Source organism: Ambystoma mexicanum, chromosome 12 (assembly GCF_040938575.1).
Source record: "Ambystoma mexicanum isolate Mex_15411 chromosome 12, UKY_AmexF1_1, whole genome shotgun sequence".
In the NCBI taxonomy this organism is placed as follows: domain Eukaryota; kingdom Metazoa; phylum Chordata; class Amphibia; order Caudata; family Ambystomatidae; genus Ambystoma; species Ambystoma mexicanum.
Window position 1 is genome coordinate 531,859,768 of NC_090936.1, and position 288,358 is coordinate 532,148,125.

A 288,358-nucleotide genomic window follows, 5' to 3' on the forward strand; every position below is an offset into this window, starting at 1 on the left:
CAGTGAAAAAAGAAGGCAAACCTGGTTTGCCGTGCAAAGTAAAACACAAGAAGGATTTTAACAAAAAGAAATGGCGGATAAACCGCACCGGGGCCAAAAGAAAAAGCATTTGGTAAAGCGGGTTTAAGTTCGAGACTAACACAATAGCCTACAATATTACCACGGTTATATAGGATAACCACGGTAGAAAATTAGGGTAGATACCACTGCCACCAGCCATGTCTAAATATTAAAAAGAGCGAAACAATGCTCTACGAGGTACAGATAAAAAGGGCTAAGAGTTAACCCTTCCAGTACTCCATGTAAGATGGGGTGTACTGGATCTGTGGTTAATTTGACTAAGTAAAGTTACCCTTTTCTGGGGGACAGTAGTCAGCCTCAGAAATGGAGTCGGTGGGAAGTCTGAACGACAACCCTGTGCCACTGCACAAGAGGTGCTGTGTGACACACAAAAGAAGGGGGCTACTGAAGTGGTGCACTCCAGAGTCCACAATCACAAAAACAGGTAAAAACACATAGCAAAACACAAGTAAGAGTGGTGAAAAGCTCGCACTCTTTCCAAGTGGAAAGAAAACAACTCCAGAGATCCAGCAAAGCTGCTGAGGGACTCACTAGGTAAGGGAAATTAGCCATGAAATGAGGATTCTCCCTAACACACATTCTTGGCTCCACTCTTGCCAGTGATTTGGCAAGTGTGACAGCTCCTACAGAATTTGTCTACTTCTGAACCCATTTTAGGCCAGTAGAAGTAGAGAGAGCCTTTCCTTGGTCTTCTTACAACTTAATTGACCAGCCAAAGGTATCTCGTGGCCTAACTGTAGGAACAGGAGTCGGTTCACTAGAGGTACTACAAGTCTTTTGCAGTCTCCAGGGGTTGACTCAGTCGGTTCACTGTAGAAGAGTCCATCTTCCAGTGTAACCTATACTTTCCAGGCTCTTTCCCATCGAGCTGAGAAGCTGCCTGTAGACGAATACCTTCAAGAGTAGGACACTCTCTTTGTCCTGTGATGAAGTCTGCCCTGTTGGGTCCACCTTCTGCCAGTAAAGACTGCAGCTCAGGATGTTCAACAGGGTCAAGATCTCCAACCAGAGAAAGGTCTTCTTCCAGATCTGATTCCTCAGTATCTAGTTGAACCATACAGGGTTGAACCTCACACTCAGCCTCAGCTGGTGGAGGAGTCACAGGTGTGACTTTGGACAGTCTTGAAGATGTCCTTCTGGGCACAGGGGTGCATGCTGGTTTCTTGCTAGCAGACTAGGGTTTCCCCTTTGTCTCTGTCTGTCCTTCGATAGCAGTAAGTAAATCCTGTGGACTTGGGGGTGATAGCTTCTTCTATCAAGTCCCAATGAGAGCCTCTCAAGGTTCTCTCCCTAGGAGACCTTGTGAGCTCCTGCTTCTTTTTGCTGGGAGGCCTGGGGGTACTAGACACAACTCCAAGAGTTTTAAGGTCATTACCCAACAGGACTCTCCCAGGTACGTCACTTTGCACACTTACAGGTATTCTGACAGTCATGTCATTGCACTGGATGAGAGCTGGTAACTGGGGAACCATTTGCACAGGGCCTCCAGCTACCATGGTTAGGTGTTTGGGTGCCTTAGCAACATCCTCCACCTTGAAAAAACATTCATCAACCACAGTTATGCTGGCTCCAGTGTCTCTGATGGCAGGGGTCTCCTGACCATTCACAAGAACACTATCTTTATAAGACTCTTTAGTATTATCTTGGATTGAGTTATAGACATCTAAGTGCTGTTGTTCCCAAAGACCCAAGGACACTAAAGAAACACTAGCTGAGACTCTCATGGGCTCATCAGCTAGTAACTGAATGTTTCCACTGGCTATAGGTACTTCATCCACCTGGGAGAAGGCTAAGGAGACAGTGTGGACCCCTGAAGGTTTACCCTTATATCTGGGATCCCCTTTCACATGGTCAGTTGACCCACAAGCAAACCATTTTCCAAATGCTTTAATGAATGGGGGTTTGTTCTGACCTCTATCTGGTTTGGGACCAGATGGTACACTATCCTGATTTGGTTTCCCTTGTGGCTTACCCTGGTAATGTTTGGGGCCCTCTTTTGGATTGGAGTTATTAGAATTCTCCTTGTTATCTTTCTTTGGCTGCTTTCCCTCATTCTTCTTCTGAGTTGCCCCAGAATCCTTGTGAGTAGCCCTGTTGGCAACCCACAAATTAGCAGCCTTAGCTAGTTTCTTTGGATCTATCTTCTTCGAATCAGCCAAGTACTGTCTGAGCTCAGGCGAGCAGCCATCAAAAATAGACTCCAACATTACAAGATTTCTCATTCCTTCCTAAGTGTTTACTCTGTAACCCTTAATCCAACCATCTAAGATTTTAATCCAACCATCTAAGATTTTCAAACACTCACATACCCAGGTAGCCCAAGGTGTACCATCATGCTTTTTGAGGGTCCTAAACCTCTTAAGGTACTAGGAAGGGGTCTTCCCAAATCTAGCAATTAAAGCTAGCTTCACACACTCATAATCCATCCTATCCATGTCCCCCAACTCCATCACAACATCAGATGCAACAGTGGCTAGCCTAGAGTAAAGCCAGGGAAGCAATTGATTCCCTGAAAGACCTTGAATACCATGATTATATTCAAACATTGCCAACCAATCTAAAATAGCAAGCTTAACCTCATACATACCCACAATATATTTAGGCATACAGGGTCTCTTAGGACTGGAAGACCTAGAAGACTCTGAGAGAGCATTCTCAAGAGACAATTTCTTCATTTCAAGTTCACAATTCAATGCCATTTCTCTGAGCTTAAGTTCTTGCATTTTGTTTTCAGTTTGAGCATTCAAACCTTTGAATTCCAGTTCATGCCTCATTTTCTCTAGAGCAATGAATTCAGGACTGAGTGTAGGTCCTGTGGGGGTCCCAGTGGACAAAGGTTGAGGTTGCTGAGCAGGCAAGGGAGCAGAGAGACTTACATTCGGAGACATATCTACCTCTTCCAACTCATCATTAATAGACATAGCATCATCCTCAATACTTTCCACATTTGCTAAGGAGTCAGGCATTTCAGACCCACTCCCTAGACTTGGGTTCTTTAACAACTTTTAAACTAGTTCTGACTTTGCCTTTAGCAGAGAATGTCCTTTCTTTACACAGATTTCTTGAATGATCAGCAGTGTAACTCAGGAGGGTCTCCTGATTGTGGCTTTCCATAGCAGACGTGATTAATATTGCTTTTTTAGTGATGTTAGCCTTGTGGTTAGTTGATGCAAGGTAATAGCAGCACTCTAAGTGTAATTAGTATACTTTTATCCTCACCGCTGTACACCAGTGTTAAGCAGAATTATATGCAGTACCCTTTGGGAACACTACACAAGCTTTAGACTACAAATGACAGTACAATTTCACCTTTGGTACAAGCTTGTACTACACAGTTATAGTGGTAGCAGTAGCGGAGCAGCCAGACTTATCTCAAGAGCAAATGAGCAGTAATAGGAATTACACCAAGGACTACAATTACTGTGACTGGAATTATTATGGTTCGGGCAAACACTGACTCAATGTTTCTAAGTAAAAGAATATATATTTATTTACTCAACAGTTGTATAACATTTCACTTTTATAAGCAAGTTAAGAAATCATAATCACAAATACACCACACCACTCCCCTAAATTCCAGACAAGTTAAGCTCACAAAATGAAGTGGGAGCAAAATGGCACTCCAGCAATTTAAAAGGGAGGGAAAGACAAATTTAAAAGAAAATAGGCAAAACCAACAGTTCAGTATTCAGGGTAATGAGACAAGGTTAAAACCAGATAGAAAAGGCTTCGGGCCAAAGTCAATGGTTCAAAATTCTTTTGCTCAAGATAATAGAGTTCAATGTAGTTTGCGGTAAAGTTTGTGGCACAGATTCTGGACGAGGTTGGTTGGTAGAAAAGTTAGTTCAAAGAGAAGAGAAGGACAAGCCCTCGGATTGGAGAAAGATTTCAAACACTTTCACCACGGCTGAGCGAAACGGACAACCGGATTTGCACAGTACCTTAAAACGGAGAGGGAGCTGTAGCTGAGGCAGACCTTCCGAGTGGTTCCTGCAGGCTCACGTTTCACGGTTCCTGATGCGACTGTCGGACTGACATGAAGTAGGAAGACTGGAGGGACCTGCGCCACCCAGGGAAGAAACCAGCAGCAGAGCAAAACAACGGATAAAAGGTGCGCTCATTAAAACCCAAGCAGGGTCCGACTTTCTTGGCTATCCGGCCCACTGTAGCTCTGTAAAGCAAATTCGACTAGAGGAGGGGTCCTGGCTTGCAGTTTAGGTGAACTGGTTGGTCCCACCAGCTCAAGGGAAGAAGTTTCCTGGAGGATCTTCTCTGTCGTCGGATTTGGAGATTCAGACCGGGCGGTTCAGTCGTGGTAGGGGTCCTCTTCTTCCAGTTCCTCATTGGATCTTTTGTTCCAGGGGCGACTCTGCTCTTCCAGTCCCAGAGACCTGCTTTTTATGCAGTTTTCCCCCATTCATACAGCTGGCCTGGCAAGGCCAGTCCCCTTAGCCAATCAGACAAGAGTGTGATTTGGGTTGCCAAGACAACCCATGACAGGGGTCTGAAGATCCCTCCCTCACATCCTGCCCCTCTAGACTATCAGGCGCCTTAAGGAGGGCTTCTGTGTAGAAGCCGGCGAAAAGACGGCGAACAAAGGAATCATCCCCGGGTTGGCGTGCAGAGAAAAACATGAGAAAGACTTTAACAAAAAGAAATGGTGAAAAAACCCAGCCAGAACCAAAATAAAATGTATTTGGTCAAGCGGGTTTATGTTCGTGACTACTATAATAGCCTAAAACGATACAATGTTTATATAATATAATCATGGTAGAAAAGTTAGGGTAGATACCACTGCCACCAGCCAAGTCTTAAAGTTAAGGGAGCAAAATAAGGCTCCAAGAAGCACAGACAAAAAGGGATAAGCGTTAATCCATTCCAGTACTCCATGTAAGATGGGGTGTACTGGGTCTGTAGTTTAAAGTGACTATATAAAGTTAATGGTAACTTTACCTATTTCTGGGGGACAGTAGTCAGCCCCAGAAAAATGGAGTCAGGGGGAAGTCTCAAAGACAACCCTGTGTTACTGCACTGAAGGTGCTGTGTAACACACAAAATAAAGTGGTGCCCTGGAGTAGGTGAGGCTCCAGTGCCCAAGATCACACAAAAAGTGAAAACACACATAGCAAAACACATGTAAGAGTGGGAAAAAGGCTCACACTCTTACCAGGTGAAAAAAATAAACCATAGAAATCCAGCAAAGCTGCTGAGGTACTCATTAGGTAAGGGGAATCAGCCATTTATTGAGAATTCTCCCTAACACCCTGCCTCCAGTTCCATGGTTTTGGCTGGCACTGTCTCCAGTTCCATGGTTATGCCTGGCCCCGCCTCTAATTCTATGGGTACGACTGGCCCTGCCTCCAGTTCCATGGTTACGGGTGGCCCCACTTCCAGTTCCATGGTTTTGGCTGGTCTGCCTCCAATTTCATGGATGCGGTTGGCACCGCCTCCAGTTCCATGGTTACGGCTGGACTCGCCTCCAGTTCCATGGTTTTGGCTTGCCCCGCTTCCAGTTCCATGGTTAAAAGGTATCCATAGTCTTGGCTGGCCCCGCCTCCAGTTCCATGGTTACGGCTGGCCGGCTTCCAATTCCATGGTTTTGGCTGGCCAGGCCTCCAGTTCCATGGTTTTGGCTGGCCCTGCCTCCAATTCCATGGCTACGGCTGGCACTGCCTCCAGTTCCATGCTTTTGGCTGGCCCTGCCTCCCGTTCCATGGTTTTGCTTGGCCCTGCATCCAGTTCCATGGTTTTGGTTGGCCCTGCCTCTAATTCTATGGGTACGGCTGGCCCCGCCTCCAGTTCCATGGTTACCGGTGGCCCCACTTCCAGTTCCATGGTTTTGGCTGGCCCGCCTCCAATTCCATGGTTGCGGTTGGCACCGCCTCCAGTTCCATGGTTACGGCTGGTCTCGCCTCCAGTTCCATGGTTTTGGCTTGCCCCGCCTCCAGTTCCATGGTTAAAAGGTGTCCATGGTCTTGGCTGGCCCCGCCTCCAGTTCCATGGTTACGGCTGGCCCGCTTCCAATTCCATGGTTTTGGCTGGCCAGGCCTCCAGTTCCATGGTTTTGGCTGGCCCTGCCTCCAATTCCATGGATACGGCTGGCACTGCCTCCAGTTCCATGCTTTTGGCTGGCCCTGCCTCCCTTTCCATGGTTTTGCTTGGCCCTGCATCCAGTTCCATGGTTTTGGTTGGCCCCGCCTCCAGTTCCAGGGTTTTGCTGACCCTGCCTCCAATTGCATGAATACTGCTGGCCCCTCCTCTAGTTCCATGGTTTTGGCTGGCCCCGCCTCCAGTTCCATGGTTTTGGTTGGGCCTGCCTCCAGTACCACGGTTTTGGCTGGCCCGGCCTCCAATTCCATGGATACGGCTGGCTCCACATCCAGTTCCATGGTAACAGCAGGCCCCGCCTCCAGTTTCATGGTTTTGGCTGGCCCTGCCTCCAATTCCATGGATACGGATGGCTCTGCCTCCAGTTCCATGGTTACGACAGGCCCCGCCTCCAGTTCCATGGTTTTGGCTGGCACCACCTCCAGTTCCATGGTTACAAGGTATTCCATGGTTATGGCTGGCCCCACCTCCAGCTCCACGGTTTTGGCTGGCCCCGCCTTCAGTTCCATGGTTACAAGGTGTTCCATAGTACGGCAGGCCTGGCCTCCAGTTCCATGGTTTTGGCTGGCCCCGCCTCCAGTTCCACGGTTTTGGCTGTCCCCGCCTCCATTTCCATGGTTTTGGCTGGCCCTGCCTCCAATTCCATGGATAGGGCTGGCCCCGCCTCTAGTTTCATGGTTATGGCTGGCCCCGCCTCCAGTTCCATGGTTTTGGCTGGCCCTGCCTCCAGTTCCATGGTTTTGGCTGGCCCCGCCTCCAATTCCATGGATACAGCTGCCCCGCCTCTCGTTCCATGGTTTTGGCTGGCCCCCCTCCAGTTCCATGGTTTTGGCTGGGCCTGCCTCCAGTACCATGGTTTTGGCTGGCCCAGTCTCCAATTCCATGGATACGGCAGGCTCCACCTCCAGTTCCATGCTTACAGCAGGCCCCGCCTCCAGTTCAATGGTTTTGGCTGGCCCCGCCTCCATTTCCATGGATAAGGCTGGCTCTGTCTCCAGTTCCATGGTTACGGCAGGCCCCGCCTCCATTTCCATGGTTTTGGCTGGCCCTGCCTCCAATTCCATGGATACGGCTGGCCCCGCCTCTAGTTTCATGGTTATGGCTGGCCACGCCTCCAGTTCCATGGTTTTGGCTGGCCCTGCCTCCAGTTCCATGGTTTTGGCTGGCCCCGCCTCCAATTCCATGGATACGGCTGGCCCCGCCTCTCGTTCCATGGTTTTGGCTGGCCCCGCCTCCAGTTCCATGGTTTTGGCTGGCCCAGCCTCCAATTCCATGGATACGGCAGGCTCCACCTCCAGTTCCATGCTTACAGCAGGCCCCGCCTCCAGTTCAATGGTTTTGGCTGGCCCCGCCTCCAGTTCCATGGTTCCGGCTGGCCCTGCCTCCGGTTCCATGGTTTTGGCAGGCCCTGCCTCCAGTTTCATGGTTTTGGCTGGCCCCGCCTCCATTTCCATGGATAAGGCTGGCTCTGTCTCCAGTTCCATGGTTACGGCAGGCCCCGCCTCCATTTCCATGGTTTTGGCTGGCCCTGCCTCCAATTCCATGGATACGGCTGGCCCCGCCTCTAGTTTCATGGTTATGGCTGGCCACGCCTCCAGTTCCATGGTTTTGGCTGGCCCTGCCTCCAGTTCCATGGTTTTGGCTGGCCCCGCCTCCAATTCCATGGATACGGCTGGCCCCGCCTCTCGTTCCATGGTTTTGGCTGGCCCCGCCTCCAGTACCATGGTTTTGGCTGGCCCAGCCTCCAATTCCATGGATACGGCAGGCTCCACCTCCAGTTCCATGCTTACAGCAGGCCCCGCCTCCAGTTCAATGGTTTTGGCTGGCCCCGCCTCCAGTTCCATGGTTCCGGCTGGCCCTGCCTCCGGTTCCATGGTTTTGGCAGGCCCTGCCTCCAGTTTCATGGTTTTGGCTGGCCCCGCCTTCAGTTCCATGGTTACGGCTGGCCCCTCCTACAGTTCCATGGTTTTGGCTGGCCCAGCCTCCAATTCCATGGATACGACAAAAGTATTGCCTATGATTTTTATCTCCTTTGCCTTGGTTTTATTCAATGTGCTAAATGTGTTTTGGCTATGGTTACAATTCTTCCCGCAGGTACGCTTTTCTTTCGTAAAACCGAACTGTCATTACTGTCAAAAAGTGAGCGCTGCTTAACCCCCGGTAATGTATTTTGTTTTACAACACCGGTCTGTCAAATACTAATGTACTTACCTTGAATTGAACTGAACCAAAGGAATTGGTTGTGTGTCGTATATTTTAGAGTGTGGTTTTATTTAATTGAAGTGAAGTGTTTTGTGAATAGATGGTTTAAAAATAAATGTACTTATATTTTTTTAACCAGAAACCTTGAGTCAGTGTTTGTTTGAGTCACAGTAATTGTATTCCTTTGTGTAATCCCTATTACTGCTCATTTGCTCTTGAGATAAGTCTGGCTGCTCCGCTACTGCTACCACTATAACTGTGTAGTACAGGCTTGTACCAAAGGTGAAATTGTATGGCCACTTGTAGACTTAATCACCTGTAGTGTTCCCTAAGGGTACTGCAGATGATTCTGCCTAACACTGCCTCCAGTTCCATGGTTACGGCTGGCCCCACCTCCAGTTCCATGGGTACAAGGTGCTCCATGATTACGGCTGGCCCCGCCTCCAGTTCCATGGTTTTGGCTGGCCCCGCCTCTAGTTCCATGGTAATGGCTGGCCCCGCCTCCAGTTCCATGGTTCTGGCTGGCCCCGCCTCCAGTTACATGGTTCTGGCTGGCCCCGCCTCCAATTCCATGGTTTTGGCTGGTCCCGCCTCCAGTTCCATGGTTTTGGCTGGCCCCGCCTCCAGTTCCATGGTTTTGGCTGGCCCTGCCTCTAGTTCCATGGTTATGGCTGGCCCCGCCTCCAGTTCCATGGTTTTGACTGGCCCCGCCTCCAGTTCCATGGTTCTGGCTGGCCCCGCCTCCAGTTACATGGTTCTGGCTGGCCCCGCCTCCAGTTACATGGTTTTGGCAGGTCCCGCCTCCCATTGCATGGTTGTGGCTGGCCCCGCCTCGAGTTCCATGGATTTGGCTGACTCTGCCTCCCTTTCCATGGTTCTGGCTGGCCCCGCCTCCAGTTCCCTGGTTTTGGCTAGCCCCGCCTCCAGTTCCATGGTTTTGGCTGGCCCCGTCTCCAGTTCCATGGATACCGCTGCCCCGCCTCCAGTTCCATGGTTTTGGCTGGCCCCGCTTCCAGTTACATGGTTTTGGCAGGCCCCGCCTCCCATTGCATGGTTGTGGCTGGCCCCGCCTCGAGTTCCATGGATTTGGCTGACTCCGCCTCCCGTTCCATGGTTCTGGCTGGCCCTGCCTCCAGTTCCCTGGTTTTGGCTAGCCCCGCCTCCAGTTCCATGGTTTTGGCTGGCCCCGTCTCCAGTTCCATGGATACCGCTGCCCTGCCTCCAGTTCCATGGTTAGGGCTGGCCCCGCCTTCAGTTCCATGGTTACAAGGCGTTCCATGGTTACGGCAGGCCCTGCCTGCAGTTCCATGGTTTTGGATGGCCCCACCTCCAGTTCCATGGTTTTGGCTGGCCCTGCCTCCCGTTCCACGGTTTTGGCTGGCCCCCTCCCCGTACCATGGTTTTAGCTGGACCCGCCTCCAGTTCCATGGTTTTGGCTGGACCTGCTTCTAGTTCCATGGTTATGGCTGGCCCCGCCTCCAGTTCCATGGTTTTGGCTGGTCCCACCTCCAGTTCCATGGTTTTGGCTGGCCCGCCTCTAGTTCCATGGTTATGGCTGGCCCCGCCTCCAGTTCCATGGTTTTGGGTGGCCCCTCCTCCAGTTCCATGGTTTTGGCTGGCCCCGCTGTTAGGGAAAATTCTCATTTATGGCTAATTTCCCTTACCTAGTGAGTCTCTCAGCAGCTTTGCAGGATTTCTGGGGTTTATTTTTTCCACCTGGTAAGAGTGTGAATCTTTTGCCCACTCTTACATGTGTTTTGCTATTTGTATTTCTACTTTTTGTGTGATCTAGGGCTCTGGAGCCACACCACTCCATGAGCCCAACGTCTTGTGTGTGTTACAGAGCACCTTCAGTGCAGTAACACAGGGTTGTCTCTAAGACTTCCCACTGACTCCATTTTTCTGGGGCTGACTACTGTCCCCCAGAAACAGGTAAAGTTGCCATTTACTTTATGTAGTCATTTAACTTACAGACCCAGTACATCCCATCTTACATGGAGTATTGGAAAGGGTTAACTCTGATCCCTTTTTGTCTGTACCTCCTGGAGCCTTGTTTCGCTCCCTTAACACGAAGACTTGGCTGGTGGCAGTGGTATCTACCCTATCTTTTCTACCGTGATTATACTATATAAACGTGGTACTCCTTTGTGCTATTGTATTAGCCTCGAACATAAACCCGCTTGAGCAAATTTTTATTTTGGCTCTGGTCGGGTTTAGTCGCCATTTCTTTGTGTTAATATCCATTTTGTGTTTTACTTTGCGTGGCAAACAAGGTTTGCCTTCTTTGTTCGCCGTCCTTTGGCGGGCTTCTACGAAGAAGCCCTCCTTTGGCGTCTGGGTGTCTAGGTGAGCTGAATGTGAGGGAGGGGTTTAGTAATCCCCTGCACAGGGTCTCCTTGGAGACCCAAGTAACACTTTGTGTCCGTTGGCTGAGGTGGTCGTCCGGGTTGGACAACCCCCCTGCTGTGTGATTAACAGCCAGGCTGTGTGAATGGGGGATTTTGGCATAAAAGGCAGGACTCTTGAGCTGGAAGTCAGAGTCGCCACTGGAAATACAAGAACCGAAGAGAAGCGGAGAAGAAGACGGCTGCTGCAACCCCGAGTCCCGGTGAAGCCCTGCTGCAGTCCTGAGCTATCTACCCTTCAACGACAAGAGAAGATCCAGTCCGGAGTCTTCTTCCCTTGAGCCTGGTGGGATCAACCAGCTCACCCTTTCTTCAGTCAGAGAATCCTCTCCTGGGTCGAAATCACTGCTGTGTTGTAGTGGTCCGGATAGTCATCAGAAGAACCCTCTCCTGTTTTAAAGGAGGGCACCTTTTATTCACTGTTGCTTTGCTGCTGTTGGCCTCATCCCTGGGTAGTGCAGATCGCTCCAGAAGTCCTCCTTCTTGTCCCCACGACTGAAGCTTCAGGAACCGTGAGTCTGCAGGAACTACCAGGAACAACTGCCGTGGCACCAGCTTTCTTCATTCGAATGAGGTACTGTGTACATTTGGTCGTTCTCTACGTCCGACCTGGAGGAATCGGGGTGAGCCCTTTTTCTTACCGAAGGCTTGCCCTTTCTTCCTTCCCTCTTATAACCTTTGCCTCCCTTTGACAATATCCAAGTACTGCTGGCAACGTTAATCTCAAACTGTTCTAATCGTGTGATCCTCGACAACAGAGACCTGCTCCATTTAATACTGGCACAGGCCTATTGACTTCATCCGTCTCGTAGAATACGTCCTGTGATTCATGTGCCTTGACACAAGTATTGCCTATGATTTTTATCTCCTTTGCCTTGGTTTTTATTCAATGTGCTAAATGTGTTTTGGCTACGGTTACAATTCTTTCCACAGGTACGCTTTTCTTTCGTAAGACCGAACTGTCATTACTGTCAAAAAGTGAGCAGTGCTTTACCCCCGGTAACGTCTTTTGTTTCACAACACCGGTCTGTCAAATCCTAATATACTTACCTTGAATTGACCTGAACCAAAGGAATTGGTTGTGTGTGGTATATTTTAGAGGGTTTTATTTAATAGAAGTGAAGTGTTTTGTGAACAGATGGTTTAAAAATAAATGTACTTATATTTTTTAACCAGAAACCTTGAGCCAGTGTTTGTTTCAGTCACAGTAATTGTAGTCCTTGGTGTAATTCCTATTACTGCTCATTTGCTCTTGAGATAAGTCTGGCTGCTCTGCTACTGCTACCACTATAATTGTGTAGTACAGGCTTGTACCAAAGGTGAAATTGTACTGCCACTTGTAGACTTAATCACCTGTAGTTTTCCCTAAGGGTACTGCAGAGGATTCTGCCTAACAACCGCCTCCCGTTCAATGCTTTTGGCTGGTCCCGCCTCCAGTTCCATGGTTTTGGCTGGCCCTGCCTCCAGTTCCATGGTTTTGGCGGGATCGCCTCCAGTTCCATGGTTATGGCTGGCCACGCCTCCAGTTCCATGGTTTGGCTGGTCCTGGCCTCCAGTTCCATGTTTACAGCTAGCCCCGCCTACAGTTCCATGCTTTTGGCTGGCCCCGCCTCCAATTCCATGGATACAGCTGGCCCCGCCTCCAGTTCCATGGTTATGGCTGGGCCCGCCTCCAGTTCCATGGTTTTGGCTAGCCCCGCCTCCAGTTCCATGGTTACGTCTGGCCCCACCTCCAGCTCCATGGCTACAAGGTGTTCCATGGTTACGGCTGGCCCCGACTCCAATTCCATGGTTATGGCTGGCCCCACCTCCAGTTCCATGGTTTTGGCTGGTCCCGCCTGTTAGGGAGAATTCTCTTCTATGGATAATTTCCCTTACCTATAGAGTCCCCAGCAGCTTTGCTGGATTTGAGGGGTTTATTTTTTTCTCCTGCTAAGAGTGAGACCCTTGTTTCCCAATCTTAGGCAAATTGCTAGTGTGTGTTTTAGGCTATCTTGTGTGCTTATGGTCTATGGGGTTTTTCTCACCCTCATAGGAATCATCTTTTTCATGTGTGGTACACAGCACCCTCTGTGCCGTACCACAGGGGTGTCGTAGCGACCCCCAAACATAGACTCCATACCATGGGACTAACTACTGTCTCCCCAGGCATATAAAGTCCCCATTGACTTTACTAGTCAAATCTTATGAATACAACCAGTACAACCCATCTTACTATGGAGGTACTGGGAAGGGTTAAAAGTTTTTCCCTGGTGTTCATTTTCTAGGGGGTACCGTACAGTCCCTCTCTCAAAAGTTTCTGGCTGGTGGCAGTGGTTACTGCCAAAAATATTCGACCGCAAATATTTTCCTATGGAATTTTCCCATTGTTCGAGGCTACCACTTTTACTGACAGCCTCTAACATACCGCCGGTTTATTTTAATATTAACTTTACTCCGGTAGGTTTTTATTGCCAGAACTTTGATTTAATTTCTTTCTCGTGTCTTTCTCTATAGTCTTAACCCAGGTCAGGGATCCTTTGTTCGTCCTTTTGGTGGGCTTCTGCACACAAGCCCTCCTTTGAGCGCCACTGAGTCTGGGGTAGATAGGATGTGTGGGAGGGAGAATAGGCACCCTGGGCAGGGTTGCCTACTGTAACGCTCACCTGATTCCCGTAGAGGCGCCGGTCTTGACTGGGCGTATACCGTATCTTCAAAGGTGATGTGTAACACACGGCTGGCTCTTTGGGCTGGACCTCTGTGCACTGTATGTCTGACTCGAAGGGTAAGATGTCTGCAGATAGAAAATATGGGATTAATGAACTGGGTTATTGAATGTCTCTCTCTTCTTCCCTTTCTCTTCTCCTGTAGAACCCCAAAGGGTAACGCTCTCACCTTAGGTAAGTGAACGCCGTGCTCTCCATCTGCCTTGGGGCACGGTGCTGTAACCAGTTTCTTCACTGGATAAGAGGAGCAGGCCTCTTGACTTCAGAGGACTGCTGTCCGTCGTTTACTGCACGAACTGTAAGTTTCGAGTAATTGTAATGTCTTTAAAAGTCTTTAGTAATGATGTCTCTTGTTTTTGCAGGGTTCCGGCGATGGCGGATGACGGGCTGAAGTGAGTTGAAGATGGAGCCCGTGTGATGAATGGAAGCGCCTGGAAGCACGTAAGTAAGCGCTTGTTGCCTGCTTCACGATGCGTTCTAACTGTCTTTTTATTTTGCAGGTACAAGTTCGGAGCGGCTGCAGGGTGCCGGAATACCCACTGGGTTAGATGTGGAAAGGAGTAATGGCACGTGAGTATTAAAGTTCTCCAATGTCTTTAAACGCACCTTGTTTTGTCTTTCAGATGCGGGATGCAGCGCCGAAGGCCTCCGGAGCGTGCAAAGAGCTGGTAAGATTTTGTCTTTCAGATGCCGGAATGCAGTGCGAAGACCTCCGGAGCGCACGAAGAGTAGGTAAGCCTTTGTCTTTCAGATGCCGGAATGCAGCGCGAGGCGTTGGTGACAGCCGATGGACCAGGTAAGTGAAGCGCTGTCACTGAAGACCGTAATGCTAACCTGTTCTTTCTTGTCTTTATAGCTGTTGCTGAAGACTGGATTCAGGATGGTAAGCCTTTTTCCTTAGGCCCAGGATCAGATGCAGAAGACACGATGAGCGTTCTGCTGCAGAGGATGCAGAATAACGCAAAGCAAGATTCATCCATCGGGTGTGGTTTAAATAGCCTCCTGTAGTGCTTAGGTGTCTCCTTCCACAGCCACGCCTAGGTAAGAAAAGAGTTCCTGCTTTCCAGAAGAGTTCCAGTGTTCTGAACCTAGGGAGTGGCTCCTGCCCCACCCAACAGGAAAAGTAGTTCCAAACAGAAGAGGATCAGAGGCTCAACTGGCAGGCAAGTAAGCAGCATGGTCTGCTGCAGGTAAGTCCACCCAAGCATTATGAGCCCGGCGCTTCCAGCGCTGGGACTGGGCATATTTATGAGCCTAGTGCCACTGGCGCCAGGACTGGGTCCAAAAGGTCCCAATTGGGACTGGTTGGCACTCGGAACCTGGGTTATGGATCTGCTTCCAAGGGAGTTGGGAAAACCCTGACCTTTTGGAAGCAGAGATCATGACAGTACCCCCCCTCAAGGCCCCTCCCAAACCGGGCTTCTCCGGGGGTTTTGCCTTGTCAGGAAATGTTCGGTGAAATCTTTTGATTAGGCGAGGAGCGTGGACATATTCAGCAGGTTCCCAGGATCTCTCTTGGGGGCCGTAGCCTTTCCAGTCAATTAGGTAAAATAGTTTATTTGGAGATCTTGGAGTCCAGAATGCTTTTGACTTCAAACTCGAGTTCTCCATCAACTAGGATGGGTTTTGGAGATTTAGTTAGTCGGGTTTGAGGTTGCACAGGTTTTAATAGAGAGACGTGGAAGACCGGATGTATCTTCATGTGCGGGGGCAAGTCCAACTTGACCGCTACTGGGTTTACTATGGTAGTGATGGAATAGGGACCAAGGTATCTTGGGTTGAATGTGTGTGGCCCTTTTAGAGGTAGTTATTTGGTGGATAACCAGACTTGATCCCCTACTTGATATTGAGGGGCTTCCTTCCGATGTTGATCTGCTCCTTTCTTGTATTGTTCTTTAGCCCTTTGAAGGTGAGAAACAGCTTCCTTAAAGGCTTGGGTGATTGTGGAATGCAGGTAGTCTACTGCTGGTGTTTCAAGATCTTGGAGGGGATCCAACTCCGAGGTTCGAGGGTGACTGCCGTATAAAAGAAAAAACGGGGTTTTCCCGGTTCCCGAATGGACAGAGTTATTGTAGGCATATTCGGCTATCCAAAGGATGTCTTTCCAAGTTTTTTCAGTTTGTTGCAGCATGCAGCGTAAATACTGTTCCAGAGTTTGATTGGTCCTCTCGGTTTGTCCGTCGGTCTGAGGGTGGTGACTGGTCGATAGTCTCACATCAATTTGAGCCGACCGACAGCAACTTCGCCAAAAATGAGAAATAAATTGACTACCTCGATCCGAAATTAGAACCGAAGGAAAACCGTGCAGTCGGACGATGCTTTCGAGAAATTCTCGGGCCAGAGTTGCTGCTGTTGGCAAGCCTTTGAGCGGAATAAAATGCGCCATCTTGGAGAATAAGTCCACGATTACTAGAATCGTATTATATCCGGAGCATGGAGGTAGATCGGTGATGAAGTCCATAGAAAGCGTATGCCAAGGGCGAGGTGGGATGTCAATAGGGCGTAAGAGGCCTGCTGGTCTTTCCTTTTGACTCTTGTTTTGGGCGCATACTCCACAGGACATTATAAAGTCTCTGATATCTTTTTTCCAAGACGGCCACCAGAAGTAGCGCTTGATCTTTTCTGAGGTCTTGGCCATACCGGGATGTCCTTCCATTAAAGAATCGTGATAACAAGAGATTACTTTTTTCTGTAAATCTGTGCTGGGCAGGTATAATCGTTCTTGGCAATACAATAAGTTGTCCTTTACTGCAAAGTCCTTTCCCTGCAGATGCCAATTCTGTATGTCTGCTGGAGTTACAAGTTGCCTGGCTTTATCCTTAACTTCCTCTATGGATTGTGTGGCGATTACACCCAGAATTCTTTGTTCGGGAATGATTGGTACAGGTTTAGGGTTGATCAAGTGTTCTTCCACTTCCATCCGAGAAAGGGCATCAGCTTTACCGTTTTTTGTACCAGGTCGATAGGTAATTATGAAGTCAAACTCGGCAAAGAATAATGCCCAACGGAGTTGTCTAGAGGATTGGGCTTTTGCGGTTTTCAAATATTGCAGGTTTCGGTGATCCGTAATCACAGTAACGGTGTGTCGGGCCCCCAGCAGATAATGCCGCCAAGCCTTAAAGGGAGACTTGATAGCCAGAAGTTCCTTGTCAGTAATCGTGTAATTGATTTCAGGAGGCGAGAATTTGCGGGACCAAAATGCCACGGGATTCAACTGATTGGTTACCGGGTCCTTTTGTGATAGAACTGCCCCCATGGCAAGGCTTGAAGCATCAGTTTCCACGATGTAGGGGAGTTCGGGGCGAGGGTGTTTTAAGATTGGTGCAGAGATAAATTTAGTCTTCAAATCCTGGAAAGCTTGTTCCGCCTCGGTAGACCATTCAAAACGTTTGTTTTTCTTTAACAAGGCAGTGATGGGCTGGACTATTCGAGAAAATTCGGGGATAAACCTGCGGTAAAAGTTAGCGAAGCCTAACATGCTTTGCACACCTTTTACGGAGGATGGTGATGGCCATTTGAGAACTGCATCGACCTTCTTTGAATCCATACGCACTCCGCCAGGTGATAATATGAATCCCAAGAATTCAACTTCAGTCACGTTGAAAACACATTTTTCCAACTTAGCGAAAAGTTTGTGTTGACGCAATCTTTCGAGGACCATTTTCACGTGTTTCCGATGTTCGGATTCCGATGAAGAATAAACGAGGATGTCGTCAATGTAAACCACAACACACACATCTATGAGCTCTCTGAGGACATCGTTCATAAAATATTGAAAGGCGGCCGGGGCATTGCAAAGTCCGAAGGGCATGACCTGATATTCAAATAGCCCATATTTGGTGCGGAAGGCCGTCTTCCATTCATCGCCCTCTTTTACTCGTACCAAGTGGTAGGCTCCTCTAAGATCCAGCTTTGTATATATGCATGCTTTTCTGACTTGGTCCAGGAGTTCAGGGATCAAAGGTAACGGATATCTATTCTTGACGGTGATCTGGTTCAGGGAGCGATAATCTATACAAGTTCTAAGGTCTCCTTCCTTTTTTGGAACGAAGAACAAAGCTGAAGAAGCAGGGGACTTGGAAGGACGAATAAACCCATTTGCCAGGTATTGATCCAGGTATTGTCGAAGGTGAAGGTTCTCAGGCTCGGTGAGGGCATAAATTCTACTACAAGGAGGAGTAGATCCAGGTATCAGGTCTATCTGGCAGTCATAAGACCTATGAGGAGGTAGAGAGTTAGCCTGGTCCTTCCGGAAAACATCTTGGTATTCTAGGTATTCGGGAGGTAACTGGGGAGTCTCTGAAGAAATTGCTGCCAGTGCAACACCAGGTGGAGGGTGACAAGTATAGACACATTCTGGAAACTGGACCGTTCTTGCTCGCCAATCGATCAGAGGATTGTGTTTCTCTAACCAAGGTATTCCTAGAATAATCTGAAACTGAGGAGCCTTGATCACATCGAACACGATCTTCTCATGGTGTCCATCTTGACTTACTAGCGTCACTTCTTGAGTGGTATGCGTTACTGGTCCGGAGGCTATCTCTGTTCCATCCACCGTAGTAATGACGTCCTTTACAGCCTTGGGACAAAGAGTTAGATTCATCCTCAAAACCATTTCATGATCCACATAATTGCCGATGGCACCGCTGTCGACGTAAGCTTCAATTGCATGTAATCGATCCGGATTATCAGGGCTAATGAGGACCATAGGTATCACGAAATGCGAGGTCACGGAACTGGTTTTCACGCTCGGCAAGAGGACCTCTATTCTTGTCGGGCGAGGTCGTTTCCCTGCTCAGAGTTTGTAACTTTGGTAACTGCAGCTCCTACTGCCTTCTTGGCAGGTTTCACCGGACAGTCTCGAAGAAAGTGCCCTGAGTTTCCGCAATAGAGGCATAATCGCAACTGTTTTCTCCTTTCCCACTCCTTTTGTGTTAGAGGACCTTTCAGGCCCCCTATTTGCATGGGTTCCCCGGAGTCTACTCCTTTGGAAGGAGTTGGCGGTTTGGAAAATACTCGAGCATCAAACTTGGAACGATCGGCCTTCCTGTTCTGCAGTCTGTGATCTATTTGAACGACTAAGTCTATATAGTCCGAACAATCTTGTGGGGGATTCACTACTTGGGCTAACACATCTTTGAGCTCTCCACGTAGACCTCTATAAAACAGCGTAATTCTTTTGTCCTCAGGCCATTGAGTTTCCACTATCAGTCTGTTGAAAGACGCAATATAAGCCAAAAGGTCTTGATTACCTTGCCGTAACGAAAGAAGCTCATTGTCCAAGGCCTGCCCCTGTGAATGTCTTGCGAACAGTTTTTCCATACTGAGCTGAAAAGCTTGAAAATCATGGAAGACCGGATCATCTTGATTTACTAGAGGGATCGACCAGTCTGCCGCATTGCCACTAAGGCACGAATGCACGAAAGCTACTTTAGCTTGATCAGTTGGAAAGGCTGCTGGCCGGCATAAGAAATGCAACCGGCACTGATTGATAAATACTGCAAACCTCTTTGGGTCACCAGATATCGTTCGGGTGGAGCCAGAGGTACATTCCCAGGTAGGTTGATCTGCACTGGATTCATAGAGGATGTAGAAGGAAGATTTCCCCCAGATGCGGGTAACGGGGTCTGTCCGGCTTGTGACTGTAGCAATTGTCTAGCGAGATCATCTGTTCGCTCCTTGGAAATAATCAGTTCCCTTCTTAGAGCGTTCGTTTCCTGACGGGCTGCATGCACTTCTGCCCTTAGTTCCCCAAGTAACTGGGCTAGCTGGTCGGTGTCCGAGGTTTCCATAGCGCCTGGACGGGAGTTTTGCGGTAGGCTTTGCATTCTGTAACGCTCACCTGATTCCCATAGAGGCGCCGGTCTTGACTGGGCGTATACCGTATCTTCAAAGGTGATGTGTAACACACGGCTGGCTCTTTGGGCTGGACCTCTGTGCACTGTATGTCTGACTCGAAGTGTAAGATGTCTGCAGATAGAAAATATGGGATTAATGAACTGGGTTATTGAATGTCTCTCTCTTCTTCCCTTTCTCTTCTCCTGTAGAACCCCAAAGGTTAACGCTCTCACCTTAGGTAAGTGAACGCCGTGCTCTCCATCTGCCTCGGGGCAGGGTGCTGTAACCAGTTTCTTCACTGGATAAGGGGAGCAGGCCTCTTGACTTCAGAGGACTGCTGTCCGTCGTTTACTGCACGAACGGTAAGTTTCGAGTAATTCTAATGTCTTTAAAAGTCTTTAGTAATGATGTCTCTTGTTTTTGCAGGGTTCCGGCGATGGCGGATGACGGGCTGAAGTGAGTTGAAGATGGAGCCCGTGTGATGAATGGAAGCGCCTGGAAGCACGTAAGTAAGCGCTTGTTGCCTGCTTCACGATGCGCTCTAACTGTCTTTTTATTTTGCAGGTACAAGTTCGGAGCGGCTGCAGGGTGCCGGAATACCCACTGGGTTAGATGTGGAAAGGAGTAATGGCACGTGAGTATTAAAGTTCTCCAATGTCTTTAAACGCACCTTGTTTTGTCTTTCAGATGCGGGATGCAGCGCCGAAGGCCTCCGGAGCGTGCGAAGAGCTGGTAAGCTTTTGTCTTTCAGATGCCGGAATGCAGTGCGAAGACCTCCGGAGCGCACGAAGAGTAGGTAAGCCTTTGTCTTTCAGATGCCGTAATGCAGCGCGAGGCGTTGGTGACAGCCGATGGACCAGGTAAGTGAAGCGCTGTCACTGAAGACCGTAATGCTAACCTGTTCTTTCTTGTCTTTATAGGTGTTGCTGAAGACTGGATTCAGGATGGTAAGCCTTTTTCCTTAGGCCCAGGATCAGATGCAGAAGACACGATGAGCGTTCTGCTGCAGAGGATGCAGAATAACGCAAAGCAAGATTCATCCATCGGGTGTGGTTTAAATAGCCTCCTGTAGTGCTTAGGTCCCTCCTTCCACAGCCACGCCTAGGTAAGAAAAGAGTTCCTGCTTTCCAGAAGAGTTCCAGTGTTCTGAACCTAGGGAGTGGCTCCTGCCCCACCCAACAGGAAAAGTAGTTCCAAACAGAAGAGGATCAGAGGCTCAACTGGCAGGCAAGTAAGCAGCATGGTCTGCTGCAGGTAAGTCCACCCAAGCATTATGAGCCCGGCGCTTCCAGCGCTGGGACTGGGCATATTTATGAGCCTGGTGCCACTGGCGCCAGGACTGGGTCCAAAAGGTCCCAATTGGGACTGGTTGGCACTCGGAACCTGGGTTATGGATCTGCTTCCAAGGGAGTTGGGAAAACCCTGACCTTTTGGAAGCAGAGATCATGACACCTACGCAACCCAAGTCGCACTCTGCCCTGATAGGATGAGGGGTTCTACCGCCAGGAGAGCTACTCCACTGTGTGAGTGACAGCTAGGCTGTATGAATGAGGGTCTTGCTGCATAAAAGCAGGGTCCTGAGGACTGGAGGACAAGATGTCGCCATTGGAACTAAGAAGCCGAAGAGGAGAGAAGTCAAAGACATCTGCAACGACTGAACCACCGGTGAAGCCCTGCTGCAGACCCTCACCACTTTTCTCCAACGACTCGAGAAGGTCTTCACCTGCAAGAGTCTTCTTCCCTTGAGCTGGAGGGGCCAAGTGTTGTCTTTCTTTGGCTGCTTTCCCTCATCCTTTTTCTGAGTTACCCCAGAATCCTTGTGAGTAGCCCTGTTGGCAACCAACAAGTCAGCAGCCTTAGCTAGTTTCTTAGGATCTATCTCCTTTGAATCAGCCAAGTTTTGTCTAAGCTCAGGGGAGCAGACATCAAAAATAGACTCCAACATTACAAGATTCCTCAAACCTTCATAAGTGTTCACTTTGTAACTCCTAACCCAACCATCTAAGTTTTTCAAACATTCACACACCCAGGTAGCCCAAGTGGTACCATCATGCTTTTTGAGGGTTCTAAACCTCTTAAAATACTGGGAAGGGGTATTCCCAAATCTAGCTATTAATGCTAGCTTCACACACTCATAATCCTGTTTATCCTTCTCCCCAACTCCATTACAGCATCACTTGTAACAGGGGGGAGCCTAGAGAAAAGCCAGGGATTCAGCTGATTCCCTGAGATACCTTGAATCTCATGATTGTACTCAAACATTGCTAACCAATCCAATACATCAAGTTTAGTCTCATGCATACCAATCATTTCCTTTGGCATACGGGGTCTCTTAGGGCTGGAAGACTTAGAAGACTCTGGGAGAGAAGCATTTTCTACAGACAATTTTTTCATCTCTAGTTCACGATTCAGCTCCATTTTTCTGAGCCTTAACTCTTGATGTTTCATGGCAGTTCGTGCATCAATACGTTTCACTTCCAATTCAAATCTCATTTTCTCAAGTGCAATAAACTCAGGAGTAAGTGTAGGACCTGTGGGGGTCCCTGTGGACAGAGGTTGTGCTTTCTGAGCAGGCAAAGGAGTTGTAGGGTTTCCTAACAAGGACTCATCTACTTCTTCTAAAGTAACACTCTCAGAATGAGAAACATCAGTATCCACATTTGCTGGAGGGGTAGGCCCTTCTGACCCACTCTCCAGACTTTGTTTTCCCATTAAATTTGCAATCAATTCAGATTTCTTTCCTTTACCAGAGAGACTCCTCTCCCTACACATGGTTCTCAAAAACTCAGCAGTGTAGGTCAAGAGACCCTCTTCAGTGTAGCTTTCCATATTTGACATGATTTCTCAGTAAAATACAATTAGTGGTGTTAACCTTGTGGTTAGTTGAACCCAAGCAATAGCAGCACTCTAAGTGTAATCACTCTACTTCCAAATCCTCACCGCTGTACACCAGTGTTAGGAAGAATCCTATGCAGTGCACTTAGGGACCACTGCACACAATTAAGACTACAGGTGGCAATACAAGTTTTACCTTTGGTACAAGCCTGTACTACTATTTTAAAGTGGTAGCAGTAGCGGAGCAGCCAGGCTTATCTCAAGAGTATATGAGCAGTAGCAGATATTACACAAAGGGACCACAATTACAATGACTCAAGCAAACACTGACTCAAGTTTTCAGGTAAAAAATATAAGTACATTTATTTTTAAACTATTTGTTATAAACACAACACTTCTATTAATTCAAAAACCACACGTAAAATACACTACAACTAGTCAATTCACTTTGTACGGTATAACTTCAAGGTAAGTACCCTGTGTTTGAGCGGACCGGTGCTGTGAAACAAAAGACGTTACCGGGAATACACTTGCGATCACTTTTTGACAGTAATGACAGTTCGGTCTTACTAAACAAACACGTTTCTGCGGCTAGAAATGTTACCGGGGCAAAAACACACTTAGCGCCTGAGATACAAACCTGAGACACAAACCAGCAGGGGGCGCAGAAGCTCAGCTGCCTGAACCGGCGCCTCCCCATATCAGGCTGAATACTTCATAAAGAAGACATTAAAAACAGCAATTAACGCCCTACCTCCCTCCGTTCCTGCTTCTTATCTCCGTGGGCCCCTCTGTCAGCGATTTGGTTGAGAATCGGATCTCCCTTCGACTGTTTCTGGGACAGCCCCATGGTGAGGCCTCCTCCTGTACCGTCGCCAGTGAGACTCTTTTTTTCGTGAGCGCCTCCCGCCACCTGTGCTCCGCGGGCTGGGGACAGAGCCCTCAAGACCATCTCCACTGCCTTCTGCGGGCCTCATCTTGCTCCTCTTGTTCTCCGCAGGCTGTGGACCGAGCCCTCAAAACCAGCTCCACAGCCCTCTGCAGGCCTCTTCCGGCTCCTCCTGTTCTCCGCGGGCTGCGGACTGAGCCCTCAAGGCCAGCTCCACGGCCCCCTGCAGGCCTCATCTGGCTCCCTCCTGCTGATCCTCCAGCTTGCTCCCACAGCTTTCTCCGGCCGTCATGGCTGTCTGGAACTGCGGTTTCATCCCGCCCACGCAGCTGCCCAAGTGCCTGCGTCCTGCACCCAGTGTCTCCGTTCGTGGCCCTACCCACACAGGGGCTGAAGCGGCTGCCCGGAATTGCGGTCTCACCCGCCAACCTTAACAGCCTCGAGCTTCTTACATCACCCGGGGGCTTCTGCCTGCTGGAACGGGTGTTTTGCAGATGGCTTCTCCGCTTTAATTCCAGTCTTCCACATCGGCACCGGACCCATCTGCGTGGCGGATCCGGGGTCCTCCATCTGTAGCGATAGGTGCTGCTGCCTGGTGTCTCCTTTCCGGCCCGGAGCCCCCTTCCACCAACCAGCAGGAGTCCTACGCTCCTAATCCTGAGCCTCCAGTGCCGCTTTCCTGCAGTGTCCTCCGGCTTGGTCCCCCCTGTCCCCCCAGGTGCCTATTGACTGCGCCTCCATTCTGGTGTCGCCCGCCTACCCCAGCTGCCTCGAACCTCCATTGCCCTGGGGCTTTCGCCTACAACAACGGGTGTCTGCTGACAGCACCTCCGCTAAGGTTCCTGTCTGTCATCCACGGCGGCGGGTCCGTCCACAGCGGCAGGTCCTGTTCCTCCATCTCACCACTCTGCTTACTACCTGTGTCTCCTTTCTGGCTCGGAGCCCCCATCTACCTACCCACAGGGGTCATACGCTCCTAGTCCGGATCGTCCAGCTGTAGTAGCGCTTGCCTGCAGTGTCCCCTGGCCTGCCTTGGACCCCCAGGTGTCTTCTAACTGTGCTCACCACTCCGGCTCCTGGCTTCCATCCACAGAGTTGGGTCCTGGGACCTCCATCTGTAACGGAAGGTGCTTGCCACCTGGTGCCTCCATTCTGTCCAGGGGTCTCCACCTGCTTTTCCCGCAGGTAACCTGAGCTCCAAGTCCTGAGCTTCCTGCTGCAGCAAAGTTTCACCTCTGTGTCTTCTGGCCTGCCTCTGCCGCCTGTGACCCCCATCTTGTTGTTGTGTGAATTCACTACTTCCCGCACCCTCAGCCAGGAGTGTCTGTTGAGAACCCACCTTACAGCGGCAGGAGCCGTTACATCCTACACTTGATCCAGTCCGCCTCTTCTATTGACCACGGCTGTACTGTTATCCTCCCACCTCCTGTCTGGGCCACACGCCTGCCTCCTGGTCCTCCTACCAGATCTGACAATTGGATTTATCTGCTTTGCTGCTGAGAATCCCTCCTATCAGCGACAGAAGTTGCTACACTCGCTGCATTTCCGATTGGCATTTGAATTCCTAGAACTTATACCCTCAGCTCTCCCTACTCAAGACCAGGTGCAGCAGCCCAGCATTGTGACCTCAATCTGCCTGCCTCAACTGCCTCAGCCCCCTCTGCTTGCAGTATCGGGTGCCTGCGGCCCATGACCCCACTGACTCCTGTCTGCCATCTCTCATCGCTGCACCTGGGACTTCGCCTGGCGCCAACTTCTACCTGCTGCCCAGCGCTTCCGCTCCGACCCTGCGCCTCCCCATACTGAACCCCCATCTGACAGTGACAGACCCCACTCCACTTTACTACTAACTTGCTGCCATCCTCTCCCCATCCCCCACCTTAGTCCTTCCTTTTTCTTCTGTCCCTACTTGCAATTTCTACACAGGTCTCTGTCCTTGCCATCTCTAGTCTCTACAGCTATGGCCCTTCCTACTTGTCCTATCTCTGAGCCCTCTGATATGTGATCTTCCAAAACTCCTTTCCACCACCCTCTCTTCACTCTCCCCCCCTTCTCTCCCTCCTACTATCTTCTCCTCTCCCTCTTCCTCTCCTTTTTCCTCCTAATGCCCAGTCCTCTCCACTATCCTCCCCCTCACTCCTCCTGTCACACTTTTACCTTCTCTCATCGCCCTAATCTTCTTTACCCCCCTATCGCCAACCATTCCGCCCTCATGAACATTGCACTCTGGAACGCCAGATCCATCTGCAACAAAACCACAGTAGTTCTTGACTTATTCTTTAGCCTCAACCTTCATTTCCTCTGCCTAACTGAAACCTGGATTCCCCCCCATAACACCTCTGTCCCTGCTTCACTAACCACCTCCTCCTCCTCCTTTATTTCACACCCCTCTCGCTACTGGCCGTGGTAGAGGTGTTGGCCTCCTCTACCACCCTAAGTACATCTCCTCCTCCTCCTCACCATCTCTCCCTTCTTTCCCTTCCTTTGAATTCCTTTACAAATCTTTCTCCTCTCCCAACTATTTCCTTCCTGATCATCTATCGTCTCCCTGGCCCTCTCTCCTCCTTCTATGAAGACCTTGATCACCTCCTCTCGCTTATCTCTCCCTCCCCCTCCCCTCTATCAGTGCTTGGTGACTTTAGTCTTCATCTTCCTTCTTCCCCCAATCCTCTCCCCTCTTCTCCATCCTAGATGCTTACCTCCTTTCCCCCCTTCCTTCCTCCCCCACTCACTCCTCTGGCTCCACCCTTGACCTCATCTTCAATTCTTCCTACCCCTCTTCCCCAGTCTCTTCTGTTCCTGTCTATCTCTCCGATCACGTCCTACTCTCTTTCTCCTTTTCTCCTCTCCCACACTCCTCTGCTGCTAATCCCTCCCCTCCAATCTACTCATGGCGTGACTTACATAACTTCGACCCTACTCTCTTTATTGACACTTGTTCTTTTTCTCTTCCAACCCTCCAAGACTTCTCTTTACTATCCGGGGCTGATGCTCTATCCTCCCTTTCCTCCTCTATCTCCTCCTCCCTTGATCAACTTTACCCCCTTTCTCTCTTCCGTCCAACCCAGAAACCCTCTCAACCTTGGCTTACTCCTCATCTCCTCTCTATGCGGCGCCTTTTTCCGACGTCTGGAGAGACTCTGGCTCAAAACTCCCTCCCTCTCCAACCAAACCACTTACTTCTCTTACCACTTACTCTACAACTCTTGTCTTGCCTCGGCTAAATCCTCCTACTACTCCAACCTACTCCAATCTCAAGCCACCCACCCTCATCATATCTTCCAAACTCTTTCTCGACTTCTCTCTCCTCCCACTACTGATCCCTCCTCCAATTCCAAGCTCTCTCCTACTGACTTCGCTAACTTCTTCTCCTCCAAAATTCTCACCCTCCGGCAAAAAAACAACACCCCCTCTGACTTCCCCTCTCCCTCTCTCCCCTCCCTCATCCTCCATGTCCATCTTCTCACCTGTCTCCCCCTCCGATGTCTCCGCCCTTCTATCCAAAGCTCACCCCACGTCCGCCCCAGCTGACCCTCTCCCTTCCCTCCTTAGCCCTAAGATCTACCCTCTTCTTATACCCTACCTTACCTCCTTCTTCAACATCTGCCTCTCCTCAGCAACCTTTCCCGTCACGTTCAAGCATGCTACGATTATTCCTATTCTGAAGAAACCTTCTGCTGATCCACTTCTCACCTCGAACTTCAGACCTATCTCTCTTCTCCCATTCCTCACGAAGCTTCTTGAGCGTCTTGCCTATTCTCAGCTCTCATCCTTTGTTACTACTTTCTCTCTCCTACCACCCTCCCAATCTGGCTTCCGTCCCAAACATTCCACTGAGACTGCTCTCACCTCTGTCCTTAAATCCCTCCTCTCTGCTCGCCATGCCAAGCAATCCTCCATCCTTATTATCCTCGATCTCTCTGCAGCCTTTGACACTGTTGATCATCCCCTCCTTCTCCACACTCTTTCCTCCTTCGGGTTCAAAGGCTCTGTTCTCAACTGGTTATCCTCTTACCTCTCTTCCCGCTCCTTTACTGTATCCTGGGGTGGCCGGACCTCTCCTACTAATCCTCTTGATTACGGAGTACCCCAAGGTTCAGTGCTTGGTCCTTTTCTCTTTTCTCTTTATACCTCACTCATTGCACCTGTTATCTCCTCGTTTGGCATCTCCCACCACTTCTATGCCAACGACACTCAACTCTTCCTCTCTTTCTCCTCCTTTTCAACTGACCTTCACCAAAAACTCTCTTCCTGCCTTACTGCCATTAAGAACTGGATGTCCTCTCGCTTTCTCTCTCTTAACACTGACAAAACCGAAGTCCTATTCTTTCCCTCCAACTCTCTTCCTCCTCCCTCTCCCCCCATTCATTCATTTTCCTCCCTCTAATCTCCCTATCCCTCTCCAAGCTCGTAATTTAGGCGTCCTCTTTGATTCCTCTCTCTCCTTCTCCCAACACATTTCCCTCACTTCTCGCACCTGTCTCTATCACCTCTTCAATATTTGCAAAATCCGTCCCTCCCTGACGTCCCACGCTACCAAACTCTTAATCTCCTCCCTCATCATCTCCCGCCGCTTCTATTGCTCTTCCCTATTCTTTGGAATACCTACATCTCATCTTGCCCCCCTTAAATCCATCTACCACTCTGCTGTTCGTACCCTATGTCTCCTTACCTCCCGTGACTCCATCTCCACCTCGCTATCCTGCCTTGGCTGGCTACTATTCCACTCTCAACTTAAATTTCACTTTCTATGCCTTGTCTTCAAATCCCTCCATGGTCTTGCTCCCCCTTACCTCTCCTCCCTTCTCACTTTCTACTCCCCCTCCCGTTCCCTTCGATCTGCTGACCATTTCCTTCTCACTGTTCCTCCTTCCCCCTGCGCCTCCTCCCATTTCCGCTCCTTCCAACTCCTAGCGCCTCTGCACTGGAACTCCCTTCCTCTCGCAATCCGCTCCACCCCTACCTTCTCCTCTTTTCGCACTTCCCTTAAATCTCTCCTCCTCCATTCTCCTCCTTGAAACCCCCTCCCCCCTCTCCATCCCCTCCCTCCTCATTCTTTCCCCTTGGCTATCTCTCCCCCCCTCTCCTACCTCCCCTCTCTCTCCCTTCCGTTTCCCTCCTCCAACTCATCAACATTACTCCCCCCTTTTCCCCTTCAGCTAATTGCTCTTTTCACTGTTTTGTTGAATGGTTCATATTGTAATTTTGCTTCTACCGTTATATTGTTTATGTTTTATGTACTAAGTTGTTCCACTGTACAGAGCCTTGGTGTAAGACGCTTTATAAATCAATAAATACAAATACCCAGAGACAGTTGGGGGCAAAAATCATAGGCAATACTTTTGTCAAGGCAGACAGAATCAGAGAACACTCTTAGACAGAAATTCAAAAGTCAATAGGCCGGAGCCAGTGTCAAGTGGAACCAGGTTCCTGTTGTCGAGGATCACACAGTCGGATAGTTCACGATTCAACATAGCCAGGAGTACTTAGATATTGTCAACAGAGGAAGCAAAAGTTATAAGCCGGCAGCAGTGACGGTGAATTAAAGGTGTGCTCCTTAAAAACAGGAGAGGCTCTTCAGGTGGCTATCCGGACCACTACAGCAGTGTGCAGCAATTTCGACCACGAAGAGGATCCACTGGCTGTAGAAGATGAGCTGGTTATCCCCACCAAGCTCAAGGGAAGAAGACTCCGGACTGGATCTTCTCTGGTCGTCAAAGGGTAGATAGCTCAGGACTGCATCAGGGCTTCACCGGGAAGGGATAGTTGCAGCAGTCGAATTCTTCTCTGATTCTCTTCGGTTCCTTGTAGTTCCAGAGGCGACTCTGACTTCTAGCCCAAGAGACCTGCCTTTTATGAGAAAATCCCCCATTCACACAGCCTGGCTGTCAATCACGCAGCAGGGGGGTTGTCCGGCCCGGACAACCACCTCAGCCAATCATGGCAAAGTGCAACTTGGGTTTCCTAGGATACCCTGTGCAGGGGGTGACAACACCCCTCCCTCACATTCAGCCCACCTAGACACCCAGGCGCCTAGAGGAGGGTTTTTTGGCAGAAGTCTGCCAAAAAACAGTGAACAAAGAAGGCAAACCTGGTTTTCCACACAAAGTAAAACACAAGAAGGACTTTAACAAAAAGAAATGGTGAATAAACCCGACCGGAGCCAAAAGAAAAAGTATTTGGTCAAGCGGGTTTAAGTTCGAGGCTAATATAATAGCCTAAAACAATACCACGTTTATATAGTATAATTGCGGTAGAAAAGTTAGGGTAGATACCACTGCCACCAGCCAAGTCTAAATGTTAAAAGAGCGAAACAATGCTCTAGGAGGTACAGATAAAAAGGGCTAAGAATTAACCCTTTCCAGTACTCCATGTAAGAAGGGGTGTACTGGATCTGTGGGTAAAGTTAATGGCAACTTTACCCTTTTTTGGGGGACAGTAGTCAGCCCCAGAAATGTACTCTGTGGGAAGTCTAGAAGACAACCCTGTGTCACTGCACTGAAGGTGCTGTGTAACACACAAAAGAAGGGGGCTACTGAAGTTTTGTACTCCAGAGTCCATAATCACAAAAACAGATAAAATACACATGGCGAAACACAGGTAAGAGTGGGGAAAAGAGGAACACTCTTACCAAGTGGAAAAACAAACTCCAGAAATCCAGAAAAGCTGCTGGGGGACTCACTAGGTAAGGGAAATTTGCCATAGAATGAGAATTCTCCCTAACACTCGCCCCCCACCCCAGACTAAGGGATAGAAGGATTTAATCCACTCCTGGATGGTTCTCATACCTCTAGTCAGTTACAAACATCCTAGAGAGACCATCAGCATTTTGGTGGTGACTTCTTGCTCTGTGCTCAATGGAAAAATCAAATCCTTGCAGGCAGATTGACCATCTGAGTAACTTTGGGTTTTCCCATTTCATTTGCATTAGCCATCTCAAGGGTTGGTGGTCAGTCTGAATGATGAAGGTAGATCCATACAAGTATGGTCTAAACTTCTTCAGTGACCACACAATAGCAAAACATTCACGTTCCATTGTTGCCCACCTTGTCTCAGGATCCTTTAACTTCCTGCTGATAAAACAAATGGTGTGTTCCCTACCTTTCTCATCCAGTTGACTAAGGACTGCACCTATACCTACATTAGAAGCATCAGTTTGTACAATGAAGGGTTGGTGATAGCCATGAGCTCTTAGGACTGATGCTTGACAAAGGGCTTTCTTAAGACCCTGAAAGGCTTGATTGCACTCCTTATTCCACCTGACCTTTTTAGGGAACTTGGGAGAGGAGATGACATTCAAGGGAGAAGCTATGGTCCAATAGTTCTCTATGAAGTTCCTGTAATACCCAGTGAGACCTAAGAAGGCTCTCACTTGGGTTTGAGTAGTAGGGGTGGCCCAGTTTTGTACAGTTTGTACTTTGCTAGGCAATGGCCTTATTTCACCTGCTCATACCTCATGTCCAAGGTAGACCACTGTACTCTGACCAATTTGACATTTGCTTGCCTTTATGGTCAGATGGGCCTGTTCCAGAGCCTTCAATACATAGCCTAGGTGTTCAATATGTTCTTTCCATGTAGGGCTGAACACTGCAATGTCATCCAAGTATGCCATGCAGAAGTCCTCCATCCCATTCAGAACTTGATTGACCATCCACTGAAATGTAGCAGGTGCATTCTTTAGTCCAAAAGGCATTAAATTGAATTGGTAGAGGCCAGCTGGGGTGGAGAATGCAGTTTTGTCCTTGGCATGGTCTGTCAGGGATATTTGTCAATAGCCTGACATTAGGTCAAATGTGCTGAGGTACTTGGCTGCACCAAGTTTGTCCACCAGCTCATCTGTCCTAGGCAAAGGATGGGCATCAGTCTTTGTGACTGCATTTAGAGCTCTATAGTCCACTCAGAATCTCAACTCCTTTGATCCTGCCTTTGGTACAAGCACAACTGGGCTAGACCATGGGCTAGTAGAGGGCTCTATAACCCCGAGATCAAGCATCTTGTTGACCTCATTCCTTATATGGGTTCTTACATTGGCTGACATTCTGTACCCGCTGCTTTTGATGGGCAAACAGTCACCAGTGAGTATATCATGCTGGCCCCAAGGGGTCAAGCCTGGTGAAAGTGAGAACAGGGAGGCAAACTGATTAAACAGTAACTTGCACGCATCCTGCTGGTCAGATGTGAGACTGGAAGAGAAATTAACTCCTTCCACTTGCTCATCTAGCCTCTGAGGAGGCCAGGCAGAGGTTCACTCTCCTCCTCCTCCTGAGCTGAAGCTAGAAGCAAAGCTCCTATGTCAGGTCTAGAGACAAATGCCTTCAATAGGTTGGTGTGAAAGACTCTGGGAGCCTCCTTAGGATTGCCTAAGTCCACCAGATAGTTCACCTCTCCAAGTTTACCCATAACTTTGAAGGGTCCTATCCATTTGTCCTGCAAGGCCCTCTGCCTTGTGGGGACCATAACAGGAACAAGCTGGTTTTGAGAGAACTCAACCATGTTAGCCTTCTGGTCATGCCAATGTTTGACCAGAGCTTGACCAGCCTTCAAGTTATCACTTGCATCTGCCATCATGTGTGATAATTTCCTCCGGAGACCTATCACATAGACAGTCACTCTGACTGGCTTGGGGGAAGGAGCACTCTCCAACCCCTCCTTAATCAGGGCCAATGGACCTCTGACTGGATAGCCATAAAGAAGTTCGAAGGGACTGAATCCTACTCCCTCCTGAGGGACTATCATGCTCTTCCTGTGAAACCTCTCCACCAATCCATTGGTTTGGGGATGGTAGGCAGTTGAGAACTTGTAGGTGACTCCACAGCTTTTCCACATGGCTTGCATGTAGTGGGACATAAAACCTGATCCCCTGTCAGATATCACCTCCTTAGGAAAACTTACTCTGGTAAAAATACAAAGTAGGGCCTCAGCCACAGCCAGAGCCGTAATAGTCCTCATAGGTATGGCTTCATGAAATCTAGTGGCATGATCCACTACAACCAGGATAAACTTGTTGCTTGAAGATGTTGGAGGGTCAAGAGGACCAACAATGTCAGTCCCAACCCTCTCAAAAGGAACTCGCACAACTGGAAGAGGCACCAAGGGTGCCACATTCTTGGCTACACTGTTGCCAGAGGTTTGGCAAGTGTGGCAGCTTCTGCAGAATTTGTCTACTTCTGAGCCCATTTTAGGCCAGTAGAAGTAAAGAGAGAGCCTTTTACTTGGTCTTCTTAAAACTTAAGTGACCAGCCAAAGGTATCTCGTGGGCTAACTGCAGAAACTGGAGTCAGTTCACTAGAGGTACTACAAGTCTTTTGCAGTCTCCAGGGGCTGACTCAGTCGGTTCACTGTAGAAGAGGCCATCTTCCCAATGTAACCTATACTTCCCAGGCCCAGTCCCATTGAGCTGAGAAGCTGCCTGTAGGCGAAGACCTTCCAAGGTAGGACACTCTCTTTGTCCCTGCTGAAATCTGCCCTGTTGGTTTCATCTTCTGCCAGTAAAGACTGCAGCTCAGGATGGTCAACAGGGTCAAGATCTCCTACCAGGGTAAGATTTTATTCTAGATCTGATTCCTCAGTATCTAGCTGAACCATACAGGGTTGAATCTCACACTTAGCCTCAGCTGGTGGAGGAGTCACAGAGATAACTTTGGACAGTTTAGGAGATGTCCTTCTTGGCACAGGAGTGGTTGCTGGTTTCTTGTGGGCAGACTTGGGTTTCCCCTTTGTCTCTTTCTGACCTGCAATAGCACTAAGTAAGTCCTGCGGACTTGGGGTGATAGTTTCCTCTATCATTTCTGTTAGGGAGAATTCTCTGTAAAGGCTAATTTCCCAAACCTAGTGAGTCCCCCAGCAGCTTTGCTGGATTTTTGGGGTTTATTTTTTCTCCTGCTAAGAGTGACAATCTTTTACTCCCACTCTTAGACATGATTTGAGGTGCTCCTTTGTCTTTCCATGTGTTTTATGGGCTATGGGGTCTTTTACTCCATAGGGTCTCATGTGTTTTTGATGTGGGTTACACAGCACCCTCCATGCCGTAACCCAGGGGTGTCGTAGTGACCCCCAGACATAGACTCCGTACCCTGGGACTGACTACTGTCTCCCAGGGCATGTAAAGTCACCATTGGCTTTACTAGCCCCAAATTATGAACAGAAACCAGTACAAACCATCATATTGTGGACGTACTGGTCGGGGCAATTCGATTGCCCAGGGGTCTGTTATTCGAGGGGGCACGTCTCCGACCCCCTGATCGAGTTTTGGCTGGTGGCAGTGGATACTACTTTTTATATTCGACCGCGAATATATCCCTATGGGATTTTCCCTTTGTTCGAGGCTACCGACTTTAATTATTTAATTCCTATAGCCTCGAACATACCGCCGGTTTATTTATTTAATATTAATTCACCGGTTGGTATTTTTTGCCAAAACTCGATTCTAAAATGGCGTTTGTGTTCTCTTCTGTGACTCCAACCCAAGTCGAGCCCTTTGTTCCACTTTTTGGTGGGCTTCTCCACAGAAGCCTCGAAAAGTGATGCCACTCTGTCTGGGTACCACAGGGGGTGTGGGAGGGGTTTTAGGCACCCTGGACTGAGTTGCCTTGGCAACTCAAGTCGCACTCTTGTGTGATTGGCCCAAGTGGTGAGCCGGCCAGCTCACCACTTAGCATGTTTGATTGACAGCTAAGCTGAATGGGGGACTGGAACTTCAGAAGTCGCCACAGGACCTAAGAATCCGAGGAGGAAGAAGCTGAGCCAACCTGCGACGACGACACCACCGGTGGAGCCCTGCTGAACCGTCTCACCACTTTTCCCGACGACAGAGGAGATCTCCAGTCCGGAGAGTCTTCTTCCTTTGACTGGTGGGGATAACCAGTTTTACCTTCTTTTCACCTTCCTGGAGCATCTCGTGGCCGCCTTGCCCGTGCCAAACACCCCGGCAACCAGAATACCACGGCTTACCACTACCGCGAAGAGAAGAGTAGTACCTTTTAACCGAAGAACTCCGCGGCTGGTTTCTTCCCTGGCAGTGCAACAACCTTCATCTTTCCTCCACGGCGAGAACGCCTCTTCCTCTGGACGAAACACCGACTTGCACCCGCTGCCAGGAACAACTGCCCCCGCTGGAGCTTCCTTCACACTTAAGGTACTGTGTCCCGCCTGGCTTCCCTTGCGACAGATCGTTCGGGGTGACAGTAAAGCCTCGACTTTCTAACCTGGGCTGGCCTGGGACAACCTAGCTAACTTTTCCTGACTTTAATTTCATTCTTTGTGTGCGAACTATCTACAAGACTCTTTGGGCATAACCCCACTGTGTGAACCTGGACCCCTTCTGCTTGCTCTCTCCAAGAGCAGGCCTTGCAATTGACTTCCTTGCTCTCCAGTAGAACTCTGCCTATCCGGCCTTACTGTGGTTCTTTTAAAAGTATTGAAATTTGTGTGCTTCCATAACTCTGCCTTGTTCCCTCCCTTTTTAATAACTTATTAGAGTGCCATCTTATGTTAAGTGCTCACCTCTATCTGAAAATAAGTGGTGTTTCTCATTAAGACTTGTCTAATAAGTAATTAGGGTTGTATATATATAATAGTGACTGTGTACTGAATTTACTTACCTCTTTGTTGCTAGTGTAATTTACAAGTGTGCCTTTAAATAAATAATTATATACTTTTACACCAAAGCTCTGGTCAGTGTTTGCTTGTGCTACTGTATCTCTGTACCTATTGTGTATACTCTACATACTGCCTAACTCTTCTTGAGGGAAGTCTGACTGCTCAGCCACAGCTACCAAGGGAATCTGTGTGGTACAGACTGCTACCAAGTGGGTTTACTGACAAACACCTGTAGTCTTAAATCTTTTGCAGTGGTCCCAGAGGGAACTGCACAGGTTTCTGCCTAACACTGCTGTACAGCGGTGTGATTTGTATTGAGTATACATTTTAGTGTGCTTATAGATACCTTAGCGCAACTAACCACAAAGCTTAGCACTAAAGAAGTATTTTCTAAAACATGTCAACTATGGAAAGTTATAGTCAAGAGTCCCTTGCTACAAAACTGCTGATTGTTTAAGAGTTCTCTGTAAGCATAAGAATCTCCTGACTAAAGGCAAGAAAATGGAACTAATAGAAAGGTTGTTAGCAAACCAAAGTCTGGATGGTGGTTCAGAGGAACCTACCACTCCAACAACTGTAGATAACAGCAATGATATTGATGTGAATGTTAGTATTGATAACGTTGAGGCAGAAGCAGAAGAGGAGGTGGAAGATGATAGAGTTGTCTCCCCTAGGCCTCTACCTGCCCTGCCAGCTGTACCTACTGGACCCTTACCAGGTCCCACACTTAATCCTCAACATATGGAACTAGAAAAAATGAAGCTTGAATTAGAATTCAAAAGAATTAATGCTCAAACAGAACAAGGGCACCAAGAACTAAGGCTCAGAGAAATGGAGCTCAACCATGAGCTAGAAATGAAAAAATTGTCTGTGGAAAGTGCTTCTCTCTCCGAATCATCTAGGAGTTCCAGTCCCAAAAGACCCCGGATGCCTAAGGAGTTGGTGGGTATGTATGAGCCTAAGTTGGATGCGTTGGATTGGTTGAGTTTGTTTGAATATAATCGTGGGCTCCAGAACATTACAGGAAATGAGTTACTTTCCTGGTTGTTCTCTAGGCTCCCCCCTGTTGCAACTGATGTGGTAATGGAGTTGGGGGAGGAGGATAGAAAGGATTATGAATGTGTGAAGCTAGCTTTAATAGCTAGATTTGGGAAGAGCCCTTCCCAATACCTTGAGAGGTTTAGGACCCTCAAAAAGAATGATGGTACCCCTTGGGCTACCTGGGTGAGTGAGTGTTTGAAAAATTTAGAGGGATGGATTAAGGGTTACAAGGTGAACACTTATGAGGGAATGAGAAATCTTGTTATGTTGGAGTCAATTTATGATGCCTGCTCTCCTGAGCTCAGACAGCACTTGGCTGATTGAAAGGAATTAGATTCCAGGAAGTTAGCTAAGGCTGCTGACTTGTGGGTTGCCAACAGGGCCACTCACAAGGATTTAGGGGTCACTCAGAAAAAGGATGAGGAAAAGCAGCCCCCAAAAGGGAACCCAGAGATTTCTAATACCTCCCAAACCAAAGAGGGCCCCAAACAACAAAATAACCAGGGTAAGCCCCAGGGTAAACCACAACAGGCTAGTGTACCTTCTGGTCACAAACCAGAAGGAGGTCAGGCCAAACCACCCTTCCAGAAAGCATTTGCAATATGCTATCTCTGTGGGCAACTGACCAGATCAAAGGAGATCCCAGATGTAAGGGTAAACCTACAGGGATCAGCACAGTCTCCTTAGCCTTCACTCCTGAGGAGGAAGTCCAAATGGCTAGTGCTCACTTTGAAGTCTTGGCTGAAGAACCTTTGGGTCTTCAAGCAAGTCTAACAGTAGAGTCCATGGGTCTGGTAAGTGATCAGAATAGGAGTGTGTACAACTCCATACCAGAAAACTCTAAAGTTTATTATATGGACAGTGTTCTTGTCAATGGTCAGGATACTCCTGCCAGGCGAGCCTCTGGGGCCAGCAGAACAGTAGTGGATGAAAGCTTTTTCAGTCTGGAAGATGTTGCTAAGGCACCCAAAGGTCCCACTAAGATGTCTGGAGGCCCTGTCCAAATGGTTCCAATACTACCAGCCCTCATTCAGTGTAATGCCATGACCGTGTTGATTCATGTCAGTGTTCAGACTGAGGTGCCTGGGAGCGTCCTGTTGGGGAATGATCTAAGAACTCTAGGAGTAGTATCCAGTACCCCCAGGCCTCCCAGTATGGAGACCCAGAACCAAACCAAATTGGCTACAGAGGCCACCTTAAGGAACCACTCTAAGCCTGTGGGAACCTCTACTGAGGACCCCACTACAAGCCCTGGTGTTGGTAAATTGACCTCTGACCCAGGCAAATTTCAGGCTAAAATGTTAAGGGAATGGGAGCCCCAACCACGCTCCATCATTGTTCCCCCAGTTATAGAGTCTGTGACTCCCCCTGCTTCTGAGGAAGAGGTGGATAGACCTACTGGAACCCTAACTAGGCCTAAGAGAACTGGTAATTCTCAGTGCTGGTGGAAAACCAGAAAAGAAAAGTCTAAGGCCAAAAACCTTCAGACTGTTGGACCTTCCACAGAAGACTCCAACCTAATTCTTGATCTTAAGGGGGAAACGCCTAAAGTAGGTAATGGTAGATCTAAGAGGAAGGAGAAGCATGCACCTTGCTTATCTCCATCCCCTCCAACCAAGAGGCCTAAAACCCAACCTTCTCCCAACAGAGAGGAGGTGAGGACCTCTGGAGGCCCCTCTAGATTTAAGGGAATCCTTTATAAGGACCCCTTGAAAAAGCCTATTACAGGTTCAGAAGTTGTACCAACTTCTGAGGAACTGGTCAACCAGATCCCCTATAGTTTCAAAAAGACTGATGTTCCTCAAAGGGTTTCTAGGTCATATAGCTTACAAAGGAAAACCTTTATTTGACCATAGAACATAGGTCAAGGTGTCACCATCAAAATGCTGATGGACTCTCTAGGATGTATGTCATCGACTAGAGGTATGAGGTTCATCCAGGAGTGGATTAAATCCTCCTATCCCTTAGTCTGGGGGGAGCGAGTTTTAGGGAGAATTCTCTGTAAAGGCTAATTTCCCAAACCTAGTGAGTCCCCCAGCAGCTTTGCTGGATTTTTGGGGTTTATTATTTTTCCTGCTAAGAGTGAGACTCTTTTACTCCCACTCTCAGACATGATTTGAGGTGTTCCTTTGTCTTTCCATGTGTTTTATGGGCTATGGGGTCTTTTACTCCATAGGGTCTCATTTGTTTTTGATGTGGGTTACACAGCACCCCCTGTGCCGTAACCCAGGGGTGTCGTAGCGATCCCCAGACATAGACTCCATACCCTGGGACTGACTACTGTCTCCCAGGGCATGTAAAGTCACCATTGGCTTTACTAGTCCCAAATTATGAATATAAACCAGTACAAACCATCATATTGTGGACGTACTGGTCGGGGCAATTCAAATGCCCCAGGGTCTGTTGTTCGAGGGGGCACGTCTCCATCCCCCCTGATCGAATTTTGGATGGTGGCAGTGGATACTACTTTTTATATTCGATCGCGAATATATCCCTATAGGATTTTCGCATTGTTCGAGGCTACCAACTTTAATTATTTAATTCCGATAGCCTCGAAACATACCGCTGGTTTATTTATTTAATATTAATTCACCGGTTGGTATTTTTGCCAGATCTCGATTCTAAAATGGCGTTTGTGTTCTCTTCTGTGACTCCAACCCAAGTCGAGCCCTTTGTTCCACCTTTTGGCGGGCTTCTCCACAGAAGCCTCCAAAAGTGGTGCCACTCTGTCTGGGTACCACAGGGGGTGTGGGAGGGGGTTTAGGCACCCTGGACTGAGTTGCCTTGGCAACTCAAGTCGCACTCTTGTGTGATTGGCCCAAGTGGTGAGCCGGCTGGCTCACCACTTAGCATGTTTGATTGACAGCTAGGCTGAATGAATGGGGGTATGCTGCATAAAAGCAGGGCTTTGGGGACTGGAACTTCAGAAGTCACCACAGGGTCTAAGAATCCGAGGAGGGAGAAGCTGAGCCGACCTGCAATGACGGCACCACCGGTGGAGCCCTGCTGAACTGTCTCACCACTTTTCGCGACGACAGATAAGATCTCCAGTCCGGAGAGTCTTCTTCCTTTGACTGGTCGGGATAACCATTTTTGCCTTCTTTTCACCTTCCTCAAGCATCTCGTGGCTGCCTTGCCTGTGCCAAGCACCCCGGCAACCAGAATACCACGGCTTACCACTACCGTGAAGAGAAGGGTAGTACCTTTTACCCGAAGAACTCCGCGGCTGGTTTCTTCCCTGGCAGTGCAACGACCTTCATCTTTCCTACATGGCGAGACCTCCTCTTCCTCTGGACGAAACACCGACTTGCACCCGCTGCCAGGAACAACTGCCCCCACTGGAGCTTCCTTCACACTTAAGGTACTGTGTCCCGCCTGGCTTCCCTTGCGACAGATCGTTCGGGGTGACAGTAAAGCCTCAACTTTCTAACCTGGGCTGGCCTGGGACAACCTAGCTAACTTTTCCTGACTTTAATTTCATTCTTTGTGTGCAAACTATCTACAAGACTCTTTGGGCATAACCCCGCTGTGTGAACCTGGACCCCTTCTGCTTGCTCTCTCCAAGAGCGGGCCGTGCAATTGACTTCCTTGCTCTCCAGTAGAACTCTGCCTATCCTGCCTTACTGTGGTTCTTTTAAAAGTATTGAAATTTGTGTGCTTCCATAACTCTGCCTTGTTCCCTCCCTTTTTAATAACTTATTAGAGTGCCATCTTATGTTAAGTGCTCACCTCTGTCTGAAAATAAGTGGTGTTTCTCATTAATACTTGTCTAATAAGTAATTAGGGTTGTATATATATATATAATAGTGACTGTGTACTGAATTTACTTACCTCTTTGTTGCTAGTGTAATTTACAAGTGTTTCTTTAAATAAATAATTCTATACTTTTACACCAAAGCGCTGGTCAGTGTTTGCTTGTGCTACTGTATCTCTGTACCTATTGTGTATACTCTACATACTGCCTAACTCTTCTTGAGGGAAGTCTGACTGCTCAGCCACAGCTACCAAGTGAATCTGTGTGGTACAGACTGCTACCAAGTGGGTTTACTGCCAAACACCTGTAGTCTTAAATCTTTTGCAGTGGTCCGCGAAGGAACTGCACAGGTTTCTGCCTAACAATGTCCCCTGGAGAGCCTCTCATGGTTCTCTCCCTTGCAGACCTTGTGAGCTCCTGCTTCCTTCTGCTGGGGCCCTGGGGGTGCTGGACACAACTCCAAGAGTTTTATGTTCATTACCCAGCAGGACCCTCCAAGGTACGTTATTCTGCACACTTAGAGGTATTCCGACAGTCATGTCATTACACTGGATGAGAGCTGGTAACTGTGGAACCATTTGCACAGGGCCTCCAGCTAACTTGGTTAGGTGTTTGGGTGCCTTAGCAACATCCTCCACCTTGAAAAAACATTCATCAACCACAGTTCTGCTTTCTCCAGTGTCTGATGGCAGGGGTTTCCTGACCATTCACAAGAACACTGTCTTTGTAATACTCTTTAGCATTATCTGGGATTGAGTTATAGACATCTAAGTTCTGTTGTTCCCAAAGACCCAATGACACTAAAGAAACACTATCTGAGACTCTCATGGGCTCATCAGCTAGTAACTGAAAGTTTCCACTGGCTATAGGTACTTCATCCACCTGGGAGAAGGCTAAGGAGACAGTGTGGACCCCTGAAGGTTTACCATTACATCTGGGATCTCCTTTCACTGATCACGATCGTTGAATTGTGTAACTAGCACTGATCAGAAAATAGTGGCCAACAGCCCACTCCAAAGCTTACGTTAATTACAGCCTTCTGGCTTGAGAGTGTATGATTTAATATCACCCCCCTCTCTTTTTTCTCCAAACCTCCAGTTGCTCATTGTTGGAGCCACAGCCCGATACAGCCATTGCACCCGGCGAGACATTTGGGTCTTTTGACCGGGTGAGTCATGATGAATTATAATAACAGCACTCTAGAGTTTGACTCTGCACCCTTGATCTAATACTTACAAACTGTTTTGCTATGTCACTTATACCATACAGGTGGCCATGAATTATCTCTGCTTACCAAGGAAAGCAAGTCAGTCTATCTCCATTTATGAGAGTTACCTATCGAGTTCCTTCAAACTTTATATAAATCTAATCAGTGTATCCTTATACTTTGTAGGAATCCCTACCGAATTTTGTTGAAACTAAAGCACGTCCTGCCCTGAAGATGGATTTCCAATAATCCGAAACGCGTTGGCACTGATTGCTCAATAGGAGTGTCTTTAGAAAAACTTCTGAGCAGATTGAATGTAAAGGCTCAGAAGCAGGGAAATACAAATTTGACAACTGTCTTGTATAGGAATCACTCTATCATGTTATACTGAGATAAAGTGTACTTTACTTTTGTTCTTTACCGCACACGGTTTGTTTTAGAACATTCTTTTAGCTCAATTGAAATGCTGTCCTTTGTTTTTGAATTACAAATTTGTATGAACTAATCTGTGAATTAAATTAGTATTTTTACACACATCTAAGGTATTGGCGTGCTGTAAATTAAATATGTTTTAATCAAATCTGTTGGTGATATGATGTAATGACAATCGGGTCTGTCTCACACCAGTTTGCTCTCAGCCGGATTCATTCTGGGTTGGAGACTCACAGCTAGGCAGGGCCGAATGTACCCGGTTGACTATTTTAACATTAGATCAAGCCAATCAGACCACTCTGAAGACTGTTGAAAACTGAGCCGTGTCGAACAAATATTCCCGCGAGGGAGTCTTTAGTCTCTGCTAGGCAGAATTACTACTTGGGAATAGTTCCCGCGAGGAGTGCAGCACAGGTTTACCGGCCGGCAACGGTCGGTGCATGTCTTGTTCTTCAGTATTTTGAATCTCGAGTGGCCTCAAGCTTCTCCCTGCTGCACCTGAAGTATTATATACTTGAATTACACAGAGTACCTAAGACCCTTAGGGCAAATTTACCTATAGTAAACTCTAATTATTGTTGGTAGTGCCTCCCAACCAATTTTCTTATCTCCTTTCACATGGTCAGGTAGCCCACAAACAAAGCATTTTCCAAATGCTCTCTGGAATGGGGGTTTGTTCTGACATCCATCTGGTTTGGGACCAGATGGTACACTATCCTGATTCGGTTTCCCTTGTGGCTTACCCTGGTTATGTTTGGGGCCCTATTTTGGATTGGAATTATTAGAATTCTCGTTGTTGTCTTTCTTTGGCTGCTTTCCCTCATCCTTTTTCTGAGTTACCCCAGAATCCTTGTGATTAGCCCTGTTGGCAACCCACAAGTCAGCAGCCTTAGCTAGTTTCTTAGGATCTATCTCCTTTGAATCATTCAAGTGTTGTCTACACTCTGGGGAGCAGACATCAAATATAGACTCCAACATTACAAGATTCCTCAAACCTTCATAAGTGTTCACTTTGTAACCCTTAACCCAACCATCTAAGATTTTCAAACATTCACACACCCAGGTAGCCCAAGGGGTACCATCATGCTTTTTGAGGGTTCTAAACCTCTTAAGATACTGGGAAGGGGTCTTCTGATATCTAGCAATTAATGCTAGCTTCCCACATTCATAATCCTGTTCATCCTCCTCCCCCAACTCCATTACAGCATCACTTGCAACAGAGGGAAGCCTAGAGAAAAGCCAGGGAATCAGCTGATTCCCTGAGATACCTTGAATCCCATGATTGTACTCAAACATTGCTAACCAATGCAAAACTTCAAGTTTAGCCTCATAGATACCAATCATTTCCTTTGGCACACAGGGTCTCTTAGGGCTGGAAGACCTAGAAGACTCTGGGAGAGAAGCATTTTCTACAGACAATTTCTTCATCTCTAGTTCATGATTCAGCTCCATTTCTCTGAGCCTTAACTCTTGATGTTTCATGCAGTTTGTGCATCAATACGTTTCACTTCCAATTCAAGTCTCATTTTCTCAAGTGCAATAAACTCAGGAGTAAGTGTAGGACCTGTGGGGGTCCCTGTGGACAGAGGTTGTGCTTTCTGAGCAGGCAAAGGAGTTGTAGGGTTTCCTAACAAGTACTCATCTACTTCTTCTAAAGTAACACTCTCAGAATGAGAAACATCAGTATCCACATTTGCTGGAGGGGTAGGCCCTTCTGACCCACTCTCCAGACTTTGTTTTCCCATTATCTTTGCAATCAATTCAGATTTATTTCCTTTACCAGAGAGACTCCTCTCCCTACACATGGTTCTCAAAACCTCAGTAGTGTAGTTCAAGGGACCCCTCTTCAGTGTAGCTTTCCATATTTGAGATGATGTCTTAGTTAAATAGAATTAGTGGTGTTAGCCTTGTGGTTAGTTGAACCCAAGCAATAGCAGCACTCTAAGTGTAATCACTCTACTTCCAAATCCTCACCGCTGTACACAAGTGTTAGGCAGACTGCTGTGCAGTGCCCTTAGGGACCACTACACACAATTACGACTACAGGTGGCAATACAAGTTTTACCTTTGGTACAAGCCTGTACTACTATGTTAAAGTGGTAGCAATAGCGGAGCAGCCAGGCTTATCTCAATAGTATATGAGCAGTAGCAGAGATTGTCAAATGAGAAATTATATTGTGCCTCCTATCGCAATAAATATATGTATATTGGCCTACGCCAAGCTGCTTGTAAGTCGCTTGCGAAGGAATCCGGGTTGCAAGGTCCTGACCTTAGAATCAATGTAAGCCGCCATTTTAGGTCAATCCGCCATTTTAGGTTTGCTTTGTAAAGTCACCCTGTGAGTTAAAATGGTGGACGATGTCATTCCAAAATACAGCATGGCCGTCTTGACCTCTGTATGTAGCTAATATGTAACTTGCCTCCAGGCCACTTGTTGAGGTCATGAACTGAGACCTTGTCCTTCGTTGACCTGTGTGTAAAGGATTACTCGTGCAATGAAACTAATCCACGAGCATACGTTAAGAACAATGTATTCAAATACTGAACGTAGAACACTTGTTTAACTACATTGTATTAATGTTTGAGAAGACCTACATGGAAAATCCCAGAATACACAGTTGCCGTATAGGCTTGTTGATATATGTATTAAAAAGCAAACCAGTTATATGCGGATGTGCGAGACTTGGCATGAACCCTAGATCGGTGATGTATTAGTGGAATATTAACCCAAAGTGGGGCTGGACATCGTGCTCACAAAGGGTATAAAAACCAATGCATTCTAATGTACAGCGTCTCTCACTGAACACACTGAACCACGCTGGAGTTCGTTGTGTTGCACTGAGGGCCGATAGCTATCTGATTTTGCTCTGTTCTAGTAACTGGATTCAGTATAAAATAAAGTACTTTGTATGTTCCTTTGTAACCTGTGTTCGGTGTATTTCCTTTTGGGGTACTCAGCCTCGATATTTTGATTTTGTTTTCACAAGATTACACAAAGGGACCACAATTACTGTGACTCAAGCAAACACTGACTCAAGGTTTCAGGTAAAAAATATAAGTACATTTATTTTTAAACAATTTGTTATAAACACAACACTTCTATCAATTCAAAAACCACACGTAAAACACACTACAACTAACAAATTCACTTTGTACGGTATAACTTCAAGGTAAGTACCCTGTGTTTGAGCGGACCGGTGTTGTGAAACAAAAGACGTTACCGGGAATGCACTTGCGATCACTTTTTGACAGTAATGACAGTTCGGTCTTACTAAAGAAACGCGTATCTGCGGCTGAAAATGGTACCGGGGCAAAAACACACTTAGCACCTGAGATACCCAGAGAGAGTTGGGGGCAAAAATCATAGGCAATACTTTTGTCAAGGCAGACAGAATCAGAGAACACTCTTAGACAGATATTCAAAAGTCAATAAGCCGGAACCAGTTTCAAGTGGAACCGGGTTCTTATTGTCGAGGATCACACAGTCGGATAGTTCACGATTCAACATAGCCAGGAGTACTTAGATATTGTCAACAGAGGAAGCAAAAGTTATAAGAAGGTGGGAAGACAAGGGCAAGCCTTGGAGGCAAAGAAAAGGGATTCACCCTAATTCCTCGGGCAGAACACAGTAACTTGTTCAATGAAGAAGCTGGTGCCACGGCAGTTGTTCCTGGTAGTTTCCTGCAGACCCACAGAGTTTCCTGAAGACTCCGTTCCTCCTGGAGCTTCAATCCGAAGGAGGACGTCTGGAGGGGTCTGCACCACACAGGGCTGAAGCCGGCAGCAGCGACGGTGAATAAAAGGTGTGCACCTTAAAAACAGGAGAGGCTCTTCAGGTGGCTATCCGGACCACTACAGCAGTGTGCAGCAATTTCGACCACGAAGAGGATCCTCTGGCTGTAGAAGATGAGCTGGTAATCCCCACCAAGCTCAAGAGAAGAAGACTCCAGACTGGATCTTCTCTGGTCGTGGAAGGGTAGATAGCTCAGGACTGCAGCAGGGATTCACCGGGACGGGATAGCTGCAGCAGTCGACTTCTTCTTCGCTTTCTCTTCGGTTCCTTGTATTTCCAGTGGCGACTCTGACTTCTAGCCCAAGAGACCTGCCTTTTATGCGAAAATCCCCCATTCACACAGCCTGGCTGTCAATCACGCAGCAGAGGGGTTGTCCGGCCCGGACAACCACCTCAGCCAATCATGGCAAAGTGCGACTTGGGTTTCCTAGGATACCCTGTGCAGTGGGTGACTGCACCCCTCCCTCACATTCAGCCCACCTAGACACCCAGGCGCCTAGAGGAGGCCTTCTTGGCAGAAGGCCGCCAAAAGACAGTGAACAAAGAAGGCAAACCTGGTTTGCCGCGCAAAGTAAAACACAAGAAAGACTTTCACTAAAAGAAATGACGAATAAACCCGACCGTACCCAAAAGAAAAAGTATTTGGTCAAGCGGGTTTAAGTTTGAGGCTAATATAATAGCCTAAAACAATCCCACGTACATATAGTATAATCGTGGTAGAAAAGTTAGGGTAGATACCTCTGCCACCCAAGTCTAAATGTTAAAAGAGCGAAACAATGCTCTAGGAGGTACAGATAAAAAGGGCTAAGGATTAACCCTTTCTAGTACTCCATGTAAGATCGGGTATACTGGATCTGTGGTTAAATGACTAAGTAAAGTTAATGGCAACTTTTGCCTTTTCTGGGGTACAGTAGTCAGCCCCAGAAATGGAGTCGGTGGGAAGTCTAAAAGACAACCCTGTGTCACTGCACTGAAGGTGCTGTGTAACACACAAAAGAAGGGGGCTACTGAAGTCCATAATCACAAAAACAGATAAAATACACATGGCAAAACACAGGTAAGAGTGGTGAAAAGAGGTACACTCTTACCAAGTGGAAAAACAAAGTCCAGAAATCCAGCAAAGCTGCTGGGGGACTACCTAGGTAAGGGAAATTAGCAATAGAATGAGAATTCTCCCTAACACCAACTAGTTTGCCAATCGCCTTCCCAGACCTGCCGTGGTCAAATCGCCAGTGGCACTAGGAGACCGGATAGCCAGGCACCAGTCCACCCGGACCACGATTTAAAGGAGCGTACCTTTTATTCCATTTGGCAGCACCGCGGCTGGTTTCATCCCTGGGCAGTGCAGTAACTCGAACCTTCCTCCACGAGGAGAGCCTTTCTTCTTCTGCTGGATCTTCTGAACTGCAGGAACTGCCAGGAACCACCGCCAGTGCAGGGGCCTCTTCTACATTTTAAGGTACATTGTTCCACCAGGCCTCCCTTTCCGTTGGGTACTGCTAAAGGTGTTTTAAATCCTTTACCTATGTACTGGGTCGGCCGCCCCTATCATCTAACATTGTCTTTCACCTTCTGCAACCACCTTTTCGAATCGTTTAACAAAGACTTGACTGCAGTTACAAGAACATTTTGCTCCTGGGCAGTTTGCCCTGTACCACTGACTCTGGCACAGGCCTATTGACTCTGGCTAAATCTGGTACAACTGCCTTCTCTAGATTGCTTCTCACCTAGAAATGTGTTGGTGCACCTAACTCTTATAACCACCTTTTCCTTCCCATTTTTTAAACTTGTGAAGTGCCATTTTGCTCGGTTTTCACCTCAGTATTATACATGCTAAAGTACAGCCTTGCCTAACGTATTCACAATCTTCTTGGGAAGTGTTGCTGGTGTGTTTAAGAGTATATTCCTGTATAACTTGGTCTTTCCTTCCCTTTTGAGAAAATGATGGAGTGCCATTTCTGCTTGGTTTTCACTGTGCCAGTTTTCATTCTTGCTCAAACTTGTTTACAATTTAAATAAGGAGTTGTGTATACCTTTCTTGACTGATATAACTTGCTTTTACAATAGTGATTTGTATGTGAACATCAGAGTGTGTAAAATAAATATATATATTCTTTTTGATACCACGCTTTGGTCAGTGTTTCCTTGTTCCACAGTATTGTAGTCCTAATGTGTAAACCCTGAATACTGCTCATCTCCCTCTTGAGATAAGTCTGACTGCTTAGCCACAGCTACCAACTAAATCTTTGTGGTACAGACTGATACCAAAGGGGATTTATTGCTCATACCTGTAGTCTTAATCTTCTGTAGTGCTCCCTAAGGGAACTGCACAGGATTCTGCCTAACACCGCCTCCAGTTCCATGGTTTTGGCTGGACCCGCCTCTAGTTCCATGGTTTTGGCTGGCCCGCCTCCAGTACCATGGTTTTGGCTGGCCCGCCTCCAGTAGCATGGTTTTGGCTGGCCCCGCCTCCAGTTCCATGGTTTTGGCTGGCCCCGCCTCCCATTCCATGGTTTCGGCTGGCTCCACCTCCGTTCCATGGTTTTGGCTGGCCCTGCCTCCAGTTCCACAGTTTCGGCTGGCCCTGCCTCCAGTTCCATGATTTTGGCTGGCCCCGCCTCCAGTTCCATGTTTTTGGTTGGCCCCGCCTCCAATTCCATGGATACGGCTGGCCCTGCCTCCAGTTCCATGGTTTTGGCTGGCCCCGTCTCCAGTTCCATGTTTTTGGTTGGCCCCGCCTTCAGTTCCATGGTTACGGCTGGCACCACCTCCAGTTCCATGGTTTTGGCTGGCCCCGCATCCATTTCCATGGTTTTGGCTGGCCCCGCTTCTCGTTCCATGGTTTTGGCTGTCCCCGCCTCCAGTTCCATGGTTTTGGCTGGCCCCGCCTTCAGTTCCATGGTTTTGGCTGGCCCTGCCACCAGTTCCATGGTTTTAGCTGGCCCCGCCTCCAGTTCCATGGTTACGGCTGGCCCGGCCTCGAGTTCCATGCTTTTGGCTGGTCCCGCCTCCAGTTCCATGGTTTGGGCTGGCCCTGCCTCCAGTTCGATGGTTCTGGCTGGCCCCACCTCCAGTTCCATGGGTTTGGCTGGCTCTGCCTCCCGTTCCATGGTTATGGCTGGTCCTGCTTCCAATTCCATGGTTTGGGCTGCCCCCGCCTCCAGTTCCATTGTTCTGGCTGGCCCTGCCTCCAGTTCCATGGTTACCGCTGGCCCCACCTCCAGTTCCATGCTTTTGGCTGGCACTGCCTCCAATTCCATGGATATGGCTGGCCCTGCCTCCAGTTCCATGGTTACAGCTGGCCCCGCCTCCAGTTCCATGGTTTTGGCTGGCCCCGCCTCCAGTTCCATGGTTACGGCTTTCCCCGTGTTGGGCAGAATTATATGCAGTACCCTTTGGGAACACTACACACAATTAAGACTACACGTGACAGTACAATTTCACCTTTGGTACAAGCCTGTACTACACAATTATAGTGGTAGCAGTAGCGGAGCAGCCAAACTTATATCAAGAGTAAGTGAGCAGTACAAATGGTCACACAAAGGGCAGCAATTACTATGGTTCAGGCAAACACTGACTCAAGGTTTCTAAGTAAAAGAATATATATTTATTTACTCAACAGTTGTATAACATTTCACTATTATAAGCAAGTTAGGAAATCACAATCATAAATACACCACACCACTTCCCTGAAATTCCAGACAAGTTAAGCTCATTAATACTTGTTGCAACATCTCTCTACCTTACCACTAAACACATGAGTTGAAATTGACCCACATTTGTGCGAATCCAAGCACTTCAGAGGTGACTGTGGGGTTTGACCCTTTCAGCCTCTGCTTCCAACATTCTGACAGAGAGCACAGAGAGGCAGCGTTCTCATGGTGCTACAGGTGCTGCAGATGATTGTGGATGGTACTGGAGTGTACCCTGTTAATTCATTGGTTGTTGCAATTGACTGTGAAGTAACCCGTTGGCTCACACTGGTCACCTGGCTACCCTCTGAACTTGGGCCCAGGCCCTTGCACTGCCTCTGGGCTCCCCCAGCACTTAAGGGTCTGTCCCTTCTCTATGAGCTTATGAGCCACCCGCTGACAGCACTTTCTATCTGATTTGAACCTTGTAGTCTCTCGTGTCTCATTGCCCTGAATACTGAAAGGTTGGTTTTGCCTATTTTATTCTAACTTTGGGCCTCATTACAACCTTGGTGCTAAGTGCACCAACTTTACCACCATGGTGTAAACTCCGTTTACACCATGGTGGATGGCGGATTTACCGCCCCATTCCAAGGTGAGTGGGGCGGTAAATCCCCATTTCCCATTTTCCCTTCCCCATTCCCATTTTTGCCCCATAGGGCATAATGGGAGTGGGGAAGGCGCTAATTACGCTGCCGTAAATTACGGCGGCGTAATTAGCACCATGGCAGGTTAGCGCCATGGATTTTAACGCCTGCTAAAAGCAGGCGTTAAAATCAGAATCAGGCGTTAAGGGTTAACGATGGCGTTAACCCTTAACGCCTGAGTTGTAATGAGGCCCTTTGTCTTTCCCTCCCTTTTAAATTGCTGGAGTGCCATTTTGCTCACACTTCATTTTGTGATAATCCCGGTAGAAAAGTTAGGGTACATACCACTGCCACCAGCCAAGTCTTAAAGTTAAGGGAGCAAAACAAGGCTCCAAGAGGCACAGACAAAAAGGGATACGAGTTAACCCTTTCCAGTACTCCATGTAAGATGGGGTGTACTGGGTCTGTAGTTTAAAGTGACTATAGGATACAAGGAAGTGGGGAGGGAGCGATCACGCTACCACTAGGCTGGTTCCACAATTACTCCACACAGGGACCACCATCCATTTCTTACTCCCTTTTCGTTTGTTCCTCATTTGTTCTATTCACGCTGAGTGTCACCAAACTTGCAATTGGCAGCAGTGCGATCCGCGTTATTAAGAAGTTTGTAAGAAAAAACATCCCAGAGTTAAAACATTCAATGAGGGCTTCAAATCCCATAACCACTCAGGTACTGAGAAGAGGAGGAGCACAAGGGAGTTTGTGCAAAGTGACAGGGGCTCGAACTTTTGGGGTGCCTCACTGTGGGACCCTCCCCCCCTTTCACCACTGTGGGACTGGGTGTGAGCTTGTTCCTTGCAAACCTGATTAATACAGCTACCAGAAGTCCTTGCAGCAGAATCATCATTGATTGTGAACACCTGCACTTGCTGTGAGCTGCAAGCTAAAACTGCCTCCCTGATGATGTGAAGAGCACAGAAACTGGTAGGAGGAGAACGCCAGTGGCTGAGTAGGTTAACTGTAGGTTAACTGTGCAGGAAACTAGAGTGTGGCCCTCTCTCCTGTATATATATATAAAATCAGAGCCTGGTGTCTGGTATCTGACTTTAGGATGTTAAGATATGTATATATATTACACGGCCCGCGGTAGCGGCCGTGTAGTTATGGTTAAGTTGCTAAACTCATATAAAGAGCACTTTTTCAGCGGCTTTTACTTTGCTCCCCCTGGAGGAATCCTCACCAAACTTTGCACAAAAAAAGTATATGTGTGGCTCAGAATTTTTTCGTCAAGTTGGGCAACGTTTCGTGCGGGGTTTAAGTTATAGGGAGGTCCCAACATTTTATTTTCCCCATAAACTGAATGGGGAAAAACTTTGCGCACGGCTACAGGTCGAACGGCTGGACGCATTTTCACCAAATTTGTGCCAGGAGTGGGGGCTTGGGCCAGAAAGCGTGCTTTTGTGTGTTCGGTGCAAATCGGACCGATACATTTTTTTTACAAATCACTGAAATGTACGTCCCAAAAATTTGTGATATCTGGGTCAGCTCCACGGACCTATTTCCCTGTTCGCTCCGTGAACAGAAGTGTCATTGGATCGCGGTACAGCGTGGTGTCGGAAAAGTTTGGACATGGCCGGTGATTGGCTGGAGGGAAGGGTGGTGTGCCTCAAAAAATTTGGGGAAAGCCGCCATGGTGTATCGGAGGACAGCGCGGTGGCGGAAGGGTCTGGAAAATGTACCATAGGCATTCTGTTGGCGGACATAAAGAAAGGAAATGGATGGGGGAGTGAGAAGTGGTTTATATGTGACATATGTAGGCTATAGTATTTTGTCTGGTGATTGGAGGCAGCTGTCGTAACGGTCCCTTAGCTTCTGCCACGACCTGTTTGCAGCAAACTCTTTTCGTGGTAAGCGGTGGCAGGTCATTTGCAGATGGGGAGTGAATTGCACATGACATAGGTTGGGTGGGAGCGCGGGTGGTGGTGCGCTGTGGATGGAATGTGGTAGTTGGGAACATGGAGGCATGCATGGGTGAATGAAGGTGAAATGGGTCTGTGGAAGTACTGCACTATTGGGTGCACGGCCGAAGGCCGCTCCCCGTAGGCTGTAGGGCATGCACTGAGGAGCATAGGGCTGGAACATGCACACCGCAGGAAAGCATGTTTGAGTCTGCATCTGGTACAGGGTGGGGCTTGCATAGTGCAGTGTGTGCAGATTGGTTGCAGTAGCGTTAGTGCTGCAAACTGAATCTGGGTAGGTTGGCAGTGACATAGTACTTTGTGAATGGGAGTGGGTACGCCTATAGTGTGTGACTGAAAGTGTATAGGGGTGCAGGAGAGAGTGTTTTCTTTCTACATTGTGTTAACTGTTGCAATTTGTTACTGCATAGCTACATGGTGGTGCGCAGGTTGGGTAGAACTGCTGGTGGCAGTGGTGTGTATGTCGATGGTTGTAGTTGGTGAAATGGTGAAATGCATGGTGACATTACGTTGCTGTAGCTGTGTTGAAGGCCTATGCTGTGTGCAGATTTGCTGAAGTAGGCTGAATATTGTGCAAATGTTGTGGTTAGTGACAATACTTTGTGAATGGCTGTGGGTAGAGGTGGTGGAGGATGTGGTATGTTTGTGCATTCTGGTAAGTGCAACCTGTGTTCCTGATTGGGTGTTTTATGGTGTGGGGGAGTTGGGCTGAAGTGCTGCTACGTACGTGTGGCACGTTTGTGTAAAATGGTAGCTGGCCACATGGCCATTATGTTACCTGTTGCCATTTGTTGCTGCGTAGCACCATGGCGGTGTACAGGTTGGGTAGGAGTGTTGGTGGCAGTGGTGTCTATGTGGATTGTCGCAGATGCTGATATGCAGACATGCATGCTGGCATTACGTTGCCGTGAGTGTGTTCAAGGCCTAGACTATTGGATCCATGGCAGAAGGCCGAAGGCCGTAGGCCGTAGGCGATGCATTCAAGAGCCTAGGTCTTGAGGACATGCACGCCAGTAATGCATTTTCCCATGTGCATGAGTTAGAGGGTGGTGCCATGCAAGGAATGGGTGTGGAGCACATTCAAGTCGTTATAGGCCAGTGTTGCAAATACATTGTGGGTAGGTTGGCAGTGGCACAATACTTTATGAATGGTAGTGGGTACGCCCATAGTATGTGATTGAAAGTGCACAGGCATGCAGGAGAGAGTGTCTTCTTTGTACATTATGGTGACTGTTGCAATTTGTTACTGCATACCTACATGGCAGTGCCCTGTGGTTGGAGATGCTGCAGTAAAAAGTCAAGCTGTGTGGGCACTGGGTGCAATGCTTGTATTCTGTCTGCATGTTACAGGGTATGGTTGAAGGGCAGCTTATATGTGCTTGGATAGTGTGCTGTGTGCACAATGCTTTCAGTATGGGCAATGCTCTAAGCATGTTGTGTTTACGTTGCCAGTGAAACAATCCTTTCTGAGTGGAAGTGGGTAAGACAATAGTATGTGAATGAAAGGGTGTAGGGGTGCCGGAGGCAGTGTAATGTTTATACATTATGGTTACAGTTGTATGCAATGATGTGTATGTGTCATGATGCCCGCTCCCGGGGAGCCGGTTCAAGCCCTGCGTCCCCGAAAGCGGACATCCAGTCCCCAAGGAAGGACCCAGCAACCCCATATAGCGGCCCTTTGGACAGTGTCCTGGCGCCTATGGCGCCAGGCTCATAAAAGACATCAGTCCTGGCACCATAGGCGTCAGGCTCATTATGGATGTGCTTGGGTGCACTTACCCGATGCAGACCATGCTGCAGGATCCCGGCCTCCTTGAGGCCTGAAAGGAACTACTTTACCTGTGGGACTAATTTACCATCCGGGCGTGGTCGGGGAAGGATACATACCTGATTGGAGGAAGGATACATACCTGGAACTTCTTCCAAGGCTATTTAAACCCCATCCGAACAGCCACACGTGCTTCGCGTTGTTCTGCATCTAGCAGCTGGACGCTCACCGTGTCTGCTCCTGCATCCTGACTTCTGCCACGCCTGCCAGCATCCTGGATCACCTGCAAAGGAAGAGAAGAAGAGAACTGAAGAAGGAAAAGTCCTTACCTGCTAAACCCGCATCCCGGAGACATCTCGCCGACAATCCTGAAAAGGAAGACTTTTATTTAAAAGCTCATCGCGTCGATCGCTGCTGCGCCGCTTTCTACTCACCTTTAACTGGGCGCCTCCATGTTCAGCAGCGATCATCCGGATTCGCAGTCACGCCCCAGCGCCTAGGGAGAAAAAGACCAGAACAAAAGGTGAGAGAGAGAAGGGAATAAGGAAAGCTAAATCTCCATGTTAAGACTTACCTGTTGATTCATTCCCTCTTCATTTCGGGTCCGCGCCGCATCCTGGCATTTCCGGACCCCGGCCCCTAAGGGGAAAAAGAGACATCAGCGTTAATGAGCGAATGAAAACACATTACCAAAAAACGCTCATTAAAGACTTACCTGATTTCTACAAGGATTTCACCTCTCATCTCGGGTCGGTGCCTGTTCCCCGGCATTCCGTACCCCGGCCCCTATGGGGAAAAAGACACTAGCATTAGTACATTAATGCATGGACACAAGGGGAACCTCTTATCAAAAAACTTACCTGGAAGCCAAGCAAGTTTGGTTCTCACCAATCCAAAAATCCAGTGAAGTAACTGGATACCAACGCGCCCCTGCATCAGAAGCAGGATGGAGAGCTCGTCCTTCCAGACCCTAAGGTGAGACGCTACGAGGAATCACAGAAGGGTTTCGAGGAGGGTGAGAGGGGAAAGTGGGAGGCTGATTGCATTACCCCGCAGACAGTTAATCCCCTATTTTCGCCTACAGAAGGATACTTCTGCGAGCCAGACAAGCCAGATTTGGGGGCCCGGTCCAGTCCGTCTTCCGAACCCTGCGCATCACCTTAGAAGAGGTCACAGCAGCGCGAACCAGGCCAGCGCCTCCGTGGGAGTCAGGTGAGCGTTACAGAATGCAAAGCCTTCCTACAAATTCCCACCCAGGCGCTATGGAAAGTTCTGAGACTGATCAGTTGGCCCAATTACTGGGGGAATTACGGGCCGAAGTACATGCCGCTCGTCAAGAGACTAATGCCCTCAGGAGGGAATTAATAATATCAAAGGAAAGAACTGATGACCTGGCCAGACAGCTTTTGCAAGGTCAAGCTGGGCAAACTCCTCTACCCGGTTCCGGAGGGAACCCCGCTCCTGTGGTTTCCAGTAACCCTGTGCAGATTAATCTACCTGGAAACATGCCACTGGCCCCACCCGAACGCTTTGCTGGGGACCCCAAACGATTCGCCGTATTCATGAATCAGTGTCGTTTGCACTTCCTATGCAGACCTGGGGCCTTCCCTAATGATCAGACCAAGGTAGCCTTTGTATTGTCATATCTAGGCGGCTGCGCTGCCGATTGGTCAATTCCACTGGTTACTCAAGATGACCCGATTCTCCGTGATTTTCAAAGGTTTCAAGGAAGCATGGAAAGGTTATTTGCTCGACACTCTCAGGGGCAGGCTCTGGATGACGAACTTCTATTCCTGCGACAGGGCAATCAGGACCTCCTATCCTATATTGCAACCTTTAATAGACTAATTGTGGAAACGGGATGGCCAGAGGATAAAAGAGTCACATTGTTTTATGAAGGCCTACGCAGAGAACTTAAAGATGTCTTGGCCCAAGTTGTAAATCCGCCCCAAGAATGCACAGAGTATATAGACTTAGTGGTCCAATTGGATCAGAGACTTCAAAACAGAAAAGCAGATCGGTCCAGGTTTGAGACCCGGGTGTTGGTCAAGACCCATGCTAATTCCAAGGGAGTTGATGTCTCTAAGCCTATGCAAATTGGAGGGGTTAAAGGACCCTTAACTCAAAAGGAACGTGAAAGGAGGCGGCAGTTAAAATTATGTCTTAATTGTGGGAATTCTGGACACTTTCTACGAGATTGCCCGGCAAAACCGCCCCGAAAGGCGGTAGGAGCCGCTGATAAAAACCATGAAGACTCTGTTTCGGGAAACGACTCCGCCCGACAAGTGTAGGGGTCCGCTTGCCGAGCTTGAAAACTAACTCTCAGACCTCGCATTTCATTGTGCCAATGGTTCTCGTAGATCCAGAACAGCCTAAGCGGTTGCATGCAATAAAGGCATACATCGATAGTGGGGCTATTGGAAACTATGTGGATCGTGAATTGGTCTCTAGGATTAACCTCCCTCTCCGTCCTAAAACCAGCAAAGATGTCATCACCACAGTCGGTGGAACTGAAATTGCCTCTGGACCGGTAACACATTCCACTACTGAGGTGACTCTTATTGGTCCCGTCGGCCATCAGGAGGGTGTTGTGTTTGATGTAATCAAGGCTCCACAGTTTCAGGTTATTCTTGGAATCCCTTGGTTAGAGACACATAATCCTCGAATTGATTGGCGAGCTAAGAGAATAACCTTCCCGGATTGTACACAAACCTGCTACCCAGAAAACCTGAAGATTAATCTAGCATCTGTAACCTCTGCCTCCATGCTACTACCTCCGGAATACCAAGACTTTCAGGACGTCTTCCAAAAGGAACAGGCCAACACGTTACCTCCTCACAGATCGTACGATTGCCAAATCGATCTGGTGCCCGGTGCACAACCCCGTTGTAGCAGGATTTATGCCCTTACTGAACCTGAGAATCTGCATTTGAGACAATATTTGGATCAATACCTAGCTAATGGTTTTATTCGCCCGTCAAAGTCCCCGGCATCCTCGGCTTTGTTCTTCGTGCCCAAAAAAGAAGGCGACCTTAGAACTTGTATCGATTACCACGCATTGAACCAGATAACGGTTAAAAACCGTTATCCTCTGCCTCTGATCCCTGAACTCCTTGACCAGGTGAAGGACGCTTGCATATACACCAAGTTAGATCTCCGGGGGGCTTATCATCTGGTACGAGTTAAAGAAGGCGACGAATGGAAAACTGCCTTCCGTACTAAATACAGATTATTCGAGAACCAGGTGATGCCTTTCGGATTGTGTAACGCGCCGGCTGCCTTCCAATAATTCATGAATGATGTCCTTTGGGAACTCATCGATGTTTGTGTTGTCGTATATATCGATGACATTCTGGTGTACTCCTCTTCGGAATCTGATCACAAACTATTTGCTAAATTGGAGAAATGTGTTTTCCATACCACAGAAGTTGAGTTTCTAGGTTTCATCCTGACACCCAAAAGAGTCCGAATGGACTCAAGAAAAGTGGATGCCATCCTCAAATGGCCATCACCTAGCTCTGTAAAAAGGGTTCAAAGCATGCTCGGCTTTGCCAATTTCTATTGCAGGTTTATCGCAGAATTTTCACGCGTGGTACAACCCATTACTGCACTCTTGAGGAAAAATAAATGTTTTGAATGGTCTGAAGAAGCCGAGCAGGCCTTTCAGGATTTAAAAGCTAAGTTTACCTCTGCACCTATATTGAAACACCCGCGTCCAGATCTCCCTTATGTCGTCGAGACTGACGCATCCAGCCTAGCCATGGGAGCTGTCCTGTCCCAAAGAGATCCCGAAACCAACCAACTGCATCCCGTAGCATTTTGGTCCAGAAAATTCTCGGCACCCGAGGTTAATTATGCAATCACGGACAAAGAACTGTTAGCCATTAAGTCCGCTTTTAAAGCCTGGCGGCATTATCTGCTTGGTGCTCGACATACCATCACAGTGATCACTGATCACCGGAATTTACAGTATTTGAAAACCGCCAAGGCTCAATCATCACGGCAGCTCCGATGGGCTTTGTTTTTCGCTGAATTTGATTTCGTGATTACATATCGACCTGGCTGCAAGAATGGCAAAGCAGACGCCTTATCCTGAATTGGAATGGGAGAATCTGATACAAACTCAGAACCAGTACCAATAATTCCCGAACAGAGGATTCTAGGCATGACTTTGTTACAGACGCTTGAAGACATTCAAGCCAGAGTGAAACAACTCCTGGACCCTACAACCTTACAGGATTGGATACAAAAGGGATCAGACTTTACCATAGATAATGGTTTACCTTATTTTCAAGGACGCTTATTCCTGCCACATAAGGAATTACACGAACTAGTTATTTCCGGTTATCATAATGCATTAATAGAGGGACACCCCGGTATTGCCAAGACAGAGGAAAAGGTAAAACGCCAATTTTGGTGGCCCTCTTGGCGAAAAGATGTTAAATCTTTTGTGATGTCCTGTGGTGTTTGCGCCCAAAATAAAAGTCAAAAGAAAAGACCAGCCGGTCTCCTTCAACCTCTAGACATACCGCCAGCACCCTGGCACACCCTATGAATGGATTTTATTACGGACCTGCCTTCTTGTTCGGGGTACAATACTATTCTGGTAATTGTGGATTTGTTTTCCAAAATGGCCCACTTTATTCCTTTGAAAGGTTTACCTTCAGCTTCTGTCCTAGCCAAAGAATTCCTCGAAAATATTGTTCGGCTACATGGATTCCCATCTATACTAATCTCTGACCAGGGAAGCCAATTCATTTCCCACTTCTGGCGCAAATGTTGTCAAATGGCGCAGATCGACGTAAGATTATCGACCAGTCACCACCCTCAGACCGATAGTCAGACCGAGAGGACAAATCAGACCCTTGAGCAATACTTACGGTGTATGTTACAGCAATCTGAAAGCAACTGGAAAGACATTCTTTGGATAGCCGAATACGCATATAATATTTCGGTACAATAATTCGGTACACTCTGGAACTGGCCACATTCCTTTTCATACTTTGTTTGGGCATCACCCTCGAACCTCAAACCTTGACTCACCTCAGAACCTCGGAATGCCTGCAGTAGAACATCTGCATTCTACAATTACCCAAGCCTTCAAAGAGGCAACTACGCATTTACAACAAGCCAAGAGAAAATACAAGGAGAATGCTGATCTACATCGGAGTGAAGCACCTCCGTATCAGATTGGGGATCAAGTGTGGTTAGCTACCAGACATTTACCACTCAAAGGGCCTCGAACTTTTAACCCAAAATATCTGGGACCTTATTCTATTACGGCAATAATTAACCCAGTGGCTGTTAACTTTGATTTACCAGCTAGTATGCAAATTCACCCTGTTTTTCATGTGTCACTTCTGAAACCAGTGGTACCCGGAACCCGACTACTCAAACCTCCAGAACCTTTTCTAATAGATGGGGAGCCCGAATTCGAAGTGAAGAACATTTTAGACTAAAAAATGTTTAGGTCAAAACTGTTCTACCTAATTGATTGGAAGGGGTATGGACCTCAGGAGAGGTCGTGGGAACCCAGCGACCATGTGCATGCACCTCGATTAGTCAGGAAATTCCACCGACTCTTCCCAAACAAACCAAAACCCCCGGAAGGAACAACCTTGGGAGGGGCCTTGGGGGGGAGTGCTGTCATGATGCCTGCTCCCGGGGAGCCGGTTCAAGCCCTGCGTCCCCGAAAGCGGACATCCAGTCCCCAAGGAAGGACCCAGCAACCCCATATAGTGGCCCTTTGGACAGTGTCCTGGCGCCTATGGCGCCAGGCTCATAAAAGACATCAGTCCTGGCGCCATAGGCGTCAGGCTCATTATGGATGTGCTTGGGTGCACTTACCTGATGCAGACCATGCTGCAGGATCCCGGCCTCCTTGAGGCCTGAAAGGAACTACTTTACCTGTGGAACTAATTTACCATCCCGGCGTGGTCGGGGAAGGATACATACCTGATTGGAGGAAGGATACATACCTGGAACTTCTTCCAAGGCTATTTAAACCCCACCCGAACAGCCACACGTGCTTCGCGTTGTTCTGCATCTAGCAGCTGGACGCTCACCGTGTCTGCTCCTGCATCCTGACTTCTGCCACGCCTGCAAGCATCCTGGATCACCTGCAAAGGAAGAGAAGAAGAGAACTGAAGAAGGAAAAGTCCTTACCTGCTAAACCCGCATCCCGGAGACATCTCGCTGACAATCCTGAAAAGGAAGACTTTTATTTAAAAGCTCATCGCGTCGATCGCTGCAGCGCCGCATTCCACTCACCTTTACTGGGTGCCTCCATGTTCAGCAGCGATCATCCGGATTCGCAGTCACGCCCCAGCGCCTAGGGAGAAAAAGACCAGAGCAAAAGGTGAGAGAGAGAAGGGAATAAGGAAAGCTAAATCTCCATGTTAAGACTTACCTGTTGATTCATTCCCTCTTCATTTCGGGTCCGCGCCGCATCCTGGCATTTCCGGACCCCGGCCCCTAAGGGGAAAAAGAGACATCAGCGTTAATGAGCGAATGAAAACACATTACCAAAAAACGCTCATTAAAGACTTACCTGATTTCTACAAGGATTTCACCTCTCATCTCGGGTCGGTGCCTGTTCCCCGGCATTCCGTACCCCGGCCCCTATGGGGAAAAAGACACTAGCATTAGTACATTAATGCATGGACACAAGGGGAACCTCTTATCTAAAAACTTACCTGGAAGCTAAGCAAGTTTCGTTCTCACCAATCCGAAAATCCAGTGAAGTAACTGGATACCAACGCGCCCCTGCATCAGAAGCAGGATGGAGAGCTCGTCCTTCCAGACCCTAAGGTGAGACGCTACGAGGAATCACAGAAGGGTTTCGAGGTGGGTGAGAGGGGAAAGTGGGAGGCTGATTGCATTACCACGCAGAAAGTTAATCCCCTATTATCGCCTACAGAAGGATACTTCTGCGAGCCAGACAAGCCAGATTTGGGGGCCCGGTCCAGTCCGTCTTCCGAACCCTGCGCATCACCTTAGAAGAGGTCACAGCAGCACGAACCAGGCCAGCGCCTCCGTGTGAGTCAGGTGAGCGTTACAGTATGTCCATTGCGGTGTCAAGGTTGGTTAGGAGTGCTGGTGGCAGTGGTTCATATGTGCATAGTGGTAGTTGCTGATATGCTGACATGTATTTTTCAATTATGGTGGGGGGAATGTGTGCAAGGAGCAGGCCCACTGGAGCAATGCAGGTTTGGTAGTGTATGAGGCACAGGGTGGTGATCTTTGGAGAATGGGTGTGGGGCACATTGTTGATGTGCTACAGCAGGACAAGTGAGTTGCAAAGCGTGTATTGTGCATTCTATGGTTGTGGTGATAGTTGGAACATGCTACAGTATTTGATGTGCGGCAGGAGATGGTGTAATGAGAAGTTGGGTAGTGTGGCCACAGGGTGCAGTGCGTACGTAATGTGAGTATGGAAGTGGGTATGGTTGAAAGGCAGGTTATATGTGGTTGGTTTCTCTGCTGTGTGCAGATTTATTGCAGTAGGCCCAATGTTGTGAAGGTGGTGTGCATAGGTTGGCAGTGACACAATAGCGTGTGAATGGTAGTGCATTGGGGTGGTGCAGGCTGCACTATATTTGTGGCTTCATCTAAGTGTGTCATGTTTTCGTGAATGGGTGTTTTATGGTTTGGGGGAGATGGGTAGAACTGGTGCTACGTATGTAATGTTTGTGCATAATGTTAGGTGCCCACATGGTTGCTTGCTTGGATGTGTATTGTTGTGGTGGATGTGGAAAGGGTTGCAATGTTGTGTACATAACTAAAGGTGTGCTGGGTCCATGTTAGGATGTTTGTGGATGCTGCAATAGTGCCTTCATTAGCAGAAATGTCTGGTGGAGGGGCTTTGCAATCAAACTGAACGTGTACTGAGAGTATTTAACGGCAAGCAAGTAGTGCTGTATAGAAATGACAGTGTGATTGGTGCATGCATGTTTTGAAATGTGCCAGCACCCAATTTGGGGTGTGCTGCAAAAAGTGACTGTGCAAAGGGAAGAAGTATTGTCAGAGCTTTACTGGGCCATGGCCCTCAATGTAGATGGGAAAGCGCACGTGCACATCCTCCCATTATGAGCAGGGTGGAAATGGAAATGGAATTGTGGGAAATAGACAATTTGGAGTTTAGGGCGTGGTTCATAGGAAGGGGCGGTACCAGTTCATCACAATACTGTGTCATGAGGGTGGTCGATATGCAGAGACGCACAGTTCTTATCGTCAGTGATAACTTTATGCGCCATCTGCACGGGTGTTGCATGCAAAGAGGCGCTGCTGGTAATTTCAGGTTGGAAGGAGTGGATGCTTTCTGGGCTGTCAGGGTGACTGCAGTTTTGGCGGGATGGTTTGCCTTTGCAGATATGTGGCGTCCATCACAAACGTGGACTGTGTCGTGGTGCACTATGGAAGTGCACATCTGGGATACATATTGTGTGGACGATTAATCTGTCTACTGATGAGGATGCTGACCGCAGTGATGTGTATTTTTCCTACTGCCAACGTGGTTTTCTCATGCATAACACCAAGAGCAGTGTGGGTCCATGACAGTGTACTTTGTCCCCAACCAGTGGTCGGAAGGTGTGTTACCACTCTGAGATCATGAGGTTGCAAAATATGCAGTGGTTCCGTAGAAATGGCATTTATTTGCGCGCCATTGGCAATGCCATTTTCTTTCAAACTGTGCAAGAAGCATTGAGGATAATGTTGTAAAAATGTGAGGACAGGCAAACAGAAACCCATATAAAGAGAAAATACAAAAAAAATGGTTTGCACGAACGTAAATAATAAATAAAAACATAAACCCTTTCTACATATATGCTGGAAGACTGAATCCCCTGCCCAATTTCATATTGTTTACCATCCAACACCCCCCCCTTTACTTTCACGAAAAGGTAGTGGATTACGCGGTACTTTCAGGATGGCACGTGCCACATCCTGGCTGGCTATGTGGATGTATGCGAATGAAGAAATCGCGCATACCTTCATTGAGCTTTGTAGTGGACGTGCTCTGGAATGGCACAACATTTGTACTGTAAATGTGTAACTGTACACTTCAAGTGTTGTACAGCAGTGACATTGTTCGATGATGGCGGCTTTCATGCGATTGGTGGATGCGTGTGTGCCTATTTACCAGTAACCCAATGAAGTAGAGTTGCAGAGAAGATAGTGCAAAGGGAAGAAGCACTGTTCCAGTTTTACAGGGGTGCGGCCCTTGTGCTACTTTGGGAGGCGCACGTGCCAAAATCTGCCCTTTACACCACCTTGCCCAAATGCCATGGCAGTGTCGGGATTAGCCAATCAGGTAGTGTGGGTGTGGTTAATAGGAAAGGGAGGTGAAACGGTTGCACATTATACTCTGCGTACTGAGGGTGGCTGACATGGCGAAACCTAATGTGTTGACTGTAGGTGATCCCTTCTTAATAGATCTGCACAACTATGCCCTGCAAAGTAACGTTGCTGGCAATTTTGGTTTGGAAGGAGTGGACGCATTGTGGAACCACTGTGCATGAGTGCAATTTCGTCGATATGCATGCACTTTGCAAAGACCTCGCCACATTTCCAGTAGTAGATGTTATCGTAATTCATTACGGCGGCATGCATATGGGTTAAATGCGTTGCTTATATTTGTTCCGTAGACCGAGGAGGTTGCTGGATGTCGTGAGGATGCTTTTTCCCACTGCCAAGGTGCTTTTCTCATCTATAATACCGCAAAGAGTATGGCCTACTGCTCATGGATGTCGTTCCGAACCAGACGAAGGAAGTTGTCTCATCAACAGAAGAATGTACACTTTTTTGTCAGTGCGTGGAATGTTCTTCTTCAACAATGACCTTGTTATGCATGGAAATGCAAAGGGAGAGCCTTCGAAGAGCGCCTCAATGGCCTCGAAGCCAGCTCCATCGACGACTACTATTTCTTCGGCGCCATCGATGCCATCAACGCCTTTGTCGATGTCGACCCCGAAGCCCTCTGCGCCAAATGTTTCAAAGGGTCCATTTCAGCCAGAAACTGTCAAAATACCAGCAAAAGAAAAAGCTGCAAAGACTGTAAAGCCTTCAGTCTCTACTGCAACACCTCCTCCAGATTTTTTTTTATAAACCTCTACCAAGGAAAGAATATTTTAAATCCGTAACTTCAATTTTTGAAGAACAAGAGAGGTCTGAGGAGGAGGAGGGGGAGGTTCCTTTTGCCTAGAGTATGGCACCCCTACTGTCCCAGAATGTCTGATTTCTGAGGAAAGCAGAGTGAGGGATCTGCTGGAAACCTTGCATAATGCAAGTGGAATTGACACTTCACATGAGACAGATTTTGGCAGGCCAGAACCAGGGGAACATGCCAGTCCCTCATACAGGCAACTGATGACAAATGTGGTCGATTATTTAGGATGGGCTAAACCACCAACTCAGTTCATCCATAATGACCTGACTGATATATCGGATCATGGCCCCACCGAAGATCCAATTTTACCCTTCCATGTAGCCTTACCAAATAAGGTGGCCAAAAATTGGGAGACCCCGGACTCAATTCCTCCTGTGAATAAGTCACTCACTTCAAAATACCGCCCTTCCAGTAGCGACCCCGGCTATCTCTCCAAACGCCGTACTCCTGAGAGTCTGGTGGTCCAGGCAGCCTCAGCTTCAAATAAGGTGGCATACCCTTCCTTCCCTCCGGATAGGGACGACAAGCGTGTGGATGGTTGGGCATGCAAGGTATTTTCAGATGGGAGTATGGCATTAAAATCGGCCAACTCCACATGTGCCTTGGCAACATTTTCATACACTCTGTGGGAGTGCATTGCAAAGGCGGCGGACCACATACCAAAAGGGGAAGAAAGGGAAGGATTCCTAGCCATCGTTAGAGATGGAAAGGAGGCCATGCAGGAATCCCTTCAGTCTGGATTGGACACTGCAGATAGTGTGAGCAGGTCCATGGCCACTAGCACAGTGATGCACAGATTTGCGTGGTTGCGAAAGTCGTGTTTCGCACCAGACATGCAAAACCGTTCTTTGAACATGTCCTTTGACGGGTCTCACCTTTTTGGCAACAAGGCTGACGAGAGCCTTGAGAGGTTGCCGTCCTCAAAAGTGGCTGCCAAATCTTTAGGAGCTGCTATTAGACAACCTCAGCCTTTTCGTGCATCATGACAATCTTGGAAGGGACAATCCTATCGTTATTACTCCTCATATGCAAAGGCGAGAGGAATGGCCGGTCAAAGAGGCCAGATAAAAGCCACTCGTGGTGGACGAGGAAAACGTTCAAAGCCAGCCAAAAAGGACGGAGGATGGAGACCCATTTTGGACTTAAGAGGCTTGAACAAGCTCCTCAGGAAGTACAAGTTCAAGATGGTCACTCATTCTCAGATCCTTCAGGCCCTTCAACTTTAGGATTGGTTGGTGTCATTGGACCTCCAGGATGCTTATTTTCATGTGCCAATCCATCTAAAGTACAGAAAATACCTGCGGTTCGTAGTTGGTGACTCTCACTATCAATTTCATGTCCTACCATTCGGGTTGACCTCTGCCCCAATGGTCTTTACCAAGTTGATGGTTGTGGTGGCAGCGCACCTCAGGAGAGGGGGTATTCACGTCTAGCCCTACCTGGACGATTGGTTGATCAGGGCGCGTTCTGCTGAACAAGCCCTGGATCATCTGAAAGTCACCTGCCACTTCCTCCACAGACTGGGCTTCTCCCTCAATTTCAGGAAGTCACAAATAACACCTTCCCAACAGCTCCAGTACATAGGGGCTGTATTAGACACATCCACGGGAAAGAGCTGGCCTCCGAAGTCAAGGGCTCAAGACATTCTTCAGAGGGTTTCAAAATTCCAAAATGGCCAAAATGTCCAGGCCTACGACTTCTTAAGGTTGTTTGGCCTCATTGCATCCTGCATTTTCCTAGTGCCAGAAGCACACCTGAGGATGAGATCCCTTCAATGGGCTCTAAAGACTCAATGGTGCCAGTTCTCAGGACAAATGACGGATCTCCTTCAGATTCCGAACAAGGATCGGCAGTGTCTTCTGTGGTGGACTTGCACAGAGAACATCCTAAAAGGAGTACATTTTTGGCAACCATGGCCGGAGATTACAGTAGTGACAGACGCCTCACTCATGGGGTGGGGAGGCTCATGCCAACGATCTGACAATCAGCGGTCTTTGGTCTCCATCGGAGTCCAAACTACACATCAACCTTTTAGAACTGAGAGCAATCATTGTAGCGCTGAAGGCTTTCTGCCATCTGTCAAAGGAAAACATTTCCTGATAATGACGGACAATAAAGTTGCCATGCATTACCTAAACAAAAGAGGAGGTGTAGGGTCACTACCTCTATGCAGAGAGGCAATGCGGCTCTGGTATTGGGCAATTCAAGAAGAATATCTTTAGCGGCAGTTCATCTAGCCGGGGAGAAGAATATGACAGCGAACGCTCTGAGCAGGCAGAGTATGGTGTCCCACAAGTGGGAACTGGCTCAGGAAGTCCTTCAGGAGATCTTCACCCTTTGGGGAACCCCTCAAGTAGACTTGTTTGCGACCAGAATCAACTGGAAGTGCAAAAAGTATTGCTCAAGGGAGGAGCCCTAGGGGATGCGTTTGTGGTGGAATAGAACTTCCCACTACTAGACGCCTTAACTCCGATTCCCGTCATTCCTCCAGTCATCAGGAGATTGAGACAGTTCGGAAACTGCATGATCCTAATTGCCCCGGATTGGGCCAGGAGTACGTGGTACCCGGACCTTCAAGACATGTCCATCTGCCCTCCATTACGTCTTCCTCAGAGAGAAGACCTTCTCTCACAAATGGAGGGCCAGGTTCTTCATCCAGAGGTCAGGACCCTCAACCTTCATGCTTGGTATCTGAAAGACTGAGATACAAGGATTGGGACCTTCCAGATGACATCACGGAGGTGTTGCTTTCAGCAAGAAGGCCAGCAACATAATCTCTGTACCATTGCCGCTGGAAGAAGTTTTGCAATTGGCGCAGGGAAAAGAATGTTGATCCCTTTCTGTGTTCTATCCCAGAAGTGTTGTCTTTCCTCTTGTCCCTGGCACATAGAGGCCTCAATGTTGGGACCATTAAAGGTAATCTTGCAGCGCTTTCCATTTTCAAGCGCTCTTCGGAAGAATGTTCCTACTTTAAAAGTCCTTTGATAATACAATTCTTAAAGGGACTCACCAGTGTGTTTCCTCCTTCTTCTTTCCAAGTCCCAGTTTTGGACCTGAATCTGGTTCTAAAGTTTTTAATGTGTGCCCCTTTTGAACCCTTGCACACTTGTCGATTAAAATTACTAATGCTGAAAACTGTTTTCTTCGTTGCTTTAACATCGGCACGAAGAGTGAGCGAATTGCAGGAACTATCTTCTGGGCCATCCTATGCTGTGTTCCTCAGGGACAGAGTTGTATTGAGGGTTAAACCTTCATTCTTACCTGAAGTTGTGTCTGATTGTCATTTAAATCAGAAAATTATTCTGCCCATGTTTTATCCTCCACCACATCCCAGTAAGGTGGAGGAAAGATTGCAACACCTAAACATACTGCCTCCCTGATGATTGCATGAGGCACGAAAGCGCTAGGAGGAGAAGATCTACTGGACTGTGGAAAGGTACACCTAGCTGGGAACCAGAGTGCGCCCCTCACCCCCTTTCTGTCAAATGTTTTTGGGAGTCCCGGGCTCCAGAGGTGGCGGCACCGGGGTGACACATGCCCCTGCTAAGGAGAGCCACACTGTTGGTTTTTCCCCCTTCCCCCAATTGGGGATTTACATTGTGTAATTGGAGGGTGAGTTGGTTCGTGGCTACTTGAATTGACTACAGCAACCAGAATTCCCTGAGGCCATCATGGGTATTAACCATCAACACCTGAACAGACTGCCTCCCTGATGATTGCATGAGGCAAGAAAGCGCTAGGAGGAGAAGATCTACTGGACTGTGGAAAGGTACACCTAGCTGGGAACCCGAGTGCGCCTCTCACCCCCTTTCTGTCAAATGTTTTTGGGAGTCCCGGGCTCCAGAGGTGGCAGCACCGGGGTGACACATGCCCCTACTAAGGAGAGCCACACTGTTGGTTTTTCCCCCCTCCCTCCAATTGGGGATTTACATTGTGTAATTGGAGGGTAAGTTGGTTCCTGGCTACTTGAATTGACTACATCAACCAGAATTCCCTGAGGCCATCATGGGTATTAACCATCAACACCTGAACAGACTGCCTCCCTGATGATTGCATGAGGCAAGAAAGCGCTAGGAGGAGAAAATCTACTGGACTGTGGAAAGGTACACCTAGCTGGGAACCAGAGTGCGCCCCTCACCCCCTTTCTGTCAAATATTTTTGGGAGTCCCAGGCTCCAGAGGTGGCGGCACCGGGGTGACACATGCCCCTACTAAGGAGAGCCAACTGTTGGCTTTTGCCCCCTCCCTCCAATTGGGGATTTACATTGTGTAATTGGAGGGTGAGTTGGTTCGTGGCTACTTGAATTGACGAGAGCAACCAGAATTCCCTGAGGCCCATCATGGGTATTAACCATCAACACCTGAACAGACTGCCTCCCTGATGATTGCATGAGGCAAGAACGCGCTAGGAGGAGAAGATCTACTGGACTGTGGAAAGGTACACCTAGCTGGGAACCAGAGTCACCCCTCACCCCCTTTCTGTCAAATAATCATTTATGTTATGAACAGTTTCTGGTAATACTGCTGCTTTTTAGCTGACTTCAATTCCCTTGCATGTGGTCATGTAAGTATGCATTATGCTGTCTTTATGGTCTCTGTGCAGTAGTGCAAATATGTAGTTATAAAGTCAATGGTAGCTACTTCTTACATGTTTCACAGTACCCAACACTCTAAAATGAATGCATTAATATTGTCACTATGTAACATGGAAATATTTTGAAGGTTGCACTTCCATGAGGCATGGTGCAGACAATGGCTAAGTTTGCACATCAGTTCCTTCATATACACTGAAAAAGTGAGTAATACTATAGTGTGTATAACAATGCATTCTTCCATGACATACGTCTCTCATGATAGGTCTTCCAATATTCTTTTATAGTTTCTGCCACCATTACAATAACAATCCCTTGAGGAGGCTTAGTACGAAAAGTAAATGCACATGTGATGTCATGAGTGATGTCATGAATGAGATTTGTGATGCCATCTTTGATGTCATGGGTGTTAGTCCTTGCAGTGCACACTGGTGGCACGAATTATGGTTGCTTATCTTACCATAACTGTTGAATTTCGGGGGGGTTTCGGTTTTACCTGTAACCATAACGTCCCTGTAACAACGTTTTTCCACTGAATTTCATAGGTTTTTACTAATGCAACTTAACCATAACGTCCTTTTAACAACGTTTTTTGTTAGTCAATATAAATATATATAAAATCTATAATAGAATTTTTGTGTTGTTGTCGAAACGTTGGCTGTGCTGGGTTATCACCTGGTAGCCAATGGCGTAACAGGGCCCCCGCAGTCCCCACAGTGCAGGGGCCCCCGTGACCACATGTCCTTGGAGGGGGCCCCACTTGGAGTAAAAAAAAAAAGAAAAGAAATAGTTTTTACATTTTTTTTAAAATAATTTTTCTTTTTGAATTGACTGCATTTATAAAGACATTATTTCTGTAAAAGAAATCATGTCTTTATGAAGGCAGAGTGAATACAAAAATAAACTAGGCCTCCATGTCATGGGGTGGGGGAAGCCCTATGACTTTAAAAATATCTAGTTTACAACAAGATGATTAATGATGAATATGGCGAATATTCAAGAGAACTTAAGGAATCTGTTGAGAGATCATTGTGCAGTTTTGGCCTATCGTTAAATGTTCTGATAGAGAAGCCGTTGAAAACAAAAAAGATAATAAAAGCATATGATTGGCAGGCTAATAACGCCTCTTTATTAAATTCTAAACTATACATGAATTCTGTATCATTCTGGAAATGTGAGCCAAAAGCTGAACCTTATATGTTGAAATATCCTTCGTGTATGACTCGAAACTGCACAATGAGATTTTGAACTAACGTGCTAAACACTCAGGAGATCAGAAATGTACGCTTTACGGAGGCAAAGGAATTCAAATATTGTGAACACTGTATGATCCAAGGAGAAAGTGAGACGTTATATCTGTTACGCAGAATTATATGCAGTACCCTTTGGCAACACCACACACAATTAAGACTACAAGTGACAGTACAAATTCACCTTTGGTACAAGCCTGTACTACACAGTTAAAGTGGTAGCGATGGCTGAGCAGCCAGACTTATCTCAAGAGTAAGTGAGCAGTATCAGATAGTTACACAAAGGACAGAAATTACTATGATTGAGGCAAACACTGACTCAAGGATTTTAAGTGAAAGAATATACATGTATTTTACTCTTCAGTTGTATAACATTACACTATTATAAGCAGTCTAAAAATCACACTCTTAATACACCACACCACTTCCCTTAAATTCCAGACAAGTTAAGATCACAAAATGAAGTGGGAACAAAATGCACTCCAGCAATTTAAAAATGAGGGAAAGACAAAGTTAATAGAAATTAAATCACACCAATAGCTAAGTACTCAGGGCAATTGAACAAGAGGAACTACGGTGATAGGATCAGGTAGAAAAGGCTTAAGGCCAAAGTCAATGGTTCAAAAGTCTTTTGCTCAAGATCACACAGTTCAGGGTAGTTTGCGGTAAAGTTTGTGTCACGGATTCTGGACGAGGTTGGTTGATAGAAAAGTTAGTGCAAAAAGAAGAGAAGGACAATTCCTTGGATTGGAGAAAGATTTCAAACACTTTCACCGCAGCTGAACGAAACGAACAACCGGATTTGCACAGTACCTTAAAACGGAGAGGAAGCTGTAGCTGAGGCGGACGTTGCTGATAGTTCCTGCAGGCTCATGGTTCCTTAAGTGACTGCCAGACTGACAAGAAGTAGGAAGACCTGAGGGTCCTGCACTACCCAGGGAAGAAACCAGCAGCAGAGCAAAGCAACGAATAAAAGGTGCGCTCTTTAAAACCCAAGCAGGGTCCGACTTTCCTGGCTATCCGGCCCACTGTAGCTCTGTACGGCGAATTCGACCAGAGGAGGGGTCCTGGGTTGCAGTTTGGGTGAACTGGTTGGTCCCACCAGCTCAAGGGAAGAAGTTTCCTGGAGGATCTTCTCTGTCCTCGGATTCTGAAGATTTGGACCTGCAGCACGGCTTCACCGGGCGGTTCAGTCATTGTAGGGGTCCTCTTCCATCAGCTCATCATTGGTTCTTTGGTTCAAGTGGTGACTCTGCCTTTCAAGTCCCAGAGACCTTCTTTTTATGCAGTTTTCCTGCATTGATACAGCCTGGCTGTCAATCACAGAGCAGGGTGGCTGTCCTGGCAAGGACAGTCCCCTCAGCCAATCAAACAGGAGTGCGACTTGTGTTACTAAGGGAACACATGGCAGAGGTCCAAAGATCCCTCCATCACATCCTGCCTACCCAGACTTTCAGGTGCCTTAAGCAGGGCTTCTGTGGAGAAGCCAGCGAACAGACGGCGAACAAAGGAATCATCCCCGGTTTGGTGCGCAGAGTAAAACACGAGAAAGACTTTTACAAAAAGAAATGGCGAATAAAACCAGCCAGAGCCAAAATAAAATGTATTTGGTCAAGCGGTTTTATGTTTGAGGCTAATATAATATCCTAAAACAATACCATGGTTATATAAGATAACTGCAGTAGAAAAGTTAGGGTAGTTACGACTGCCACCGGCCAAGTCTTGATGTAAACGGAGCGAAACAATTCTCCAAGAGACACAGACAACAACAAGGGATAAGAAATAACCCTTTCCAATACTCCATGTAAAATGGGCTATACTGGGTCTGTGGTTTAAAGTGACCAAAATAAAGTTAATGACAACTTTACCTTTTCTGAGGGACAGGAGTCAGCCCCAGAAAATGGAGTCAGTGGGAAGTCTAAAACACAACCTGTGTCATTGCACTGAAGATGCTGTGTAACACACATGAAAAATATGAGGCCATGGAGTAGGTGAGGCTCCAGTGCCCAGGATCAAACAAAAAGTGAAAACACACACAGCAAAACACATGTAAGAGTGGGAAAAAGGCTCACACTTACCAGGTGAAAAAAATAAACCCTAGAAATCCAGCAAAGCTGCGGAGGGACTCATTAGGTAAGGGAAATCAACTATTTATGACAATTCTCCCTAACACTCGCCCCCCCCGGACTAAGGGACAGGAGGATTTAATTCCCTCCTGGATGAATCTCTACCTCTAGTCATTTAAAAAATATCCTACAGAGACCATCAGCATTTTGGTGGAGACATCTTGCTCTGTGCTCAATGGTGAAATCAAACCCTTGCAGGCAGATTGACCATCTTAGAAGTTTTGGGTTCTCTCCTTTCATTTGCATTAACCATTTCAAGGGTTGGTGGTCTGTCTGAATCACAAAGGTAGATCCATACAAGTATGGTCTAAACCTCTTCAGAGACCACACAATGGCAAAACATTCACACTCTATGGTTGCCCACCTTGTTTCTGGTTCCTTCAGTTTCCCACTGATGAAGCAAATGGGGTGCTCCCTGCCTTTCTCATCCAGTTAACTAAGGACTGCACCTATACCTATATTGGAGGCATATGTCTGCACAATGAAGGGTTGTTGATAATCAAGAGCTCTAAGGACTGGAGCTTGACAAAGGGTTTTCTTCAGGTTTTCAAAGACTTGAGTGCACTCCTCATTCCATCTAACCTTTTTAGGGAATTTTGGAGAGGAGATCACATTCAAGGAAGAAGCTATGGACCCATAGATCGCTATGAAATTACTGTAGTACCCAGTGAGACCTAGGAAAGCTCTCACTTGGGTTTGAGTAGTAGGGGAGGCCCAGTTTTACACAGCTTGTACGTTGCTGGGCAATGGCCTTATTTAACCTCCTCCTATCTCATGACCAAGGTAGACCACTTTACTCTGACCAATTTGACATTTGCTTGACTTTATGGTAAGATGGACCTGCTCAAGAGCCTGCAAAACATATCACAGGTGATCAATATGTTCTTTCCATGTAGGGCTGAACACTGCAATGTAATCCAAGTATGCCATGCAGAAGTTCTCCATCCGATTCAGAACTTGATTAACCATCCTTGGAAATGTAGCAGGTGCATTCATTAGTCCAAACCTTAAACTGGTAGAGACCTGCTGGGGTGGAGAATGCAGTTTTCTCCTTGGCATGGTCTGTTCGTGCTATTTTCCAATAGCCTGAGGTTAGATCAAATGTACTGAGGTACTTGGCTGAACCAAGTCTATCCACCAGTACATCTATCCTTGGCAAAGGATGGACATCAGTCTTAGTGACTGCATTTAGAGCTCTATAGTCCACACAGAATCTCAACTCCTTGGAACCTGCCTTGGGTACTAGAACAACTGGACTAGACCATGGACTTGTAGATGGCTCTATAACCCCGAGATCAAGCATCTTCTTGACCTCTCCCTAGATGTCAGGTCTCACATGTTCTGACATTCTGTAACCTCTGCTTTTCACAGGTAAACAGTCACCAGTGAGAATATCATGCTGGCCCAAAAGGGGTCAAGCCTGGTGATAGTGAAAACAGGGGGGCAAACTGATTCAACAGAACTTTGCACTCCCCCTGTTATACAGAAGCCAGCTGAGAAGAGAGATTAACTCCTTATAATTGTTCATCTAAAGGTTTGCTTCTGAGGAGGTCAGGTAGAGGTTCACTCTCCTCTTCCCCTTGAGCTGAAGCTAGAATCCAAGTTCCTACTTCTGGTCTCGAGACATAAGCCTTTAAACGGTTGGTGTGAAAGACTCTGGGAGCCTCCTTAGGTCTGCCTAAGTCCACCGAATAGTTCACTTCTCCAGGTTTGCCCACAACCTTGAAGAGCCCTATCCATTTGTCCTGCAAGGTCCTCTGCCTTGTTGGCACCATAACTAATACAAGCTGGTCTTGAGTAAACTCAACCATGCTGGCCTTCTGGTCATGCCAATGTTTGACCAGAGCCTGACCTGCTTTCAAGTTATCACTTGCTTCTGCCATCATGTGTGACTTTCTCCTCCGGAGATCTATCACATAGTCAGTCACTCTGACTGGCTTGGGAGAAGGAGCACTCTCCAACCCCTCCTTGATCAAGGCCAATGGACCTCTGACTGGATGGCCATAGAGAAGTTCAAAGGGACTGTACCCAACACCCTCCTGTGGGACTTCTCTATATGCAAAGAGAAGGCATGGCAGTAGAACGTCCAACTTTCTTTTAAGGGGTTCTTCTAAAGCACCTATCATGCTCTTCATAGTACGATTAAGCCTCTCTACCAGTTCATTTGTCTGTGGATGGGAGGCTGTATAGAACTTGACAGTGACGCCACAGTTTTTCCACATGGCCTGCATGTAGTGGGACATAAAATTGGATCCCCTGTCGGATATCACTTTCTTAGGAAACCTTACTCGGGTAAAAATACCAAGTAGCGCCTTAGCCACAGCCTGAGCTTTAACAGTCCTCATAGGTATGGCTTCTGGGTATCTTGTAGCATGGTCTACTACAACCAGGATAAACCTGTTCCCTGAAGATGTGGGAGGGACAAGGGGACCGACAATGTCAATGCCCACCCTCTCAAAAGGAACTCCAACCACTGGGAGAGGCACCAAGGGTGCCACATTCTTGGCTCCACTCTTTCCAGAGGTTTGGCAAGTGTGACAGCTCCTACAAAATTTTTCAACTTCTGAACCCATCTTGGCCAGTAGAAGTAGAGAGAGAACCTTTCCTTGGTCTTCTTGAAACTCAAGGGACCAGCCAAAGGTATCTCGTGGGCTAACTGTAGGAACTGGAGTCTGTTGGCAAGGGGCAATGCAATTCTTTTGCAGTCCCCAGGGATAGACTCAGTTGGTTCACTGTAGAAGAGGCCATCTTCCCAACTCAACCTGTGCTTTCCAACTTCTTGCCCATCAAGTTGGTTAGCAGCCTGTTGTCGAAGTCCATCAAGAGTAGGACACTCTCTCTGCCCTCTGCTGAAGTCTGCCCCGTTGGGTCCACCTTCTGCCAGTAAAGACTGCAGGTCAGGATGGTCAACAGGGTCATGATCTCTGTCACGACTTGATTGTAGCGTGGAGTAAATGGGCCTCCGTCCCTAAGCAATAAACAGCGAAGAATAGAATCTACTCGCTGTTTGAGGATTAGGACCACAGTTGGTGGATTAAACAGTCCATGTAACAAAATGAGGTCAAGCCGGGTAAACACATGGTAAGAGATTAGCAGAAGGAGTAGGCGAGGCGGTCCAAAGATAGGGTCCATGGTCCAAAAAAGCCAAGATGAGTTATCCGAAGTACAAAAATTCCACTCGCCAGGTAAAACAGCTGAGAAGCAATGTTCGCCGGGAGAGCTGCTTTTTTATTTCCGGTTTGAGCGCTCACGTGATCTTGTTACGTGTATCACGTGATGAGAAGGCATAACGGGTTGCAGTCCATGAAGTCTTGTCACGTGATCGGGTCCCGTGCCTGACGTTCTCTCTGTGTCCCGGGACAGCAAGTCTCTGCCTAACTGCCAAGGGAGCCCACCGCTGCCACGGAAGCTGCCAGGCACGAAGGAACGGTGCCTGTGAGCCCAGCAATGCCATTCCGTATCTCCGATGCTGCAGGTGGGCCACGTGGTCAGATGGGCATACTCTCTGCTGTGTTGTGGGGTGCAAAGCCTGAGGCACAGCCAGTAAGGGGAGATTGCACACATGTGGGATGTGGGCTGAAGGATGCATGACAGAACCCCCCCCCCCAAGGGCCCACAACCTCGTGGGCTGGATGGATTTTCCCTATGGAAGCGAGAAATCTGGAGCGGGGCATGGACACCAGAAGCGAGTTCCCAGGATCTCTCCTCGGGGCCATACCCCAACCAATCGATGAGGTAGAACAGGCGGCAATGAGAGATGCGAGAACCCACGATAGAACTGACTTCATATTCTTCCGAACCGTCCTGAACCACGAGTTTGGGAGGCAAAACCACTTCAGTGTCCTTGACGAATGGTTTACGGAGGGAAGCATGGAACACTGGGTGTACTCTCCAGGAAGCGGGAAGAGACAATCGGAAAGCTACTAGGTTCACTATTCTGGTGATCTTGTAGGGGCCAACAAACCTGGGGAGTAGCTTACGACAACCAGGTAAGTGGAGATGGCGGGTGGACAACCAAACCCTGTCCCCGATCGAGTAGTTAGGAGCTGGGGAACGTTTCTTGTTAGCAGCATTCTTCATTACCTCCTGAGCTTCGCGTAGATGAGTGAGTGTTTGTGAGTGTACTAAGGACAAGTCCCCGATGCAGGCCGAGGCAGCAGGAGTCTGGGAAATGGGTAAAACAGGGAAGGGAAGGGTGCGTGGATGCTGGCCGTAAAAAGAATAGAAGGATGAGTGAAGGAGTGAGGGGCGTTGTTGTAAGCAAATTCTGTCAGGTGTAACAATTGGCTCCATAGCCTGATTCATCCGTTCGGTTTGTCCGTCTTTCTCTGGATGGTATGAGGATGAGAATCGGGCATCGATTCCAAGCAATTTAGTTAGGGCGCGCCAGAACTTGGATGTGAACTGTGAACCCTGGTCGGAAATGAAAATCAATGACAACCCAAAAAAATAAAACACCTCCCTAAAAAACACCTCCATAAAGAACATGCTTGCTAACTTGGTGGCAGAAGGAACACCAGAAAAGGGAATAAATCTGGCCATTTTCGTGAAGGAATCCACAATCACCCATACTGTCACAAGTCTCTCCCCTTCTCACCTGTTTCTCTTTGCTTGCAACCTTCTTGGATGTGACTTCCAACTTTCGCACGGTCCTTGATTTATACAGGCCCGTGTGCAGGCCTTCGGATTCCAGCGTGTGGATTGCAAGTCCTACGCCAAGTAGCATTCAAATATCCAGGACCGGGAACCAGGAAGGAAACAGTATCCTAACTGGGAGGCACGGAATTCCGTGAACCGAGCACAGGAGAATTCCAGGAAGATGAGCACGGAAGAAGGTAGTACAAGCAAAGGGGACGGAAAAGGGAGTGTGATCAGGAAAATGGGAAACGGGACTCGGAAGGAGGCCCCGAGCGAACTCCAGCAACACACGTCTGACTAGTCAAAGCGGTAGCTTTGAGACGCCAGAACCGCGGGGGCATGACTGTTTTGTAGGAAGTTGAACGTAGCGCATAAAGGCTGGTAAGCTGCGTTTCGTATTCAACAGCCATTTTGGAAGGATCACGGAATTCAGTCCTCTATGCGTCAGGGACCACAAAGTCCAGAACGGACGTAATCGGCGGTTCATGACAGTATGCCTCCTCTGAAGCCCTGCACCTCCGGGTTTGCCTGGGTGGATAAGATGATATCTTTGCATCAGCCGTGGGGCATTCATGTTTGAGACAGGTTCCCAGGTGCGCTCACTGGGAGGGTATCCCTTTCATTCGACCAAATACTGTAGTTGACCTCGCCGGTACCCGGACTCACAAATCCTAGAGACCTCGTATTCAAGTTGGTTATCGACAATCACTGGAGTAGATCTTGGAGCAGTTTGAGTGGACTGTACATATGGTTTTAACAGTGAAGTGTGGAAGACTGGGTGAATCCTTTTCCACGACTCTGGTAGTTGGAGTCGAAAGGCCACTGGATTAACAATTTCCTTTATGGAAAAGGGTCCGTAATACCTGGGAGCCAATTTATTTGGTTGTAGGTGATGAGGAAGGAGATTTGAAGATAGCTAAACCTTATCTCCTATTGAATAAGAAGGACCAGGCCTTCTTTTGTGTCTGCATATTGTTTACCATCTTTTCGGGCCTTTTCCAGGTGTTCCTTTGCTTCTTTGTGTACATTGATCAATGTTTCAATCCAGGAATCGACTGCAGGAACTGGGGTAGGATCTGGAAGAACGGATGGTAGTGTAAGTGACTTCAATCCAGCACTCCAACTAAGTCAATGCTTAGTATGGGATGCCCAATGGAAGCCCTTATTTATATATTTTTATGTCAAAGTTCTTTAAATCTGGATGACAAACTCTTATATAACGCCCCTCTCTTTGGATCTCCCCGACCTCACTGAGCCAAGAAGTAGGTTTGTTTTGCAACTTAAAAGGTTTATTTGAAGAATTGAACAATATATATCACACTTTTATGAATAGAATAATATCTGAATAACACACTTATGAATATGTACAGTGAGCAGCAATGGGTAATATTGCAATATCAACAATCTCTTTAATCAGTTAAGAGTAGGAATAGGAAGGATAAGGTAGCAGGGAATACTGTATATGATTCAAGAAAATGCAATGATGGGAAAGAATGCAACCAAAAGACAATATAATCACTTTTTCCCCTGTGACTACTCACTTCCCCCACTATGCAATGTGAAGAGATGGACATGAGGGCACACAGGTTTCAGGAATACAATCAATAATGCAGTTCAATCCCAGTTCCCCCAGCAAGCTTAGAGAAAACAGGTATGATTTTAAAACAGGCAAAAATACTTTTGAATGTGATTGCAATGAAAGGGAAAATATGCTAAAATGATTTTAATTCACTAAAGGAGATTCAGGATAAGTGAGAGTTACTTTGGATTGGTACAGGTCAACACTAGCAATGATTATGAATGATTATCAGATTGAAAACGAATTGAGAAAATTTTTGTGAAGTTAGATTTTTCAGAAACAGAATCAAGATTTCGAAACTGACAGATGTGCTTTAAAGGTTTACCAACAAGGATAGGCTTATACTAAGGAGCTATGAAGAAGCAAGACACTCAATGGGCAGCCATCATAACAGCGGCGCATCCGCTCTGATCTCTGTCCATCAAAACACTTGTCCCTCTTCAGAAAATATCAGCGCAAAGATGATTATTGCTACAATTATCAAGAATTATGTGGAGGAGAGGAGAATTAAGGATAGACAACAGAGGTTCTGTAATGCAGTTCTGGACAGATTGAAATGGATTGAATGGGATTACTTTAGACTAAGAGACTGGTTATGTACAGTTCTAGACTAGATACTCACTCCTATGGCTTTGGAATGGAATGGGCCCCGTCAAAGGTCTGGTCAAGGGTTTGGCTGGGATTCTCTCTCGCCACCGGACAGGTCTCAGGCACTCTGGTCTCAGCACTGCACTGCGGTCTGTGCGGCCTCTTGGACTGGATCTGATGGGTTCTGGATACAGCTAGTTTTCTGGGTCTGGATGTTGGTTCTAGCACAGGGTTCTTGGCTAGAATAGCAAAACAGCACAGCCCGGCTGTTGAATGTGAGAGCCCCTTGGAAGTTTAGGGGTTAGAATCAGGTTGTTAGATTCTGCAGGCCTACTGAGAAGGGTTCAGCTTTTGGGTTAGGCCTCTTCTGCTTCAAAGTTCTAGAGTTTTGTTCTAGAGCTTGGTTCTGGAGTCTGGTTTCTGGATCTATGTCTGGAATCTGGAGTCTTCCAGCAGGTTGCTTCGCCAAGAAATCGGTTGAGAAGTGGAAAGTCTGTCTTGCCTGTCCTAAGCAGTCTCTATTTATGTATTTTCAAAGTGGCTGGGGAGGCTGATTCTACAATGCCCAACCATCTAAGGATCTGATAGGTTAGAGGATTCCCTGTCCCCTGATTGGAGAAAGGATCAGCGTGTCATCCTGTGTCATCTTTATGGCTGAGGGGAAAAAACATCCCCTTTTCTCTGTACAGTACATCTTATTTTTCATAAAACACATATTACACAGCCACGATAGTGGCTTTGTAGTTATGGTTAAGTTGCTGTTTCCATAGGAAGAGCCCTTTTTGGGTGGCTTATAACTTCGCTCCCCCTGGACGAATCCTCACCATATTTTGCAAGAAAAGTATATGGGTCACTTTGAATTTCTTTGCAAAGTTTGGTGAGGTTTGGTCCGGGGGGGCGCAAAGTTATAGGGGGGTCCCAAAACTTATTTTTTTCCCATAGAGCGAATGGGGAAAAAACTTTGCTCACGCCCACAGCCCAAACCGCTGGACGGATTTTCACCAAATTTGGACCAGGAGCTGCGGCTTGGTCCCGAAAGCGTGCTTTTGCAAATTGAAAATCCGTCCAGTAGTTATTTTTTAAATGACCAAAAAGTAGGTCACATACAAATTAGTGATATCTATGTGTGGTCCGCGGACACATTTCCCTGTTCGCTCTGCGGACAGTGTCCTGATTAGCCAACCGGCTTGCATCATGTCCGTGGACATGCAACGTGTTCGCTGATTGGACTGTGAAGAGCGTGAAGCGTGTCTGATTTTCGGGAACGCCCGCCATCTTGGATTCGTGGACGTCCGCGGACAGCACGGTGAAACTTGGTGGAAAAATTCTATTTAGTAGAGTGTGTTGGGGTGTAAAAGTGTTTGGGGAGGTGGGGGAGTATGAGATGGGTTAAATGTTGTGTTTATTTAGGTGGTAGACCCCCCTGTTGTGTTCGCTTTGTCCGCAGACAACGCAGATGCTCTGAACTGTTCTAAATAAATGCAATGGGGGTGTTCTGAGGACACTCCGCCTGTGCGTATTGTTCGCAAGCAAGCTGAAAGTGTTCTACGAACACTCGCAGTGTCCTGAAATGTTCGAAAATAAACGAAATGGGTGTGTTCTGAGGACGGTAAGCCTGTCCACTTTGTTCGCAGGCAAGTTGAATCTGTTCTAAGAACACATCATGTGTCCTGGGATGTTCGTCAATAAATAAAATGGGGGTGTCCTGAGGACGGTATGCCTGTCCGTTCTGATCGCAAGCAACTTCAAATTGTTCTAAGAAAACATGTCGCAAGCACGTTCAAATTGTTCTAAGAACACATGAAGTGTCCTGGGATGTTTGTAAATAAACGAAATGGGGGTGTTCTGAGGACACTAAGCCTGTACGTATTGTTCACAAGCAAGTTGAAACTGTTCTAAGAACACTTGCGGTGTTCTGAAATATTCGAAAATAAACGAAATGGGTGTGTTCTGAGGATGGTATGCCTGTCCGTTTTGTTCGCAGGCAAGTTGAAACTGTTCTAATAACACATGCAGTGTCCTGAAATGTTCGTCAATGGACGAAATGGGGGTGTCCTGAGGACACTGTCTGTATTGTTCGCTGGCAAGATGAAAGTGTTCTTAGAACACATCCACAGGGTAATTCATAGAATTTCGCAGAAAAGTGTCGCAAGCGGCTGGCGCAGAGTGTCCGCGTGCGATTGTCTGCGCCAGGCACGTGCGCTAAAACCGATTTCCGCGCACAGCGTATTCATGGATTTTAGGCTCCCAAACCAGCCGTGGCGCAGAGTATCGCAGCGACCCTGCAGCAGCGCCAGTAACGCCCCCAAGAACGCCCTCGCGCAAGGAAAAGCCATCAAAATCGCTAAATCATCGCAAAGGGCTGCGCTAACCCTGGACCAGTTTACAGGGCTGCCAAACAAGGAACGCAAAGCGGGTAACGTGCATATCAGGGGTACGCGTGAAGTTATACACGCGATTAGCCAGGGTGCCAGGGTACGTGTATTTCAGGGGTGCGCGGGTAGTTCAACACGCGATAGTCCAGGGAACGTGAATTACAGGGGTACGCGGGAAGTTCAACACGCGATTGTCCAGGGAACGTGTATTACAGGGGTACGCGGGAAGTTTAACACGCGATAGTCCAGGGAACGTGAATTACAGGGGTACGCGGGAAGTTCAACACGCGATTGTCCAGGGAACGTGTATTACAGGGGTACGCGGGAAGTTCAACACGCGATTGTCCAGGGAACGTGTATTACAGGGGTACGCGGGAAGTCTTACATGCGATTAGCCAGGGCACGTGTAATACAGGGGTACGCGGGAATTATCACACGCGATTTGGCAGGGTACGTGAATTACAGGGGTGCGTGGGAATTATCACACGCCAATTTGCTGGGTACGTGTATTACAGGGGTGCGTGGGAATTATCACACGCGATTAGGCTGGGTGGGTCCTCACAGGTGTTCCCTGTACACCCTCCACGGCCCCTGCAGGCAGCCCACAAAACAGGGGACTACCCTGCACACCTGCTCATGTCCCCCTGCACCCCCACCCCCCAGCCACCAGGGGCACCCACCACCAGGCCCCCACCCATGTCTCCTACCACCCGCACCCCCCAGCAGTGCAGGGGCAGCCTCCACCAGGCCCCCACTCATGCCCGACTCATGTCTCCCACCACCCCCACCCCCCAGCAGTGCAGGGGCATCCTCCACCAGGCCCACACTCATGTCCCCTATCACCCCCCCCCCCGCCACCAGGGGCACCCTCCACCAGGCCCCCACTCATGTCTCCCAGCGTGCTACGTGTATTTCAGGGGTGCGCGGGAAGTCCCACTCGCGAATAGCCTGGGCGCGTGTATTTCAGGGGTGCGCGGGAAGTTCCACTCGCGAATAGCCTGGGCCCGTGTATTTCAGGGGTGTGCGGGAAGTTCCACACGCGAATAGCCTGGGCGCATGCATTTCAGGGGTGCGCGGGAAGTTATACACGCGACTTCAGCAGGCTACGTGTATTTCAGGGGTGCACGGGAAGTCCCACTCGCGAATAGCCTGGGCGCGTGTATTTCAGGGGTGCGCAGGAAGTTCCACTCGCGAATAGCCTGGGCGCGTGTATTTCAGGGGTGCGCGGGAAGTCCCACTCGCGAATAGCCTGGGCGCGTGTATTTCAGGGGTGCGCGGGAAGTTCCACTCGCGAATAGCCTGGGCGCGTGTATTTCAGGGGTGCGCGGGAAGTTCCACACGCGTATAGCCTGGGCGCATGCATTTCAGGGGTGCGCGGGAAGTTTTACACGCGACTTCAGCAGGGTACGTGTATTTCAGGGGTGCGCGGGAATTCTCACACGCGATTTGGCTTGGTACGTGTATTACAGGGGTGCGTGGGAAGTTACACACGCGATTAGGCTGGGTGGGTCCTCACAGGTGTTCCCTGTACACCCTCCACGGCCCCTGCAGGCAGCCCACAAAACAGGGGACTACCCTGCACACCTGCTCATGTCACCCACCAGCCCCACCCCCCACCATCCAGGGGCACCCTCCACCAGGCCCCCACCCATGTCTCCCACCACCCCCACCCCCCCAGTCACCAGGGGCAGCCTCCACCAGGCCCCCACTCATGTCTCCCACCACCCCCACCCCCCCAGTCACCAGGGGCAGCCTCCACCAGGCCCCCACTCATGTCTCCCACCACCCCCACCCCCCAGCAGTGCAGGGGCAGCCTCCACCAGGCACCCACTCATTGTCCCCTATCACCCCCACCCCCCAGTCACCAGGGGCACCCTCCACCAGGCCCCCACTCATGTCTCCCACCACCCCCACCCCCCAGTCACCAGGGGCAGCCCCCACCAGGCCCCCACTCATGTCCCCTATCACCCCCACCCCCCCAGTCACCAGGGGCAGCCACCACCAGGCCCCCACTCATGTCCCCTATCACCCCCACCCCCCCAGTCACCAGGGGCAGCCTCCACCAGGCCCCCACCCATGTCTCCCACCACCCCCACCCCCCAGCAGTGCAGGGGCAGCCCCCACCAGGCCCCCACTCATGTCCCCTACCACCCCCACCCCCCCAGTCACCAGGGGCAGCCCCCACCAGGCCCCCACTCATGTCCCCTATCACCCCCACCCCCCCAGTCACCAGGGGCAGCCTCCACCAGGCCCCCACTCATGTCCCCTATCACCCCCACCCCCCCAGTCACCAGGGGCACCCTCCACCAGGCCCCCACTCATGTCTCCCACCACCCCCAGTCACCAGGGGCACCCTCCACCAGGCCCCCACTCATGTCTCCGACCACCCCCACCCCCCAGCAGTGCAGGGGCAGCCTCCACCAGGCCCCCACCCATGTCTCCCACCACCCCCACCCCCCAGCAGTGCAGGGGCAGCCTCCACCAGGCCCCCACCCATGTCTCCCACCACCCCCACCCCCACCCCCCAGCAGTGCAGGGGCAGCAGGCAGTCAGGCAGCAGCAGGTGGGAGCGTGCTCGGGCTCTGGGGGGCAGTAGTTCGGCCTTCCGGGCAGGAGCGTGGTATTCCGTGTGCGTACGCGTGGCCAGCTTGGTACGGAGTGATTTTGCACGTGAAAATCCTGCACATCAGCGTGAAAACTGAGGAAAGGCCCAAAGCGCGTAAGCGCGTCTGTGACGTGACCCGCACAGGTGTTTCCCACACAGCACGTGATGACAGAGCACACGTGGAAAGACTGCACGTCAGAGTGTAATCGCGTGTGATTGGTGGAAATGGCCCTACACGCAGAAGTGACAAAGCGTGTGATTGGTGGAAATGGCCCTACACGCAGAAGTGACAAAGCGTGTAATTGGTGGAAATGGCCCTACACGCAGAAGTGACAAAGCATGTAATAGGTGGAAATGGCCCTAGCGCGTACACGCCGCGTAAGTGACGCTGGACATGTGGGCCTGTATAAAAGGTACTTGTAGAACACGTTTTCCTTATACGTGCTTTTCGTGGAGAGCGAGTGGGTGAATTCTGTACTTCTTGTCGTTTCACACGCGATTTACTTCACGGCGTTTCAAGTTCGTATTCCCTGTTACCTCTGACAGCTTTTTCTCTGTTTTCTCTTTTACTGGTTTACCTGGGCCTGTTCCCTCAAACAGTGTTCCCTTCTACTGTTGTCCTGTCTCCTCAGACAGCGTACAAATCTTCTTTTGGCGGGGGTGTTGCCAACCAAACGTGCTCATTTTACACGCTCGTTTACCAGGCAGACGGTGAGTCACGCACGTATCTAACATCTGTGCTTGCCCCGTGTGTAGCCTACCCCTTCAGAGGTCATTCTAGGCTGCGTGTGACACGCATACGTTCATTCTTGTGTTACTGGGTGCCACAGCGTAGTGCAGGTTTTTCTTTCTGCACACGTGGTCTAGGAGGGGTTGCGTGCACGTCATCTCCCTTTTTTGGGCCTCCTGTGCGTTGCGTGACCCGTCATCTTTCCCCAGGGGTACATTCAGCCTTGCCAGAGCACTAGGGTACAATTACCATCTGGTACCCAACCCCTTTGACCCCCAATTGCCCAGGACAATAGTCTACATCCACTCCCATACGCACATTAACATCAGTGCCATGGCTGGGAGGCGAGGATTCCGTAAGGGTGGCAAAGGTGGAAGAGCCACAAGTGGTGGCCGTGGTGGATCCGGTAGGGGACGTGGTCGTAACTTGCAGGGTGAGCCTGTCCCCCCATGTGTAGAGGACCAGTCACAGGCACCCATAATCCCCCCCCTCCCCCCCCCTCCCATTGAGGCTGATGTGGCTGACACCATCCATGCTCAGCCCTTGTTGGACCAGCCCATTGTGGCACCAGACCTGGCTGACTCCATGGCTGACTTCCAGGTCAGCAGGGCTACGACACGTGCGCTGGTGCACGTAGATGCCATCATGCCACGTGGATCTGGGGCAGCAAGGTCATCTGCTGCACCAAGGAGGCAGGGCGGAGAGGCTGCAGGGGCAGCTGCGGCTCCATCCACCCCAGCACTCACACACCCAGCCAGGACAGTGTCGGTCCTAGTCCATGCTGCTGACATTCCCCCTGACACCATCACACTAGAGCCAATGCCTGCACCAACTCCCATGCTGAGTGTGCAATCCCACACTCCTGATACAGAGTCCACCAGGGCTCCTGCCCCTAGTGTCCAGAGCGGTGCAGGACACTCAGGATCACCACCACCTTCCAAGCAGAAGAGGAAGAGTGCTCGTCCGGCACAGGCTGATGCCCCAGACACGGCTACACAGTCCGGCCCGTCCAGGAAGCCCAGCTTCACGGATGACGAACTGAATGCACTTGTCGAGTATGTGTCCGGACATGACAACGAGATGGTCATTGTTGCAGGATCCAAGACCACACCTGCACAACGCCAGGCACACTGGCAGACCGTTGCGGACATCGTAAGTGCCCTTGGAATCGTGAGGCGCACAGCCAATGATTGCTATAAGCGCTGGAATGACCTAAAGCGCAGGGCAAAGAGTAAGCTGGCCTCAAGTCATGCCGCAACTCCAGTGACTGGAGGTGGGTCTCCAGTAGTAGACATGGAACTCACTCCACATGAGTCAGTCGCTGGGACCTACATCACGGAGGAACAGATCCAAGGCGTGGGAGATCTGGCTGATTATGAGGCATTGTCCGGTGAGTGCACATGCATGTGTGTGTCATCCATGTGCATGGTGTGTGTGTGAGGGCTTCTGTTTGTGTGCCAGGTGAGAGTGTGTGCGCCTGAGTCGTATGGGTCAGCCATGTGCTTCATGCAATCCTTCCTGCGCAGCTGCATTTGGCCATAGCAGTATCCCTTCTGCCAACAGTAGACATCTAGCCCAACTGCACGCCAGTTGCCCTTGAAGTGTCACCTTGCCACAACATATTTGCTTATTTTTCACTGTTCATTCAGTCAGTTTGTTTGCATTCCACCACTTTCACTAGGCATGTCGCTGTCCACTAGTCACATGTCTGACATGGGTATGGTAAAGTGGAGTGACTTTGTTACCTGGATATCATTTGTACACACATGTCCCTGTGCAATTGGACCATTTCAGACTGGCAGCTCCAGGTGAAAAATCTGACCTGTTAGAATTAGAAAAGCAATTACATGCGGGAACTGGACTGAATGAATAGGTGCTGCCCTCCTCTCCATCTTCACTCAATAGCAATGGTACATGCCATCTGTGTGATGGCATGTGTGTTTCACCTGGCAATCACAGGCCAATGTGTGATGCCACTGCCAGGCAGCATGCAGAAAATGTGTTCATCTTCCATCTTGGTGTCATCAGTGTGTGCCATTTGCCTGCACTTCATACGCAGTGAGGGTGCATGCATGGGAGGGTTTTAGTCATGTGGGACATGTGTCAATCAAGTACTGGTTCTCTTGCTTCTTAGCCCTCATTGTGTGCCATGGTGCTAATGCCTGTTTCCATTTCTTTGTTTTCATGTCTTTGCAGGGGAAGACGCACCTGATACTGCTGGGGTTGTGGAGATGGTGCAGACCCAGGAGGGGTCCGAGGGCCGACCAACCACCAGTGAGGGACGTGGTGTGGTGGTGGGGGAGAACCCACAAGTGCTGCAGGTCGTGCTCTCAAGGGGTGTCTCTGGCTGCACCTCCCCCGAGCTGTACTCAGGTGTTGATTCGGATGAGACCTACGTGCCGTCGCAGGTGAGTGTTCCAGGGAGGGATTCTGTTCTGTCTCACCCACCTGCACCAGGGTCAGAATCCTCCATGGGGATGTCAGTGTTGGCAGCTACGCCTTCGGTGGTTACGGATGCAGGGTCACATTCCGCGACATCTGATCCTGTTCCTGGGCCAGCAGATCAGAGGGGGAATGCAGTCCTGCAGCCTCAGGCAGTGCCGGCACAGCAAGGCGCAGTTCGCCTTGCCCCAGACAGGTGTGGTGCCCGCCGACGTGGTGGCCGTACGCCACCCGGCAATACCGCATGGGAGCAATCCATTTACGGTATGGCAACCCAACAGGCTGCATCATCCGAGGTGATGGCTCAGGCCATGGATAGGGTGGCCACTTCCATTGTCCCCCCAGAAAGGCTGATGGAGCGACTAGAGCAGGCAACCGACTCCATCTGCCAGTCACACAGGGAGGACATGTTGGGGTCCAACAGGGACAGGCGGGCGGCACTGGCGACTCTGCAGGAGGCCATCTCCATTGAGTCCCAGGGCCACAGGGAAGCCCTGAGGCAGGAGCTCCTTCACCTCAGGACGACTCTTGTTGAGCTTGAGGCTTCAACACACCAAAGGACAGAACAGCAGCTGGAGCGTCTCACCCGTACGCTCTCAGCTGAGATGCAGGCAACGAGGGCGGAGGTCCGGGCATCCCGTGAGTTGTTGCATGGGGACCTCCGCACACTCATCCTCCAGAACCAGACCTACCACACCCGCATGCTTGCAGCCATGGAGGAGCAGACTAGGGCCTTGCGTGGGCTGCCTCCCATAGTGCAACCACCTCCGGATGCAGCTGCACAGGGTGATAATAGCGACAGCAGTGACACTCCCACAATAGGGTAGCCGTGTGGGCCATGAGCCCATGGAGGTGTTTTATCTTCCCAGGATCCACGCAGGTGGGTTCTGGTGTGCATCCTGTCCTCGGACCTCCTGGGTGGCCTCCCCAACCCCCCCGGGCCCATCAATGGCCATTTTTGATTGTTTCTTATTTTTATTTTTATTTCTTTTATTCCCAATTTTTTTGGGACGATCTGTTGGCTTCGTGGTTCCTGTGGGCATACGCTGCATTGTGGCTGGGCACATGCAGGCTTGTAATGTATTTGGTTCAGATGCTTGGGTTTGAGTCACACACACCCCTCCTGCTTCCCGTTTCCATGGGCTTGCAAAGGGTGTGCCTAAGTGACAGTGAATTACACAGTGACGTTGGACTCCCATGAGCTGTGTGGGCAGTCTGTAGTCAATACTGTGTATACATTCCTAGTGCATATTGCTGTTGTGTTGTACACTGCATGTTGCATTGATGTGTAACTCTTCTTCTGTGTCTACCTCCCAATTTGCAGGTCCCTTCCTCATGTCCACACAAGGACCTCTAGTCTGGAGATGGGGTCCATGTTGGCAGCAGTGCACCTACAACTCTACATGGCGCCAACACTGCACAGTTGGTAGTGGTGGGAGTGCAGGCATTTCCAGGTGGTGAGACTACTAATATGTAACATTTGTGATGTCATGTTAATGGTAGTACGTGCTCAAGTATGTTGTTGGTCCGGCATTGCTGTGAGCATTTCAGGTGTTGCAGGTTTCTAATAGGGACACTGTACATAGTGAGACTGATGTCATGTTGTGGGGATTACTTTGTTTACCTGCAATTAGCATGACATGGCACGGTGTGTCGTGTGGCGGTGCTGGGGTTGGGTTGGCTGACATGGCACTGTCCTCTTGTTGCATTTTGCAAGTGGGTATTCATTTTAGCTGCTTCAATGTGTAACTTCACAAAACTGCATTGGTTGTGTCTGTGTGGGTAGGGATGCACACATTGTGACACTTCCAGGTGAACAATCTCAGGCTGATATGGTATTCACGGTTCATTCTCCAGACATTCAGGATCAGTGTCAGGTTGAGTCATCATTGATTGTCAGATGGAATGTGCCAGGGCAGTGTGCACTCCACAGGGGTGTGATTTCTATGCGAAGTAATTAGCCACTAGCTGTGTACGGGCTGCCTCCCCCCGTGCCCTTTCCCCTCCCATGCGCAGCGGCTGTGCATGTGGTTGGGGATGTGGGGCCACCACCATGTCCACGGCCAGGCCCCGGCGTGCTGCAACGTTGTGCAGGACACATGCTGCCACTATGATCCTGCACACTACTGGGGGAGCGTATAACAGCTGCCCGCCAGAACGGTCAAGGGAGCGAAAGCGTGACTTTAGCACTCCGAATGTGTGCTCCACTATGCCCCTGGTTGTAATGTGGGCTGTGTTATATCTTACCTGGGGTGGCGTGGTGGGGTTCCGAATTGGCGTCATCATGTGGGGGCTGAGAGGGTAGGCACTGTCCCCTGTGGAGGTGGTGATTGGTATCATTGGTGGGGTTGTGACCTTGCTCAGTATCCAACATGCATGCATGTGCAGTGGCATACATACTCACCAAGCAGCCATGTATCGCCATGCCGCCCAGCTTCTAGGTCCCGGCTTAGGGTGGACATTCGGTAAATGAAGCTGTCGTGGGTGAAGCCGGGATAGTTGGCATATACTGAGCTGATGATTCCCTTGGCATTACATGCTACCTGCACGTTGATGGAATGCCAGTGCTTGCGGTTCCTATAGATGTGCTCAGATGCCCTGGGGGGACGTAGAGCCACATGGGTGCAGTCGATGGCACCTAGCACTTTGGGGAATCGTGCCACAGCGTAAAAATCCAGGGCGGCAGCATGCCTTTCTGCAGGTGTTCTGGGCAGGTATATGTGCCTGCGGACTGATGGGCGTGCAGTGATGATGTTCAAGACCTGGTGTAGGCAGCGTGACTGGGTGGCCTGTGACACCCCACCCACTATGGCACTTGTCCGCTGAAATGATCCAGTGGCTAAGAAGTGCAGTACATTGAGGACCTTCTCCAGGGGGCTGAGTGCTTGGGAGCACAGGGTGGGTGATGTGAGGTCATCCTCCCACTCACTCACCAGGTCCAGTATAATGTGTGGTGGAAACCTGTACCTCCCATACACCTGGTCATCAGGCATCCCGAAAAGGCTGGTTCTGGGTGTGAATATTCTGGCCCTGACTATCCTCCTCCTCCTCCTTTGGTAGCCCACTGCCACTGCTGCTAGGAACGGTATGTTCATCCTGGCGTCTGAGTTTGTTATTGTTAAAGTCCGCAAATGTATGCTTTGCGCGTGTTCTAGGCGAGCGTGTGACCCGCGCACCCCTGGAATCCAGTTCCCAGTCCAATAGCGTGTGGAAATTCACACGCACCACGGGATACAGCGTGTGACCCGCGCACCCCTGGAATCCAGTTCCCAGTCCAATAGCGTGTGGAAATTCACACGCACCACGGGATACAGGTTCGCTGACGTACTTGCGTGTGTAAGTGCCCGCGCACCCATTAAATACACGTACATAGGCCAATCGCGTGTACGCGCACTTTTGTCCAATTACACGCGATGACACTCTGACGTGCAGTATTTCCACGTGTGCCCCGTCATCACGTGCTGAGTGGGGAATACCCGTGCGGGTCACGTCACAGACGCGCTTACGCGCTGAGGGACTCTGGTCCAATAGAATCGCGTATGCGTGCTGACGCGCTTACGCGCTAAGGGCCTTTCCTCGGATTTCACGCTGACGTGCAGGATTTTCACATGCCAAATCACTCCGTATCAAGCTGGCCACGCGAAAACACACGGAAGACCACGCTCCTGCCCAGAAGGCCGAGTTACTGCCCCCCAGTGCCCCGAGCAGCCTCCCACGTGCCATCTGCTGCTGCCTGCCTGCCTGCCTGCTGCCACCGTGCCCTGCCATTTGGTGCCTGCACATCAGCCATCTGCAGGGGTCCAGTTGCTGTGTCCACCCCTGCTGGAACTGAAGACTCCCGACTGGGATTACATCGCTCCACAGCCCAGCCCCAGGACCCAGTTGCCCACCCACACCTGCCTCTGGGGTTGCCATGTCGGGCACTTCCACATCTGGCACCAGTGGCAACCCCAGGCCAGAGGGGCAGAGGGGCACCAGCTTCACTGCCACCGAAGTTGGTGTCCTGGTGGAGCATGTCCTGGGGCAGTATGATGCCCTCTTTGGATCGTCCCGCGCCAGCAAGGAAGGACGGCAGAGGATCTGGGCCGACTGTGTGGTTGCCATCAACGCGGAGGGGGTGGCAACCCGCGACGTCCTGAAGATCAAGAAGCGCTGGGAGGACTTGAGGTCCAGGACCCTTGTGAAGGCCCGGCGCCTCGTGGAGGGGGGCCGGGGCCGCATGAGTTCCATCCAGATGAGGGTCCTGGAACGCGTACGCCCAGCGCTCCACGCCCAGATCCTTGAGAGGGAGGCCCGTCTGGAGTTGAGCGGTAAGTGTCCAAGCATTACTGTGTGAGACAGGGCATGTTGCGGTGTGCTGGTTCTATGATACTTGCCTGTATGTGTGCCATAGGCCATGTATGCATGTATGTGTGCAGGGACATCATGGTAATGCATGTGCGACCAGTGATGTGTGACCCACATGGTTGTTGCATGTGTTCAAATGCCGCATGGGGAGCCCTATGCAGATTTTGAACATGAGAGCATGCCAGTCTCTGTACCTGGACATGGGTGGGGGTGAGGGATGGGTGCTGATGCCAGGTACATATATGGTAGCCATGTCTGTGTGCCTGACCTGCGTGTCTGTGACTTGTGCATGCCATGGATGCATGACACATGTGTGTGACAATGCACAGATTCAGTGAAGCAGCCAAATTACCCTTGTATCCGCTGTGTTTGGTGTGTTTGGGGCCAGATGGATGTGACTGAGGTGAAGTGTGTGCATGTGATAGGCATGAGCCATGATGCATGTGAGTTACATATCATTGAATGTTTCAAGAGTCCATTGGACATGCATGGAAATGTCCATGGCATGCACCATGCCTGTTACTGTGTGTGTTTTGCCTGGACTGACCCATGTGTTGTGGAGGGACATGATGGAAGTGTACTTTGACAGTGTTGCTCATCTGCTATTGCTTCCTGTCTAGGGGACCATTGTACAGTGCCCTGATGCTTGTGTTCTTTGTCTCCCTCTACGCAGCGGCTAGTGAAGAAGAGGGCGGAGACGGCGCTGTGGAGCAAGGCGGCGGGGATGCCCCCACGGCTGCAGCGGAAGGGGTGGGTGAGCCCCCACAGGGGCCTGCTACGGTGGGAGACGGTGAGGAGCCATCCAGGTTGGTGGTTTGCACAGAGGAGGAGGAGGCCGCCACTGGGGCACACATGGGGCCTGGTGGGGGCATCCCTGCTGGTGCAAGTGGTGCAGTCCAGGGCCAGGGGCAGGAGGCAGCACAGGTCACCGTGGAGGGGCCTGTGCATGTCGCTGTCCCTGACCCTGTGAGTGCACCACCATGCACCAGCAGGGATGCCCCGTCCCAGGCCCGTCCGCAGGTAGAGGGGATGTCCATGTCACCTGACTCCCCTCCACCTGCGGACGTGGGAACCCCTGGCCGTGCGGAGAAGGTCCTGATTGGGGTCGCGATGCGCACGGCTGTGATTCGTGATGCCGTGCGTGCTTCCCGGGAGGAGCACGCACGTCATCACGAAGTGCACCGTGCCGACGTGGCCCAATTGGGATCGGCCATGTTCGGGGGTTTCCTGCATGTGTTGGCCAATGTGGCGGCCCTCTCCTCCTCTGTGCAGGCTATCCACCAGTCGTTCTCCTTGCCGTCTTCCAGCCCAGATGCCACCAGGGCCCCCTGTGGACCTGCCCCGACCAATGCAGCCAGCTCGGTGGGGATCCCATCCCTGCCACAGTTGGGAGTCGGAGGTCCAGCAGGGGTGGACAACACAGCAACTGGACCCCAGCAGGTGGAAGATGTGACAGCATCATCAGGCAGGGCACGTGCACGACGGCGTCAGTGGTTTCCATCAGCCTGGATGCCGTCGTGCTGGCAGAGGCAGTGGCGTCGGAGGCAGCAGCAGGCTCGACGTGGGAGGCATCATGGCTCGGGGCCTTCAAGATCAGAGGGGCAGGCATCGGCCGGAGGGCAGGGCAACCCTGGGATGGTGGTGTCTTCCGTGTGGGAGCAGTTGGTCCAGCGGATAGGTGCGGAGCGGCAGCGGGCGGAAGAGGAGCGGCTCACCATGGTCAGGGCGGAGTTCTCCATGCGTCGGGCGTTGAGGCGGGCTGAGTGCCTCGAGGAAGCTCGCAGGGAGTTTGAGCTGGACATGGGGTTATCCCTGCGAGACCTCGGGGCCAGGACAGAGTCCCGCCTCCAGGACATCGACATGGAGTTCGATGATGCCCTGGCCAGCAACATCACCGAACGAGCCGCAGGACTTGCCCGCTGCCTTTGTATATAGTTATTTAGTTATTTAGTGTTAGGTTTCCTTTATTAATTTTTTTTTTTTTGGACCGCTCGGACAATGGCCACTTTTTTGTATATATTATTTTCATTAGGTAGTAGTAGGTTTCATTTATGGTGTTGGGCTCATGGACCCTGGAATTTTCGTGTATATAGTTTGCTTTTTGAAGAAATTTTTTTTTTATTAATTATTGTGTTCACCATGAGGAAATGGTTTTTCATTATTTTACTTCCACATGATTTTGCTTTGGACAACATTTGTTTTTGGATTACTTTGTTTATTTTATTTTTACATTTGTTCTCGGACATGGACCATTTATTTTGTTATCGCCATTGTTGTATGTTTGATTTTTTTACTTATTTTTCATCTTTAATACATGTTCTTTTTAACTTTCACTTGTGGTATTTTCTCATTGGTTTCATACATGTCATGATATGGGTTTTGACATTGACTTGCACCCATTGTGTATGTGTGTGTGACGGACATGTGTTCATTTACAGACTTGCCATTGGGGTTGTATCATGTAATTGCATTCACTATGTGGGTGGATGCAATCCTTGCCTGGGTGTTTGTGCTGGGTATGCTGCCCATTACTGCCATGATTGAGTATCATCAGGACCTGGGGGCAGGGGGACATGTGTGGGTGCCTGGTGGATGCTGCCCCTGCACTGCTGGGGTGTGGGGGTGGTGGGAGACATGAGTGGGGCCTGGTGGAGGGTGCCCCTGCACTGCTGGGGTGTGGGGGTGGTGGGAGACATGAGTGGGGGCCTGGTGGAGGGTGACCCTGGTGGCTGGGGGGTGGGGGTGGTGGGTGACATGAGTGGGGGCCTGGTGGAGGGTGCCCCTGGTGGCTGGGGTGTGGGGGTGGTGGGTGACATGAGTGGGGGCCTGGTGGAGGGTGCCCCTGCACTGCTGGGGTGTGGGGGTGGTGGGAGACATGAGTGGGGCCCTGGTGGAGGGTGACCCTGGTGGCTGGGGGGTGGGGGTGGTGGGTGACATGAGTGGGGGCCTGGTGGAGGGTGCCCCTGCACTGCTGGGGTGTGGGGGTGGTGGGAGACATGAGTGGGGGCCTGGTGGAGGCTGCCCCTGCACTGCTGGGGTGTGGGGGTGGTGGGAGACATGAGTGGGGGCCTGGTGGAGGGTGCCCCTGCACTGCTGGGGTGTGGGGGTGGTGGGAGACATGAGTGGGGGCCTGGTGGAGGGTGCCCCTGGTGGCTGGGGGGTGGGGGTGGTGGGAGACATGAGTGGGGGCCTGGTGGAGGGTGCCCCTGGTCGCTGGGGTGGGGGTGGTGGGTGACATGAGTGGGGGCCTGGTGGAGGCTGCCCCTGCCCTGCTGGGGTGTGGGGGTGGTGGGAGACATGAGTGGGGGCCTGGTGGAGGGTGCCTCTGCACTGCTGGGGTGTGGGGGTGGTGGGAGACATGAGTGGGGGCCTGGTGGAGGGTGCCCCTGGTGGCTGGGGGGTGGGGGTGGTGGGTGACATGAGTGGGGGCCTGGTGGAGGCTGCCCCTGCACTGCTGGGGTGTGGGGGTGGTGGGAGACATGAGTGGGGGCCTGGTGGAGGGTGCCCCTGGTGGCTGGGGTGTGGGGGTGGTGGGAGACATGGGTGGGGGCCTGGTGGAGGGTGCCCCTGCACTGCTGGGGTGTGGGGGTGGTGGGAGACATGAGTGGGGGCCTGGTGGAGGGTGCCCCTGCACTGCTGGGGTGTGGGGGTGGTGGGAGACATGAGTGGGGGCCTGGTGGAGGGTGCCCCTGCACTGCTGGGGTGTGGGGGTGGTGGGAGACATGAGTGGGGGCCTGGTGGAGGGTGCCCCTGGTGGCTGGGGGTGTGGGGGTGGTGGTAGACATGAGTGGGGCCTGGTGGAGGGTGCCCCTGCACTGCTGGGGTGTGGGGGTGGTGGTAGACATGAGTGGGGGCCTGGTGGAGGGTGCCCCTGCACTGCTGGGGTGTGGGGGTGGTGGGAGACATGAGTGGGGGCCTGGTGGAGGGTGCCCCTGCACTGCTGGGGTGTGGGGGTGGTGGGAGACATGAGTGGGGGCCTGGTGGAGGGTGCCCCTGGTGGCTGGGGTGTGGGGGTGGTGGGAGACATGGGTGGGGGCCTGGTGGAGGGTGCCCCTGGTGGCTGGGGGTGTGGGGGTGGTGGTAGACATGAGTGGGGCCTGTTGGAGGGTGCCGCTGCACTGCTGGGGTGTGGGGGTGGTGGTAGACATGAGTGGGGGCCTGGTGGAGGGTGCCCCTGGTGGCTGGGGGGTGGGGGTGGTGGGTGACATGAGTGGGGGCCTGGTGGAGGCTGCCCCTGCACTGCTGGGGTGTGGGGGTGGTGGGAGACATGAGTGGGGGCCTGGCGGAGGGTGCCCCTGGTGGCTGGGGTGTGGGGGTGGTGGGAGACATGGGTGGGGGCCTGGTGGAGGGTGCCCCTGCACTGCTGGGGTGTGGGGGTGGTGGGAGACATGAGTGGGGGCCTGGTGGAGGGTGCCCCTGCACTGCTGGGGTGTGGGGGTGGTGGGAGACATGAGTGGGGGCCTGGTGGAGGGTGCCCCTGCACTGCTGGGGTGTGGGGGTGGTGGGAGACATGAGTGGGGGCCTGGTGGAGGGTGCCCCTGGTGGCTGGGGGTGTGGGGGTGGTGGTAGACATGAGTGGGGCCTGGTGGAGGGTGCCCCTGCACTGCTGGGGTGTGGGGGTGGTGGTAGACATGAGTGGGGGCCTGGTGGAGGGTGCCCCTGCACTGCTGGGGTGTGGGGGTGGTGGGAGACATGAGTGGGGGCCTGGTGGAGGGTGCCCCTGCACTGCTGGGGTGTGGGGGTGGTGGGAGACATGAGTGGGGGCCTGGTGGAGGGTGCCCCTGGTGGCTGGGGGTGTGGGGGTGGTGGTAGACATGAGTGGGGCCTGGTGGAGGCTGCCCCTGCACTGCTGGGGTGTGGGGGTGGTGGGAGACATGAGTGGGGGCCTGGTGGAGGGTGACCCTGGTGGCTGGGGGGTGGGGGTGGTGGGTGACATGAGTGGGGGCCTGGTGGAGGGTGCCCCTGGTGGCTGGGGGGTGGGGGTGATAGGGGACATGGGTGGGGGCCTGGTGGAGGGTGACCCTGGTGGCTGGGGGTTGGGGGTGGTGGGAGACATGAGTTGGACATGGGTGGGGGCTTACCGGCAGGTGCCCCACAGTGCTGGGGGGTGGGGGTGGTGGGGGACATGAGTTGGACATGGGTGGGGCCTGCTGGCAGGTGCCCCACAGTGCTGGGGGGTGGGGGTGCAAGGGGACATGTGTTGGTGTTCATTAGTTCAAGGAGACATGTGCCTTTGCTGGGGGGCATGCCCATGTTGGGTGGGCTGCCTGCGGGACATGACCAGGGATGCAGGGTAGTCCCCTGTGGGGTGGGCTGCCTGCAGGGGCCATGGAGGGTGTACAGGGTACACCTGGGAGGACCCACACTGTCAAATCACATGTGGGACTCCCCGGCACCCCTGAAATACACGTACCGTGCAGAAATCGCGTGTAAAACTTCCCGCGCACCCCTGAAATACACGCGCCCAGGCTATTTGCGTGTGGAACTTCCCGCGCACCCCTGAAATACACGCGCCCAGGCTATTCGCGTGTGGAACTTCCCACGCACCCCTGAAATACACGCACCCAGGCTATTCGCGTGTGGAACTCCCCGCGCACCCCTGAAATACACGCGCACAGGCTATTCGCGTGTGGAACTTCCCGCGCACCCCTGAAATACACGCGCACAGGCTATTCGCGTGTGGAACTTCCCGCGCACCCCTGAAATTCACGCGCCCAGGCTATTCGCGTGTGGAACTTCCCGCGCACCCCTGAAATACACGCGCCCAGGCTATTCGCGTGTGGAACTTCCCGCGCACCCCTGAAATACACGCGCCCAGGCTATTCGCGTGTGGAACTTCCCGCGCACCCCTGAAATACACGCGCCCAGGCTATTCGTGTGTGGAACTTCCCGCGCACCCCTGAAATACACGCACCCAGGCTATTCGCGTGTGGAACTCCCCGCGCACCCCTGAAATACACGCTCCCAGGCTATTCGCGTGTGGAACTTCCCGCGCACCCCTGAAATACACGCGCCCAGGCTATTCGCGTGTGGAACTTCCCGCGCACCCCTCAAATTCACGCGCCCAGGCTATTCGCGTGTGGAACTTCCCGCGCACCCCTGAAATACACGCGCCCAGGTTATTCGCGTGTGGAACTTCCCGCGCACACCTGAAATACACGCGCCCAGGCTATTCGCGTGTGGAACTTCCCGCGCACCCCTCAAATTCACGCGCCCAGGCTATTCGCGTGTGGAACTTCCCGCGCACCCCTGTAATACACGTAGCCCGCTCCCCCAGGCCCGATCGCGTGAGGAACTTCACGCGAACCCCTGTAATACACGTAGCCCGCTCCCCCAGGCCCGATCGCGTGTGAAACTTCACGCGAACCCCTGAAATACACGTAGCACGCTCCCCCAGGCACGATCGCGTGAGGAACTTCACGCGAACCCCTGTAATACACGTAGCCCGCTCCCCCAGGCCCGATCGCGTGAGGAACTTCACGCGAACCCCTGTAATACACGTAGCCCGCTCCCCCAGGCCCGATCGCGTGAGGAACTTCACGCGAACCCCTGAAATACACGTAGCCCGCTCCCCCAGGCCCGATCGCGTGAGGAACTTCACGCGAACCCCTGTAATACACGTAGCCCGCTCCCCCAGGCCCGATCGCGTGAGGAACTTCACGCGAACCCCTGAAATACACATAGCCCGCTCCCCCAGGCCCGATCGCGTGTGAAACTTCACGCGAACCCCTGAAATACACATAGCACGCTCCCCCAGGCCCGATCGCATGAGGAACTTCACGCGAAGCCCTGTAATACACGTAGCCCGCTCCCCCAGGCCCGATCGCGTGAGGAACTTCACGCGAACCCCTGTAATACACGTAGCCCGCTCCCCCAGGCCCGATCGCGTGAATAACTTCACGCGAACCCCTGTGATGCACGTACCCTGCAAATCGCGTGTGACACTTCCCGCGCACCCCGGTATATATGCACACGTATTTTTTGTCAGCGGGTGTCCGTGTTTGTGGGTACCCCTTTGCACGTCATTTTTCCTGGAGGGCCACAGTATGGGACATTCATCATGGCAGTATATAGGTGCTATTTGTTGGCGCACCTTTTGGCGCACATTTCTTACAGCCGCAGACACGCTACCGCCTCCTTTCTTGTGGCGGTCGTGTTTGTGCCTGTGCGCTGGTTTGAGCGTGCGCTTTTTTCCCCTATTCTATTCCATGAATACGTGTTGTAGGCGAGCGTGTGGGCGTTCCGCGCACTTGTGCCCTGTACTTCCCCCGTGACGCCCACGTTTTGGCAAGTTGTTCCCCATTCCGAGTGTTACGCCCGTGTTCCTCCTACTTTTGTTGCGTGCGCCGCGCTATGTGCGAATTTCGCTGTGGCCTGTGCGATTTTCGCTGTGACCTGGCGCACGCTGTTAGATAGCCTGTGCGCCAACGTGCGCTGTGCACTTTTTTATCGCACATCCGCTGGTTTTCTCGCGCACGGCCTTCCATGAATCGACGTGCGCTGCTTTTCGTGCGATTTTCGCACTTGCACTGCGATTTTCGCTATTCCACTGCGATTCGCACGTTTTTGCCCACTTGCGCCGCGCTAATTATTCCATGAATCGGCCTGTAAGTGTCCTGGGATGTTCGTAAATAAACAAAATGAGGGTGTCCTGAGGATGCTATGTCTGTCCGTACTGTTCGTACGCAAGTTGAAACTGTTCTAAGAACACTCAGTATGCCCGAGGACATTAAAAGTGCCAATATGGCATAGTTAAAATGTTTGACTCTTTGGGTGTGATATGGGTCACACTATGGGTGTGATATGCTGTGGCGCCACAACCACCGCAGCATATCACACCCATAGTGGCTTATAACTTTGGGATCCAAGAACAAATTTATAAGCAACGAAGTTAAAAGCCACTATGGGTGTGATATGCTGTGGTGGTTGTGGGCAGGGCCTATAGTCTTGGGTGCATGGACAAGATCAAATTTATAGGCAGCAAAGTTATAAATCACTATGGGTGGGATTTGCTGTGATGGTTGTACTTTATATAATATACTTACTGTTTGGTTTAGTAACTGGTGTACATGTATTTCTTGTTTATTTCTGTGATAAAAGAAAAGATCATGTTAGTATTGGTATTTTGTAACAATTTATACCATTGAATAATCAACATTTTTTTTTACCCTCTTGTTTAGTAGATTACAAACCAGTGTACTGTGCAATTTGCTCAGTTTCTGTGTTTGTTGCTAAAATCATTGGGTCTGTGGGAGAAAAAAAAATCCATGTTGGATTAAAAAAAAAAAACTTTTTTGTTGTGCTACAGTCTGTTTGTTTTCAGTGTTCACTTGTTGTTTCTGGCTAATGCTCTATATATTGGCTTGTTGCAGATTTTTGGAGCAGTTAGATACCTGTTGACATATTCTAACAGTCTATTTTTTGTTATAATGAAGTGGTATTGATTTATTTGTTTGGATATTGAAAACTTTTGGGGTAGTTAGATACCAGTTGGCGTATTCTAACTGTCTATATTTTGTTATAATGTAGTGGTATTGATTTATCTGTTTGGTTATTGAAAATCTTGGGGTAGTTAGATACCAGTTGGCGTATTCTAACGGTTTATTGTTTGATATAATTTAGTGGTATTCATTTATCTGTTTAGTTGTTGTAGAATCTTGGGGCAGTTATATAGCTGTTGGCATATTGTAACAGTTTATAGTTTTTCAATAGAAGTTTAGTTAATGTTTAAGTACAGTTTAGTTAATACATTTTGGTTTTAAGAACATTAAATAAGCGTTTGTAAGATTTGCAGGTAATCTCTGCTTTAAAGTAATGGTACTATCATTACATTCGAACCATCCACATTTTTTTTTATATATGCAGTATAGTGACCTGCATTGGTTGTGGCTCCTGTGTGGTAGATTATACCTATTGATGTGAAGGTTTTTTTTACCAAGTGAAACTTGACCATGTGTGAATCCAGTCAGCTTGCAGTTGTTTTTGGTACCATCTGCATTGTAAAGTAGAAGCATTAGTATTACGTATTTACTATGTGTTTGTATTAGTAAGGTGGAGCGATTATCCGAATTGCAGGTAGTACATAATCTACCATGGTTTGCATTTTGTAAAAGTTGCTGAAATGGAACAGATTCACAATTAGGTATTGATACATACACCAAGCGCTCATTGGAGATTTGTTCTTGTGTCACATTGTTGCACAGAGTGCATGTATGTTTGCACATGTATGAAATCTGGAAGATTTCATTTATAGGTATGTTTTTGTTTTCCAGTACTTGTAGTAAGTACATTAGAAATTCCTGTGAGTTTATAGTGAATTTCACCATTCCAGCACAGTAGTCCAATTGTTGTCTTATTTCATAAACACTATACGTGTTGTCAGGATTGTTTGTTGCGTTTCTATGAAGTACTAACATTTGCAAACACAATTGGTATTTACTGTGTAAGTAAATGTTGTCAACTATTGGTGGTAATTGAAATAGAACATTCATTGCTCCATTTGCATAGCAACTTACACCAATTACATTTGAAAGTTTAAATGGACCAGGTAGTTCTGGTGTTTTGGTGTTCGTCTTCCTTCTTTGAAGAAATATCTGGTTTACTTTCCCTGATAGGTTCTTTTTTGATTGTGGTACTTGATGAAGTATGAGTTTCTTTTAATCTCTTTGGAGGATTTGCAGTGACATCCTGTTGCATTTCTGTTTGATTTCGTTTTCTTTTAGAACATTTTACTTTTTGTGGAATAGGATATGTTTTTAGATGGGGGTGTATAGTGAACGAAGTCTATTGTATTCTGAAATGCAAGGAAGTTTACTTGCATCAAAGTTGATTAGAAATAGACCGTCAAGTGTACGTAAGCGTGATAGTGCTACGTAGCTCACGCCTTCTTTAAAGACTGTGTTACCAATGTCTATTAATGCTTTGTCTAGGGTAAGACCTTGTGATTTGTGAATGGTGACTGCGTATGGAAGAGTTAGAGAAAATTGTTCTCTTCGTACATACATGTCTTTGAAGAGAAGGAATCGAGCTGTTGAGCGTCCTATCCTTTTCACTTCTGAAAGTCTCTCAAAGAGAATATTGACAAACTGAATGTTGTTGTCACGTGGGTGTGTTTGAAAGGCAACAACTGTTCCCAGTGCTCCATTAACTAGTCCTTGATCCACGTCAAGGTTACGTTTAAGCATTACTCTGCAATTTAAGGATAATTTTAATATTTTTTCCAATCCAGCTGTGTTGGAGATTGAATTTTCTAAACTACTTATTCTCGTTGTGGCTTGTTCACACATGGGTAGTGTCATACCATGAATGTCTAGTTTGTTTGTGGCGCTAATTTCAATTATTGGTTGCATTTCTTTTTTTAACATTGTTTCATTGAATTTGAAACAGCTTGCAAGAGTTGGCATTAAGGCCATACAATTGACATTTTTGTGGGCTAATTGTTCCATAACATCCGTAGCACATGCATTATCGCCATAAAGTGCATGAATGTGCCAGGTTTTCAATATTGCCTGTGCTTCTTGAGATAATATACCAACTCTAATACTTTTTAAGATGTTGGCATAAGTGAGATCTGCAGATTGCTGCATGTTTTCTGTTAATTCTCTGTATTGGAAATGTTGCCAAAGGTTGACATTTCCAATGCTGCCAACAGTTTTATGGCAGAGATTGTGTCCTAAGGTTTTAAAAATAGGCTCACCTTTCACTGGTGTCAATTGAAGAAGATCTCCAAAAACAATAATGTGTTTTCCTCCAAAGAGCTCTTTGTAGGTTGTTTTGAGTACTTCTTGTAATCTGAGGTGAATCAAGGCCAACATTAGGTTGGAGACCATGCTCACTTCAACTATTAGTAGCATTTTCATTTGTTTTAATACTCTGCGTATTTCCATTGCAGCTTATGTAGAAAGTTTGTACTAGTCTAATTTGTTTTGGTGTTCTACTACTGAGTAGTAATTGGTGTAAAGTGACACCGCCTATGTTGTAGGCAGCTAAACCTGTGGGGGCAGTGACAACGGCTGACAGTTTGTTGTTTGTCAATTGTTGAAGGAATTTACTGATGATTTTGATTAAGAATGTTTTGCCAGAACCAGCTTCACCACTGACGTACAGTAGTATAGGTTTGTCATTTTGGCAGGTGCATTCTTTGTTTTCACATTGAACACCATGTGCCATTTCTTTTGTTACTTCTTCAAAAATGCTACGTTGCTCATTGTTTAGTTTTGATTGTAGTATAGTTAAGTCTTCTTTATCTTCATACTGACACATGGTGTTATCTACTTCTGTCATAGCTAATTCTGCCTCATTTGTTATTAGTGGCTATCCGAGTGGTCCTTGGCTTCCTGTTACAGAAGGTTGACTACTGTCAGGAGTGTCCCTATCTAGTTGGGCCTGGAGTTCTTCTTCCTGTTGCTGTTCATTGTGCAACATTGTTTTGTACGGTGTAAAGTTTACATCAGTTATAGTGCTTTCATTTGCTTTGAAAGCGTCTTCATAGGAGTCATAGTTATCTACTATGTCTTCTTCTTTTCTCCATGGTTTAAAGAGTTGTAGCAGGGACATGTAATATAGTTCTTTATGTTGATGAGTCTTTAATGACAATTTGATATGATTAATTAAATTTGGTTTGGTGAGTTTTACTAAGCTGCCTTCACAATTTGTCACTCTGTATTTACCTTTTTTTTCATCAGGTTTTATATTATTTTTGTACGTGAAGTTTTGGGCTATGTGGTATAGACACATGGTTTCCAAAGTGGTACTTCTGTTTGGGTAGTATGTGTCCAGTAAATTGTTTTTTAAAAATGTCTTGGCTGTTGGGATCATGTTTGGCTATTGTTTCTATATCTTCGTATGATTTTAGAACTCTTTTTCTAGATTTAGCAGGACCAAGACTTAGCCATACTATATTTTCAGATTTTCCATACAAAGCATTACCAGTTAAACTATCTGCTGCTTCATAGGAGCCACATTCTCTATGGGAGAGCATTTTTATGCCTAAGCTGTATAATTTCTGAGACAGTGTTTTGTCTGATGACAGGTCATTCCAGAGGTCTTGGAGCTCTGTTTTTTCTGCTTTGGGTAAGTATGCTGTAACATATTATGCAACTGTAGTGGAATTCTCTGCAATGTACTGCACATCTATGTTTGCATTCCGTAAGTGGGCAATGATTGCGTTGTAATCATTGATATATTTTTCTTCTTCTGTTCTTTTTATGTAATATGTATTTTTAGGTGATTTACCTTTAACACTATGTCTAACTGAAGACATGAAGTTGTTCACTTGACCTGTTTTTGTAACCGGTCTAGGGAAACCAAAGCGGCATTTGGTGTAGTATTTCCCTTTGTTTTTGTATTTGCGGCAACAATATTTGCCACATTTGTATCTTTGAAATTGTAAAATTTGTGCATGAAGATCACTATTTGTTGCTTCTGATGGAATTTCACAAGTGACATATTTTTCAATAAACTGTAAAACAGTGGCATCACTGTCTTGACCAAATTTAGGAGCATCTTTAATCCATAAAAGCATGTGGATATGTGGTGCTCCTCTGGCTTGGTATTCTTTTCTCCAAAAGAAGTGTTGCACTTCTCCGAGGGGAGGAGCAGTTTTATAACAAATACTCCGAGGGGAGGAGCAGTTTTATAACAAATAAAGTGTAGCATAGCAATGAAGCGAAGGTGAAAATATCTTGAAACATTAACAGGATGTAGGGAACAAAGTTCTCCAGGTGCTAGTATATCTATGTTTGTTTTGTTTTTGTTTGATATGCGTAGGAAATCATGTAAATCTTCCCATGCATATTCTGCACAACTTAATCTAACAAACCAAGTGGGTGGGCCAAGGTTTCTTATCATACAACGCACATCTCCATGACGTCGAAACCAGTACTCTTTAGTACCATGCATATTTGCTAATAGATTTGTAATATTTGATTGTAAAACCTCTTCTTTTTGTTGCACTTTTTGTAATAATTGTGTAGCTGACATATTTTGAAAGTGGGATACTGATTTTAATGTGTGTGCAACTCCGTAACATAAAGTTGCTAGTTCACTTTCAAAGAGTAGGTGGAATATGTATTCCACATTTTGTTTAAATCTGGGATCTTCAGAATACATCCATAATGAGCGGTATTCTGATGCTGTTATTTGAATAGGTCTACCATCGTACCTTCCTCCTTTGCCAGTACGAAAAAGTAGAGGAAAAGCACGTGCTTCTATACTTTTTTGCCATATGCTGATTGGTGATCCTTTTGTTTGACGCATTTGGTAAGTTTCTAGTGCATCTTCTATGGTGTCATTAGAGTGCAATGGGTGAATTGTATAATGGTCTAAAGTATTGGATATTGTAGCAGGATCTAGGAGCTCAAATTGACCAGCTTCTTGTGTCTCTTGAATTATTTCAGTGGTATCCTTCAAGTTTTCTTCAATATTAATTTCTTTGTAGTATTCATTATTGTCTTTTAGATATTGCAAGGCTTGTCTAACTTTATGTAAATCTACCAGTTGTTGCCATTTTTTATTGTCTTTTGTAGGTACACCATTTACTAAGATAATAAAAGATTGCTCCATTGGACGTTGCACTCCTAGAGTGTGCACATTTTCTTTTAGATCTAATGGTAAATACACTACTTTTCCCCGAATACCTTTCACTAATTCAGAGCGAGGTAATTTTTTCTGTTTTTGGTTGAAGGCGTATTATTGCTTCAAATGGGTGCACTGTTTGAATTATGATGCTCTCATATAAATCCAGTTGTTGTAGGGGTTTTGGTAGTGGAAATAATTCCAAATTATTTGTGATAGTACGTGAAGGAGTTTGGTTGTTGTCAAGTTTTGTAGTGCAGTAACTGCAAAGTATTAAGGGGTCAGTTATTTCGTATCTGTTTTCTGCTATAAGGTAGAGAGCTAATTCCAACCATTTAGAATCTTCATTGTCTTCTATTTTGTATGTTAGGTCTACAGTTTTTGTGTTGCTTTTATAAAAAGTTCTACGGCAACATACACACACATGGTTTGGTATTTCAGCAGATGCACTTTTAAATTTCAGTAATTCTTTTTTGTATGTGTGTAGTAGAAGGTTGCCATGCATAGAATTGTTGCTAATTTGCTTTAAAGCTATTTCATTCTGTAAGTGGCTTTCACTTCCAAAATCTTTTTTCTGGATATAGTCGATTTCTTCAAGTAGGTCTTTTGTTGTACCATGTAGAAGAATGTTATTTAAATTGGCTGGTGCTAAAGCAGGACTTTTAGCATAGTACAGTTTATAGACTAGATTTCTTATAGTTGAATGATGTGTTGATATCATTTTGATATAATGGAAGGTGGTTTTGCAAGTAGGTCCTGAAATGCAGGCCAATGAATGTCCTTGTAGTCCTGTGTACTTGCGCACTGGACAGGTATCCATATTTTGCAGTAGTTTAATTTTGATTTTGTCTTTGCCTTTCACATATTGATTGTGGAATTGGCGTAAAGGCTTGAAAGATTCTTTGGGAATGTTACACATTGATGTGCATGGCCATTTGTATACTAGACGTTCTGATTCAGTTGAATGGAGAGGTAATTCTAAATTTTCTGGGGATATTGTTGTAAGCAGTATTTCTTGTTCCATTATGATATTATTATTTTTTTCATAACCTCGTCCACTGCTATGTATGGCAATTGTATTTCTTTGCTTTTGTTTGTATGCTTCTTCATTAAAGTATGGTTCTGTGCTCGTAGTGTGACTCCATTCACCTCCACAGATACTTAAGAAGTTGCTTCTGTTGACATTTCGTTTATTGACAAGTCTTTTTTGTAATTTAGTCATTAGTTTTGTTAGTGGTTTCAATTTGTTTAACACTAAAATAAATAACTTTCTTTTGAGAAGGATTGCACTGTTTATCAACGCTTCTAACATTAATTTCCTACGATAGGTTTTAAGGGTTGAGCTTGATTTCTCTCCTGTTTTTATAAGATTTTGAAGGACTCTGTGACGGAACATTTTTGCTAAAATACTTTTTTTGGTATGCTGAGTTTGCACTATATCAAGATTGATAGGAGCAGTTTTATCTGTAGTGGTAGCTGATTTTTTGTTAATTGTTTTGTGGTTCGTTTTACATTTTGATAGAGGAGGCAAAGTTTCTGTACTTGAAGCTTGTTTTGTTTCGCTAAATGACTGCATTCGCTGTTTTGTTTTAACTTTTTTTTTACAAATTCTGCTAAAGATGGATGCTTGATTTGGACACTTCTATTTTAATTTGCTCTGCTTCTCCGTTCCTTTCTACGGACTTGATTTTTGGTAGGCATTCTTTAGGGTCTGTTGAAAAAAATAAAGAAGGTATGGGTTGGGGTGTTCTTAACCGATGTGTGTTGTGTGCATGAGTGTCTGAGTAAGATGATAAAGATGTATGTAATGGTGTGTAATTGTGCATTGGGCAACTACAACTAGTTGGGATGGGAATTCTTGAATTTATGTGCTACTAAACTGTGGTTCATATGATAGTATAAAGTAAGCTGGTGGTGTGGAGAAGTAGAAATAGTAAATCTAATGGTATAAAATTAAAACAGTTGTTTGTTCTATAATATCAAAATTCTAGGGGTTGAATTGGGTTATTTGTGTGTCGAAAAATAAGAAATTGTGCATCATTCTGCCTGTAAATCTCTGTTTAAGAAATGGGGATTTGTAGACATAATGGTGCACAATCTCTATTTTTAGGCACAGAAATAGCATGAATTAACCTCACAATGTGTTTAAATAATAGTATAAATAATATGGTGGTATTCAACCTACTTTTTTTCTGAAATAAGCAGGTTTCTTCTTAGTTGTTCTTTGTACTTCAAATTCGGCTGCTTCTTTTCAGGAGAATGGTCTTCACTGCAATTGTAAAGGAAACAAATAAGTAATTTTGTTTGTATATAACACTGTTTTTAATTTAGACATTCATTTTTTTAATTGACCTTGACCCTCAGCGCCTTCCTCAAAATCATGAAAACTATCTTATTCACATAAGATGTGTCACACCAGTTGAATACATATCATATGTTTTTAATGCATAAACTGTATTGTAATGACTAACTGTACCAACCAAAATATCATTTGTATGCCTTGTGGAATTCATAATGTACCACAGAATACCACTATTTCTGTAACTAAGCTCTTGTAAGTAACAGCGCCTCAATGCCATGGGCTGCTTGCGCAGTATATAAATACAAGTAAATAAATGTTTATGTTTTTGTACAAGTATTGTTGTTTGATTTTTGAACATACTGTGTGCATGCAATTTTGTTTGAGTATGTTAACTCTTCATATTGTACTTTAAATATGTTAGTTCAACATGCTTTGAAAATGTGTGTGTAAAAAGAAATTAAATAGCAGATAGGTTTGGAAGTGAAAGTTGATTTTTGGAGATTGAAAAAATGACAGTAAATTCATTTTATAGATTATAAAAGCTAAAAGTCAATTACATCTGTTTATATGAATCTATAAAAATTGTACATGTACTATATAGAAAATATGCATACCTGTAGTTTGTGTTCATGCATATGGATATGCATGCAGCTGCAAGTAGAAATCTTGGAGACTTGTACAGTATTTCTGGTAGAAGGTGCTTTCCAATGATATGCCACTTGTACTCAGAGAGATTAATAGTACATTTAAAGTGCTGATCTATGGTGATGCAGTTAGATGTAGAGGTCTTGGATGTGATTGGTGGATGTTCATGTGACTTCTTAGCTATATCCAATGAGGGAATGGCACAGAAAGTGAAAAGGAAATGGTAGAAGGACTGTCCATGTTACAATATGTCCATGGACATGGCGGTAGTCCGCGGACATTGGGTGTTACATCCGGGGATTTTTGGGTTGGGGAGCCATGCAAATGAGAATGAGCAGAGAAAGGGATTGGTAGGGAAAATTTAGTGGGTGTGTTGTGCCAGGAGAGAGTTTCTCAGATACTCTTTTTGCTGAGAGAAGAACAGATAGCTATGGCTGTGTGTTTCAGAAAACAGATTGTTTGGATTTTGGGAGACTCATGGATACATTGGTTGAAGGTGCATGCAGAAAGCTGTGGAGTAGCTGTAGATCTTGGATTCCCACATGTGGAAGGGCACTGGCATGGCGTATGTGGAATGAAGTGGTTGGACTTGCTACCTCTCTGTGGTACTTTGGAGACAGAGCAACATCCAGACATAATTGTGATTCATTGTGGAGGGAACAGTTTAGGACATGTGTCTGGAATTTCTTTGCAATTTGCAATGAAAGAAGGACTTGGGAAGGTCATGGACATGTTTCCAAATTCTCAAGTAATATTTTCACGGATTAGGCAGAGACAAATGTGGCTTTGTTCTTCTTCATTTGGTCCACAAATGGAGAAAGTAAGGCGCAATGTCAATAAGGCTGTTTGTGCCTTTCTAAGGGATTTTGGCATGTCCTCTTTTCACAATGAAAATATTATGTTTCGTAGTACATACATTTTTCGCAGAGATGGAGTCCATCTTACTTATGCTGGCAATCAGATTTTTTTGAGAAATGTACAAAATGCGTTGCGACCTTTTTTGGAATTACAGCATCCATTTTGTAGTAGGTGTTGAACGTTTCATAATTTACAAACACCACCAAAAGGCTCTTTTCAGAGCCACCACTTCTTCCCAGATAAAACTGCAATGGTTATGATAGGGTAGCACCCCAAAATATTACATGTCCGCGGACTTCTAAAAAATACAAAGGGACCTGATTCATTTATTTTCACTTCTATTTTTTAACTGTGAAAGGCGGCTCTGAAAAGAGCCTTTTTTATTTTTGTTGTTTTATATTTTTTTTGTTTTTTTATACAAGACACACTAGGAGAGGGGGGAAAGGAGCGAGCTGAGAGAGGAAGATGTAGAGTGGGTTTTACGTGGGTAGTGAGCAGACCTTCTCGTGCTCTGAGACGATAGACTCAAAAGCACTACGAAGTCTCTCCCCCCTGCATAGTACTGCGTCGCAGTACATACACACAACTGTGACCCTTGAAAGGTAAGGGTCATCAGTATTGCGTATGACCTGTGAGGCAGCTTGAGGAATACGCTGTCCCACAGGAATGTTCCTTGTGGTAACAGGATCGGAAACGGAGGATGAAGTAGAGGAAGTCAACCTGCTACGCTCCTCGCAAGGTACAACCTTGCGAATGGCCCCAGAGTGGAATGACTTTAGGTGTTGCTTCATGGTAGTTGTTCCAAAGCTGTATGAACCATGCCTCCCGTGACTGAGTACCATTTTGCACTCGTTGCAGGTGACTTGGTTCGCACACGCCTTAGGACCATTACCACGAATGGTAAATAACCGCCGCACCCAAGACTCACTCCAAGTGCTGGTAGTAGGGACTTCCATTACCTCATTCTCGTCATCCTCTTCATCCTCCTTTGCATCCTCACTCCTGTTCCCTTCTTCAGGCCATTGGGGAGGTGGTGGTGGTGGAGGGGGTGGGGGTCGTGCTGAGGCAGATGTAGCACCAGGTGGCATGAGTGGAGCCATGGAAGCCATCAGCTTGGCATTGAAAATCTGCAAATTGGCAGCAAAATTTGCTGTGCTCTGTAGGATAGCCAGAAACACAATGAGAATGAGCTCTAGGGTGTGGTCTTTTATAGGGGTGTTTGTGCGCGGTTCGCGGAAATGCACGCTGTCCGCGGACAGATCGAATAGAAAAAAGGGTTCAAAAAGTCAGAAAAAGTATGTAGAAACTCAAGATTACTATGTTCTATGGTGAGTTTTTATTGGAAAATATTGTAGATTACTTGAAAATGTAGTTTTAAATTGTTCGGGGACACAAACAGTGTTCGCAATTAGAATATACGCTGATCGTGGGCGCGGTCACATGATAGGTTCGCGAACATGTTCGCGAAGGGAGCGGGTGTCCGCAGGACACCAAATGCACTGAAACTGTTTTGCTCATGCGCTTTGGTGTTCTACGGACACTGTTCGGGTCCTGAAGTGATTAAAAGTGCGTCACAAGTGAAACGAACAGTTACGGACAGGCGTTTGTTCTTAGAACAGTTTCAACTTGCCTGCGAACAATCCGGACAGGCATAGCGTCCTCAGGACACCCCCATTTTGTTTATTTACAAGCATCCCGGGACACTTGATGTGTTCTTAGAACAGTTTCAACCTGCCTACGAACAATAAGGGCAGGTATAGTGTCCTCAGGACAACCCTATTTCGTTTATTTATTAACATTTCAGGACACAGCTTGTGTTCTTAGAACAGTTTCAACTTGTCTGCGAACAATACGGACAGGCATTGCGTCTTCAGGACACTCCGATTTTGTTTCTTTACGAACATTTTAGGACACAGCCTGTGTTCTTGGAACAGTTTCAACTTGCCTGCGAACAATATGGACAGGCATAGCGTCCTCAGGACACCCCCATTTTGTTCATTTACGAACATCCCGGGACACTTGATGTGTTCTTAGAACAGTTTCAACCTGTCTACGAACAGTAAGGGCAGGTATAGTGTCCTCAGGACACCCCTATTTCGTTTATTTATGAACATTTCAGAACACAGCTTGTGTTCTTAGAACAGTTTCAACTTGTCTGCGAACAATACGGACAGGCATTGCATCTTCAGGACACTCCGATTTTGTTTCTTTACGAACATTTTAGGACACAGCCTGTGTTCTTGGAACAGTTTCAACTTGCCTGCGAACAATACAGAGAGGCATAGCGTCCTCAGGACACCCCCATTTTGTTTATTTACGAACATCCCAGGACACTTCATGTGTTCTTAGAACAGTTTCAAACTGTCTTTGAACAGTAAGGGCAGGTATAGTGTCCTCAGGACATCCCTATTTCGTGTATTTACGAACATTTCAGGACACAGCTTGTGTTCTTAGAACAGTTTCAACTTGCCTGCGAACAATACGGACAGGCATTGCGTCCTCAGGACACTCCCATTTTGTTTCTTTACGAACATTTCAGGACACCGCGTGTGTTCGTAGAACAGTTTCAACTTGCTAGCGACCAGTACGGACAGATATAGTGTTCTTAGGATACCTCCATTTTCGTTTCTTCACAGACATTCCGGACACCCGCGCTGTCTGAGGACACCTCAACTGCTTTTTAAAAAAAATAAAAAAGAAATGAATTAGGACACAATGTAATAATTTTTGTTTATTTTACATGTATGTTAAATTTATGACAGAGAAGGTGAGGCAGAAACTGAAACAAAAACAGGAGAATTGGGGGTTTCAATATGATTTATATGAGGTGAAGAAGGGATGGAAGTCTCATCAAAACATTTTGGTTCATGGAGAGGGTTTGGGGATAATTGAGTGGGATATGGTGAGGGGGGACAGGTACATGTGGGACAATGGTATGTAGTTGTTTGTTTGAAGTGATCCTCCACAAAGTTTTTTAATATATTAAAATTTGCCAAGAGTAGGTCCATTTTTTCTTCTATATGCTGAAGAGTCTTATCCAATACTGCTTTTTCTTTAGTATTTTCAATTTTTGTATGGTCTGTACAAAACAAAATATATGTTAAATGTATATAAAATAATATGAATTTATTGGTGTATACAGTAAAGTGTCTACCATTAGATTTACTATCTTCTGACAATTCCTTACATGGGAAATGCTCCTCTAGCCACTCCAGAGTACTAGACATTTCTGTGAGAAAAAAAACATAATATCATTTTTTTTGTATCTAATACAGAAAGTTTACAAATATATGAGTAAAATGCAGTACACTTACTATTTCAGGTAAGGTGTGTTCTGAGTGGTCTGTAGATCTGCTATTGCTCTTGTTTGGGGAGTTTCTGTGAGGTAATCATGTTGGAAGCCTATCTTTCTTCTTTTGGTATATTGCATTTTAGAACATATTGCATTTAAATGAATGGTTAGTGTGTTATATATATGGGTTACAATTCTTATTTATTACTACACATAATGTGTATGTGTGCTGGTTTGTGAATTTGTAAAATGTTCATATGTTATGATATAACAATTAAACATACCCCCCAGACTTTTTGGGAAGTGGTGCAGTTGTCCGCACATGTCCGCGGACATTAAAAGAGTTTGCGGACATCAAATTCAGTAGAGGGGGTTCAGTATGTTCTATGTTACTTGTACATAAATCAGAGTTATTATTGTTAAGTTGTGCTACTAAAAACCTATGAAATTCAGTAAAAAAACGTTGTTAAAGGGACGTTATGGTTAAATTGCGCTACTAAAAACCTATGAAATTCAGTGAAAAAACGTTGTTAAAGGGACTTTATGGTTCCAAGTAAAACCAAAAAACCCCTGAAATTCGACAGTTATGGTAAGCTAAGCAACCATAACTCACGCCACCACCGTGCACTGCTAAGACTAACACCCACGACATCAAAGATGACATCACAAATGTCATTGTTGACATCACTAATGACATCACATGTGCATTTACTTTTCATGAAATGTCTGTACAAGGGATTCTGATTATAATGTTGAGAAAAAAGTGTCAAAGATCATTGGAATAAATATCAAGAGCTAATTAGTGCATTAAGCAATGCATTGATATAAATAGCATTCTATTATGAAGTTCTATCCAGTATACTAAGGTACTCATGCAGAAACATAGGCATTGTGCGCAGCATACATGATGAAGGTATAATATTCATAATGTTGATATGTTGAATAATGAAATGATAACTGTTTTCTTATTAGAGTTTTGTGTACTGTGAAATACGTAATAAGTAGCCAATAAAACCCACGTATAACATAATTGCATTATTACAGACAAAACACAAAGACACAATAACACATACAAATATGGGTATATACAGGGAAAGTGAAGTAAGCAAAAAAGCAGAAGTAGTAGCAGAAACAATTCACAACCTAACTGATTATCTTTATGCAAATAAATGATTGCTCTTTTTCAAAGCTGCTATTTACCCTATGTACATGTATCACATGATGTGATTGGACCCTAAGAAAAGTAGTGTGAGTACAATGTATACAAATATGAGCATATATAGGGAAAATACAGTAATAAAAAAAACAACAGAACTATCAGAATGTGCTGATAACTCTACTGATTATCTTCATGCGCAGAAAGGATTGCTGTTTTTTAAGCTTGTGTCTTCCCATATGTATATGTTTCATATGATATGACTGGACCCTAAGGGAATTACTGTAAGAACATAATTGAAGGATAAGTCTACAAATATAATACATTTATCATTTTTAGTTCATGACTGTTACTGAAGAAAACCATGTGGCCTAGATATATCAGTAAAGGAAAAAAGAGGGAGATAGACATGTGATGCCATCAGTGATGTCATCAATGACATTTGTGATGTCATCTTTGATGTTGTGGGTGTTAGTCTTAGCAGTGCACAGTGGTGGCGCGATTTATGGTTGCTTAGTTTACCATAACTGGCGAATTTCAAGGGGTTTTCGGTTATACTTGGAACCATAACGTCCCTTTAACAAAGTTTTTCACTGAATTTCATAGGTTTTTAGTAGTGCAACTTAACCATAACGTCCCTTTAACAAAGTTTTTTCACTGAATTTACAATATACACTACTTGTTAATATTACATAAATCACGTGACAGATTAACTAAGGTACATTTCTGTTCAACTCTCATCTTCCTAAGAGCTTGGGTTCAGAAATGACCACTTTTTGTGCTTTTTGTGGGTTTCTCAAGATTATGTCTGCAGCAATTTATAGACATGCATGCACACCTCCTCTGAGCACAATTCTGTAATTTTTCAGGATCCTGGCATAAACATAGTAGCTAAAATATGAACAATTCCGGGGTTTGGTCTCAGAACATCACACGGAGTCCAGTTTAGTCTTCAACTGTGAGCACATTTTTCATTTTAACAATCTCGAAGTTTCACATTTTGGTCAGTTCAGTGCAATTTGTTATAGACATTTTTCTAAAACATATATTTGCTCAATGTTAAATCCACATTTCAGTCTGGTCCGCCCCCAGAGCTGTGCTGACTCAGAGGTCACATGTCTCTCCTTCCTGCTAGCAGTTTCATTTCAGTCACACCCGAATTATCATTTTCTATTCAGCCCAAGGATTCCTTGTCTGCACTGAGAGCAACAGGTCAGGGTGCCACTCCCAGTTCCTTTTGACACCAGCCTGCCAATCTCTTAGCCAAGGGCAGGGGGAAGTCCCCTTTGTCCAGGGAGAAGGTGTGGAATTCGTTTGAACACAGTGTGGGAAACTTTTAACTCTTAACCCAATGTTTAAAATTGTCTTTTCTTATAATATAACCCACATTTTTAACCCATACATTAAACAATTTCTTGATTCAAGACTTTTTAGAATATAGTTTTAAATTGTATCCACCTCTTAGCAAATCTTTCTTTGGCATAGTTTGGGTTCCATGTCAACTTTACACAAAATGGTTTTAAAACGCCGGCTTCTGGTAGAGGTGAGTAACGGTATTACACCCATTTTTGACAGATTTCTTCCAGCAAGCAATCCTCAAAAGTGGACTTTGTTCAGATAACACATACATCTGTGGACCTTATATTTATGTAGATTCCTGCAGTAGAATGATGTTGACCACCCCACAAGGAGGTTGGATTGTTTTGGGTGGTTTGTGAGCCATGATTTTTGCACATTTTTGACAATCAAGAAAACGGATTTCCACACAGCTCTGTGTTTCTTTTTGGCAATCAGCATTGCTTTTTCAAGTGATTTCAGGCTACTTTGTGGGTAGGCCAATGGTGGGTTTTGGCAGTGATCTTCTGTGCTCACTGACATAGGCATGAGTAGATGGTGGCCTATTTTTCAGATTTTCACTGCGCACTTTCTGGTGATTTCTGGCAAGCAGCATGCTTTCCGGCGGCCATTATGATGTTTCTGCTGCCAGCAATGCACAGTGATGTTGCAGGGCTTAGATAAGTGGGTTAAGACATCCCACAAGCCCCCCTCTTGCGATGGTCATTGATCTTCAATCAATCGAAATTTGCAAGACTGGGATGTCCGCTCATACCTCCGGATTCCACAAATGGCAAAGTTCAGCATCTTTTCCTCCATCAGGGTGGATCGATCGGTTCTCCTCGCCAGTCCTGATGGGAGTATTGAGCGATACTCCGGGCCCCTCAGATCTTTGCTCCCGGTCCCCGGGTCGTTCTCCTTGGTCAGTCTCCATGGTTTATCTCTCTCTCTTTCGCCTATGATGACAAAGCAAAAACATATTTGTAGACATTTCCCACTACTATTAATGTAGTGGGGCGAACATATACATTTTATAAATCAGGAGGCAATTGCATTATTGTATTTTATAGACTATATGTGGAATATTTTAGGGTTGACATATTAGGGATCTGGAGTGGCCCCCTCTGGGGTTCCAGAAGACTCCTCCAGTTGCTGCAGAGTGTGCCTATGATGGCAACACTTTAGCTGATTAATATGGACCCACTTATTTTCCCCTCCACCAAACTGCCTTTGGGGATGCAGATCTTGTAGGCGACTGGTGAGATCTTGTCTACAATTTCAAAAGGTCCCTTCCAGGTAGGCAGAAATTTCCGCTGTTTGGCCTGGTTCCTTTGGAAATTGTATAGATAAACCCGGTCTCCTACATTGTATTCTTTTCTTGTAGTCTTTAAGTCATAGTGGGCCTTCATGCTATCGGCTGACATTTCTAGATTTCGCTCAGCATAGGCAAAAGCATGTTGAAGGTGTTTTCTTAAATTTTCAACATACTCATGAGTTGCGGAGGCATTGATCAATGTCTGCTCTTGGGTCCTGTAGAGCAGATGCTGGGGAAGCACCATCCTGTGTCCAGTCATCAGCTCAAACGGTGACATTTTAGTTGCAGATGAAGGGGTAGATCTGATGGCCATTAGGACAAGAGGTAATCGAATATCCCAACTTGGCCCAGAATCTGCCACAATTTCTTTTAATATGCTCACAATGGTTTTGTTGTAACGTTTTACTTCACCCCTAGAGGCTAGCCGGTAAGCAATATGTAGCTTCCTTTTAACCCCAAGTATCTCCCACATCATTACTTCGCTGGTGAAATGGCTACCTCTACCTGACTCGATCCTTTGGGGTAGTCCAAAACACGAAAAGATGTGATTGATCATCAGGGCAGCTGCTGTTTCTGCCTTGCAGTTTGGGGCCGGGAGACATTCCACCATTTTAGTAAACAAGCATGTCACGGTCAACATGTCCTTGTTCCCCCGAGAGGAGCGAATCACAGCCCCGATAAAATCTACTTGCAAATCTGACCATGGCAGTGTCATCCCCCTCTTTTGGAGAGGCGCACGGTGTGTGAGGGATGTTGGCTGAAATTGTGCACGCACAAGACACCCCTTAAAGTATTGGTCGAGGTCCTGCCCCATGTGTGGCCAGAGTGCAACCTCTATTAAGATTTCAAGTGTTGTATGAAACCCCCTATGACCAGCTGTGGCTGCATCATGGGCGTGCCTTAACATCAGGCTTCGGAATGAGGTAGGAACCACCCACTGATCATGGCCAGCTAGGGATTTCGCCACCAACAAACCGTCTTGGATTCGGAACATTTTTGGACATTTCATGAACACTCTGAGGTCCTCTTTCCCAATGTAATCGGTATCCGTCAGGGGAAAGTTCTCAGGGTCCTCAATGTGTTGATAAAACTTGCCAATTATCGAATCCCCTTTTTGAGCTGTAATCAAATCAGCATCTGGGGTCTCCTTACTCCATTGTGCAGTTGAAAGATCATTGTGAGCATTTGTCTGGGACCTAGTGATAGCAGTGACCTGGATTTCCCCTAACAGGGACTCGATCTCAATTAGATCCCCTTGGATGGCCCCGGTTTTGGCCAGCTGATCAGCTAAGTCATTTCCAGTTTTGTTCGGTTCCTCTACTTTGGAATGACCCTTGATCTTTTTTCAATAGATGGTCATCCCATTCGAGGTGACCAGGGGCCTCATTACACGGTAGGTGGTAAGGGTTTACCGGTACCGGTATTTTACTGGTACCGGTAAATCCTTACCGCCTTACTACGAGGTCCCTTTGCGGGTTGAGGATTTTAACGCCTGCAAAGTGACCCAGGGAGCTAATTACGGTACCGCAATTTGCGGTGCTGTAATGAGCGCCTTCCCCATTCCCATTATGCCCTATGGGGCAAAAATGGGAATGGGGAAGGGCAATGGTGGAAGGGGGAATTACCGCCCCTCCAACCTTGGAATGGGGTGGTAATTCCCCTTTCCACCAAGGCGGTGCCGGTATTTTACCGGCATGGACCATGGCGCTAATTGCACCATGGTTCACCGCCTACCGTGTAATGAGGCCCCAGATCATCAATATTTTGAATTAACTTCGCATGTTTCAAGGGTTTGTATTTGCACATAGCATGCCTCTGGTTTTTCAATTAACCAGGTGCTCCACGAACCCGTTCTGTACATAATCCGAATCTGTGATTATGACCAGTTTGTGGGGTTGATGTTGGACAGCAGTGAGGATGGCTTGATGCACAGCCATCAACTCAGCCACTTGACTACTTCGGGGACCAATCTTGTACCCAGCGGAGGGTTCTGGGGACTCATTCACCCATGCATTCCCTACGCCAGCCACAAGTTCTTTTTCCCCGTTGTTGTCAACATGGTAAGAGCATCCATCCACATAGACAGTGGACATTCCGTCACACTTCTCTTCTTCAAAGACTTTGTGTGGGGAATTGAGGTATGCCTCCATGTTGTCCTTGATTTTTAGACTTTCGTCCTCGAGACAGTTTTCACTGGCACAATCATGCAAGTCAACCAGACCTTGCGCGAGGGGACTCTTCTTGTTTTGGCCATATCTGACCTACACAGGAAAGCCTTGCCTTGACAGGATCTAGGAAGTCATCCGGGAATTACTCACATTTCCAGCCCGGATTCTGTCCCTTTGGAGATATTGCAGAGGCTGGATAAACGGGCGGTAATTCTTCAATGCCCACACCGTTGCCAGGAGTGCCTTCTCACAATCGTTGAATTTTTCCTCCACAGAGGATAAAGTTTTACTCGCATAGGAGATTACTTTATTGACCGTGTCATGCTTTTGGTATAATACTGCAGTCAAGCATGTATTAGAGAACCCTGTTGCCAAGAAGAACTCCTTGTTTCTGACAGGGTAAGCTAGGCAAGGCATTTGTGAGAGGCTTCTTTTGAGTTGTTTTACTGCCTCAGATTGTTCTGGACCCCATTCCCACTTGACTCCCCCCTTCAAAAGATGAATCAGGGGTCTGGTGAACTCTGCGTAGCCCTCAATGAACTTTCTGCTGTAATTAGTCAGTCCAAGGAGGCTCCTTAGTTCCTGCAGAGCTGCGGGGTCCTTCAGTTTCTGGAGTGCTTCCACTTTCTTTTCCTGGGGACAGAGACCCTGAGGAGTAATCTCATGCCCCAAGAAATTAACACGAGTTCTACACCACTGTGCTTTCTGAAAGGAAAGTTTTGCTCCAGCAGCCCTCAACTGTGTCAGAGCAAAACGGATCTCCGCTATGTGTTCCTCAACAGTTGAGCTCTTGATGAGGACATCATCTACATAAACCAGGTTACCCCTTTCACCCAGGTCGGGCAATGCCTTATGTAGAAATATGTTGAACTCATTGCCGGAGTTGAGATATCCGAAGGGAGTCCGGGTCCATGTGTACTGCTGGCCCCCAAAGGTAAAAGGCAGCTTGTATTGGTCCTCCCTACTGACAGGTACAGTCCAGTATCCATTGGTCAGGTCTATTGCAGTGAATACCTGTGACCCCTGGATCTGGGCCAGCCCTTGGTCAATGTAGGGAAGAGGCCATCGGGAAGTATGGACCCGTTTGTTGAGCTCCCTAAGGTTGGCGTAGAGTCTCCACTGGCCGTTTGGCTTCAATATCCCCAGCACCGGATTATTGAAGGTGCTGTGGACTGGACGGATTATCCCACGGGACTCAAGGTTCTTAATGATTTCAGTAAGGGACTCCATTGATGCGAGAGGCAAGCAATATTGCTTCACAAACACTAGAGTCATACCAGGGTCCGTGGGAATTGTTGTTGTGTGGATGTCGGTGCGACCACAGTCCTATGAGTCCACCGCAAAGAGATCTTGAAAATCCAAGAAAATTTGTTTCCACTTTTGCTTCTGCTCCAGAGTCTCACAGGCATCAGCTATGTTGACTCTCTCTTCAACCATCTGCCTGAAGCCTGGAAAGACTTCTGGTTTTGCTATCTCAGCGGCCTCTTCCAGCTGGGTGGAGAAGTCCCTGGTCAGAGTGCTGATTTGGACTGGTGGCTTCAGGTGGGAAAGGCAGCCTTCATGGACCTGGAAAATCACCTCATCCCTTCTGAAGTCACAAGTCACATCTCCCTTTGCCATAAGGGCAGGAAGTGTACACCAGGAAGTTCCCCCATGCCAGGTAAAGATCCTGTCTGGTGTTGTGTCGTCATCACTGTCACTGTCAAAACAGTCCTTGGGGATTGGTCCTAACAGTTCATTACCTAGATCAATGGAAAAATGTCGGTCATCAACCGCCATTACAATAATGGTGGCTGCGGCTAGAGTGATACTCTTTAAGTCGCTGTTATCCCCCTCTATTGGAATGGTGCCATGTTCTAAATTGACTAGTGGTGTTGAGTTTACCCCCAATCCTTGCTGTTGGAGAGACACATTTAGATAAATTTAAGCATCAGGGCTTTTCAACTTCTGTCCTCTTTTAACTTTCACTTCCAGGGAGAATTGTCGGGTCCTTTCTGGGATGGTGACTTCCTCTCCAATCTGAATTTCATCTGCATAAGGCAGCAGCTGAGCTGACCTAAATGCTTTCTCTAGATCATCAAAGCCCATGGGATTATCTGCTAATCGGGACCAAGCTTTGAAGTTTATTAGGTCCAAACTAATGGCAAAGCGATTGAGAATATAACTGCCTAAGTAAAAGGCGGCAGTGACGTCTCGCACGACCTAACAAATATGGACTATGCTCTTGTTGCCTATGGAGATTTTGAGCATACACCTGGCAGGAGATGTTTAGAATTGGGTGCTTCCAGATCCATTTCCCATGTGTCTATCAGTCTAAATGTGGGAATGGCTGGATCTTTTGGGAGTTGGTGGAACATGGCTTCGCTGATGAAGCTCTTACCGTTGTTCACACACGCTCGGGTGAGAACAGAGTCCTTCCCTTGATTTAACTGAATTGGGATGAACAACTGCTATCCAATTTGCTGAATATCAGCCAGGCTCTGAGCTGATTTCACATCTTTCTGGACTATAGGAGTGGGAATGTCTGATTGTGGATTGGTAAAGAATTTCAGAGTGTTTTCTTCCACTGTGGAATACCACCTTAGACTGGAAGGAAGGTTGATTTTCAGAAATAGAGAGGACCCCCCATCACCAGTCTGTTGTCCTACTGCTAATACTGTCACATCTGGGATTTGATTGTTCTGGAAGTGAAATTCTACTTGGTCAGATTTTTGTTTAACCATGTGGCAGGGGCCGTTTAAACTAACATGGTTGACACTCTGCTTCAATTTTATTGGTCGGCTAGCCTGGGTCCAGAGGACCTTTTTTACACAGTCTATTAGGGGTGACAATCTTCTCAGGAGGTCATTTCCTAGTAAACAAGGGGTGCCATCTGGAGTCACTACTATGACCTGGTGTTTCACCTTGTGTCACCCAATTTTAATGTCCAAATCCGCAGTCCCCTCGATGGGAATTTCCTTCCCATCAAAGTTCTGAAGTTGTCCAGGAAGAGAGGTGAGAGGAAATTGGTAATTCTCCCCCCTTCCTGAATTTAGTTCATCAAAGGCCTTTTTGGACAGAAGGGTAGCTTGGGATCCAGTGTCCACCAGTGCCAAAATTGTACCCTGCCCCTGTATTTGTACCGGGGCATAGTATCTTCCCTCCTTCTCCGCAAGGGGGCACAGATAAGGCACATTTTTGGACAACTGGTGGACTAGTTTTTTAGTTTTGTACATACAAAGAGAAGAGATTTGGGCAGAATTCTGTGGGGAGTCTTGGGAATCTGAAAGAAAAAATTGGCAACTGGAAATAGGAGAAGTTTTGAGTTCCCCTGGTTCCGGTTCTGGGCCGCCCCCCCCTTTTTGGAGGCAGTCACCAGGATGGGTTTGAACCAGGGGATTTTCATGCTGTTGGTTCTGGGATAGGATGATGGGCGGCGCTAGCTCAGTCCCCACATCTACCCAGTCTGGATTTGAATCCCTTGGGACCCATTTTTCTTTGGGAGGCGTTCCCCCATCTCTGAAGGAGAAGATCCTTTCCCCAGGATCCTCTGAGGATCCCTCTCCTTCAAATTGGAAGATTTTTACCTCCTCCACAAAATGGGTCTGTTTGGGTCCTTTGTTTCTCCTAACCCCCCTTTGCTCCTTGGGTGGCAGGCTTTCAGGGGTAGGAGATTTTGTTTCCGGTTCCTGGGTTTCCAGGGGCTGTTTACAAGTGGGGAAGGAAGCTTCCTCCAAGGCTTTACACCCGCCTTCCCCTTGTGCCTCCTCCCTGGGAACCAGTGAGTTATCGGGGTGCTGCCCCGTCATTGTTCTGGAGCACCAGGTCCAGCGTTTGGGGCATTCTGTGCCAGCATGCTCATCTGAGGGTTCTGCTGAGACCTCAACATGTGACCCAGCTCCTGTGCCATGTTTTGGACCTGACGCTCTAACTGTGAAACCCGCTTAGGCTGATACAGGGTTCTGTTTTCTCCCCTGGGCTGATCCCGGGAAGGGTAGCTATCCCTTCTATGGTAGTACCCCGGGTTGGGGAGATTTGGGTACCCCTCCACCTTTGGCCTCCCCTCTCCCGCATTAGGTTGTCTGGGCTCAGGAAAGTGGGGAAAGAAGGCTGGATGATTTTGGGGTTGGAAGTTCTGTGGGTACCTGGGGAAAAAGTTCTGCCCAGGATTTGGGGAATTTCTGCCCTCCTGAGGGAAGTTAGGAGGGAAGTTCCCTGGGTTAGGTGCTGGGTTGGCTCCCCCCCCTTGGGCTGGAGGGGTCCACACATAACCTAGGATGTGTTTGTTTCCCTTGTAGCGGGGACTTACATAGTCAGGGGAGTGAGGGATCCCATCTGTGGGACTACCTCCCCGACTCCCTATCCGTGACTGGCCCGAGGGCCTTCTGGGCTTGGAATTATTCTGTGCATGCAGGTTTTTAGGCTCCCCCCATCTCCAAATCTAAAATGGGGACAACCTTTACCTCTGCCAGCTTAGCAGCGGCAGGGGTGCTGGTCGGTTTGGGGCTTTTCTGAGCATTATTTTTATTTTCTATGGGCTTCTGCACCTCCTAGATTCGGGTGGCCTGTTCAATGACCCAGTCTAGTGACCTTTTCTCATGAAAATCTCTCCCTCGCTGGGTCATGATGTATTTTGGCAAGGCATGGAAAAACGTATTAACAAATTCTTTGCTGTCCGTGCGCACCCTTTTGGTAGTCTGCGCAAAGGCACGCTTCAACTCCTGCACAAATTCTTGTGGGGCCTGATCCTCCCCACATTGTAAGTTGTAGGCTGCCTTGCGAGCCTCTTGGGGATTTCTGTGAACAGAAAAGTGCTTCAAGATGGCCGCCCTATATATGGACCATCTTGAATGATTTTGGTCCTCCAGCCCTGCAAAGAAACTGGAGTATTATGGGGAGAATGTCCATTTTATGTACTGAATGCAGCTACTGCTGTCTTTCAAATGGAAAGTCTCCATCATTTTGTCATGATGCCTACCCCCGGAGCACCAGGCCAGGCCCAGCACCCCCGGGGGCAGGCATCATGCCCCCGGGTAAAAGCCCAACGGCCCCTTATAGGGGCTCTTTGGACTCTGTCCTGGCGCCGTTGGCGCCAGGCTCATGTTGGACATCAGTCCTGGCGCCATAGGCGCCAGGCTCATAAAGGAAGGTGTTTTGTGCACTTACCTGATGCAGACCATGCTGCAAGATTCAGGCCTCCCTGAGACCTGAAAGGGACTATTTTTTCATTGGGACTATTTTGCCACTCGGGCGTGGCCATGGAATGATACTTACCTGGAACTACTTTGGGGGCTATTTAAGCCACGTAAAGACATTAGCTCACGCTTTGCGTTGTTCTGCATCCAAGCAGCTGAACGCTCACTGTGTCTGCTCCTGCATCTGGTCTCCAGCCACGCCCGCCTCGATCCTGGAACACCTGTAAGGAAAGAAGAGAAGAGAAAGGTGAGAACCAAGAATTTTATCAAACTTCTTACCTGCATCCGGAACCTTCACGCCAGCGTTCCTGAGAAAAAACTTTCATTTAAAAGCACTGCGTTGCTCGCTGCAGCACCGCGCTTCACTCACCTGTCCTCGGGAGTTCTTCTGGCTCCACCGCGACTGTCTGCTCCGGTCGCCACATCTCTGCGCCTAGGGGAGAGAAGAAGAGACAAAAGGTGAGCAGAAGGAACATATGAGGAAAGCCTAATTTTCCGCCATAACACTTACCGGTCTTCTGTTGGTGGACCATTCCTCATTTCGGGTTGGCGCTGCTTCGTTGGCAGGTACCGCACCCCGGCCCCTATGGGGAAAGGACAAAAGACATTACTGGAGGAATATAAAGACATTAATAGGGGTCGCCCCCATCGCTAACTCACCTGAGTTTACCATCGGCAATTCAATCCCTCAACGCATCGCCTTCATTCTGCACCTGAAATAAAGGACAGATCACAGGTTAGGAGGGCAACAGAAAAGGAGGCTCAACACTTGAACTTTTGTAATCTTCATACTTACGGCGTTCCGCTCGGAAAAGTCAAGTGGATTTTGCCAGCGCCATTCTGAAAACCAGTGAAGTAACTGGACAAACACGCGCCCCTGCACCAGAAGCAGGATGAAGAGTTCATCCTTTCAAACCATAAGGTGAGCTTCAACCGGGGATTTCGGAGGAAGTTAGAGAAGAACTAAGGGGGGAAGGGGGGAGCAAGCACACTATTCTGCAGACTGTTAATCCCCTTTCTCATCTGCAGAAGGATATTCCTACGGGCCAGACAAGCAAGATTTGAGGGTCCTGTTCAGTCGGTGTTCCGAGTTCTGCGCATCACGCTCGAGGAGGCCACAGCAACCCAGACTAGACCAGCGCCTCCGTGGGAGTCAGGTGAGCGTTACACATTTGCTCAAAGAGCTCTAAGTGTTCCCACACAGAATACTTGGCGTTCTTGTGATAAGGGGTGATGACACTCCTTATTCCCTTAATCTGTTTCAAGGAGTCTCCTGTGTCCTGGGGCGCTCAGAGGAGTCTTATGATTCCTCCTTGCTCCCAGGATTTGATGGGCACCCCCCCCACTGACCTAACTGGGCCGAAGTTTTCAGGATGGCCTTAGTGGGCCTACTCTCCTGGGGTTCCCCACTAAACTTCACAGTCCTTGGGTGCCCATACCCAGATGCCCGCCCATCCATGCCTGGGAGGTACTGGTCCATGAGTCCCATACTTCTGACTGGATAGTAATCTGCCATCCCCGTGGCCCTGGGCTCATGTGTGCCAGGGGACATGGGGGTGGCAGAGTCCAGGGAATGGGAGAGATGAAGGCCTCTGGTACTAGGGCTCCTGAGGTAATGCTCAGGCATTTCCCTTTCCCAGCAAACCTCATCTCTATTAGCCCCTGCTCCCTGTTGCCATGCAAGAGCCTGAGCTTTCTGTTCCTCAATCAAGGCCTTACTAGACTCTTTCAGTCTCTCTTGCATGGCTACCTGTCGCTGGAGCCTATCATTGTGCTGACAGAGAGCCTCATGTTCTCTCTGTGCTTCCTGGTTTGTCTTGGAGTACTGGGCCAGTCTTTGCTGCAGGAGGGTTAACTCCTGAGTCCCGTCCCTAGGGGCCTGCTCCTTTCTTGCCAGAGCATCTTCCACCCTCCTGGTGTGCTCTAACAAGTTTTGATGCTCTTTTTGGAGGTCACCCAGTCCCTGGAGGGCCAGGTGGTTTTCTTCAAGTTTCCCTTTTAAGTGACAGACTTCCTTGCCTAAGGCATCCCTTTCCTGAGCAAGAGACTGCCTCTGTGCAGCCAGGTCGCCCCTCTACCTTTGAAGGGCACCAGCTTTCTGGTGCTCTTCCTCAAATTCTGCCTGGGTGTCCAGGTCTTTCAGAAATAATTTGTTGCTCTCTGCCTTTTCTCTATCTAGGTGGCTTTGCAGGGTGACTACCTGCTTTGCACATGCGCTATTGAAATCCAGTTGTTTCTCCAGCTTTTTCTGGCTCTGCAGTAGGGAGTCCAATCCTTCTTCATACTCCTTCTGCAAGGCCAGAATTCTGGTATCCTGGTCTGCCTTTTCCTGTTGCAGGATACCCATATCCTCTTTGATTTCAACTAGATACTGCCTACTTTCGTTTTCTGACTCCTGTCTCCTCTGCAGCCTGTGCTCAGAAGAGTCCAGATCAGATTTGGCCTTCTCTAATGCCAACAGTTGCCTATTTGCCAGATCTTGGCCTTCCGCACATTTGCCCTGTATGGCTCCCATAGACAAATATAGGTATGCTGCTACCCTGGCAATAATATTGTGCTCATCCTTGACCTTAGGGCCATATATAGTTCGCTCAGGGCCACATGTAAGGGACCCTGATCTCTCCAGGCATCTAACCCAGTTGCAGTGACCTGTCGTGTGATTGCCTGCAACCACACATTCTGGTCCTGCTCAGTCCATTCACCTCTCACAAATAGCTTATGTAGACGGTGCTCTCTAGCTATCTTGATGTCTACCAATGTCGCCATTCTGGAAATTGATTTCCTTCCTGATTTACAGAAGTTTATTATTTTATTTTGTAAAACAGACCGTTTCCTGAGAGTGTTCCTTTTTGAGGGGTGCTTTTACAGCGTAACACAACGTGGTAGCCCAACAGTATTTATGTATCCTATTAGTTAGCACACTGTATTAAGCTGCATAAGTGGTAGGTCTAATCCAGAAATCCCGCGACGAGCCCCCAATCTGTAAGTGACTTCAATCCAGCACTCCAACTAAATCAATGCTTAGTATGGGATGCCAAATGGAAGCCCTTATTTATATATGTTTATGTCAAAGTTCTTTAAATCTGGATGATGAACCCTTATATAACGCCCCTCTCTTTGGATCTCCCCGACCTCACTGAGCCAAGAAGTAGGTTTGTTTTGCAACTTAAAAGGTTTATTTGAAGAATTGAACAATATATATCACACTTTTATGAATAGAATAATATCTGAATAACATACTTATGCATATTATTATTATTATATATATTATTATTATTATTATTATTATTATTATTATATGTACAGTGAGCAGCAATGGGAAATATTACAATATCAACAATCTCTTTAATCAGTTAGGAGTAGGAATAGGAAGGATAAGGTAGCAGGGAATACTGTATATGATTCAAGGAAATGCAATGATGGGAGAGAATGCAACCAAAAGACAATATAATCACTTTTTCCCCTGTGACTACTCACTTCCCCCACTATGCAATGTGAACAGATGGAAATGAGGGCACAAAGGTTTCAGGAATACAATCAATAATACAGTTCAATCTCAGTTTCCCCAGAAAGCTTAGAGAAAACAGGTATGATTTTAAAACAGGCAAAAATACTTTTGAATGTGATTGCAATGAAAGGGAAAATGTGTTAAAATGATTTTAATTCACTAAAGGAGATTCAGGATAAGTGAGAGTTACTTTGGATTGGTACAGGTCAACACTAGCAATGATTATGAATGATTATCAGATTGAAAATGAATTTCAGCAGTTGAAAACAAGAAACAGCTATTTTGACATGTGGTGAAATGGAGCTAAATTGCAATTTGCCGCAATTTTTCCATGTGCGGGAAACGCGATTGCGGAAAAACTATAAGGAATTGGAATGTCGTTTTAGGTTTGTTAGAAAGCTTAGGATCTTAGCTTCAAAATGACAATTTCAGTTCTAGGACGTCTGGTTCAAAAGTTACAGAGGTTTTTGTGAAGGTTTATTTTTCAGAAACAGAATCAAGATTTCAAAAATGACAGATGCGCTTTAAAGGTTTACCAACAAGGATAGGCTTATACTAAGGAGCTATGAAGAAGCAAGGCACTCAACGGGCAGCCACCAGAACAGCGGCGCCTTTGCTCTGATCCCTGTCCATCAAAACACTTGTCCCTCTTCAGAAAATATCAGCGCAAAGATGATTATTGCTACAATTATCAAGAATTATGTGGAGGAGAGGAGAATTAAGGATAGACAACAAAGGTTCTGTAATGCAGTTCTGAACAGATTGAAATGGATTGAATGGGATTACTTTAGACTAAGAGACTGGTTATGTACAGTTCTAGACTAGATACTCACTCTATGGCTTTGGAATGGATCAAAGATCTGGTCAAGGGTTTGGCTGGGATTCTCTCTTGCCACCGGACAGGTCTCAGGCACTCTGTTATCAGCACTGCACTGCGGTCTGCGCAGCCTCTTGGACTGGATTTGACGGGTTCTGGATACAGCTAGTTTTCTGGGTCTGATTCTTGGTTCGAGCACAGGGTTCTTGGCTAGAATAGCAAAACAGCACAGCCCAGCTGTTGAATGTGAGAGCCCCTTGAAGTTTAGGGGTTAGAATCAGGTTGTTAGATTCTGCAGGCCTACTGAGAAGGGTTCAGCTTTTGGGTTAGGCCTCTTTTGTTTCAAAGTTCTAGAGTTTGGTTCTAGAGCTTGGTTCTGGAGTCTGGTTTCTGGATATATGTCTGGAATTTGGAGTCTTCCTGCAGGGTGCTTCGTCAAGAAATCGGTTGAGAAGTGGAATGTCTGTCCTTCCTGTCCTAAGCAGGCTCTATTTATGTATTTCCAAAGTGGGTGGGGAGGCTGATTCTACAATGCCCAACCCTCTAAGGATCTGATAGGTTAGAGGATTCCCTGTCCCCTGATTGGAGAAAGGATCAGCGTGTCATCCAGTGTCATCTTCATGGCTTAGGGAAAAAAAGACTCCCCTTTTCTCTGTACAGTATATCTTATTTTTCATAAAACACATATTTACAATATACACAACTTGTTAATATTACATAAATCACATGACAGATTAACTAAGGTACATTTCTGTTCAACTCTCATCTTCCTAAGAGCTTGTGTTCAGAAATGACCACTTTTTGCGCTTTTGGTGGGTTTCTCAAGATTATTTCTGCACCAATTTTTAGACATGCATGCACACCCCCTCTGAGTACAATTCTGTAATTTTTCAGGATCCTGGCATAAACATAGTAGCTACAATATGAACAATTCTGGGGTTTGGTCTCAGAACATCCAGATTAGTCTTCAACTGTGAGCACATTTTTCATTTTAACAATCTCAAAGTTTCACATTTTGGTCAGTTCAGTGCAATTTGTTATAGACATTTTTCTAAAACATATATTTGCTTAATGTTAAATCCACATTTCAGTCTGGTCCACCCCCAGAGCTGTGCTGACCCAGAGGTCACATGTCTCTCCTTCCTGCTAGCAGTTTGTTTTCAGTCACACCCGAATTAGCATTTTCTAGTCAGCCCAAGGATTCCTTTGTCTGCACTGAGAGCAATAGGTCAGGGTGCCACTCCTAATTCCTTTTGACACCAGCCTGTCAATCGCTTAGCCAAGGGCAGGGGGAAGTCCCCTTTGTCCAGATAGAAGGTGTGAAATTTGTTTGAACACAGTGTGGGAAACTTTTAACTCTTAACTCAATGTCTAAAAATGGTCTTTTCTTATAATATAACCCACATTTTTAACCCATACATTAAACAATTTCTTGCTTCAAGCTTTTTCAGAATATAGTTTTAAATTGTATCCACCTCTTAGCAAGTCTTTCTTTGGCATAGTTTGGGTTCCATGTTCAACTTTACACAAAATGGTTTTAAAACACCGGCTTCTGGTAGAGGTGAGTAACGGTATTACACCCATTTTTGACAGATTTCTTCCAGCAAGCAATCCTCAAAAGTGGACTTTGTTCAGATAACACATACTTCTGTGGACCTTATATTTATTTCGATTCTTGCAGTAGAATGATGTTGACCACCCCACAAGGAGGTTGGAACTTTTAGGGTGGTTTGTGAGCCCTGATTTTTGCACATTTTTGACAATCAAGAAAATGGTTTTCCACACAGCTCTGTGTTTCTTTTTGGCAATCAGCATTGCTTTTTCAAGTAATTTCAGGCTACTTTGTGGCTAGCCCAATGGTGGGTTTGGCAGTGATCTCCTGTGCTCACTGACATAGGCATAAGTAGATGGTGGCCTATTTTTCAGATTTTCACTGCGCACTTTCTGGTGATTTCTGGCAAGCAGCATGCTTTCCAGCAGCCATTATGACGTTTCTCCTGCCAGCAATGCACAGTGATGCTGCAGGGCTTGGATTAGTGGGTTAAGTCATCCCACAGTAGAACTGAAGGGTGAAATCCTTGGCTACAAAAGGGGCTGGTCTTGATAGCTGAATTAACTGAATTGTTGTAAGCGTATTTGGCCACAGGTATCAAGAGTGGCCAATCATCCTGGACGTGGTGGCGTAGCAGCGAAGATACTGTTCCAGGGTTTGGTTTACTCATTCTGTAGCTCCAATGGTCTGTGGATGATAGCCCGAGGACAAGGCGTGTTGTATCCCCAATATCCGACATAGATGTTTCCAAAACTGGGATTTGTACTGGGGCCCTCTGTCGGAAATGATTTTGGAAGGTAGTCCATGAAGCCGGAATATGTGTTCTAGAAAAATCCCAGGTAGTTCAGATGAGGATGGTAGTTTGTATAGAGGTGTAAAATGAGCCATATGTGTGAACAAATCAATGGTAACCATAATGGTCGTGTATCCTCTGGAAGAAGGTAATTCCACAATAACATCTGTGGCAATGATCTCCCAGGGTTTTGTTGGTATTGCTGGTTGGTGTAGGAGACCTCCTGGTTTTCTATTATCATGCTTGTTCTGATTACAAACTGCACAGGTCTGGACATAGGTTCTTATATCATCTTTCATCCTTGGCCACCAGAATTGTCTCTATATAAGACGGAGGGTGTTGGAAATTCCACTGTGTCCTGAACGGAGGGTATCATGCCATAGGTTTGTGATCTTATGTCTCAGCCCTGGAGTGGGAATGGCTAGCCGTGTATCCTTGAATAGGTATCCGTCTTTTATCTTGAGATTCCACCGATTGTCTCTTTTAAACTCCTTCCCGTTTTGGCTCGAATATCCTCCAGGGGAGTAACGGCTTGAGCTACGAATATTGTGTTGGGAAACATCTTGGTAAAGGTCCGGTCCTCAAGGGGTTCATAATCAGGACGTCTGGATAAGGCATCGGCTATAATGTTATGTGCTCCAAGAAAGTGATGGATTTGAAATTGATATTGGGCAAAAAAGAACCCCCAGCGTGCCTGACGGCTGTTTCTGCACTCCAGGGATTGTAGGACTTGTAGATTCCGATGGTCCGTACGGACTTGTACCGGGTGTTTGGCTCCCAGAAGGAGATGGCACCAGCCAGTGAAGGCTTGTCTAATGGCTAGCAACTCCTTCTCCAGGACGGAATAATGTGTTTCACTGGGAGTCAAAGTGTGGGAGAGATAGGCAATGGGGTGTTCTATCTTGTCATCAAGTTCTTGTTTCAGAACTGCTCCGATGGCGTAGTTGGATGCATCAGTCTCAACAAGGAAGAGATGGTCTGTGTCGGGCTGAGTCAGGATAGGGGCTTGTGTGAACTCCGATTTCAACCGCTGAAACGCTGAATCTTGAGCTGAGGACCACTGAAAGGGGGTGTCTTTCTTTAATAATGTGACAATGGGATGCACAATATCAGAAAAAGCGGATATTAATTTCCTGTAAAAGTTAGCAAGCCCCAGAAGGATTGAATTTGTTTCACAGTGGTAGGAACAGGCCAAGATAAGATGGAATCAACCTTGGGAGAATCCATTTCAATACCCTTTGGGCTAAGAACAATTCCAAGATAGTGAACAGTTGATACATGAAAAAGGCATTTTTTCCAGGTTTGGCCAGGAGCTTATGTTCTCGTAAATGATGTAAAACTACCTTAACGTGTTCTTCATGTTTCCGAGGTTCCTTGAAGTAAATCAGTATGTCATCTAGGTATACAATGACGAAAAGGAACAACATGTCAGAAAAGACGCAATCCATGAAACGTTGGAAAATTGCGCGGGCATTAGCAAGTCCAAAGGCCATAACCAGATACTCAAAGTGGCCAAAGGGTGTTCTGAAGGCTGTTTTCCATTCATCACCTTCTTTTATACGAATAAAATGGTAGGCACCCCTGAGGTCTAGTTTTGTGAAGATGACTGCACCCCTTACAGCTTCCAGGATGTCCGAAATGAGAGGTAATGTGTAACGGTCCTTGAGGGTGAATTGGTTAAGGCCACGGTAATCGAACCATGGTCTAAGGTCCTTGGAATCTTTCTTAGGAACGAAGAAGAGGGAAGCTCCTGTTGGGGATTTGGATGGTCGAATAGTTCCATTTGTCAAGTTGGTGTCCAGATACTCCCGGAGGGCCTTTTTTCAGGTTCGGATAGAATGAACATTCTTCCGAAGGGAATCACTGCTGAAGGCTCAGTGTCTATGGCACAATCCTCAGGTCTGTGGGGTGGAAGAGACTGAACAATGGCTGTTGAGAACACATCTGAGTATGTTTGGTAAGCCTGGGGAATCCGGAAAATGTTGGAGACAGTTACTGGGAACTGCTGGGTTTCTTGGAAGTCTTCTAAGGAACTTGGTAAGGTGGTAGGAGACAAACAATGGGACATACAATGTTCTGAACCAAGAAACAAGGAGCCTGCTGCCCAATTGATGTAGGGATTGTGTTTCTGCAGCCAGGGCATGCCTAGAGCCATGGGATAGTGGGCAGATCTTATGATGTCAAATCTAATCCTCTCTTGGTGGTTGTTTATCAAAAGGAGAATCTCTTTGGTTTGGTGGGTTATGGGTCCTGAAGACAATGGCCTCCCATCCATGGCTTCAACAGGTTGCATTGTCTCTTTTGTTTCGCGGGGAACGTGATGACTGGTGACCCAATCATGATCTATGAATATGCCCATGGCTCCGCAATCCACTAAAGCCAGGATGGGGTAGGATTCTTTCTTGGAAGGTGACAGGAATGCCTGTAGAATCACAAGATTGTTCTATCCGGGAGAGTTCAAGAAAGGAATTGGTGAGGTGCAGACATCTTTCTCCCGAATCTGTGCCCCACTTAGGATCGTGAGCTGGCATTTCCCGAACGCCGAGGTGGTGCAATAAGGCACTCTCTTACAAGTTGTTTATCAGAGGCACAATACACGCACAGTCTGGTATTAATCTGACACATCCTTTCTTGTGGGGTAATGGGTCCTCGGAAGGCTCCTAGTTGCCTGGGTTCTGGGTCCAGGACTGGAGATGCAGCGGTTTCTTGTTTGTGTGGATGGCTAATAGCTGCCTTAGGGGATGTTGGTTTAGACTTCCTTTTCTCTGCCTTTCTTTCCTGGATCCGGACATCGATTTGCAGGGAAAGGTCCATGAGAGCTTGGAAAGAGCTTGGGGGGGGGGCTACCCTGGCTAACTCGTCCTTTATCTCGTCATTTAGGTCTCTTCAAAAGAGGGTGAAGCTGGCTTCTTGGGACCAATCAGCCTCTTTTATTAATTGTTTAAAGCAGGTCACATACGTGAGCATATCCTGGGACCCTTGTTGAAATTCAAGCAGCCTTTCTTGGGCACTGTAAACACGTTCTGGGTGATCAAACATGGCTTTTAGGGCTTCCACTAATCCATCGTAATCATCCAGCACTGCGTTGCCCGTATTGACTAGGGGGGTAGCCCAGGTCAGGGCATTGCCCGTAAGGTGTGATATCATAAATACCACCTTTGCTCTTGGGGTGGAAAAGTAGTATGGCTTGAAAGTAAAATGCACCAAACAGGAATCAAGGAAGGCATGGAGGGTTTTTGAGGAGCCATCGTATTTGTCCACTGCTCCTCCCAACAAGACACTTTCTTTGGCTGCAGAGTCACGAGATAAGACTAACTGCTTTAATGCGGCGTCCTCTGCCTTAAGGTTCTGGACTTCAGTGGTTAATTCCTGCATACCTCGCATGAGGTCTTGAACCGCGGCTTCCATCTTTGTATTTGTATCAGGTTTAAGACATCTCAATCTGTCACAAGTTTCTCCCCTTCTCACCAGTTTCTCTTTGCTTGCGACCTTCTTGAATGTGACTTCCTTCTTTTGCACGGTCTGGGATTTATACAGACCCGTGTGCAGGCCTTCGGATTCCAGCGTGAGGATTGCAAGTCCTACGCCAAGTAGCGTTCAAATATCCAGGTCCGGGAACCAGGAAGGAAATAGTATCCTAACTCGGAGGCACGGAACGCCGTGAACCGAGCACAAGAGAATTCCAGGAAGAGGAGCACGGAAGAAGGTAGTACAAGGAAAGGTGACGGAAAAGGGAATGTGATCAGGAAAATGGGAAACGGGACACGGAAGGAGGCCCCAAGCGAACTCCGACAACACACGTCTGACTAGTCAAAGCGGTAGCGTTGAGACGTGCAGAGCCACGGGGGAGTGACTGTTGTGTAGGAAGTTGAATGTAGCGTGTAAAGGCTGGTAAGCTGCGTTTAGTAATCAACAGCCATTTTGGAAGGATCACGGAATTCAGTCCTCTATGGGTCAGGGACCACAAAGTCCAGAACGGACGTAATTGGCGGTTCATGACACATACTGTGTCGAAACCATTGAACCTAGGTAGATCCGTAACAAAGTCCATAGAGACGGTGTGCCATGGTCAGGGTGGTATGGGTAAAGGCTGAAGTAAACCCAAAGGACGTCCCTTTCTACTTTTGCATTGAGTGCATATTGAACAGGTATTGACATAGGCTTGAACGTCCCTGCGCATTGACAGCCACCAGCACCAACATTGGAGTAACGGCAAGGTATGTTTTTGACCAGGATGTGCATTGATTGGAGCGTCATGGGACCATTCCAAAGCTCGGACACGAGTGTCTGGAGTAGGGAGGAATAGTTTCTCCTGGAAAAAAGGCAATTCTTCATGCATCACAAAGTCCCATTCAATCAGTTGTTCTGGGTGGGTGGAAACCCAACTTCGAATGGAAGAAACAAGATCGGGTGGAGGTGTACATAAACAGACAAAGTGTTTTTTCCCTAACAATGAATCAGGGTAGATGGGTAGAAAAACACCCCCCGGGGATCGGGACAGGGCATCTGCTTTCCCATGAGAACTGCCAGCTCTATGTCTGACAACAAAGTCGTATGCAGAAAAAAACAAATGCCAGCATACTTGTTTGCTGTTAGAGCACTTCATGGATGCCAGGTCCTGCAGATTTCGATGGTCAGTGTAGACCGTGGTTTGATGGCTAGCCCCGAGGAGGTGATGCCTCCATACCTGGAAAGCCTCCTTTATAGCTAACAATTCTTTTGCAGTGATGGTATAGTGTGTTTCAGCAGGAGTGAATTTGCGAGAGTGAAAGGCCACGGGGTGCAGATGTTCAGTATCAGGGCAGACTTGGGAAAGAACTGCGCCCAAGGCAAACGAGGAAGCATCTGCTTCTACAACAAATGGCAGGTCTGGGTTTGGATGCTGTAGGACGGGTGCTGAAGTGAAAGCATTTTTAGTGCATCGAAGGATTCTTGGTGTATAGAAGTCCAAACATAAGGGACCTGAGGAGTAGTGAGTGCTGTAAGTGGTGCTGTAATCGAAGAGAACCCTGACATGAAACGCCTATAAAAATTGGCAAAACCAAGGAATGATTGAAGGGTTTTCACAGAGGTGGGAACAGGCCAGTCTAAGACAGCCCGTATTTTGGCTGTGTTCATGGCCAGCCCTTTTGGTGTAATATGAAAAACCAGGAAATCCACATGGTCCACATGAAATAGGCATTTTTCGGGTTTGGCAAAGAGGGCATGCGTACGAAGACGCGACAGTACTCCGCGTACATGGGCCAAGTGTACTTTCAGGGATGGGGAGAATATCAGAATATCCTCAAGATAGACGATAACGAAAGTGTCTAGTATGTCACTGCACAGGCCAAATGGCATGACCAAGTATTCGCACAACCCATACCTGTTACAGAAAGCAGTTTTCCATTCATCGCCTTTGCGCACCCGGACCAGGTTGTACGCACCTCTTAGATCCAACTTAGTATACACAGAAGTGTGAGACAATCGGTCTAGTAGGGGCCCAATAAGGGGAATGGGATAACGGTCTTTGATGGTGATGGCATTTAACTTCCTGTAGTCAACACAAAGACGGAGATCCTCTTCTCGTTTTGGGACAAAGAAGATGGGACTTGCTGCAGGTGACACCGAGGGTCGAATATGACCCAGACGTAGTACATTCTGTATGTAGTCCTTAAGGGCCAGATCCTCTGAAGGAGAGAGGGAGTAAATCCTACCTGAAGGTACCGTAGAGGTGGGCAAAAGATCTATGGGGCAATCATAGGGCCTGTGGGCAGAAGGACTTCAGCGCAGCCTTTATCAAAGACCTCTCGGTAATCTTGGTATTCTGAAGGTATCCCCTTTGCAGTAGCTCCTACTATGTGTTGAGGTGGATCGGAGTCCATAGGGCAGGGTTCGTCTAGTGTGAGCTGAGCAATAGCTCCTAGCATTAGTGAAGGGGAGTCGTTCTTGACCGGAGGTGTAAGACATGTGGACTGGCAGTGGGAAGACTCAAAATATAAACGACCCAGGGTCCAGTCCACGACAGGGTTGTGGGTACGTAACCAGGGTATTTCTAGGATTAACCCATACTGGGGTGGGGTTATTAAATCAAAGGAGATGGTTTCCTGATGGGTGTTTTGAATCACTAGAGTCATGGGTGCTGTCTGTTGTTTTATGGAACCTGAGATGAGCGAGGTGCCGTTCACCGCCTGCACGGGCTCTGGTGGCTTTTGTTTTGCAAAGGTAACTTAAGTGTGGCCGCTAAGGATATGTCAATATAATTACCGGTTGCTCCAGAGTCAACGACGAGATGGACATCATGCTTTATGTCAGCTGTAAAAAACAAGATAGACTGTACAGAAATGTGTTTCATGGAGCCATAAGTGGAAGAGGGTGGTGTGGGGGTCCTATCCTGGCCCATCCCTGCCCCCAGATCGAGGGACGAGCCTTGGGAAAACCTTGTGTTTTCAGCTTGGGCCGGCGGGGACATTCCTTAACGTAGTGCCCATTGAGACCACAATAGAAGCATGCGTTGGCTGACCTTCTTTGTTCCCTTTCGACGGCTGTAATCGGACTACGGACCCCACCAATTTGCATAGGTTTTCCCGATGGTTCACTGACCATGAACGGCTTAGCAGGACCAAAACTGGCATCTGCCTTACATTCAGAACGGCGGGCATCTACCTGTAATGCTAAATCCACAAGCTCATGGTATTGGACGGGCAAAGAAGGGACTACAGCCAAGGCATCATTCATATTTTCACTTCAACCCTTGTAGAATACTACAGCCTTTTTGTCTTCGGGCCAGGCTGTTTCCACAGCCAACTGATTAGGGAGGACTTGCACTGTGTTAAATTAAGAAGTTCTAGATCTCTGGATTCTACTTTATGCCGTGTGTCGAAAACCTTGGTCATTTCGGCAACCAGAAGATCAAATCGTAGAGTACAGGACTGTCATTTTCAAGCAGCGGATTGGCCCAGGTGGCAGCAATACCCCCTAAATGTGACAAAATGAAAGCGGCCTTGGTGGTAGCATCAGGGAATGCTTGTGGTCTATATAGGAAGTGTAACTTGCACTGGTTCAGGAATGTCCGGAATTTGCGGGAGTCACCCTGGAACTTTTCTGGAGCAGCTAGGGGAAGGAGTCGGGACAAACACCTGTGTGGGAGCGGCTGTGCCGGGTTGGGGGACACTTGGTTGGTGCTCTGGATCACCAAATTCGGGGTCCACAGGTAATGCGTGACGCTCACTCTGGATGGTGTCCAGGCGCTGATGGATTGCTGCCGTGGCCGCTGCCATATCGGAGCGGAGCACGGCAATGGCTTCGACCAATGCAGCCACCGTGTCCCTGGCGGAGGGATCCATACTCCAGGCCAACGGCTTCTCAGTCTGTCACGACTTGATTGTAGCGTGGAGTAAATGGGCCTCCGTCCCTAAACAACAAACAGGGAAGAATAGAATCTACTTGCTGTTTGAGGATTATGACCACCGAAGGTGGATGGAGCAGGAACACTGAGTCCTCCGAGTGGCTGCTGTAAAAGAATGTGCAGGTTAAGGGAACGGGTCAATAACACATCCTACAGTACTTAGTGATAAGGAAAACACAATCACCTACCAGTTGAAATAGCAGAGGGTGGAACTGAAGGAGGGTCGGGTATCAGAGTGTACTCCTGTTCCTTATGGGGGGCCGGTATATGAGAAAGATGCAACATGATATGAATAACCAGTTAGCCCACCACCAGCACCTGTAAGCAGGAATGGCAGAGTCAATGAACCAAAGCTTCTTGTATCCAAAGTGCCAATGGAAAACCCAATAAATAATCCATGTAACAATCCGAGGTCAAGCCGGGTAAACACTTGGTAAGAGATTAGCAGAAGGAGTAGGCGAGGCAGTCCAAAGATACGGTCCGTGGTCCAAAAAAGCCAAGATTAGCTATCCGAAGTACAAAAACGCCACTCGCCAGGTAAAACAGGCGAGAAGCAATGTTCACCAGGAGAGCTGCTGTTTTATTTCCAGTTTGAGCGCTCACGTGATCTTGTTACGTGTATCACGTAACGAGAAGGCATAACGGGTTGCAGTCCATGAAGTCTTGTGAAGTGATCGGGTCCCGTGCCTGACGTTCTCTCTGTGCCCCAGGACGGCAAGTCTACGCCTACCTGCCAAGGGAGCCCACCGCCACCATGGAAGCCACCAGGCACGAAGGAACGGTGCCTGTGAGCCCGGCAATGCCACTCCGTATCTGCGATGCTGCAGGTGGGCCACGTGGTCAGATGGGAGTACTCTCTGCTGTGTTGTGGGGTGCAAAGCCTGAGGCACAGCCGGTAAGGGGAGATTGCACACATGTGGGATGTGGGCTGAAGGATGCATGACAATCTCCAACTAGGACAGTGGGCCTCATTACGAGAATCCCGCTAAAAACGGGCCCATTACCGGCATAGAGTAAGTAGCGGGTCCTTGCTCATTTGACGCCGTTGATAGCGGCTGATTACGAGTGCACGAGCACGCGCGAACCCCCATGCCGGTAATGGCCATACCACCATGCTGCTAAAGGCCCTCAAACCCCCGATAGTGGCATCACGGGACCCGCCGATACCACCTCTGCCTGGGAGGATCCCCTTAATACCGACCCGGTAATAACATCATGCTAATACCGGGCTCGCAATACCGGACCCGGAAGTAACACCATCGCGTCGGAACGGGAAATGTGACGGCGGCCATCTTTAAAAACACAATCCATTGCAATCCTCCCAAACTGCCAGTGTTGCACATGAGAAAACAGGGCCTTTCAAACCAACATGTCTAAGGCAACCTGAAAATCCAAACCCCGCCTGCGCAAGAAGCATTTCACTGATGAGGAACTTAACATGTTGGCAGACACCATTGCTGCCCATGCTGATGAGATTAACACCCACAACCTCAAAAGGGAGGCGCAGCAGAGGAAGAAGGAGATATGGGAGGAGGTAGCCCGCAAGGTATCTGCAGTCGGCACCACCCCACGGACAGTCAAAGACTGCAAGAAGAGGTGGGATGGCCTCCGCCTTGGGGTCCGCAACATCCTGGCCAGCAATCGGAGGGAGGCTATGGCCACAGCCGGGGGTGCCCACTCCCCGACCAAACTAAGGCGCTGGGAGGAGACATGCAGTACTACCATCCAGATGGAGTCCATCGAGGGCTTTGGGGAGATGGAGACGGGTGCCGCAACATCTGGAGATGGAGGTGAGTGACCCTGCAGACCCCAGTAGGGCAAACCATGACGGAGCACAAGTAATCTGGAATACAGCCTAGGCAAGGCAATGCATGTCCCAACACACACACATCAACATATCCATGTCCAGATGGAGGCCCAAACCCTGCCACACTGAAATGCATGCTGAGTGCCAATCCCATTACCAACAGACAGCCAACACACAGGGACCATTCCCATGTCATACATCACACATACCCCAATACAACGGCATGCCACCTGGCATGCAGCATGTCTGAATTGAGACGTCACGGCTAATGCCAACATACCCCCCTTCAAACTACCATGTGTGACACACCTGTAAGATATGAATGCATGATAAATGAAAATCTCCACAGCACCATATAATGCATCTTGCATGTAACACAATCACTGATTCCGTGCATCGCGTCTACCCCGCCAGGCACCGATGGAGAAGATGGCAGTGAAGTTCCAGCCACAAGGGCATCCACGTCCCGGGCCAAACCACCTGCCACTGGCAAAGCCACCTCCGGGGCAGCCTTGCGGCCCACACTACAAGCCAGGGTGGGTGCACAGGCCATGCCGGCACATGAGGGCCCCACAGCTACGGATGAGACCGGAACCACAGAGCTGGCAACACCAGTGGAAGGGGAGGCCAGTGGCACCCATTCTGCTGCAACAAGTTCCGTGGGTGAGGCAGCAGCCACAGCCCCACTGAGCGACATTGAAATAGGAGTGGAGGATTACGTGGACCAGGAAGTCTTAATCCACGAGGCACTTGTCTGTAGTTTACATTAATACACCGGTTGTGTAAAAAATCATTTAATGCCTGTACATTGTTAATTTCGTGTGTATTCATTTTATTCATGGCTGTGCACAGTGCCCAACTCCACACATACCCTGTGTGCATGTGCACATGGACCCAGTGCCCAGTGTAGCACTGACACATATCCATCAACGTCCCTGTGGTTCAGAAGTATTCATCAATCAATGATTGGCGTACAGCACGGCCATCTTGTGCATCACGTACTGGCAGGGGTGCTGCTTCTCCTCTGTCTTCATCCTCATCATCCATGCGCGGTGCATGCATGTCAACGTTAGGTGGCAGTGGCACATTTCTCCGGACGCACATGTTGTGCAGCATGACACAGGCCATGGTGATCTTTGCCACCTTCTCAGGCATATAAAGGAGAGCTCCACCAGACCTGCTTAGGCAGCGGAACCGCGCCTTCAACAGGCCAAAGGTCTGCTCAATAACGACACAGGTACGGGTATGAACCCGATTGTACTCCTCTTCATGGCTGTTCCCTGGGTTCCGCACAGGGGTAAGTAGCCACGGCTTCAAGGGATATCCTCCATCACCTGCATGGGAGTACAAAGAGGTCTGTTTGAGTCACTCTGAGCTGCCACCTTCAGGATTCACAGCCATGGCCGCAGCTATGGTAAGTACTCTGGGAAATTGAACAAGAGAGACTACAGTGAGGAGATCAGCTAGAAAAGGCTTAGGGGCAAAGTTAATGGGTCAAAAGTCTTTTGCTCAAGATCACACAGTTCAGGGTAGTTTGCGGTAAAGTTCGAGGCACAGATTCCAGACGAGGTTGGTTGGTAGAAAAGTTAGTTCAAAGAGAAGAGAAGGAAAAGCCCTCATATTGGAGAAAGATTTCAAACTGTTTCACTGCTGCTGAGCGAAAACGCACAACCGGATTTGCACAGTACCTTAAAATGGAGAGGGGGCTTTAGCTGAGGCAAACGTTCCTGGTAGCTCCTGCAGGCTCATGGCTCCTGAAGTGACTGTTGGACTGATCAGAAGTAGGAAGACTGGACGGTCCTGCACTACCCAGGGAAGAAACCAGCAGCAGCGCCAAACAACGAATAAAAGGTGCGCTCCTTAAAACCCAAGCAGGGTCTGACCTTCCTGGCTATCTGGCCCACTGTAGCTCTGTACAGCGAATTCGACCAGAGGAGGGGTCCTGGCTGTAGTTTGGGTGAACTGGTTGGTCCCACCAGCTCAAGGGAAGAGGTTTCCTGGAGGATCTTCTCTGTCTTCGGATTTGGAGATTCGGACCTGCAGCCGGGCTTCACCGGGTGGTTCAGTCATTGTAGGGGTCCTCTTCTTCCAGTTCCTCATTGGTTCTTTCATTCCAGTGCCGACTCTGCTCTTCCAGTCCCAGAGACCTGCTTTTTATGCAGTTTTCCACCATTCATACAGCCTGGCTGTCAATCACACAGCAGGGTGGCTGGGCTGGCCTGGCAAGGCCAGTCCCCTTAGCCAATCAGACAAGAGGGTGACTTGGGTTACCAAGGGAACCCATGGCAGGGGTCCGAAGATCCCTCCCTCACATCCTGCCTACCAAGACAGCGAACAAAGGAGTCATCCCTGATTTGGTGCACAGAGAGAAACACGAGAAAGACTTTAACAAAAAGAAATGGCGACTAAACCCAGCCAGAACTAAAATAAAATGCATTTGGTCAAGTGGGTTTATGTTCGAGGCTAATATAATAGCCTAAAACATTATCACGTTTACATAAGATAATCGTGGTAGAAAGGTTAGGGTAGATACCACTACCACCAGCCAAGTCTTAACGTTAAGGTAGCGAAACAAGGCTCCAAGAGGCACAGACAAAAAGGGATAAGAGTTAACCCTTTCCAATACTCCATGTAAGATGGGGTGTACTGGGTCTGTGGTTTAAAGTGACTATATAAAGTTAATGGCATTCTTACCTGTTTCTAGGGGACAGTAGTCAGCCCCAGAAAGATGGGGTCAGGGGGAAGTCTCAAAGACAACCCTGTGTCACTGCACTGAAGCTGCTGTGTAACACACACAAAAAGTGGTTCACATGGGGTAGGTGAGGCTCCAGTGCCCAAGATCACACAGAAAGTAGAAATACACATATCAAAACACATGTAAGAGTGGGAAAAAAGGATCACACTCATACAAGGTGAAAAATAAAATCCTAGAAATCCAGCAAAGCCAGTCCCCTTAGCTAATGAGACAAGAGTGTGACTTGGGTTACCAAGGGAACCCATGGGAGAGGTCCGAAGATCCCTCCCTCACATCCTGCCTACCTAGACTATCAGGCGCCTTAAGGAGGGCTTCTGTGCAGAAGCCCACGAAAAGACAGAAAACAAAGGAGTCATCCCCGGTTTGGCGCACAGAGAAAAACATGAGAAACCCCTCCTCTTGTCCTTTCACATCCCCCAACCCCACCCCCATTCTTTCCCTTTACACAATTGTGCTTCCCCCTTACCACCACTTCCCTTACCCAAAGCCCCCACCAAATGCCTTCACATCAGAATAGTATCCAGTCATGCATTACTTAACACAATTTTAAGATGTTTTTTTATGACATTTTTACAAACAATATTTGTTATACTCTATATCTTCAATAAATGTTTTTTCCACTGATATTATCAGTGTATACTAAATTTACTAAGGAAAATAAGTGGTGCAAGGCCAATTTACATAAAAAATAAGTTTTAGCTTCAGTGGAGGTAACTTACACCAATTTACGAAAAGGACTTACACCAAAAACACAAGAAGGTGGAAGTCGAAAAAAAGAGCGTACATGAGTGTAGAACTTCTGCCAATGACGGAAGTTATGGAAATCTGAATATACTGAAAGTCCAAGAAAAATATAAAGATACACATCTCAGCAAAATACATTAAAAAAATTACATTTCAACTGAAATCCAAACTGTTCATGGACACCCTGCTTAAAGAGCGAGACAACCTAAAATGGCTGGGTTATAACTTGATTACCCTAAAAATTAACTCCAGTCTATATAACAACCAATCCAGTACAGCTATTACGAATATTGGCTGTACAAGTACACTACAATGGGATCCGAGGCAACCAATGGAAGAAAAAGTACTGACTGTATAAAGAAAATACTGGCCTCAGAGGAAACTAGAGACTGGGCATGGCTCCTGTATATACCTGCAAATTAGATTTATGGGGCAAAATACTGCAAAAAGGGAATCCTTGAGTCCCTAAAACAGGGAAACGTGCAATTCCTCTCAGTGGCATCATTTAATTCCCATGGTCATGTGCATTTAGTTAAAAACGTTTTTCTGCACGTAAACTCAGGGAGTTCAATGTTGTAAATCTGCAAGAAACTTGGCTTAAAACGCAGCTGGCGTTTGACGGATATAGTGTTGTACATCAGGCAGCTCGACAAGGAGAGAATGGTTGCCCATATGGTGGCTTATTGACATTAGTGAAAAATTCCTCTATGACCAAGGTTGAATCCTTGACTGATGTTCAATTTGGAATACTGGCCACCCATATTAGCTTATCACTTTCTGAGGTGGTGAATATCCTTATAATGAATATCTATTGGCATCCTGATATGACTCTGGTAGCCGAGGTCTTGGATGCTATCTCTTCCTGTGTTTGTGACTGGCATAATAAGGAGCCCTCGGGCATGTCCTGTTAATAGGGGATCTGAACTTAGCCTGTATATCTGACACAGGATGGTTAGAAATGTGCATGAGGAATGAATGTTTGAAAACTAGGAATGGCAGAGTGAGGGCAAAACGTCTATCAGGGATGGGTCTTTTCCCACTAAATGGATCGACTGTCGAAGATTCACCACCGCAGATGATCTGGACAAATGGTCACAGCTCGTCAATTTTTGACTATATGTCTGTAGGCCCATGACTGATAGAACAGTGCTCCCGCTTTGAAGTACAGAGGATGTAGATCAGCGACCATTCACTGCTAGAGGCCCAATTTGGGCGACTGGCCATCCATACTGGGGTCTCCATGGTAAATCAGGGATGGTGGCTAGTCGTTCCTAATAAGCAAGGAAATCGCCTAAGATGTGATAATCATATTTAAAGGCAACCATTTTGACGGTATTTATTTATCAACATTTTCAACTCTATTCATATTTATTTTTTAGTAATGTTATCCACATATATATGTGCAATGAGTGCTTTTACCTAATAACACATATGAAAAATATAATGCTCTGATGCCTGTAATGGCAAGCCCAGAACTGGGTTCTTACACAGGAAATGACAATCCCTTTCACCATAGGTCAAGAAGCTTCTTATGCTGCTCTGATAACCATCAACGTAGCCCTTTAAACAACTTTAAAGGACAATACATCACTTCGTTACGGTTGGCAGTTGTGTTACTCTGCAGAGCCATTGCCTACGAGGCATACATGACAGTCCAAAGAGATACTCAATACTCTGTTTATTTTTTTTACCAATAAATACATAAAAGAAAAAGAGTAATATCCATCTGTATGTATGTGTAAAAATCAGTAAACACCCAAAACGGAGACCGTTAGTCATATTTAAATGCATTCTGTGAAGGGAGCCTGTATGCTCTAAACAAACAGCATTCACTATGTTGGTAATGAAACTTTGTTTATGTCTGACTAAATGTCTATATCCACTCCCAAAATAAATGCAAAAAGGTATTCATGGCTGGCAAGCAGTCACATGTACTTTTACAGTGGCCACTGAGGTTGCTGTTGGATACTTCGCTTTTACTTCAAATACAAATGCAGGCGACAGTGTGTGGGAGGCTGATGGCTTCGCAAAAAAAAAAAAAAAAACAACAGTAAAAGTGAATTGGTTGACTTTTCCCTAACCCACACTCACACATTCAGCTGATGTTCTTCTGGTCATCACGGACAGCAACAATCATCGATTCAACAAAGATTTTGGCAGAGTAACTGTAGATGGATCCCAGTGGGTATCGATGCACTGTGATGTGCTTAAGCATATATATAGCTGTAAGGTCTTCCTAACTACAGCATTGTACTTTTATAGGATCAAGAAGTCGCCTTTGAAAAAAGGAAGCATCTCTCAGCTGGGGTTGAACCTCTACGTCAGTGCTCTGACATAAAATCTGGGATCAGTTATGGACAACAAATTACATCTGATGATGCAATCAACACCTTTCACCCCTTCAAACTCAAATGCAGGCCTCGCAGCGAATGGGCAAGACAGACGAACCGTGGCTGCCCACACACTGAGGGAGAGTGTTTATAGCCAAGAAAATTATAGGGTTTGAGGTAACCATGGACAATTGTCACCAAATTCTGGAAAAGTTGTGCTTCCGTATTAAGAGTTCAAATTAAATATGAGAAGAGTAAAGAACAAAATAATAAGTATGAGGTGCTTGCGTCGGCTGATATCGATTATTGTATTCCATGGAACTGAAACAAGCATATGCTCATGTTGCATTTGGTGGGCAAATAATGTCCAGATTGATGGAGTACTTTTGGGACATTAGAAACGTCAAGCCACTTGCCAAATACTCCATAATGCTTTTGTGACAAGGTTCCCTGGGGTGTTTCAGACGTTCCTAGCATGGTGACTCTAAAGCCCTATGAGTCAACCCCACAGCACCCCCTTATCATAGCAGGGGAAAGACACACAGCTTATCCGACAGCAACTTTTCTGCATGGGGTTGCCTCATTCCCAGGTAGTCAAGTTACTATGCGAGAGAATGGAGCAGAACTCTTCAACTTCTAGAATCCCCCACTAGTTCGGGGTTAAACCTAGACCAGATCCACAAATGGTCAATGGGGATTTGGGAGGGAGACATCCGTGGGGAATTCCCAGCAAAGTCCCAGAGGATTGATAGGACACCAGAGAATCGTCCCGCATCCCAGGTTACTCAACATCTTCTTAAAGAACAGCAGAGTGAGGGACTACATCTCCCGTCATCCTTGAGGCTTACAAAAAAAGAAAACCAGGACCAGAATAATAAACCACAGTCCTGGTCACAGACACAGCACAAGTGGAGGGAAGAGTTGACCCGCCCAACAAGATAATGTTAAACCATTAGGGGTGGAAGTTTAGTGGACGCCACAACCTTAGCCCATAACATGGGCATACATGTTCTACCTCCCCTTCTAATAATTCAAGGAGAAAAACATATTTTTAAGTTGCCCTTTCTTGCCAAAGGGAAAAAAAAGCCTTGTTACAGAATACTATAGGAGAAAATCATGGAGGAGGGAAACTACAGATGTGTTACTGTAGTGGATTTTACCTACCAGTTAGCCTCAGAGAGAAGGGAGACTGCAAACAGCACCAGATGGGGTTAGGGTGGGCAGCTGAGTGAAATTCAAAATTGCTATCCTTCCTCTCATAGCCTCAGAAGAACAGGCTCGAGGAGAGTCACCCCAATCAACCAAGGACTAGCCCTTCCTACAGGCCACAGGTGACAATCATCACTCTGAAATCCAGCCTAACTGAAGGAGCAAGGACAGAATAAAGAGTCTAACCATACGGTTCAGTTTGCGGACTGCTGGAATGGGGGAATGGCAGATTGGTCTGCCCAAGAGGGAAGAGTTTGGGCAGGGGCAAGGAGGTGGTTGGATAGTGATGCAGAGCAGAGGCAGTGGGGAAGTGAAGCACAGGAGAAATGAGAGAAGGAGGTTAAAGTGGTATGTTGAGGTAAGAGGAGGTAGGTTGATATAACATTGTGGAAGGGTTTATATAGGTTTTATTGTAGCAGTCTTGTGTTGGTATAGTTTCAGACAGCAGAGGGGATTATTGAAATTGAGGATTAAGTAGCCTGGAGGTGGACGGGCCACTATATCCCAGGGAAAAATTTAATTGGAGTTGGCGGGTATTACACTGAAGAGGTGGTGGCTGAACAGCAGGAGGAGGCCAGGAGCAGAGTTGACTACATTGGAGTAAGAAGAGGCGGCTAAGAGGGTGAAGAGAAAGAGGGGAGACTTTCGGACAGAGACAGGGAAGTAAAAGGGTTGAAGAAGTAGACAGAAGCCGTTAGATCTGTTAAATCTTGTCACCTATTTCTACCTCTTGCTCCCCCAGACCATGGCACACCTAGCTGAAGATAGACTAATAGAAGAGCAGAAGCAGGGTGCTGGTCCACTAAGCCTGGGAACCTTTTGTCATGACAGCTGGGGAGAAGCAGAGGTTGGGTCCACTAAGCCCTGAGGCATTTTGATTTTCTGGAAGGTACTAGTGAGAATTGGGTTGTGGCTTCCCAAAAGCTGATAGTGGTACAGCCTAAGGGAGAGATCCCTGGAGTGAACTACAAAAATGTGGACCCTCGGAAATCCAAAATGAATCCACACTTTATTTTTCCTTCCATTTATTATTGTTCTCGCACTTGTTCCCTTCCCCAATAAAGAAATGCTATCTTTAATTGATGTGTGTGTGTCTGGTCATTGATCACCCGAATCAACCCATGCAGCCAGACACACATCATCAGAAAATCCAGGAATGAAGACTAGTTATGGGGTGAAGAGGGAAGATAGTCCCATGCATCAGTGATGTCAATGTTAGATCTGCCCATACTGCTCTCTTCTACCAGGTGCTGTTCTGTGATCCCGTGATCCCCTTGTAGATGCCACTTTCAAAGAGCATACAACCAGAGGAAACAGATACAAATGTGTTTGTGGCTGACCAGAAAGACTAGCACAGACACCAAGATGGAACACAGGTCTTGTGATTTCCCTGTATAACATCTGAATTAAGTCATCAAATACAACACCCTTTGTGGCCCTTTGGATTTTTTTCACCAGGTATTTTAGAGCTGCTAATGTTGGACATGGAGAGGGTCCTCCTGAGCACAGGCCTGAGATTGGAAATCCCTTCAGGATGTTATGAGATCTTATTGGCACTCTGGCCCACCAAACACCATGGGAGATGTGAAATTATGACAGGCTTTGCCCCAGAAAGTAACTGAAGGACATGCATCTTTGTGCTGTGCTGCCCATTGTACCCGACACTGAAGGACTCACTCTTTGTTTAGGACAGGCCCCAAGGTGTAAAGACCCACATGGGAGAACCAAAACCTGAATTTGTATGTCTCTCCTGACCTGTAGGGGCAAAGACATTTGATAGTTACACCTCTCCTGCCTGTCAGGTATGAGGGCAAACACTTAATATTTACATCTCTCCCATCTTGCACGGGTGAGGGCACATACTCATAGTTTGTCTCTCTGGTATTACATGCGAGGAGGGTGTTAAGGGTCAGAAATGCAAGGTGGACAACTGTTTGATAAATGAAGAAAACATGCCTCACTGTCCCTACTCTGCCTAGGATTTCCCTGCCTAACCAAAGCTAATGAGAAACACTATAACACAGGATGTCTGGCTCTCACACCTAACATCAAATAAGAAACAAAATATATGGCAATTCAAAGAACATCCGCCATATTCACAGTTTACTGATGACCTCTCAATAGCATAGGTGGATTGCCTTCCCCAGGGTTCAAAGTGAATTCCTCTCCAATGTTTAAATAGGGAGATTCATGTATGTAAGATAGTCTCAAATCAGTTCTTGATGTTTCAATGTCAAAATAACGTTTTGTTAACCAAAGTTCCAACACTAGCAAATCTTTTCTCCTTGGTGAAATATGGACTTTCCACTTCCTCAGAACAGCACCAATAGTATTCCCAGCCATGATGCCTTGCCACCACTCCCAGCAATCCAAGAAGACTTGCCACAGTTCAAAAGACATGCAACTTCTACAACTGTCAGCGAAACACAGTTCTATTAAGTATGTTATTAGTTAAAGGATTAGGATTTAAAGTAGGTATATTTGTCAGGATGACTTCGCATTGCTGCTGCTTCTACTTCAACAACTTAACTTCTACTGAAGTTTACCATGAGAACAGTCTCTTTTGCCTCATAGTACTCCACTTCGTTTAGGCTACTGAAACGTTGCATCTACTGGCAACCGGATATACTACCACAGCTTCAGTACTTTGGACTTCTTCCACAGCTTCAATAATTTGTGATTCACAACTCGTTTTAAAGTACTTCTACAGCTTCAAGTAGGCAAGACACTCTTCCTCAAAACATCTCTCTTCAAAAGGGGCAGCCTCTTTGCCTCTCTTGTCTATCTGCCACAACAACAACATCAAATAATATTAATCAACAGCAAGTTGCCCTTCCCCAACTTTGCCTTCACCTCTCTGCTAACTGTTAGCCCAAGTAATAACCCAGATCTCTTGACTCCAGATAATGCTTGCACACTTGTTTCTTAAGTAACATTGAACTGCTATTGGGTGCACAGTTATAGTTTGATTGCTTTTTGGCTCTGAAAAAGGCTATTTTCAACCTTAGTATGGGTAGACTCTTGGCTTGGGCATTGTTTGTTCTTCTCTTCACTTGTAGATACAGGGCCCGATTCATGGAATATTTGCCCGAATCAAAGTGAATTTGCACTGCTGAAAAGTGACTTCGCACTGCCTACACAAACCCTCATTAATGGAACTGTTCAAAGTGTATTTTTGCCGGGCAAAATCCAGGCAAAGGGGCTCATCACGAGTTGGCTGCTAACCCTAGCGGTACCGCCGGGACTATTAGCCCTACCGCCAACCCCCTGGCGCTATTAGCGCCGGATCACGGGTTTGGCAGAATGGTTAGTCCCCATTCCCCATTGGGCCCATTCAGGAATTTCCCATTCCCATTGGGCCCAATGAGGAATGTTTGGAGTTATTACCGCCGGCAGTATTTGCGCCAGTGGTAATAGCACCAAAAATCAGCGGAATTGCAGCGGATCTGCCCCCAGCTCTGAGCTGGAGGCAAATCTGCCAAACCCGTAATTTGGCGGACCCTTAAATGCGGCTATAATAGCGTTACCGCCACATTTAAGGGTTAATGCCAAGCTCGTGATGAGGCAGAAAGTAATTTTGAACTGCATAAATGACTATGCACTGACTTTGACCAGATTTAGCACTGCAAAAATACACTTTGCAGGATTCCATGAATCAGGGTTTGTGTCAGCAGTGCAGCGTCACTTTTCAGCAGTGCAAATTCACTTTGAACCAGGCAAATATTCCATGAATCGGGCCCACAGTGTTTAACTGCTTAACTTCTTTTATAAGAGATGAATGCCCAAATGAAAAAACAGGTAGAGTTCAGTATTCCTTTGGAAAGCACAATTAGGCACACTCAACTACTTCTTCATGTAGTTTTTAAAGGTTAAAGGTTTAACAATGGTCTTAGTAATGTTAAATGTTCAGCAATGGCCATCACAACATTTACTCTTCATAATGAGTGACATGCAACCACTACTTTATAAGGTTTACAGTCTTTTAAGGGTTTAACAATGGTCTTTCGCAGCGTTTGCTCTTCAGACAAACAAATGGGAATTACCTGATGTATGCAAGTGCTACATTTCCATTGTCCCCTTATTAAATCTTCAACGAATAACTTCTCCTCGCTCTGACTATCCACGAGTGAATAGGAAATTGGATACTGTTGCCACCAGTGCTCGCGCCAGGAATCAGAAAGCCAGGTTTCACTCACCGGCTTCTGTGAACCTTGTCCTGCAGGTTTCACAACTTCCACGACTTCTGTGACAACTTCTACTGCTTCTGGCATCACAGGGACCCACACCCTTCCTCGCTGAAGGTGTCTCTGGTCCAGCCACTCATGTAAGGAGCCCTTCTTGCTCCTGAGACCATTGACAACAGCTCCTCGCCTCGGTCTCTGACACGCTCCCTACACGGCAACCACAGCAATCAGACTCACATGGGGAAAGACAGCCTTCCTGCACGTCTTCCGCTGCACAGTCTCTGCACTTCAGAGTTTGAGGGAACAGGACCCTCTCAGAACGAGCAGGTGAAATCTGCTGCATCCACGTTCCAGTGATCCTCTGGTACTCTCACTTCTGCTTGGTAGCCCGTGCAGATTAAGGGCACGGTTGTTAACGCCTGCTGGGAGGATCCAGCCCTTCCTTCCGGTGTTGCCTGCTGCTGTAGGTGGTGCCCCATCCCCCTTCCGAATGCTCATTACCACATCAAGCCCTTGCGAGCGCGAAGCCCATGGGTGTTAATGGAATGGGTGTTTGCAGCCCTTCCTTCCTGTGTTGCCTGTTGCTGGTGCCACACCCCCATTCCAAATGCTCATTACCGCATCAAATCCCAGCAAGAGTGAAGCCTGCAGGGGTTAACGGTGCAGTTGTTGGCAACTGCTTGGAGAACCCAGCCCTTCCTTCCTGTGTTGCCTGCTGCTGTTAGTGGTGCCCCGCCCTCTTCTGAATGCTCATTACTTCATCAAACCCTGTGTGGGCAAAGCCCGCAGGGTTTAAATGCATGGGTGTTGACACCTGCTGGGTGTTCGTGCCTGGGGGTGCAAGGGACACCCAAAGACTGTTGAATATTTTCCCAGACCCACGAGGGAGAAGTTGAACAACGTCTGAGGAGCTGTTGGAGCTGCTGAAACCTGAATCTGTTCTACACCACGCGGGAGCCAAATGCTTATGGGGCCGGCAAACAAAGGCAGGCAAGTTAATTAAAGCTTTGGCTCAGGTGTGATCTGAAGAGGAGGAGGGAGTGCCATAACATTCTAACCAATTGACTAACTTTGATCAACATTGACCACTAAGACTTCAATGATATACATACGGCCTCAAGTGTTGGTAGACTACATAGTAACTTTAGGCTTAAAAGTGTCCTTACTTTCTTTCTGGATAGCCCATCTATCATTTGCCATGTTATCCTCTGATTTGCTGGTACTTGTGCCTTCCCCCATGCCAGTTCTTTCATGGAAAAAGCTGTTTGTTGAAAGGAAAATCCAGACTGCAGTCCTACTGCCTCTACAGCTTGCTGGAGAGACCATTTTAACTGAGCCTGTAAAGCCCCCGGGAGAAGTACATTCCCTCGTTAGCGAAATTCATCAATTTCTGAGTGCTTTCATGCCCAAGTCAACCTGGATCCATGGCAGGGCAAAAAAATCACATTCAACACTGAGGCCCCCGTTATTGCTGACATCTCACCAAATGTTGAGGCCCACGCCAATATTTCTAACTTTGAAAAATCTGTAAACCCTCCAGAATTAAGCACTGACCCTGTGTGACATCTGGTGCACAACAAGACCCAAATTACCACAGGAGTCCAACTGAACATGGCCCTAGGGGAAGCAACTTATCATGATTTGGTCCCTCCACCCCAATTGCTACAATGGTGCCTACTGTATCACATATCGTTGTATTCTTTACCCCGCCTCTTCCGGGTACTACTGGAACTGTTGGAATCGATGCATCAAGTAGGGGGTGGGGGGTTACTGCTGCATTTGATGGTCTGCCCCGATGTGTCCCCATTGCCTGTATTTGCCACTACTTGCTTTACAGGCTCCCATGGAACTGTGGCAGAGTTGATGCAGGTTATGCCCACAGGGGAAGTCAGAGGTGATTTGCTGGATAGGGGATCTTCTAGTCTAGCACTTCCACGTGAGCCAGAAGTAAAGTGATTTCTAACCCAGACAGATGACGGTCGCATAGAGCCAAAAGAGTGTTAATATAATGCTGTACTAGCGGAACTGCTTATAATAAATGCGCTAGTTTTGTCCTTGTTTGAAAGAGCGGGGAAAGGAGTCAGAAAGGCAGAGCCAATGCACAGCCAAGATGGAGGAAAAATGATACCCAACAAGTTGGCAGAAGTTGCAGTGTCACTATCAGAAATCAGACTTATTAGCAGTACTGTTACTTAGGTTGAGAGGGACTCCCCTAAGTGGATCAAAGCAAGTAATAACTCTGTAACTCCCCCAAAGGACAATGGAACAAAGCTTGAAAAAGACCTAAGTGGGTACAACACCAGCCGGGGAATCCCACATTCTGATTTTTTTCCATCAGAGCAAATTCCTGGCTTGAAGGAAACCAGTATACACAGGATAAATAACCCATTTGATTGGACTCCAAATAAGCTGGGCTGTGCCCCATTTTTGTCTATCATTAAAACTAGCCGGCTAACTCCATCCAAGGCAGTGGGGTCAATATATCTACATAGGGTCCCGAAATTATCCCCAAATGGCTATGACCCCAGGGATGCACTGCTAAATGAATGTCTACACTGACTTTGGATAGTGAGGGGATGTTACTTTGTATCCTGGGAGAAAATTGTTAGCTGCTTTAGAATAGGCCTGCAGAGGGGAAATGCCTATGGCTCCTTTAGAATTGACTTTGGGGTTTAGCATTGGTAGAGGGAATTCTGGGTTTTAACCAGAGATGTCTCCCACTGTCAAACAGTGTGATAGAACTGAGTGCCCAAAGAATGGCCAAGTGGCTAATATTTTTAGGAGCAAATGCTGTCCCTTTGGAGAACAGACTGCCAGGAGTCATAACTTGGTCCAGACCCACACGGTTTATGGTGTACTAGTGTTCCAACGGTCTGTCTCTGTCCCAAATTGAGAATCTGCTGTTATGAATCAATTAAATCATTATTTATAATTGGGCTTTTAGGATATGTTGGTATTTTCAGCTTAATCCAATTTTGAATTAAATGGTTATGTTGAATTTGTGCGTTTTTCTGTTGGTTGCAAAAACATTTATGGCTGAACATCAAAATAAAGTTATAGACTGACTTGGTTTGTCAGCTCTGTGCCTTCTTCTTTCTGCTTCTGCTACTACAGCACAACCTCCAGTCACAGTTCCAGCTCCTTCCGATTGCCTGCATGTGAAATGGCCTTCTAGGCCTCACAGGTTCCTTCAGGAGTGGGATGTTAGGCTTAATTACCTGACTACTGCTACAACATACCTCTTCAGCCCTCGTCCTCGTCCCAGTACTTATGAGAGTATGGGAGTTGTAGTCCCCAACAACAACAAAGTTAGTTCTTTTAAAAAACGTTTGACTTTGAAGGGTAGATTTTGTCTCCTTAAAGTTATTTACAGATAAATCATTAGAATTTGCAGCTACAGAGTAAGACAGTCTATTTAAGTCAATACTTATAGATTCCTTTCCATTACACCTTTGGGATTAAGGAGGGTGTTTAACCTGAAATACTTTGAAGGGTCTTTCTGTGGATAAGGTTTGCTCAGATTTTATAAAACTTGTGCCCAGATCCACAGATTGTATGTGTGGTTCAGATGAATTATAATGGCAATAAGCCATTAGCTGCTCTGGCTTGTCCTAGAGTGCTGTTTGGCTTTGTTGGACTGTTGGACTCTCTTGAACTGTTTGTGGCACTGAGATATTAGTGACATTGGCTATTTTAAGGCTGTTTAAAGCAAACTGACCTTAGGCCTTGCCCCCTCACCGCAGAAACATTTGAAAAGCTGGTTGTCATGCGCACCAGCGCACACGCAACTAAGAGTGCGTCCTAGAGTGCTGTTTGGCTGTGTTGGACTGTTGGACTCTCTTGAACTGTTTGTGGCGGTGAGGTAAGGCAAATCTATATGAAGTGTGCATCTCCGTGAACAACTAAATGTCGCCTGGAATTCACTCACCCATGCTTATTTAATATTGTATTCACAGATATTAGTGCCTTCGGCTATTTTAAGGCTGTGCAAAGCAAACGGACTGAATGCTACACCCCCTTGCGCTGCATTTTTTAAGAGAGGGTTTTCGTATACACCTGTGTGCACCCATAACAGTGCATCCTAGAGTGCTGTTTGGTTGTTTGGAGGCCCGGGGGATGTTAGGGTGATACATCTATGTCCTCCACCACAGCTTGTTAGAAAACATTGTTGGTGCGAGGTTACGTTGCGCCTTTTTGATGTACAGCGGTTTTTATAATTTGATGCATTCTTAATATTTTTCTTTTTTGCTCTCTTCTTCTTTGTCATATATTGTATTTTGATAAATGTTTATTTATTTCCCTTTGTAAACTCTATTTGAGAAGTGGTCCCCCTGTGGATCTTGGCAACGGTATGTCGTACGCATATACGCTAAAGACAACCATGCAGCAAAACGTAGCATTGCATCAAGGGGGGGATAACATATCTAAGGAACCAATAGTAATTAAGCCACGTTTTAAGATCCAAGTGTCACCGCAGACCAAATTGGTCAGTTTACATCAGGGATCAAAATCCCTAACCTTGGATATTAGAGGTTATTGGAGTAAACCTAAAAACAGGGTTAATATTGATAAAACAGTCACAAAGGAAGTAATACTACAAGAGGGGGTACAGCAGGACCAATATCCTAAGTTTCCTATGGAGCAGGAGTTATTAATTCATTTTGATGATATTCCAGATATTGCACTAATTGCAGAAAGTATGCACATTGATCAGGGGGCATTGGTATCTGTAGCAAAAGAGGGTTCTGTTCTAACAAACGATAATAGGAAACAAATCCCTTTGTCTGAGGGGAGAGTCCATAGGGACATAATTGAGGATCAGAGACCACTGCCCTCGGTTGTTACAGAAGCCCATGTGCATTTTAGGAAAGATTTAGAAAGGGTTACCCTCCTTTCCCAAAACCAAAGCTGGCAATCAATCTCTATGGATCTTTTAGAAGGGAGATGTTCAATCATGCATGAATTGAAATCACCTAATACTAGAAATTCAAATATAAAGTATCCTGGCATGCAGCCTCCGGTACTCCCCACAGTTGCAACAGTGAACTGTGTGCTAGTCCACGAGACCAAGCCACAGGATAGAGTTATCCCCCATTCATTGGATCTCTCAGGTTCTCCAATACTATATCCAGAATCTTTGAAATATTCTTCTAGTTCATCAATATTTTTTGTGAACCCAACTCCTTGTCAGTCTTTTGGTCTGAATTCTGGGGTTACTCCCATGTAGGAGGTCACCTTGATGACAATGAATACAGGATCACTGGCATTAGCCAAATTGTTCGAATATTTGGATGCTAGATCCACTGAGCAAACAATTGTATTGGCTAACCTGTTTGCGAAGGTGACCCAGATTGATGAGCACATCAGATTAAGGGTACCAGAGTCATTGAATCAAGGAGGAAATGTGCAGGCGGAAATAATACCCACGGTAAATACGTGGTGTCCCCAGAATTTCAGACAGGAATGCCGCCTGTGGAGATACCTAATGTAGTTGTTCCGTGTTTCACATCCCTTGGGGGATTATCACACAGGAGGGGGAGAGTAAATTGTTGCAGGAAAAGCTACAGGAATCTCCAGTGGTTGTGGTGTAAACTAAGGCAAGTGTTTTAAAAATGTTTGCTGAGCTGAAAGAGCGGCCATATCCGTGCAAGCAGGGAAAAAGGCAAAAAATCAAAGATCTTTGGCGAGATCAACTATGTTTGGTTCACAAAATATTTTGCAAGCCTTATCAACTCCCCACCATGAGCATTTACTACACATTCCGTTATGGAGGGACAATTAATGAGGCTTTATCTATTGAAATCCATCAAGACTGTATGAGGAACACTCACCCGAGTCTTCACATACAGGAAATATTGCACCTTACAATAAATCAGATTTGCCACAGGAATTTAATACACTGGAACAAAAAGGCAACTCTTAACGGATCAGTGCAATTGTGCTAGGCAGGGGAAACGTAAATCCACCACTGTAGGGGTTAATAGACTTTTCATATGGTGGGATGGGCAGAAAAGGAGTGGTCACATTGAAGAGGATGGACATAACAGAGTTTATGAACACAAGAAATGAAGGGGGGTGTGTCCTCAAGAAAAGTACGCTCACCCCAAGCCCGCATACGGAATAAGGGTAATAGTAATAGTGATCTATAATAATCCATATCTTGAGACAAGAAGAAGTCCTGAGGAGGAATTGAGTTTAAACAGAACTAATATTTTGAGATTGATAGCGAGTATACTGGGACTAGGAGCATCGAATCATGTGATATTGCCCAGGTTGAATTCCTCAATGATTTTGATTTAGCCAGAGTTAAGATGATTGTTCCCTCCCAATTGGTCTGAGAGACCCTATTGGGAACAAGGAATCATTTCCACTATGCAGGGTTTATATTGAGTGAAGATGACAAATCAGTGCTCCCTACTAAGAGGGGGGGGGGGTAATTTGACATCACCAATCCAGAAAAAGACATCCTACTTCTTCCAATCATTGAGGATTTCATGCTCACAGGGTCAAGCAAATAAAGGCAGAGATATTCAGATTTTGGAGGGTTCAGCAAATGATAATGGCATAGATTGGTCTTGGCTATGGGGAATATTGTCTGATAAGAGGCAATATCGACAAAATTACAAGATGGCCACTTAGAACACCCGGGTCTTTAAACACCTGTTATCCACAAAAGTAATCCTCTGGGTGGTATTGATATTGTGATGCTCCAGGAAACATGGCTACTCCACCCACCAGTATGGGATGGGTATGCTGAATGTTTAGTAAAGGTGGTTAAGGCAGTGAAGGGGTGGCCCTCGGTGGGATTGTTTAACAGCTTGTAAAATGAATACTGGAATGATCTTAGAGCCATGGGCCCCTCCTTATGCCTTTGCGCAGCTAACTAAACTTCTCTGTCCCTTGGTTTCTAACCGTTTGAGAGGGCAGTGCGCACTCTTGAATTTATACTGGAATATGGTGTCGATTTCTGACATTGCTTTTCTGGAGGGTGTAGAGGCAATGTTAAATTTAACTTTGGGAGATTCTAACACAATTTCAGTCTTAATTGCAGGTGATTTGAACATACAATGCTTGAAAATAAGGGATCATTTATTGACTGAGACAGCAAAGAAGTGGTTGATATTAATGAAAAATTAAGGGTTTGGTATGTTGAACGAGGCTTTAAAGGGAGAGATCCCCCCGTCCAACTTGGAGACGTGTAGCACAGGTGGCTGCTATCTTTCTTTGTCTATGTAAGTACATTTATGAATGTGAAAGATCTCCAGGTGATCACACAGGTTAATAGTGATCATGAGCTTCTGTTGGTCACCTGGGAAGTACCTTTGTTAATGCCTCAGGCAGATAATTATCATTTTAATTTGGAGTTCACAGGAGGTAGAAAGAGGTTTTAAATGGTCAGAAAGATCATTGGATAAATTAAAATTCAAAACACACAGCCTTAGGAACAATAATGATTATGTGGCTGTTCTTTATTCCCAGAAACTACTGGAGTGGGTACCCGACCTATATTTAAACATAGACATGTGTTTGATAAGAGGTTAGGAATAAGAACAATCAGTTAAGCAAATGTCTAATTTGGATATTTTGTGTAGATCTTTAATGACAAAAAATTAAGTAAACTGGTTGAGAGGTTATCGAGCTCAGATGTTCCAGCAGGATGGAAAATATGCTGTGAACTATCACCTCCAAGAGCAGTGCCCAGATATGGACTCGATTTAAAACTGCGAATAGTGATCTACTGTTGCCTTTGCAGACAGGCCTCATTCAAGAGCAAATATGGGTATAGCATTTCACAAAATGATATGCCTCTTTGAGTCCAATAGATTTTCAGGTCACACAAGATTGGGACACAAATGACTCCTTAAGATTTGACCAGGATGACATTACAATGCAAATAAAAAGAAAGAGTAGATCAAGAGCCTCAGGGCCTGATGGCCTCACAAACTGTATGTTACAAATGTATCCAGGGGCCTGGTCAAGATTTTGTGGACTATTTTTAATAACGTTGTGAAGACCAAATAAATACCCCAATCCTGGAAAAAAGTGATGATGATACCGATATTTAAGAAGGGAGACAGAGAAGCCCCTCAGAATTATCAGCTAACAGATCTTTTAGATGTGCCAGGAATAATGTTTGCTCGACTAGTATTTAGAGATCTAATAATCTGGGTTAAGCAGCCAGCACAATTTGATATCCATTAATCAGGGTTTGGGACAGCAAAAAACCTCTTGGCACTAACCCTAGTAAAAAAAGGGGGTTTTCTATCTGGCCAGCCAGTCTATATGGCTTTTATCGATGTTAAGCTAGTACTTGATTCGGTACCAAGAGACATACTGTTTCAAAAAATGAAAGCTTCTGCATGCCAGGTGTATAGTCAATCATTCATTTCCCAGCTTTACTCAGATATGTCTATACAGGTCAGGTTAAACCAACAAGGTCTTTTATCAGAACCAATTTTAACACAAAGAGGATTGAAAAAGGGGTGTGTACGAGCCCCTGCCCTTTTTAACCTGTTTATAACAGATATTGGAGAACATGTGGGGAAGGTTAATTCTTATCCTGTGAAATTAGGAATAACCTCTATATCATGGCTCCTATATGCGGACAATCTAGTCCTCATAGATAAGATGCCTGTAGGCCTTCAGAGATTACTATTGGCATTGGAGCAATATGCAATTAAGAAGCAATTAGCTATTAATGTCAAATATTGTTATTTTAACTCTGAAGAAGCTCTCTAAGAGAACTGTATTAAAGTGATTTTTACTTTAGAAATCATAAACTGTACTTGACGAATATAGATATCTTGGAATAAATACTAACAACAATAATCAAGAGCCGCATATAGAACATATATTAGGTGAAAAATGGAGAAAGCCACTGCTCAGGCTTTGATTATTCACTAGAAATATGGGAAATGCTTGTATCTTCCAGTTATCATGTTGTACAAACAAAAGCTGGTACCGACAGTAATCTGTGGGGCAGAGACTAAAATGGTTGAATGTATTCCAGACTGGAACATAATGTAGGGCTTGAACTGGAAGAAAGTTTTGCCTCTGCCAGCAAGCCTACCGGTTCAGATTATACAATTTTAGCTAGGACTATTATCATTCAAATTTATGAGTGAATGGTGAGCTTTAACTCTGTTTAGGAAAAGCATTTTAAATCAGCATACCATGAATTCAATAATCCCAGCATTTGCACATTTGTTGGACCACCAGATTGATTGCTCTTTGCGGACCTGGAAGAGGTATTGTCTGGATACAATGTCTGCAGCGGACATCACATTAGACTTACTCTTATGAAACCCAGACCGGGCAAAGATCCATCTATGGAATTCTGATTGACGGTCAACATGGGAGGAATGCAGCCTTTACATGACTTTTAAAAATGGGCATTTTTAAATGAAATCAATGAATACAATTCCTGTGTATTTAACAATTCCCATGTTCTAACTATAGAGCATGGTTCTTAAGATTTCGCTTTAATCTATTGCCGACTAGGCACATTATAGGTACACAGTTAAAGTGGTCATGGGAGCAGAGATTGTGCTGATTCTGCAAGAACAAAAATGAACTCAAGACGTTAAGGCATATTGTTGTTGCTTGTCCACAGCCTAGACAAAGAAAAGGGTTTTTATACTATTATTTTAGGGATTATAGATTTATAACAGAAGATACTTTATGGATGAGGATTTTTACTGGACAGCACATTTCTTTGATTTTAGCAGTAAAACAGTTTGAATTATCTTTAGAGATTTTTTTTAACTAAAATGGATTGAGTTTTTTTGTATTACATTTTAGGTTTTATTTGTAGAAATTAGTGAATTATTCCTACATGTTGTATCAAGTCTGTGCCAAGTCTATTCATGGTAATTTATGTACATGTATTTTTGTTGAATGTAAAGATATTTTATTTATTGAAAGATTGAAGTGTTTTTCAGCCACAACAATAAAAAAGAATTTAACACAAGAAAGATTTTTCCTTTCAAAGGACCCATATCGCGTCTCATACCATGGGATCTTCTCACCACCCTGGGCCTTGTCTCCTCCCAGGTGATCCCAGGTGATCCTCTTGTAGTACAGCACCTCCAAGGTCAGGATCAGAAAGCGACTGCCTTTCCTTATCAACCTGGCATGAGACTTTAGGCATGGTTTCAGTGAGGGAACCGTAGGATTCTTCACAAGGGGCAGCATGAATTGTTATGCCTCATCTGTTTGATTTGGGGTTCAATGACCGAGGTAAAAATGTTTGAGGGAAAAATGACTGAAGGTTATTTTTTTGGCAAGTAGCTTGAGAAGTAGCTGTTTGCTGTTACTGATGGGTCGTGCTGCCGACTGCTGTGGAACCATTTAGATCTCTGGAACACTTTTGCATTACGGACATTAACTGCATTCTATCACGGATACCATTTGGACTTCTACTGGACTTTTCTATGGACTTGTTATAAGTAATATAACTACGTTTTTGTTTTTTTAATAGGTTAAACCCCGCCCCTTTACTGGAAAGACTACATTACCCAGAGTGCACGCGCCATTGGCGCACGCGCTTTGGCAAGTAGCTTGAGAAGTAGCTTTTGTGCGTGGTGCGAGCAAGACTGTGATTTTATTGTTTTCTATGTTTCTTATGAACTTTCGTCTCTAGGTTCTTTAGGGTTGTATGCACCCGAAAGTGCTAAATTGAGGAATATATGCAAAAACGATTGCGAAAGCTCATGTGCATGCGAACTTTTAAATTTTCTAAAATCTAACTAATTAATTAAGCTGATCTTTGCCGTGCCTTCGTCTATCCCGTGTATGTACGGTGTGCAGGTAATGCAATAAACACTGCCATCTAGCGGTTTCCATTGTAAAACTGTATAGCTGAAAGCGAAGTTGCTTAATATTGCTTAAAGGGATGGTCTAGTAAAAATTTTTATTTAAAAAATAGATAGGCAACATAAAAAATAAATACTAGCATTCTCCGTTTTATAACTTCCGATGTAAAATTTTGAGCTATTCAAGCTCAAAATTCGCAAAAGCAAGCACATGGGCGCATCCATTTTGTGAAATGGATGCCCCGCCTGTGCTGGCTTTTGCGGCACTAATGAAGGAAAAGCCAGCCAGCTGTAGTAAACAAAAGCTACTGCTGGGTGGCTTTCCCTTCATTAGTGCTGTAGGCGGAGGACGGGGACCGGAGACCAGAGCAGGAAAGCTGCAGCTGAATCTCGGTAAGTGCTATTTATTTATTTTTTTAAAAATAAGCACTAGCTGCGTTTTTTTTTTCTAAGTTTTCCCGGCTGGAGGAGCCTGGAAAACTTAGAAATAAAACTGCAGCTTTAAAAATGTTGTATTTATGTTTGCGGTCGCTTTTGAAGCGACCGCAAACATAAATACAACGTTATTGTGTTGGAAAACGCTGCGTTTTTTCTTTCCAAGTTTCTCAGGCTCCTCCGGCTCGGAGGAGCCTGAGAAACTCGGAAAGAAAAACCGCAGCTTTTTCAAACACAACCGCGTGTGTTTCTGCCTGCTGTGGCTATCACTTTGGGTCTCCGGTGCTCCCAGGGGAGCTCCCAGGGGAGCACCGGAGACCCAAAGTGAAAGCCACAGCAGGCAGAAACACAATGCGGTTATGTTTACATGCCGCATAGTTTTTCTACCTGCAGCTGATTTCCCATTTGGGGCTCTCGGGCTCCCCGTGGGGAGCCCGAGAGACCCAAATGGGAAATGCTAAATGCTGCGTTGTGTCTGCCTAAATCTGCTTTCCCATTTGGGGCTCTCGGGCTCCCTGTGGGGAGCCCGAGAACCCCAAATGGGAAAGCAGATTCAGGCAGAAACAATGCGGTTGTTTTCCGCAATGCCGCGTTGTTTCTGCCTGAATCTGCTTTCCCGTTTGGGGCTCTCGGGCTCCCCGAGGGGAGCCCGGGAACCCCAAATGGTAAAGCAGATTCAGGCAGAAACAACGCGGTTGTGTTGGAAAACGCTGTGGTTTTTCTTTCCAAGTTTCTCAGCCTCCCGGAGGAGCCTGAGAAACTTGGAAAGAAAAACCGCAGCGTTTTCCAACACAATAACGTTGTATTTATGTTTGCGGTCGCTTCAAAAGCGACCGCAAACATAAATACAACATTTTTAAAGCTGCGGTTTTATTTCTAAGTTTTCCGGGCTCCTCCAAAAAAATAAATAGCACTTACCGAGATTCAGCTGCAGCTTTCCTGCTCTGGTCTCCGGTCCCCGTCCTCCGCCTACAGCACTAATGAAGGGAAAGACACCCAGCGGTAGCTTTTGTTTACTACAGCTGGCTGGCTTTTCCTTCATTAGTGCCGCAAAAGCAAAAGCCAGCACAGGAGGGCCTCCATTTCACAAAATGGATGCACCCATGTGCTTGCTTTTGCGAATTTTGAGCTTGAATAGCTCAAAATTTTACATAGGAAGTTTTAAAACGGAGAATGCTAGTATTTTGTTTTTATGTTGCCTATCTATTTTTTAAATAAAATTTTTTACTAGACCATCCCTTTAAGATAGTGACCATAGCTCCTTTGTTCTGTTAGTCTGTTAGTCTGTGCGAAGTGTTAAGAAGTGTTAACACTTATGGTACTTGTTTATTAACACACTATATGATGATGGATGTAATAAGGCCAGATTCGGGGTGTGATATATTTAAAGCACTGCGGCGGCGGCGCATTTGCATGCCCAAGGTTATATCCCATCCGAAAACAATGAGCAATCAAATTACCAAATTCTACCCAATATCGGGCATAGCAACTAGTAAGAACGCCGAAGCTGCAAAAGAGTTATCTACCGAGTGGACTTGTGACCTGGGCTGTCTCAGTGCTAAATTGTTAGATGGTATTGTTTGTGGAGATGCACTGAATTCTAATCTCAAGATTGCGGATACAGTTGCTGGTAGTAATTTCGAGGGTCATTTGGGTCATCCTGATTTATTGGGTATAAACAGCCTAACTGGTGCTTCTTGTGTTGAAGGTATAGTTAATCAATTGAGGTCACCTATGGAAAAGGCGTTTAGTGTGTCTATTGTTCCTCAAATTATAGCAGGAAAGGCAATTTGCACGCAATCGCAGATATGCTGAAGTACAGATGTTGTGAAGTGTTTAGATCAACCCTATAATGAATTGGAAGACGATGAAGTGGACTTTCTGGGACAAGATATGGCTGCTTCATTCTGTGAATATTCCACTCCTCTTTGTGATATGAAAAACTCACCATCAGGATTGGAATATAAGCCTCTATGCATACCAATTGGGACGGGGCTGGATGTGGGAGGTAATGGGGAAGAGACAAATGGGTTTTTCTTTTGAGATACAAAAATGTTGGTGAAATTGTCAGAAACAGCGAACATTCCTCTAACAATGATCGCCTCTGTCCCTAGTGAAGTTGGAAATGAAAGTATGGCTGATACTAGCATGACCTCATCAATGATGTTTAATGCATTTGAGAATTTATTAACGGATTTGGTGGCAAAGTGTACGCGCCTAGAGGTGAAAATGAATATCCAGGCGCTCATCATACATAAATGTGAACGTAGCACGAGTGTATCTGGTATGCAGTATATAGTTGACAAGCCCTTGGAGAAGGCTAAAATTCAATATGTGAGACCCCGTAAGTCTAAGTTGAAAAAAAAAATACATTATGCGTTTATGTATGGCAACAAACTAACACTAAGAAAGAACAAAAAAGATAAACAAAATATATTGAAAACAGTTAAGACTGTCATCGGCTCATTAATTTGTGATCATAATATTGATGCACTACCGTGTGCAGTGGATCCTGTGGATCCTTCAGTATGTAGCCATGAAGGAAGTGAGCAACCGATGTCAATACCGCAAATACAATCCCATGTGACCATGCCAAAAGTAGCTGTATCTGAGTCATTAAACCACAAACAAGGCACTCTCATTGAGATCTGGAAAGCTAAATCCAATATTGTCACACCAGTGTCATCTATTAACAATGTTTGTGCAAATCTAGATAACAATAAGATCAATAACGTTGATGTCATGGTAAAGGCATTGCAGCTACAGAAGATTTACTACTAAATATATTTCATTGTATATTACCTCTGAGGTCTATTAAGGACCGTGATATTAAATTGGTAGATCAAATTGAAGAGTCCAATGTATACATTTCTAACATATGGTTTAATAGTGACTCTATTTTAACATATGTTTTGCAATTTGAAGAGGAGTTTTTGCGCATGAGGTATTACTGCTGAACTAGTACAATATCTAGAACAATGAAGAAACGTGTGAGCGTTCAAAATGTGAATGGTGTAACGGATAATTGTGTATGGGCTTGTCCTAATCCAGAATCAATTACACATAAAGATGTAAATACTATACCATCAATAGAAAAAGGTGCAAAGGTATCCCTAGTGGAGAAGGTGCCTCTATTGAATCTGCCAAACAAGAAATTGGATGGAGCACAGCCAGTCAACTCTGAAAATGGATATTTTTAATGGCTACCAGTACATTTTAAACAATATTTTCCTCAGGAATCTAGTTGATCAGATATTTTTTTGTCATGGAACACTAGGGGGCATTATCACCTATTTGCAGAGGAAGGACTAGTATCTGCTCTAGAGAGTACAACCTTTGTAGCACTACAAGAAACTTGGCTAATGGATAAAGTGTTGTTTGATGGCCAGAGCACAGTTCATCAGGTTGCCACAAAAGGGAAGCTGGGAAGGACCAAAGGTGGGCTTTTGATCACTGTAAAGCATCCATGGGTTGCTATGACTTTAGATGAATCAACCTTGAATGTTTTAGCAGCACAAATAACACATTTTAAAGATGTAGTAATCATAATTAATATCTATGATGCTCCCAATATGGTGGAATCAAAAAGAAATATAACGGTGGTCAACAATATTTTGTTGAAATATAGCCATAAGTTTCCAGTAATATTGGTGGGAGATTTCAATGCCAAAATAGCTAATTTCTCCATTAAGGACCTAAATGACCCCCAACCAAATCTTCCCCTTGTAAGTTTGGTAAGTAACAGATAGGGTAAATTATGGCATATTATGCTACTTAATCATAGGTTAACCATGCTTAACGGCAATATGCCCAGTGATGAAGTAATGGCTGCTACGAGGATGGCTGGGAAAGCTTCCTCTGTTTTAGACAATGCGTTTGCTAACAACGAGGGCATGGTTTTAATAGAAGATATGGGTGTGGTTTATCAAGGAGAGAGTGACCAATATCCTTTGTGTTTACTCCTCAGAGTGCCTTTCAAAGAAAAGAAGAAATTCCTGTAGAATATGACAGAAATGGACAGCTCTTTGTGAACGAAGGTAAAAATAGAATACAATGGCATATTAAGAATCTGTCTCTTGCTAATGTAGTTGCAGAAACCCTTACTCCTAACTTTTTATTGGTAAGGAGTTTAGTCTCAAAAAAGAGGGAAATATATTAATTAACAAGTTTTCTGCAATGATGTGATCAATACAGAAGGAAGTAAGAGAGATTTGTTCATATAAGTCAGTAATTGAATGAACTAATAAATGCCAATATAAACACTTTGATAAAAACTTAAGCAATGAGAAAAAGAAGGTAAGACGTGAAATAGCATTGGTTGTATGCGAGGGAGTGCCGGGGGTACATCCATTATCCATCTCCACTAAAGTTAAATGTCTCAAAAAAAAATATCGTCTTTGGCTCAGTGCTTATAAGAAAAGTTTGGAAAATGCAAGATGGAAGGAAATTGCACTGTTGGCTCAATCGAATAATTCTTCTAAGATATGGGACGTCATTAGGAAAAATAAGAAAAGGGATATTACAATAAATTGTATATCAGAGGAAGAATGGTCTTCCTATATTAAATCTACATTGGGCTGTATTGAAATTATTAGTGAGAGAGTTTCTTTACCGAAGGATATGTAGTTGTGTAAAGCTTCTTTATCGGATAATGCATCAATAATTGCCAACCTGAATAATTCTCGTGCGGTGCGACCAGATGGGTCATGTAACCTTTTGTTAAAACGTAATCCTCAACTGTGGGCTGAAGTTTTCCTGTTATTGTTTTCAGACATTGGTAAATTTGGCTTAATTCCAGAATCTTGGCACACAAGCCACATTCTGACATTATGCAATAAAGGTTCTTGGGCTGAGCCTAAAAACTTTAGACTGTTAGCAATGCAAGATATTCCCTCAAAAATACTGGCACGGGTACTCTTAGTGGAATTGAATTCCTGGATTAAAACTAAGAAAATCCTACCTCCAAATCAAATTGGTTTTAGGGAGAAAGCGTGCACGAACCATCATCTTATGGCATTAATTTCTAGTATTGAATATGCAGGCAAACATAGGAACCTAAATACTTATTGTGCCCTGATTGATTTCTCAGCCGCTTTTGATACTGTGCTGAGAAGCCGTCTGTGGCTGAAGCTTCAAGCTTGGAATATTCCCAGAGGAGTACTTAAGATGTTAATGTTGTTGTATAGTAATACAACTGTAAGAATAAGACTCGATGCAAAGGGAAAGTTATCTGTTGTAATACCTCATGTTGTGGGATTAAGCAAGGTTGTATTGTGGCGGCTACCTTGTTTAATCTGTATCTAGCAGATATGGAACAGGATTTTAGTTGCCTAGTGTCTACATATCCTGTAAAATGTGGTGAATCGTCAGTAGGGTGGTTGGCATATGCTGACGATCTGTTGCTTTTAGACCACACTCCAGTTGGCCTTCAAAAGTTATTAGATGCACTAGAAGCGTATTCTAAAAAGAATGGGTTACGCATTGAGAAAGCAAAATAATGGTGTTTCCAGCAAAGCGTTTTCCTAAAAAACAAGTGTGGCATCTTAATAACATTGAGCTTGAGATAGTAAGTCGCTACAAGTACTTGGTCATTTTACTGGAAACTAGATTGGGAAGACCAATGGTCGTCTGTTAAAGCGCGTTGCCTAACAGCTATGAATGCTATTAGTGCTTTCATAGGCTCTAATGTAGGATTTTCAGCGACAGCACTTCTATTCATATATACGGAAAAGGTACGCACAATGCTTATGTATACAATTGAGGTATGGGGGCATAGATTTTTGTCCCATCTAATTAATTTGGAAGCATTGATATTGAGAAAATTAATGCGTCTTCCAAGTAATACCTCAGTTGAATATCTCTACCTTGAATTCAACATGAAGTGTATTAAGGCAGAATATTTGAATAGAACTGTAATGAGTTATGTAAAGCTTCTCCAACTCGACAATGGAACCATTGTGGTAGCCCATATGTGTGCCTTTTTGAAATTACATCAGTGTAATCACTTGGGGGTCCTGGGAACAGTTAGGTTCATGTATGAGCATTGGAAGATAGGCTTTCAATTGTTGTCCACGTATGTTCCTGTGAATTCATTTAAGAGGTGGCTTAGGAGAAAAATAGCAATCCATTGCAATGAGTCGCACTTAGGGCGTCATTACACGTTGCGCGGTAAGGGAATACCGGTACCGGTAATTAATTACCGGTACCGGTAATTTCCCAAGCCAATCACGACCTGGACCCACCGCGATTAGCACACCCGTTAATTACGGTGCCACTAATAGCGGCAAGGCGGTGGGCGCGCGACCCCCATGACGGAATTAGCGCCATGGCGCTAATACCAGGGCATCACAAGCCATGCGGACATGGCATTAGCGGCATGGAAAACACCTAAAAAACCCTTACCGGCATGGCGCAAATAACGGCATCGAAAAGCACCCGTTAAGAGACCTGAGCAGTGTACCCATCTGCCACAGGTGGACACAATCAGCACAGATGTATGCAATGGAGACAGGCAGCACAAAAGAGCACACCACACCCCTTCCCACACCAAGATGGTCCCAATAGCAGCAGCATGACATGATGGGCTGGAGTACATGATAGCAGTGCAGCACCAACAACAACAGCCAGCACCAGAGGTGAGCCGTAACAGGTACCCATTCCTCACACCATACAGGCGATGCCAGCTATCCACTGAGGAGGAGGCTCCTAACCCCTGTACGGAACCCACAGAACCATCACGAATAGGACAACAATATTGCACATCCTTCCAATGACAGTGGTCCGCTGCCTAAGCGGCCTGGGTGTGGCACTCCTGTACGGCCGTGTCAAAGTGGCAAAGACAACGATGGCATGTGTACAGCATCACAAAATGTGCATATGATGGAATGTGCCTATGCCACTTGAAATTGACATGCAACCACCAGAAGAGTATGATGTGGCTGGGGATGAGTGCGGGTGGAATGCCCCGGCAGGACATGAAAGAGGCAGTGCCAAGGAGGCACACGATGTGCATCAGTATCTGAATCTGGAATCCCATCAGGCACCAAGGTGAAATAGCATGGACGTAGATGGGTATTGTTGCCCTGGTGCATGTTTCGAGGCCCACAAAGGACCCTGTCCACAATGAATGACACATACACAATAATGGAGACCACGCTTGGGTTTCAAACCAGAACAGTGTATATTGAGCATAATGTGATAAAAAGTGCATTACCCCAAATCCACAAATACACCCTTACCCCCCTCCTCCCTCAACATACCCAAATACACCCTTACCCCCCTCCCCCCTCAACACACCCAAATACACCCTTCACCCCTCCCCCCTCAACACACGCAAATACACCCTTACCCCCCTCCCCCCTCAACACACCGAAATACACCCTTACCCCCCTCCCCCCTCAACACTCCCATGTGAGTCTCATGGCGTGAATGTGTCCATCGCCACATGTGGCACCCGAATCTTGGTGGCCCTATTTGCCAGTGCCTGCATCGTCATCAGGTGGTTGTGAAGCGGTGCGCCGCAGGTTCCACATAGACCGGCGTAGGAGACTAGTATGACGTGAACTCCCAGACGAGGAGGGGCCTGGTTCTTCCTGGGCCGTGAGTGGGCACCGACGCTCAATTGCGTCTGCTATGCGGTTCATGGCCTGCCGCAGTTGGGCCATTTCACTGCAGATTCGGTTGGTGCATGCCTCCATGCCCTCCCTCGTCTGCTGTGCAAGTGTAGCAATGTCCTCCCTCAGGCGGGCTGTCTCTGCCACATGTTGCCCTACTAGGCCACTCATCTCGGTCTGCCTCTGAAAGATGGACGAGAGGTCATGTCGCATGGTGGGTGCTGGTGGGATGGCTGATGCACTTGGATCCATTGCACTTGCATCAGGAGTGAATACCTGGGGGCTCCATGGCCCTTCAGGGGTGGGTGATTCTCCATGACTACCCGGACCTGACGAGAACCTTGGGCTTGCCAGTAAGGGGCTTGTTGGTCTGGGGCTCTGGCTTTCATCATCAATGGCAGGTGTTCCCTCCTCATCTGAAGGTGGGGCAGTGGCTGCTGCCTCACCCGTTGAGCTGGTGGCAGCAGAGTGGATTCCCTCGATGCTGCCTTCACCTGCTGGGAGACACACTTCTGTGGGTGCCACGACGGGAGCAGGCATGGCCTGTGGATGCGTGCAACTGGTGTTCCGGCTGCCTTTGTCCCTGTGGTCATGGTCACTCGTCCTGGCTGCCCTTGCGGATGTGACGGTGTCCCCTGTGGCATCTCTCCTGGGTTTTTTGCTGGATGTGGGAGCAGGTGTGGAAGTGCGTGCCTCTTCAGTGTCAGTGTGTGATCCTGTACGGGTGAGAAATGTGGAAAACCATCAGTCAAGGGTCGTCCTGCCTTGAGCTAAATGAATATGTCATGCCGTTCTATGCATTTAGGGCTCTTTAGTGTGGATCTAGGTAATGGGGATGTTGGGTGGGTCATGCATGAATGGCTCTGTGTTGTACGGGTATGTGGTGATGCATGCATGTTTGTTTGTGACTGGATCCATGGCATTCATATGGACACATGATTGGGGGGAACATCACACTTCACTGTGCATTGTTTGATGCATACACTCACCTCCATCGGACGAAATGGCCACTCCATGCTCCATTTGTCCAACTCCCTCGATGGATTCCACCCGGATAGTTGATGCACACGTCTCCTCCCACTCAGTGAGCTTGATTGGCGATTCACTGCCTCCTCCGGTGCCCGTAGCCAGGTTGCGGTTAACGGATAGAATGTTCCGCACACGAAGCCGGAGGTCATCCCACCTCTTTCGGCAGTCTTTAACTGTGCGGGTTGTGGTGCCTACCGCGCTGCCCTTGTGCGCTACCTCTTCCCAGATGGCCTTCTTCTTCACAATGGTCTCCCGACGCATGTCATTATTGAAGACCACCTGTGCATTTTCTGCTAGTGTCTGCGTGAGCATAAGGAGCTCCTCCTTGCTAAATTTCTTCTTGCGTTGCTGCTCAGACGATTTTTTAACGGCCTTGGGCATCTTTACGGTGTCCTTGGTGTATTTTCCAACTTGGTTCCTGGTAAGGTGTCCTGTTTATGGAGGATGGCAATGGATTGTGTTTTTAAAGATGCCCGCCGTGCTCTTTCCCGTTCCGGTGCGATGATGCTATTTCCGGTTCTGCAAAATTTACGGTAACCGCTATTAGCGGTGACCGCTAATGGCGGTCACCGCTATTTGCGAAGTCCGCTATTTGCATGTGGCGGCAGGTCGGAAGTGCTAACAGCGCTTTCGACGATGCCGTTAAGGGACTTTTTGGGGACTTTTGCGGCTTGGCGGTAGGCTCATTACCGGCATGGCGGTAATTGTGCCCGCGATCTCATAATGTCACGCAATTTGCGGCCTCTTGCGAGGGCGGACACGCTAATTACGCCATGCTGGTAATTGGCGATTTTTACCGCCTACCATGTAATGAGGCCCTTAGTCTCCTTGGCCTCTAAAGCACATAGTGGTATTTTTTGTCAGTATTATATGAATCGCGCACAACTCCCTGAATATATTAAGGTATATCCAAGTCCTTATGTGTTTAGAACTTATCTCATAATGAAGTTTAATTTGTCCATAGCCCTTGAGACAAGGAGTGCATGGTTTGGTATAGAGCGAAGAAGACGCGTCTGTAGATTGTGTGGCTGTTTAGAGATTGAATCATTACACCACCTTTTGATATGCTGTGAAAGTCTTCAAGTGTTCAGAACTTTAACTTTTAAATCATATAACAATCAGATTGATATTAGAATGACAGAGAGTTTGTGGATATCATTTATGCAAGGAGACAATCTTAATTTAATATACCTTTTAGCTAAATTTTATTTGAGAATAGTAGAGATTTTTAAATGTATCGAGTTGTGAAATTTTATGCATAATTGAAATATGTATATTCTACTTTTTATGGATTGAATATGTTTTGTAAATGTGATGTTTTTAACTGTTGTATATACAAAGCTTGACAGCTGTATGCATATTAATAAATTGAATTGAATTGAAATAACCTTCAGTCTTTTCCCCCCTGAACATTTTACACTTGGCCAAACCCCTGCCCACACCCCCGCCACACCCCCACCCACACCCCTACCCACCCCCCAGGCCCCTACTTACCTTTCATTCTGACGTGCTGTGTCCCTGCAACTCCTGTTCCCTTTCACTTATGTGATTGAGAACTGGTGCTGCAGGGTCCTTTCCTTTTTTTTCTTCTTTTTTTCTCTTTCGTAACTACGGGGCAGCTGCAGGGGACACCCCTGCAACCCTTGCAGCCCTTTTTTATTTCATTTTTTTGTGACTGCAGGACAGCTGCGGGGGTGTTCCCCGAAAACCGTGCTCACTGTACTGTATAGTATAGTGAACGGGGGGTTGTGGGGATGCCGAAATTCCTCTGAAAGCGCTATTGAATGCGGATTGCCCAAATCTTGCCAGAGATTTCTGCACCATATGCTGCAAACACGCTACATAGCGTAATTCTACTTTTAAAAGCTGATGCCTGACTTGCACATCTTGTTGGCGCCATTCCAAGATGGCCGCCCGACACCTTTAAACTGCCTGCTTCCTTGTTATGGGACCACCCAGGCTGCAGGATCACCCATTGGCTGCCCAGCATTCTTATTGACCTATTTGTAAGCCGGCAGGCGTAAGCCACACTCCAGCACCAAGGCCTGCACTAAGGCCAATCGCCTGTCCCAGCCTGTGCCTTATTCATCCCCCATGCACCGGAGGAGTTGAAGCCCATCCGAACACTGCAGGAGCAGTGCAACAACTGGGAGAGAAGCTGGAGCTTCTCCCCCCACATTGAGGTAGGCCCATGGGCTCACCCATCTTTTTACCGAAAAGCTGCCGAAATTCCTCTAAAAGCACTATTGAATGCGCATTGCCCCAATCTTGCCAGAGATTTCTGCACCATATGCTGCAAACCACGCTACATAGAGTAATTCTACTTTTAAAAGCTGATCCCTGACTTGCACATCTTGTCGGCACCATTCCAAGATGGCCGCCCGACACCTTTAAACTGCCTGCTTCCTTGTTCTGGGTCCACGCAGGCTGCAGGATCACCCATTGGCTGCCCAGCATTCTTATTGACCTATCTGGAAGCCGGCAGGTGTAAGCCGGCCTCCAGCACCAAGGCCTGCACTTAGGCCAATCGCCTGTTCCAGACTGTCCACGCCTTCCCAGCCGTCGGCCGGACTCTGTACACCATGGCCGCCCTGCCCCTGGATGAACACACTAAGGTACTCTGAAACTCTGCTAGGCACGCCGCTCCCATTACAATTGTTTAACTACTGAAATCCATCCCTGAAGGCTCTGTCTGCCGCTAAGTGCCTGTGGCCACCTTTACTGTGCACCTCCCATCCAGACCACGCAAACTGTATCTAGCCACGGTGCGTGCACTGTATTTTCTTTTTGCTGAATTGCTACCCACTTGTGTCCTGCCATCATTTAGCCTTTGCCTGCCCTACTTGGATAATCAAATCTAGGCACTGTACTTTTTGTTGAATTGCTACCTACCTGTGTCCTGCCATCATTTAGCCTTTGCCTGCCATACATGGATAATTGAATCTAGGCACTGTACTTTTTGTTGAATTGCTACCTACCTGTGTCCTGCCATCATTTAGCCTTTGCCTGCCCTACATGGATAATCGAACCTAGGCACTGTACTTTTTGTTGAATTGCTACCTACCTGTATCCTGCCACTGCCCAGCATTAGTCGCACAATCTCTCTGTCATCTCCTGTCACACACCAGCTGCACACACCCACACAGCCACTCGCCACTATCATGATGCCCAAGAGTTCACCCTCCACTCACAGCATAGACTCACAGTCTCGCACTCTCCCTGCCACACTCCGCCCCGGGCCAGCTTAACAGCCATCTATATAGTCCTCACAATAATGGCCCTCACGCCTCCCCACATACACCCAGCACACCACATCCAGCACCCGGCACTTAATTCTCACGCCACAGCACCAGACTATAACATCACATAGTCTCAGCCACCTAGTCTAGCTGTCAGACTCTACAATCTCAGAAATCAATCACTTCCTAGGTACTTACTCTGCTCATCTACATCCATCACATCAAGAAATACCAGATTAGGCACCCGCACCGCACCACTACCCCACACCAAGATGAGCAAATGCACTGCCCCTCTCTCCCCACCACCAAAACTTGCCTCAACAGTACCTCGCACTAAGTCCTTCACTACCACACACCACAACAAGCACACTTCACCCCATACTAGTATAAACAAAAATGTCAAAGGCACACAATACCCACCTCTCAAATGTGCACTACTGAACGTACGTTCCCTACCTGCACATGCCTTAGAGATAAATGACCTACTATCCACACACAATCTGGATCTTCTATGCATCACCGAAACCTGGCTCAATGATGCCTCCTGCCCAGCCATCGCACTAGCCCTACCCCCAGGCTACACCATCCTTAGGCAAGATAGACCTGATAGGATTGGAGGGGGAGTCGACCCTTATCCACAATAACTCACTGTCCATTAGGCTAGCAGACCATAGTACATGGGGTGGAAATGCTGATATCCTATCAGCCAAGCTTACACTCTCCACCAATAATCTAATCAATATCCACATCCTATATAGACCTCCCGGACTCCCAGCCGACTTCCAAGAGAACCTCTCCCACCGGCTCAGTAACAACATTAATAAATCCTCCAAAATCCTTCTATTAGGAGACCTAAATTTAGGATACAATGATCCTAAGGACAAATCCGCCACAATCTTAGCTAAAGAACTCGCAGACCTAGGATTCTCCCAAGGAGTCCTCACCCCCACTCACTCCAAAGGCCGCACCCTTGACTGGGTCATGGATAACAACTGTGCATCCAACATTATCTCAAACACCGCCTTTCCATGGATGGACCACACGTACATTGAATTCTTTATCCCCACCAACCCCACTCCCAAGACTCTCACCCATGCTCCACCTGCCATAACAAGAAGTTCTCAAAAACTCAACACAGACAACTTGCGACCCTACCTCAAAAACCCATGCCTAGCACCACCTTTCTCTCAGGACCCAAATATGCTATCAGCTATCATTAATGATACTCTCACCAATGCCATACATTCTATAGCCCCACTTGAAAGCAAGAAAGAAAAGAAATCACTTCACTGCAAGTCTTGGTTCTCGGATGAACTCCAAACCCTCTGAGCACAAAAGCGTCAGTCACTAAAAAACTGGCAAACGGATCCCAGTGACCTAAATAGGAGCCTTTTCAAACAGATAGCCCTCCAATATAAAAAAGCCATCTTAGTAGCAAAATCCAACTCTTTCAATGAGAGGATTTCAAAGGCCAATTCCCAAGCTAAAGAATTATTCGCTATCTTTAATGAACTAGTCACACCCCCGGCTACCGCAGACGAGATAACCAAAGACAAAGCCTGATGTGCGAGCATCCAGTCTGCCATCCTCAACAAAATAAAACTCCTCCAGAATAAAATACAAAACCACTGCAAAGCCCCCCCAAACCTAAAAGCTAACCACCCTACACAAGACAAGGGTAGTAACTTAAATAACGCTCAATTCACCTTCAGAGACATCACTGAACCTGAGGTCCGTGATCTGATCAAAAACCTCAAACCATCTCTCTGCAAAGCAGACATCTGCCCTCCCAAAATCATCAAGGAATTCGCTTACGACCTAGCATCCCTGATTAGTGCCTTCATTAATGCATCATTCCAAACAGGAACTGTCCCAAACAGTCTCAAGGAAGCCTGTTTGCAGCCACTTCTAAAAAAGGCCACACTGGACCCAGCGCAACCCAACAACTACAGACCGATAACGACAGTCCCGTTCCTCTTGAACATCTTGGGCAAAGCAGCTCATAACCAGATCCAATCATACATAGAAGCTAATTCCATACTAGGCAAAAGGCAATCTGGCTTCCATGTCGGGCATGGAACAGAATCCACCTTATTAGACCTAAACAATAAAATCTCACAGATCATGGATAAAGGCAAACCTGCCCTGCTCCTCCTTCTCAATCTATCAGCAGCCTTCGACCTGGTAGATCACCAAACACTCACTTCCCACCTCACTCATGTAGCCCATTTCTCTAAACAAGCAGCATCCTGGATCACATCCTTCCTCGAAGGAAGACCCATGAAGGTCTACTCCGACACAGCAAACGCAGATCCTACCACCATAAACTGCAGTGTCCCCCAAGGATCATGTACAGCCCCCACCCTCTATAACCTCTTCACTAAACCCCTCTTCGACCTACTTGACTCCATGGGTGTTGCATATACCAACTATGCAGACGATACTCAAGTACTTATACCTCTATCTGGACTCTATTACCAAGATGCCACCGCTCTTCACAACATCTATGCTACTCTCCAAGCATGGATGGCAATCAATGGCCTCTGTCTCATCCTTGGGCAGAAAAACACAATAACGAAGCTAAGCCCCCAATACGCCAACTTCAACATAGACAACTCAACCATCTCAGTATCATCCTCCATCAAGACTCTAGGTGTTCACATTGACGCAAATCTATCGATGAACAGACAAGTCAGTGCCATAGCCTCTGCATCAGCTCTCAGCATCAAACTCATCATTGCCATTAAACCCTACCTATCTGCTCCCAACCGTTTGGCCATAGCTAGAGCAACTATAGGCACTAAACTCGATTATTGCAACGCTCTCTTAGCTGGCACCTCCGCCAAGAACATTCATAGTCTGCAAACCACACAAAACAATGCCTTAAGAGTCGCTATGAGCATCCCAAGAAGAGACCATATAGCCCATGCCAGACTTGAAGCACGGTGGCTACAGGTCAAAGACTGCATTACTCTGAAAATCCTCACCATCACACACAGATGCATCAACAACACTGCTCCCACATACTTATCTGAAGCAATATCAAGAACCACTTCCATTTGCCCCACCAGAGCTCAGTACACCAACCAGCTACACATACCACGCATCAAGAGAGCCACAGCAAGAGGTACAGGCTTCTCATATATTGCACCGAAACTTTGGAACTCACTCCCTGCCACCCTTAGAGCTGAAACTTCCATCTCTGTCTTCCGCAACAACCTCAAGACCACTTTCTCAACTAGCACTGCAACTTCCTCCTCTATTCCTGTCATGTATATTGTTATATAAACACAAATGTAATATAACTATATTGTAACTTGTATACATATATTGTATCCCTGCTCAAACTGCTCATTATGTAACAAATGCATGATTCATGACTCTGTAACTAAGCATTGTACTTTAACAAGTGCCACAATGTCCTCCGGCTGTTGTGCGCTATATAAATACGAATATAACAAACCCCTGCAGCCCCCGCAGTCCTTTTATTCTTTTTTGGGGGGACTGCGGGACAACTGCGGGGACAACCCGCAACCCCTGCTCACAGTATAGTAAGCAGGGGTTAGGGGGACACCCCCGCAGTCCCCACAGCCCTAGACTGAATCCAAAGGGCCTACCCAACCAAAAGTCAAACTTCTGGTAGGTAGAACATTTTGTAGTGCCAATTTTCAAACTTTTAGATGGGTAGGTCATTTGGATTTGGTCTTTTAGGCCGAAACCATCTGTTCTAGGCACAAACTCAATGTGTATGTCACTCCTGTCTCTCAGGGCTGGGGGCACAGCCTGCATTTGTATGTCTCTCCTGACTTTTAGGGGCAAGGACAAACACTTGATGTTTACATCTCTCCTGTCTTGGAGGGGTGAGGGCAGAGCCTGAATTTTCACACACTACATGTTTACATCTCTACAATTCAGCAGTGTGAGGGCACAGACTCAATGTATTTAACTAACCTGACTTGCAGGGATGTGGGTACACATTACAATTGTTATTTCTCTTGTGTCCTACAGGGAAAGGGCACAAACTCAATATTAAGTTTCTCCTGTCTTGCAGGAAGGAGAGCACATGCTCAGTTTTATTGTCAATCCTGTCTTGGAGGGTGAGTGAACACACTCAAATTTTTCATCTCATCTGCGCCATATGATTTTATCCACAACCTGAAATTATATATCTCTTACGTCCAGCACGGGCGAGGTCAAACACTCAATTTGTATGTCTTTCCTGTATGAGGGAACAAACTCAATATTTACATCTCTCCTGTCTTGCAAGTATGGGGACATTCCGTCATTGTTTACATCTCTCTGGTCTCGCAGGTAAGGGGGAACATCATCCATTTTTACGACTCTCTTGTATCACAGGGCTGAAAGCACAACCTGAATATTTACTTCTCTCCTGTCTTGCAGGGTTAGGGGTATAGGCTGAATTTGATTGATTGATTGATATGTTAGTTCTATCGTGATCCTACACAAGTGTGTCAGAGCGTGGCAAGGCAAGGGAGGGGAACAAGGGAGAACAAAACAGCAATCTTACTAGGCCCAGTGACATTGAGAATGCGCAAGCGCATGGGAGAGGGCGGAGGGGAAATGTGCATGGAAGGGGGAGAAGTGGAAAGTGTGAAGCAGAGGAGAAACAGATAAATAACAATAAATAAATAATAAAGGCAACCAACAGTGGTAATGCAGCCAGCAATTTGCAAGTGCTAGGTTTAAGGCAGCAGACAGGGTAGGTCTGATAAGTGCAGGAAGAAAAAGGGGGGCTGTATGGGTACAGATACAGACCCCAGTCCAAAGGGTGGCCTGGAGGCAGTGCGGGAGGGTGGCAGGGTGAGCAGGTACCTGAGCCCGAAGGACAGAGGGTGACCAGGTGCATGGTGCCAAGAGAAAACAGATCAGCAGGGGAGAGGGGGAGCGAAGGCAGAAGAAAAGAGGAAGGTCTTGAGGTGCTTCCGGAACCAGAGATGGTTCTCCTCAAGTTTTAGAGTGGCAGGGAGGCTGTTCGAGAGGGAGGCCCCAGCGGAAGACAGAGATCTACCCCCAGCTTGTTTCTTTGAAAAACGACTGACCCTGAAGGAGTTGGAGGTACAGGAGCGAAGAGCTCGAGAGGGGATGTATTTGCGGAGGGATAGCTGAAGGTATTTTGGACCCAGGGCCCAGAAAGCCTTGCGGACAATGCAGAGGGTTTTGAATGTAATCCTTGCATCCACTGGGAGCCAGTGGAGAGATTTCAGAGCTGGAGAGATACGATCCCAGGTCTTGAGGCCAAAGACAAGTCTCGCAGTCCTGTTCTGGATTAGTTGCAGAGGGCGGAGAGTAGAGGCAGGTAGATTTAGAAAGAGGCTGTTACAATAGTCCAAGCTAGAGAGAACCAGAGCTTGGGATACCATGAGCTTCTTCCCCCGAAGGAGAGGAAAGGCAGAGTACCTCTGAGGAGGTGCAGTCAGAAATTTGACTATTTAGAGACCTCAGAGATGTGGGTGGAGATGGAAACGGTGGAGTCAAAAATGACCCTGAGGTGCTTAGCCTCGCAGGTGGGGGTAGGAGGAGGGCCAGGGGAGGCCGGCCAGAGAGTGAGGGGAAAGGATGGTGAAGGTGTGCCGATGAGGAGGATCTCTGTCTTGCTGGCATTCAGACAAAGATCATTTGCGGCACACCAATCTTGAATGGCAGTTAGGCAATCAGAGATGAGAGAAGGAGAGGAGGTGGCAGAGGGCAGCCTGAAAATGAGTCGAGTGTCATCAGCGTAGCACTGGAAATTTTAGCAGAAAGTGTCAATGCAGTGGACGAGAGTTGCAGGTATTGGTTGAAAAGCCAGGGCGAGAGGTTAGACCCCTGGGGAACATCCCAGGTAGAGAGGAAGATAGATGAAAGGAAGGACCCAAGTTGGACCTGGGAGGGTCGATCTGAGAGGAAAGAGGACAGCCAGGCCAGAGCCTGATCAGTGATACCCAGGTTTTCACGGAGACGGTTGAGAAGGATGGTATGGTTGACCTTGTCGAAGGCAGAAGAGAGATTGAGGAGGATTTGTACATCTTTGCTCTCTTACAGGGATGAGGAAACAGCCTGAATTTGAATGTCTCTCCTGGGCTGCAGGGATGAGAGCACACACTCAATATTTACACCTTTCCTGTATTGTGAGTGTGAAGGAACAGCCTGTATATGCAAATCTCTCCTGTCTCAGAGAGGTGCAGGCACATATTCAATTGTTTTGTCTGGTAACATTCTCGAATATATATTTTCGAAATGCAATTTTTTCAAAAACAAAATGGCAAAAAAACTTTTTTGGGAATATTTTTATTTTTATTTTAAAAACACAAAATTGTGTGGAGAAAATGGCATTCGAAAATATTACATTCGTAAATATAACTATAAACCATTTTGTCTAACCTGTCTCACAGGAATGGGAGAACATACTCAGTGTTTACATCTCTTCTCACTCGCAGGGATGGGTGCACCGTCTGAATTGTAATGTCTCTTTTGTCCTGCAGAGGAAAGAGTACACACTCAATTTTTCATATATCCTCAAGTGCAGGGATGAGAGCACACATACAACATTAAGGTCTCTTCTGTCTCCCAGGGATGTGAGCTCAAACTAAATGATACCTCTCTCTTAACTTGCAGGAGAGGGGGCACAGCCTGAATAATTACATCTTTTCTTTCTCACAGGGGTGAGGACAGAGTCTACATGTCTAAGTCTCTCTATCCTGCCGGGGTGAGGGTACCCATCATTTGTTATATTGTTCCTGTCATAGACGATGAGGGCACACACACAATTTATATGCCTATACTGACTTGCAGGAGTGGGAGTATAGCCAGAAATTGTACATCTCTTCTGTCTTGCAGGGGTGAGGGCACATTCTGAATGTGTACATCTCTCCTGTCTCACAGGAGTAGTGGCACAGCCTGAATGTTTACATCTCTCATGTCCTGCAGGTTGAGGGCACACACCCAATTCTCAATGATCTCCTATCTTACTGGGAAGTACGCACAGCCTGAATTATTATGTATCTCTTGTCTTTCATGATCAAGGGCACACACTCAATATGTACGGCTCTCCTGTCTGGCATGGATGAAGGCACAAACTCAATATTTACATCTCTCCTGTCTCAGAGGAATATGGGCACATACATATTTTTTACTTGTCTATGGTCTTGCTGTTGTGGGACACAGCATTCATTTTTATGTTTCTCCTGTCCTGGGCACACACTCAATTTTGTATGTCTCTCCTGTCTTGCAGACATGAGAGCACTCAATTTGTATTTCTCTCATGTACTGCCATGATGAAGGCAAACACACAATTTATATATCTCTCTTGTTCTGCACAAATGAGGGCACACACCCAACATGTGCAAGGTATGAAAGATGTACAAAGTGAGTGTGCAGCCTCAGGCCTGCAATACAGGAAAGATGTAAAAATGGAGGCTGTGCCCTCGCACCAGCGAGATAGGAGAGATGTACAAATGTACCCACTCTAGCTTCTCGGCCATGAGGTAACAATTCAACACATAGGCATCAGGGCCTTCCACCAAAGTCTTTCTTGCAATGACAGTCTCTTAATGCAGAGGGCTTGATGCAGCAAACACAACACAAAAATTCCTTTTCTTTGTCAAGGTTTCACACTCACCAGTTCAAAATTGGTCTCCCTCCTTTGAGCTCGGAAAACAGGTCTCTGTCGTCTGGGCTCAGACCCCTTTCCTAAAATGTCCACAACTTGGTCTCCCTCGTTCGGGTTTGGACCATGGATCCCCCATGTCCAGGCCCAGATCCCTTTTTCCACAAGATTTACAACTTGGTCTCACGCATTCAGGCTCGGAACATGGATCCCCCTCGTCCGGGCTCAGATCCTCTTTCGATACCACAATCGAAGACTTTCAAATATGTAATGGGTTTTGCTTGAACCATCACAGGACCACTTAACATTTGCTCTTCACATTGCTCTTCTGCTTTCGCTTCCTTTCACCAAGATACCATACAGAGACCTTCAATTGAACGCATTCACAGTGCCAAACCATTCTGTCAACAGAATTCTAACTTTTCTTCTTACGGTCAAATATTCACCAGCAATTTAGCTTCACTCACCTCTTTCATCATACGCATTTAACAATGTTCCTTCTAAAGCTCACCTTACAATGTTGTCACTTGCAACCTTGACTTCAACACAGACCGGTCTCCCCAACTAACTGGCTGTGTTGTTCTCTGTTGCTTCTTTGTTCTTGTAGCCAAGGATGATACCACAGCATCCGCTGCTCATCCCCGCCTTGCTCAGTTATGCAGAAGGACCCTCGATACCTCTGACACACAATGCAGGATTCTTTAGCCTTGCTTCCTGGTCTTACGTATTCTGCCTTGAAGGCTTCTTGAAAGTAATGGCTTCCTGTCACTGAAGTCAAGGGTGTTGCCCCTCTCACAAACCTCTTGTGCTGGGCTGTCTTTCTCAACTTCTTCAACTGCCAACTCGAAACTGCTCTACCAATGTGTGTTTTGCCTCACTCAGAGGTTGCTCTCGTGGTCCACCTTTTATCTGTGTGGGTATGTTTAATGGAAGTCAGGTGGGGGTGATTGTCAATAATTGCCTGACCTCGCCTGACCATAGTATTGGGACAGGTCATGTACATGGCTCGGATGTCAATCTGTTTTCTCCATGTCCGGGCTGTCCCCTGGGTTTGGGGGTAGCCATGACCTTGTTACGGGTATTGCTACCTCCAAACTCGTAATGAGGCCCCTAGTCTCGGTCTTGGGAAGCCTTACGAAATTGCCACTGATTACCTTAAATAGCAACTCTAGGTAGCCATAAAACCAGGCACCCATTACATTTCAAAATATAGCCACCAAGACAATGATCTCTTAACATTTACCGGGTTTTGGGTAGCTATAACAGTTGGCTCCAAGTATTTAGACAAATATTTCTAAGCTGCAAATCTAGCACCTTTGATAAAACGATAGCGAGTTGGATGGTGCGGAATTAACGTGCCATTATTACCGTATACCAGAACATTTCCATACCGGCCAACTATAAGTTGGCAGGTGAACAGCTGGAATGACCTCCAGCTAAGAGCTGGAGGTAATTCCGACACCTTACTGACAATAATTGCTGGTATTACCGGCACCAGCATTGCCAGTGCCTGTAATACCTGCAAATCCCCCCATGGAATCCAATGGTACACCATGAAATGGGGATTTACCAACATAGCTGGCACTCATATTCTGGCGGTAATACCACCAGACTGAGTGCTGGTAACAATATTACTATTCATCAGTATCCTGGCACAATTACTGCCAGGAAACCAGCAAATTTGTAATGAGGGCCAATGTGTCTTTTTTTCCTTCCCGCAAAACAAGCTTTGTTCAGGGGGGTTGTAAACTTTCCCTATTTATCTACTGAAGAAGGCTAGGGTTTTTAGTCATGACCATGAAAGACAAACACATCTAGTAAAAAGAGACAGTAGAATGGCTAACTTATTATATAACAACATATTGATGTTCTAATACCTGCTAAATGCCATCGGGTTAATGGCTGGCAGATGGAGGGGTTTTCAATCCTAAACATTGTTTTACTATGGCAATGACACAACCTGGAGATCTCCTTAGGGAGACAATGTTAACTTTCATGAAAGCGCCTGCTTCAAAGGTAGGCGGGTTGTTTGAAACCCTTTGCATAAGGAAGGATATAGACCAAACATAACATGAACCAAACAGGTATTCTGAAATAGCCTTAACAACAGACCATCAAAATTGGTTTGGGTCAATTGAAGGAATCTTGAAAATGCTGCTAAACATGGGTCCTTAACATCTAAGGGATTAACTAGCAGGCAAGTGCATACAATGCGCCAATTCTTCCAGTAGGTGAGCCAGATTGGATTTAGCATTTAGTTTTAGACTACAGAATACTCCAGGCACACCCACACACACGAAGCAGTTCAAAATCCTCACAGTTCTGGACTGCTGAGTAACAACCAGAGGTACAAGTGCAAAACATAGTTAGATTTGTGTAACATATTACTCACACAACCTTTAGACCTAGAAAGCTTTAAATACACTGGATTTCCCTTCCAAGGGAAGCATACTGTTTCAAGCGAATTCCTCAAGTCTACAAGGACAGCCCAGGAGCATTCCCAAGCTGAATACAGAGCCTTCTAGAGACCAGACATAGATGACATGTATTGTCCTGATGAAGATTTAAACGCACATCTAGAAAAGGAGGTTTTAATCATAAAGGAAATGTCTTGAAAAGGATATATATCACATTTTAACAAAAGAAAACATCTTGCAAATACGTTACATTTTGGGGGTTTTCATTTACAGGTGAAGGGAGAGGGCGTTCCTCACAAGTTCTAGAAAATTGTGCACACTTGCAGAATGCTAGTGCACTAAAAAAACTACAAGCATTACTGGGTTTGCTAAACTGTGGATGCACATATGTGCCTAACTATGCATCTTTAGTAAAACCACTTTATTAATTATTGAAACTGAATTTCCATCCATCATAATGGAAACCAGAACACACAAACATTCTGAAAAACATTTAAAAATCAAAAGACTCAAGGCAATCCTCTTCAAAATAGGAATGTTATTAAAGATTTAGAAATAAAATAACTGGTCAAACTGCTTTCACATAGACGGTTTGTACCTATGGTGAAACTAAACCATTGAATATCATTCACATGTCTATACAATGCCAGAAAATAAATTCCCTCCAGAGCAAAAGATCTTACAAGCATTACAGGCTATAGTACAAAAGGAAAGGGCTCTAGAAGCCCAAACAACTATACACCTGAATAATCACCCAGGTCAGCTGGAAGCAGCATTCTCATACAGAATATTGTCCCAACAAGAACGATGTTTAAGTGTGAAAACGAATCACTATTATTTTAACAATGGCGTGGTAGTGTTAAGCATTTTCTCTATTAGACGCCTATCTGGTTAGATCCAGTAATCTGTCAATATTAATAACAAAATGTATAAACCTAGTGACTTTTTCACCAAACACAAAATTAATTAATGTTCATTAAGTTCATTTGGTTAGGGATACATTGTCAATGTATTCATACAAGACTAGCTAACAACAATTACAGAGATTGTACCTTTTTAGAAACATTCAAAGTGTATACAATTTCAAATATGCATCAAAGTTAACAAAAAAAAGCAAAAATAGAGGGAGCACACCCAGAGAAAAAATAATAATTAGCGGATCATTACCAAGGTTCTCTTCTATCTAGCTATTAGATGAACAAACTAAAGAATCCTGCCCATTGAACAAATTGATCGGCTCAGGGGTCTATCTAGCTAATTATCAAGACTGGCGCTATGGGCTACGGGACTTGCTGGGTGATCAGCTATGTCTTCGTCTTCACTCGATTGATAACCCTCCCCAATCACTTCCTCCTCACCTGAATAGTCCAGTTTCTTCCGGCGGGTAAGTCCTATGTAAGGCTTCTTCTTTTTTGGAAGATATGGTCTACCTCGGAAGGAAGCCACCGTGACTCCCAGACAGAGAAAACCCACGGTGACTCCCCTCCGCGACAGCCAGAGGGGAAAAAGCCACTCGAATGGCAAAAAACCCCTGGATCCAAGGTAGTTGTGAGGGCTGTGGAAGTCGTCTGCACTGTAGTAGGTTGAAGGCGTCCTCCGCCGAGAACCCAGGAAATGGTAAGGTCGGCGTGTCTCTGCAGATCGAGAGAATAGATAGGGCGGTTTACAGGTAGGTAACCTCGGGGTGGAGGACAAGTGTGAACGGGAGAATCCGGGAGTATGAGAGTCCTAGAACGAATAATTAGCAGCAGAATATCAGCACGGGAACAAAACACAGGAGAAGGCAAGCAGGAACCAGAGAAGGGGGGAAGAGCCCATATGAAACGGGAGGAGGAGAAGAAAAACAAGAAGAGTATGGAAGGCGTAATAGTACGGCAGAACCGTCAGAAGGGAAACTAGCGCAAGCAACTAGGCCAGGAATAAACACAGTTGCAACGCGCCGAGCCGCCGGCAGCCGAGTGAGATATACAAACGGCGGCGGCCATCTTGAAAACAACTAGACCGTGTCTGGTAGGCGAGAAGGGACGTAACGGAACACTTCAATGGCGTCCTAGTTTCCACCTTCGTCACAAACCCCAGTCGCCGGCGGCTTTGACACTAATAGATGAACAACCTAAAGAATCCTGCCCATTGAACAAATTGATGGGCTCAGGGGTCTATCTAGTCAAAAGATGAACAACCTAAAGAATCCTGTCCATTGAACAAATTGATGAGCTCATGGGTCTACGTCGGCTTCATGTTCTGATTGTGGAAGACCATGAGCCTATCAGTTCATCTGTCAACTTGCCACACAAGGCTAAAAACCTTTTTGGCAGTAGTTGTCAGGATGGTTCTGCCTTCCTCAGGACCAAACAGAGAGAAGGTTTGGAGCAACCCCTGAGGAACAGAATTCAAAAGAACATTTACTTATATGTGGGCTCTTATGCATAACATCCTCAATTCACTGTTATGAGATTGTGTGACGCCCAACTTATAATGTTTAAGAAGAGAAAAGTTAGGAGAGAGGAAGGGAAAGAGTGATTAGATATACTCCCAACTGGATCCACCTGCAACGAGTACCACACCTAAAGTGCTGTTAGTATGTCGAGAAGAAGCTCTAAAATGAAATTGAGGAAGAGATACAGGCATGCACCCAAACATAGTGCATTACCCTTGTGTCACTGTGAACAAGGAAAAGGAATCCCTAGGAGGAGTAGTAACGTGAGGGAGTTCCGAATAATTTGGGTACAGAAGGGCACTCCATGAGTCAGCCTTGTGAGAGCACTGCTGTGTACTCTATTTGGGCATGTAGAGAATCCTGTCCAAGGGCAGAAGAAAAAGGACAGGTAAGTTAGTAGGAGGGAAGGGGCAATCAGGGTCAGTTTTGAATTGTTAGCTGAAGAAGCAGACAGGAACTAACTCTAATCCTCTTGCTTGAGTTGAGGTGCTCATCACGTAAGGGGACGGGTGCTTTAAAAGTATGCTGCTTCGTGGCTTGTACTATTAAATGCAGTACACTAAATCCCAAGATATGGGAAAGTCAGCTGGAAATGTAAGGGATCACAGAGTTAAAGAGGTCCAGTATGGAGCATTGTGTCTCATAGGAACTGTGCCTATTGTTTGCACATGGTAGCTAACTGGTCCTTAAAATACCGCTTACCTGAGTGTTAAGTCAACCTGCAGCGGTCTGCATAGCTCTTCATTACACTATGGTGGCTAGCCGTATTAACAGTCAAACCACAACATTACGTGGTTTGCCGACACTCTGCAACTAGACTGTGTGTCTAGTAGAAATGGGTGTCGTAGTTTTATGGTGGCCATCTTGGAGAGAGGTTCTGCTGGGCTGTTATACTAGCTGATCCTCAATTACTGGGTAGTTAGAAGTGCTTCTGAAATGTGGACACTAATAAAATATATATCTCTCCATTGCCTACTGATCTGCAAAAGTAAGCAGGAGTTTATTGCTGGATGTGTGGCTCCCGGTATGGTCCCGTTGATCTCCTCCTACTGATCGTTATATGTAACAGGCTGTAGCATACAATTACTCGGTTCCATGTTGTGTGCTTTTAGGAAGCAGTCAACATTTGTGAAGTAAGGCTCACAATGCACAAAGTTCTCACCTGGATTCATATATTCTGTGATGAACGATAGTTGATAAGGCTGGATTGAAATACATTCTGGATGTTTGTAATAATGTGAACCTATCTATGAATTCTGAAGGATGGCTATTTTGTTCATAATAATCTGGAAGATTTATCTGACATAGAGAGTGGTTCATGGTGACAGTTTGGCATTACGGACTCTAGTTGGCATCTATAGTATACCGCTGGAGTAGGGACGGGCTGGCTAATAGCTCTGAGGTGTAAAAAATGCACTGTATGCATGAATTAAGAAGATATGTTCATTGTATTGGGTGAGTGGTTACTGGAACACAGGCATCTCTTCGTTTTGACCTCCCTGGAAGCTGTTAAAGAGATGAATTCAACAGGTGTCTTTGTTAAGTAATGCCCTTTGTGTGTTGGATGCATTTTTCACTATGTCTAATACCCACCATCTGACATCCTCTGCTCTGTGTTGTTTTTCCAAAAAATGTGAGACCAGGTTTGCCGACTTAATCTTACATCTAATCCTTGATCTATGTTCATTTATTCTCAGATGAAACACTCTTGATGTCTGCCCAATATATTTTAAACCACACGGGCACTGTTTACACAACATTAGATGTTTTGCAGTTAAAAAGGAATCTTGGCTCCCATTCGTTAACATTGACCAGAAAAGATGTTGTTTTGGTGGTATATTTACATGCTTGGCATGTACCACATGGGAAATGGCTTTTCAATGGACGTAGATCCCACGTGGAAGAGGTTGCTCTAGTTTTTTGTGTTTTAGAGTGAACCAGTTTTTCCTTTAGGTTCTTTGATTGCTTAAATGCGAAAAGAGCTAGAGAGATGTTAGACATACATGTCCTGACCATGGGCCAATATTTGCGGATCATCTTTTTAATTTGGAAAGTGTTTGTGTTCTAGGTCGTAACACATGTAAGTTTCTCATCAAGATAGGCCTTGTTTTTAGGTTCTAGTAGTGTTTCCCCCGGCACAAATCCTGCTATTTTTAGAGCATGCAATACCAATTTCTTTGGGTAACCTCTGTCCTTAATGCCTAGATTTGTAACATTTACACAATAGTCCTGGATGGACAAACAGTTCTGTCAGAGTCACAGAAATTGACTGAAAGGTAATTGGTCATTTAGAGACCTTGGGTGGAAGCTGTCATTGTGAAGTGTGGTATTTCTGTCTGTAGTGTTTTTGAATAGAGAGCATTTCAGTTAACCGTTTACCCCTTTGATGATTAGATCCGAAAAGAGTGTGATGGAAGCAGCAACATGCTCAAGCGGCTTGAAAGCTAAAGCATTACACACTAGATGGATTTAATGGGATGATGTACAGTACCCTTAAAAAGCGAGTAGAGTGAATTGGGTTGAGATGTGTTGTGATGTGATAAGGTGTAGGGTAGTGGGCTGAGTTAAAATGCTTGGATGTCTTACAGCGATTCAGTTCAGTAGGGATGTGTGTGTTGCAGAGTCAGATCAAGTAGGGTGTGGTGGAATGTAGTAATGGGACAGGGTGTGGGAACCTTTTTGGGTGAGGTGTTTGGTGAATTGTGGTGGTGCATGGTGGAATGTCTTTGAGACACGGTGTAGTTTGTTAAAGTGGGGTCCCAAATGTATATAAATTGTGCTGATGTGTGTTGAGATTAGCTGGGAGCATTGGTGTTAAATACTATGTTTTGCAGGGTTGAGTAATTATGACCTTGAGTAGAAGAAATGTTTGGTTGAGATGTGGTAGGATACAGTTAGCCTTAGTTAATTAAGCATGTCTCTAAGTTTCAAAGTGGTGAATTGTACATTCACCATTTCTGGGCTCCTTTTATAGGACAAATGCTATCCTTACTTGTAAGGCAGAATTATATGCAGTAGCATTTGGGAATACCACACAAAATTAAGACTCCAAGTGACAGTACAAATTCACCTTTGGTACAAGCCTGTACTACACAGTAAAAGTGCTAGCGGTGGCTGAGCAGCCAGACTTATCTCAAGAGCAAGTGAGCAGTATCAATAGTTACACAAAGGGCAGCAATTACTATGATTCAAACACACACTGACTCAAAGTTTCTGAGTAAAAGAATATGCATTTATTTACACATCAGTTGTATAACATCTCACTAAAGTTAAGCAGGTTAAAAATCACACCACTGGTACACCACACCACTCCCAATAGATTCCAGACAAGTTAAGCTCACAAATGAAGTGGGAGCAAAATGGCACCACAGAAATGTAAAAGGGAGGGAAAGACAAAGTTAGGCAGAAATTGAGCAGTGCCAACAGGTAAGTAAGCAGGGCAATCTAGAAAGAGGAACTACAGTGATGGAATCAAATCAAAAAGGCTTAGGGCCAAAGTCAATAGGACACAAGTCTTTTGCTCAAGATCACACTGTTCAGGGTAGTTTGCGGTTCAGTCTTTGCCAAGAGTTCTGGATGAGGTTGGTTGGTAGAAAAGTTAGTTTAAAGAGTAGAGAAGGACCAGCCCTCGGATTGGCAAAAGGTTACACACACCTTCACCGCGGCTGGACGAAACAAACAACCGGATTTGCACAGTACCCTTAAATGGAGAAGAAGCTGTAGCTGAGGTGGACGTTCCTAGCAGTTCTTGCAGGCTCACGGTTTCTGAAGCGACTGTCAGACTGAAATGAAGTAGGAAAACTGGAGGGTCCTGCACTGCCCAGGGAAGAAACCAGAAGCAGAACAAAGCAACAAATAAAAGGTGCGCTCCTTAAAACCCAAGCAGGCTTCTGGCTATCCGGACCACTGTAGCTCTGTACAGCGAATTCGACCAGAGGAGGGAATCCTGGCTTGTAGTTTTGGCCTACTGGTTGTTCCCACCAGCTCAGGGGAAGAAGTTTCCTGGAGGATCTTCTCTGTCGTTGGAGTTCAAGGATTTGGACCTGCAGCAAGGCTTCACCGGGCTGTTCAGTCGTGGTAGGGGTCCTCCTCCGTCAGCTCCTCGTCAGTTATTTCGTTCCAGTGGGGACTCTGCCTTTCCAGACCCAGAGACCTGCTTTTTATGCAGTTTTCCCCCATTCACACAGCCTGGCTGTCAATCACACAACAGCGTGGCTGTCCCGCCGGGACAGTCACCACAGCCAATCATTTCAGTGTGCGACATGGGTCTCCAAGGAGACCCTTTGCAGAGAGTCCTAAACCCCTCCCTCACATCCTGTCCCCCCCAGACATAGAAGCCCGCGAAAAGACTGTGAACAAAGGAATCAAACCTGGTTTGGCGCACAAAGTAAAATACGAGAAAAACTTTTAAAACAAGAAATGGCAAATAAACTCAGCCAGAACCGAAATAAAATATATATGGTCTAGCGGGTTTAAGTTTGGGCCCAATATAGCCTAAAACAATTCCAAGGTTATTTAAGATAACCGCGGTAGGAAAAATAGGTTAGTTACCACTGCCACCAGCCAAGTCTTGATGAACAGGGAGCAAAACAATGCTCCAAGAGAAACAGACAAAAAAGGGTAAGTATTAACTCTTTCCAGTACTCTATGTAAGATAAGGTGTACTGGATCTGTGGTTTTACAGAGGCTAATAAAGTTAATGACAACTTTATATGTTCTGGGAGACAGTAGTCAGTGCCAGAAAATGAAATCTGAGTTGGGAAGTCTAAAAGACAACCCTGTATCACTGCACTGAAGGTGCTGTGTAACACACAGTAAAAAGATGATGCCTGTGGAGTAGGTAAGGCTCCACAGTGTAGGAACACAAAAATGTTAAACACACACAGCAAAACACATGTAAGAGTGGGAACAATAGGTTCACACTCTTACCAGGTGAAAAAATAAATCCTAGAAATCCAGCAAAGCTGCTGAGGGACTCAGTAGGTAAGGGAAATTAGCCATTCTGGAGAATTCTCCCTAATACTAGCCCCCCCCCCCCCAGACTAAGGGACAGGAGGATTTAATCCACTCCTGGATGAATCTCTGCCTCTATGTTAAAAAAATTCTAGAGAGACCATCAGTATTTTGGTGGTTGTTAAGATGGATTTCTGAACTCTGTCCTGGAGGGCAGAGGTTCAGAAGGCCAGCCTAGTTTCTTGGAACAGGGTAACCTCTGGACAAGCCAGACCAATCAGGGTAGCGATGGCGGCGGTCAAGACTAGGTCTCAAGAGGGGTGAGGGTGACTGAAAGCCTGCAATGAGCACACCAAGCAAGGACGCTGTCATGATGCCTACCCCCGGGGACCCAGACCAAGTCCAGCAACCCCGGAAGCAGGCATCAAGTTACCCCAAGCAGGCCCAACAACCCCTGCTAGGGGCTATTTGGGTTCAGTCCTGGCGCCTATGGTGCCAGACTCATATGGAGAGTCAGTCCAGGCGCCATAGGCGCCAGGCTCATATATTAAAACTTACCTGATGCAGACCATGCTGCACACTTACCTGATGCAGACCATGCTGCAAGAGCTCCAAGCCAAAAGAGGCTTGGAAGGGACTATTTTACCTAGGGACTATTTTTTACTCGGGTGGGGCTGGGGAGGTATACTTACCTGGAACTACTTTGGAGGCTATTTAAACCACGTCCGAAGAGCAGCACACGCCCCGCATTATTCTGCATCCAGCAGCGTAACGTTCACCGTGCCTGCAAGTCTGCATCCAGTCTTCTGCCACGACCATCTCGAGTTTGGAGCTCTTATAAAAAGGGAGAAAGAAGGAGAAAAGGTTAGAACAAGAGCAATACATTTGATCCTTACCTGAATTCCCGATCCATCGCGCCTTCGAGCTGGAAGAAAGAAGTTATTTTATGCGCGTCACCTCGCCTGCTGCAGCGCCGCGCTGAACTCACCGGCCTTCGCAGCATCTTCACATTTCACCACATCCTCCTGCATGTTCCCACCGCACTCCGGCACCTAAGGAGAAGACAAGAACAGCAAGGTGAGCCAAGGGAATACACAGAGGAATACCCCCCATAGACTTACCTGATTTCACCACCGGGGGTACTATTCCTCTTCACGGGTCAGTGCAGCTTACACTGCATCCTAGCTGAACCCTGGCCACTAAGGGGAAACAAAAGGACAGCAAGGTGAAACAAAGGGACTAACAAGGGGAACCCTCCTCACCACAAAAGACTTACCTGATTTTACAGCCAGAGGCATTATTCCCCGAGACTTCACATTTTCTCTCAGCGCCTGAATAAGGGAGAAAGCAACAGGTTACATATGGACATTATTTTATCGAACTGTGTTGGATAATACAAATCCTTAACAGAATATTACCGGTTGCCAAGAGGAACTCTTCAGTAGAGTGCAAGTCAGGCATTTGAACTCTTACGAACTACATACTTACGGCGTCTTGCTGGACATATCGGAGTCCATATTGTCCTAGAACTCACCAATTCCTTCGAGCCAGTGAAGCAACTGGTTATCCACGTGCCCCTGCGCTCAATGCAGGATGGAGAGCTCATCTTTTCAAATCATCAGGTGAGACTGTAAGTGGGGACATCCAAGGTGATCAGTGGGGAGAACAACGGGGTGGGGGGATTTACGCTCAACTCCACGGGTGGTTAATTCCCTTTCTCCATTGTATGAAACGGTGTCCAGTCAAAAAGTCGAATGAAATAAGTCGGCTTGCAAAAATATCGAAAAAAAAAGTGTCGAAAAAAAAAACAAATGTGTTTTTTTTTATTTATATGTTTTTTGGCTTTAGCTGGTAAAAATAAACAGGGGATTGGGGGGGAACCCCCCCATTAAAAAAATAAATAAAAAAATTCGACATTTTTGTTTTTCGACATTTTTGTAATTCGATGTTTTTCATTCGACTTTTTGACTATAAACCGTATGAAACAACACACTTGCTGCTGGTAAACACATATCTCTCACTTATATGACATTTTCAGCTTTTTATTATTAGTTTGCTGATTCTTTATCTTTTGCAAAGTATTTGAGTTTATACATATATACATGACAGTACATGATGACCATTATAGTGAACAAACACATGATTATGTTTGAAATCAAATGTAACACGTTTACAGATGTCGTAAGATGTAAAGCTCTCACTTGGGGTTGAGTAGTAGGGGTGGCCCAGTTTTGTACAGCTTGTACTTTGCTAGGCAATGGACTTATTTCACCTCCTCCTACCTCATGACCATGGTAGACCACTTTGCTCTGACCAATTTGTCATTTGCTTGCCTTTATGGTCAGATGGGCCTGCTCAAGAGCCTACAAAACATATCATAAGTGAATAATACTTTCTTTCCATGTAGGGCTGAACACTGCAATGTCATCCAAGTATGCCATATGTACTCACAGGGGGTGTGTGTGGCCCTCTTTTTTAGTCAGGGGGGCCTGTGTCATGAGGGTATATAACAGTATTTTGTAACACAAGGACATAGGCTACCCCACCTGTATGGCACTTGCTGGTAGTGTGATATCGCAGTAAAGACTATGGCATTGGTCTTTGCATAAAACAGAGTACACCAATATTCATTCTTATATGTGACAATTTATTTTTCAATTAATGATTTTTTAAAACCAGCCTATACGGGCTGCTGTATCTATGTCACCAATATTCAGCTCCTTTTTCAAGGAGAATTACATACAAAAGCCATCATATTGTATCTTCATATGACTAACAATTTGTAGTGCTGATAACTTGTGAGGGTTAGTATCCAAAGTGACCTATGATGTGGTTAAGCTGCATAACACATCTATCTAGTCACTAACAATTTGTAGTGCTTATAACATCTGAGGGTTAGTATCCAAAGTGACTTATGATGTGGTTAAGCTGCATAACACATCTATCTAGTCGACACTTCTGGTGTTTCTGGCACGAGCGAGGAGGTTGGCTGTGCTAGTGCCGTCTTCAGGACTTGGCAAGGGAGCGTGGAGGTATCTCTTGCAGACCCTTTTGGTGTGACATCTGAGCCAGTTATTGGTAGTCTCACAGGTAAGTAGAAGAAACACCTCTCTACCAATCCATTTGTCTGTGGATGGTAGGCTGTAGAGAACTTGTAAGTGACACCACAGTTTTTCCACATGGCTTGCATGTAGTGGGACATAAAATTGGATCCCCTGTTGGATATCACTTCCGTAGGAAACCCTACTCTGGTAAAAATACCAAGTAGAGCCTTAGCCACAGCCTGAGCCGTAACAGTTCTCATAGGTATGGCTTCTGTGTATCTTGTAGCATGGTCTACTACAACCAAGATAAACCTGTTCCCTGAAGATGTGGGAGGGTCAAGGGCACCAACAATGTCGATGCCCACCCTCTCAAAAGGAACTCCCACCACTGGGAGTGGCACCAGGGGTGCCATATTTTTGGCTCCACTCTTGCCAGAGGTTTGGCAAGTGTGATAGCTCCTACAGAATTTGTCAACTTCTGAACCAATCTTAGGCCAGTAGAAGTAGAGGGAGAGCCTTTCCTTGGTCTTTTTGAAACTCAAATGACCAGCCAAAGGTATATCATGGGCCAAGTGTAGGAACTGGAGTCTGTTGGCAAGGGGCACTACAATTATTTTGCAGTCCCCAGGGATAGACTCTGTCGGTTCACTGTAGAAGAGCCCATCTTCCCAGCTTAACCTGTGCTTTCCAACATCTTGGCCATCAAGTTGGTTAGCAGCCTGTTGTTGAAGACCTTCGAGAGTAGGACACTCTCTTTGTCTTCACCTGAAGTCTGCCCTGTTGGGTCCACCTTCTGTCCGTAAAGACTGCAGCTCAGGATTGTCAACAGGGTCTAGATCTCCAACCAAAACGGTGTCTTCTTCCAGATCAGATTCTTTAGAAACTGGTCAACCACACATGGTTGTACCTCACACTCTGCCTCAGCAGGTGGAGGAGTCACAGGAGTGACCTTGGACAATCTTGGCGATGTCCTTGTTGGTAGCACAGGGGTGCTGTCTGACTTTTTCCTCTAGGTTTTGGGTTTCTCCTTTGCCTCATTCTTCCTAGAAATACAGTGAGCAACTCCTGTGGAGTGGGAGTGATAGTTTCCTCTATCAACTCCTCTGGAGAGCCTCTCAAGGTACCCTCCCTTGCATGCCTAGTGAGCTGCTGTCTCCTCTTTCTGGGAGGCCTGGGGGTGCTGGACACAACTCCAAGCCTTTTCAGGTTATTACCCAACAGGACTCTCCCAGGCACTTCACTCTGCACACTAAGAGGTATTTTGACAGTCATATCATTACACTGGATGCGAGCTGGTAACTGGGGAAGCATTTGCACAGGTCCTACAGATAACTTGATGAGGCGTTTGGGTGCCTTAGCAACATCCTCCACCTTGAAAAATGATTCATCCACCACAGTTATGTTGGCTCCAGTGTCTCTGGTGGCAGGAGGCTCCTGGCCATTCACAAGAACCCTAGCTTTGTAATACCCTTTAGTATTATCTGGGATGGAATTATAGACACCTAAATTCTGTTGTTCCCACAAGCCCAGGGACACAAAAGAAACACTAGCTGAGACTCTCATGGGTTCATCAGCCAGAAAGTGAAAGTTTCCACTTGCCATATGTACTTCTTCCTGTGAGGAGAAGGCTAAGGAGACAGTGTGGACCCCTGAAGGTTTACCCTTACATCTGGGAAGCCCTTTCACATGGTCAGTTGACCCACAAACATAACATTTCCCAAATGTCTTTATGAATGGGGATTTGTTCTGGCCTCCATCTGGTTTGGGTCCAGATGGTACACTAGCCTGATTCGGTTTCGCTAGTGGTTTACCCTTATGTTGCTGTTTGTGGCACTCTTTTGGATTGGAGGTATTTTTTTATTTATTTTTTTAAATTTTTTGTAATGGTATGTTTGCTAAACCAAACTTTTCATTATATTGGTCTCTTGAAGAATCGTTCAGTAAATTGCCATGGGTCGATGTCCTTTTTTTAGTTTTTCGTATTCTTTTCGATTTCTATCCAAAATTTGATGGCCGTTAGAATTAGATGTTTGTCATTGCCTTTTAGTAGTTGGTTCCAGCGTTCTTTTGTGGTCATCTGTTTTTTTGATATTCTGAAGAATTCTTTGAATAGATTTCTTTTTTCTTGTAGGCCTGGGCATATAATAATGATATGGAACAATGTCTCTTTGGTTCCCTCATTCTGGCAGAAACGGCAATCTGCAGATTTAATTTCTGTCTGTTGAGTGATACTCATAAAGTCTTGAGTTGGTAGGATGTTCAATCTGAACCTTAAGAAGAGATCTCGGGACTGTCGATCTGGAAAGCAGGTCAGGTATTGGGGAAGTTCATGTAGGGCTCTTATGTCTCTTTCGCATACTTGGTGGCGTTTATAGTTGGTTTCGTCTTTGAGGGTTTTTATCCAGTCATTCCTCTGTAGTGTTAGTTTTGCATGTTGTGGCCTGTTTATTAGCGTTTCTTCTGTAATGCCTTCGGCGTCCATTTTAGACTTGATCTTATTGTTCCATTGTTGGAGAACCATTGCGTTCAGTACGTTGTTTTTGATTTTCAATATTTCTATCGCTGGAATCTTTTCATGACTTATTATTTTTCTGTAAAGATCCATCTGTTTCCATATTATTATGGATTGTAATGATTGCAACGCCAGTTCAAATCGGATCCTTGTCATGGGGAAACTTTTCGGTAATGCCATTGTTTTTCTCCAGAATATTGCTTCATAGAGGTGCCATTTAGGTCTTCGGTTATTTGCTAGGGTTTCGCCAGCGTAAATCAATATGGGAACAACTTTTTGTTTATAGAAATTTGCAGTGATAGAACCGACCCAATCTGGCTAGGGACCTAGCTTTGTCTTCGATGTGCATTTTCCACTGTTGTTCCATGGATGACGCATTTATCATTACCCCCATATATTTGATGACACTTGTTGTTTCAATTTCTTTCCCTTCGAGGTAAAACTTTGGGTTTTTTCGGTTCTTCTTTGTTCTTTGAGTAATTAGGTTCATTACTTTGTTTTTTTTAATGTTGATCTGAAGTTCATTAGCTTTCATGTAAGTTACTACTTTGTCCAGAGTTTTTTGTAGACCTGCTGGGGTTTTATCCATGACTGTGATGTCATCAGCGTATATTAATGATAGAACTGATTCATTATTAAGTTTCGGTGGATTTGCAAGTGGATCTTTCATTGAGTTGACAAAGTCATAAGTGTATAAATTATAGAGGCAGGCAGCTAAGGGACATCCTTGCTTAAGACCGTTGAAAGTATTGATCGGTTGTGTAACTTTACCATGTTTTGTTAGCCTGACTCAGATTGACGTGTTGGTGTATAGTTGCTTGATCGGATGAAGAATGGCTGGTGGACAGCCCCATGTTGTTAATTTAGTCCATAGTTTTATTCTATTTACTGAGTCGAATGGCATTTTAGGTCGATAAAAACTGCATGTACCTGTTTGATATCTAGATGGATTCCTTCAGAGTTGTAAAGGTGGATGTTTAAATCACCGGCGACTACAAACTCAGTTTTCGCGAAATAGTTTGCTATTTTTTTGAACTCGTTGTAGATGGAGTCTATGAACTTATTATCAGTCATTGGTATTGCGTTCCAGTATATGTTGAAGATTGTTAAATGTGTTCTGTTTGGAGGTTGCTCTGGTTGGTATGACGGAGCCAAAATGCAGATGACAATGTATTGGGCCCATGGGTGGATGTTTTTCTTTCTAACAATTGACCAATTGGGGTCTATCTTAGTCAAGATTATCATACCGGATGATGGTCTGCCTTGTTGTATGATGATTGCCGGGTTCATATACGTAGAAAACCCATCGCAGACAACATCTGTCGATATCCAGGTCTCTTGGAGGCATATTATAGCCATTTCTTTTTGGTTTGTAGCTCCCTCTAAGAGAAGATGTTTGAACCCTCTTGTGTTCCATGAAGATAAAGTTATTTCAGTTGTCGGATTTCCATTTGGGGTTGGTCGTTATAGAAAGGTTTTCCTTTGTGTGCTTCGGTGTTCGCTTCTGGTTGATGAATTTCTGTTGGGATGCGTTGGGGAGATAATCTCCCTTAGTACCTCTGTTGTTCTGTTTTTCTGGTATGAATGTGGTTGCCTAAACAGGTGGTCGTTTCCTGTTAGGTATGGTTCTTCAGTTGTTCGTGGTCTACTTGAAGATTGTTGTTGGTCGTATTTGCGATGAATAGGGGCAGCTTGAGGTCTGGTGTTAGTATCCAATTTCTTTTCTTTGAGAGCCATGAATCTTGTTACTTCGATTTGTTCTATGATGAAGCCCCATTTGGCCAGTTGTTTTTTGGTGGATATAACTAGTTGGGTCGTTTGGTTGTTATGGAAGTCAATATGGACTGTTTCCATCTTTTTCTTGTTTGGAAAATGTATAACGTTGATGTCTTGAGTAGTGATCTTCGACAGTATCGGGATAGCGTTGAGTACGCAAAGAATGTTCACTCTATTCAAGATTAGTTTTTCGTCCGGCCTTAAATCTGAAGCAGTTAGCGAGAATCTGAATATTTTTGATTCCTGACGCGGATCTGTGAATGTTGGTCTGATTAAAGATGTGTTAGTTTCAATTGGTCTACTTTCCGTGGTATCAGCAAGGGAGTCAGGTTCTGACAGGAACCAGGATTCTTCAGTTGATATTGATGAGGACACACGTGACATGTTTGTTGTTGATTCGTCAATATTCGTGTACATTGAGGTTGAGGAGATCTCACAGTATTCATCTATTATGATCATTGAGTCTTCTTGGGAGTCATGTTCTCTATTGCTAGTTTGAAGTGCGGACGAAGTCAACTTTGGATTTTGTGCATCTGACGTCGTCGGTGTTTTAGGCTCGTGGTCATGGTCGATTGCTTCCAGTAATGCATCTAGTGGCTCATGTTCTTCAATTGAGATCAATTCTTCTTGTGGTTGGAATTTCAGTTTTTAGTTGTTCTTCGTATTTGCCTTTGTCGTTTCCTTGGCCAAAGGATTAGCGCTCTCTTCAATTTTTTTGTTGATGGGATTCTTTGTTGTTGTAGGACAGGATTGAGTTTTCTGCTCTGGCTTGAGTTGCAATTTTCGCAGGAAAGCTCGTGAGCCTGTTTGATGGTTTTTTTTGTTGTTTCTTTTGTAGTTGTAGCTTTGCTCAGCTGGCATTGTTTGGTTAGGTCAAAGATGTCAAAAGGAGTACATGTTGGGGGTTCCGTGCTAGGAATATTGAATTGAGTTGGTAAATTGTGCAATTGAATTTCGTATTGGGTTGTTTGGTCTTTCTTAGAATCGCCTTTTGTTGAGGAATGTTCTGTATGAGGGCACATTGTGCCTTGATCTTGGGGCATGGTCGCTTGTAGGTTTCTTTTTGCTTTGTCATCCATGGTTTTGGTGGTAAATGTTGTCAATGTTTCTATGAGAGTTTGCTTGTCCAGTCGATCAGATCTTGCTATTTCAGCTAGGCGGTTCTGCCATATTCTTGTGGATTCTGCTTCATGATTCAATAGAACTTGAATTGAAGTTATGAAACAGTCTATGGTTGTTTGTTTTGTTAGGATCATTGCAAGCAAAGTGGCATGGTCTTTGGTGGCATCGACTGTTGCTTCTTGGATCTTTAAGAAGGGGACCATTGCTAATGATAGAACAGCCACTAGCGTATTTTGGAGATCTAGCATGGTCGTTGGGATTCTTTAGCTGGATTCTGAAGTATTCAGTGTTTTTTCATTTTTTTGTGGAGGGTAGTCTGAGTTTTGTTGGTTTAGGGCAGCTGTCACTGCATTCAATAGGTGCTCTTCCGGGAATGTTTTAGGGCAAAGAAAAATGTGCTTTGGTGGGGAGTGGTGTCGATGTACTAGATATAACGTTCGTGTTTCCCTTATGTTCGTCTGTGAGGTCTTTCGTTTTCTTCTGTGCCTGGAAGTCCATGATGGCATCTATTTCTGTGATGTCAAGTGAAGGTCGAGATGCTCGGTTTGGAGACTTAGAGCAGCTGTCTTGGGAGGATTCTGTAAATTGGTAAGTTGACTGCCACTGTTGTTTGGCTATGATGACTCGTTGTCGTAGTGTTAGGTTCAGCGTTGAGTCTTTCAATTTTTTGGTTGTAGGAGTATGAAGCTGGAGGTCAGATTGGAATGCCGAAGTGGAAGCTCTTTTTCCGAAAACTATTGGTGTTTTGGAGGTCATTTCTGGTATTTGATTTGTTGTTATTTTCTGGCTTCTGTCGTTCTTCAGTGTTTTGACTGCAATTGTGGATTTGGGGTATTTCGGTTCTTCGGCCGCTTGATTGGAGGAGCATGGTGAAGTGCTTGATGGAGCGGTGGCGGAGGTAGATGACGAATCTTGATTCGTAGGATTGAGGGACACGGATTGCTCTTTGTTGCGATTGGGGATTTGTGGGGGAATTTTATGGGTAAGAGGCTTAGGTTTGCTTGTGTTGTTGCTGGGTTCTTTAAGTGTATGTCATGATGCCTACCCCAGGGGATCCAGTCCAAGTCCAGCAACCCCGGAAGCAGGCATCAAGTTATCCCAAGCAAGCCCAACAACCCCTGCTAGGGGCTATTTGGGTGCAGTCCTGGCGTCTATGGCGCCAGGCTCATATGGAGAGTCAGTCCTGGCGCAATAGGCGCCAGGCTCATAGATTAAAACTTACCTGATGTAGACCATGCTGCAAACTTACCTGATGCAGACCATGCTGCAAGAGCTCCAAGCCAAAAGAGGCTTGGAAGGGACTAATTTACCTAGGGACTATTTTTTACTCGGGTGGGGCTGGGGAGGAATACTAACCTAGGACTACATTGGAGGCTATTTAAACCACGCCCAAAGAGCAGCACACGCTTCGCGTTATTCGGCATCCAGCAGCGTAACGCTCACTGTGCCTGCAAGTCAGCATCCAGTCTTCTGCCACGCCCACCTCGAGTCTGGAGCTCCTAGAAAAAAGGAGAAAGAAGGAGAAAAGGTTAGAAAAAGAGCAATACCTTTGATCCTTACCTGAATTCCCGATCCATCGCGCCTTCGAGCTGGAAGAAAGAAGTTATTTTATGTGCGTCGCCTCGCCTGCTGCAGCGCCGCGCTGAACTCACCGGCCTTCGCAGCATCTTCACATTCCAGCGCATCCTCCTGCATGTTCCCGCCGCACTCCGGCACCTAAGGGGAAGACAAGAACAGCAAGGTGAGCCAAGGGAATTCACAGAGGTAATATTAGTTACCACCCATAGACTTACCTGATTTTACCACCAGGGGAACTATTCCTCTTCACGGGTCGGCGCAGCTTCCACTGCATCTTCGCCGAACCCCGGCCCCTAAGGGGAAACAAAAGGACAGCAAGGTGAAACAAAGGGACAAACAAGGGGAAACCTCCTCACCACAATAGACTTACCTGATTTTACCGCCGGAGGCATTATTCCCCGAGACTTCATACTTTCTCTCAGCGCCTGAATAAGGGAGAAAGCAACAGGTTACATATTGACATTATTTTATCGAACTTTGTTGGATAATACAAATCCTTACCTGAATATTACCGGTTGCCACGAGGAACTCTTCTCTAGGGTCAAGCTGCAACATGCAAGGAATCGGACAAGAGTGAAAGTCAGACATTTGAACTCTTACGAACTACATACTTACGGCGTTTTGCCGGGAATCTCGGAGTCAATATTGTTCTGGAACTCACCAATTCCTTCGAGCCAGTGAAGCAACTGGTTATCTACACGCCCCTGCACTCTATGCAGGATGGAGAGCTCATCTTTCCAAACCATCAGATGAGACTATAAGAGGGGACATCAAAGGTGATCAGTGGGGAGAACAGCGGGAGTCGGGGTGGGGGGTTAACGCTCAACTCCATGGGTGGTTGATTCCCTTTCTCCATTTGCAGAAGAATATTCCTACGGGCCAAGCAAACGAAACTAGGTGGGCCAGTCCAGTCCGTCATCTCGGCACTACGTGTCACATTGGTGTAGACCGCAGCTGTCCAGTTCAGATCGACGCCCCTGTTGGAGCCAGGTGAGCGTAACAGAACACGAAGCCTACCCACAAATTCGCACCCGGGCGTTATGCATACCTCAGAAACTGACTAATTGGACCAATTACTAGGGGAACTGAAGGCTGAAGTGCATTCCGCCCGTCAAGAAACCAATGCGCTTAGGAGAGAACTGATTTTGTCAAAGGAGCGAACTGATGACCTTGCTAGGCAACTACTGCAAAGCCAGGCTGGACAAGCACCACTACCTGGTTCCGGGGGAAATCCAGCTCCTGTGTTATTGAGTGACCCTGTGCAAATAAACTACCAGGAAATATTCCATTAGTTCCGCCCAAACGCTTTTCCGGAGATCCCAAAAGGTTCGCCGTGTTTATGAACCAATGCCCCTTGCACTTTTTATGCAGACCTGGAGCCTTCCCAAACGATCAAGCCAAGGTAGCCTTTGTATTGTCATATCTCAGCGGCAGTGCAGCTGATTGGTCAATTCCACTAGTTACTCAGGATGACCCAATTCTTCGGGATTTTCAGGGCTTTGAAATGAGCATGGAAAGACTATTTGCCTGGCACTCCCAAGGACAGGCCCTGGATAACGAACTTTTGTCCATACGACAGGGTAACCAGGACCTTCTATCCTACATCGCGACCTTTAATAGGTTGATAGTGGAAACTGGATGGACTGAGGTAAAACGAATCACGTTATTTCATCGAGGGCTTCGAGGAGAACTCAAGGATGTCTTGGCTCAAGTCGTGTACCCACCTCAAGACTGCGCTGCATATATAGACTTAGAGGTCCAGTTAGATCACAGATTTCAGAACTGAAAGGCTGATCGAGCCAAGGCTTGAGAATCGGGTGTTGGTCAAAACCCACGCTAACCCCAAAGGAGCAGATGCTTCAGAACCCATGCAAATCGGAGGGGTTAAAGGACCCGTAACCCAGAAGGAAAGAGAAACAAGACGGCAAATGCAATTGTATCTATATTGTGGAACTTCTGGGCATTTTCTACTTGATTGCCCTGTAAAAGTACCTAAGAAGGTGGTAGGAGCTGCTGATAAAAGCCATATGGAGTCAGACTCGGGAAACGACCACGCCGACAAGCATAGAGGTCCGCTTGCCGAGCTTGAAGAAGGATACTCAGACCTCGCATTTCATCATACCAATGGTCCTCGTAGATCCAAGGCAGCCATCACGTATGCACGCAGTAAGGGCATACATTGATAGCGGGGCCATAGGAAACTATGTGGACTACGAATTGGCTTCCAGGATGAATCTATCTCTCTGCCGAAAAACCACCTCAGATGTCATCACCACAGTCGATGGGACTGAAATTGCCTCTGGGCCTGTAACTCATTCCACCGCAGAGATGACGCTATTGGGTCAAGATGGGCAATGAGAGACTATTGTCTTTGATCTAATCAAAGCCCCACATGTTACGCTCACCTGGCTCCACAGAGGCGTCGATCTGGACTGGACTGCTGCGGTCTCCACCAATGTGACGCGTAGGGCCGAGATGACGGACTGGATTGGCCCATCTAGCTGCGTTTGCTTGGCCCGTAGGAATATTCTTCTGCAAATGGAGAAAGGGAATTAACCACCCGTGGAGTTCAGCGTAAATCCCCCACCCCGCTGTTCTCCCCACTGATCACCTTAGATGTCCCCTCTTATAGTCTCACCTGATGATTTGAAAAGATAAGCTCTCCATCCTGCATTGAGCGCAGTGGCGCATAGATAACCAGTTGCTTCACTGGCTTGAAGGAATTGGTGAGTTCCAGGACAATATTGACTCTGATATTCCCGGCAAGACGCCGTAAGTATGTAGTTCGTAAGAGTTCAAATGCCTGACTTTCACTCTTGTCCGATTCCTTGCAGGTTGCAGCTTGACCCTACTGAAGAGTTCCTCGAGGCAACTGGTAATGTTCTGGTAAGGATTTGTATTATCCAACATAGTTCGATAAAATAATGTCCATATGTAACCTGTTGCTTTCTCCCTTATTCAGGCACTGAGAGAAAGTATGAAGTCTAGGGGAATAATGCCTCCGGCAGTAAAATCAGGTAAGTCTTTTGTGGTGAGGAGGGTTCCCCTTGTTAGTCCCTTGTTTCATCTTGCTGTCCTTTTGTTTCCCATTAGGGGCCGGGGTTCGGCTAGGATGCAGTGGAAGCTGTGCCGACCCGTGAAGAAGAATAGTACCCCCGGTGGTAAAATCAGGTAAGTCTATGGGGGGTATTCCTCTGTGTATTCCCTTGGCTCACCTTGCTGTTCTTGTCTTCTCCTTAGGTGCTGGAGTATGGCGGGAACATGCAGGAGGATGCAGTGAAATGTGAAGATGCTGCGAAGACCGGTGAGTTCAGCGCGGCGCTGCAGCAGGCGAGGCTACGCGCATAAAATAACTTCTTTCTTCCAGCTCGAAGGCACACTGGAATGGGAATTCAGGTAAGGATCAAAAGTATTGCTCTTGTTCTAACCTTTTCTCCTTCTTTCTCCCTTTTTCTAGGAGCTCCAAACTCGAGGCGGGCGTGGCAGAAGACTTGATGCAGACATACAGGCACGGTGAGCGTTACGCTGCTGGATGCAGAATAACACGAAGCATGTGCGGCTCTTCGGGCGTTGTTTAAATACCCTCCAAAGTAGTCCCAGGTAAGTATTCCTCCCCAGCCCCATCCGAGTAAAAAAATAGTCCCTAGGTAAAATAGTCCCTTCCAAGCCTCGTTTGGCTTGAAGCTCTCGCAGCATGGTCTGCATCAGGTAAGTTTGCAGCATGGTCTGCATCAGGTAAGTTTTAATCTATGAGACTGGCGCCTATGGTGCCAGGACTGACTCTCCATATGAGCCTGGTGCCATAGGCGCCAGGACTGCACCCAAATAGCCCCTAGCGGGGGTTGTTGGGCTTGCTTGGGGTAACTTGATGCCTGCTTCCGCGGTTGATGGACTTTGTCTGGGTCCCCGGGGGTAGGCATCATGACAGCACCCCCCCCCCCCAAGGCCCCTCCTAAAGTCGTTCTTCCCTGTGGTTTAAGTTTGTCTGGGAAATTTCGGTGGAGTTTTTTCACCAATCGGGGTGCATGAACATGGTCACCAGGTTCCCAAGACCTTTCCTGTGGTCCGTAACCCTTCCAGTCGATTAAATAAAAAAGTTTTGACTTTATCAGCTTGGAGTCCAGGATGTTCTTAACTTCAAATTCGGGTTCTCCGTCTACAAGGATGGAGTCTGGTGGCTTGGTTAGTCTTGTCCCTGGTTTTACTGGCTTCAAAAGTGACACATGAAAGACGGGATGAATTTGTATATTAGTATGTAAGTCCAACTTGACAGCCACCGGGTTGATAATGGCCTTAATAGAGTAAGGTCCCAAATATCTGGGGTTAAAGGTCCGTGTTCCCTTTAGAGGTATATGTTTTGTGGCTAACCATACTTGGTCCCCTATTTGGTATTGTCGAGAATCACTTCTATGCCGATCAGCACCTTTCTTGTATTTTTCTTTCGCCTGTATTAAATGTGTAGTTGCTTCCTTAAAGGCTTGTGCAATCGTAGCGTGCAGATGGTCCACTGTGGGCATTTCTAAGTGTTGGGAGAGTCAAGGTCTGAGGTTCGAGGATGGTGCCCATATAAGGTATAAAAGGGGCTTTGTCCAGTTCCAGAGTGTACTGAATTATTGTATGCATATTCGGCGATCCAAAGAATGTCTTTCCAATTACTCTCAGTCTGATGAAACATACAACGCAGGTATTGTTCGAGAGTCTGGTTGGTCCTCTCCGTTTGACCATTGGTATGGGGGTGGTGACTGGTCGATAACCTCACATCGATTTGCACCAATTGTCAGCATTTTTGCCAAAAATGTGAAATGAATTGACTGCCCCGGTAAGAGACCAATACGGACGGAAATCCGTGTATGCGAACAATGTTTTTGAGGAACTCCTTGACCAGGATTGAAGCAGAAGGTAATCCTTTTAAAGGAATAAAGTGGGCCATCTTGGAAAAAAGATCCACAATAACTAGAATGGTGTTAAATCCATTGCATGGGGGTAGATCAGTAATAAAGTCTAACGATAAGGTGTGCCATGGTGTAGGCGGAATGTCTAAAGGTTGTAAGAGTCCAGCTGGTTTTTTCTTTTAACTTTTGTTTTGGGCGCAAATACCACAAGACATCACAAATGATTTAATATCCTTTCGCCAGGTGGGCCACCAGAATTGTCTTTTAATTTTAGCTTCAGTTTTTGCAATACCTGGGTGCCCCTCCATTAGGGTATCATGATAACGGGAAATGACTAGCTCTTGTAGTTCCTTGTGTGGCAGAAATAGCCGTCCTTGGTAATAAGGCAGATCATTGGTGACCGAGTAGTCCGGGCCTTTCTTTACCCAGTCCTGCAAGGCTGTAGAATTAAAGAGTTGCTGGATCTTTACCTCAATGTCCTCTAGAGTCTGTAGAGTAGTCATGCCAAGAATCCTTTGTTCGGGAATTATAGGCACTGGTTCAGGGTTCACTTCTGCTTCTCCCATCCCTATTCGGGATAAGGCGTCTGCTTTAGCATTCTTACAACCTGGTCGATAGGTTATCACGAAATCGAACTTGGCAAAGAACAATGCCCATCGGAGTTGACGTGACGATTGGGCCTTGGCTGTCTTTAAATACTGTAAGTTCCAGTGATCGGTGATCACAGTAATGGTATGCCTGGCACCGAGAAGATAGTGCCGCCAAGCCATGAAGGCGGATTTAATGGCTAATAACTCCTTATCGGTAACCGCATAGTTTAACTCAGGTGCCGAGAACTTTCTGGACCAAAACGCTCTGGGGGAAGCTGGCCAGTTTCAGGGTCCTTTTGAGACAGGACAGCTCCCTTGGCTAGACTGGATGCATCAGTTTCCACTATGTATGGAAGTTCAGGGCGTGGGTGCTTTAATACAGCTGCAGACGTGAATTTCGCTTTCAGCTCTTGGAAGGCATTTTCAGCTTCTTCAGTCCACATAAAGTGTTTATTTGTTTATTTTTTCGCAAGAGTGCTGTGATGGGATGTACAACATGTGAAAAATCCGGGATGAATCTGCGATAGAAATTGGCAAAGCCGAGCATACTTTGTACTCCTTTAACTGAACTTGGTGATGGCCACTTAAGGATTGCGTCCACCTTTCGTGAGTCCATTCGGATTCCCTTTGGGGTCAGGATAAACCCAAGAAATTCAACTTCTGTGGCATGAAAAACGCATTTTTCCAGTTTTGCATATAGTTTGTGCTGGCACAATTTCGCAAGGACTGCTCGGCCATGCTTCACATGGTCAGATTTTGAAGAGTAGTATACTAGAATATCATCAATATATACGACAACACAAACGTCAATGAGTTCATGAAGGACATCGTTCATGAAGTATTGGAAGGCTGCAGGTGCATTACACAACCCGAATGGCATCACCTGGTATTCGAATAACCCATACTTAGTCCGGAAAGCAGTCTTCCATTCGTCGCCCTATTTTACACGTACCAGATGGTATGCCCACCGGAGATCTAATTTAGTGTATATGCAAGCGTCCTTCACTTGGTCTAGTAGTTCAGGGATCAGAGGCAATGGGTATCGGCTCTTAACAGTTATCTGGTTCAATGCGCGGTAGTCTATTCATGTTCTGAGGTCCCCTTCCTTTTTGGGCAGAAGAAGAACAAAGCTGAAGATGCAGGGGACTTAGATGGGTGAATAAAGCCATTGGCAAGGTACTGGTCTAAGTATTGTCGTAGGTGAAGGTTCTCAGGTTCCATGAGGGCATAGATCCTGCTACAAGGGGGTTGTGCACCGGGTATGAGATTGATTTGGCAATCATACTATCTGTGAGGAGGTAAGGTGTTTGCCTGTTCTTTCTGGAAGACATCCTGGAATTTTTAGTATTCAGGAGGTAGTTGCATGACTGCTGTGGTTACTGTTGCCAGGCCTGCGCTCAGATTTTTCTTTGGGTAACAGGTTTGCGCACAATCCGGGAAGGTTATTCTCTTCTCTCGCCAATCAATACAAGGATTATGTGTTTCCAACCAAGATATCCCCAGTATTATTTGGAACTGTGGTGTCATGATGCCTACCCCCAGGAACCCAGACCAAGTCCAGCAACCCCGGAAGCAGGCATCAAGTTACCCCAAGCAAGCCCAACAACCCCTGCTAGGGGCTATTTGGGTGCAGTCCTGGCGCCTATGGCACCAGGCTCGTATGGATCTATGCCCTTACGGAACCTGAGAACCTTCACCTACGACAATACTTAGACCAGTACCTTGCCAATGGCTTCATTCGCCCATCCAAGTCCCCTGCATCTTCAGCTTTGTTCTTCGTGCCCAAAAAGGAAGGTGACCTCAGAACGTGCATAGACTACCGCACATTGAACCAGATAACTGTTAAGAACCGATACCCATTCCCTCTGATCCCTAGACCAAGTGAAGGACGCTTGCATATACACTAAGTTAGATCTCCGGGGGCATACCATCTGGTACGTGTAAAAGAGGACGACGAATGGAAGACTGCTTTTCGCACTAAGTATGGGTTATTCGAATACCAGGTGATGCCTTTCGGGTTGTGCAATGCACCAGCAGCCTTCCAATACTTCATGAACGATGTGCTTCGTGAACTCATTGATGTTTGTGTTGTCGTATATATCGATGATATTCTAGTATACTCCTCTTCAGAATCTGACCATGTGAAGCACGTCCGAGCAGTCCTTGAGAAATTGCGCCAGCACAAACTATATGCAAAACTGGAAAAATGCGTTTTTCATGCCACAGAAGTTGAATTCCTTGGGTTTATCCTGACACCAAGAGGAGTCTGAATGGACTCAAGAAAGGTGGGCGCAATCCTAAAGTGGCCATCACCAAGTTCAGTTAAAGGAGTACAAAGCATGCTCGGCTTTGCCAATTTCTACCGCAGATTCATCCCGGATGTTGTACATCCCATCACAACACTCTTGCGAAAAAATAAACGGTTTATGTGGACTGAAGAAGCTGAAAATGCCTTTCAAGAGCTGAAAGCGAAATTCACGTTTGCACCTGTATTAAGGCACCTGCGCCTTGAACTTCCATACATAGTGGAAACTGATGCATCCAGTCTAGCCATGGGAGCTGTCCTGTCTCAAAAGGACCCTGAAACTGGCCAGCTTCACCAAGTAGCATTTTGGTCCAGAAAGGTCTCGGCACCCGAGTTCAACTATGCGGTTACCGACAAGGAGTTAATAGCCATTAAATCTGCCTTCAAGGCTTGGCAGCACTATCTTCTCGGTGCCTATCTACCTATCTATCTATCTATCTATCTATTTTGCAGCTCACAACTTGTGCCTTGATGCTCACAGAGGGAAACAGCAGACAACGACGCCCTTGTCACCGCGATAGGCTTAACGCCGCAAGGGCGGCTGGGTCTTTCTTTTAAGCCTGCTTCCTGGGGGCGGTGCTTCAATCCGCTCACGTGACTCAGATCACGTGACCTCTCGGCGAGAAAAAATACAACACCGCGCTCGCTTCAAACTGCTGTGCAGGGGGCACAGGCTTACGCAAATCGGAGCCGGATGTGTGCAGGTAAGGAGAGAGTCAATTTCTTCTATTTTGCAGCTCACAACTTGTGCCTTGATGCTCACAGTGGGAAACAGCAGACAACGACGCCCTTGTCACCGCGACGGGAGGTATTAGAATTCTCCTTGTTATCTTTCTTTGGCTGCTTTCCCTCATCCTTCTTCTGAGTTGCTCCAGAATCCTTGTGAGTAGCCCTGTTGGCAACTCATAAGTCTGCAGCCTTAGCTAACTTCTTGGGATCTATCTCCTTAGAATCAGCCAGGTGCTGTCTGAACTCAGGAGAGCAGGCATCATAAATTGACTCCAACATAACAAGATTTCTCATACCTTCATAAGTGTTCACTCTGTAACCCTTAACCCAACCATCTACATTTTTCAAACATTCACATACCCAGGTAGCCAAGGGGTACCATCATGCTTTTTTAGGGTCCTAAACCTCTTAAGGTACTGGCAAGGGGTCTTCCCAAATATAGCCATTAAAGCTAGCTTCACACACTCATAGTCCATCCTATCCACCTCCCCCAACTCCATCACAACATCAGATGCAACAGTGGGTCGCCTAGAGAAGAGCCAGGGAAGCAACTGATTCCCTGTAAGACCTTGAATCCCATGGTTATTTTCAAACATTGACAACCAATCCAAAATATCAAGCTTAACCTCATACATACCCACAATTTCTTTAGGCATACAGGGTCTCTTAGGACTGGAAGACCTAGAAGTCTCTGGGAGAGAAGCATTTTCAAGAGATAACCTTTTCATTTCTAGTTCATGATTCAACACCATTTCTCTGAGCTTCAGTTCTTGGTGCTTTTGTTCACTTTGAGCATTTAAACGTTTGAATTCCAGTTCAAGCCTCATCTACTCTAGAGCAATGAATTCAGGACTGAGTGTAGGACCTGATGGACAAAGGTTGAGGTTGTTAAGCAGACAAGGGAGCAGTGAGGCCTACATTAGGAGACACATTTACTTCCTCTAACTCATCAATAACAGACGCATTATCATCCTCATTATGTTCCACATTTGCTGGAGAGTCAGGTATTTCAGACCCACTCACCAGACTTTGGTTCTTTAACAACTTTTCAATCAATTCAGACTTTTTGCCTTTGGCAGAGAGGTTCCTTTCTCTACACAGATTTTTTAAATAATCCACAGTGTAACTAAGGAGAGTCTCCTAGCTTTCCATATCAGACATGATTAATATTGCTTTTTAGTGATGTTAGTTTTGTGGTTAGTTGATCCAAGGTAATGGCAGCACCCTAAGTTTAATGACTATACTTGATCCTCACCGCTGTACACCATTGTTAGGCATAATTATGTGCAGTACCCTTTGGGAACACCACACACAATTAAGACTACAAGTGACAGTATAAATTCACCTTTGGTACAACCCTGTACTACACAGTAGAAGCTGAGCAGCCAGCCTTATCGCAAGAGCAAGTGAGCAGTATCAAAAGTTACACAAAGGACAGCAATGACTTTGATTCAAACAAACACTGACTCAAGGTTTCTGAGTAAAAGAATATACATTCATTTACCCATCAGTTGTATAACATCCCACTAAAGTAAAGCAGGTTAAAAATCACACTCTTAATACACCACACCACTTCAATAGATTCCAGACAAGTTAAGCTCACAAATGAAGTGGGAGCAAAATGGCACCACAGAAATGTAAAAGGGAGGGAAAGACAAAGTTAGGCAGAAATTGAGCAGCACCAACAGGTAAGTAAGCAGGGCAATGTAGAAAGAGTAACTACAGTGATGGAATCAAATAAAAAAGGCTTAGGGCCAAAGTCAATAGGACAAAAGTCTTTTGCTCAAGATCACACAGTTCAGGGTAGTTCGCGGTTAAGTCTTTGCCAAGAGTTCCGGATGAGGTTGGTCGGCAGAAAAGTTAGTTTAAAGAGCAGAGAAGGACAAGCCCTCGGATTGGAGAAATGTTTCACACACCTTCACCGCGGCTGGACGAAACGAACAACCGGATTTGAACAGTACCTTTAAATGGAGAAGAAGCTGTAGCTGAGGCGGACGTTCCTGGCAGTTCCTGCAGGCTCACGGTTCCTGAATCGACTGTTGGACTGACATGAAGTAGGAAGACTGGAGGGTCCTGCACTGCCCAGGGAAGAAACCAGCAGCAGAGCAAAGCAACAAATAAAAGGCGAGCTCCTTAAAACCCAAGCAGGGTCTGAACTTCCTGGATATCCGGCCCACTGTAGCTCTGTACAGCGAATTCAAGGAGGAGGGAGTCCTGGTTTGTAGTTTGGGCTTGGGCAAACTGGTTGGTCCCACCAGCTCAGGGGAAGAAGTTTCCTGGAGGATCTTCTCTGTCGTTGGAGTTCGAGGATTTGGACCTGCACCAAGGCTTCACCGGGCGGTTCAGTCGTGTTAGGGGTACTCTTCCGTCAGCTCCTCGTCGGTTCTTACGTTCCAGTGGCGACTCTGCATTTCCAAACCCAGAGACCTGCTTTTTATGCAGTTTTCCCTCCATTCACACAGCCTGGCTGTCAATCACACAGCAGGGTGGCTGTCCCGCCAGGACAGTCACCACAGCCAACCACAGTGCGACATGGGTCTCCAAAGAGAACCTGTGCAGGGAGTCCTAAACCCCTCCCTCACATCCTGCCCCCCCCCAGACATACAGGTGCCTAAGGAGGGCTTCTGTGTAGAAGCGCGCGAAAAGACAGTGAATAACGGAATCAAACATGGTTTGGCGCGCAGAGTAAAACACGAGAAAGACTTTTACAACAAGAAATGGTAAATAAACTTATTCTAAAGTGATCAGCAGTTTCCTGTGAATTTACCTGTGAAGTTCAAATATGGTTTCAGGTTCCTCCAGAAGTTTCTTACAGCCCAAATCTCCTTTAAGGGCTAACATTCTACAGGGAGTGTTGGGCTGATTCTTAGGGAAAAACAAATGAAGAACAAATGAACAAATAAAGTACAGAGAGAATGTTTAGTGGAAAGGGAGGGAGAGACGGTTTTTACGGGAAATGGAGGGGTCAGGTGAGTCTGGCTTGGGGTTTAGCAAGAGAAAAAGGAGTCATGTGCATCTGTAAATGTTATCTAAGTAGGACGCCACATCAAAGTACATATTTTAGTAGATTAACGCTCTGACTGCAGAGTTGAATATTTAATCTGCAGGTCCCAAGTTTAAATCTGGCTAAGTAGAACTCAGCCTTCCGTTATTTAAACTAGTAAAATTGAAGTGGCTTTGTCATACTAGCTGAGTCTGTAACATGTCAGACATTCCTGTATCCGCTCTTTATCATTCAGGGGTATACATATTGAGTATTATAGAGGTTTATAATATTACTATATGGATAATTATAACAGACATGGACTTACGGTTTCCAGTGTCTTTCTCCTCTGTTTGAACTGCTGTCCCGGAATAGCGCTTCCTCTTGCGTTCGGCCTTGCTCAAAGTGTTTTCTTGTGCTCCGCCTTTTATGCCTGTGGGGAAAAGAAAGGGCTGTCAGGTGTGTGTAGTTATCAGCAATTGCTTGACACTGCCGGACCTTTGTGTTGGGATATTTCAGGTTGAGCACTAAGACCCCAACCGTCCCATAAAGCTGGGGATTGCCCAATAGCACTTTAAGATGAGGCAGCAGCACCCGTGAGATGGATGGGGATGCATATTAGTACTCTAGCATCTAATCACTAATGACAACTCAATGGTTTCGCAAAGGGAGTCCGTTTAATGACAAGTACAAAAAACGGGGCGTTCAATGAACATCAGCAACCGCTCGATCTTCCTTCCTGCTTAAACTTAAACTCCAACAAACTTCATAAACAACACATCTTTTATACTAAAAACTCATCATCAGTGACATGTAACGCTTAAAATGTTGCATGCAATTCTAGTGGTTATAGGAAGGTAACTTTACTATAGGTACTATATCTGTATATGATAGCAGAGTGAAAGGTTTGGATAACCAGTGTTCAGGTTGGGCATCTAAGCCCTTACTTCAGAATGGCTATTGTGGACATCACTAAAAGTACGACGTCCCATTGGTTCTACAAACTATAGGATCCTAGATTACTTGGTCCATGATGATTGGGTTGTCACCAACCCCACTCATACTTTTCCACTGGCTAAGCAACGTGCAGAACGGTCGTCCAGGTACAGGGTGCTCGCTGCTCTCGCAGCCTCCCCCAACCATTACCATCATCAATCACCGCCCCAAATGCCATGTGTCAATTAATTATTTTTGGTTGGCCTCGAGACTGCATCTCTGTCTGGAAGAGTTCAGATATCTGTGCATGGCACAAGGCCGTGCATCGGTGTGAAGGCCCCAACTCTTCTTGCTTGGCAGGTCACGTGTTTTAGACACCATGAAATCGTCTCATTCTCGGTGTAATTCGTGTATTTGATTTCGCTTTCTGCCCATCACCTGCCTTCTGCTGCTTATCTTGACTTTTTTGGACAGGATACTCTCCTCTTTGCTTCATTAATTGTATCTACTGTTCGTTTATTTCAGCCGATATGACCTTGGCTTCTTGGTACGGGTTGCATGCGTCTGAGTTTCTTTTCTGTCCTTAGCTTTCGATTCACGTGTCGAGAGGCTCCTCTCCTGCAGCCTTTAGTAACGTTTGGTTGATTCTGCTCTTGTGCACAGATGAAGTATACTTATATAAAATTCTCTTTTTTGGGGTAGATATGTATAGGAGGCACTTTCCGCAATCTATCTTACTACTAAGCATAGCAAGCCGCATGATTTTCTAAGCTTTCTTGCGGTTCCAAGCATATGTACATGTGTAAACTGGTTGCATGTCTTCCTCGCGCTTATGGCATACTCTTCTTACTCTTGAGATCACTCATTTCACTTTGAACTCAGGATGTCACTTATCCATGGTGTTTTGTCTCTTTTTGTGATTCGCAGGTCGTCATATTTTCTATATGTGAGTCAGTCCGGGTTCTTGTGATGTCACCATTCGTCTTCCTTCAGGACTTTCTTGGCTTCTTCAGGCATTGTCTTTAGGCAATCGTCAGTTAGTCTCACTTGTCGATATGGTTTTCTCAATGGGTACCTTACTGTCCAAGGTTTCTTATGTGCAGGTACTTCAATAGGTGCTGTCAGTCTGATAGGTACCGGGCAGAGCCCCACTGCAGCTCTTTGTTGGTTTATTTGCTCATCATACGTCACATATTTCGGCGTGAAAGTTCCTGGCACTTCAAAATGGGTGATTTGAGTGCAGGTCGTGCTTGGGACCTCCTCTACAAGGTAAATGGCTCTGGTATTAGTCTGTTGACTTTTACAGTTTGAGAAAGTGTTTGTATAGGAAAAGGGGGGGTAACGTTTCTACATATCCTATGGGGTAGGTTGGGGAAAAGGTGTCATAAAGAAGGGGGTACCACCAGCATCCCACTTCCACTCCCTGAAGATCCCTCATCCATGTGATCCTCCTCCACTGGTCCACCCCCAGGAACTAGATCCAATAGCAATGGCCGTGTCCTGGCCTCCTGGATGACAGATGCCCAGGGACTAGCAAGACTCCTTCAGGTTTCTCACACCCTTTATGGAAACACAGGCACAATGTACTGCTATTGGATGAATTGGAGCAATACATACAGATAATTATCAAAACCCTGCATCCTCAGGAGAATTTAGAGTACAATCAGCTCAAATGAAAACCACCCTGCTTTTCTTTCCACATCTTTGATAGTGAACCTGAAGTGCGCCCCCTTAACACTTTACATAAGAAAAGGCTCATCATGCATGATGCAGAGATATGAAGCTAGTGTTTTCCCAGACCTGTATACATTGCTAGAAAGAAACCAAATGAGCAAAAATATTGGCCAAAAAGCAACTACAACCGCCAGGATGCAACAAGCGCTAAAAGGTAGAGTTCATGAAATAGGCAGATGAAACGGAGGAGCCACACGAGGTGGAGACAAAATGAATACTTTATTGTGTGCCCTGAAATCTGCAGCATTTACAGCAGAAATACATGTGCACCACTGGCAATACACAACATACTTGTGAACAGATGGATAAAAGGCTCGGTGACATTACTTTCACCCAGTCATGCGGCTTACGTTGTGCTCCGTCCAAGTCTGTAAACTAATGTTATGTAGCTATCATCTGTAGGGGGCGTGACTGAGTAGTCAAAACTCACAGAAAGGTGGCAGCCCACTGAAAAAGTTAAAACAGGGGAAAATATCAATGAAAGGGGGTTGAGTTCATTGTTATATTTCTACTGGACTTTGTATGCAGGATGAGGACATTTCCAAATATCTTAAAAAGTGAATCAATTCTGCATGAGTCATGCGTGCATTCTGTCTACAGTTCTGTGGCAGAAACAATGCTACTGTTGGTACTGTTGGTGTGCAGTACATGGGATTAGGTGCATTTTAACCAAAAACAAAATGAAAAACAGACACAGTACGTTTTCATGTCAATTGAATTTATATAGCACTTTCACCAAAGCACTGTCCAGATAAAAATTGTACAATTTTACAAAATCATTGATAACAACACAAACATATTCACAAATAGGACCTCATGGATTAAGGAGAAGAGGTAGAAGAGAGGCGAACACGCTCCTTAAGTAGAGAACGTAAAGTAGTCGAGAAAGAAGCAACGGGCATATGCACAAGTTGAGGATTCCAGTTAGAGTGAGAAAAGCAATAGAACGGGGAGTGAATAGGCACAAGGAGGACGGGGAACAGCCACGCGAAATTGGGAGAACAATGAGAGGATGAGGGAGTTCAGGGATATCAGAGAGGAGAGGTAGACATGGGCCATACAATGAACACGTTTAAATATTATGCATAGAACATGCACAAGGATACAGTACTGAAACGGAAGCCATCAAAACCAAAAAATGGATATAGATGATTGAGGAGATAATCAAAATAAGAGTTGGCTTTAATGATTACAAATGGAATGAAGAAAGTACAAGAGAGTGTACTGGGAGACCAACCAGAAGGGCAGAACGACAGTGAAGCTGTGACAACAGTCTGCAGTGATAAGAGGTTTAGTAGAGTTCAAAAACATTACACAGAAATAAGTGGTTTGAGCATGTTATACATGAGATATAAAATGAAAAAGACAAGGGTAAAAAAACACACATTGTGAGCAGATGTAGAAAGTGGAAGTAAATAGGAGAAGAGGGGACAGCGAAGTTGGAGAGGAGACAGGGAAACACACGATTTCTGCTCTAGATGAGTTGAGATGCAAAGAATTAGAAAGCATATTTTTCCGGACAGCCAAGAGAAATAATGAAAGAGTAGCCTCAAGTGAATCAGTGAAAGTAGAAAATAAAAGGAACATGTGAGAATCATCCACATAGAAATGGCAAGACAGATCAAAAGAAGAAATACTGTCATAGAGAGAAGCAGTCACAGAGAAAAAAGCAACAGGCCAAGAATGGAGCCTGAGGGAACCCATACTGAAGTGGATAAGAAGATAAATATTTACCATCACAAGAGGATGAGTACATGTGGCCAGAGAGATAAGGAGAGGACCAGTGACACACAGTACCAGGATGCCCAGAGACAAGAGAGTAAAAAGAAGACACATCTGATCCACCATATCAAAAGCAGGTGAGTGATCTAACAAAACAGGAAGCAATGGCTGCTTAGCAATGCATCCTGGGAACAATGAAATATCAACATGATGAAGAGATAATTTAGTATAATGAAAAGGCTGAAATGCTGATTGTTCATCAGGAAGAAGAAAATGTAGTCAAATAGCCTCGAGCATGGCCTTTCACCATGTCTCATGTACCTGCTGTGCTCACAGGTCATGGCCTCTTTGTCTGCCTATGTGGCAAGTTGACGGGTCCTACATCTATGCCCAGTGGCTACTGTGTCTAGTGCATGAACTCCTGTTATGGCAAGAACCCTACTGAGTTATGCCCGTTGACCACTTTGCCGATGCTCTTGTCACTGACAATGGCCACGGAAGGCCCATAGGCTATCACAGTGGGGTCAAGTTGGCACCTCTGGCGCAAATGTGCTTATTCAGGGTTCAGACCAATTTTAGGCCCCCACTTTCACCCCTGTGAAGGTGAGGGAGTCCTAAACAGGGTGAAGGATGGGCGACTTGAACCTATAAAATCAGATTTCTAAAACATGTTGTGCCACATTACTCCTCTATGGGCACCAACTGAACTACTGATTAAAACCGTAGGGTAATAGCAGCAAACCATGACCAATGGCCATTTTGAGGTGGCCCCTGAGCCCACCCTTGAACCTACTGGTCATGGCCCAAAGCCATTCCCAGTGGCTACTTTGTCCCAGTAAACGGCCAACTGACCCATTGGGGTCGCTGGAAATGACCAGTACATACAGCCTTTGGCTTATCCGGGGGCCCTGAATGCTACCCAGGAGGCACATTGAGCATTATATGCAGCAATGCTCAGTGGGTCCAAGGACTGGGATACAATTGAATGTGCACTGCTCAATGGAAAATTATATGCAGTTTCCTATGCAATGAAGCATTGTATCAAGGACCTGCAGGTGGGCTGAGTTGTATGCTGTGCCAGGTCAGTCGTCTCCTGGAATGCCTCAGTGGCCCATAAATGAGCATAGCCAGGCATTTGAGCAGAGAATGAAATGTGCTTTCAACGTTGCGCTCAAGGTCAGATAATGCTACCAATAATGCTCTGCCTGTATAGATTGAAGTTAATCAGGATGTGCTTCTCCGAATGTTGTTATTAGAGATGTCAGTGGGTGACAACCTGGGTCTTCGGACCTGTGGTGCAATCCACTGGGCTGTGTCTTTTCCTGGGATTCCAATTCCTCCCATTTTTCCATTTCTGGCAATATCACAGCAGTGCAGATGGGGGTTTGCCTGAAGAAAATCTGTGCATTGGCTGATGCTTCCTCCGTAATGCAGCGCCAAAGGGTTTTGAGACTGACCACCCATTATATACTACGTGACCTGTGATTTCTTCTTTATAGTAACTGATATATAATGTTGGTTGTGTTCTCTTGTGATTTTTCTGTTTCCACATATACTGAATGAGCAACTGCTTTTTCCTACATGTTGGCTTTATTTCCAATTGCAACAGAGTTTCCTCCTACTAGTAGGGACTCTGGTGCTACCAATGATACTGAGAAACAATATGGGTCTGATTCACGCAGAAGCTACCATGAGTAACTCTGATACACCCTTCACCCACACCTGGAGAAGGCTATTTGATTCACAAATCAAGCAACTCAGTAAAACAAATACATAACTTATTCATGACTTACTCAGAGTCAGTCTTACCCAGATTTTAAAGGACCTCCCCAGGAATAAGTTAAGGATAGGCCAGACTTACTGAAAGTACATCCATTGAGAATTGGGCCTCATGCACTCACACTGAATCCACAAGCAATCATGCAGCATTGATAGAATTTGCAGAATTAATAGATTTCTAGAGTAACATGTTGTCCACAGTTTGTTCTCTTTTCCACACACTCTGGAATCATCACCTGGTTGCCCCAACTAGTGGGGGCACTGTCCTCCAGAATCCACAATTGTTACTAGAATTACGTAAACGTAGAATCACACATTTTGCCATATGAATATTCCTGTGAAATATTTGGTTGTACCATGTGTCACATAATAAATGAGGCAAAAAGGGCATTCAAGTGAATGCATGTAAGGTGTAGGATGGTTGGGGCGTGTTATAATATGCTGTACACTTCACAAGGACACTAAGTTCTTCTTTCCTTTGTTAGTCCCTAGGAGACATTTAACTTTCATTGCCTCCTCCTTCTCACCATCGTCTCTGTCTCCTTGACCAGGGCCTGCAGCCTACCATTATCTTCTACCTTTAAGACACTTGCACCTTTCTCTCTGTTTGGGGCCCAGTGCCTCTGTTTCTCTTGGCAGGAACTCTTCCCTTTCCTGTTCTGCCTTCTCCTTAGTGAGAGCCTTTGTTTTTAACTTCCCTGTCTTTCCTTCATCAAAGACCTCGTCCTTTCCTGCCTCTGCTCTTTTCCTGACTAGAGTGGTGGTGGCCAGGTCTCTGTTAATCTGCCATTTGGTCTCTGCTTCCATCTCCTTCCGTTTCCGGTCTCTGGCTTTTAGTTTCCTCCGGTCTCCTCTCTTGTCGATCAATCTTTCCTATCTGGTGTTACAATCAGCTTCTCTTCTTCAGTAGTTAAAATTCAACACTACACTCTGAGTCTCACAATTTGCATAGCAATCTCCCCCTTCTCACCGGGTCTTGCAATTCATTCTTTCAGATCAAGTCATACAGCCAGCCAAGCAGATTTTCTCTTCTTTCTAGGGTTTACAACTTAGTTGTCCACTACAGGTCTTACAGCCAGCCCAAAAACGTCCCATTCTGATCCAGCAAATGTCTCCCTCTTTAACACCACAACTCACCTTCTCTGTAGCTCAACACTACCTTCCACTCTAGCCATGGGAGCTGGCCCTTAAATAGTGCTTGGACTGACTAGCTTCCTACTGATTGGCCAGAGAGGTCACATGCTCACTCTGGACATGCTCCGTGGAAGGGATGCTTAGAAATCCTGAGTTCCTGAGTGAAATCTTTAAATAGGGAAGCCACCATCTTGGATCGCACTCCTGTATCTGTTTGGTGCTAGTGAGGAAAGATCTCATGATTTGGTCCCCTGTCTCAGCTTAAGGAGATTCCCTTATCTGCATGTTTGTTTGGTGACATCATGTGTCATACATCTCAGGATGTGTGTTAAGCATTTCTCCTGTGGGGTGGGAGTTTAGTGAAAAAACATTTCTCCTTGTTTGATGCAGTGCTGGTACCCCTTCTCTTGGTTATAATGGAGGCTGCAACTGCAGGTGATGGACTTCGATGTGTGGCAATTGTGAGAAAGACATAGGTTCTTTCCTCTCCAGAGTTACTGGTAGTGTGGGACCGAAGTGGGGCTCTGTCTGTGAGTTCATTAGCTGCATTAACTCTACTAGTGAGAAATGCATTTGCCTGCTTACACTCTTGATATCAAATGGGGGAGGCGTACATGTTCCCCAAGAATGGTGTATAAGAGTTTAGCGGGTTACTCTGATCTTTTCCATTATCTTCCACAGTCCAAATCTGTAAACAAGTTTTTTGAGTTTGGTCTGGGTTTTCCTCTGTTGGGAAAGAGGTATTATGTAGACCCTTTCTTGTTGGTTTATTAACATGGTTTTGATATTCTGTCCCAAGCATGTGTTTTTCATCCTTTTTCCTGCACAGGTAACCTGACTGGGACTTCTGAATGGTCCATCACCTCCCAGGTGCAACATTCCGCTCCCTGGAACCAGTCGGTTTTTGGTTGTTCAAGAGAGGACATATGTAGTTGATTGCTTATCCCATAGGAATTTGGAATATGGGCGGGGGCTATCATTTTAATGCAGACTTCTGCTGTTTTGGACTTGGGGATCTCATACCCAGTTTGATTTGGCTAGGTCAATGTGGTCAATTTGAACATATTCCCAATGTATAAAGATGATTTACATTTCAAATAGCTTCCTGCAGAAACATCAGATTGTGATATATGTAGAGCAGGAAAAACATGGCTATAATTCTTTTTCAATATAAATGACATTCCTTAAAAGATATTAGTCAATATAGCAATGGTAATTCAAGAATGTGAAACTATAAAGAGTTGCAAGTAATTTTGAAAACCTTTAATTAGACTAGCATGATGAATCATTCTCCTTGCTGCCTGCTGAATATGCAGTGCCTGTGAGATGACACAGGGGATTTAGTAATCCATTGGTGAGAGAGTTATAAAAGGAAGGTTGATGAGAGCATCAAATGATCATCCTGAGCTACTTGTGTGATGCATACATTCAGCAATCGACTGACGCCTAATGGGACAACTTCATATGCATTTTCATTCTTTTTTTTTACTGTTAAAATCCTCCATGTTGTTCGGATGAAGGTACATTTTACTGGTTTCCTACTGAACTGGCTGATGCATGCTTCGTAACTTTGGAGAACTACTGTAAGTAGATGCACTTGCTCACTTTACTCTGATTAAGTCTAAATGGTAGCATATATCATATTGCTTTATCAATATCACCCAATCTTCCCCTGCCCTACATGTAATATTCATGGACATCTATTAAACCCTTTAATTGTCACAAAGTATCAATGGGGGTAGTGCCTAATCAATTTATGTCATCTTTGTGGGACAATGGCATCACCTATCTCTCCTGTGTACATCAAAGAGTCTCTCTTGCTCCATTCACCTCCTCCTGAACCCCCACTCAACTGAATCTGGAACTCTGTAATGCCAAATTAATTTGTACCAAACCACCTTTCTTAATAGGCACGCTGACTATGAGCAGCCGTAGCTTCCCCTGATAGCTGTCACCGAAACACGGATTTCCCCCAATGCCACTGCCCCCCTTGCAATCTTAGGAGAAATGAAATGGACACCCAAAAACTTAGATTCAACTAAATACTCCTAAAAAATCATTACATCTCATCTTCCTCCCTCTTCACTCAGTGTTCTGCCTTGTCTGTTGGCCCCCCACTATCTGTGCATCCTCTTCTACAGTGCATTACCTCTGTCCATCATCCGGTCTCCGTCCCCCCTTCTAAAGTTACTAAGCATAAGTTCACGCCTTTTTGTAGACTCGGTCACTGCATTAAATAATGAATTCCTGTCCTTTCAACTCTGCTATTTCTAATCTTCATGCTGACAACTTCGCCAGTTACTTCTCAAACACCTCTAACATGTGGGACTTTCTGTCCTCCTCAGTCTCCCTCTTGCTCCTCCTTTCTTCTCTTCATCCATTCATACTAACACACTGTTCTTGCAAAATGTGGGAGCCCTCTACTGAGAACGACGACAGCTTAAGAACCTGTTCTATGGAATGGATCCCACTCAGTAGGGTCTACAAGAATATTATATCTCACTGTACCTTTTACAAAGAAGAAACATCCATTTGCATAGCAGTCTGGTCCCAGCCACAAGTGCAGTTCAGCAGAGAAATGCTAGGACATTCTCCTCTTAACAGGAGTACCACTAGAAAAGCCTAGATACATTTTATGCTGTGTTGGGTGTCATTTTCAAGGTGTGTCTGTGTTGCTGTCCCTTTCTATGCACAGTGATCAAGATATCCACGTCTTGCCTTCCCTTACTAAGTTGGGGGAAGCCCTAGGTTTTTCAACATTTGCAAAATGTGGGATCCCTTCTACAGAGAACAAACCTGGCGTATGGGATGATCCCGAATCAAGATGGTCTACAACCATGAGTTAGCTCAATCTATTATTGCCAGAGATTGGACATACTTGCTGTTGAAGATTGCATTTGCCCTTGTAGAAAAAGGGTCAATACCCAAGGGCATCCACAATGTTTCCAGCTTAGACTTCACTGGTAAACAAGTGACTTTCAGGGAAGTCACATGAAGGGAAACCTTCAGTGGGAAGAACACCCTTCTCCAATATGAATACCAGGAGCGTCAAGTAGAGGATCCAAATGGAAGCCTAGTAGAACGCGACAGTGATGTCCTATTAAAACAGACGATTAGGCAGAACTCTGGAGGCTGCAGTAACTAGTTTCTCAGGCCCAAAGTGGAAGACAAGAAATGGGAGATCCAGGGATGGAGATGGCAGAAAGGCCAGCAGGAAGCAAAAAGAATGCAGTAGAAAATAACAGAAGATGGAACACATGTCTGCTACAGGACACAGGCTATCTGAGTGTTGTGATGTGCGAGGATCCTCTGGAGCCGTCTCCTTGTAGTACAACTGAGGTCAAAGAATGCAGAACCGGTTGTGAGGCAAAGTGACATGCGGCCCGCCAACTTGGGATCAGTAGAGGAAACATCCTACAGTAGCTGCCATATTGGAATCAGCTGTGTCTTCCTCGATAGTACCATTTGAGGTGGGATTGCCTGGAACTACGCCACAGTGACCAGGCATTGGTGAAGCTGTGAGGCATCTGATGACAACCTGAGAATATCCATTTGCATATCCATATAGCCAAAAACTCTCCTTACTATATTACTCCTCATGAACCATCCCTTCTGAGCTGCAACCTATCCTTTGGTCTTCCAAACTCTTATGTGCCTCTGTTCACCCATTTGCACCACAACCAGAATGCAATTCAGCAAAAGTCAAAACTGTGGGGGTAATTCCGAGTTTGGAGGTAACTAACGTCCCTTACCGGCATGGCACAAATAGCGTGTCTGTTTTAGCACCAGTCCGCTAATAGAGGACTATTACGACTTTGCGGGCACAAGCTTTACGCCATGCCGGTAAGGTACCTAGCGCCATGCCGTAAAAGGCTCCCAAAAAGCCCTTAACGGCATCAAGCATAGCGCAGATAACACTACCGACATTGTTCAATGCGTCATTAGCGGTGACTGTAAATAGCGGTGACCGTAATTAGCGGTCACCGCTATTTACAGTCACCGCTAATAAGCGGAACCGGAAGAAGCGTCATCGCACAGGAACGGGAAGGAGCACGGTGGCCATCTTTAAAAACACAATACATTGCCATCCTCACCACACAGGACCCCTGGGACACTGCTGATTGTTTAAAAACATCCACCTCCAAGACCACAATGCCTAAGGCCCTCAAGAATGGATCTGCCCGCCTGAGGAAAGAACGTTTCAATGAGGATGAGCTCCAGATGCTTGTGGACACTCTGCAGGAGCATGCCGCCACTGTCTTCTCTAGCAACATGAAGAGAGAGGCAGTGCTAAGGAAGAAAGACATCTGGGCACTTGTTGCCCAGAAGGTTAGTGCTGTGGGGAACACACCACGTACAGTGAAAGACAGTCGCAAGCGTTGGGATGACCTGCGACTAAGGGTGCGCAACATCCTCTCTGTCAATCGCAGCCAGGCCATGGGAACAGGAGGAGTTCCCAGTTCCCCGATAAAGCTCACCCCATGGGAGGACGTATGCGCAAGCATGATTGGGATGAGTTCATCGAAGGTGTAGGGGAGATGGAGTGTGGGGCAACAACATCGGGCGATGCAGGTGAGTGTCCAAAGTAAACACTGCTATGCCAAATCTGATGAAAGTCAACCTCGATGTCAGTTCTAAGAGTCAAGCTATGGTCGCCCACACACACACACACTCCCCGCAAAATAGGCTGATGCATCACAGACACATGCAGATGCCTGGTGAAGGGCAATATCGTACATGACACATACCACACAAAGTAGGAAATTCCATGAGTCAGACAGCGTGCATGTCCAAAATAGTATGCATGTCAGACAGCACTGTTCCTGGCCAACATGAGTGACGCCGACATATGCCTGCATTAACCACCCAAGTATCAAATTACGTGCTCTTCCAAACTCAAATGATGCCTATCAAAACATCACTCATGCCGCCCCTCTCTTCCACCCCCACAGGCACTGACCATGACAGCAATGGGCAGGACGCAACCCCTGCACAGGCCACACCCCGGAAGAGGTCCCAGGATGACAGCAACCGGGCGTCAACCTCGAGGGGACAACCCAGGGGGCTCCGTGTAACAGCATCCAAGCCCCCGCGGGTACCCATTGCACCTGTGCCATCAAGGCCCGTAGAGGGCAAAGCACCACCACCACCTCCACCCATTGGCCAGCCTGATGACACATGCGAGGCACCACATTCGGTGGAGTCGAGTTTGGCTGGGGAGGTGGCAGCCACAGCACCCCTGACTGTGGATGACACACAGGAAGATATCTGGGTCCCCATGGAGGACGATCTTTCCGATGTGGTCCATACCCCAACTCAACTGGCATCCCCCCTATCATCGTTGTTCGATACAGGGACCGCCACCACCCCAGAGCAGTCCCGTCACCAGTACTGCTGTCCTAAACTCGGCATCCCTAGTTGTACTTAAGCTGGCAGAAGCTGAGGGAGCCAAAAGGGAGACAAGAGACATCAATCTGAGTTAGTTCTATAGCTGTGCAGGTTAGAGACATAGGGCACATCAATCGAAACATTCAAAAAGTACTTCTGCTGTGGAATTTAAATGATTGCAGTGTTTGTGAATGCAAATGGATGTATGCATTTAAGCTGGCTGTGTGTGTTTGAGTGATTCTCAATTAATCTTAGGGTAGCCACCATGACATTTAAGCCTGTGTTTATATATGTCTGTCTATTTGTCCATGTGTGTGTATCCTGTGGGTTTGCATGAGTGTGTTTGTATTTCTCACTTGCACAGGTTGGTGTGAATGGTTTTGTACATGAACACAAATGTGTATTGCTATGCAAGTGAATGTAGTGAGAGGCTTTGTGAGAATTTGATGTTTCATCTGTACTTCCGCTGTGTTTGCATAGGCGCCTTTGGGGGTAATTCATGGAAGAAATGTGTGCCGAAATTTGTGGCGCAAGCTGGCGCAAGCGTGAAAAAGCTAGCGCAGGTGTGCGAATCGCACGCGTGCGATTCATGGAAGGCCTTGCGTGTGTTTTTCCCGGGATGTTCACCAAATCTGCGCTTACCTTACCCGTCACTGCGACTTTCCAAACGCGTGCGGGACAGGCACGGGGAAAGTGCACAACTTCTCGCGCACACACCTAAAAAGGAGGTGGAACACGGAGAATGGGGAACAACGCGTGAAAGTGTAGGTGTAACGTGGGAAGTACCGCTGGGAAACGCGCGCAACACCCACACGCTAGTGAACAACACGGATTCATGGAATCGAAAAGGGAAAACCCACGCACAGGAAAACACACGCACACGCACAATTACGTCTGCCACACGAAAGCAGGCGGAAGCGCCCCGCGCAGCATAAAAGTGCGCACAAACAACAAACAAGCATATACAGCTACGATGAATGTCCCGTTCCTCACAGCAGTGATCGTGGGACACCGCAGGAGGAGGACAATAGCCAGGCCCTGCAATTTTTTGCCCAGGACCCGCCTTTTTGGGATGCCTGATGACCAGGTCTATGGCAGGTATAGGTTTCCACCTTATATCACCCTAGACCTGGTCAGGGAGTGGGAGGATGAACTCACAACACCCTCCCTGTACTCCCAAGCATTGAGTCCCTTGGAGAAGGTGCTCAATGCACTGCATTCTTTGGCCACTGGGTAATTTCAGCAGACAACTGCCATAGTGGGGGGCATCTCACAGCCCACGCAGTCACGTTGCCGACACCAGGTGTTGGCAATCATCACTGCGCGCCCCTCAGTCCGCAGGCACATATACATGCCCAGAACACCTGCAGAAAGGCAGGCCGTGGTCATGGACTTCTACAGGGTGGCACACTTCCCCAAAGTGCTTGGTGCCATATATTGCACCCACAAGGCCCTACGCCCACCTAGGGCCACTGAGCACATCTATCGAAACCGCAAGCACTGGCATTCCACAAACGTGCAGGTGGTATGCGATGCCAAGGGAATCATCACCTCTGTCTATGCAAACTATCCAGGGTCCACCCATGATAGTTTCATATTCAGAATGTCTGCCCTGAGCCGGGCCCTGGAAGCTGGGAAGCATGGCGACACATGGCTCCTAGGTGAGTACAAATGCCTGTGCACATGCATGCATGTCACACAAAGACAAATACACAAGCCCAACTAATGATAACCATTATCACCTTACCAGGGGACAGTGCCTACCCTCTGAGCACCTACATGATGACGCCAATACGGAACCCCACCACACCACCCCAGGTAAAATACAACGCAGCCCATATTGCAACCAGGTCCATAGTGGAGCACACATTTGGAGTGCTCAAGTCACGCTTCCGCTCCCTTGACCGCTCTGGCGGACAGCTACTATATGCACCCCCAGTAGTGTGCAGGATCATTGTGGCAGCATGTGTCCTGCACAACATTGCAACACAGCATGTCGTACTGGTGGACATCGTGGTGCCCCACATCCCCAACCACACGCATGGCCGCAGCGCATGGGAGGGGAAGGACATGTGGCGAGGCAGCCCATACCCAGCTTGTGGCCACATTTTTCACCTAACTTCCAACCCCTGCGGAGTGCACACAGGCCTGGAACGTACCAGGTCACAATCGATGATGAGAAAGGGACAGTTAACTGTCACAACCTTACCACCCTGAGAATGTGTCCATGGAAGCGCCACATTGTCTGCATCCCTCGGTAATTAAACACAGCCAGTCCCATGTGACCAAAGGGAACATATGCAAGGTGCATATCCCCCCCCCTTGCTAAACAGGGCATGAAAGTACTGGTATGCCACCCAAACTCTCCCAACACCCATGACCCTGTCTGCCACACCATACCATGGCATGCAAAGGCAAAACATCAAACCATATGCACAACACATGACACAATAGTCATGAATTGCCATGTGAGAAATGTAAATAGGCACCAGACAATTAGACCTGACATGGAATCTGAAGAAATGACTGACCAAAACCTCACACCCTGAAAACGGTGGCACAAATGCATGCCACGAGTGGTGCAAGCAACAAGAGTCAGAATACCTGTTGCCATGCACATTGGACAATCGAAAATTGGCATTTCACACACTGCTCACTACACAGCACAGTGAGTGTGCTTTGCATTGGGGAAACCCCTTGAGCATCATTTGAAAAAAGGGCATTCAACCAAATAGTACCCTGTCATGCATGTACACGATCAATGACTCGAAAGTGAACATGGATTGTCAGGACACAGCATGCCTCATAAGGCAATCTGGGTGCACGTGTGTGCATGGTGTCAATGTAGTTGGTGTGGGGGGGGTGTTGCCTAAGTGTTTGTGTCAGTAGGGACATGCATCGAATACATGCATGTGAAATGAAGTGAACCTCAGTTTCCTGTGCACAGCACATGTGAACATTGCACTCAAGGACCCCCCTGTGTGTTAAATCACACCCATCTCCTGACACCTCAACATGAAACACAACATAGCATCAGCCATTGACCAGCAGAACATGTCATGTACAGAGAACCCCACATCGACAATGGCAGACAGTGACCCATCACTGAATCCTAGAAATTCATAATACGACCTACACATAGCGCATCAATGAGGGAGGGAAAAAGGGTGAAGAACAGTACATTCCTACAAGTCCTTCAAACAGTCCACAATGTGAAAATGAACTAGCAAATCAAATTACATATTACAAGTGCCTGGAACAATAAGGGAGAATCTAGGGAGGGAATGTTGGAAAACAAAACCGGAATCAACATTGCTATGCCTGACGACAATAGTTGTAGTGCAGGAGTCACATAAGGAGGGGAGTGAGGGAAGAGGAGGGAAGAGGTGAGGAGAGTAACAAATCAAGTGACAAACTGTGGAAGGTCGACAAAGATTCAAGATATTGCTGCGGAGGGGGAGAAGAAAGACAGAAGGGAATGGGGGAACAGACGACCTGTAATCAGTGGTGGAGGGACCAATGATAAATGTAAGTGGCAAAATAATACTAAAAAAGGTGAAGGTGAGGGGCGGATGGATGGAGGCAGAAGGGCAAATGTCCACAAAAACCAAGCGGCTACGTATCACCATGCCTGGTGGCAATTGGGGGAGTGGTGGAAAATGACAGGGAATAAGGAGGAGGGTAATGGATGGTGGAGAGGGAGAGGGAGGACAGAAGGGAGGAGGGGGCCAAGGTCGAAATGCATAAAGGGGGATATGGGGAAAGAAAGCACACACAGGGGGCAGAGGGAAACCAGACGGTGCAGAAGGGTAGGGGATGTGATGAAGAAGGGGGGAGACAGAGGGAGAATGGCAGGGACAGGGCAGAAAGGGGGACAATCAAATGACCCAAAAGGCTGGTGGACAGGGCTAAACAGGGCCTCCATTGTGGGCTTTTGTTAGTGGTGGCAGGCTCCAGCATCCTGGGTGGCCGGATTGTCACAAGGGCCAAGTGCAACCAATGGGAGGGGGGAGCAGGTCCAGGACATAAACTTGACAATCAAATCAAGAGCAATGCGGCCATACCTCAAATGGCACATCAAAACACCAGCCAGGTCTGCAAGATGGCCAAAGTGGTGCAAGCAATTAATGGGTGGTCGTTCAAATGGGTGGTGACATGGGTAACTCAGCGTGCAGCCTTCATGTGGCATATCAAAATCACTATGGGGAAAGTGTCCCAATTCCACATTGTCAGCACACGGACCCCTCCCACCATCAGTGTGTGGTACACAGCCAAAGGGTGCATGGTACCACCTACAGCAGGAAGTGAATGAACATAGACAGTCAATACATAACAAATCATAAGCAACATGATGAAATGCACAGTCAACAGAATACTCACTAAAGTGAAGTGCAGACATGCATTGGAGAATCCATCCGGAGCACCCACTAGGGGTGTACACACAAGTAGGCTGCAGGCTGGCCACAGGTAGGATGGAAGCCCAATGCCCTTGTGTGAGATGCTGTTACACCGAGCCATCCTTGCGAGCCCATGGAAAGGGGAAGCAGGTGTAGCATATGTGTCAGGACCCCAAGCAAAACACAAAGCCAAGACAAGCCTGAATGGGCCCAGCTGGAACACACAGTGGATACCTTCCAGTGCCACAAAGCACCACAATGTCACATGTATGCACAATAGACAAAAGAAAATGCAATAAATAAAAAATCTGCAGAAAATAAAAATTAAATTAATTATTTGAATTAAAAAAATCAAAAGAATAATTAAAAAAAAAACATAAAAGTATAATTCCTTGTAAAAAAAGTAATACATAAAGTAATTAAAAAAAATAATTGAAACAAAAATTTGAAAAAAACATACTTACCAGAAGCTACAACATTTGGAGTAAAAAAAATATTTTTGCAGGAAAAAAAACAGCTGCTGGATAAAAAAATAGCAGAAAAAAATAGATGGCCATATATGACCTGGGGCTGGGGGTGGCACTGAGGAGGTAGGAGGGTGCACCTCAACACCCACATGTGTAGATGTTGAGATTTAAAAAAAAAACCTCACTGGGCTCAGCACCTGCACAGCCCGACCTATGTGGGAGATAGGTTGTCATCATCACCCTCTGGATTTAAATCAAAAGGCTGACGTGGTTCAGTTGCCTCACCACGCCTAGCTGTGCCTTGCCCCTCAATGGCAGCAAGCATGTGGGTCTTGTACGCCAGGTCCTGGCTGGCAATGAGACTGAGGTCAGCATGTATTACCTCACATGTCACACGTGCTTCCTCCTGCAAGGACTGACGTGTGAGACGGAGTTCTGCCTGCATGGCCTCACATGACAAACGGAGTGACTCACGGCTTACATGGAGTTCAGCTGAGATGGTTCGTTCAAGCTGCACCATCCTGTCTTCTGTCCGCCTACTCTCAACCATCCAGAGCGCAGCCTGGGTAGATCGGAGTGATTGGTGTTCCACCATCAGAGCCTCATGGTGTGCCTCTGCTTGAGCATCAAGTGCTTGACGCAGAACCAGACACCGCCATGCCCAGCCTGAGTGAGTAGCATGTGGACTGCGTAGCCCGCTGCTGGAGCACCATTTGCCTTACAGAGAGGAGGATGGAATGGCCCTCACTTTCCATACCTTGAGCAATCATCTCAACTGCTCCCCCCTGTTGCTGTGCTATAGCAATCATGGAACGCTCCCACTCAGTTGACCCCGGTGGCACATGGCCACTGCGTTGCCGGACACCACACCTGCTGGGCCCAAAGAGCCGTGGTCCTTGCTGGGTTGGTGCCACCCGCGTATGCAGGACTGCATCCCTCTGTCGACCTGATGTCGACCTGATGTCGACCTGATGCACCAGGAACATGGACAACTGGTGTTGAGTGTGACCGTGCACCCGTAACAACCACAGGCGGACATTTCAACCCTGCCTTGCCCCCTACTGCAGGTGTCGCGGACAGAAGATCATCCAATACAGGATCACTTACCGGCGACGACACGTCATGATGCAGATACGATCAACATAGTGGTCAGAGGATACATCAGAGCCTGACTCAGAGTCAGCTCTGGACACGATGGCCTGGAGCGCCGGTGGGTTCTCGTGGGCTGCCACCCCACGACCACCACTGGTGCCTGGTTGGTCATGTGAACTGACCACCATGTCTGGGATGACATCTTCATTCTCTGCCGCAAATGTGTCATCACCTGCAACATAAAGAAAAGAAACAAGGGCGTGCATGTCAGTGGCAAATACCACACACACACAATTCACAACATTGACAGCCAAATAATGAAACAGCCATGTCACAGACAACTCAAACCCCAACATGCAACCAGTAGCATTGCAATGCAAGGGTATCCCAAATGCAGAAAAGTATGTGTGCAAAATGTGAAGGCAACACATGTATTGCATGTTGCACATCACCTGCATCACACACAACCTCTAGCAGGCACATATCCAATGCAGAATTGAGAGATGGCAACAAAGAGATGGCACCGAGCATAAGCATGTGGGAACACACAAATAGCCACAGTTAGAAATCAAATCAAACACACCATGATACATGTAACATGCAGCACTCAACTACCATCAACTATGCAGAGTATATGTGTCACAGGAGGCACCTACGCTAGTGCCTTTCTATACATTGAAAGGAGGGACATGGGTACATACATTTCAGGTCACCATCACACAGCAGCATTGTGTTTGCATGTTGAAGGGCTGAACTTGGTACAGGAGTGGGTGTGTGCGGTGCAGTGTATGTGTAGCCCCTCAACTTCCAACATCAACACGTACACAGCCATCATGTGCATGTAGCATGGATTCCGTGAAAGACCCGCCCTCTGGGCAATAGCATGGAGGAACTGCATGACAATTAAATGTTCCCCACAGAACTGTGCACTGTCAGACACTGTTGGCATGCGTCTATTGCATTTCATGATTCAAATGTCACTACAGCCGATGAGAAGTGGACATGATGGAGAACAGGTGAGGAACCACCAATAGTACACCCATGCATTTAGGAGACAACACCAGTTGAAAAGAGGCAGTGGGCCTATAACAGGGGGAGCCACATGCATGATACAGATGTGGACAGCCTGAAGTTGTGCCTGAATGCACACAGACCTAAATTGAGCATGGCATGGCTGTCCAAATAAGATGACACTTGGATCATCCTGGACACATACTACAATGAGCAGGTGGTCAAGAACACCTAGGGGCATACCTGGATTGCACATGGAACATGATTGCATGGGGAGCCACTGCCATCAGCACCATCAGAGTGAGACACACTGCACCAAGGACAAAGTATGTATATGACATGATATTACATCTCATCAAGATTGCACTCGTACACAAGTGGCTCATAGCGCAAACAAGCCAAGGGAGTGGAACAAGGAGAACAGGAATTCAAAACAACTATCATACTGGGCACAGTCACATTGAGAATACACAAATGCATGGAGAAGGGATAAAGGGTTGAAGACCCCAGAAGGGGGAGAAGGGGAACATGCCAAACAGAGGAGACCAAAGAAGGAAAATGTAGTACAATGATGGAATAGGCATTCAAAAGGTGGCAGTGCAGCCAGCAATTGGCAAGTCCAAGAAAATTTGGATACAGCAAATCTGATGAGTGCAGAAGAAGAGTGGCGGCTCTATTGGTACATGCACAGGACCCATTGCAATGAGAGGCCTGGAGGCAGTGCAGCAGGGAGGCAGGGTGAGCTGGTACCTGGGCCCGAAGGGCAGAGTGTGTGCAGGGGCAAAGTGCCAACAGAGGAAACTGTCCTGCTGGGGAGAAGAGGGGCTAATGCAGGAGCAAATAGGAAGGTCTTGAGGTGCTTCCGGAAGCACAGATGTTTCTCCTCAAGTTTCAATGTGGCCAGATGGCTGTTCCAAAGGGAGTACCCAGCTGCACACACAGATCTGCCCCCAGCTTATCTATTCAAATAACGACTAACCCGGAGTGAGGTAGAGGAGCAAAGGACTCGAGAGGGGAGGAATTGGCGGAGGGATTGTTAAAGGTATTTTGGACACAGTCCCAAAAAATCACTGCGCACAATGCAGAGGGTCTGAAGTATCATCCTTGCATCCACTGGTAACCAATGAAGGGATTACACAGCTGGAAAGGTAGGATCCAAGGGCATGAGGCCAACGACAAGTCTTGCAGTCCTGTACTGGATTAGTGGTAGAGGGTGGATTGTGGAGGCAGGTCGAATATTGGAAGAGCCTTTCACAGTACTCCAACCATAAGTAAAACAGAGCATGAGAGACCGTGAACATGTAGGTGAACGATAGGAAAGGCACAGTACCCCTGAGGAGGTGAAGAAGTTAATCTACCTCAAGATACGTCAGAAATGTGTGTGTAAAAGGAATGTGTTGAGTCAAAGGTGACCCTGAGGTTGTTGGCCTTGCAGGTGGAGGTAAGAGGAGGGCCAAGTGGGGCTGGCCTGAGAGTGAGGGGAAAGGATGGAGAAGGTGTACCGATGTGGAGGATGGTAGTCTTCCTGGCATTCAGACAGAGATTGTTGGTAGTACACCAATAGCAAATGGCAATGAGGCTATCGGAAATAAGGAAGGGAGAAGAGGTGGCTAAGGGCAGCCTTGAAATTAGTTGGTTGACATCAGCATAGCACTGGAAGTCATAGAAGAAACTGAAAATGCAGTAGGCGAGAGCTGCCAGGTGCTGTTTGTAAGGTGAGGCCAAGAGGTCAGACCCCTGGTCAACACCACAGGTAGAGAGGGAGATTGAAGAAAGGAAGGAGCCAACTTGTAGCTGAGCGGGTCACACATGCCAAACACACATGTCATTGAGTTACACACATCAATACTCACCAGATGATGCATCATAATCTATCCGCTCTCCCACTCCATGGATTTGCTCTTCCGGGATGAACTCAGAAGTGATTTCCTCATGCTGAGTGAGTTCATCCTCCTCTGGTGGTGGCCCACCACCAGTCAGCAGAGACATGGAATAATTGGAGGCACGCTTTTGTTTTGCACTGCGTCAGAGGTAATTCCAATGGTTGTAGCAGTCCTAAACTGTGCGCACCTGGAATCCCATGGCTGTCGCACCATCTGCAACATGCTGCCAGTGGACCCAACGCTGGCGATGCGTTGTATGGCACTGTGGGCCCACAAGCATATTGCATTGGTGTTCCGACACGTAGTCCACAAGGAAGTCCATTTCCTGCTTGCAGAAAGGCTTCCTCTTGACGTGCTGGAGGCCAGAGACGTGTCTGGTGTCCCAGCCTCTTGCGCAGGAGCACGCTTCCTCCTTTTGGCCAGTGGTACTGACCCTGAGTGGTCAATGTGGCCCTGATCAGTGGGGGCAGTGGCGCTGGTGGACTGGACCAAGGCAGTGGGTGTTGGTATGAGGACGGAAGGTCTGGCTTGGGTCTGAATCACTGCCGAGGTGATGTTGGCTGCATCTGCACATGCAGTTACCACCACCGGCTGCTTGGGGCAGCAGATGTCATAACTGCCCCAGATATGTATGCCTCAGTTACAGCTACACTGGACACCCGTGACCCGCACCTCCGGACAAGATGGAAATCGTCCAGGGAGTCCTCGTCACGCAACGCAACATGCGCTGCCTGGCCCTAAGCCCGGGTGGTGGTGCCCACAGCTGCACCTGCAGCTATCACCACCGGTGTGCCCGTGACAGCAGATGTAAATTGCCTTCGGGTCATAAAGGTGCCAGGTTGTGATACAACAGCTGCATCACCAGGAACCACAGGGGTTGGTGGCATGTCTGCACCAGCACGTGGCTCGGCATCCCACCCCAGTGGGCCCCCCTGCCTCTTCCCCCTCTCTAGCCACCCTGGCCTACCCGGACTCCCTGTCCTCCCTGGTCTCTGCACCCACGTGCCCGACCACGCCCAGCCCTGGGAGGATGCCCAGCTTTGCCGCCCTTGGCCTTTGGTGGCCTCCCAACCATGGCACAGATGTAAAGTAGCTGATGGGAGGTGCACTGGGCAATTGGCTAGAAGCGGCCAGGGTACTGGATGGAATAGGTACCCCAGTGCCCCTGAAAGGCTGTCTGTGACCCCTGGGGAAAAATGACGGGTCACGCAACGCTCAGGCACCCCCAAAAAAAAGAAAAAGCAAACATCGACAAAATATAAACACAAATAATTGTAATTTCACAAAAGAACAATCTGCATGCGACCCCGGTAGCCCACGTGGGTGGATTAAACCTCCAGCAGTACGGTCTGGCACCCAGGGGCACAAAAAACACGAACGTGTCGGAAACGGTATGCGATGCACAGGGGGAACCACACTGGGAAAAATAGCGTGCGCGACTCACCGCCTGCCTTCCATGAAAAAAAAGAAAAAACACACGCGCTTATGCGCATAGGCAACAACCTGCCAAAAGAAGAGGTACGAACTTCAAACGCTGTGAAGTAATCACGTGTGATTCCAGCAGAGTAAACACACTCGTCGGTCTCCACGAACAGCACGTACAGTGGACTGCTGGCCCGAGCTCACCTTTAACCCGTGCTGAGGGAAATGCCTGCGCGTGTTACGCCACATACGCACTTATGCGCTAAGGGCCTTTCCTCGAATTGCACGCATTCACACGCAGATGTGCTGTTTTTGCACATGTGGATGCACCCGTGCTGAGGGAAACCCCTGTGCGTGTTACATCACATACGTGCTTTTGCGCTAAGGGCCTTTCCTCGGATTACACACTGGCGTGCTGTTTTTTCACATTCAAAATCACTCTGTATCAAGTTGGCCACGCGACAACACATGGAAGATCACTCTCCTGCTCAGAAGGCCATTTCCCTGCCCCCCAGAGCCCTGAGCCGACTCCCACCACTCATCTGATTCTGTCTGCCTGCCTGCTGGCCACGTGCCCTGCTATTTGGTGCCTGCACGTCAGCCATATGCAGGGGTCCAGTTGCTGTGACCACCCCTGCTGGAACAGAAGACTCCCGACTGAAGTTCCATCGCTCCACAGCCCAGCATCAGGACCCAGTTGCCCACCCACACCTGCCTAGGGGGTTACCATGTCAGGGGAAACAACATCTGAGACCACTGGCAACCCCCAGCCAGAGAGGCAGAGGGCTGCCAGCTTCACAGCAGGAGAGGTTGGCATCCTGGTGGAGAAAGTCCTGGTGCATTATGATGCCCTCTGGGGAAGAAGACGGCCGACAAGGATGGATGGGAGAGGATCTGGCTGCACATCGAGGTTGCCATCAACGCGGAGGGGGTGACAACCCGCGCCCTACAACATGTCCGTAAGCGCTGGGAGGACTTCAGGTCCAGGACCCTCAGGAAGGCCTGGCACCTCTTGGAAGCAGCGGATGCAGTGAGGCGCCAGGTCCACCTTACCACCGACAACATGAGGGTCCTGGAACGCATTAACCCAGCGCTTCACCGCCAGGTCCTCGAGAGGGAGAACGGTCCGGAGTCGAGCGGTAAGTGTCCATGCATACTTATTTTTTTTTAATTATTATGTTTTTTTTAATTTAGTTTATTACAAACTTTTAAAAATTCATAGCAGAACAATTTCCTACTCATCTCTACATTTCCTTTCCTGAGATGGTGGGCCATCTATTAAAATTAATCTTTTAGTCTTTTCGCATGATTCATCACTTTTTGTTTTCAGATATCTTGCTATCACTTCTAAAAATGTAGTCAGTGCAAAAGTTAATTTGTTGCTTTCTCCAGTATGCATGGCACTCCACCATTCTTCAACAGTATACGTAGAGTATTTATCTAACTCTTGTCCCAAGCACCTCGCTCTGTCATCTCGCAGGGTCAGACAGAATAGCACCAGATGCTTCAGTGAGTCTTCCCCATTATTACAAAGTCGACATATAGGGGATTCTTCCATTCGTTCTCTTCTTTGGTACAAGGTCTCCATTGTTTCCCATTCATTTAACCTGAAGTGCATAAAAGTTCTGCTCCTCCTTTTGCATGGAAATTGAGTCAGGTATTTAGGGAGTTCGCTTAATTTCTTTGTTTCAAATGGAGCATTTTTCATTCTTTTATGTTGTCTTCTCTTCTCTTGCGTATCAATCCAGTCAAGTGTTTGCAGTTTTTTTTAACTGCATCCGGATTCTGCACTAAAGTTTATGTGTTAGTGTTCAGCTGATTTAAGATGGTTTCACAGGATGCTTTCCAGATTTTAAAGAGGCCATCCCTCACTTCCTCTTTCTTTTGTTTTAAAATGCCAAATAGTGGAGAGCTATTGGGCCTCATTACACGGACGGCGGTAAGGGTTAACGGTCACCGTTAATGGCAACGGTGACCGTTAACCCTTACCGCCGTACTACGAGGTCCCTTTGCGGGTTGGAGGAATTAACGCCTGCTTCTTGCAGGCGTTAAGTACCAACCCGCTAAGGGACCTCGGAGCTAATTACGGCACCGCAAAATTGCGGTGCCGTAATTAGCGCCTTCCCCATTCCCATAGAGCCCTATGGGGCAGAAATGGGAATGGGGAAGGGCAATGGCGGAAAGGGGATTTACCGCCCCTCCAACCTTGGAATGGGGCGGTAAATCCCCTTTCCGCCAAGGCGGTGCCGGTAATTTACCGGCATGGTCCAGGGTGCTAATAGCACCCTGGATTACCGCCTTCCGTGTAATGAGGCCCTTTGTCTCCTACAATTTTCCTGTAGAGGTCTAGTGTGTTCCATGTAACAATAACATGCATTGATGATAAACTTAATTTGTACCTCATGCAGGCAGTTGGAAAGCCTTTAGGCAGGTTAAGAATTCTTTTCCATATCACATGTTCACATCTTAACCAGAACTCTTGACTGATTCCAAACAGAGTCTCAGCTCCGTATGTCAGTGCCGGTAGTATTTTATTTCTGTAGATAGAAGCGAACAACTGGGACCATGGAGAATTTTCCGTATTTTGTGTTGAGTTTTGAAGCTTGGGCAGCAAGTCGATTGCATTTGGACACTAGCTTTTTGACCTTTGGTTCGTCACAAATGCTAGCACTTATTGTTATGCCCAGATATTTTGCTTCAGAGACAACTTTAAGAACGTCATTGCCCAGCTTCCATTGGAATTTACCACACACGTTTTGATTACGTGCATCTTGTAGATTCTTCAATACAAGGATCTCAGTTTTTTGTACATTCATTTCCAATCTATTTGTTTCAATGTAAGCCTTTAAGGCATTGATCGTCCTCTGAACCCGATTGGCGTTCAATCCAAGATTGCAATATCGTCTGCATATAAGATCATATTAATATGTTCCTCATTGATCTTAGGAGGGAAAGAGTTTACCTTACTCAGCGCCTCACCCACCTCTGATATAAAAAAATTGAAGAGCGTGACTCCTAAGGGGCAGCCCTGTTTGAGTCCGCGTGTAGTTAGTATGGGGGCAGTGATGTGCCCTCTCTGGTCAAGCCGAACTTGTACAGAGGTATCTGAATAGAGCGCAGTTATTGCAGCAATCAGGCTTGTTGGACATCCCCTGCTATTCATTATTCCCCACAGCATTTCTCTATCCACTCCATCAAAGGTGTGGGCCAGATCGATGAATGCAATATAGACTGCTTGTTTTTGCCTTATTGTCTCCATTTTCAAGGTATTCAGGATGAATAAGTTCAGGTTACATCCAACGCCTCTGACAAAACCGGTTTGTCGTAAATCAGCTACTCCTGCATCGCTGATCCATGCTGTTAGTTGGTTCAACAGCTGACTAGCAACGAGTTTCCCCACAACATGGAGTAATGCAATAGTAATGCAATGCAATAGGTCGGTAATTGTTAGCTTCCAACCTAGAGCCTTTTTTAAAAATGGGCACAATTATAGCTCTTTTCCATGTTTGGGGGACTCTTCCTAGTTTTAATACAATCTTAAACAGCTTGCAACAAAAGTCAGCCCATTCCTCAGGATTGTTTTTTAGAATGTGATTTGTTAAACTGTCGGGTCCTGGAGCCCGTGATGTACTTAGACTCTTGATGTTACTTAAGATGTCATCTCTCTCTATACATAGATTCCAAGGCCCATCATTCGACGTTTTAGATGGTTCATTGTCTTTGTTCTTCTGGAAGAGTGCAGTGTAATGGGCAGTCCATTGAACTTCTGTGACCACATTAGTTAGACTGATAGTTTGTGGTCTCTCTAGATCATTTATTGCCACCCAGAAGTCTCTTTCTTTGAGCTAGACATGACATCATGCCCCCAGCATCCTTTTGTTCCATTGCAGCTTTATGCCATTTTATCCAATTTTTGTATTGCATTTTCTTTTTCTTTTTTTCTATATCTTTTTCAGCTCTTGATTTGTTGGTAATTTCAATTGTGCATAACTTCTGGATTGTATACATGTTTCTTTACGCTGTCTTTATGATTTTTTTGCGTTGATATTTTGTATACCTGAAGAAGTGTGTCATACTCAAGCTTTTCTTCTTCTTCTTCGTTATTCCACTTGTTTAATCTGGCTGTAAGGGCTTTTATTCTTGTGCTACTCATTCGCAGCCGGTTTCCACCTGGTAGTACTTCAATTTTTTTGGTCCCATTTCATTAGATTTTGGGATGGTTCCATGTTATAGGAGATGGTTACTAGGTTATGTTCACTTAGACTAGTTTTAATGACCTTCATATTTTGTATCCTGTGTGTCATAGCTTTAGATGTTATAAAGTAATCCAGGATCGATTTCTGAGTGCCTCTCTCCCAAGTTACTTGCGCCGGGATGTCACCTGATGTGTTACCATTGAGAATGTCCATACACCTGGCATCAAGTTCTTCCCAGAGGACAGGATTTTCCACAGGTTTTGTGAACATTTCACTTTTGATCCATTCTCAGTTACTGTTAGGAGATCCATATTAAAGTCTCAGCATATAATAATGGCAGCATTGTCTTCAGTCTCTGTTATCTGATCTACAAGATCACATATTTGATCAACAAATGCAGTTTCACCAACTGCTTTATGATGCCAATATATATTCATAATGTGTATCTTTGTTGTGTATAACTCCTTCCGGCAATGATTTACTACTGTGGTTATTTGAGTATAAGGACAAGGATTTTTAGAGGTACTAATTCGTAAACCACTCTCTCCTTTAACCATAGTAAACATTCCAGACATAGGTCGACCTCTGTCTTGGCGTATAGCAGGATTGAAAGCAAGGTCAAAACCATCTACAAGAGGTGGTTCAGCAAGCTATGTTTCCTGGCAACAGATTATATCAAGGGGCTTCAAGATATTATTTGAGTTCTGCAGTAGATGAGTAAAGCCACGGGTATTCCAGGAGCCCACTATTTTCAGATTTCTAACTACATCATCCTTATGTTAGCTGTAATTTGTGGAATGTAGGGCTCTGTCACGATCCCTCATCATGTGGTCCCCAAGGCACTCCCCCATCCCCCGTCTCGCCCTTCCCTCTCTTCCCCCCTTCCCCAGGACTCACGTGGACTCTCACACGTCTTGCGATTGCACCCGCGCCTGGTCCGTAACAGGACGGCTGTCAAGTTACGGCCGTTCCTACATTGGTAATTGCCTTGGCGCCTAGGATCGCGAAGGGCTAGCCCTGAGCTTCGCGTCGCGGGAATGTAAGGTCACATGATGCTCTTGCCCGATCACATGTCCCAGCCGCGCATCACGTGACCAGAAGCGCGAGTACTTAAACTCAGAAACCCGGGTACTCGTTGCTTCACAGCTGTGCTCTGCATTCTGTTTGGCGTTACGGACCTTGAATCACCTTTGGATCACTCACGGAATCGACCTGGCTTGCTTTACTGGACTCTTCTTGGATTTGCCCCTTTGGATTCGTTTGCACAGTGTTACACGGCTCTCGACCACGGACTGTTATTGGACTGCCTCCTGGATCACCCTCTTGTACCTTGACTCTTTGGACTTCTTGCCTCACAGCTCCACAGCTCCTGCTAACAGGTGAACTACTGAGAATTACTCCTCTTGGGGTACCTCCGTCCACGTGGGTCCCGGACCTCTCCACTAGGTTCACTACCTCTTCCTTGACCCTGATTGGTAAGACCTTTCCGTTTTTCTTAAACACTGTGGTTACTGTTTCTTGTTTGGTACTTAATCCGCATTTTCTTGCAGCAGTGTGGGGTCCCAGAGGTTCGCGGTCCCGGACTTGAACATCTTCGCCTGTGGCCTCAACGGCTGCACAGAGAGTGGCTTTAAGTTCTCTCTGTGCGGCATTTGGGGACGGAGGCCTCTTCTGCCTACACGACACTCAAGTCTCAACAGGCTCCCGCAACCCAGGTCCAACTGTCATCAATGCTCCTCTTAGCTGTACTTCCTCTGTTTGTTTCAGACTTTTTCTGCAATTTTGTGCTTTGATGGTAACTCTAAGAGGCTTTTTTGATTTCATTAGTTCATTGAGATTTTCTTTGTCCCAACATAACTCATCTTGGACTGTTTTTTGAGCTATTTTGTCGTCATGTGTATTTTTGGGACTTTTTGTATGTCCTTGAGTGATAACACGTTCCTCGTTTGCTCTACGGGTTGTACCGTGTGGCTTTCTCTCTAGCTCAATCTTAGTGTTTATCTCTTCTATTAAGAACCCAAGATAGTATATCTCCTCGGCATTTCTCAAAATAAGTTCATGCACAACCTTCGAGTGGATGTGTAATACTACTCTATCTAGGGTTGAATCACCAATAAATTCCACTCTTTTAATGTCCTTGGATGAAATCATCTTCATGTTCGGTAGATGGTTTAAGAGCTGCATAACATTGAAGTGATTTAGAATCAAACCATTTTCTTTGGGTTTGGTTCGCTCTAGTAGTAGCCGAAAATCGGATCCTCCTTGGTTCTTTTTTTTTTCAAGCTGTTTGGCTCGTAGATTTCACTCTTCTGTCGACCCTCCAGGATTCATCAGAAGATTGGTCTCCTGATTTTCCTTAGCAGAAGGCCGTTCCTCTTTCGTGGTAGTTTGGAATTGTTTTATTTTTTCAAACGGCATAGATGGATTTCGGTCGACGTTGTCATTTTTGATTCTGTCATCTGTTATTTTTAACTTGGCGAGCATCTTCTCCCTTTTTTCTTTCATTGTAAGGAATTCTTGAAAGGACTTGTTATCTTTGTTGTCATTCAGTTTCTTTTCCGGTGACATTTTAGCAACGATTCTTTTGCATGATTTGACCTCTTCACATGAGGGTTCAGAAGCCGGATTGCCATCATCATTATTCTCATGTGGGAGTGATGTATTTAACATATCTTCCTCATCTTCTAGAGATTGATCGCTTCCTTCTTCCTCGTCAATTATTTCATAGGTCGATACATTGAGTAAATCCTCTATAGTAGCATCTTCCAATGGTGCATCAGCATTTAGTTGGATTTCATTCTGTGCAATATCTTAATTTTCTGAGACCACTGTTTTCGCCATTAGGGGCTTATTTGTCTCTTTTCCAGATATGCTATTGCTGGACGTTTGAATTGTGACGTTCAACACCTTTAGATTTCTCAAAAATCTACACGAGTTGTTGGCATTTGGATTTTTTCACTTTGTCATGTTCTTTATATTTTTCTTCATATTTGACACATCCTTCTTTTCAATCTTTGAATTCTTCGCTTTGTCAAGTGTTTTTTTTATCTTTTTCAAAGATAGAGTAGCTTTCTTTGGTCGAATTTCCCATTGTTTCTTCATCAGAAGAGACAGGAATGCAGTTACTAGATAGTTTTTCACCAGCTACATCTGTTGTGTTTCTCGCAGGGCAATTCTCTGCCCGAAGACTTATGGTTTTCTGCTTGTGCGATCAGCTTATCCTTCGCACCCAAGTTCTCGAATGACAAACCTCCAGCATTTTTTGAAGTTGAAGGACTAGACATGTCAATTTCGGTTGTTCCCGGACATGCCTTATCGGGCATTAGTTTACCATCGTTGGTGTCTAGTGTTGGACAGAGTGACAGTACTGCTTGGGGCTCTGCTTGCGATCTCATATCGCTTGTATAATTCGTATTTGTATGGTTTATCTTTCCATTACGGTTGTCCTTATTCAACTGAGATACATTCTGGTATTTATATGACTCATTTTGGAAGACCATACGTTCAGTTCCATCTGTGTGATATTTCCTTAGAATTGATAAGGCTTCTTTGGCTACTTCTTCCAACAACATTTTGTCTTCACCTGAACTTTTTAAAGATTCCTTCAATATGTTTGCTGTTAGCTCATCTTTATGCTTGTCTTTTTGGCACTGGATTTTCATTTCTTGGAGTTTCATCTCCAGGCTAACCATGTTGGTGTTTACAAGCGCAATCAGTGTATTCTGGTCTCTGTAGCTTTCGTTAAATTGTTCATATATTTTGGCTAAAGGTGTAATTGAAATAGCCATAGCTGACAGTAAGTTTGGCCTCAGTTTGTTGATTAGATTTTCTGTAACTTGATGAATGAATTTCTTTTGTATCAAAACTTTGTTATTTGTTCGCAATTTGGCGCTATTAAGAGGTCTCATTGGTTTATATTTTCTTTGATGGTAGACCACATCAGAAGAGGATTCGTCTGTAAAGGAGTCATCTGTAGATGACACAGGCGGCAATAACAGATGCTCTTGTCTCTTGCCTTTTGATATTACATTTTCGTCGTTCCTAGGATCAACTTTCATTATCTTTGAATTTCTTTTTTGTGAGCAGCACAACTCTATCATTCGACTTGAATCCACATGTTTTCTTATAGCTTGCAATGCTTTTTTGGCTGTGTTTGGTGTTTTAATTAGTTCTTTCTTTTTCCGCCATGTTTTAGACCCATTTTCCGGCTCAGTATCAGTGGTTATTTGGTCGCTATATTTGCCAGTAGACAGTTGAGAGCCTGCTTCCTTCTCCTTGCACAGGTTCACTTTTTCAGTTATGGCCATAATGTCTTTAATAATCTGATCTGCAACGGCGAGAGAGTTACGCCTGTCGTTGGTTACTGCAGGCTCTTGTTCAAGATTTATCCTAGAATCGAACTTTGATTGCACACACAATAACTCTGCAGTACCAGTGTTACAAATGACACACTGGTCACAGTTGGAGAACATATTTTTCTTGACTGGCAAGTTATTCTGAACTCGTGGAATTTCCTGTGAGTGATCCTCTGGATAGGAGCCCTTTTTCACCATGTCCACGTTCAGCGCAGGAGTCAGGTCGTTATCATCAATAGCATCTTTAGGATCAGTCAAGAAAGATCCTTTCTGGTGTCGTGGCAAAAATCTGACCTTTAACAGGGGATATTGGGTGTTAGGCCATTTGTTTTCCCCATTAACTGTTATAGGTGTGTGGTAATCAGAGTTGAGCATTCCCTACTGCTCATTTGATCTCCTTGGGGATCTCCTTGGGGTATGGATTTCACCTCCTTGGTGTCCATATCACACTCGCACTCATGCACACACGGTGTCAGTGGCTCTGCTATAGGGACGTGTGCCATTTGTTCTTCCATTTTGGGACTTTTAGAGCATCCACCTGGTTTATCGTCAGAAGATATATTTAAATGACATACGCTTCTGTTCAGGGGCACAGGGCCAGAGTGTCAGCCGGACCGAGGGGCACAGTCATGGTTTCCGGCAGTGCTGATTGAAAGGCATCATCCACCCGTTGAACGCTCCGTGAAGGGTTTAAGTCATCCAAAGCGTGTTCTCGTTCAACGCCTTCAGCCATTAATGTTAAAGCGGACACAGCCATATTTGTAGCTGTCATTCGCCGCCTCTAAGGGGAGGGGTTCATCAAAGACTTGATACTCGGCTTCTAACAGAACAGAGTCTTGTAAACCCTCAGCACCCTCCGCAACATCTTTATCTTTTTCTTTCATCAATAGATTACACGAATTAGAGCATGAATTAGAGCAGCTGTTGTCACTTACTTGGAATTTCAGCAACGGCTGTTTCAGTGTCCGTATAGGGATCCTAGCAGGGGCAGACTCACAGCGCGAGGTATTAGTTGCGAGCACAGAGTTGACGCCATATTAGTTCTTTATGCTGGATGCAGTCAACTTAACTCCTTGTACCCCGCGCAACCCAAGGAACACAAAGAACACTCCCTCGTCACTCCATGTCGCTCATCGAGTGAGAGGGGTTTTTAACCACTAGCTCCTCCTTGGGAATGGAGCTAGTGGAAATACTGCAGGCAATCCGGTCTGGAAAAGGAAAGTAACGAACACAAAGAAAACTCCCTCGTCACTCCGCCTTATTACTTATTGGACGCAGTGCATGTTGAGTTGTGCCAGGAGTGTGCAGCTTGGACATATGTCTGAAAAGGGCCATGTGTATGTGCAGTGACATGACCGTGCTGCATGTGAGTCCTGTCATGTGTGATGCACATCAATGGTGTTCCAAAGCATGATGCACAACTGCATGTGGAGATGCACACATGTTAATATTACTGTGTATGTACTATGGCATGGTTGGGGTGTGACACATGGATGCTGGTTCCACCTTCATGTACATGCACAGCATACATGTGCGTGTGTGTTTGACATGTGTGCAACAGTGATACGCCATGGATGCATGTGACACAGACATGTAGGAACCCGATTGGCAGATGTGACATAGTCGCCGATGATTGCACTGTGACAGGTGGTGGCGATGTACAGATGCATGTCTGTCTGTTGGCGTGTGTGCATGTGTTCGGCACACCCCATGTTTCTTGTGGCATCATGACAACCTTCGGATGTTCACGCTGGTGTGTGTGTATGGATGCTGCTGCCTGCTGCACGATTCCTGTCAATTTATGCATGTGTGTGGGTTCAAATGATATGAGTGTTGGGGAGTGTGATGCCATCTGTGAAGTTTGACACTGCCACTCATGTGCAACTGTCATGTGTGTATCCAACCATTGTACAGTGCCCTGATGCCTATGTTCTGTCTCTCCCTGTCTGCAGCGTCGACTGATGAAAAGGGCAGAGACGGTGCTGTGGAGCACAGCGGCAGGGATCCCACCGCCAGCCGGAGACGCAAGGCCCAGCTCTCCTCCCACGTAGTCATCTCTTCCAGGAGTGAGGAGTCTGGTGCCGCGTCCATGGCCGCAGCTGCCGAGGGAAGGTCCAAGAGGCGGAGGTTGGAAGTGGACTCCTCGGCAGCAGTAGGGGCAGCTGAGCCCCCACAGGGGCCTATGGAGGAAGATGGCACAGAGTCCTCCAGGTTGGTAGGGGGTTCATTTGAGGAGGAGGCCGTGGAAGGCCAACGCACGGGGCCTGGTGGGGCGGATTCCACTGCTGCTAGTGGTGCAGTCCAGAGGCAGGGACAGGAGGCAGCACAGGTCACCGCGGAGGTGCCTGTGTGTAATCCTGTCACCGATTTTGTGACTGCAACATGCCGCACCAGCAGGGATGCCTTCGTCCAGACCCGTTTTCAGGGAGGGGATACGCAAACAACAACTGGCCTTCCTCTCCCTGCAGACGTGGCAATCCATGACCGGATTGAGCCTGTCCTAGCTGGGGTGGCGCTGCGCCAACGTGGTATTCAGGATGACGTGCAGAGTTCTCGTGAGGACAATGCACGTCATTTCTAATACCTCATTGACTGCGTCAGCCTACTAGGACAGGTCACTGGCGCTGGATTCCTCCGTGTGCTGGATCTTCTAGCGACTCCCTCTTCAACTGAACCCCCTATGCGCACCTATGGGGAGTTTTACACACGATTTCGCTGGCGCAAGCGGAGTACGCGTATTCCGAGGGGTGCGTAGGGAGTTTTACACAGGATTTCGCTGGTGCAAGCAGGGTACGCGTATTCTGAGGGGTGCGTGGGGAGTTTTACACGCGATTTCGCTAGCGCGAGCGGGGTACGCATATTCGGAGGGGTGCGCAGGGATTTTTACACGTGATTCCGCTAGTGCGAGTGGGGTACGCATATTCGGAGGGGTGCGCTGGGAGTTTTCCACATGATTTCACTGGCACGAGCGGGGTACGCGTATTCCGAGGGGTGCGTGGGGAGTTTTTCACGTGTTTTTGTGGTTGGGGGGCTGTATGCTGGTCCACAGCCTTTGTGCCATGAACTGGATTTGGGCAATGTTTTTGGCGCACAGGGCAGGGTTGGGGGCATAACTGGCGCTGCTGCAGGGTCGCTGCACCACTCTGCACCACGGCTGGTTATAGATGTAAGTATCCATGAATACGCTGTGCTCTAAAATGAGTTTTGGCGCACGCGGCTGGCGCAGACTGCTGCATGCGCTCTCTGTGCACCAGCAACGTGCACCACTTGTGCGCTAAATTCTATGAATTACCCCCTTTATGTTTGTGTGCGTGCATATTTCTGTGCTTGGATGCCTGTATGTGGATGTGCATGGAATGTGTGTGAGTGTATATGGATGTGTAAATGTGCATATGAATGTGGATGAGTGACTGATTACGGTGGTTTTATCTAGCTGGGATATGACAGCAAAATACTGAGCTCATAACAGCATTACTAGGGCTTATGGTATCAATTAAAGGCATGTGGTGGTAGTAGAGGACATACTATAACATTGCCTGAACTTTGGGTTGAGAACTTGGACATGTGAGGGCCCCACCTTCACCCTTGTGCTAACCACGCTTTGACAGTTGAAACTGCTCACGCTGGTGTATGTGTTATTTGTTTTTGCTATCTGTTTTAATATTTCATTCTTGCAACATTTTTAATTTGGTTCCTTCTACTAGAAGTGGTGCCTATCCCTCTACTTTCTCTCAGGGAATTACCATTGTCTACTTTGCTTGTTTGCACCACTCCAATGTAACAGGGCTAGCCTGTGCTGCTCTCCCGCTCAATGGGAAGTCGTTTTTTCTACCCTCAGTGCAGCTACTGTTTTTATGAATAGAGCCATGCCAACACAAAAGCCCTAAGTGCTGGCTTGGCAAATGCTTATTCATCATGTAATCCCAGTACAATACTAAATCTTTGCACTTAATCCCTCACTTCAACATGCCAGTGGTTTTGCTTTCATTTTAAAAAATAAGAGCAAAATCAAAAGCCTTGGACCATCCACATATCCTTGCCTGCGAGTTGTTATTATTAGAATATTTCTGTTTACCCTCTCAAACACATTATTTGCTACTCTACCGACTGCCATGTGCATACTGTGGCTTTACATATTCATTTGCTGATAATGTAAACCATGGAGAGGCTGCCATCTGGAGAGGAGACCTCATACCACTAGCCTTCAAGGACATTTTGCAAACTCTTGACAAAAAATACATGGCGTGACAAAGTCTTTCAGTCATAAATTGAACTAATCTTTCTCTACTTTTAACACCATCTAAGTAGGAACTGCTAAGGCTCCCTGTCTGGACAGTTTACTGGGCTAAAGCATTTCTTAATCTGTTTCAACAAACTTTGAAGTTGACCTAAATAGCTGCACCTTTTGACTCATTTGAAGAACAATAGCAGGTTAATATTCCTGTTTGGTGGGGGGGTGGCAGCCTCTCAGTCAATGGGAAGGCTTGGAATGGGGGAATTACCAGTGGTAATCCCCCTGCTCCTAGTCGCTCTGAGCCGCCTCACGGCTGGAGGCCGTCATCTTCTCCTGCCGGAGAATGCAGTAAGTGCTCCATCCCCAGCCCCTGGCCCCCTCCACAGATTACCCTTCCCTCCCCCCTTCCCTCCACTTAACTTTTATTTGTGCTCCTCTTTGGGAGCAGACGTGTTCGAAACACGTCTGTCTTCAGTGCGTCAACTCCCGATCTGGGATAGAATGCCATGAAAAAGGAAGAAGGGACTACATTTAGTCCCTTCTCCCTTTCCATGGTGGCCATTTTATTTGTTTGCATTTTTTCCTTTTTTTTTAAATGGCCGCTATGGAAATGGAGAAGGGAATACGGTTAGTCCCTTCTCCCTTTTCATGGTAGTCATTTTGTTGGTATACTTTTTTGTATTGTTTTCAATGGGCGGCATGGAAAGGGAAAACGGACTCATTTTGGGACAGAAAAAAAAGTGCTTTCAGTACCCTGGTTTTACGGGCTGGGGTATTACTAGCAATAAGCCCCTCGCAGGGGGGTATTACCACTTCAGTTAATGACCCGGGTCCTTCATTAAGGCCCTTGCTTCGCTCAGGCCTGTAACTGTGGGCCCCGGTGCGTTTCCAGAAGTGGTAATGAGCCTCCTGCTCAGGGCTTATTGCTTAAAAAGGACAATATGTATGCAGTCTGTTGCATCCCACAATGCAAGGCTTACTCCAGATGTCATCATTGCCAAATGAAAGAAAAAAACAACTTAAAATGTGAGTGGCATTTATCTTACATCACTAAAGGCAACCCGGTTTTATGTCACCACCTTAGCATCTATAAACCCTGATAGTAACCAAAAACAATAATTTTTACACTCAGCAAATATGAAAAAAATATCTGTTTAAATCAAAGTTTCTGCTTAAATCTATTATGGTGTGAAACCTGTGCTTCCGCCAACACGAGCTGCGAACAGACCCATCAACTTTGCAACAACATAGCTGTTTCCTTCAACTGTAAGATCAATAAAGTTGAACATTCTCTGGCGACTAGACCCACAAAAGTCTTAGTGGCTAACCTCAAGGTAGCATCCTCTGTGTTAACTGCAGATAAAGCTGACTATCAGTTGGTCTCCTTAGAGGCACTGACTCGAGCATTAGATACTCCTTTATTTCATACTCAGCTGCCCACCGAGCCACTTATCCTCCTCATAATGCTACATCCCCAGATAACAATGGTTCTCATGATCATCTTGATCACCTTTGACTGTCAACACATTGTTTGTTTGTTTATCTTTTAACCTACTAGAATAATAAACCTGCTGCACCAGAGAATTAAGAACTATTATCCCATCTCAAACCTGCCCTTCCAAGCCAACTTTTTTGTTTGCTTGGAAATGGAGTAGCTGAGTTTATTCACTCAACTTCAGACTAGAAAAAAGTAATGATTATCTGGATCACTTTAAGGCAGGTGTTCCTCCTGGCAGAGGCATGGAGTCACTCCTAACCGGGGTCCTTGAAAAAATCAGTCCTATCAAGGACGGAGGAAGAAGGGGTTGAATGAATCTGCCTGCCATCACTGCAGCCTTCAACATTGTTAACCCATCAATGGTAACTCAAGACATATGGGCCTCATTATAAGTTGTCCAGTATCCTGGCAATAAAGCCACCAGGAAACCGGCAAATTGAATGACTGTTACCACCACTTGGTCTGCCATGAATTACTGCCAGATTACGAGTGGCACTAAGGGTTGTTAATCCCCATTCCATGGAGTCCGTTTGGACTCCATGGGAGCATTTGCCTGTTATACTGGTACCAGTAATACCGCTGCTGGTAACACAGGCTATTTTTGCTGGTAGGGTTGCAGGATTAGCTGCAGGTAATTCCAGCCACCCCACTGGCAAACTTGTACTTTGCTGGTGCGGTAACGTGCCAGTGTGCGTTAATACCGGCACATTATTACTGCACCAGAAATGTTATAGTGAGGCCCATAGTGATTTTTATGTCCATGGCCCACATCTTGCCTAGATTAAATACATTTTCATCTCAGACACCAGAGGGTGCCAATACCTCCTTATCTCACCTGAATGTTTGCCAAAACTTTTCAGAGCACCGTTGGTGCTGGTGAGGCACTTAGCCAGCCCAGCCCATGCCCATTAGCAGCCTCGGGTGGAATTAATTTGCCCAGTGCCCAAACAAAGGGGTGCTGTCTGGCCCTGTGTAACATAGTCAGCTCATTCTGCTAAGTTGGACACTTCAAGCAGAAGTTGGAGGAAATGTGTTTGGTAGTTAGAGGAGGTTGGTGGAGAGAGAGAGATATTATCATCTGCATTTGTAGTGAGGAGGTTAGAAGGAGAGAGACCTATTATCACTTGAAGAAGAGAAATGATGAGGTTGGAGGGAGAAGGAGAGAGCTGTTACCATGTGCAGAAGAGGAGCTTGGGAGTGAAGAAAAGGAGGGCGAAGAGGCTGAAGTGGATAGAAGGGAAGATAGAGCTACATTTCCTGAAATGGAAGGAGGGCAGGCACCCCTTTTAGCCAGCAAGATCAGGAGGGTACTGGCAGGTTGGGAACAGAGACAGGGAAATCCAAAGACATGCATTTGGTCCAATGGAGGAACCAACCCCTGCAGAGGAAGGTACAAGTGTCCCTTCACCTTATTACCGACACCCAGCAACGTTGTCAAAACCACAGCTGTGACCTCTTCAGTGTCCCCTAACTAAGACTCCCGCACAGGGTTTGGGAACCCCAAAGGCCCACAACCCAAAGACAGATACTGGGGTATTAACACAGACAGCAGGCCAAGGCCAGAAGGGGCCAATTCATTCATAGCTAGCTTAGTTATTTATCATATCCAAATACATGACTCATATTATATTTCTGTTAACAATGAACCACCTATTCATATCCCTGATGAAGTTATTGCCTTTGTCTTTTATAGAAGCTTGATTCTCCCTGTTTGGGAAGAATTTTGTTTTAGCATTTCCCCACCATACATTTTAATCGAACCCCCAGTAACTTGGCTTGGTCTTGAACCCTTCTGAGACTTTTGAGGTAAGTGAAGTCTTTGTATCTTTATTTAACTGCTCTGCTGATTTATTGCAGTGGAACTGGTGAGCCCTTAACGCTTCCAGTTCAGGGGTAATGTTTGTCTCAGCTATGCTATCTGTTTGACTATAATGTAGCACACACTGCCTTACAGTGGAGTGCTGCAGGGGTACATGTTAACCCTTTTCACTTGTGTTTGCTGACATACCTTATGCCTTTTTTTAGCATACCTAGGATAGGGGGCTGATAGTGAACCATGCGTTTCATCGCCTTTTACTGCATATGTAATTTTGAATACAATATACTCAAAATGGCAGTTTCATGTTGTTTAAGTGATGACCTTATCTGGGCTTTCCAGACCTGAGAGGACAGGAAGATGGCCAAAGAACAGCTTGTCCAAAATTAATAGTTGCTCACCTGCTAGGGAAGGCCTGCATAAGTGGGGAGGCTAGTCTCATGTTATAATTTCATAATTTCACATTTCTATAGTGCTACGAACCCTCAGGTATCTGACCGCTGCTTACCCACGGTGTGTGGTGCTAATTTAAGGACCTGGGAAGGATGAAAGGCTGAGTCTGGCCCTGCCGGGATTCGGACCTGCGTTAGCAGGCTCTGCACAGATGTCAAAGCGAGCGCTCTATTCGCTGTACTTTTGGAACGGCTATTGCATGTTGGTATTGCATATATGGACAAACAGAGAATCGAACACAAATGGCAAGTCACTGTTTAATACTGCACTCCACCAACTGAAACTTCAGAAGAACTATTATGCTGAGCACGAGGACATAGTGAAAACAAGAATAATAATGTGTGTGCTTGTGTGTGTGTGCATGTTTGTGAGTTAACAGGAGTGTTTGGTACTGTATAGTACTGTATAGTACACTTATATTTTACCTGAAAGTGTAACAGCCTAAAAAGTACATTTGTATACTTCTGTGTGCTGCTTAATTTCTTGGCTGTCCCCATGTGTACCGTTGGTAACTGTACTCTAGACCCTGATCTCTTGAAGACTGCCTCACTGCTACCCCTACATTACTTATGATGGTTTGGCTAGACCAAATGTCGATAATCTTGTTCACCAACAATTTGCACCCTCCAACAGCGATGGCATTTAAAATCTCTCCTAACACTTTCTGTGAGACTACACAGAGATACTTAATTGCTGAATGCTTCGGGTTTAATACATATATGAGAGAACACTAAACACGTGGAGTATTAAAGCCAGTTTTTAGTGACTGATTTAAAGATATCACTCAAACATATTGCATTTCCTCTTATCTAAAATATATATAATCACTGATTACCCTGAACAATACATTTGTATCCCAATTATAGCAAATGCACTCCCCTCTTTGCCAAACAAGTGTCACATGCATAGCAAATGCACAGATCATGGCAAGCAAGTTTACAACTGGTGTTCTGTTCTGTGGATGGTGATTATAAATCGACTTTCCAAGAACGAGTAATGTGTCTCATTGTTGTGGACATTTTAGCTGTGTAACATTATCACGTCAACCATCAATCACACTTCATTAAAAATATTCATGGATTAACTTTAATCTTTAAACAATTAATTTACTGGATGTGCACATTAGATCTTAATATTTTAGTTCATATTATTGGGAGGAACAAATTATCTATAAATCCAAATTGATATTGGTGCTATGGATTACCCTGTTGCTATGCATAACACTTTTCACATCATAAACTGCAGAGAAAGGGTTTGACACTGTTAGTTCAGTTTTTAAATAAAACATTTCCATGTTCGGAGACCTTTCATTGGACTAACTGAAAATAATATGGTGAGCTGCAAAGCTGTGAATTATTTAATGTGAGCTTTTATATTTTATAATGTTGATCAAAAGTTTGATTGATTGACAACCATCACACTATTCAGCAAAGATGTTTCAGTTGCAAAAGCAGAATGTTACATCGGTTCTTAATTGTAATGCAAGCAAAACAAGGCAGTCTTTGATGAATGCCAGATCTTTAACGTTCTGGTCATGGGTCTTCAGTAGGTCTAAGGTTTAGGGATGTCCACTTGAAGGTGTGGGCGTTCACTGATGTATGACCTCTGTTATTAATGGGTCTCAATTTCTGCCAGTGGGTGTACAACAAGGAATGCAGCAAATGGAGATAGAAGTCAAGAGGTGGATATGAGATTTATCTGGGTGTAGTGGATATAGATTTAGTAACTGGTAGTTATTTTTCATATCCTCTAACACCGTAATAATTAAACCAAAGGAGTGGATGATGACAATGTATATTAATCAGTAAAGGACACAATTCCCACAATAGGACTCGAAGGAGCCTCAAAAAAATTCTGGGAAGATTAAACCTATTTCATGAGTTTTGCAGTGGGTTTCCGGACTCCAATCAGAAATCTTCGATTTCAGGTCACATTTCGAGCGTATTCATCCGGTTCATTCCAATAGAAATGTTGAGGTTCTACAAAAGGACCATCTCAGTCCTTGTGCCTTTGTGGGTTTTCGTGAGCTGTGAGAGAGAGTGTGTTGCAGGGCAAGCTCCCAATGGGAGAGTGATTGCAGCATGTAAACCAGTTTTAGGGCTTTGGCGTCGTTTTTTGTGTACTTTGGTGCAGTTTGTCGAATTTGTTGTTGTATCCTTCTGTGTTCTTAGTGTGTGCTCTGTGATTTATTTTCATCCCGATGAAGCACAAACAAATCTCCCCTTTTCCTCTAGTTACTTTTCCCTTGTTTCCCCTAATAAAACTTTAAAAATGTTCCTGTCCACAAAAGAATGCAAAAAAACACAACGTTGTTTACCCTTTCCCATTTTCCACTGCACAATTGTTATTGCCCTGTTCCTACTTGTTGTTATGTTGCTTTGTCATTCTTGTTATATCTATGTTTAGTTAATTGGGAGTACAGTAGCATGTTTTTTTGTTGTTTCTTGTTTATTGGCTGCTGCTCTCTGGCTGGTGTTTGTTCTCTTGTATATGGATCTCTAATTGTCAAGGCGTTTTGATACCAGGTGGGAGGAAAAGGCCAAAGGAACACTTGCAGCGCTGAGAACAGAAGGACCAGGGATGAAAGAAGGAGGTACTGCATTTTGCATCACAGGAAAAGGATAATTGGTCCATGTTTGACATGGGAATCTGATGCTGTTTGATGTTGATGGTTCATGGACACAGGTCTTCAAGTCAATGGGGGGCTGATGCATTGCGGTTGTCTTTAGTGGGAAAAGCAGTGGCCATTGAGGGAGGCCTTGATCATGAAGCAAGAGGCTGGACCTATGTTCTTCCAAATGTGTTCTTTCTCCAATCAGTGTTTGTTTCAAGCACTGCTAAAAAGAATCCTTGCATTTGTTTATAGTGTATACTTCTTGTGATGTTTTCTGTGAGTCCTAAACCCCTGACATATGTGGATGAAAAGCAGCCTATTTTACCTTGATACACCAAAGGAATCCCTGCATCAGCATACAAGGGTGAATGCAGCCCCCCCCACAAGCTGTTCCAATTCTGCATCACCCTTAAAGTTATGGGTACTTGTCATGTTCGACAGGTTCAGCTCAAGCAACTACACAAGAGGAAGCACCACATGAAGGTGTGTACTGTGACAGATACCTGTTGGTGGCATTCTTTAAAGGCTGTAGAGCAGTGCAGGAATTAGATAGCATCTGTACCATCTAGAGCTCTTGTGTCAGTCATTCATGTTCGAATACCACATGGTCCATGGTGACTATTTCTTTCAGAGGCTGACATTTTCTGAAAAAGCATGTGATGATGAGGTTAAGTACATAAGCACAGCAGTGGGTGTGCAGTAACTTGCCAATTCATGAGGCAGCACGGAATTTAAAGCCATTGGGCCTCATTACAAGTCAGCCGTTCCAGAAACAACGGTGGCAGTAAATCCACTGCCACTGTTGTTTCCGGACCAGCTGATTCCGAGTCCTGCAGGCAGGAGGTGTCACTCCCACCAGGTCTGACTTGGCGGGAGTAACATCACCCGCCTGCAGGCGGAAATGGAAACACTGGCTCTCTCATAGACAGAACCAGTGTTTCCATGGTCTCCATCCCCATGGAGTCCTATAGGACTCCATGAGAATGGGGATTTACAGAATTCCGCTACCGGAATTACTGGGTCACCGGGTTGTAATGCGCCAGTGATTCCGCCAATCACGGAGGTGGAATGGTATTACGGGTCTGGTGGCAGCCTGCTGGTTTTTCTGGCACGGCTACCACCGGACTCGTAATGGGGCCCATTGTCTGCTACAACAAAGTCCCAGCCACTGTGTTTCCACCTCCTGCACCATTATGTGCAATATCTTGCCAATTCGTGAGCAGCAAGGACATTCAAGCCATTGCCTGCTACAACTAAGTACTGGCCACTGCGCTTCCACCTCCTGAATCTTCTCCAAGAAGTGTAATCCCTGTGCATTTGCCCTTGAAATCCTTATATTCAAAATGCTGTTTGGTTCCAAAACTCCAACACGCCTTCTTTCCCCTTTGCATGAATCTGGGAAGCCACCTGGCTGGTAGAGGAAGGGAAGTCCACCCAATGTTCTGTGATGGCTACAAGATCAATGATCTTACACTTGTCCACATGTCCACGGTAAAGTACATTTTTACCTCAAAGTCTGCTGTAGTATTCACCCCACCATTTCCATATACTAATTGTACAATTCTGGTTCTGCCTTGCAGGTATAAAATGGCAGCTGAAGATTCCCTGCAGTTATACCATTTTTCTGGTAGCTGCTTTAATCCAGAGTGTTCCACAAAATAGCAGGGCTAGAGTTCTATTGCCAAAATTACAGCATCGAACAGGCACTGTCTCTCATTTGACTTGTGATATGATTGTGCCTACTTAAATTATTCTACATGACTGGCATGAAACAATGGGGGGTACTGCTATGCATGACTGGAGTAATAGGGGCAGGACTTGATGAACCATTTCAGATGTAAAAGTGTGAATTGTTGGTGGTATGCTGCTTCTTTGATGGAACGGTGAAGTTGCAAATTAGATCATTTTACTTCTTCTCATGACTGCACATGGTGCCACAACATAGGATACCATACTGATTTTGTATCCAACTTGTACCCTTGTTATTTTCAACACAATTTTCAGGCACAGTGTGAAAGTGGCCAGATCTGGTGGCTGTTTATTCCTTGTGAATTACTTCCACATTTTATTTCTGTTGTGGGCCAACAACAGAGGCTGGGCTCATCTGGGTATGATGAGGTTGTCAGTGGGCGTGGGATTCTAATTGCCATGTAATCAAGTGCTGTATGTTGTACTTTCCGATCTGTGACCGGAAGTCCGATTTTCAGTGGATACAAACTGACGTTTTCCGACTTATGGAGCTGGAAGTGCAATCATTTCTATCAAACTCAGTGGATGTTTATCATTCTGGTCCAATCCCTGTGCACGTACCTGCACTAGGCATGTTCACTAGCGCAATGTGTGATGCTGGTTTTGAACAGAAGATTGATAATCACTTTAATCGACCATGTGTAATTATGGGCTCTCCAAAGCACACATAAAATACCATCCTCATCACTTCTCCACTGCCTCTGGAGTGTTTGGGTGCTACAGACATGCTGCCCAAATCTATCATTCACTTGCTGAATGAGATCTGCTGCCTCCCTGAATGTATGCTGCACAAATAATGTTAATGTGAGGTTCACAGAGGCTTCCTTCAGGCATTCTCTGCTCCCCTTAAGTATGATGTACCAACTGGACAGTGGTGTAAGCACCTGTCTCAGAGTGACTTAAAGACACAGAATGCCTTGTATCTCCACCAGCTGCCAAAAATCACTGATATTTTCTCCAGAATTCTAGAAGTGTCACACACAAATAAAAGTAATGTGCACATGTCTCACACTACCACTCATACTGCTCTTATTCTCAGGGACTCACCCAACACATCATATTGCAAATGTGGTCTTCATCCACTTGAAACCACTGACTTTATCAAACAACGATACCAGAATCTAGCCTAAATGTACCTCTCCAATTGCCCGGTCCCTCCCTACCTCTCCCTACTCCACAACTATAACTATGCTGCTTCTAAGATAAGCCCTGCTGGGCCCCTTTTAATTGAAACATAAAATGTTCTCCTCTCTAAAATTGACATTGCATTCGAGGTAGCTTCACCCACCAAGAGATGCATCGCATTTTTCCCTCCCATGTGCGTGTTGCGGGTTGGCTTCCATGTGTGCCCTGGGAACACATTGATCCACTATAACGGAGCGGACAGGCGAAGCAGGTCCCCCACAAAGGCCAACATAGAAGGCCTGTGTCCAATGTCTGGCCCTGTCTGGACTTGGCCAGTGCACTGGCCTGCCCTGGACTTCCACAACTTTCAGCAGGCTCTCTGTTCTCCAAATCCTCATGTGAGCCACTTGTCATTGTCACAGAGTTGATTACAGAAAGTCCTCGTTTCCACAGCCAGACAACTAACACAAAATGAAAGGCATTGCTTTGCCGCCCGTGCTCCGTTACATCATCCTGCTGTGCAAGTAAATACTCGCCACTGCCCTGTGCTCCCTCCCACCCTGCAGCACCCTGGAATAACTCCGAACAACCTTGGTTGGGGATTCAAGCAAACCAATCACTGCAAGCAGAAGCCCCCCCTCGCCAAGGTTGTGACCTCTGCCACCTCCATAGCTCAGCCTCACCACCTCCCTGCACCCTCCACATAGCATTATCACAGCAGTCAATGGACCCTGAACTTCCGAAGCAGAAAGCTGACCAGTTCGATGCTAGCAAGCTAAGGCAACATATGCAGTCTAGCACCTTCGCTAGCATGGCCACCTTGCACCACCCACTTCCACCCTCCACCCTATTCCTGCCACCTGCCTTACCCACTCAACCCCATTCAAGCTCCTTGCATCTCAGACATGCTCCACACCCCACAGCACTTATTACACCACATTTCAGTATGGACTCTTACTCCCCCCACTGCATGCTCTTTCTTGGACCGCCAAAACCCACCTGCTTCCTTCCCAAACTTAACTGCTCCTCCACAATAAGCAATCATGGTCCAGTGACTGACAGAGCTTCCCTCACCCCTCCCAGATCCCTGCTCACTTCCCCTGTGCTCCTACATGCCATTACCATTCATAAAGCCTTGCTGCTACAACCCATTGGCACCCTAAGCCTGTCGCCCCTGTCTGTATTCGGAACAGCAACTTAAACTGTGGTCCAGAACCCATGTAACACTGCTCTCGGTGTCCGACCTCTCATGCCCCATTATACGTAACCCAAGAAATGCCAGGCTTACCTCCTGTACCACCCCCCCATCCCAACTTTCACATTCTTCCAGTTACTAAGCTTCCTCCACTACCACCTGCTAACCACAATGTTATGCTCAACTGCGCCCTGATCAATGCACGCTTCTACGGAGCACATGCCATTGAGATCCACAACCTCATTTTTGACCACCAGTTATACCTACTGCCATCACTGAATCCTGGCTCCATAGCACATCAGGCCCTCTGCTCGCGCTTGCAATCGCTCCCAACTGTTACATTTTCTGGGCAGGCTGTACTAATACCATAGGAGGTGGGGTCACCCTGATAGTCAAATCCTAACTTCTAATGAGAAGTATTCCTACTCCCCACATGCCGGGTTATGAAAAACACTACTGTCATGATCTCTGCTTCCAAAAGGCCAGGACTTACCCAACTCCCTTGGAAGCAGACCCATAACCCAGGTTCCGAGTGCCAGCCAGTCCCAATTGGGACCTTTTGGACCCTGTCCTGGCGCCAGTGGCGCCAGGCTCATAAATATGCCCAGTCCCAGTGCTGCAAGCGCCGGGCTCATAATGCTTGGGTGGACTTACCTGCAGCAGACCATGCTGCTTACTTACCTGCCAGTTGAACCCCTGATCTCTTCTGTTTGGGACTACTTTTCCTGTTGGGTGGGGCAGGAGCCACTCCCTAGGTTCAGAACACTGGAACTCTTCTGGAAAGCAGGAACTCTTTTCTTACCTAGGCGTGGCTGTGGAAGGAGACTTCTAAGCACTACAGGAGGCTATTTAAACCACACCCGATGGATGAATCTTGCTTTGCGTTATTCTGCATCCTCTGCAGCAGAACGCTTATCGTGTCTTCTGCATCTGATCCTGGGCCTAAAGGAAAAAGGCTTACCATCCTGAATCCAGTCTTCAGCAACATCTATAAAGACAAGAAAGAACAGGTTAGCACTACGGTCTTCAGTGACAGCACATCTCTTACCCGGTCCATCGGCTGTCATCAACGCCTCGCGCAGCATTCCTGCATCTGAAAGACAAAGGCTTACCTACTCTTCACGCGCTCCGGAGGTCATCGCACTGCATTCCGGCATCTGAAAGACAAAAGCTTACCAACTCTTCGCACGCTCCGGAGGCCTTCGGCGCTGCATCCCACATCTGTAAGACAAAAGAAGGTGCGTTTAAAGACATTGGGTAACGTTAAATACTCACGTACCATTACTCCATCCACGCCGAACTCAGTGGGCATTCCGGCATCCTTCAGCAGCTCCGAACTGGTACCTGCAAAATAAAAGGACAGTTAGTGCGCATCGTGAAGCAAGCAACAAGCGCTTACTTACGCGCTTCCAGGCGCTTCTATTCTGCATACGGGTCCATCCTCAACTCACTTCAGCCAGTTAACCGCCATCGCCGGAACCCTGCAAAATAAGAGACAGCATTACAAAAGACTTTTAAAGACATTTGAAATATTTGGAACTCACCGTTCGTGAAGTAAACGACGGACAGCAGTCCTCTGAAGTCAAGAGGCCTGCGCTACCTATCCAGTGAAGAAACTGGTTACAGCACCCTGCCCCGAGGCAGATGGAGAGCTCGGCGTTCACTTACCTAAGGTGAGAGCGTTAACATTTGGGGTTCTACAGGAGAGGAGAAAAGGAAAGAGATAGGGACACCCCAATAACCCCAGTTCATTAATCCCATATTTTCTATCTGCAGACATCTTACTCTTCGAGTCAGGCATACAGTGCACAGAGGTCCAGCCCAAAGAGCCAACCGGGTGGTGCACATCACTTTTGAAGATACGGTAGTCGCCCAGTCAAGACCGGCGCCTCTGCGAGAATCAGGTGAGCGTTACAGAACGCAAAGCCTACCGCAAAACTCTCGCCCAGGCGCTATGGAAACCTCGGATACCGACCACCTAGCCCGGTTACTTAGGGAACTAATTATTTCCAAGGAGTGAACAGACGATCTTGCTAGACAATTGCTACAGTCACAAGCCGGACAGACCCCGTTACCCGCATCAGGGGCAAATCTTCCTTCAATATCCCCTATGAATCCAGTGCAGATCAACCTACCTGGGAATGTACCTCTGGCTCCGCCCGAACGATTTTCTGGTGACTCAAAGAGGTTTGCAGTATTTATCAATCAGTGCCGGTTGCATTTTTTATGCCGGCCAGCAGCCTTTCCAACTGATCAAGCTAAAGTAGCTTTTGTGCTTTCGTACCTTAGTGGCAATGCGGCAGACTTGTCGATTCCTCTAGTTAATCAAGATGATCCGGTTCTCCATGATTTTCAAGCCTTTCAGCTTAGTATGGAAAAACTGTTTGCAAGACATTCACAGGGGCAGGCCTTGGACAATGAGCTTCTTTCGTTGCGACAGGGTAATCAAGACCTTTTGGCTTATATTGCATCTTTCAACAGACTAATAGTGGAAACTCAATGGCCTGAGGACAAAAGGATTACGCTGTTTTATAGAGGTCTACGTGGAGAGCTCAAAGACGTTTTAGCCCAAGTAGTGAATCCCCCACAAGACTGTTCGGATTATATAGACTTAGTCGTTCAAATAGATCACAGACTGCAGAACAGGAAGGCCGATCGTTCCAAGTTTGATGCTCGAGTATTTTCCAAACCACCAACTCCTTCCAAAGGATTAGACTCCGGGGAACCCATGCAAATAGGGGGCCTGAAAGGACCACTAACACAAAAGGAGCGGGAAAGGAGAAAACAGTTGCAATTATGCCTCTATTGCGGAAACTCAGGGCACTTTATTCGAGACTGTCCGGTGAAACCAGCCAAGAAGGCGGTAGGAGCTGCAGTTACCAAGGTCACAAACTCTGAGCAGGGAAACGACCTCGCCCGACAAGAATAGAGGTCCTCTTGCCGAGCGTTAAAACCAGTTCCGTGACCTCGCATTTCGTGATACCTATGGTCCTCATTAGCCCTGATCATCCAGATCGATTACATGCGATTGAAGCTTACGTCGACAGCGGTGCCCTCGGCAATTATGTGGATCAGGAAATGGTTTTGAGGATGAATCTAACTCTTTGTCCCAAGGCTGTAAAGGACGTCATTACTACGGTGGATGGTACGGAGATAGCCTCCGGACCAGTAACGCATACCACTCAAGAAGTGACGCTAGTAAGTCAAGATGGACACCATGAGAAGATCGTGTTCGATGTGATCAAGGCCCCTCAGTTCCAGATTATTCTAGGGATACCTTGGTTAGAGAAACACAATCCTCGGATCGATTGGCGAGCAAGAACGGTTCAGTTCCCAGAATGTGTCTCTACTTGTCACCCTCCACCTGGTGTTGCTCTAGCAGCAATTTCTTCAGAGACTCCCCAGTTACCTCCCGAATACCTAGAATTCCAAGATGTTTTCCGGAAGGATCAGGCTAACTCTCTACCTCCTCATAGGTCCTATGACTGCCAGATAGACCTGATACCTGGATCTACTCCTCCGTGTAGCAGAATTTATGCCCTCACCGAGCCTGAGAACCTTCACCTCCGACAATACCTGGATCAATACCTAGCGAATGGGTTTATTCGTCCTTCTAAGTCCCCTGCTTCTTCAGCTTTGTTCTTCGTTCCAAAAGAAGAAGGGGACCTTAGAACTTGTATAGATTACCGCGCCCTGAACCAGATCACCGTTAAGAATAGATATCCGTTACCTTTAATCCCTGAACTCCTGGACCAAGTCAGAAGAGCATGCATATATACAAAGCTGGATCTTAGAGGAGCCTACCACTTGGTACGAGTAAAAGAGGGCGATGAATGGAAGACGGCCTTCCGCACCAAGTATGGGCTATTTGAATATCAGGTCATGCCCTTCGGGCTTTGCAATGCCCCGGCCGCCTTTCAATATTTTATGAACGATGTCCTCAGAGAACTCATAGATGTATGTGTTGTCGTTTACATTGACGACATCCTCGTTTATTCTTCATCGGAATCTGAACATCGGAAACACGTGAAAATGGTCCTCGAGAGGTTGCGCCAACACAGACTTTTCGCTAAATTGGAAAAATGTGTTTTCAACGTGACTGAAGTTGAATTCTTGGGATTCATATTATCACCTAGCGGAGTGCGTATGGATTCAAGGAAGGTCGATGCAATTCTCAAATGGCCATCACCATCCCCCGTAAAAGGGGTTCAAAGCATGTTAGGCTTCGCCAACTTTTGCCGCAGGTTTATCCCCGAATTCTCTCGAATAGTCCAGCCCATCACTGCCTTGTTAAAGAAAAACAAACGTTTTGAATGGTCTACCGAGGCGGAACAAGCTTTCCAGAATTTGAAGACAAAATTTATCTTTGCACCAATTCTAAAACATCCTCCCCCCGAACTCCCCTACATCGTTGAAACTGATGCTTCGAGCCTGGCCATGGGGGCAGTTCTATCACAGAAGGACCCAGTAACCAATCAGTTACATCCCGTGGCATTCTGGTCTCGCAAATTCTCGCCTCCTGAGATCAATTACACTATTACTGATAAGGAACTTCTGGCTATCAAGTCTGCCTTTAAGGCTTTGCAGCATTATCTTCTGGGGGCCCGACACACCGTTACTGTGATTACGGATCACCGAAACCTGCAATATTTGAAAACCGCAAAAGCCCAATCCTCTAGACAACTCCGTTGGGCACTATTCTTTGCCGAGTTTGACTTCATAATTACCTATTGACCTGGTACAAAAAACGGTAAAGCTGATGCCCTTTCTCGGATGGGAGTGGAGGAACACTTGACCAACCCTAAACCTGTACCTATCATTCCCGAACAAAGAATTCTGGGTGTAATAACCACACAATCCATAGAGGAAATTAAGGATAAAACCAGGCAACTTATAACTCCAGCAGAAATACAGAATTGGCATCTGCAGGGAAAGGACTTTGCAGTAAAGGACAACTTATTGTATTTCCAAGAACGATTATACCTGCCCAGCACAGATTTACAGAAAAAGGTGATCTCTTGTTATCACGAGTCTCTAATGGAAGGACATCCCGGTATGGCCAAAACCTCAGAAAAGATCAAGCGCTACTTCTGGTGGCCGTCTTGGAAAAAAGATATCAGAGACTTTATAATGTCCTGTGGAGTATGCGCCCAAAACAAGAGTCAAAAGGAAAGACCAGCCGGCCTCTTACGCCCTATTCACATCCCACCTCGCCCTTGGCATACGCTTTCTATGGACTTCATCACCGACCTACCTCCATGCTCCGGATACAATACGATCCTGGTAATCGTGGACTTATTCTCCAAGATGGCGCATTTCATTCCACTCAAAGGCTTGCCAACAGCAACAACTCTGGCCCGAGAATTTCTCGAAAACATTGTCCGACTGCACGGTTTTCCTTCAGTGCTAATTTTGGATCGAGGTAGTCAATTTATTTCTCATTTTTGGCGAAGTTGTTGTCGGTCGGCTCAAATTGATGTGAGATTATCAACCAGTCACCACCCTCAAACCGACGGACAAACCGAGAGGACCAATCAAACTCTGGAACAGTATTTACGCTGCATGCTGCAACAAACTGAAAAAACTTGGAAAGATATCCTTTGGATAGCCGAATATGCCTACAACAACTCTGTCCACTCAGGAACTGGGAAAACCCCGTTTTTTCTTTTATACGGCTGTCACCCTCGAACCTCAGAGTTGGATCCACCCCAAGATCTTGGAACACCAGCAGTAGACTACCTGCACTCTACAATCACCCAAGCTTTTAAGGAAGCCGTTTCTCACCTTCAAAGGGCTAAGGAACAATACAAGAAAGGAGCAGATCAATACCGGAAGGAAGCCCCCCAATATCAAGTAGGAGATCAAGTCTGGTTATCCACCAAATATCTACCTCTAAAAGGACCACGCACATTCAACCCAAGATACCTTGGTCCCTATTCCATCGCTACCATAGTAAACCCAGTAGCGGTCAAGTTGGACTTGCCCCCTCACATGAAGATACATCCGGTCTTCCACGTCTCTCTTTTAAAACCCGTGCAACCTCAAACCCGACTAACTAAATCCCCAAAACCTATCCTAGTTGATGGAGAACTCGAGTTGGAAGTCAAAAGCATCCTGGACTCCAAGATCTCCAAATCTAAGCTATTTTACCTAATTGACTGGAAAGGCTACGGCCCTCAAGAAAGATCCTGGGAACCTGCAGAATATGTCCACGCTCCTCGTCTAATCAAAAGATTTCATCAAACATTTCCTGACAAGCCAAAACTCCCGGGGAAGCCCGGTTTGGGAGGGGCCTTGAGGGGGGGTATATTCATGATCTCTGCTTCCAAAAGGCCAGGACTTACCCAACTCCCTTGGAAGCAGACCCATAACCCAGGTTCCGAGTGCCAGCCAGTCCCAATTGGGACCTTTTGGACCCTGTCCTGGCGCCAGTGGCGCCAGGCTCATAAATATGCCCAGTCCCAGCGCTGCAAGCGCCGGGCTCATAATGCTTGGGTGGACTTACCTGCAGCAGACCATGCTGCTTACTTACCTGCCAGTTGAACCCCTGATCCTCTTCTGTTTGGGACTACTTTTCCTGTTGGGTGGGGCAGGAGCCACTCCCTAGGTTCAGAACACTGGAACTCTTCTGGAAAGCAGGAACTCTTTTCTTACCTAGGCGTGGCTGTGGAAGGAGACACCTAAGCACTACAGGAGGCTATTTAAACCACACCCGATGGATGAATCTTGCTTTGCGTTATTCTGCATCCTCTGCAGCAGAACGCTCATCGTGTCTTCTGCATCTGATCCTGGGCCTAAAGGAAAAAGGCTTACCATCCTGAATCCAGTCTTCAGCAACATCTATAAAGACAAGAAAGAACTGGTTAGCACTACGGTCTTCAGTGACAGCGCATCTCTTACCTGGTCCATCGGCTGTCATCAACGCCTCGCGCAGCATTCCTGCATCTGAAAGACAAAGCCTTACCTACTCTTCACGCGCTCCGGAGGTCATCGCACTGCATTCCGGCATCTGAAAGACAAAAGCTTACCAACTCTTTGCACGCTCCGGAGGCCTTCGGCGCTGCATCCCACATCTGTAAGACAAAAGAAGGTGCGTTTAAAGACATTGGGTAACGTTAAATACTCACGTGCCATTACTCCATCCACGCCGAACTCAGTGGGCATTCCGGCATCCTTCAGCAGCTCCGAACTGGTACCTGCAAAATAAAAGGACAGTTAGTGCGCATCGTGAAGCAAGCAACAAGCGCTTACTTACGCGCTTCCAGGCGCTTCTATTCCGCATACGGGTCCATCCTCAACTCACTTCAGCCAGTCAACCGCCATCGCCGGAACCCTGCAAAATAAGAGACAGCATTACAAAAGACTTTTAAAGACATTTGAAATATTCAGAACTCACCGTTCGTGAAGTAAACGACGGACAGCAGTCCTCTGAAGTCAAGAGGCCTGCGCTACCTATCCAGTGAAGAAACTGGTTACAGCACCCTGCCCCGAGGCAGATGGAGAGCTCAGCGTTCACTTACCTAAGGTGAGAGCGTTAACCTTTGGGGTTCTACAGGAGAGGAGAAAAGGAAAGAGATAGGGACACCCCAATAACCCCAGTTCATTAATCCCATATTTTCTATCTGCAGACATCTTACTCTTCGAGTCAGGCATACAGTGCACAGAGGTCCAGCCCAAAGAGCCAACCGGGTGGTGCACATCACTTTTGAAGATACGGTAGTCGCCCAGTCAAGACCGGCGCCTCTGCGAGAATCAGGTGAGCGTTACAACTAATCCTTAAACTCACGATCAACCCAGAATCCACGTACAATATCCTTCTCCTCTACTGGCAATCAAACTCCTTCCTCCTCCTTGATTTGACTGCAGAGTTTGATCTGGTGGACCATGGCATGCTCTGTCAGGACCTCAGCACACGCTTTCAATTTTCTACCTACACCATTTCTTGGGTTCAATCATTCCTCAGTGATCGCACCTCAAGAATCTTCATAGATAATGCAGCAGCTGACCATATCCAAGTTCCCCAGGGTGTTCACCAGGGCTCCTGCTTGCCCCCCACCCTCTACAACACCGGCACCAAGCCAATGCTCCAATGCTCCTGATATCCCTGCACCTGTCATGAGGATCCATCTGAAATCTGCCTCCAAGTGCAATTCCTTTTATGACTTTGACCTGGCTGCTCTGAAATGCAAGTGCAGAGCTGCCGAGCAGATGTGGAGGGCTTCGGGCCCATCCTCTGACAAACTGGACTGCCACTTGCTCCAAAGGCAATACAGACTCTCCATCTTCTCCAAAAGAGGGTCCGAGTTTCAAGCCTGCGTCTCCGCGGCCTCTAACAACATGGCCAAACTTTTTAAAATCTGCAAAGAGCTGGCCAATCCGACTGCATTCTCTAGCTCTCCTGATCCAAGGCCCTGTGTAAGGCACTGACTTCTCATTTGACCAATGAATCTCAGGACATCCTGTCCACGCTATCCTCCACTCCTCATCCCTTTCGCACCACCTCTCTCAGGGCCCCCTGGCCACCTTTGCCGCTTCTCTCCTTTTCATCGCTCTCTCTCTCTTGAACACTTGATGATGTTTATAGACAAGTCCGGTCTATGAAAGTTTCATCCAAACAGGTGCTACCCTGCCCCTCCAGAACCATTAAGGACACCATTGTTTCCCTCGCTCCAGCCCTAGCAAATTTCTGCAATCATTCTTTTGCCACTAGATATTTCCCCATGCTTCTCAAGCAGTCCCTTGTGCACCCCCTCCTGAAAAAGCCTTCTGCTGATCCTTCCTGCCCAAACAACTATCATCTGATCTCTATCACTCCCTTCCTGGGAAAACCCCTGGAGAAACTGGCAGTCTCTCAGCTAAACCTCCACACGGAATCTGCTTGCTATCTCCATGACCATCAGTCTGGCTTAAGATCGGCCAGAGGCATGGAAACTGTTCTTCTGAACTCCTGTGAAGAGCTACTCTCAAACCTTGACTCCAGCTCTCACTCTGTCCTCATGCTCCATGGCCTCTCATCTGCCTTTGACATTGTCATCACGCCACCCTAATCAACTGTCTCAGTGTGAACCTTGGCATCACTGGTCAGGCTCTGGCATGGCTGACCTCCTCCTCTTGGACTGGCCCTCCCAGGTCCCACTTGGGTCTTTTCTCTCTACCACCTCTCTTTCCACATTTGGTGTTCCCCAGGGCTCTATCTCTCAACCAGGCTCTTCAATGTCTATCTGGTCCCCCTGTTCCACCTGGTCTCTACTTTCTCTTCTAAATTTCAGTGCTATGCAGATGACACACAGCTCTCTTTTAGGCTACCCTCAGATCAGACTCCTCTCCCTCCTTGCTATCTGCTATTCAGGGATGGTGCGCCTCTTATTACCTCTTTCTTAATGGCAGCAAGACAGATATTCTTTTCATTGGGACCCCTGCTCCTGCCTTTCCTCTCTCCCTCTGGCCACCCTGCTTGGGCCCCTCTCCTGCCCCTCCTGTGAGGCAAAAAACCTTGGTGTCAACTTCGACTCCACTCTTTCCTTCTCTCCACACATCACAAATCTTGCCAAGAAGGCCCACTTCCAGCTGCACCTCCTCAGAGGTATCCGACCTTTTCTGCCATAATGGAAACGAGTGTAACGCTCACCTGACTCCCACGGGGGCGCTGGCCTTGTTCGCGCTGCTGTGACCTCGTCTAAGGTGATGCGCAGGGTTCGGAAGACGGACTGGACCGGGCCCCAGATCTGGCTTGTCTGACTCGCAGAAGTATCCTTCTGTAGGTGAGAGTAGGGGGTTAACTGTCTGCGGGGTAATGCAATCGGCCTCCCACTTACCCCTCTCACCCTCCTCAAAACCCTTCTGTGCTTCCCCGTAGCGTCTCACCTTAGGGTCTGGAAGGACGAGCTCTCCATCCTGCTTCTGATGCAGGGGCGTGTTGGTATCCAGTTACGTCACTGGATTTTCGGATGGGTGAGAACCAAACTTGCTTGGCTTCCAGGTAAGTTTTTCTATAAGTGGTTCCCCTTGTGTCCATGCATTAATGTTCTAATGCTAGTGTCTTTTTCCCCATAGGGGCCGGGGTACGGAATGCCGGGGAACAGGCACCGACCCGAGGTGAGCGGTGAAATCCTTGTGGAAATCAGGTAAGTCTTTAATGAGTGTTTTGGTAATGTCTTTTCATTCACTCATTAACGCTGATGTCTTTTTCCCCTTAGGGTCGGGGTCCGAAAATGCCTGGATGCGGCGCGGACCCGAAATGAAAAGGGAATGACCCAACAGGTAAGTCTTGACATGGAGTTTTAGCTTCCCTTTTCCCGTCTTTCTCTCACCTTTGTTCTTGTCTTTTTCTCCCTAGGCGCGGGGGCGCAACTGCGAATCTGGATGATCGCTGCTGAACATGGAGGCGCCCTGTAAAGGTGAGTAGAATGCGGCGCTGCAGCGATCGATGCGATGTGCTTTTAAAAATAAATGTCTTCCTTTTCAGGATTGTCGGCGAAATGTCTCTGGGATGCAGATTTAGCAGGTGAGGCCTTTTCCTTCTTCTGTTCTCTTGTTCCCTTCCTTTGCAGGTGATTCAGGATGCTGGCAGGTGTGGCAGAAGTCAAGATGCAGGAGCAGACACGGTGAGCGTCCAGCTGCTAGATGCAGAACAACGCGAAGCACGTGTGGCTGATCGGGTGTGGTTTAAATAGCCTTGGAAGAAGTTCCTAGAATGTGTCCTTCCTCCAATCAGGTATGTATCCTTCCCCGACCATGCCTGGGTGGTAAATGAGTCCCACAGGTAAAGTAGTTCCTTTCAGGCCTCAAGGAGGCCGGGGTTCTGCAGCATGGTCTGCATCAGGTAAGTGCACCCAAACACTTTCATAATGAGCCTGGCGCCTATGGCGCCAGGACTGACGTTTTTTATGAGCCTGGCGCCATAGGCGCCAGGATGCTGTCCAAAGGGCCCCTATAAGGGGTTGCTGGGACCTTCCCCGGGGACTTCATGTCCGCTTTCGGGGACGCAGGGCCTGAGCCGGCTCACCGGGAGCGGGCATCGTGACAGCACTCCCCCCCAAGGCCCCTCCCAAGGTTGTTCCCTCCGGGGGTTTTGGTTTGTTTGGGAAGAGTCGGTGGAATTTCCTGACTATCCGAGGTGCATGCACAAGGTCACTGGGTTCCCACGACCTCTCCTGAGGTCCGTACCCCTTCCAATCAATTAGGTAGAAAAGCTTTGACCTAAACATTTTTGAATTTAAAATGTTCTTCACTTCGAATTCGGGTTCCCCATCTATTTGAATAGGTTCTGGAGGTTTGAGTAGTCGGGTTCCGGGTACCACTGGTTTCAGAAGTGACACATGAAAAACAGGGTGAATTCGCATGTTAGCTGGTAAATCAAGTTTAACCGCTACTGGGTTAATTATTGCCGTAATAGAATAAGGTCCCAGATATTTTGGGTTAAAAGTTCGAGGCCCTTTGAGCGGTAAATGTCTGGTAGCTAACCACACTTGATCCCCAATTTGATACGGAGGTGCTTTACTCCGATGTAGGTCAGCATTCTCCTTGTATTTTCTCTTGGCTTGTTGTAAATGCGTGGTTGCCTCTTTGAAGGCTCGGGTAATGGTAGAATGCAGATGTTCTACTGCGGGCACTCCGAGGTTCTGAGGTGAGTCGAGGTTTGAGGTTCGAGGGTGATGTCCAAACAAGGTATAAAAAGGACTATGGCCAGTTCCAGAGTGTACCGAATTATTATATGCGTATTTGGCTATCCAAAGAATGTCTTTCCAGTTGCTTTCAGATTGCTGTAACATACACCGTAAGTACTGCTCAAGGGTCGGATTTGTCCTCTCGGTCTGACCATCGGTCTGAGGGTGGTGACTGGTCGATAATCTTATGTTGATTTGTGCCATTTGACAACATTTGCGCCAGAAAATGGGAAATGAATTGGCTTCCCCGGTCAGAGATTAGTATAGATGGGAATCCATGTAGCCGAACAATATTTTTGAGGAATTCTTTGGCTAGGACAGAAGCTGAAGGTAAACCTTTCAAAGGAATGAAGTGGGCCATTTTGGAAAACAAATCCACAATTACCAGAATGGTATTGTATCCCGAACAAGGAGGCAAGTCCGTAATAAAATCCATTGATAGGGTGTGCCAGGGAGCTGGCGGTATGTCTAGAGGTTGAAGGAGACCGGCTGGTCTTTTCTTTTGACCTTTATTTTGGGCGCAAACACCACAGGACATCACAAATGATTTAACATCTTTTCGCCAAGAGGGCCACCAGAATTGTCGTTTCACCTTTTCCATTGTCTTGGCAATACCGGGGTGTCCCTCTATTAATGTATCATGATAACCTGAAATAACTAGTTCGTGTAAATCCTTGTGCGGCAGGAATAAGCGTCCTTGGTAATAAGGTAAACCATTATCTATGGTAAAGTCTGATCCCTTTTGTATCCAATCCTGTAGGACTGTAGGGTGCAGGAGTTGTTTCACTCTGACTTGAATGTCTTCAAGCGTCTGTAACGAAGTCATGCCTAGAATTCTCTGTTCGGGAATTATTGGTACTGGTTCTGAGTTTGTATCAGATTCTCCCATTCCAATTCGGGATAAGGCGTCTGCTTTGCCGTTCTTGCAGCCAGGTCGATAGGTAATCACGAAATCAAATTCAGCGAAAAACAAAGCCCATCGGAGCTGCCGTGATGACTGAGCCTTGGCGGTTTTCAAATACTGTAAATTCCGGTGATCAGTGATCACCGTGATGGTATGTCGAGCGCCAAGCAGGTAATGCAGCCAGGCTTTAAAAGCAGACTTTATGGCTAACATTTCTTTGTCAGTGATTGCGTAATTAATCTCTGGTGCCGAGAAATTTCTGGACCAAAATGCTACGGGATGCAGTTGGTTGGTTTCAGGATCTCTTTGAGACAGAACTGCTCCCATGGCTAGGCTGGATGCGTCAGTTTCGACGACATACGGGAGATCTGGACGTGGGTGTTTCAATATAGGTGTGGAGGTAAACTTAGCTTTTAAATCCTGGAAGGCCTGCTCGGCTTCTTCAGACCATTCAAAACGTTTATTTTTCCTCAAGAGTGCAGTAATGGGTTGTACTATGCGTGAAAATTCCGGGATAAACCTGCGATAGAAATTGGCAAAGCCGAGCATGCTTTGAACCCCTTTTACAGAGCTAGGTGATGGCCATTTGAGGATGGCATCCACTTTTCTTGAGTCCATTCGGACTCCTTTGGGTGTCAGGATGAAACCGAGAAACTCAACTTCTGTGGTATGGAAAACACATTTTTCCAGTTTAGCAAATAGTTTGTGTTGGCGCAGTTTTTCCAGAACTGCCCTAACGTGTTTTCTGTGATCAGATTCCGAAGAGGAGTACACTAGAATGTCATCGATATAGATGACAACACAAACATCGATGAGTTCCCGAAGGACATCATTCATGAAGAATTGGAAGGCAGCAGGCGCATTGCACAACCCGAAAGGCATTACCTGGTATTCGAATAATCCATATTTTGTACGGAAGGCTGTTTTCCATTCGTCGCCTTCTTTTACTCGCACCAGATGATATGCCCCCCGGAGATCTAACTTGGTGTATATGCAAGCGTCCTTCACCTGGTCAAGGATTTCAGGAATCAGAGGCAGAGGATAACGGTTTTTAACGGTTTTTAACCGTTATCTGGTTCAATGCGCGGTAATCGATACAAGTTCTAAGGTCGCCTTCTTTTTTAGGCACGAAGAACAAAGCCGAGGATGCCGGGGACTTTGACGGGCAAATAAAACCATTGGCGAGGTATTGATCCAAATATTGTCTCAAATGCAGGTTCTCAGGTTCGGTAAGGGCATAAATCCTGCTACAAGGGGGTTGTGCACCGGGCACCAGATCGATTTGGCAATCGTACGATCAGTGAGGAGGTAACGTGTTGGCCTGTTCCTTTTAGAAGACGACCTGAAAGTCCTGGTATTCCGGAGGTTATTGCATGGAGGCAGAGGTCACAGATGCTAGATTAATCTTCAGGTTTTCAGGGTAGCAGGTTTGTGCACAATCCGGGAAGGTTATTCTCTTAGCTCGCCAATCAATTCGAGGATTATGTGTCTCTAACCAAGGAATTCCAAGAATAACCTGAAACTGTGGAGCCTTGATTACATCAAACACAACTGCCTCCCGATGGCCGTCAGGACCAATAAGAGTCACCTCAGTAGTGGAATGTGTTACCGTTCCAGAGGCAATTTCAGTTCCATCGACTGTGGTGATGACATCTTTGCTGGTTTTAGGACGGAGAGGGAGGTTAATCCTAGAGACCAATTCACGATCCGCATAGTTTCCAATAGCCCCACTATCGATGTACGCCTTTATTGCATGCAACCGCTTAGGCTTTTCTGGATCTACGAGAACCATTGGCACAATGAAATGCGAGGTCTGAGAGTTAGTTTTCAAGCTCGGCAAGCGGACCCCTACGCTTGTCGGGCTGAGTCGTTTCCCGAAACAGAGTCTTCATTGTTTTTATCAGCGGCTCCTACCGCTTTTCGGGGCGGTTTTGCCGGGCAATGTCGTAGAAAGTGTCCAGAGTTCCCACAATAAAGACATAATTTTAACTGCCGCCTGCTTTCATGTTCCTTTTGAGTTAAGGGTTCTTTAACCCCTCCAATTTGCATAGGCTCAGAGACATCAACTCCCTTGGGGTTAGCGTGGGTCTTGACCAACACCCGGGTCTCAAGCCTGGACTGATCTGTTTTTCTGTTTTGAAATCTGTGATCCAATTGGACCACTAAGTCTATATATTCTGTGCATTCTTGGGGCGGATTTACAACTTGGGCCAAGACATCTTTAAGTTCTCCGCGTAGACCTCAATAAAATAACGTGACTCTTTTATCCTCTGGCCATCCCGTTTCCACAATTAGTCTATTAAAGGTTGCAATATAGGATAGGAGGTCCTGATTGCCCTGTCGCAGGGATAGAAGTTCGTCATCCAGAGCCTGCCCCTGAGAGTGTCGAGCAAATAACCTTTCCATGCTTGCTTGAAATCCTTGAAAATCACGGAGAATCGGGTCATCTTGAGTAACCAGTGGAACTAGCCAATCGGCAGCGCAGCCGCTGAGATATGACAATAGAAAGGCTACTTTGGTCTGATCATTAGGGAAGGCCCCAGGTCTGCATAGGAAGTGCAAACGACACTGATTCATGAATACGGCGAATCGTTTAGGGTCCCCAGAAAAAGCGTTCAGGTGGGGCCAGCGGCATGTTTCCAGGTAGATTAATCTGCACAGGGTTACTGGGAACCACAGGAGCAGGGTTCCCTCCGGAACAGGGTAGAGGAGTTTGTCCAGCTTGACCTTGCAAAAGCTGTCTGGCCAGGTCATCAGTTCTTTCCTTTGATATTATTAATTCCCTCTTGAGGGCATTAGTCTCTTGACGAGCGGCATGTACTTCGGCCCGTAATTCCCCCAGTAATTGGGCCAACTGATCAGTCTCCGAAGTTTCCATAGCGCTTGGGTGGGAATTTGTAGGAAGGCTTTGCGTTCTGTAACGCTCACCTGACTCCCACGGGGGCGCTGGCCTGGTTCGCGCTGCTGTGACCTCGTCTAAGGGGATGCGCAGGGTTCGGAAGACGGACTGGACCGGGCCCCAGATCTGGCTTGTCTGACTCGCAGAAGTATCCTTCTGTAGGTGAGAGTAGGGGGTTAACTGTCTGCGGGGTAATGCAATCGGCCTCCCACTTACCCCTCTCACCCTCCTCAAAACCCTTCTGTGCTTCCCCGTAGCGTCTCACCTTAGGGTCTGGAAGGACGAGCTCTCCATCCTGCTTCTGATGCAGGGGCGCGTTGGTATCCAGTTACGTCACTGGATTTTCGGATGGGTGAGAACCAAACTTGCTTGGCTTCCAGGTAAGTTTTTCTATAAGTGGTTCCCCTTGTGTCCATGCATTAATGTTCTAATGCTAGTGTCTTTTTCCCCATAGGGGCCGGGGTACGGAATGCCGGGGAACAGGCACCGACCCGAGGTGAGCGGTGAAATCCTTGTGGAAATCAGGTAAGTCTTTAATGAGTGTTTTGGTAATGTCTTTTCATTCACTCATTAACGCTGATGTCTTTTTCCCCTTAGGGGCCGGGGTCCGAAAATGCCTGGATGCGGCGCGGACCCGAAATGAAAAGGGAATGACCCAACAGGTAAGTCTTGACATGGAGTTTTAGCTTCCCTTTTCCCTTCTTTCTCTCACCTTTGTTCTTGTCTTTTTCTCCCTAATCGCGGGGGCGCGACTGCGAATCCGGATGGTTGCTGCTGAACATGGAGGCGCCCTGTAAAGGTGAGTAGAATGCGGCGCTGCAGCGATCGATGCGATGTGCTTTTAAAAATAAATGTCTTCCTTTTCAGGATTGTCGGCGAAATGTCTCTGGGATGCAGATTTAACAGGTGAGGCCTTTTCCTTCTTCTGTTCTCTTGTTCCCTTCCTTTGCAGGTGATTCAGGATGCTGGCAGGTGTGGCAGAAGTCAAGATGCAGGAGCAGACACAGTGAGCGTCCAGCTGCTAGATGCAGAACAACGCGAAGCACGTGTGGCTGATCGGGTGTGGTTTAAATAGCCTTGGAAGAAGTTCCTAGAATGTGTCCTTCCTCCAATCAGGTATGTATCCTTCCCCGACCACGCCCGGGTGGTAAATGAGTCCCACAGGTAAAGTAGTTCCTTTCAGGCCTCAAGGAGACCGGGGTTCTGCAGCATGGTCTGCATCAGGTAAGTGCACCCAAACACTTTCATAATGAGCCTGGCGCCTATGGCGCCAGGACTGACGTTTTCTATGAGCCTGGCGCCATAGGCGCCAGGACGCTGTCCAAAGGGCCCCTATAAGGGGTTGCTGGGACCTTCCCCGGGGACTTGATGTCCGCTTTCGGGGACGCAGGGCCTGAGCCGGCTCCCCGGGAGCGGGCATCGTGACAACGAGACAAGAGGAAAGAGCAGAGCTTTGTGTTGCTTTGGATGTCAGGGGGAACTAGCAGTACACTGAAGAAACACTAGGCAGACAGAGGGTCTGATAAATAAATGACAATACACTGTGTAACAAATGACAAACTATAACAAAAAAAAAATCAAAGTCCAAACACTGCTTCTAAAACTGTTCAAAATGCTGATACCGGGGGGCGCTGTTGGGCTTGAGGAACATGGCCCTTTACTGAGTGAGCACCATCCAGGGGACCGCATCCTCGCAAATAACTGCGGCCGTACATCGTCTGCTGAGAAATAGAGGCTGGTGGCTTCTTGTTGAGGCCCCCCTCCACCTAATATCCAATTTTGCAACCATAACTCAGTCTGGGGCCGGAGATTTTGCTGCCTGCGCTGTGACTGGGAGACAATGCCACTCCTTCCCGGCCCCTTGCTCCATGGACGCTCCCCATCTGTGGACATAGATGCTGTGGCTGTGGGCCCAGCTGAGGGGGTGGGGCGCAGCATCAGCGGACATACTGCTTCCTCCTTGTACTGTTATGGAGTGGTCTCCGGTGCCTCCCGTGCATACCGTTGGGCGGCCTTCACCTACATTACCCGAACACTGCCCTTCTTCCCCACCCACCACCCGAGGCTCATCCGTGGCTGCTATGGATTTTGACCAATGCCAGAGAGCCCTTCTGGCTACTTTGCCCCTTCGAAGCGGCAGACCGTGCACCTTTTGGAATCCCGCTCGTTAGAGCAGACGCCGGCCCCGTTATCTGCCCATCCTGCCTCGACTGCGGTAACCATGACTGTTGGCCCGGCGAAGCACTGGAAACGACCCTGTGTCCTCCCCCGAGGCTTGGAACTCCTCCTTGCCCACACGGTGAGGCCACGGTAGCAGCAGACTGCGGCGCTGCTCTGGGGGTTTGCTTGCTGCTTCGCCCCGCGTGCCTTTTGGTGGGCACGTTGCCTCCTCTCCAGTGTCTCCTCCTGCATTTGATGATTGAGGATGCCGTTGCACCTTCGGTGCGGCATTCTGGAACGCAAGGCACACAATAACACCCAAGGCCAGGTTAGTCAAGCGCCGCTTTACTTGCAGGTTTTCACCAGCAACTCACTTCATTGACCGGTAATGCTCCCCACTGAATTCCCCTGCCGCCCAACTACCTTGCCTACCCTACAGCGTAACGGGGGCTATACCTATGCTATACCTACGCTCTGTGAGTCTGCCAATGCCAATCTAACCTTGCCAAGTGCGCACCTACTACTGTTTATGTGCAACCAACTATAAACACTCTGCAGGACCTCCATACAACTTTGGATATCCATATTAGCTGAACTGGCGCATACTTACTCAGAGGTCTGGCCTATGCACTCTGCAGCACTCATGTGATTGGTCTCGGGATGATCGGCTCCCCTGGCTAAAGTCCACCATCATATTCCATCCGACTGCCGATCTCACATATGCCTAGCTGCCCCGGGTGGCGCCCAACACCTTCTTCTGTCTACACCCCCTTTCTGGGCTGCTAGCCAAGATCGCGTGTGAGGCTACAGGATCCCACAACCCCGGCCAGATTCCTGTGGTACACCGGACATTGACTCTATGACCGTAGCTGCTTACCACCGACACACTGCCACTCAATACGCTCTCCTGCACCTACTGTCCTACTACCAGTTGTATCTAGCCATTCGACTCACCACTTTCACTCAGCCCGGCCAGGGGGCCCAAGCTTTGGAGCCGGCTGCGCCCCATTCAAACTGTTCAGTTATCAACGTTTGACCCTCCTTGGAACCATGACAAAAGGTGCCGGCAAAAAACAGAGCTCCATCAATATGTTCACTAAAACACAGTCCAAACCTGCTAGTGACATCTCAGAATCTTAACTGTTCACATCGGATCCTCCTGAGCCCACTGAATCTCAATCAATGATGGAGTTCATGCGCGAGGGGTTCACCACCCTACACTCCAAACTGGACGACATAAATGGTACCATCTCCTCAATTAAAGCCACATGGAAAAGACTGACAACTGAGTCACCGAGGTTGAAACGAGAGTGGGTTCGGCAAAGGATGACTTGGCTACCCTTCGGGCTGAGCTCTCCACACTCTCTGACAGATTTCTGAGGTTGCCAAAAAGAATGATATGATATGATATGATTTGATATTGCATTTATAACGCGCCTATACACAAGTGTTTCAAGGCGCGACGAGGCAAGGGGGGGACAATGGGAGGACAAAACAACAATCCTACTAGGCCAGGTGTCATTCAGATCGCGCAAGTGCATGGGAAGAGGGGAACGGAAAAGTGCACAGGGGGAAGGGAGAGGGGAAGTGCAGTACATGGGAAGTGGAATAAATATGACACATAAACAGCCAGCTAGTGGCAAGTGCAAGGAAGTGCAGAAGTAAGTGCTAGTAGGGGGGACTGAAAGGGATACAGAAAAACGGTCCCCAAGTGCAGGGGTTGCCAGGGAGGCAGTGCAGGTGGGTAATTGATGGGGCCTGGGCCAGAGATCAAAAAAGGGTGGCCAGGTAGCCAGTGCAATTTCAGATCTTGAGAATCAATTTTGGATCTGAGGATCTCGAATCGCGCTCTAGACGCAACAATATTCATATCATCGGGGTCCCTGAGGACAGGATCAAGAGGAACATAGAAGACTTTGTTGAATGGACCTTGCAGGCACTCCTCGACTCGCCAAAGCTTTCACCTCAATTTGCAACTGAGAGGGCTCACTGCGCAGTTACGGCCAAACAAAAGCCTGGTGCGCCACTGCGTCCTATTATAGCACAAGTCCTAAATTACTGTGACCGTGATGCCCTGTTCAAAGCTGCAACGGTCAAGGGAGACCTCTACCTAGAATCCTCCAGGATTCACTTATACCCGGACTTCTCGGTGGCAGTCCAGCAGGAGCATAAATCCTTTCTACCAGAAAGGCGGAGGCAGCGTGATCTTGGTGTCAAATACTCGATGCTATATCCAGCCAAGCTCGACGATCACTTTCCTGGATGAGTTCACCTGTGCGCACGATCATGCTCCATGCCATGATGATTGACATGTAATACACGCAGGTCCTTTGCTGATCCCCACGGCCCTGCGGCTGGGATGGCCCTTGAATCGGCCCTGTGCTGACAGGTTATTCCTGCCCTGCTAATGTTGTTTACATTGTTCTGCCCCTCCACTTATATGGTCCACCACTAATGTTGTACACTACATTTCTCCGTCCATCCACTCTTGGTTACACAATCATATCCATGTGGAGTAAATTGCCTAAGATGGTATGCTGTGTCCAATTGTTTTCTGGTCCCTGTATATCCTAATGCTGGGAACTCCTTATACTGACTCTCATGTTATTTACGCACTTCTATTCGCCCTTGTATTGCCCTCATTATTGCACTTGGTCTGCCTGTCTCTGCTTATCACTAGCACATAGTGCCACTTTGATCCTAATTTTGGTCCCCGGTTCGAAAGCATCACCGCCCAACAAGTGCACAAACCTCCAGGAGCTGATGCCGTTGTTTTTGTTGTTGTTTGTTGGGAGTTGGGTTTTCACTCCTCTGATTGGGAGTGGGTTGTGGGTGGAAATGGGTAGGGGGGAGTTATAACAGAAAATGCTTGACATGCAAAGTAGGGCTTGAGTATGTGCTCATACTATGGTGTACGCAATTCATTGATAGACATCTTACCCAATATCTAGTATTTCCCATGTCGTTTGGTTACCCTGATGGCTGATCAGGACTTGGTCTGCAAGAGCTGGAATGTGAGGGGTCTAGGAAATTACAAAAAGATGCAGAACTTACAGTTGTATGTGGAACGCCACAGGGTTAAAATCCTTTTCTTACCGGAGACACACGCTAGATCCGAGGGTGCAACAGGTTCACCAAGACGTGGGGTCCCTAAAAGTACTACACAAGCTACTCCACCCAAAACAGGGGGGTCATGATCATGATTCATAGGAGTGTGAGATTTCAACACATCATATCCCATGTAGACCCATTAGGTTGTTACGTCTTGCTTTACGGCAGACTGCATAATAAAGAGGTTGTACTTCTCAATGTGTACAGACCCAACACAGACGACCCTGAATTTTATACACACCTGGTCTCCCTGCCTGCTGGTTTCCCCCTTGTCCCGATCCTCTGGGGTGGGGATTTCAATACGATCCTCAATGTTGACTGGGATAGATCAGGTTATCGGCCTGCCAACTTTCCAGTGCTGCTAAAATGATTTTGGCCGCTCTATCGCAGCTATCACTATCGGACGCATGGAGACTCGCACACCCCGATTCCCGAATGTATTCATTCTATTCTTCTGCACATGATTCGCATTCCAGGATAGATAGGTGGATCACATCTGACATACTCATTAGGAACTTCACACATATGTCAATCCTACCCCGAAAGTTTTCAGACCACTCCCCGGTGATAATTTCCCTTGACTGGGACTCTGACCGGGAAAAAACCTGGTTGTGGAGGATGAAGCCACAGTCCCTTTCGGATTTGGCCTTTAACTTAGACCTGCAATCAGCTATAGATGATTATTTTACAATTAATACCGGGTAAGTCAGCACGCAGGCCACCCTCTGGGAATCTTTCAAGGCCTACATCAGGGGCATTGCAATCTCTAAGGAATCCGGGATCCTTAAAGTGATCCAAAGGGACATATAGAAAAGTGAAGCTGCACTCTCCTCCCTTGAGGCCCAATATGCCCAGACGCAGTCCACTGAGTTCCTCTCCAACATCGGCATAGAATTAGATACATTCCGCATTCATGCTGAGCACGAAAGGAAAATAATTGATGCTCCAGGTCTCGCCAGGAGGTATGGAGAAGGTGAACACAAGCTCCCCTAATATTCCTGCTATAGAGAAACCTGATGGTTCCCTGGCCCTTCTCCCATGGGACATAAATGCAGAGTTTCTAGCGTTCTTCGAATCCTTATATTCCAATGTTGACCTCGCCCCTACTTCTGAAGTGGACGCGTTTTTGGATAGCTTTCCCTATCCATCCTTTCCAACGAAACTCGCAATGATCTTGACACACCAGTTACGGCCGAAGAAATATCCAAAACTATTGACTCCCTGGCTTCAGGCAAAACTCCTGGCTCTGACGGCCCCCCGATCGAATTTTATACGCAATACAAATCGCGGCTAGTCCCCTGACTTCTGGTACTATGTGAGGAGTCCTGCGAGGTGGGTATATTACCACCCTCCCTCCGTGACGCCATTATAACGGTCCTACTCAAACCAGGCAAACTCCCTACCCAATGCAATTCATATTGCCCCCTTTCCCTCGTTAACTGTAACACTAAGATCTTTGCTAAGATCTTGGTACTTCGTCTAACCCCTTACATGCCTCACATCATTCATTCAGACCAGTCGGGATTTATCCCTGGAAGATCTACCTCTCTCAACCTTCACCATCTATTTAACATCATTAACTGAACTGACCCTAACATTCATGCCGTGGCGGCGGCCCTCGACATGCAGAAGGATTTCAATTCTGTCTCATGGGATTATCTCTGGTGTGTGTTTGCTAAATGTAATTTCGGTCCCTGTTTCCTGTCATGGGTTAAATTATTATACTCAGATCCGGTCGCAGGGTCCGTACTGAGGACAGATGTTCACCATCCTTTCACATCGCCCGAGGCACGAGACAGGGGTGCCCCTTCTCCCCTTTGATCTTCGCCATAGCCATTGAGCCCCTAGCAGACCAGATACAACAGATGCACTTGCACTGAGGCCTGAGACTATTGGGTACATCTGATATTATCTCCATATACGCTGGTGATTCCTTACTCTTTATTCGCTCACCGGAACACAACCTTAGCCCCAATCTTAGAGGATGTTGTTCACTTTGGACGGATATCTGGACTTAGGGTGAACTGCTCCAAATCCACGCTGTTTCCCCTCACCAATGCCACGCTTCCTCCACCCGACCTTATGGGATTCGCCTGGTCACAATCTGAACTCACTTACCTTGGGGCAGTCGTCGCCCATCAATCCGAATTAGTATTTGGGTCCAACTTTCAAAACTACTTAAACACACTGACTAAGACATTTTCGGGATGGGCTAAACTTTCAATCTCTCTAGCTGGCAAGGTTGGTATCTTAAAAATGATTGTGCTTCCTCAACTCCTTTACCGCTTCCTCAAGCTTCCTGTTTGGCCCAGTAGGGAATTTTTGCAATCTCTAAACCACACGATTAACACGTTCCAATGACACTTTGGTGCAATTCGCCTTAAACTAGATACTCTAGCTACCCCAATGGATAGTGGTGGCTTCGGAGCTCCCAATTTTGAAAAATATTTGCTGGTCGCCCAAGCGCAGTTCGCATCACACTGGTTTAATACTACAAATCCTCCTCCACATATTAGACTGGAACAGCGGGCGGTTGGGGAACGCGATATTCGCTCCTTAGTTCTCTCTCCCCCAAATCTTAGTTGTAGCCTCTTGGATCCGGTGGGCACCACGTTCCTTGCTCTATCTAAAATCTGGTTGCTGTCCAACGAGTCTCGCCCTCTTCATGGCTGTCTGCCCCTCTGAAATATCATTACGGGTGTCCCTGTATTCCGTCCCCCTGTAGTGCACCTCTGGGCAGAGTCGGGATTCGAATCTATCCGTGATGTTTTTGTTCAGGACAACTTTTTGGAGTGGGCTGACATATCTGAGGTCTTACCACGGAGGTCACCTATCTGGCTTCAGTACTCAGTCCTTCATCGGTTCCTTAGAAGAGGCTACCCGAGTTTTCCCACTATACCACCTGATGATCCTATTTTAGCTAAACACATGAACGCTAATACTTTTAGAGCGAAGGTGTACAGGTTATGTGCCCTATTACAATCCAAGTCTACTCCTGCATTTGACAATCTCAGACGGTCTGATCATTGCTGGAAACCTATGTGTGCTCGTACCCATAATGTGTCATTTAATTCGCGTTTCAAGCGTATATAATTCAAAATCTTACACAGAGTCCACTACACTCCAATCAGGCTGCACCGCATATCACCAGATCATTCCTCCAGTTGTACCAGGTGCGGCACTGAGGATGCAACCTACCTCCATATGCTCTGGTCCTGCCCATCCCTTACCCAATTCTGGGGTGAGATCTGCTCCACAATGTCTGATATCCTCGACCACGATATTACCCCGTCTCCACTAGGATGTTTCTTTCAGGACTTTCCCGGTCTCGGCCGGGACTCTAGGAGGTTGGCGGAACTATGCCTGCTTCTTGCAACTCGTTGTATCTTATTATGCTGGCTATGGCCATGTGTCCACACTCATTTACAGTGGCTGGCTGCCATGACCTGGGCCTAGGATACTGAGGAGGCCTGGGTGTTCCCCACAATCTCCAATGTCCAAACATAGAAATGTCTGGTCCCAGTTCCGCTCCTACATCACCTCTATTTCTGCCAATGATGTGGATGGGTTTTGTGTCTTCTCCCACCAACAACTCCACCTGACCTATACATTAATTGCTGTTTACTTATATGCTTTCTGTGTGATCAGATGCAATGTCTATTCTACATGATTGTTGTTGCTGTGCACCAAATGTTTATATTCATGCTTTTATTGCCTAGTACGGCACCTTGCTTGCTCTTCTGTTGTAATGTCGAGTGCTATAAGTAAAGTGTTAAAAAAATAATGCTGCTGCCAACCCTCCCAATTGTGATTCTGCTCTGTATAACACCTTCCATCCCTGAGGGCCTTGAAAACATACACAGACAAAGGAAGAGAAGTGGGTATTGTATAGAGTCTAGAGGGATCTGATTGGCTGAATGAACTTTACAAGTCTGCTTGAGAGCGTTTTGACTGGCTGAACACCCTCAAAGCTTCAGCCTGGGATTTGACCTGAGATCAGAGGCTCCTGATTGGAGCACAAATCAATGTAAAAGGCCCAAAGACCTGGAAACTTGTCATGAGTCTTAATGACACCAACAAGACATTTTACCCTCATTAGCTAGGATGCATTATGGATAAAAAAGATATGAGGGCTTCGCAAATCAGATTTGTAGGAAGTTTGTCCAAGCTTACTCATGACCTACATAGATGGAAGTCCTGGATCTTGTTATCGTCAGAGACCTGCATCAATGTAAATTAACAGACCTGAAAGAGCCTCTCACCTGAAATTGCTGTTTTGCATTGTTATCCCTTTTTAGTGCTGAAACATTAAAAGAGAATCTAAATGTTCATGCTGTTCATGGCATTTTTCTTTGAGGCACAGTGGATCCTATGTGCCTTGTGTTGCTCCCTATGCCTTGCTTGCAGGTGTGCAGATCGATGCAGGTAAATGGTGCTATAGATGCATACACAGTTGTATTCATGCGCAATACTGCACTGTTTGAATCCGTCCTAACGCATACAGTGACCTTATTGGGAGAGCAGTTGGATCAGGTATGCAGGAGCATGGTTTGTGAGTTATGCTTCATTTATGGCGCATCTTGGTGTTTGATACTATAACTGCAACTTTAATATTAACTCTCTAGTTAGCACAGTTATTGTCTGATTTATGAGGCTTGAGGCACTAGGAACATAAATGTGCTTTTATTGTCAGACCTAATAATTGTAACCATGTATGCAGCTTCTAATACTGATGTAATTTTAAAAACAGTATTTATAGAGTGATTCATGCATACACTAAACAGGACTCAGGAGTCCCTAAAGCTTTTCCTTTTCCTTCTTCTCAGGTGAAGAACATGGAATTGAAGGAATGTTCCGAAAACATCACCACCATTGCCAATGTCCTGCTTCTAGGATTTCTGACTCCTCCTGCTGTGAAACCTTTTCTGTTCCTGATCTTCCTCTGCATTTATCTTTCATCAGTAACAGGAAACTCGATGATTATGATCGCTATTTGCACTCACCGTCGCCTTCACTTACCAATGTACTTTTATTTGGGTAATTTATCCTTTTTGGAAATCTGGTACATAACCTCGTTGGTGCCCACCATTTTAGGGGGCTTGCTCCCAGAAGGCAGGACCATCTCTGTTGCTAGTTGCCTAGCCCAGTGTTTTTTTGTTGGCTTGATGCTGTCTACAGAATGCTGCCTTTTAACAGCGATGGCATATGACAGATATCTAGCCATATGTTATCCATTGCACTACACCACTTTAATGGACAACCAGCGTTGCCTGCAGCTTACTGGTGGCTCCTGGGTGACTGGTCTGATCATGGCATCGCTGGTTATATTTCCTATGGGACACCTACAATATTCAAGTCTAAATGTGGTTGACCACTACTTCTGTGACCTGGCACCACTGATGCAAGCAGCTTGCTCAGACACGTCCCTGGTTGAAATAGATATCATCGTTGTTTCCCTCTTTGCCTTTTTTGTACCATTCCCTGTAATCATTGTATCATATACCGCTATCATCTTTACCATTGTGAAGATCCCATCTGCTACAGGGCGAAGTAAAGCGTTCTCTACTTGCAGCTCCCATCTAGTGGTTGTCATCACCTACTTTGGCTCACTGATCATCACATATTGCATGCCAAAGACAGGTCACTCCCTTAGTTTCAGCAAAGTCTCTTCTTTGTTGTACACCATGGCAACTCCAATCCTCAACCCCATCATCTACACATTGAGGACGAAGGCTATCAGAGACATTATCAGAAAATATGTACACTTTGGGATAGTTTAAATGTATTTCCTTTACATATCACAAAATGATCAAGTAATAGATATGTATCAGCATTCAGTCTGCAATACATCAGTAAATTAGAGAGCTGAAACAGGCAAAAAGGCTTTCATTGAAACATTGTGTTTTTAGCAATCTCTCTTGTTTTTGGATGGCAACTATTGCCCATGTTGGAAGCTAAAATAGTAATGAATGCACATTCACCATAGCCCTAATCTTGTAGAATGTTTCATCCAAATAATGATGTGCATATACCTTACTCATCTCGACTAACTGTGGTGGAGAAAGTCCTTAAAAGAAACAATACGTCTGCACAGGGCTAGCAAATATGACTATGTGTCCCATGTAATAAGAACACAAATAAATGTAACTATTCATTGATTTCAAAATTGTACATAAGTAATAGAACAATATATTTCAATTTTTTTTAAAAGTATTTGTTTATCTCAAAAAGCATATGCTCTATCATATACCACTAATACAAATCCCAGACTAAGACACACAAACCACAAACATGCTACAAAGTAAGAAGGACACAGAAACAAGACTGGAAAATAGAATAGGAAGAAACTCTCATCCCAGTGCATAGGGAAATGATATACCAGAATTTGCAACACCTCAAAATCCCCTCCAGCCAGCACTAAACAGACTAAGGATACAGACCAAGACGAGAAAAAAAACAGTAAATTTCCACCTAAAACCTCTACAACTCTCCTACAATCATACCGCAATGGAAAACTAGCAACCCCCCAAACAACCCACAAGCAAGGATGCAAAAATATCTCGGCACCAACAGACCGCCAACCTACTCAGCACAACACTCAGAAACCAGCCACTCCAAAGACACTTTCAGAAAGAAAGACTCCAACAAGAATCAGACGCAGGAGAGAAATCCTAACCATTCAAACCCCCTACATTACCCTGCATAACCAAAGACTGGAAAAAAGACCACACATTCAAACAAACAATCCACTACTACGAACTGCAAGAAAACAACCGAGGCCTCAGCTTAATTGAGCTCCACAACGAAGAAACAGAAGCCCCATCCACAGTACCAGCAAACAACAACTGCATCCAGGAGAGAACCCTGGGTAAAGAAAACCCAACAAACACCACCCAGACGAAGACGCAGGAAAGGATAGGTAACAATAAACAAGGAAAAGCACACATTCTACACTGCTGCCTACTCAATGTAAGATCCATGGCCAATCACCGAACAGAAATGTATGACCTTCTGTGTCAGGACGGCACTAATGCATTCTTTTTCATGGAAACATGACCGTCGGACAATTACAAAACAATTGCTGAAAAAGCCATTCCAGACAACTTCAAACTAATACATGCCAACAGAGAAAAGAGAAGAGGAGGTGGAATCGCAATGGTGCACAAACACCACATTTGCTCAACACCACTCCCCCTATGGACATAGAAGACTGTGATTATCTACTAATCAGCATCAAGTTCAATGACCAAGCCAAACTACTGTTCCTCCTGATCTACAGACCACCATCCTACAACCCGAATAATACAACGAAGCTCACCGACTCCATCGCTAACCTTTCTACTTATCATGACAACATGATTATTCTGGGGGATTTTAACATCTGCTTAAAAAAAGAAAACACAACCACCTCAAACTCCCTCAGCCTCCAACTAGACACAATCCACTACAAGCACATATTGAATGGACCCATTCACAGTGCTCGAGGAGTGTTTTATTGTGTTCCTAAACACTACGAGATGCATATCTGTTGGAGTGATTGCAGTATTTCTTCACTGCAAATTGAGTGGAGGCGGACCTTCATCTTTATATTTCACTCCTGTGGCAAAGTGCAGTGGAGTGCTGCAGGAGTGTTCGATTGTGTTCACTTGTGTGAGGAGTGCAAGCCGAGAATCGCTCGTCCTGCTCACCAAGTTTAAACGCCATCAAGAGCTTCTGTCACATGCTTCTCGTTCTGCTTTCCAGTTCTCGCAACGTTCACTGAGCTGGGTAATTTCCTTCCCTGCAGCCCAGTGAGTGAACAACAGAGTCAATGTACTGTACTGTAATTGAAGCTCCAATACAGGCGTGTTAGCAGACACAGACAACTGCGAGGTTGCGACTTCTCTGATTTAATTTAACTTAACTTCTTTTGCCTAGGGCGTGCTGCATCTTCTAGTAACTTTAAGTCTGCAACATCTATTCAACTGCCCTATTTGCTTTTTTTTAAGCAGCTGCTAATTGAACATAGTTGCTCTGCATACTTTGTTTGAGCTGTCTGTTACCGAAGCCATGTTACAACTTCTACAAAACTCAACAGCTGATATCTCTGGAATTGGTGTAAACTCTCTTTGGACTTGCCTATGTAAAGAATCTGTTCCCACAAAACTTTGCCGGTGACTCTCTTTGAGCCATGCTGTGTTCCCCAGCTCAGAACAGAAGAGACCAATTGGATTCCTATCACAGAAAAGTGCTCTGTGATCTTGCTTACTCTGTAGAGCAGTGTTGGCAACTGCAGAGGATTAATACCTTCTTTGAGCAATTCTGTGTTACGGAGTACAGACTATATCATTCTATGCACCCTAATCTTGAGACCTGTGCCCTGCAAAAGACACATTGTTGCCAGATCAGTGCAGGTAACTGCGGAGGCTGTATATCCTCTTTGAACCACGCTTTGGCTTCCTTGTAACACTGTTCTTTTCCTGATGCCGCTGACTCTACACTTGTCAGTGTGTCTTCAGCGGGTGGTCTATAAGAGTGATATTTTTTTTCATCTAACTCTCTGTGATCCCGCACATTGCTTTAACTATTTGAATTACTTTGAGTTTGTGCAAAGGCAAGAGCTTGCTAGCTGTTAATTTGCAACTCTGTTTGTCCTGTGTGCCCTCTTTCAAGTTCTTTGTGATATCTGTGTGCTAGTAGGTAATCTGTGCTGCAACCAAAATGTCGGTGCAACCTGGCTTACGTAGTCAAGTGCACTCACAAGTAAACAGTGATGCAAAAACATTACTGCTGAAATCAATATATGTCTAAATGAATATGTTGAACTCTGGTGTCTTGTGGGAGCAGAATGAAACACAGGTTGTAGCCGCTTTACATCACAATCTTGAAACACCCCATTCCCCAATAGACTTAACTGCTAATGTAAAGGGCCATACAGTCAAACCTACTCTAAAGGGCAGCAAAAAGCAAAGTGTGAACAATCCCACAGATGGGTGTGATGCACTCCCTCACACTGCTCGCCGATTGCTGGTTAGTGTATCGCTGATTATTTTCCAAGATTAATAGGGGCAAGCACAGAGATTAAAGCCACTGCTGCAATTTAGAAAACTGCCACTATTGATTGCATGGAGATGCAGAGTCTGTCTTAATGACTTGAGTTTAATTGAATCTGTAAACTCTCTTGTGCACCCTTCTGCCCTGTATGAATGTTGAGAAGGTAACCCAACAGACTTGTGATTCGTCATGCATGGGTTCTCCCACAGAATCTATCAATTACATCTCTGAAGAGAGGAAAAGATGTCTCTCAATATCTTCCCCAAATTACTGTAACCAACCCAGTGATGGTCCAATACACCATACACTAAGAGAGGCCAATGATTGCATTAAACTATCCTTCCCCAGTCTATCTGCCTTAAACATGGTACCCAGCCCATTTGGCAACTTATACAACAACATCTAGGAGGAGGTAAAAGTACACTCAACAATGCTTTCTTCCACATACACAAAGGTTGAGGACCTAGAGATGTGTGTTGGTCGATCGGCATCTAAAAACATCTAAAAACATCCCAGACATTAAACATCTCATCACACAACCTGTGCTAGCTGACAATCTGCCTGACACAGACAACAAAGAGCTCTTTAGCTGACGTCCCTATGACTTCTAATGACAATCAGGCCCAAAAATGCTCTGAAATATTGCCTGCTGTAGCCACTGAAATTTGTGCTAGCTCAGAAGGCTCTCAGATGGATCCACACAAACAACAAACTGCCCCATCTGATTGTCCTTTGGGAGAAATCTGACTATCCTTGATTCTTTGCAATGTCAGAATAACCAAACTAAACATCTAGCACCAGTGCTGGCACCTGAACAAGAAGAAATTGGCTCTGATTTCCAATCTGATATACCCATTTCTTTTTGATAGCACACTGCTATCTTAAAATCTGACTACACCCGTCCCTAAAAATGCCCTTGGTTCTTAGTGAACCCACTCCATTCCATATAAGTAAAACAGCTGTGAGCAAAACAGAGGATAGTAGTTTAGAGACCAACAGTCCGTCCATATGTTCAGAGACGGAAGTGATAATAATATCTAGCAAGGATGCCT